Raw genomic sequence first — 272675 nt, 5'->3', positions numbered from 1 at the left:
GAGCTTGTCCTTCTTCCTGGTCTTTATTCCAAAAACAATTGTGGACTTTGAAAATGAAAGGCTACAGTTCATGTCCCTCGTTCATCCAATCAAAACCACAAGCGTAATTCAGCAAATAGTCCAGACTACCAGAGAAGTGGCTTAATGTCCCAAGAAATACAGTTCCTTAGAACAAAAGTAAGAGTCCAAGCAGCATCACCTTCTTTCTGTTTAGTGCCAGGGCTGTTTCTCCCTATTGACTTGAAAGTTCTTAGAGCCTGGACCCACTCTCCCTGCTTCAGGGTGTGTCTGCAAACGATTGCGCTGCTTTAACCCTCCAAAAGCTCTTGTAAGACTCTGTCTCTTTCTCCCTGTCCTTTCCCTCTACTAGGACATGTTCAGGAAACCTTTTAGAGACGGCTTATTTTCCTGCCAGGTACATCTTCATACTCACTGGACTGCTTGCTCCTTCCAGCAGTCCCCCTGAGATGTCTTGCCCCTCCCCCAGTCTTTTCTCCTTCACTGGGAAACCTGTAAACCCCTGAGCTGCTTTCACCTTTTAACAGTGCTATGAAAGGCTCAGTACCCCAAGTCTTCCCCTTCTCACTCTCACAGAAGCATGGCCCTCCACCTCCACCACCTCTGTACAACGCCCTATCTGTAGTCCTCCAGTCTTTCAGCCGCCGGCAGTTCAACAATGAAAACTCACTGCCTTCAGCCTGCTCAGGAAGCCCTTCTCTGTATAGCGACCTCTGATGGCTCACGCGTAGGTGGGAAGCTGTACAGAGAAGAGTTTCTGGGCAGGCTGAAAACAGTGAGTTTTCATTGCTGAGATACAGTGCTGGCACTGCGCTGAAAGATTAGAGGACTGCAGGCGGGCAAAGAGGTGTGGAGAGCCATACCGGACCTCATGGAGGTGGAAGGAGAAAGATGCCACACTCACAGTTAGGGGGGTGAGGGAGAGAAGGGTAAAAAAAATGTCACATCAGGGAAGAGAGATGCGAGACCCAGGGGGAGGTGGTGAGGAAAGCAAGAAAGTGAAGAAAAGCTAGATGAGGTGGGGGGGGGGGGGGTGTAGAGTGACAGATTCTGTGATGGGAGGGTAGGGGAGATTAGAAAAGACACTGGATTCATGGGGGGGGGGGGAAAGATAGTGAATGATACATACCTGTAGCAGGTGTTCTCCGAGGACAGCAGGCTGATTGTTCTCATGACTGGGTGACGTCCGCGGCAGCCCCCACCAACCGGAAGAAGCTTCGCGGGCAGTCCGCACGCAGGGCACGCCCACCACGCATGCGCGGCCGTCTTCCCGCCCGTGCGCGACCGTTCCCGCCAGTTGAATGACAAGCAAAAATGATGAAAACGCAACTCCAAAGGGGAGGAGGGAGGGAAGGTGAGAACAATCAGCCTGCTGTCCTCGGAGAACACCTGCTACAGGTATGTATCATTCACTTTCTCCGAGGACAAGCAGGCTGCTTGTTCTCACGACTGGGGTATCCCTAGCTCTCAGGCTCACTCAAAACAAGAACCCAGGTCAATTGAACCTCGCAACGGCGAGGATACAACAGAAAATTGACCTACGAAGAACAACTAACTGAGAGTGCAGCCTGATCAGAATAAATGCGGGTCCTGGAGGGTGGAGTTGGATTTACACCCCAAACAGATTCTGCAGCACCGACTGCCCGAACCGACTGTCGCGTCGGGTATCCTGCTGGAGGCAGTAATGTGATGTGAATGTGTGGACAGATGACCATGTCGCAGCCTTGCAGATCTCTTCAATAGTGGCTGACTTCAAGTGGGCCACTGACGCTGCCATGGCTCTAACACTATGAGCCGTGACATGACCCTCAAGAGCCAGCCCAGCCTGGGCGTAAGTGAAGGAAATGCAATCTGCTAGCCAATTGGAGATGGTGCGTTTCCCGACAACGACCCCTGTTAGGGTCGAAAGAAACAAACAATTGGGCGGACTGTCTGTGGGGCTGTGTCCGCTCCAAGTAGAAGGCCAACACTCTCTTGCAGTCCAATGTGTGCAACTGACGTTCAGCAGGGCGGGTATGCGGCCTTGGGAAGAATGTTGGCAAGACAATTGACTGGTTAAGATGGAACTCCGACACCACCTTCGGCAGGAACTTTGGATGGGTGCGGAGCACTACTCTGTTGTGATGAAATTTGGTATATGGAGCATGAGCTACCAGGGCTTGAAGCTCACTGACCCTACGAGCTGAAGTAACTGCCACCAAGAAAATGACCTTCCAGGTCAAGTACTTCAGATGGCAGGTATTCAGTGGCTCAAAAGGAGGTTTCATCAGCTGGGTGAGGACAACGTTGAGATCCCATGACACTGCAGGAGGCTTGATAGGGGGCTTTGACAAAAGCAAGCCTCTCATGAATCGAACGACTAAAGGCTCTCCAGAGATGGCTTTATCCACACGATAATGGTAAGCACTAATTGCACTAAGGTGATTCCTTACGGAGTTGGTCTTGAGGCCAGACTCTGATAAGTGCAGAAGGTATTCAAGCAGGTTCTGTGCAGGGCAAGAACGAGGTTCTAGGGCCTTGCTCTCACACCAAACGACAAACCTCCTCCACTTGAAAAAGTAACTCTTTTTAGTGGAATCCTTCCTAGAGGCAAGCAAGACACGGGAGACACCCTCAGACAGACCCAACGCAGTGAAGTCTACGCCCTCAACATCCAGGCCGTGAGAGCCAGGGACTGAAGGTTGGGGTGCAGCAACGCTCCGTCGTTCTGCGAAATGAGAGTCGGAAAACACTCCAATCTCCACGGTTCTTCTGAGGACAACTCCAGAAGAAGAGGGAACCAGATCTGACGGGGCCAAAAGGGCGCTATCAGAATCATGGTGCCGCGGTCTTGCTTGAGCTTCAGTAAGGTCTTCCCCACCAAAGGTATGGGAGGATAAGCATACAGGAGGCCGGTCCCCCAATGAAGGAGAAAGGCGTTCGACGCTAGTCTGCCGTGTGTCTGAAGTCTGGAACAGAACAGAGGCAGCTTGTTGTTGGTCTGAGAGGCGAAAAGGTCCACCGAGGGGGTGCCCCACTCTCGGAAGATCTTGCGTACCACTCTGGAATGGAGCGACCACTCGTGCGGTTGCATGACTCTGCTCAGTCTGTCGGCCAGACTGTTGTTTACGCCTGCCAGGTATGTGGCTTGGAGGAGCATGCCGAACTGGCAAGCCCAACTCCACATCCCGACGGCTTCCTGGCACAGGGGGCGAGATCCGGTGCCCCCCTGCTTGTTGACGTAATACATTGCAACCTGATTGTCTGTCCGAATTTGGATAATTTGGCAGGACAGCCGATCTCTGAAAGCCTTCAGTGCGTTCCAGATCGCTCGGAGCTCCAGGAGGTTGATCTGCAGATCCTTTTCCTGGAGGGACCACAGACCCTGGGTGTGGAGTCCATCGACATGAGCTCCCCACCCCAGGTGAGATGCATCCGTCGTCAGCACTTTCGTGGGCTGTGGAATTTGGAATGGACGTCCCAGGGTCAAATTGGTCCGAATGGTCCACCAGAGCAGTGAAGTGCGGCAACTGGTGGAGAGGCGGATGACATCTTCTAGATTCCCGGTGGCTTGGAACCACTGGGAAGCTAGGGTCCATTGAGCAGATCTCATGTGAAGACGAGCCATGGGAGTCACATGGACTTTGGAGGCCATATGACCCAGAAGTCTCAACATCTGCCGAGCTGTGACCTGCTGAGACGCTCTGGTCTGCGAAGCCAGGGACAGGAGGTTGTTGGCCCTCGCTTTGGGAAGGAAGGCCTGAGCCGTCTGGGTATTCAGCAGAGCTCCTATGAATTCCAGAGACTGGGTTGGCTGGAGATGGGACTTTGGGTAATTTATCACAAACCCCAGCAGCTCCAGGAGTTGAATAGTGCACTGCATGGACCGGAGGGCTCCTGCCTCCGAGGTGTTCTTGACCAGAAAATCGTCGAGATATGGGAACACGTGCACTCCCAGCTTGCGTAGATACACCGCCACCACCACGAGGCACTTTGTAAACACCCATGGGGCAGAGGCGAGCCCAAAGGGCAGCACACAATACTGAAAGTGCCGTGCGCCCAGGCAGAATCTGAGATACTGTCTGTGAGCTGGCAGTATCGGGATGTGAGTGTATGCGTCCTTTAAATCCAGGGAACATAGCCAATCGTTTTTCTGAATCATTGGCAGAAGGGTGCCCAAGGAAAGCATCCTGAACTTTTCTTTGACCAGGAATTTGTTCAGGCCTCTCAGGTCTAGGATGGGACGCATCCCCCCTGTTTCTTTTCCACAAGGAAGTACCTGGAATAGAATCCCTGCCCTTCCTGCCCGGGTGGTACAGGCTCGACCACATTGGCGCCGAGAAGGGCGGAGAGTTCCTCTGCAAGTACCTGCTTGTGATGGGAGCTGAAGGATTGAGCTCCCGGAGGACAATTTGGTGGAAGGGAGGCCAAATTTAGGGCGTATCCGCACCGCACTATTTGGAGAACCCACTGGTCGGAGGTTATGAGAGGCCACCTTTGGTGAAAAAATTTTAACCTCCCTCCGACCGGCAGATCGTCCGGCACGGACACTTTGAGGGCGGCTATGTTCCCGTGGATCCAGTCAAAAGCCCGTCCCCGGCTTTTGCTGTGGAGGCGCAGGGGGCTGCTTAGGCGCACGCTGTTGACGAGAACGAGCGCGCTGGGGCTGTCCCTGTGCCTGTCGAGGCCTTCGAGCCGGCTGGGTGTACCTACGCTTGGCAAAAGCATAGGGCGCAGCCTGCCGGGCCCGGGAAAAACGTCCACCTGCAGAGGTGGATGCTGAAGGCGCCCGGTGGGAGAGCTTGTCGAGGGCGGTTTCCCGCTGATGCAGTTGGTCCACCAGCTGCTCGACCTTCTCGCCAAAAATATTATCCCCCCGGCAAGGGACGTCGGCCAGTCTCTGCTGGGTGCGGATGTCCAGGTCAGAGGCACGCAGCCATGAGAGCCTGCGCATCACTATACCTTGGGCCGCAGCACGAGATGCCACGTCACAGGTGTCATAGATACCCCTGGACAGGAATTTTCTGCATGCCTTCAGCTGCCTGACCACCTCCTGATAAGGCCTGGACTGCTCCGGCGGGAGCTTATCAACCAGGTCCGCCAGTTGCTTCACAGTGTTCCGCATGTGTATGCTCGTGTAGAGCTGGTAAGATTGGATGCGGGTCACGAGCATGGAAGATTGGTAGGCCTTCCTCCCAAACGAGTCCAGAGTGCGAGACTCCCGCCCCGGGGGCGCCGAGGCGGTATCCCTCGAACTCCGTGCCCTCTTGAGAGCAGAATCCAAGACCGCCGAGTCATGGGGCAATTGGGGCCGCATTAACTCTGGGTCCGAGTGGATTCTGTACTGGGACTCTGCTTTCTTGGGAATGGTGGGATTAGATAATGGTCTCATCCAGTTCCGAAGCAGTGTCTCTTTGAGGACATTGTGCAACGGCACCGTGGAGGACTCTCTAGGTGGTGATGGATAGTCGAGGACCTCGAGCATCTCAGCCCTCGGCTCGTCCACAGAGACCACGGGAAAGGGAATGCATATAGACATATCCCTAACAAAGGAGGCAAAGGAGAGGCTCTCAGGAGGTGAGAGCTTCCTCTCCAGTGAAGGTGTGGGGTCAGAGGCGCCACAGTCAACGGCGCCGGGGGCGCAAGCACCCCCGGTGCCGGCACAGCCTGGCATATCAGCCCTTCCAGGATCCCCGGAAGGATGGCTCAGAGGCACTCGTCCAGGCCCGCTGTCGGGAAAGACGGGGGGGCCGGTAGAGGCGTCGGTGCCGGAAGCTGCTCGGGTCCAGGAGACTGCACCGAAGTGCTGGGACCCTGACGCGTCGGTACCTCCACTACCGAGGGGGACCTCTCCTCTCGACATGGACGCTTCGGCGTCGACTCCTCTCCGGCACCGAGGGCCGGGCGCACCGATGGGGACCGATGACGGTGCTTTTTCTGTTTTTTGCGGTGCCCGTCATCGGCGCCCGGTGGAACAGAGGAGGAGGATGTCGATCCCCCACGGTCTCGAGGGGCCGGGTCAGACAGGTCCGGTCCCGAGGGCCATGAGCAGAGGGAGTGACCGGGGCCGATTGCTCACGCGGCCTCTCACCCCTACCATCACCGGAGGACCGGCGGGCCGACGGGACCTGTACTCCTGGGGTCAATGCCATCGGTGTCGATTTCGCGGACACCGATACCGGTACCGAAGAACCGGCCATCGATACCGATGCCGTCGAGGTCGACATCGAGGGGCCGGCGCAAGTTCCAAAAAGACGGTCCCGAAGAACTTGCCTCGCAACCTGAGTCCGTTTCTGGAGACCAAGACACAAAGAACACGACTTGATATTGTGCTCCGGCCCGAGGCACTGGAGGCACCAAGCGTGGGTGTCGGTCTGCGAGATAGGCCGGCCGCACCGACCACACTTCTTAAATCGACTCGGGACCTTCGAGGACATCGACGGAAAAATCGCGTCGGCGAAGTTAAAGTCGTCGATGGTGGCGGTAAATCACAACTCGAAAAATAATCGACCGCGCGGCCACAAGGCCGCAACGCGACGCCCCTGCTAGAAAACGAGGGAAAATAAAGCGCGTGCTCTCTTGTTTTTTTTTTTTTTTTTTAAATGAAAAAGGAAAAAACTGGAGCGCGCGGCAACAGTAACAAAAAATAAACGAATTCGCAAACAACGTGATGGTTTTCCGGGGCTGACTAAGAGAGAGCGGCAGACGCACGACTCTCTCCAGGCGCGGAAAGAAAAGACTGGCGGGAACGGTCGCGCATGGGCGGGAAGACGGCCGCGCATGCGCAGTGGGCGTGCCCTGCGTGCAGACCGCCCGCGAAGCTTCTTCCGGTTGGTGGGGGCTGCCGCGGACGTCACCCAGTCGTGAGAACAAGCAGCCTGCTTGTCCTCGGAGAAAGATGCAGTACCATGTGGAAGGGGAGAGGGAGCGAAGGACAGATGCTGGCCCTGGGTGAGGGTGTAGGAGGAAAGGGAAGAAGCTGAAAGGGGGAGAGTGACAGATGCTGAGATGGAGGGGTTATGGAGATTGGGAAAGATACTGGATCCATGGAGGGGGGGGGGGGAGGAGAAAGAGAGATGCAGTACCATGGGGAGAAGGGAAGGGAGAGAGAGGAGAGATGCTGGTCCTGGGTGGGGGTGCAGGAGGACCAGGAAGAAGCTGAATGGGAGGTAGAGATGGACATGGGGGTTGGGGAGATTGGGAAAGATGCTGGATCCATGGAGGGGAAAGAGAGATATGAAGTACCAAGGGGAGGGGGAGAGAAGGAGGGATGCCTGGGTGGGGGTGCAGGAGGAAGGGGAAGAAGCTGAACAGGGGGAGGAATGAGGACACAGAGGGGAAGTGATGGACAGGATAGATAGGGACACAGAGGGAATGACGGTGGACATCGAGAGAGAAGAAAAGTCAAATACAAAGTAAATACTGGAAAGCAGACGATGGATAGGGCTAGGGGATGTGGGTGGGAAGGAATGGAGTAGAACATGGATGAGGCTAGGGCAGGGGTAGGCAACTCCGGTCCTCAAGAGCCGCAGGCAGGTCAGGTTTTCAGGATATCCACAATGAATATGCATGAACTTGATTTGCATACACTGCCTCCATGGTATGCAAATCTATCTCCTGCATATTTGTTGTGGATATCCTGAAAACCTGGCCTGCCTGTGGCTCTCGAGGACTGGAGTTGCCTACCCCTGGGCTAGTGGAACAGAGTAGAAGATGGATGAAACTGAGTGTCGGTGGAAGGAAAGGAAAGGAACGGAGTAGAAGATTGATAATACTAGGGGGTGTGGGAGGGGAACAGGAACAGAGTGGAAGGTGGATAGAGCTAAGGGGTGGGGGAGGGGAATGGAGTAGAAGATGGATGGGGCTAAGGGGTGGGGGAGGGGAATGGAGTAGAAGATGGATGGGGCTAAGAGGTGTATTGGAGGAAGGACATGGGTCTCTGAAGGGGTTGAGAGAGGGTGACAATGGGTTAACAAGATTATGAAAGGGAGGCAATAGGACATGGGGCATAGGATAAGAGATAAAAGAATGGCCTTGGAGGCAAGGAAAGGAAAAGAAAAGACAGAGATGGAGCTGGAACTGATTGGTGGTGATGAGATGCAGTGAAGGGTAGATGAGGGCTAAGGTGGTGAGTACAGAGGATAGGAATGGGGGACTAAGGAAGTTGGTGAAAGATGGAAGGGGATAGGAGACTGGTGAAGGAGACTGACAGAGGGGGCAATGAGAGTTCTGGAGAGGAAATGAAAGGGAGATAGAAAAACTCAGTAGGTAGATGAGAAGTGAAATAAAGGCTAAGGACTAGAGGATGCGAGGAAGGGAGATAAACACAGAGAAGAGAAAATTGGGGGGAAAATATAAAAGAAAAGATTAGTGCCAGACAGATGTAGAGAAGGAAAAGACCAGAAAAAAAAGAGAAGAAATGGAAAAGCCAACATGGAAATAATTTAGGAGAAGACTGACACAAGGAAAGTGGAAGAGACTAGGACCAGCCCAATCAGAAAAATAAAGTGCTCAGAGAACAAATGTAGAAAAGAAAAAATATATATATTTAATACTTTTTAAGAACTGAGATGTGCCTGCTTTGTGAAATGGGTGCAGAATCAAAAAAGCACCAAGGGCTGTCAAGCATGGGTACTCGAGTCCTTTATTGATGAACCTGACATGGGCTGTGTTTCAGCATGAAATGCCTGCGTCAGGAGTCAAACAAATTGGTCAGGGCTCTTGAAAAATTTCAAAATATAGGATCACAGCAATTGGTACCATTTTGTTGTGGTATGCCTTTGATTCCTCTGATGTCACTTGTCAACAAGGTCTGGTTCTCAATTCTGTTTGCTGTGATACTATATTTTGGAACTCATTGTTGCAAGAAGAAGGCTCATGTGGATGCAGAATATATGCTTGCATTTAACACTGTGACAATGCAGAGTCAGGGGTCATTAGAGAGGGAGCATAATGAGAGAAATTTCCTATGGTGTTGGCTTATTTCAGTTAAAAAAAAAAAGGAGGGTGGGCTAGCAAGTTAAGACAGTGGTTCCACTGGACCACCAGGGCATTTTTGTTCAATGTGGGGGGATGGGATGGGGGAAGCTAGCGGTCCCACTGGACCACCAGGGTTTTTGTGTTTTTGGGGGGGGGGGCCTGGAGATCCACTGGACCACCAGGGTTTTTGTGTTTGGGGGGGGGGGGGGCGGGCGGGCTTCTGCTGTTTGACAGGTCTGGGCTTTTGACAGCCCAGACCTGTCAAACAACTTCTGCGGGAGGATTATGCCTTGGGCGCATACCCAGGCACAATCCTCGTGCAGAAGTACCCCGAGAATCAGAGCTAATAGCGTGCATAAATTTGCATGCTATTAGCTTTGATCATAGGGGTGTTATAGATCCATGCTGTTCCGGCACTGTTTATAGAGTGCTGTCTGGAACAGTGTGAGGCTTCTGATCATCAGTGCATTTCTTTGTGCTTTAGTCAAATTATTATAGGAGAATCCCTTACAATGCATATTCATTGCAGATATCTTGAAAACGTACCTTACTGGCTGGGTGTGCCCCTGATAAATGGGTTGAGAGGGGGTAGAGTTTGGGAATCCCCCAACCAAAGAGGCATTGTGCTACCTCTGAAGTTTCAGAAGCCTTGCTTAGTAGCTAAGAGAGGCAAGACTGTATCCCTGATAGGCAGCCACTAAATCTCAACTTGTTAACCTCCTGCACTATTCCACCAAGGATCATCATGAAATCAATTTCTTCTAAAACAAAAACAAAAAAAGAAGCCCCAAAATATGCCAATCTGGGAGGAAAAGAATTGGTGAAATCCCACTCCTCCCGAATACACAGTTAATATTATGAATAACCTGTCAGAATTTGCTACTTCAGCACAGAAGGATGCATTCTGATATCACCACCTTCCATGTGTCATAGCTACAGAATGCTTGTTTCTAGGAAACAGATGCCAAGTGTTACTCATTACAAGTGTGTCATTTGAAGGTTCTCTCTCACTCATCAGAGTGTCAATGTTAGTGCACTGATCATGATCACAGCTTTTCAAGAGAGGCAAGCCTTAAAGGAGAAAAGCCCTGTAGTCCCACCAGTAGGAAGAAATCTGAACACTGCTTCCTACAGTGTTCTATAGTAATGAAGTAAAAGTAACACATTACAATACTTAAGTAAGCTTTTCATTACTTTTACTTATTACCGAGTACATGAGAAGCATGAGCACTTTTACTTGTAACAAAGTATTACCTGAACCAGTTGTAAGTACTTTTACCTCATTAAATGCTGCTTTGTTACAAGTAAAAAGGCTGAAGTATTAAATTCTCCTCTTCCCCTCCTTCTTTACACATGGCTCTGACATTTTCCCTCCCACTTTCCCCCATGGGGTCCTTAAAATTTGCTTCAAGCCTTAACTGCTGTAGCTTCCCCTCTCCAGTCCGGTCTCTCTACTATATGGGCAACTGGGCAGTGCCCAGGGACCCAGAGGCTCTCTTCCCCCCTCCTCCACAAACTATAGCCCTCACCTTAGTCTCCAGCCCCCCTCCTGCATACCACAGCCCCCTTTGTTTCTAGCACCCCCTGTACACTACAGCCCCCCGAGCCTCAGTGAGCCCTCCCTGGTCCTACATTGAAGGGCCCTGGTGGTCTAATAGACTCTTTGGGGGCAGGAAAGAACCCCACCTCTTTTCTGCCTGCTGTCACTGCTCTGTCTGGCACCACCACATTTTCAAAAGGGCTGCCGAGTCAACCACGGAGTCTCAGCAGCCATTTTTTAAATGCCGCAGCACCAGGCAGAGTGGCGGCAGTAGGCAGGAACAAGTGGGGTCCTTCCCTGCCCCCAGAGGCCATTACACCACAAGGGCTCTTCAAGGTAGAACCAGGGAGGATCCACTAAGGTTCTGGGGGCTGTAGTGTGCAGGGAGTGTGTTGGAAACAAAGGTGGGGGGTTCGGCTGTAGTGTGCCAGAGGGATGCTGGAAACAAAAGTGGCCGGAGTGTGTGTGTGGGGGGGGGGGGGGGGGGGGGGGCTGGAAACAAAGGTGGCAGGTGTGTGTGCAGGGGGGTTGTAATGTGCGAAGAGAGCTGGAGTAAGTGGGAGGTAGTTTGGAAACAAAGGTGGATGGTGGATGTTTCTCTGTTGGGGCTGGAAACAAAGGTGGATGGGTGTGTGCGTGTGTGCATACCTTTTGGACAGGAGTGGGGGAGTGGCACGATGACGGGAGCAGCTGCATGGGATGGGGCGGGCAGTTGGGGGCCCGATGACCTTTACTGCTCAGGGGCCCAGATCACTGTCAGTCCTCCCCTGTCTCTCTCCATCTATCCTTGATTCCTCACTCCATGAGTCTAGCTTTACTCTCCGGGTCTCCCTCTCCTCATGTGGTTCTTAAAACTTGCCTTACATAGCTGTCAGCCACAGCTGTTAACACAGCAACCTCCCGCGCAGGCTATAAGGTCAAAGCAGTGAAAACAGGCAAACCTCTGGCAGATTATGGGACCTTCTGTCTGCCACATCCCACCCACGTGGAGGAGGGGGACATGGCAGACAGAAGGCATCATAACTCACCAGAGGTTGCCCATTCCCTGCTGAGACCTCGCAGCCCACCCAAGGTTGTTTGCGTTAACCGCTGTTTCCTTACCTGCTGGAGACTGCATATCAATCTTTACTACTGTAGCTTTACTCCTGGTTCTTTTTATGCTTTTAAAGCTTAAAAATATGATGGCAGGTCTATGACTGGGTGAAGGCTGGGAGGGGAGCTCAATGAGCAAGAGTGAGACTGGGCGAAGGGTGGGGGGTTATATGGGCAAGAGTGAGACTAGGTGAAAGATGGGGAGGGGATGATGGACTGTCATATTTTGCCACTAAAATTCGATGGTGTGTAAATTGGCCTTCCAAATGTTACAAAAGATTAAATGTGGCCTCCCCCGTGGAAAAAGGTTGGACACATTTGATGTAGACCTTCTCTTTCTCCTTCGCTTAAAGGGGTTGCAATCATCTTTTTCAAAACAAGTTTCAGCTGTTGTCAAAACATGTTTCCGTATCTTTTGGCAATTTTGGGGGGCATAGATCTTTTTTTTACTGAACCAGCACAACATACAGTGATGTTCATAAGTCCTGCATCACTGGACCAAAAGCTGGTTTTAGTCTTTTAAAACAAATGTTGAAGCCATGTAACCGAGTATTTTATGATGTTTTGTTCTGTAGTTACATGTAATAATCCTGCTCCAGGCTGCAACTGACTCTGAGCTTTGTCATTGGCTGTCATCTGGATATTGCCACTGCTAACTTGTGCCACAGATTCTCAATCAGTGTTCCTTTTATTTTATGTTTGATTTTAATTCTAATTGATGTCAATTACTGTGTTCATTACTGTGATACAACTACCATTAGTAGTATATCAAATTTAATAAACAAATACACATTTTGTAGTCACAGTTCTTTTTACTCAAAAAGTATATTAGACACTTTTTTTTCTTTTACCTGAGCAAATTTTAATCTGATTTTCATTGTGCTTTTTACTTACATATCAAAATATGCATTTACTTTTACTTAAGTAATTTGATCTAATACTTTAAACAACACTGGCTCACTTAGCTCCTGAGAACCAATTAATGCTAAGAGATTGGAAGTAAATAGCTATGTTGAGAAGATCTTTTCAAAAGGTACAGAAGGCAAGAAAGGAGAATTGAGATGACATACAAGGCTCATCTCCTCCTTCATCCTTGTGTGTGGTTCTTCTTTGGCCTCTAAATCTAACATCTGTGTTATTGTCTACATCTTTGTGGCGCTCCTTCCATTATCCTTTCAGATGCACCAAAGAAAGGTAGATATATTTTTACATTGCTTCTTGCATTTGTAAAGCACTATGACACAACACAAGTCTTTCTAAACTTATGCCCTCAACACAGTATGAAAATTTTGTTTGGGATGGTCCACCCAGGGTATCTCTGAAGATAATCAGAGGACCTGCATTTACCTTCAAATCCTCTAGCATACAGCTGGCTAAGTGAACCATCTAGATAGAGAAGCAAACTCATAGGCCAATGATCAGAAGCTAACGTGGGTGCTAGAGACTATTAGCATTACAATTTAGATTGTTATTATTACAATTTAGATTGTAAGCTCTGTTGAGCAGGGACTGTCTTTTTCATGTTAATTTGTACAGCACTGCGTAAGTCTTGTAGCGCTATAGAAATGTTTAATAGTAGTAGTAGTATTAGCGCCATACTTGCGCCCACATTTGCTACTGCCCCATGATCAGAGCCGAGTGTGTGAAACGCGCTCATGGGATCTGACCTCAAGTAGCATGCAAATGCATGTTAAACAGGGTTCTTAGCGCAAGTAGCAGGCAAATGCATACTAAATGTATTCCTTGCCAATGATCAGCGGGCAGCGCACCAAACCAAACCCTCGGAGCTGGAGTTAGGGTTTGCGGAACATTAGGGAGGAATGGTGAGCCCTGTCCAGCATACATTTGCATGCTAGCAGGCCCCCCCCCATCCCATTCACCCCTGCAGAAGCCCCGGGCCCCCACCCCAGCTGGTGACAGTGGCGACGCAAGGGCTGGAGGTCCACTCAGCCACCGACACAAATTCACCCCCCTAAAAATAAAAGCCCTGGTGGCTGCAAACTCGAGCACCCCCAAACTTGGTGGCCTAGCAGCTTGCCCTCAGTACCTTAACAGTGGAGGAGGGAGTGTAGTAGTAGCGCACATAAATTTGCATGCTATTATCTCTGATGATACTCTGATCATAGGGGCAGTAAAGCCCCTGCGCTGTTCAACTGCTATTTTTAGAGCACTGTTTGGAATAGTGAGGGGCTTTTGCTCATCTGCCCATCAGTCCTCAGCAAACCTGAGGATTTCAATGCAGAGAATGTGACAATTACAATTGATGCTGCTAGACACATCCAAGCTCTACTGATGAAAAGATGACTGAGAGAGGTGGGCACACTACAAATTAGTGGAAGAACTGCATTATAAAGACGAGGAAAGAAAATGATGCTAAGAGCCGGAAGCACAGAGGCCAAGGCAAGAAGAGCAGTGAAGGATGAAAAACATTAAGCCTTGGAAGGAAAGTCATGAGGGAGTGTATAGGGAGGGGGTTGTTGAAGGTATGTATCAAGATGTGGAGAGCAGGCATCGTTAGGACATGCATGTACAGCTCTTCTAAAAATCACATGCTGTTGCCATGGGTGTTTTACGTTTAAGATTATCATTGTGTGCTATTGTAATTGTGGCAAGGACTGTGAGAGAAGCAGAGTGAGACAAATCAAACTAAAGTTTGGTAATATTCAGCAAGATAATAATATAAAACATTGTTTTATTTTAAAAATTGCTGTGAGTCAGCTTGCTCAAACCCCATGGCTTGTGAGTGTTAAGAATAGAAGGGAGTAGGTTGAGGCAAATTGCTAAGAAGTAGAATTGATTTTACTAGAAAGATTCTATTAAAATAAGAGGGAATATATGAAATGAAATTAGATCAGAAGTTCCCAAGCTGAGTTGCAATCCTAAATGCAGTCACAAAATCTTCCAGTGGGGTTCTGAGTAGTCCTGATGACATTTTTAAGTCAAGCACACAGCCACTTCTATGCCACCAGCATCTGGGGTGTGCAACTTAGTGGGAGACGATAATAAATCATACTTTCAAAAAAGCAGCTAGGCTGACAAAAAACAAATCAACAGCTTTCCAGAGTAACTAATCAGGAGACAGCTTACATGTGGATTCCTTCTGCCATGAAATGAGACCTCTGAGCAGTGTTTGCCACTGTGTAGATCATGAGACTTGGACTTCTCATCCCATGCAGAGAAGGGTGTGGGCCAGTTCTGGTGGTATGTGAATGACATCCATTAGGTTCCCTATTGCCTGAGACCACTGGGAAGCTAAGGCCCACTGGGCTTCGCCATGGGCGTGACATGCACGGTGGAGACCATGAGATCCATTAGTCTCAACATTTGCCAAGTTGAAACCTGCTGGCTGCTGCAGACCTGTGAGGCAAGCGTTACTAAGTATCCACTCTTGCTTGAGGAAGCGAGGCCCGAGCCTGCACTGTATCTAGCAGGGCTATGTACACCAAATTGACCAACTGGTTGTAGATAGGACTTGAAGAAACTGATGACAAACCCCAGTATCTCCAATACCTCATTGACTCCTTCCTGAGATGTGCTCTTGACCAGCCAATCATCCAGGTAGGGAAACACATACACTCCCAGTCTGCGTAGATATGCTGCAACTACCGCCAGACACTTGGTAAAATCTCTGGGTGAAGATGCCAGGCCAAAAGACAGAACGCGATGCTGGTAGTGGCATTTCCCTACTCAAAATACTTCCTGTGACTTGGAAGTATTGAAATGTGGGTATAGGTATCCTTCAAGTTCAGAGAACATAGCCAGTCGTTTTCCAGAATTAAAGGAAGAAGTGTGTCCAGGGAAAGCATCCTGAACTTTTCCTTGACTAGGAATTTGCTCAGGGTCCTTAAATCTAGGATGGATCAGTATTTCCCCATTTTTTTGTTCACAAGGAAGTACCTAGAATAGAATCCCTTCTCTTCTTCTCCTGGTGGTACGGGTTCGACCACTCGAGCCTGTAGAAGGGCGGAGATTTCCTCTGCAAGTATCTGCTTGTGCTAACAGCTGATGAAAGATGCTTTCGGTGGGCAATTTGGAGATCTCTGATGCCAATTCAGTACATAACCGAGACGAACTATCTGAAGAACCCACCGGTCGGACGTTACAAGGGGCCATCTGTGTTGGTAAAAAAATGAGCTTCCCTCCAACCGGAAAGCGTCCGGGGCAGATACTGTTTGTGCGGCTATGCTCTGCTGGAGCCAGTCAAAAGCCTGTGTTCTGCTTCAGGGCCGGCGGAACTCGATAAGCATGGTAAGCATGGTAGGGGGGCACGGACCCTGGAGGGTGCCACCAGCCATGCTTACCGCAACCCAGGTGGCTCACCTGCTGGCAGCTCTCAGATCCCACGTGCCCGCCCTCAGCTCCTTGACAGCCTCCTTTCGTTCCTGCTGCCCTGGGGGGGGGGGGGGTAAATATTTTATTTTACCTCAAGTCGCAGTGACAGCAAAGCAGTGAAAGCAGGAGCACACTCGTCTCTAGCCTTCCCTTCCCTCTCAGTGTCCCGCCTTCCTCTGATGTAATTTCCTCTTTCACAGAGGGCGGAACACTGAGAGGGAAGGGAAGGCTAGAGACGAGCGTGCTCCTGCTTTCACTGCTTTGTCGTCGCTGCGACTTGAGGTAAAATAAAATATTTAAACCGCCAGAGTGTCAGGAACGAAAAGGGGGATGTTGGGGGAGAAGAGAGTGGGCAGGTGGGGCTGGAACCGGAACTCGGGGGCTGAAAAGGGGGGCAGGTGTGGGCTGCAGCGAGTCATTGGATATGGATGGGAGGGGAGGATAGGGGCAAAGGAGAATCGCTGGACATGGATGGGAGGGCAGGGGAGAGAGCAGAATTGCTGGGCACAGATGGATGGAGGGGGGCAGGGGAGAGAGAATTGCTTGATGGATGGATGGAGAGGGCAGGGGTGAGAGAAGAGTTGCTGGATATGGATTGATAGAGGAGAGTTGCTGGACATGGATGGAGGGGAGGGCAGGAGAAATTCTGGACATGATAGGGGCAAAGGAGAATCGCTGGACATGGATGGGAGGGGAGAGAGGAGAAATTGCTGGACATGGAGGGCAGGTCCCAGGGAGAGAGGAGAATTGCTGGGCACAGATGGATGGAGGGGGGCAGGGGAGAGAGAGCTACTGGATATGGATGGACAGCTGGATGGAGGGGAGGGGAGAGTTGCTGGACATGGATGGAGAGGAGGGCAGGAGAAATTCTGGACATGGATGGAGGGAAGAGAAGACAGGAAGGAGATGCAGGAGAGAGGAGAAATGCTGGACATGGATCGAGTGGAGGACAGAGAAGAGAGGAGAAATGTCAGACAGGGATGGAGGGAAGGAGATGCACATGGATGGAGGGGAAGGGAGAGAGAAGAAATACTGGACATGGATGGAGGGGAAAGAAGACAGAGGAAGGAGAAAATAGGCAGAAGCTGGATCCACTCTATACCTCCTTCAGTCAAGTCTGCGGAGTACCCAGCTTTTACTTATGGATGTAGGGCAAGAAATGAAGAAGAAAGGAGGAAAATAAAGAAATAATGGAAAGGAAGCCCTGGAAATGGAGTTAAGAAAACAGATAGAGAGCAGAAGAATCAGATACTGGGACCAACATGATCAGAAAAACAGTCACCAGACAACAAAGGTAGAAAAAAATCATTTTATTTTCATTTTAGTGTTTGGAATATGTCCGCTTTGAGAATTTATATCTGCTGTCTTATTTTGCAATGTACAACAATGTATTTCTTTCTGTTTTTCACTGGTATTGTGCTGCAAGCAGAGTCTAACTTCTTAGGATTTCAGATTATTTTTTGAAGAATTTGAAGAGGGGCTATCTCTGTTCTTTATGTGTGACTGCAAGGCCAAGTGTCTGAATAGGGATCTGTTTGTTAGGTTCTGAGATTTTGATAACATATTGTTTCAGGTTTCGCAAGGCTGTTCTCCTAATTCCTGGTCTGTATGTTAATTTGGTTTGTGTCATTTTGGGTATACTGGAGCTGTAACAGTTACAGAAATTATTTATAATGAAAACAAAAAAAAACACAAGTTGTTTTTCTTCTCCTATACTGATGTAATATTTTCAATGATGACTGTTTATATGTGCCATGGCTGGTAAAAGGGGTATGGCTACTGTGGGTGTGACTAGGGGCAGACCATAGTAATCCCGCCCCGGATGGGTAGGGGTGCAGACTAATAGGCTGCAGGAGGGCGCCAGAAACCCTAGCACCAGCCCTGCTTTAACTGGGGAGTTGGCTGGGATTTCTAAGACGGGTCTGGTGAGGCCTGGGATGCTTAGCCCATATCGCCTGAATGAAACAAGTAGTAGTAGGAATGCCAACTAGACCCGGTTAAAAATCTTGCTGAAGAAGATGCAGGAGGAGTACACTGAGAGAGTTGAATAGTATCCGTATGTTTCTTAATAAGGTAGTAACCTCCTCCTCTTTCTCTCCAAACAAGTTGTCCCCTTCGCATGGCACGTCCGACAACCTTTCTTGAACTGCTGGTTCAAGGTTAGAATCATGTACCCATGAGAATCCGTGCATCCCACACCCATGCCAGAAAGAGTCTGGTCGCAACATCAAAAATGTCATAGGCACCCCTGGCCAGACTATACCTACGTTACATCTGCTTCTTGGCCAGCTGGTGAAGCTCTGCGGCCTGCTCCGAAGGGAGACAGTCCACCACAGTCAGTGTACTGCTCACCAGAGACTCCAAGTAAAGGCTTGTGTGTAAAGCTGGTAGGACTGGGTGCAGTCAACCAACATTGAGGCCTGAAAAGTCTTCCTCCCAAATAAATTCAAAGTCCTAGCCTCACATCCCACAGGCACCGAGACGTGAGACTGAGAACTCTTGACTCGTTGGAGACTAGATTCGACCACCATGGAGTTGTGCGGCAATTGTGCCTTCTCAAATCCGAGAGCCTTCTGGATACGATACTGCGTATCCACCTTCTTAGGTGCAACCTGCACTGTGAGGGGAGACTCCCAGTTCTTCAGCAGTGCGTCCTTAAAGATAGGGTGCATTGGTATTGTGACCCCATTCTTAGGAGGAGACTTATAGTCCAGAACAGATATCTCTGCTCTGGGCTTCTCCTCCATCACCACCTTAAATGGGATGGCTGCAGCCATCTCCCTCACAGAACTAGAGAAAGAGAGCACTTCTAGTGGAGATTTTCATCTCTCTTGAAGAGGAAAGGGATCAGATGGAATTCTATATGACTCCTCCTCCAAGAAGTAATGTGGATCTTCATCTGACTCCCATGAGCGGTCCAAATCAGATGTCACCATACCCAGGTGCATTTTGAATTAGTCTCAGCCTAGTGCAATGATGTCCACACTCTGACGTACTTCAAGATGCAACCTTACCCTTAGACTCCAGGGAAGCTTCCTCCCCTGATGTTGAAGATGCCGAAACTGTATGGGTCCTTGGTGCCCTGACCGGTTCCGGGGCCTGCTACCAGCACCCAGTGTCGTGGCAGGTGCAGACCCACTTGATGCCGGTTCACTCCCAGTGGACGCCAAAGTTGGAGCAGCCATGGAGGTCGATGCCACTTGTGCCAAAGTCAATGGTCCGGCCTTCAAGGAGCCAAAAATATGCTCCATTTGAGCTAGTCGCATCTACTGAGTTCTCACCTGCATTTTCAAACAGAGATCACAATCAGAGGGGTCATGATCTGGCCCAAGGCACCAGATGCACCAATTGTGCAGGTCCGTGGCAGAAATCACATGTCTACACTTGGCACGCCTCTTGAAGCCACTGGGGGTATTCTGTGACATTGAAAAAAGTCTCTCGGCTAAATTAAACTCCTCAGTCTTGAAAAGTTAAAAAATGTGCAGTGTTCAAATTGAGGACAGGGATGTCGCCTAATCATGCAGCTGCATCGAAAAATAAAGAAAGCATTAAGAGCTTAAAAAATCTAATAAAATATGAGCAGTTAAGGAAAAAAATAAACCAGAAAAACCTGCATGAAGTCCGATAAAACTGCAGCATGAGGAAGAGAACATAGAATACATCCTCTCAGCTTCCTGGAAAAACAAAGACTGGATGACCCGTGCTCACGCGTCAGGCAGGAAAGCACCAGTGGTGGGATGCTGCTACAATTTTCCACTTACTCGCTAGTCAGCATCCACACCAGGCTCCATCATATGACATCACCCAAATGAAGGCCTGCTTGTCCTCGGAGAATATGCCTACTGTGATGCACTTTATAGAATTCTGCCCCTCACCCTTAAGAATAGTCCCATAGACAGCCTGATCCATTTTAACAGCATTAGTCCCACCCAGAAGGGTGGAGCCTTGACCAGGAAGAATATAAGACAGGGCCTGACTAAGGTTAAGGAGGCCCAGAGAGAAGGTGTCAAAGCCCCAGGGTATGTCACCACAATCTATGATTAAGAATTGTGACCTGGCTGAGGTAAGCCGCTTTTGTTTCTTGTCAGTTTGAGACTGACAAGCCTTGCTCTGGGGTCTGGCTAGAACTAGACCCTAGTACTCAGAGAACTGAGACAGACTCACAGGCTGTTTTGGGGTGGGACCACCCTAACAGCCACAGACTGTGTTCAGGCCTTGCTAGCCTGAGCCTTGCTTAAGACTGGTTATTGAACTGCTGAGATATTTTTCCCTGTGTTCCCGGCCCTGTGATGTTAGCAGGCTTCAGGATCCAATTAAATACATGCTTGTTTTCATTTATATCCCTTTGTCCGGTTGTGCTATTCCAAATGCCCGCCTTCACTCCTCGCTCAGGGTATCACATCTTCACACTATTTTTTTTTTAAATTTTTTTATCATTTTACTTAATTACATTCACATTTATCACGTAAATGTAAGGAAAAACAGAAATTAATATAAGGGAAAAGAAAAAATATTTTCTCTCAACAATCAAACATATAAACGGCAAGTGACCGACTCACCTGCAAATGCGCAGTACAGTTGGAACGCTGAGAGTGTAGAAGTCCAAGCCCCGCCTCCACCAGCAGTACAGCCCAATAGGGAGGAGGGCATGGACATGGAAATCGGAGGAGGAGGGAGCAGGGAGGGAAGGAGGGGGCAGAACTGAGGGAAACAGACGCTGGGGGGAGGGCAGGGGAGAGAGCAGGATTAGTGGACTGGGGAGGCCATAGGAAAACAAAAAACTAGCCCGTTGTTACGGGCTTAACGGCTAGTATATATAATTGTCCACAATTGGGGGATCCAAGATCAGGAAAACAATCTCAAAGAAAATAAGAAAAACACCAAGTGGTTAATCTTACAAATTCATATTTTCTGAGGGAGGAAGGTTAATCGGTAATTGCAGCCGGTACAGTGGTAACTAAAGGAAGTTGCTGCAGAGGGTTCTTCATCTGTTCTTTTAACTCCACAAACTCTTGTAATTTCTTGGGTTCAACAAATAAGTAATAAGGAAATAAAACACTTACAAGGGAATCGCTCTAGAAAGGTCCCACCTAGGGCAATGATTCTTGGCTTAAAAGCCAAGAGTTCACACCTCCTAGTCTGCGATTCCCTTGATATATCAGGAAATATATTTATCTTTGAACCCAAAAAACTATCAGTCATGTATCGGAAATACAAATTCAAAACATTGTTTCTATCTAAACCAAAGCAAAAGTCAGTAGTAATATAACTCTATATATAGGGTATTTTAGGAAGATTTAGCATTCTCAAGTTACTTTTCCTTAATTGGTTCTCCAGAAGTTCCACTTTTTTACAAGAAGCATGACTGTCCTTCATTACTAGATTAACTGATTTTCGTAGCGAAACCATTTCCGTAATCAAAGTCTCTATTTTTATATCTTGGATTTCCACTTTGTTAGATAAGTGTTGATATAATCACATATTTATTCCTGAAAATATTTTGACATCTGAAGAAGAGAATTATTCACACTCTGCAGCACTTCCCATAGTGCGTCCATTATGACATTTTTTGGCTTCACCAGGTCCAATTTCTCCACAGGAACCGCTCCAGATATCTTCGGGGGAAAGAGCTCACTCTCCAATCCCCCAGTTGGTTTATTATCCGGAGTCAATGCTGCGCCAGGACCTCCTCGGATCGCGTGAGAATTCTAACCCACTTTGGGCGTTTCCACTGTCGACCTCCATAGCGAAGCGTTACTGTTTCCAGGTCTTGGAGACGTCATGCCAACAGGGGGACTCAAAGTCACTCCCTCTCCACTGAGATTTGGCGATACAGCCTTGCTGTTCCCCGAAGCAGGAACCAATATCCCCAACGTTATGACCCCGAATCTCTCCAAAGTAGACTGAGAAGTGGTGGGAACCCCAGTCGTGTTGGTTCGAGGAGGACAACACCACGGCTTTGCCTTTTTTCTTCCCCATTCTCTGGGGAGCGCGCCTACTTCTTCAGGTATTCTGATGTAAAACGGGAACTCAACTAACGTATGTCCTCCCTCGACACCATCTTGGATCCTCCAGTTTGGGACACTCTTTGTCTGGTTTCTCCTCAGAGGCCTGTCTGATATGGGTAACCCTTCAGCATAGCCCTCTAAGTCATTGAAACACGGAAGCCCCTCCACCACTTACAAGGTGGTGTCCCTTCGGAGGGTCTTCACACTATTGTAGGGAATTCAAGCCATCTACTGATTATATTTGACAATACATCAAATCCTGAAATAAACATAATTTTGTGTACTTATATTGTAAACCCCTTTTTATTTCAACATCTTTATTCATTGGCATCTCCTTATTCACTAACATAGCACCAGTTGCCTATATTGATGTTCCCATACGTTTAACTATTTATATATGTGTAAGCCATGGCATTTTCTTCTGAGGCTGGTTGATATGTATAACTAGATGGTTTTTTAAAACAAAAACCTCTGTCCTAAACATTATCTTGCTATGTATTTTTTTTATTTATATATTTGTTAAGTTCCTTATGTGTAGCCAAAACACAAGTCATATAGAAGGAATGCAGATATCTGTCTTTGGTCTTGCAATATCTGTGGAGATCTGTTCTTCTGTGCTTTGGATAGTAATAACTGCCATGGGGTTAAGGTTAATAAGTACATAAGTACATAAGTAGTGCCATACTGGGAAAGACCAAAGGTCCATCTAGCCCAGCATCCTGTCACCGACAGTGGCCAATCCAGGTCAAGGGCACCTGGCACGCTCCCCAAACGTAAAAACATTCCAGACAAGTTATACCTAAAAATGCGGAATTTTTCCAAGTCCATTTAATAGCGGTCTATGGACTTGTCTTTTAGGAATCTATCTAACCCCTTTTTAAACTCCGTCAAGCTAACCGCCCGTACCACGTTCTCCGGCAACGAATTCCAGAGTCTAATTACACGTTGGGTGAAGAAAAATTTTCTCCGATTCGTTTTAAATTTACCACACTGTAGCTTCAACTCATGCCCTCTAGTCCTAGTATTTTTGGATAGCGTGAACAGTCGCTTCACATCCACCCGATCCATTCCACTCATTATTTTATACACTTCTATCATATCTCCCCTCAGCCGTCTCTTCTCCAAGCTGAAAAGCCCTAGCCTTCTCAGCCTCTCTTCATAGGAAAGTCGTCCCATCCCCACTATCATTTTCGTCGCCCTTCGCTGTACCTTTTCCAATTCTACTATATCTTTTTTGAGATACGGAGACCAGTACTGAACACAATACTCCAGGTGCGGTCGCACCATGGAGCGATACAACGGCATTATAACATCCGCACACCTGGACTCCATACCCTTCCTAATAACACCCAACATTCTATTCGCTTTCCTAGCCGCAGCAGCACACTGAGCAGAAGGTTACCAACCAGGTTAATTTATTCTATTCTATATGGAGATTTATAATCTACTTTTAAGCCATAAGGTGTAGAGCGGAGAACAAACAAGAAACTTCCCAATTAGTTTTCCAGCTCAGGACTGTGTATGATCTTCAAGTATTCTGTTTGATCTGTTACAATAAACGAAGCATCGGCCAGTTTTCTCCATAGCTATTGTCTGTACATATGTCTTTATTATTGTCTTTTATGTTTAAGTACTTAAGTCAAAGGTTGGGGGGGGAGAGAGGAGTGGAAGACAGTGGTGCAATTACATTCGAGCAGGTGGGGCCAGCTCAGATCCCTGTGCTAGGTACAAGTGTGAGGGCCAAAGCCAGAGCACTCCACCCTCTGGCAGCACCTTGGGGCTTATAAGAGCTGGGGATAGGTTTTTGTTCAAATCCCAAAACATGAAAGTTTTGTGGCTTAGGGTTGGTTTGGCTGGTGTTGGGAAGTAGTACTCAAAAGTCTCACCTCCAAGGCCCAGGCCTGGTTCTTGTTCCTCAGAGGAAGCTTACCCACCCACCCACTTCTCTCACTTAAGACAGGAGGAGGTGGGATTATTCTGATCCTACTGGCATGCTAGAAGTAGTTCACATTGTGACAGCTGGGGGCAGGGATGTGCTGGTAAATTTTTTAACAATGGGCTCTCTCTCCGGTCATAGCCAGCCCTGAAATTGGGGGGGGGGGGGGGGGGGGGGGGGGGCAGGGATGAACTGAAGGGGCAACGCATACCTCTCTCCCCCTCCCCTCGACTACTGTGTAGATACACTAGGCATACCTTTGCTGGCAAGAATGCTGTGCCCCACCAACCAATAGATGGACTGCTCTGAGCAGCACACTGGGGCTTCTCACGCATGCACAAGAAGTCCCAGCCTGCTGCACAGAGCTGGAAACAAGGAGCGGGGAGCAGCAGCAGTCTATTTACTTGGCTGGCGGGGCTCAGCATCCCCAAAAGAGAATTCAGGAGGGGGTCTGAGCACACATTTTGGGAGCCAGTTGTTAAAGTAGCCATAATGGGGGGGGGGGGGGGGGGGTTCTTTAACAACCGGCTCCCAAAGTTCTTTAAAAAAAAACCTAACAGATGGCTCTTGCAAGCCTGCTCCAACACACCACTGGCTGGGGGACACCGGAGGTATTTTGTAATTTTTTTTTTTTTTTTTTGGGGGGGGGGGGGGGGGGGGCTTTAAGGCAATGTTCTGAAACTGATCCCTCAAACCACACACATACACATGAACCTTCCCATCCTGCTTCCCCCTTCTCCAATAGCAAATCCCCACCTCTGAGAATATACCCCTCCTCCCAAACTTCCCTCACCTACCCACTTGTAACACCCCCACCCCCCCGGGCCTACCTTAAGCTCCCTGGTAGTATAGTGGGGTAGGCTGGTGGTTCCAGCTGTAAAGTGGTTGCAGAGAGGGGGTGGTCTGTTGTGTGTGTGGGTGCTGAGAAGGTGGTATAGGAATTGGGGGTGGGGAGGGGGAATAACTGATCCCATTATGTAGATGCCTGCAACACATGTCTAGTGAGACCCGGGTATTCAATGCCGGTGTCCAGACATGGCCTAGCAATTCAATATCCGGAACTAATTCAGTCAGTGCTTAAAAAAAACACTGACTGCTGCAGGCTGAATGTTGACCGGTAAGGAAATAACTCATTCTTGCCCTCTGTATTTTTATGTCTTTTGCTATAAAGTATCTAATCTGTGCTCCAAAATGCCATCAACCCATCTCTCTAAAAGAACTACAATTAAAATGACTGTTATTCAAATATTAAAACAAGAATAAAATCCTGTTAAATGTATCAATCATGAGTAAAGGTAGAGAGAGAAGGCAGTTTTGTAGATGAAAAAGCAGAATTCAAGAAAATGTGGAAGCATTCAGAGATCTCCATGTTCTCCAAGTACCACAGGTCCAATTCATATATTTCAAGATGGCTGATATGCTCCACAGAAAGGATATGTGCACCAGAAAAAGAAGAATTGGCCATTCCATACCAAAATCACTAAGATTTGAATTATCTTCCAACTGCTTAAAGAATTCCTCTGAATGAAAAATGACTGTGTCATAAAAAGGCAAATGTACATTAGGATACAATACTGTGTTTAAGTTTTTACTAATTAATGTCTGACACCAGCCCTTATTTACAAACCATCAGACAAAAATATTTATTGAACAGGTTGCCATGTAGCGGCGGGGATGGGGGAGCAAGTTTCTCTTTAGGAGAAAGCTGGTGATGCTTAGAGCACAGGAATTTATAGCTGCAGTATTTTGTAGGATGGCATATGGCAGTACACGGTTGAAACAAAAACTCTTGAAGCAAACAGTTGAAAAATCGGAACCCCACCAAAGAAGATTTGGAGGCTTCTGTGAGAAAAAGTCAAACAGGAATGGAGCCATAGGTGGTATAATTTTCTTTGTGAGTTTGTGATGTTTATATATTAAAAAAAAAAAAAAAAAAAATGAATCCTGAATTTCATTTGAGAACAGTTGGACAAGACTGTGGTCAGTCTGTGGTAAGCAGTATGTATAGTTGCTCCACAAGCTTCACGAGTTTCATCCCAAGCTCAGCATATGCGGAGAATCAACACACCGTAGACAGCGAAGGAAATGGATTTTGCTTACTGACCACTAGCTTCTGATGCTGATGTGATATATATCCTTTAATGTGACCCTGGAAAAGGGGAACACTGTCAGTACAGAAATAGACAACACTGAGCTTTTACTTTAATTAACATTCCTCCCCAGCAAAATAAACACCAACCCCCCCTCCCCCCAAAAAAACAACAAAAAAAAACCAAAACCATACTCACACACATAGTGCCCAGACCAGAAGTACACAACACCAGTTCACCTCCAGCGAATGTGCTAAGCTTTGATAGCACGTGTCAAAATATGAAGGAAACTAACAAAGGAGCTCTTTTACTAAGCCGTGGCAAAATCTGGGCTTAGCATGTCCTAATGTGGGGCTTTGCCACGTACTAAACCCATTTTTACCTCAGTGATAAAATAGGGTTTTTCCATTTTTTAATTTGCAGAGTGTGCACCACGGTTGTCATTAGTGCATGGCAACTGCAAATAAATAACGCAGGAGAACTTACCGCCTTCTGTTTATGAGCGCGGTAATATGAATGCACTAATTGTTTAGTGCTTCCGTGCCCACTCTTCGCCTATGACACATCCCTTCAAAAATAATGTTTTAATGGTTTATGTGCGATTACCACACGCAAAAGGGGAAATTAACAAAGATGCTTTAGCGCATCCTGCAGTAAGCATTTTGGTATGCTAAGCCTGCATTATGGCTTAGTGAACCTTACTACAAGGCCTCATGGCAATTTATTATTGGCAGAAATTACCAGAAGAAACAACTTCATCTTCCATTCAAGACACAAAATATGAAGACAAAATCTCTGATGCTTACTTTTTATGGAAATTAAGTTAAGTATAATACAAGGGCTAAAGTAGAAGAAATGGGAAACCCCGTCTTGACTGTCAATAAAAACAAACTCTTGATGAGGTAAGGGAGTTTAACTTTTCAATAAAATACACGCTAATTAATGAGTGCTGCTTGGTTTATACCTTACCAGACCGGGTTATCTTGTTTCAATGGTGGTACCCTACTGCCCCCTCTAGAAATTTGAGATCTTCTCAGGAGCAATTGATTTTAGCTTCTCCTATCAAAATGAGACTGGAGGGGGTTAGATGACTGACCTTTTTATAAATGATCCAAAATGGATCTTAGGATGGAAAGCACCTTGAAAAACTTCAAGAGGAGTGTAAAAACCTGGCAATATTTAATTCAAGGTATCTGGTGAATTAAACTGCTGTGTCTATTAGTGATATTGTTCTGTTCCTTTTGTGCTCTTTTATGTTTTGACAATGGTAACTTCCTCCGATATGTTTTTTTTATAGTTTGATAGAATGTTTTTAGTTATTGTTTTTAAGGTACTATGATATTGTTTTCCCTGATGGAGACTGTACAGTATATTGCTCTGCTGTTTTTGTATTGACTGTAGAAGCAAAGCAAAGCTAGCGCTAGCACTATGCCTAGCCATCCAAGTGACTACATGGACCACATGACATACATGGTCCTACATATATGGCACTATCCATTATCAAGAACCTGATTGCAATGTGCAAACTCAGATATTTCTTCTATAAAGACTCTAAGACGTTGTGGAGACATCAAGTCCAACAGAAGAATAACAACTCTTGTTTACTGTACAGAAGCTGCTGATAAAAGACAGTTATCAGCATTGATAGGGTTATTATCAGAATTGACATCAATGCAGGACACTTTGACCTATTTGTTTATGTTCCTAAGAACAGAACATATGTCAGCAATGGAGAGAAGGCTCCCGATTTCTCCTTAAAGAGCTACGTGTCAACATCACATCTGAGGGGCGAAATCTGCGAGGGACCAGACTGACATCTGAAGGACTACATCTGATCATATATGTGCCATGTATAGTGCTCTGGGGTAAGAATGAATCTTTATATTTTAGAGTCTAGCTAGGGATATATATACGTTTCCTCCAAGCTATCTCTTGATTTTGTTACGTTTCCTCCAAGCTATCCCTTGTTTTTGTTCCTGTTTACTTTATACCATTTGCTGCTACTGTAAATAAAATAAAACTCTATTTTTATAATATTTGGGTGTGGAGTTAGTTTCTTCTATTATACTGGCGCAGTGGGCTTGGGTCTAAGGATAAGGGGTGATACATTTGCTTCTGATACTTCTCTGACAAAGGCTAGGCTGGTTTGGGACTTATTTTTATACTGTCAGGTACCCCAAGACACCCTAAAAAGAGTGTTATCTGTTTTGCTCCCACACAGCAAATGTTGATCCATTGTAAAGTGTAAACTCATCAATATAAAAGTTTTATTAACTCATTTTGAATTAGCCTGTGTACAGCTTTAGATCCCCTGACTCTTACTTATAGCTTTGTTTGAGCTCTGTGTTTGCCAGTATAACCATTTGTTTATGTATTTTTAAAAAACAACAAAAAAACATTTCTAAGCCACCTTCTCAGTATACATAAAACAAATGCACAAAAGAATCATAACTTATAGAGAGAGAGGCATATACAAAATATTTTAGAATTATATCGAACATTCTGTATATCATTAATACTTTATGTCTAATACTATTATCATCAAAGTCATTAAGGAAGGAGACTAGTTTTATCAGTCTTCTACAGAAAAGAAGGTGAACACATACCATGTATATGAGATTGGCCAAGATACACTGCACTTCATCAATATCAACATCTTCCACTTGCATGAATTTCAGAGCAATCAGAAAAGCATCTAGAGACAGCTGGTGAGTTCTGAGTAACAGATATCTGAAAAGCAGCACAAAGAAATATTCTTAAAGTAACAACTATAGCACACAGGCTATTGTAAAGATCTAGGATTCCAAAATCTGCCCCTGGATACCTAGTAGAATTCCACTTCTCCATATGGAGCAGGGTGCAGAGATTTGTACCTTTATAGTTGTGAGTGCTGTAGCATTTAAATATTGCTTTAATACACCTAAGTAAATTGAAGTGTCCTCCATATTTCAACATTCAGTTTGAAAATAAATTTGTAATTATATAACAAATTCCTTTTACAAGAGAATCATCACTTGATTTACAGTTATATAAACATACATACATACACACACACCCCTCCCAACTACAAACCATGAAAGCAGAGTATACACAGGCATAATAGGTATTTTTCTATCTTTGGGGGGCTCACAATCTAAGTTAATTCACTACAGAGATGCACATGCAACCATCCTGGAAAAGAGAAGACTATTATATTTCTTTGAAGGAGTGAACAAACATGTGGATTAAAGTGAGTCGGTCGATATTGTGTATCTGGATTTTCAGAAGGCGTTTGACAAAGTACCTCATGAAAGACTCCAGAGGAAATTGGAGAGTCATAACATATAACATCAGCAAAATCCGTCCCTTAATCTCTGACCACTCTACCAGAACCCTTATCTACACTCTTATCACCTCTCGTCTTGATTATTGTAACCTGCTTCTCACCGGCCTACCTCTTAGCCATCTCTCTCCTCTTCAATCAGTCCAAAACTCTGCTGCGCGACTCATTTTCCGCCAAAGTCGCTATGCTCACATTAGCATTCTCCTTAAGTCGCTTCACTGGCTCCCTATCCGTTTCCGCATTCAATTCAAACTTCTTTTATTAACCTATAAGTGCATTCACTCTGCCGCTCCCCAGTACCTCTCCACTCGTCTCTACCTACGCCCCCCCTCGGGTACTCTGTTCTGTAGATAAATCTCTCTTATCTGACTCCTTCTCCTCTACTGCTAATTCCAGACTCCGTTCCTTTTATCTTGCTGCACCTTACGCCTGGAATAGAATACCCAAGCCTCTACGTCTAGCCCCGTCTTTGGCCATTTTCAAGTCTAAATTTAAAGCCCACCTCTTTACCACTGCTTTTGACTCCTAATCACTACTCACTTGCCCTGTCCTTTTATCCTCACCTCTTTATTCCCTTACTCTTATTGTTCTGTCTGTTTACCTGTCTTATCTAGATTGTAAGCTCTTTGAGCAGGGACTGTCTTTTTGTGTATGGTGTACAGCGCTGCGCATGCCTTGTAGCGCTATTGAAATGATAAGTAGTAGTAGTAGTATAGGAGGTAGTGTCCTATTGTGGATTAAAAACTAGTTAAAATAGAAACTAGGGATAAATGGTCAGTATTCTCAATGGAGAAGGGTCTGTGCTGGGACCGCTGTTTTTTTAACATATTTATAAATGACCTAGAGATGGGAGTAACTAGTGAGGTAATTAAATTTGCTGAAGACACGAAACGCCCCAGGAGAGGAAGTGACGTCATGGACTGGGATGGCTGCTTGAACACGGAGCTCCGTCGGGGCTTTAATGAATGCGAGCAAAACCCATTAAATTCAGCAGCATCTTGAGGCGTGGAATGTGGGGGAGAGGTCCCGGAGTTATGCCGCCGAAGAAGGGGCTGGAACGATTCCATTTCACTTTGGAGTAAAGCAGGAAAGCGCCAGCGGGCGGGGCCAGAGCGGAGCGAGGCAAAGATGGCGGCGGCGGCCCCAGCAGCAGTTGAGGAGCAGCAGGTCGCTGCAGGCTCAGAGGAAGCCGGCGAGATAACTAAGGCGGATGTAGTGGGCTGGTTCCAGAACCTGAAGGCCGATCTGGCAGGGGTCTGAAAGGATGTACAGACCGCCCTGAGACAAATTAGGGCTGAACTCCGCGATCTGGGTGCACGTGTCGGAGAGGTGGAGGAGAGGATGGTGACTCTTCAGCAGGACATGGGGAAACTCCATAAAGTAGTGGATACTGATGCGGTGGAATTGCAACAACTTAAGGAGCAGGTGGAAGACCTGGAGAATAGATCGCGCCAAAATAATTTGAGATTTAAAGGCATCCCAGGCTTGGACATATTTAGCAACTTGAATCCAGAGGACGGTGGGCAACTACTGGACCTCTACATCCAAGGAGCGCATAGAGCGGATGACCCGCAGCGAGAATCCAACCCAAGAGACATTGTAGCGTGCTTTGCGGATTTTCCCATGAAGGAGAAGATCCTGACTAAAGCGAGGCAGCAAAAAGCGATTCTTTGGAAAAACTATAAGGTTGGAGTGTTTCAAGATCTGGCATGGACTACTTTACAGAAGCATTGCTCCTTCCAAGAAGTCACGATATTCATGCGGTCAAAGGGGATTCGCTATAGGTGGCTTTTTCCATTTGCAGTGTGGCTAACGGTGGATGGGAAGTCTTGCAGAGTGAAGACCCCGGATGAAGCATGGTCTACATTGTGGTGTAGAGGTGTTCCAGGTCAGCAGGAGTTACTGGAGACAATCAAGGAAACCCGAGCGGATTCAGCGTGGCAGACGGTGGTGGATCGGGGAAAGAATTCTGACAAGCAGGCTTCCTGAAGGAAAGCAGAACAGTACATGACTGATTGATTCATTGAGGACTTTTTGAAGATAAGCAACCAATTTCGGGGGTGCTATATGTAGGGGGATGGAGGGGAGAGGGGAGGGAGGAAATGACACCCTGATGAGAGTGGGGATTATGTGAGTTTGTGGGACGACTGAGAGGGGTGAGCTGAGAGAATGTGATTGTTGGGTGTTGGGAATGCAATTATGTGGATCTGGGGTTGGGTGGGGTAGAGGGAGATTTGGTAGGAATGCAAAGGCTGAATGAGAGTAGCAGATGTGAGGGAGTGTAGTGTGGGGGGAGGGTTAGGGGTGCGTGCGTTTGTTCCTCGTGGGATGGCTGATCTTCTGGGAGAGATTGGCAAAGGGGAGGGGGAGGGGGAGGGACGGGGAGGATGAGGGAGGGGGTGGGGATATGTTGAAGCAGAGGGGATTGGGTTTGGAGCAGGGGGAGGGGATGGCTGTGGGGAGGGGAAGGAGGCATGGGGAGGAAGGGGGGCAGGGGAGAGTCCTTATTGGTGGGTACATGGTAAATGGGCTCAATAATCCGGGGAAGCGCAGTAGAGTACTTAAGGAATTGAGTAGGTTAAAGTGGGATGTGACATTTTTCAGGAAACACATTTAAGACCGAGAGATACTCATATGTTGCGTCGTAGGCCTTTTCGGGAAGTAGTGGTTCATCAGGGAAAAGGGCCAAAGAGGATGGGGGAGTGGCCATTTTGATACGACAAACTTGTGGGTTTCCAATTCAAAAGGTGTTTCAGGATACTAGTGGGAGGAGTGTGGCCCTTAGAGGGTGGTTGCAGGGGAAGGAGCTGACACTGATCAATATTTATGCTCCGAACGTGGGGCAGAAGAAATTCTATCGCACATTAAAGGAAGAGCTTTTGGAATTGTTGGAGGGCAGGTGGTGGTAGGGGGGGGGGATTTTAATATTGCCCCCGATGCAAGATTGGACCATTTGGCAGGAGGAGGTCAGCAGAGTGGTCCTGGGCGGAAGGCAATGCTGCAATTTATGAAGGGGCTGGAAGTGGTGGATTGTTGGAGGTTGCTACATGGGGTGCAGTGGAATTATACATTCTACTTACATGCAACGCAGACCTATTCCCGTATAGATGGGTTATGGGTGCACCGCTATGGATGGCATATGGTGGAGGCGGCTGAGATAGAGACCATTTGTGTTGCGGATCACGCACCAATGTGGATTAAATTAACGGGGCTGGGTCAATACAGGTGGCAGGGAGTCTGGAGACTTAATGAGTCACTGCTGGGAGATGAGAAAGTGTGGGAAGATATTACGCTTAATATTCAAGAATTTTGTTGCTTTAATGATAATGGGGAAGTAACTGATGGGGTGCTATGGGATGCATTGAAGGTAGTGGTGAGGGGTGCCTTCATTAAATGGGGGGCGCGCAAGAAAAGGGAAAGAGGGCAATACTCACTGACTTTGCATATGAGGTTAGTGCGCTTAGAAAAGTTGCATAAAAGACACCCTACGCCGCAGAAGTGGAGGAGTGGCCTAGTGGTTAGGGTGGTGGACTTTGGTCCTGGGGAACTGAGGAACTAAGTTCGATTTCCACTTCAGGAACAGGCAGCTCCTTGTGACTCTGGGCAAGTCACTTAACCCTCCATTGCCCCATGTAAGCCGCATTGAGCCTGCCATGAGTGGGAAAGCGCGGGGTACAAATGTAACAAAAAAAAAAAAATATGGGAAGACCTTAAGCAAGTGAGAGGGGAAATAGCACAATTGCAGATGGCGGACGTGGATTTTATGAGAACTAAATTAAAACAGCAGTGTTTTGAGTTCACCAATAAATCTAGTGCAATGTTGGCCCGTTATTTACGGGCGAGGAGAGGGCGCTCCCTTATCCAAAAGATGAAAGAAGATAGGGGAGGATGGCACTATACTGATTTAGATATTGGAAAATGTTTTGTGAAATATTATCAAGATTTATATACTGCTTCTGCAGGTACATCGGCTGCAGATATAGCTTGCTATTTGGACCAGGTTCCATTACACCGATTGGATGAATCTGAAAGAGCTCAACTTGGGGAACCTATTAGAATTGGGGAGGATCAGGGAGTGATAAAACGGCTCCCTAATGAAAAGGCGCCGGGATTAGATGGGTACACGGCGAGTTTTTATAAGTGCTTTGTGGAAGAGCTTGGAGATTTATTGGTGCGAGTGGGTAATGAAGTTTTGGAGGGTAATGGACTTCCGGCATCCATGTCTGAGGCGGGGGTAACAGTCCTGCCTAAGCCGGGGAAAGACCCCACTGTTTGTGGTTCCTATAGGACTATTTTACTCTTGAATGTGGATGAAAAGATAGTGCCAAGATCCTGGCTAACAGATTGGCAAGGGTACTGTCAAAATTGATTCATATAGATCAATCTGGGTTTATCCCCAAGTGACACGTTGGTGATAGCATAAGGCTCACTCTCTATTTAATATGGGAGGCGCAGAGATCCCGGTCTAGCACAGCTATGTTGGCTGTAGATGCAGAAAAGGCCTTTGATAGGGTCAGTTGGGGGGTTTTACGAGAAGTCCTGAATCGGATGGGCCTTGGAGAGAATTTTGGTGCTTGGCTGGAGGCCCTCTATGCAGCTCCGAAGGCATGCATTAATATTAATGGGGGATATACATCTTTTTTCCCAATTGGTAGAGGGACTAGACAGGGATGTCCTTTGTCGCCCCTCCTGTTCGCTTTGTACATAGAGCCTTTGGCGGAACTGATACGTCAGCACCCAGATATTCGGGGTATTAGGAGGGAGGGACACATGGAAGACCCGAAGGGAGGCGATCTGCCTTTCCAAACGGAGCTCAGCTAAGGCACTGCCAATTTTAATGCAGGGGGCCCGGTGGCGGACGGAGCCGAGGGCAGGCAGGTGCCCCCTGACCCCCCTTCTCGGCGGCCCTGTCCCTCAGATAGCCTAAGTCACCTTAAAAAACCTAGTCCATCCAGGGAGGAAATGAGACAGGAGGGGTGGAACTAAGGGGGGACAGACATCAGGAAGTATAAAAGGTGGGGCCAGACTGGGGTTAAGGAGGCCCAAGGAAGGAAGAACTGAAGCCCCAGCCTATACCTTTACTGAATATGTCTAGTTGCTGTGACTTGGCTGAGGTAATCCAATCTTTTATTTGAAGACTTGTGAGCCTTGTTCTGAGGTCTAGCTGGAGCCAGAACTAGAATTACCATGACAGGAAGAGAGAAACTACAAACTGTGTTTGAGACATGGCAGTCACATGCCATAGACTGTGTTTTGGGCCCTGTTAGCCACAGATCCATGCTAAGACTTTTTTCCCCTCTGAAGATAAAAGATTTTACTTTTGTTCCTAGGCCGGTGAAGTAACAGGCCTCAGACTTACATTAATAAAGCATTTATTTTCATGTTTACAACGCTGACCGGCTGTATTGTGCAGGCTCACTCTCAACCCTCGCTCACGGTATCGCAATAATATTATACATTTTTATTTTGAAGCTGCAGTCCAACTCCGACTCCAACTTCACAGCCCTGAAGCTAATGCATTTTAGTAAATGGGTGATATAGAGGCCTATTTTCAAAGCGCTCAGACTTAGACTTACAAAGTTACACAGTAACCTATGGAACGTTGTAAGTCTAACTGATTTTAAAACAAGCCCCCTAGTATCATAAATACAAACTCTACTTTTAATGTATTCATCTTCCCACTGGTGTGGTTTATTATATCACTAAAGTAGCCACCCTTGCTACTGGAGAACATGTTTCAAAGCTCCTAATATGATCATGCCCTGGTGTTCTTAATATTCTGATCTAGAGTCATGAGCTGTTAATTCCAAATCATGGAAACATCCCATATTAACAGGAGGACTTGCAGCCTTAATGCTAAGTCGTGATTTTACAGTCTTTTTCTACTCTAAAATACATTATTGGTCTTCATTTTAAAAGAATATTGTGACGTTTCCTCTTTAACCAGTAAGAAAATGAATTGCGTAGCTCACACTTTCTTAAAGAGGTTCCTGTACGTGATGATTTTAAGCTTCTCAAGGATCAGGAAGATACCACAGCGAATAAAAAAGGTCTCATGTTTCGCAAGAGCTGCATTCAGCAACAAGAGGTTTCCTTCACTGTTGAGCAAGAAACAGAGACAGTAGAAATACAGTTACTAGATTGTAAATCACCTTGACATGAAACTAAAGATTGCTCTCCCAGTTCAGTCTGCTAGTGAATAACATTCAGGACTATAAAGAGTCACTGGCGCACTGTACCTTACAGACTTTGTAACTTCAGCAAACTGCATGAGGTCATATTTTTTCAACAGCTGAATTGTTGGCATGTGACCCTGAAAAATAAGTGCAATACAAAGATCCACAACAACATTCCATATTTATATATAATAATGAATATTCTCAGTAAAATAAAAAATGCATACATATGTTTTTTTGGACCTAACAGTTCTCTCCTGCTCCCTTATATTTTCAGCACAATCAGAACCAAGGCTGGATTCAGTGACATAAGCCTTCATTTGTAGCTACCCAAGCATTTTATCCCTTATTTGATATCCCACTCCTGCCTCTTCCTCACCCCCAACACATCTAGTCTAATCTTTGCAGCGAAAATCCCAGAGCACAGGCCTTGCACCAGGTCTCCTTCCAAACCCTAGAATCACAGGCCCTGGTTCTAGCCACTAAGTATCAAATTAATATCGATTTCTCCCCCCCCCCCACCAGAATTTCTAAACCAATCCAATCAAAGGATGGCTTGACTCAGGGATCACACCAGGGACTTCTGAATGCACTGGCACCGACCTGACCCAAAAAACATATATCTCTTACAAAAGTATGTAACAATAAAAGCCCTATTTATGTCTAAGTGTTATAAAAATTGTGAATTTAGGTGTTTATTTGCCAGCTTATTAGAGGTTCCTTCAAAGCACAAAAAAAAGCTGCGTTTGTTGGTGTTTTTGTGGAGCAGGTATAATTGTTGGGCACCTTTTCTGGCTGAATCAAATACATGCATTCATGCAGCAGTGTGAAAATTACAGAGATCAGAAGAAGCCAAAGGGAAGAGGTATGAGACTACTGGGGAGTAGTGCTGTCCAATTCACAATTCAAATCGATTTGCCAATTCGTTTTGAGTGAATCAATTTGAATCAGTTTGTTTTAGCAAATAATCAGGAGTTCCGATTTGGGACTTCCCCACCTCCCTCCTGCTGTCACTCAAGCCGCTGCTTCTCTCAGCAGCAGCAAAAGAAGATAAGCTCACCATTGGGCCAGTCTCCCTATTGGCACAGGCTGCTGGCTCTGCCTTGGAACAAAACGCAACATCAAAGGAGCAGGACCGTACCAATGGAGAGTCTATCCCCATGATGTTTAGCTTCTTTTGGCTGCTCAAGAGAAGCAACAGCGGAAGGGGTGTCAGGGTAGGAGGGGGAACAGAGAGGAAGCAGAAGCTGGAATGGGGGTTACAGAGATGGGACAGTGGCTGGATGGAAGAGGTGGAGGGAGAGATAGAGCAGACCATGAATAGGAGGGAGAGGAGAGCACAGGCTCGATGGAAGGGGGAATAGAAAGAAGATACACCCTGGATGGAAGAGGGAGAGGAGAAGGACAGACACTGGAAGGAAGAAGAAGAGAAGAAGGGCAGACACTGTATAGAAGGGAGAGAGAAGAGGAGAGCAGATGCTGGATGGAAAGGGCAGACACTGGATTGGAGAGGAGAGCAGACCATGGATGAAGGAGGAAAGAGGAGGCGCAGACGCTGAATAGAAGGGAGGACAAGAAAGAAGGACAGCAGACCATGGATGAAGGAGGAGAGAGAAAGAGGGCAGATGCTGGATAAAAGGGGAAGAGATGGAGGGTAGATGCTGGATGGAAAGGGGAGGGGAGGACAAGAAAAGGAAGGGGGATGTTGATCCTGGGTTAGGAATGAGGAGATTGGAGGGAGAAGCTGAACATGAGGAGGAATAGGGACATAGAGACGTGATGCTGGACATGGGGAGGGGGATAGTGTATAGATCTGTTTGGTTTTTCAAATCAGTCAGCTTTGTATAACATTCCTTTCTCTGATCTAGTAGGGCAATTAGCTAGCTTGTGTCTTGGTTTTCTCACAGGCCATAGACAAGCTTGTTTAACCCTAGTAATTGGACTATAAACTTTAACAAGTGTCTGATTGTTTCAAACAGGCTTTGAACATAATACAGGGATATTTTCAGTGAAGGACCACAATGAGTGATAGGTATTCACAGAGCTTTTTTTGAGGGGGTACTTAGGGGTACTGAGTACCGGCACCTTTTCCATTGTCTGCTAAAATTGACCTATGGTCCCCAAGTTTTAATGAAAGAGCTCAGGCTCTACACACCAATTCTGCCTTGTCATAGAGTCTGTGACTGGTTGCAGGGGGTCTGGTTCTTATGGGGTGGGTCACACATTGATCACCCCACCCCTGAAGGGTGGCCTGGCATTTGAGTACCGGCACCTTTTTCAATAGAAAAAACGCCCTGGGTATTCAAGGGACAGAGGTTACAAAGAGCAAATGATGAATATTTGAGAAAAATACCAGAGTAACAGAATTATGTGAATGTGACCTTAGAGGTCAGAGTTGAAGAATGCCAGATAAGTAAGAGAGAAAATATAAGGCATTGTGATTGGACAAAATTAAGCTTCAGCAGTCTGCCAGCTTCCGAAGAGAAAACACACAGAGAGATTTTATTTTCCTTATACTGAAATTTGGACTGATATAAATAGTAATTCAATTTTCCTTAATACTGGGATAAAAGAATTTTTAATGTAACCATTTATTTACTCTAATAAATTTTAGCATTATTATAAAAGAGAAAAAACTGAACTCTAAAGTGTTTTTCCTTTGCTAGAAGGGCTTGCTTTATTCTAGTCTCTTCTGTTCGGCTTCCTTTTAGAGGTAAGAAGGGAGTGCCCTATATAAACGATAGGGACAGGGACAAAGAGGGGTCTTGCTGGACAAGGCAAGAATAAAGATACAAAGGGGGGAGATGCTCAACATGGCAGGGACACAGAGGGGAGATGAATGGACATGGAAAGAGAAGGGAATTCAAGATCTGAAGCTTGATACCAAGCAGATTATCAACTCTGAAAAACAGAACAAATGCTTTTTTTTTACCCAATTCTTTTAAAACCATTTCTTCAGCTACAGGTTCCACTGATCATCTCCTATAAAAAAGGAGCCCATTGGAAATTAAAAGTTAAATTGGCTGATAGTGAACTTTTATTTTCCAACATATTGACCAATTTATGTAGTACTGCACGTGTAGTGTTGGTGGCCTTAACCACCTCTTATTGTACCATTCAGTTCTTAAACATGAACAGACTTGGAGGCATATTTTCAAAGCACTTAGCCTTCCAAAGTTCCATAGAAACCTATGGAACTTTGGAAGGCTACGTGCTTTGAAAATATGCCTCTTGGTGTGCTATTGGTTTGTGCTGGCAGCATGAGTGTAAAACTCAACCAAACTAAATCTTACAGTGGTAAAATAAGCAGGTGACAAATACCCACACAAAGAGGATTAAGGAGAGCAGCTGAGACAGTTGTGCTGTGAATACATTTGGCCCTTGCTAACTAAAGATCAAGAAAAACTTCCATGTGGCTGGCAGGCCATCTCGCCACTCACCAGCAACATCTTCACTGGCAGCAGGTAAATCAGAATCATCCTTTTGTTCTTCTGGCTAGAAGGATGGCAGTGCACAAAGGCAAATGACAGGTACTCTTCAGCTAGAAAACAAACAGCAAAGCCATCAGTCAAGAAAACTCTTCAGCAGAAAGCTAAACAAATAATCCTTTACAGCTTGTCCAATTTACCTTCAGAGAAGTTACAGAGAGATCTCTAATCTGCCATACATTCACCTGACTACTCAGGAGATGGAAGCAAAACAAATCAACTATTCGTCTATATATAAAAGAAAAATTAGTAGCAGTATAAATAAGAAAAAATATATTAGCCTAGAGTTTGACAGAGAGGTTAATGGAGATGCATCAATAAACAGGGTTGAAATAATTGCAAATTCTATTATTAAAGCTAAATCTTAAAAGCAAACAATTATTGGCAAAAACAGCCACACAATAAGCAGGCTCAGTAAGGACAATTTTCAAAGCCTGTGCAGACTGGCCTGTCTGAAAATTTCCCTCCCTTACCATGCTAAGCATGTGTATATGCTTCCACGAATTTTTAGGTTGGAGAAGTAAAAACTCTAGGGTATGTTTACTAAGGCGCGTTAGCGTTTTTAAGATGCCTTTAAAGTTAAGGCTCGCAATTCCAGGAGATTGATCTGAAGACCTGTTTCCTGAAAGGACCAGGCTCCTTGAGTGTGAAGCTCATCTACCTGAGCTCCCAACCCCAGGAGAGATGCATCCGTCGTCAGCACTTTTCGTGGCTGAGGAATTTGAAATGGACATCCCAAGGTCAAACTGGGTCGAATCGTCCACCACTGCAGAGAATTCCGAAAGTCGGTGGCCAGTTGGATCACATCCTCTAGAGCTCCCGTAGCTTGACTGGGAGGCTAGGGTCCATCGACCCTACTTGTCCCTCTAATTACCGACCCATCTCCCTCCTTCCTTTTCTCTCCAAATTACTTGAGCGTGCTGTTCACCGCCGCTGCCTTGATTTTCTCTCCTCACATGCTATTCTTGACCCACTACAATCTGGTTTTCGCCCTCTCCACTCAACCGAAACTGCTCTTACTAAAGTCTCCAATGACCTATTACTGGCTAAATCCAGAGGTCTCTATTCCATCCTCATTCTTCTTGATCTTTCCACTGCTTTTGACACTGTCGATCACAGCATACTCCTCGATATCCTGTCCTCACTTGGATTCCAGGGCTCTGTCCTTTCCTGGTTCTCTTCCTACCTCTCCCTCCGCACCTTTAGTGTTCACTCTGGTGGATCCTCTTCTACTTCTATCCCTCTGCCTGTCGGCGTACCTCAGGGTTGTTCTTGGTCCCCTCCTCTTTTCTATCTACACTTCTTCCCTTGGTTCATTAATCTCATCCCATGGCTTTTCCTACCATCTCTATGCTGATGACTCCCAAATCTACTTTTCTACTCCTGATATCTCACCTTGCATCCAAACCAAAGTTTCAGCGTGCTTGTCTGACATTGCTATCTGGATGTCTCAACGCCACCTGAAATTAAACATGACCAAAACCGAACTTCTAATTTTTCCCCCCAAACCCACCTCCCCACTCCCCCCGTTTTCTATTTCTGTTGATGGCTCTCTCATTCTCCCTGTCTCCTCAGCTCGAAACCTTGGGGTCATCTTTGCCTCTTCTTTCTCTTTCTCTGCTCACATCCAGCAGACCGCCAAGACCTGTCGTTTCTTTCTTTACAACATCCGTAAAATCTGCCCCTTTCTTTCCGAGCACTCTACCAAAACCCTCATCCACACCCTTGTCACCTCTCGTTTAGACTACTGCAATCTGCTTCTTGCTGGCCTCCCACTTAGTCACCTCTCCCCTCTCCAATCGGTTCAAAACTCTGCTGCCCGTCTCGTCTTCCGCCAGGGTCGCTTTACTCATACTACCCCTCTCCTCAAGTCGCTTCACTGGCTCCCTATCCGTTTTCGCATCCTGTTCAAACTTCTTCTACTAACCTATAAATGTACTCACTCTGCTGCTCCCCAGTATCTCTCCACACTCGTCCTTCCCTACACCCCTTCCCGTGCACTCCGCTCCATGGATAAATCCTTCTTATCTGTTCCCTTCTCCACTACTGCCAACTCCAGACTTCGCGCCTTCTGTCTCGCTGCACCCTACGCCTGGAATAAACTTCCTGAGCCCCTACGTCTTGCCCCTTCCTTGGCCACCTTTAAATCTAGACTGAAAGCCCACCTCTTTAACATTGCTTTTGACTCGTAACCACCTGCCTCCACCTACCCTCCTCCTTCCTGTACACAATAATTGATTTGATTTGCTTACTTTATTTTTTGTCTATTAGATTGTAAGCTCTTTGAGCAGGGACTGTCTTTCTTCTATGTTTGTGCAGCGCTGCGTATGCCTTGTAGCGCTATAGAAATGCTAAATAGTAGTAGTATAGTAGTAGTAGTGATCTCATGTGATGTCGTGCCATGGGAGTTGCATGAACTGTTGAGGCCATGTGCCCCAGGAGTCTCAACATCTGCTGAACTGTGATCTGCTGAGGCGCTCGCACTAAAGACACTAGGGACAGGAAGTTGTCTGTTCGTGCCTCAGGAAGATAAGCTCAAGCTGTCTTTGTGTTCAATAGAGCTCCAATGAATTCCAACTTTTGAATTAGGGTGAGATGGGACTTGGGAGTAATTGATCACAAACCCCAGTAGCTCTAGCACCTGAATAGTCATTCGCATGGATTGTAGAGTGCCTACCTCCGAGGTGCTCTTGACCAGCCAATCGTCAAGATAAGGGAGCACATGCACACCCAAGTCTGCGAAGCGATGCTGCGACTACCACCAGGTACTTTGTGAACACTCTGGGCGAAGAACCAGACCAAAGGGCAGAACACAGTACTGAAAGTGCTGAGTTCCCAGTCGAAATCGAAGATACTTCCTGTGAGCTGGGAGTATCGAGATGTGTATGTAAGCATCCTTTAAGTCCAGGGAGCATAGCCTGTCGCCTTCTTGAATCATGGGAAGAAGAGTGCCTAGGGAAACCAGCCTGAACTTTTCCCGGACTAGAAATTTGTTCAAGGCCCTTAGGTCTAGGATGGGACACATCCCCCGTTTTCTTTTGCACAAGGAAGTACCTGGAATAGAATCTCAGCCCTTCTTCCCCTGGTGGAACTGGTTCGACCGCATTGGCCTTTAGAAGGGCGGAGAGTTCCTCTGCAAGTACCTGCTTGTGCTGTGAGCTGTAAGATTGAGCTCCTGGTGGGCAACTTGGAGTTTGGTTTCCAAATTGAGGGTGTATCCTAACCGGTCTATCTGAAGAACCCACTGGTCGGAGGTTATATGAGAGGCCACCTTAGGTGAAAAAAGATCAAACTCCCTCCAATCAGCAAGTCGTCCGGCACGGACACTTTTATTGAGGCTATGCTTAACTGGAGCCAGTCAAAAGCCCGTCCCTTGCTTTTGCTGGGGAGCAGACTGGGCCTTAGTCACATGCTGTTGACGAGAACGAGCGCGCTGGGAATGAGCCTGGGCAGGCTGACGAGAAGCAGGAGTGTACCTATGCCTAGAATAGGCGTAGGGAGCACTCCTCTTCCCACCAAAAAACCTCCTAGATGAGGAGGCAGTAGCAGAAGGCGCCCGGTGGGAGAGAAAATCCATAGCATCATTGTGCTTCTTGATCTGGTCAACTAGATCCTCTACTTTTTCACCAAAAAGATTGTCCCCCCGGAAAGGAACATATGCCATTCGCTTCTGGACAGAATGATCCAGGTCAGAGACACGCAGCCATGAGAATCTGCGCATCACTATACCTTGAGCAGTGATTCTGGATGCCACTTCAAAAGTGTCAAAAGTACATCTGGCCAGGAACTTGCGACACACCTTCTGCTGCCTGACCACCTGGCGAAAAGGCTCAGCCAACTCCGAAGGGAGTGCCTCAACCAAGCCCGACAGTTGACGTATTGAGTCTTGCAAGTGCACGCTCATGGAAGGGAAGGGAAATGGGACTTGATATATCGCCTTTCTGAGGTTTTTGCAACTACATTCTAAGCGGTTTACATATATTCAGGTACTTATTTTGTACCAGGGGCAATGGAGGGTTAAGTGACTTGCCCAGAGTCACAAGGAGCTGCAGTGGGAATCAAACTCAGTTCCCCAGGATCAAAGTCCACTGCACTAACCACAACGCTACTCCTCCACAACTGGTATGAAGAGCTGGTATGATTGAATCTTGGCGGCGAGCATACGTCTTCCTCCCAAATGAGTAGAGTCCTAGTCTCTCTGCCTGGGGGCGCCGAAGCATAGTCTCTAGAACTCCTGGCTCTCTTGAGGGCGGAGTCCACCACCATGGAATTGTGGGGTGAGACCTCTTCAACCCAGGTTCACTGTGGATCCAATACTGGGACTCAGCTTTTTTCGGGATCATGGGGCCAGACAGAGGGGCCGACCAGTTTTGCATAAGGACTTCTTTCAGTACTTTATGCACAGGAACTGTCACTGCCTCTTTAGGTGGAGAAGAATAATCCAGGACCTCAAGCATCTCAGTCCTAGGCTCATCCTCAACCTCCACAGGGAAGGGAATAACCGTAGCCATTTCCCGGACAAACACGGTGGAGAAAGTCTCCTTTTAGGCGGAGGGGAAGGATCAGAGGGAATCCCAAATGACTCATCAGAAGAGAAGTATCTGGGATCTTCTTCTGACTCCCACAAATGCTCCAGCTCAGTGTCGGATAAAGCTTGAGTTAAGGTGCTTCGACACTGGACCTACCTCGACGCCGAGGAACGATGTCCTCTATGGTGATGTCGAGAAGTCGACGCCTGATCTGATTGCGGCGAAGCTCCCTCCACCGATGTCGAAGGGGAGTCGACCTGGGTGGCAGCCGACGCCGATGCCGCAGGCGAAACCACAGTCAGTCAGAGACCTCACCACAGGAGAAGGGCCTGAGACCGCTGCAGCAGATGGTACAAAGGGTGCAAGCACCCCTGACACTGAAGCTGACTGACGAAGCAGTACCTCCAGAAGTTCTGGAAACAAGGCTCGGATGCGCTCGTCGAGAGCCGACATTGGAGAAGGCTGCAGGGTCGGTGGAATAGGTGGTGTCAGAACCCGTGGAGGTTCGGGAGCAGGTACTGGGCTGCTAGGAGACGGCGCATTGGCACCTCCTGTATCGAGAGGGAGCGGTCCTCTCGGCGCCGACGCTTCTTGGGTGCAGACTCTCTCGACGCCCTGGAGCTCTATAGAAATGCTAAATAGTAATAGTAGTAGCTCCCGGTACAGTGTATTGAAGGAGAACGATGGCGGTGCTTCTTCGCCTTTGCTCAACGTCAGTCATCGAGACTCCTCGGTTCCGATAAGGAAGACGTGGAATCCTCACATCTCCTTGGGGCTGGCTCCGACGAAGGGTGGTCCCGGGGGGGCCTGCATAACAGGAGGCCTCGAGGCAGGTGGAGACCCACTCGATGCCTCACTGCTCCCAGCGCGAACTGGTCTCTGAGCAGCCATTACCTTTGCTCCCGACGTCAATGCTCCTGTAGATGTCGACGACCTCGGTACCGATGTCGAAGGACCAGACCGAGCCCCAAAAAGCTTCTCTCGTGGTGCTTCTCGAGACGCTTGGGTCCATTTCTTCATACGAAGACACAGACTACAAGCGGCTGGGCTATGATCGGGCCCAAGGCACTGGATACACCAGGCGTGGGTATCAGTACCTGAGATGGTCCGGTTGCACCGAGTACAACGTTTGAAGCTGCTGGGTGTTTTCAATGACATGAAAGGAAAAACGGCCTTGGTGAAATCAAACGACGTGATTGTGCCAAAAAAGAAGGCACAAAAAAAGAGAATAAACCCGACCGCGCAGCCCAAAGGCCAGTTGCGTCGAAAAAGAAAAGAAACTTTAAAGGTGGACAAAAAAAAAAAACAAGAAAACTACAGGAAAACTACTTTTTAAAAAATTCTTTTAAAAAAGAAAATAAAAGCGAAAATAACACGAAACTCAGTCGCGAAGAGTAGTTCTCTTCTTGGGCCTGACGGAGCGCTGAGGAAACACTGCCTCATCTAACCACAGAGAAAAAAGAACTGAGGTACACGGTTGTGCGACAGGCGGGAAGTCGTATGCGCGATTCGCGCGCCAGAACTCTCTGGCAAAACCTTTTATTTTGCTTGCAAGATTTCTGATTCCTGGGCCACCGCAGACGTCGACCCACATGTGAGAACAAACAGCTTGCTTGTCCTCGGAGAATATACGGTTACAGAAAAGGGAGGCACCATCGGTAGCCCCCTGGATTGAAGAGAATCATTCAGTGGATGATTTTCAATTTGGGGTACTTTTACAATTACCTCCAAAAACAGGTGGGCACATCATTCAGAAATTGTGGTTTAAAGAACAAAAATTAATTTTTTTTTTGTGGGACACGGTAGAACCCAATGGGCTCAATAGAGAGGTTGATTGGTCAGCACTGCCAGCAGGGAGGATTTGATCCCATCCCCCTATTCATGAGGGGTGGATGTCTGCTTTTCTATATATTCTCTTGGGAGCAGAGTGCACACGTGTTAGCATTCTTTACTTCGGAAACGCCACAGTTGAACAGTCTGAGGGTTCACACCCAGCTACTGTTTTTGTATTGATATTCTTTTTCATATTAGTATTTTATAGTTGTAGGATAGGTTGTGCAATTTAGTATATGATGAGAGAAATTTTTGCTTTTCAGCTTCTGGTCTGAGGAAGTATTTGAAACATGGGCCAGGTTGAGACCGGGCTCATATTGCATTTTGCACACGAATGAGAGAGAACAGAGCATTTTTCATTGAACTTTTTAAACTTTGCATTAAATCCTGCGGAACCTACTTGGGAGTGTTAGTAGGTGATAGTGGATCCTTCTAGTGAAGAGAAATGTGAAGTTTTTGAACATTTCACACAGCTTCATTGAAAGAGGAAATTGTTTAAGTGTGTGAGACTCTTTTTCTGAGACTAACGGACTGTGGAAGTGGGACAGAAAGGAATACACTAATGAAAACACTCTGGGGGCTCTGTGGGGTGAATGTTTAATTTTATAAGAGAAGTTGTAATGTTTGAATAAAATGTTTATATTTGGAATTGTGAACTTGAAGTTTAGATCAACATTTGATATATGTTGCAATAACTATTGTTGATTTTTGTAACTGATTACCCTGTAGAATATATATAATGCGTATTCATTGGGGAAATCGTGAAAATCCAACTTGGTTAAGGCCTTGGAGAGCCGAGGTTGCCCACTCTTGCTCCTGCTCTACAGCTATCATAAGATCAGCAGCACCTTCTACACAATAGAAACATATATGATGGTTAATTTCATTTTATGAAGATACATAAAATTGGCTTGATGCCAAATTAATTGTTGGCGATGGATGTCAAGGTAAAATTATGTATCATACCTGATAATTTTCTTTCCATTAATCATAGCTGATCAATCCATAGACTGGTGGGTTGTGTCCATCTACCAGCAGGTGGAGATAGAGAGCAAACTTTTGCCTCCCTATATGTGGTCATGTGCTGCCGGAAACTCCTCAGTATGTCGATATCAAAGCTCCATCCGCAGGACTCAGCACTTAGAGAATTACACCCACGAAGGGACACTCTGCCCAGCTCACCACCGCCGAAACGGGGGAGGGGAATTAACCCAGCTCATCCCCACACAAGTGGGGGAGGGGAATCCGTCCAGCTCATCCCCGCGGAGCGGGGGAGGGACACCACACCCGCCGATGCGGGGGGATCTGGCTTATCCTGCAACCGCGGGAGGAGCTGACTGACCCTAACACCGCCGAAGCGGGAGGGGTACAAAGCTGCCCTACAGCCGCACGAAGCGGGAGGGAGTGCCGGCAGAATTTAAATCTCAATCCAGCCCCGTAAAACGGAGGGGAGAGGAATGCAGCAGCTCACTGTAACACAAACTCGTCTCAACTCTTGAAGAATCCAAGTGAAAAAACTTGAACACGAAGTCTTTCTGAAGTAACTGAAGACTAAACTTGAACCTGAAATGCAACCAGAATAAAAACAGTACAGATATCTGGGAGGGGCTATGGATTGATCAGCTATGATTAATGGAAAGAAAATTATCAGGTATGATACATAATTTTACCTTCCATATCATCAAGCTGATCAATCCATAGACTGGTGGGATGTACCGAAGCAGTACTCACCCAGGGCGGGACATTGAAATCCCTGACCTCAACACTGAAGCTCCAAACCGGGCCTCCGCCCGTGCAGCCACAGTCAAGCGGTAATGCTTGGAGAATGTATGAGCCGAAGCCCAAGTTGCCGCCTTGCATATCTCTTCCAAGGAGACGGACCCGGCCTCTGCCATCGAGGCCGCCTGAGCTCTAGTGGAGTGAGCCTTCAGCTGGATAGGCGGCACCTTCCCCGCGGCCACATAAGCCGCTGCAATGGCTTCCTTGACCCATCTTGCCACTGTAGGCTTAGCAGCCTGCAGACCCTTACGAGGACCTGCAAACAGGACAAACAGATGATCCGATTTCCGGAACTCATTGGTCACTTCCAAGTATCTGATGATGACTCGTCTCACATCCAGATATTTAAGAGCAGAGTACTCCTCTGGGTAGTCCTCCCTACGAAAGGAAGGGAGACAGAGCTGCTGATTCACATGGAAGCGAGAAACAATCTTGGGCAGGAAGGAAGGCACTGTGCGAATAGTCACTCCTGCCTCAGTGAACTGCAGAAAGGGCTCTCGACATGAGAGCGCCTGGAGCTCGGAAACTCTTCTGGCTGAAGTGATAGCCACCAAAAAGACCGGTTTCAACGTCAGGTCTTTCAGAGATGCCCTCGACAAGGGTTCAAAAGGCGGCTTCTGCAATGCTCTTAGCACCAGGTTGAGATTCCACACAGGCACCACTGAGTGCAGAGGAGGGCGCAGGTGATTAACTCCCTTGAGAAAGCGCACCACATCTGGCTGCGAAGCCAGGGAAGCACCCTTCAGGCGGCCCCTGAAGCAAGCCAGAGCCGCTACCTGGACTTTAAGGGAACTGAGCGACAGGCCTTTCTCCAGACCTTCTTGCAGGAACGCCAACACTGAAGAAATTGGAGCAGTGAAGGGAGAAAGTGAGCCTGCTTCACACCACGCTGCAAATATACGCCAAACCCTGGCGTAAGCAGTAGAAGTAGAGCACTTCCTCGCTCTCAGCATAGTGGCGATGACCTTGTCTGAGAAGCCCTTCTTTCTCAGACGCTGCCGCTCAATAGCCAGGCCGTAAGACCAGAGGGGGAGGGATCCTCCATCACCACGGGACCCTGATGTAACAGGCCCTGCTCCACTGGCAGCCGCAGAGGATCGTCGACTGAGAGCCTGATCAAGTCCGCATACCAGGGACGTCTGGGCCAATCCGGACCCACCAGGATTACCCTGCCGGGATGCTTTGCCACCCGGTCTAGCACCCTGCCCAACATGGGCCAGGGCGGGAACACATAGAGAAGCTCTTGTCGGCCACTGTTGGAGAAGAGCATCTACTCCCAGGGATCGAGGGTCCCGTCCTCTGCTGAAAAAGCGCGGCAATTGGCCGATGACGCCATCAGATCTAGGCTCGGCTGGCCCCAGCGCTTCGTGATGTCCAAGAACGCCTGAGCAGATAGCTGCCACTCTCCGGGCTCCAAGTTATGGCGACTGAGAAAGTCCGCCTTGACATTCATGACTCCGGCAATGTGGGCCACTGACAGCTGCTCCAGGTTCGTTTCTGCCCACTGGCATAGATTCATAGCCTCCTTGGCTAGAGGGGCGCTCTTGGTACCTCCCTGGCGGTTGACATAGGCCACAGCCGTGGCATTGTCCGACAGGACCCGTACCGGCTTCAACACCAGTACCGGGATGAACTCCAAAAGCGCCAACCGAATGGCTCTGAGTTCCAGGAGGTTGATAGACCACTTTGCCTCTGCAGGAGACCAGAGCCCCTGCGCTGTCCTTCCCAAGCAGTGGGCTCCCCAGCCCGACAAAGAGGCGTCCGTCGTGACGACAATCCACTCCGGGGTCACCAGAGGCATTCCCGCAGACAACTTGTCTGTCTGCATCCACCAGCTCAGCGCCTTGCGCACTGCTGGGTCCAAGGGAAGGCGCACAGCATAATCCTCCGACATCGGAGTCCAGCGCTGCAGCAGAGATTGTTGTAGTGGTCTCATATGAGCCCTGGCCCAGGGCACTACTTCCATCGTGGCCGTCATAGAGCCCAACAGCTGCACATAGTCCCAAGCCCGAAGAGGAGAGGCTACTAGGAACTGGTCCACCTGAGCCTGAAGCTTGACAATCCGATTGTCTGGCAGGAACACTCTGCCCACTTGGGTGTCGAATCGAACTCCCAGATACTCCAGGGACTGAGTCGGGCGCAGCTGGCTTTTCTCCCAGTTGATGATCCATCCCAGGGAGCTCAAAAGAGCAACTACCCGGTCCACAGCTTTGCCGCACTCTGCATAAGAGGGGGCTCGGATCAACCAGTCGTCCAGATAAGGATGGACTTGTACTCCTTCCTTTCGCAGGAAGGCCGCGATGACCACCATTACTTTGGAAAAGGTCCGCGGAGCAGTAGCCAACCCGAACGGGAGGGCTCTGAACTGGAAGTGTCGGCCCAGGACTGCAAAACGCAGAAAGCGTTGATGAGGAGGCCAGATGGGAATATGCAAGTACGCTTCCTTGATGTCCAAGGATGCCAGGTACTCCCCTGCCTTCACTGCCGCTATAACAGAGCGGAGAGTCTCCATGCGAAAGTGCCGCACTTTCAAGGCCCGATTGACCCCTTTGAGGTCGAGGATAGGCCGGACAGACCCTCCTTTCTTTGGTACCACAAAGTAAACGGAGTAACGCCCCTTGCCAAGCTGACTTTCTGGGACCGGAACGACCGCACCCAGGCGGATCAGATTGTCCAAAGTCTGCTGCACTGCCACAGCTTTGACCGGAGACTTGCAGGGAGGGAGTACAAACCCGTCTCTTAAGGGTCGGCAGAACTCTAGCTTGTAGCCGTCTCTGATGACTTCCAGCACCCAAGCGTCTGAAGTTATTGTGGTCCACTCGCCCAGAAACGAGGACAGCCGTCCTCCAATCTGCACTGGGGCGTGGACCAAGGCCCCGTCATTGGGTACGAGACCCTGGGGGAGGACCGGAGGGAGCACCTCCGGGACGGCGGTCTCTGCGAAAGGAATGCTGCTTGGGGGAGAAATTCCTCTTAAAGGAAGAGGGAGCAGAGGAACCCGACCTGCCCGGGCGGTACCGACGGGCTTCCTGAAACCGTCCTCTGGAGGTACCGGGACGAGTACTAGCCCGAGCCCTGACCTCTGGTAACTTCTTGCCCTTAGACGTGCCGAGATCGGTCACGATTTTGTCCAGCTCGACCCCAAAGAGCAGCTTGCCTTTAAAAGGCAATCTAGCCAGGCGGGATTTAGAGGCGTGGTCAGCAGACCAATGTTTCAGCCAAAGCCACCGCCGCGCAGAGATTGTCTGAGCCATGCCTTTAGCTGAGGCCCTCAAGACATCATACAGCAAGTCTGCCAAATAGGCTAAGCCCGATTCCAGGGCCGGCCAATCAGCCCTCAAGGAATGATCCGAGGGGGAAGCCCGCTGCACCATAGTCAGGCACGCCCTGGCCACATAGGAGCCGCAAACTGAGGCCTGCAAACTTAAAGCAGCCGCCTCAAAGGACGACCTTAAGGCCGCCTCCAATCTTCTGTCTTGGGCGTCCTTTAGGGCCGTGCCACCTTCCACCGGCAACGCCGTTTCTTAGTCACCGCAGTGATTAAAGAATCCACAGTAGGCCACAGATAGGCCTCATGTTCACTTTCAGTCAAAGGATAGAGGCGGGACATAGCCCTAGCCACTTTAAGGCTCGCTTCAGGGACATCCCATTGAGCCGAAATTAAGGTGTGCATGGCATCATGCACGTGGAAGGTTCTAGGCGGGCGCTTCGTCCCCAGCATAATGGCAGAGCCAACAGGGGCTGAGGGAGAGACGTCCTCCGGAGAGGAAATCTTCAAAGTGTCCATGGCCTGTATCAACAGGTTGGGCAAATCCTCTGAGCTAAAAAGCCGCGCTGCAGAGGGGTCATCCGCTCCATCCGAGCGGGGATCCGTCTCCTCCAAGGAATCCGCAAGGACCGTTGGGAGAACTCAGATACGCTGCCCTCATCTACATCGGAGGAGACAAAGTCCTCCAAGGCCTGGGAATCAACCCGAGGGCGTTTACCTCTGGGCACCTCAACCTCTTTACCAGACGAGGGAGCAGGGGCAGCGTTTTGCATAAGGAAGGCCTGATGCAGCAGCAAAACAAACTCGGGGGAGAAACCCCCCAGACTGTGCACTTCCGCAGCCTGGGCTACAGCCCTAGACGCACCCTCAACCGGCGCTCGCAAGAGTGGGGGAGAGACATGCTGCGCATCCAAAATGGCGTCCGGCGCGACACTCCGCGAAGGAGCCGCGCGGGAAGAACGGCGCTTAACTTTAGCCGCTTTGTGCCGTCGCCCAAATTAAGGGCGTTCATGGCATTAATGTCTCCAACCTCAAGGGCGGCCCAAGAAGAAGCCGTCCGAGCCGCGTGGCCGGCCAAGATGGCGGAGGCAGGAGCGGGGGATGGGCGTTTATGGCGGGAAAAACCGCCACGCCGGAGGAAGGACCGGGACATTCATCGGTCACGAAACTGTCACCCAACAAGGGCGAATCAGGCTTTAAGACCCCGATCCCCTCTAGAAGCGCTCAAGCGATCCGGGGAGCGACTCTTGCGCCCTCGCCCTCCGACGCCATATGCCACGAGGAGAAGAATCGGGGAACCCCCTGCCCGCTATAAAAAGGTAAAAATTACCTGCTTTCCGCTCCGAGCTGTAACGACCTGGTTGTCCCAGTGAGTAGCTGCAATAAACGTTTAAATAAACGTCGAATAAACGCCTTTAAGGACGTTTCAAATTTTTTTTTTTTTTTTTTAACGGAGCCAGCGGGAGGGGGGAGAAAAGGAGGGACCTGGCACCACCAGGTTTGCACTTGCTCAAAAGAGCCCTCAACCCCAGCACTCAACAAAACCTAAGAATTAGGCTTGGAGGCCTAGCCAGAGCTGCTGCTGTGTGTGACCACCACCTGCTGAGATAGAGAACATACTGAGGAGTTTCCGGCAGCACATGACCACAATAGGGAGGCAAAAGTTTGCTCTCTATCTCCACCTGCTGGTAGATGGACACAACCACCAGTCTATGGATTGATCAGCTTGATGATATGGAAGCGTATTTATGATAAATACATCCTGGAAAAATACCTTGTTTGAAATCACTGTCAAACATGGCTTTGCGTCCCACGTAGTATCTGTATGTGACCCTCTGTGCCATGCTATATTCATCTTTCAAGTTTGAGCTGTCAATAGCTCTGATCAGTGGCTTACAAAGGTGAAGCTTGTTGATCTGTATGGGTGAAAAGCAGACCACTATTGAACAGTCCATCAGAGATGCAAAGAATGCATCTTACGTTGACAAAAAAACTAATTTCCCACTGGCCATACCTTAAAATAAATTTTGAATAGCTGATTCACCAGAAACAACATTCCCCACTTCTTGGAGTCATCAATACCAGCTCGGCTATTTGGAGAAAAGAAAAAAGACAATACTATACCCAAAGCTCCAATTCTGCAAACGTATAGCATAAAGTCTGCTTAGTGTTTCTACCTATTGTCCGAAAATAACATAAAATGCCCTTTATACTATCATAGGTATTCTAACATGGATCAACACTTCTCTATCACTACTGGAAAGGCTTCAGTAGACATCTTTTTTTTTTTTTTTTTTTTTTTTAACTTCCCTATCCAGAAACAGGCCATGTAGTTTTCCCAAAGAATATATAATATATATATATATATATATATATCTACTATAATAAAAGCACCTCCAACGTTCTGAAGCTGACTCCGTGGCACTGTGGCAGTGTAGGGTTCGTAAGTCTGTCATTCAGCGTTTCATTGGCTCTCACCATCACAAGAACGAGGAACCAATCAACGGTGTGAAAAAAATCGCCCAACACGCCTGCCCGGTCCGTCATTGCAACACGCATGAGGGTGTCGTCGTCCCTCTCTCCCTCCCAGTTCCAGAGGCCCCCCCTCCCTCCCAGTTCCAGGGTTGTCGTCCCTCCCTTCCAGTTCCAGGCCCCCTCCCTCCATTTTTAAAAGCCATCTTCACTTACCAAGTCAGGGTTACGGCGGCGGCCAGCAGCGGTAAAACGCGTGCAGGCTCGACCCTTCTCTCTCTTCTCAGCTGTGGTCCCGTCCTCATTTCCTGTTTCCACAAGGCGGGACCACTGCTGAGAAAGAGAGAGAAGGGCCGAGCCTGCACGCATTTTATCGATGCTGGCTGCCACCGTAACCCTGACTTGATAAGTGAAGATGACTTTTAAAACTCAGAGGGAGGGGGCCTGGGCCTGGAAACTGGAAGGAGGGAGGAGGGAGGAAGGGAAGGACGACAACAACCCTGGAACTGGGAGGGAGTAGGGACCCTGGAGCTGGGAGGGAGGAGGGGGGATGACCCTGAAACTCGGAGGGAAGAAGGGAGGGGGGACCCTGAAACTCAGAGAGGGGGGACCCTGAACCTTGGAGGGGGGGAGGGGGGACCGTGAAACTCGGAGGGGGACCCTGAAAGTTGGAGGGAGGGAGGGGGACGACCCCTGGAGCTCAGAGGGAGGGGACGATGACCCTGGAGCTCGGAGGGGGGGACGCCCTAGAACTCAGGAGGAGGGAAGGGGGGACGACGACCCAGGAACACGGAGGGGGGACACTAGAACTGGGAGGGGGGGGGGCCCTGGCACACACTCTCAATCTCACACACACACTCTCTCTCTCACAGACACACTCACACCCAGTCTCACTCTCTCTCTGTCACATACACACACTCGCACATTCACTCTCTCCCACTCACACACACACTCTCTCAAACATAAACACTCAGAGGAAAACCTTGCTAGCGCCTGTTTCATTTGTGTCAGAAACGGGCCTTTTTACTAGTATATATAAAAGCCATGCTGAGTCAAAGGCCCCATCAAGCCCAGCATCCTGTCTCCAAAAGCAGCTCTTGGGTCAAAAGTACCTGGCAGATCCCCAAAAGTAGATCTTTTCCTGACACAGTTAATTTCCAAGGATGAATAATGGCTCTCCCAAGTTTACTCGACTAATCGTTTTTTATGGTCTTTTCCTCCTTTCACTTTGACTAGATCCTCCGACAACAAATGTTAAACCATTATTGTGCACAGAGTGAAAAAAGAAGCTTTCTAATATTTGTTTTCAATCTGCTGGCCATTAGTTTCATGTAGTGTTCCCTTGTTTTAGTGGTTTGAAAGGTGAAACAATTGTTTCCAATTTTATACATTTTTTATCAAATCCCCTCTCAGTCATCTTTCTCCAAGCTGAAGAGCTCTAACCTATTTAACTTCTCTTCACGAGGGTCGCTCTCTCTCCTTGTCATTTTGGTACAGTTTACTGAACTTTTTCTAGTTCTGTTATATGGGCAACCAGAACTGCACATGTTAAAAACCTTCCTTTTCACAGAAGCCTTTAATACTCCCCTCTGATTGTGTTACCCTTTCCCCTCTTTGGTCTCTCAGTCCTTCCCATAATTGTTTTTAGAACTGTAAACCGTATAACTGCCTCCATGGACAACTTGCAGTATAACAAGCATTGAGAATAAATAAATAATGCCAGGGACTTAGAAGCATAATGATATTCTCATTTTGTTTACCATTCCTTTCTGAATTTGCTTTTTTTTTTTTTTTTTAGAAGCCACAGCAAGTTAGGCTGAAAATTTCAATGCACTATCCACAATAACTCCAGGATCTCTCTCTTGGGTGGTAATGCCTGGCTCAGAACCCAACATTTGTACCTGTATTTGGGATTATTTTTCCCTAAGTGCATTCTTTGCATTTGTCCACATTAAATGTTATCTGCAATTTTGGGGGGGCTCAAGGGTGGACTGGAGGGGCAATGAATCCCTCCTCTCCCCCCCCCCCAAAACACACACATTAACATACCTTTGCTGGGGGGGGGGGGGATACCTAACCCTCCCAGGCAAATAAATGCAGTAAACGAGTCGCTCTCCTCCTTCTAACGCTGCTTTTGTAATGCGGAAGTCGGTGGCATGCCTTCTGCTGCCAACTCAGTTCCTGCGCACACTAAGCATGTGCGAGAAGTCCCTGCATTGGTGGCAGCAGGCACATCATGGACCTCTGCATTACAGAAGCAGGGCAAAGAGGAGGAAAAGATGTACCGGAAATGCATTTCTTGGCTGGCAGGGCTTCAGCATCCCTGCCAGCTATTTAAGGGGGTGCTGCAGGTTTGGAGGGACCCGAGCCCCCAGTCGGTGGGTGGGCCCAGGCCCCCAAGGCTGCAAATCCTCACAATCCTCTGCTGTTTTAACAACTTTTGAATACATTTGTTTCATCCACAAAATCAATTACCTCACTCAGTGGAGTGGAGTGGAGGAGTAGCCTAGTGATTAGTGCAGTGGACTTTGATCCTGGGGAACTGGGTTCCATTCCCACTGCAGCTCCTTGTGACTGGGCAAGTCATCCAATCCTCCATTGCTCCAGGTACAAAATAAGTACCTGTATATAATATGTAAACTGTTTTGATTGTAACCACAGAAAGGCGGTATATCAAGTCCCACCCCCTTTCCCTATTTTTATCTTCAAATCCTTTATAATTAGGGTAAACAGCATAGGTTCCATTACAGACCCTTGGGAGCTCTCCTAACACATTTCCATGTGGATAACTGACCATTTTAGTCCTTCTTCTGTTTCCTCTTAGCTCATTTCCCAAACCACAAAAGGTCACTGTTCTCCTATCCCGTAAATTATTTCTAAGGAGTCTCAGGTTGAAGTTTGTCAAATACCTGTTGAAAATCCAAATACACTAAATTAAGCAGCTCACCATTATCCACTTGTTTGCTTACACCTTAAAAAAAATTCTAATAATTTGGTAAGGCAAGACTTGCAGCTTAATGGGAATGAGACAGCATGGGCTCAGCAAAGGCATCTTCCAATATGGCCAATAATTTTTTTTTTTAAACTACATATTAGGCCTGACTTCAAGAGCTTGACAAAACAGCTCACCTGCCTGTAGACAAACTCCTGGTTGCCCCCTTTTTTAAAAAATTGGCAATTACATTGGCCACCCTCCAGGTCCTCAGGTATCATGGCTATTTTAGATGGTATGTTACAGATTACTAACAACAATAGCAATTTCCGTTTGTGCTTGTTCAACGCTCTGGCGTGAATACCATCTGGTTCTGACAATTTCAATTACATCCTTCTAGACTTACACTACTCAAACGCTGTATAAATGACCCAAAGTTGGGTGCACATCCCAGATCTGCACCTAAATTAAATTACCTACCCCTGTTTACTAAGCTGCGCTAGCATTTTTTAGCACACACTAAAAAGAGCATGCGGTAACAATCAATTACTGACATTAATTTGGCAGTATTAGTATACAATGGGGCTCATTTTCAAGCACTTAGCCTTCCAAAGTTCCATAGTAACCTATGGTACTTTGTAAGGCTAAGTGCTTTGAAAATACGCCTCAATGCGTGCCTAATTTTTATAGCGAGCAACTCCAAAAGGGGTGCGATATGGGTAGGTCAGGAGTGTTCCCAGAATTTTAGGTGCGAAGTTACAGAATACTTGAAATTATGCATCTGCCAACAGCTGGATGTGAGCATTTACACCAGCTTCTGGAAGGTGAAAATGCTTGCGCCAAAATTAGACAATGAAATGCGTACTAAGTTAGTATTCTGTAAAAGCTGTTCCATGCATAGCGCCCTTTGAAGAATACTAGCTTAGCACCAATCGTATCGGCGCCTAACTTTGGGCATCATTAACTGAATTCCTTCCACAATGACATGTTTCAGTTGTTCTAAATCGAAGAAAATTTCCGAAGCAAAGAACAGGAAAACACAATGTCGCTGCCTCACCAAGACTTGTAGCTGGCCAAAAGGCAAACTGAAAATGGAAAACTCTGGAGGTAATATCCTGCTCTCCTGGTCACAAAGTTTATTTAAGTTTTCAATCTACCAGTGGGAGTTTATTTGCAAGGAACATCAAGAGAAACGCTTAAGACTGCTCCCACTCAGACCCCATCTTGGCTTGACACGATTGAAGTCCATCGCTTCCAAACTGCCAGGTATCCGCATGATGGATAGCTTTGTGGAGAAAGGAGCCAGCAGATGAAAATACAGAGTTTAATATAAACTAAGCTTCTCAGTCTAACTTACGTGTCACTGGCACCACACTCGAAAGCAACTCATCAATAATTCTGCTGCTTTTTCTAACATGTCCACTATCTTCCCTTTCCCCTTTCTCTTGCTAGTTGTTGATCAGCCTATTAAAAGATGGAGAAACTTGTTTTACTATTAATTACGGATATGTCTTCTCAAAACAAATGATCACTAGCCAAACTATTTATCACATACCATACTTCCTGAATAGCAATGCCGATTGTGCAAAGCAATGTTGCTTACCAATAGCAGGTGTAATCCAAAGACAGCTGTTCACCAGTCACACAACCGAGTCATATGACTCCCCCTGTTGCATGATGCTGAAAATGTATGTTAGAGTCTTCACTGCAAATGTGGGACTTTTCCATGCTCAGCAAAAAAAACACAAGCGAACCACTAAGGGAAAGTGGGAAGGTTTGTGTGACTGTTGACTGCAGGCTTTGGAGAACACTATTTAAGGTAAGGAATACAGAAACATAGAAAAATGAAAGCAGATAAGACCACATAGCCCATCCAGTCTGTCCATCTATGCCATCTACTCTTTCTTTCACTCCCTGAGACGTTTCTATGTCAATTGGTCTGGTCTGTTGGCCTGTGTATGTAAGGTTACCATCAGGCATATTTTCAAAGCACTTAGCCTTTCCAAAGTTCCATAGAACCTATGGATCTTTGGAAGGCTAAGTGCTTTGAAATATGCCTCCATATTTGCAAAGACAAAAAAAAAAAAAAAAAAAAGCACAAAAAATAAAATGCTGCCCTGCCCCAGCCGCAAAGTCACCTTGATCCCCCCAAGGAAGCCAGATTCTATAAACAGTGAATATACTGGTAAAAGTAACAGAAATGCATTTTCTTCCATAGTCTAATGCAAAATTAGAAAGATGTACATTTTCTTGCGAAGCCTCTGTTTGAAGTCTTGACCGCTATTTCAAGAAGCGGCGGCAGCAGGGAGGTCAGCAGCAGTGGATAGAAAAGAATGGAGTTTTACTGCCCCGAAGAGGCCCACTAGACCACCAGGCTATATTACAGTAGGCTGGGGTGGGGAGGGGAAGAAGGCAAGCCCATCCATCCGCCCGCCAACCAACCTGCCAGCCCAGAAACCCAGACAACAGGATGGCTGGAAAAAAGACCTTCCGGACCCCTGAAAAGGAGGACATGTCCGGGGAAATCAGGACATATGGTAACCCTATGTGTAGATTGACTTCTCTGCCAGGAGCTGTGGATGGGTATCTACAAATACTTAATAAACACATTTGTTTAAGATGTTCCCTTTTATCTTTTTTAAGCAAAAGAATGGTGATTGCCATATTAGTCCACATGGATGTGTGGCAATAAGAACCAATAAACTAATTCAAACACAATGCGACAAACTTTCTCTTCACCAAACTGATGGAGAGGAAATTTTCAAAAATCTGTCCACAGAAACGTTGTTAGTCTAATAGAAACTCAAATGCCTACAATTCATTAATCCCTTTTTCGAAAGGGCAAGTACAAACACAACCCAAAATCAAAAATGGGCCTCAGGAGAGAAGGCATTAGACTTTATCCTTCAAAAACCCCTGGGTGAAGTATTTGTCATAGAAAAACATGTTCACAATACAGTTGCAGAAATATGTACAACAAATATTTAATGCAAAACTGAGATCAATACCACCATCACATTCCAGGTAAATATATTCATTATAGCAAAAACTATGGTTACATTCAAATCTATTAGATTTGATATAAAATATACCATAGACTATGCCACTAATGACTTATGTATTTATGTTATTTCTATACAAAAAAAGGCAAGATGTAAAGCAGTGCTACCACAATATACTTGTTTTACCTCAGGCTAATTACTGATTAAAACATCAGTCTCTACTTTACTTACATTATTTGCAAATATTCGTAGATCAAGTGCAACAGCATACATTATAGGTAGAGCCCTGTGAAGAAAAAATAATTAATATTTATAAATTGTTTGAAGCTACAAAAGAAGGCAAGGCCAAAATCAAACAAACAATCTTGTTTCCTATTCTTCCCTGTTAGAAAACCATTCAAGAAGGGAACAGAAACACTGGGTAGGCCGAATGGAGGAGATGATCATCATGCGTAATTTTCCACATATTTTCATATTAAACTTGTATTTTGTTTTAATAAAGTAATTTTCTAAAATGATTCTATGACCAGTTATTTAGTGTTTTTGTTTTTGAGGGGGGGAGCGGTATCGTAGTGATGAGGGTATGGAAGGAAGGAGGGGACAGAAAATAAGGGAAAAGTTTGGGGGGGGGGTGGCTTGAGGGAATCTCCATGGAGGAAAAAATGAAGAAGGAATTTCAGACAGAAGAGGCTCACTTAGGGATTTGCTGAAACCTACAATTTGGCCAGGGATAACTAACTTTTGCACATTAATGTAGCAGAATTTTTGATTGTGGTTATATGAAATCATTTCTTGGCATTCACATCTTTTGGTGTTCAACATATGTTTATATTTATTAACTGAAATTAAAACCCCAACCAACACATTTAAAGTTAAGAATCACTAATGTAAAGAACAGCATTAATATAAGCTAATGCTGTAACATTCATCATTAAAGTGAAGATACTTACCTGTAGCAGGTAGTCTCTGAGGACAGCAGGCTGATTGTTCTCACATGTGGGTCAATGTCTGCGTCAGCCCACGAATCGAATGGCATTTGCAAGCAAAATATAAAAAAAAGTTTTGCCAGAGTCTTCTGGCCCACATGCAAAGCGCACCGCACATGCGCGGACTGATTTCCCGCTGTCGAATGAACACGGTCCCTCAGTTAAATCAGAAAGCATAAAAGGAAGCAAATAACAACTCCAAGGGGAGGTGGGCGGGTTTGTGAGAACAATCAGCCTGCTGCCCTTGGAGAATACCTGCTACAGGTAAGTATCTTTGCTTTCTCCGAGGACAAGAAGGCTACTTGTTCTCACATGTGGGGTACCCCTAGCAACCAGGCTCACTCAACAACGAACATTGGTCAATTGGGCCTCGCAACAGCGAGGACATAACTTAGATTGACCTGAAACCATAAACAACTGAGAGTGGCAGCCTGGAACAGAACAAAATGGGTTTGGGGGGTGGAGTTGGACTCTAAACCCCAAACAGATTCTGCAAGCACCGACTGCCCAAACCGACTGTCAGGTCAGGTATCCTGCTGAAGGCAGTAGTGAGATGTGAATGTGTGGACTGATGACCATGTTGCAACCTTTGCAAATCTCTTCAATGGAGGCTGACTTTAGTAAGCAACTGACGCAGCCATGGCTCTAACATTATGAGCCGTGACATGGCCCCCTCCAGAGTCAGCCCAGCTTGGGCGTAAGTGAAGGAAATGCAATCTGCTAGCCAATTTGAGATTGTGCGTTTTCCGATGGCGACTCCCCTCCTGTTGGGATCGAAAGAAACAACTGGGCGGACTGTCTAAAGGGCTTTGTCCGCTTCACATAAAAGGCCAATGCTCTCTTGCAGTCCAAGGTATGCAAACTACTTTCGCCAGGGGGGGGTATGAGGACGGGGAAAGAATGTTGGCAAGACAATTGACTGGTTCAGATAGAACTCTGACACCACCTTTGGCAGGAACTTAGGGTGCGTGCGGAGGACTACTCTGTTGTGATGAAATTTGATATAAGCCTGAAGCTCACTGACCCTACGAGCTGAAGTAACAGGCACCAAGAAAATGACTTTCCAGGTCAAGTACTTCAGATGGCAGGTATTCACTGGCTCAAAAGGAGCTTTCATCAGGTGAGTGAGAATGACGTTGAGATCCCATGACACTGGTGGAGGTCTGACAGGGGGATTTGACAAAAGCAAACCTCTCATGAAGCGAACAACTAAAGGCTGTCCAGAGATAGGCTTACCCTCTACACGGCGATGAAAACCACTGATCGCACTAAGGTGAACTCTTACGGAGTTGGTCTTGAGACCAGACTCTGACAAGTGTAGAAGGTATTCAAGGAGGGTCTGTGTAGGGCAAGAAGAGGATCTAGGGCCTTGCTGTCACACCAGAGGCAAACGTCCTCCATTTGAAAGAGTAACACCTCCTCATGGAATCTTTTCTGGAAGCAAGCCTCGGAGACACCCTCTGACAGACCAAGAGAAAATTCTAAGCTCGCAACATCCAGGCCATGAGAGCCAGAGACTGGAGGTTGGGATGTAGAAGCGACTCCTTGTTCTGAGAGATGAGGTTGGAAAAACACTCCAATCTCCACGTTTCCTCGGAGGACAACTCCGACAGAAGAGGGAACCAAATCTGACGCGGCCAGAAGGTGCAATCAGGATCATTGTTCCACGGTCTTGCTTGAGTTTCAGTACTGTCTTCCCTACTAGAGGTATGGGAGATATGTATAGAGAAGGCCTGTCCCCCAAATAGGAGAAAGGCATCTGACGCTAGTCTGTCGTGGGCCTGAAGCCTGGAACAGAACTGAGGGACCTTGTGATTGATCTGAGTGGCAAAAAGATCCACCAAGGGGATGCCCCACACTCAGAAGATCTTGCGGACTATGCCCGCAAGACCACTCGTGAAGTTGGATTATCCAGCTCAACCTGTCGGCCAGACTGTTGTTTACGCCTGCCAGATAAGTGGCTTGGAGAAACATGCAGTGAGGGTGAGCCCAAAGCAACATCTGGACGGCTTCCTGACACAGAGGGTGAGATCCGGTGCCCCCCTGCTTATTAGTATAAAACATGGCAACCTGATTGTCTGTCTGAATTAAGATTACTCGGTTGGACAGCCGATCTCTGAAAGCCTTTAGAGCATTCCAGATCGCTCTTAATTCCAGGAGGTTGATCTGCAGACCTTTTTCCTGAAAGGACCAGGCTCCCTGAGTGTGGAGCCCATCTACATGAGCTCCCCACCCCCAAGAGAGATGCATCCGTCTTCAGCACTTTTCGTGGCTGAGGAACTTGAATGGTCGCCCCAAAGTCAAATTGGATCGAATCGTCCACCACTGAAGAGAATTCCAAAAGTCGGTGGACAGATGGATTACATCCTCTAGATCCCCCGCAGCTTGAAACCACTGGGAAGCTAAGGTGCATTGAGCTGTCTCATATGTAGACGTGCTATGGGCGGTTACATGAACTGTGGCGGCCATGTGCCCCAGAAGTCTCAACATCTGCTGAGCCGTGACCTGCTGAGACGCTCGAACCATGGACACCAGGGACAGAAGGTTGTCCGCCCTTGCCTCAGGGAGATAAGCTTGAGCTGTCTGAGTGTTCAGCAGAGCTCCAATGAATTCCAATTTTTGGACTGGGGTGAGATGGGACTTGGGATAATTTATGACAAACCCCAGTAGCTCTAGCACCTGAATAGTCATTTGCATGAACTCCAGAGCACCTTCCTTCGAGGTGCTCTTCACCAGCCAATTGTCGAGATAAGGAAACACATGCACTCCCAGTCTGCGTAGAGACGCTGCGACCACAGCTAGGCAGTTTGTAAACACTCTAGGCGCAGATGCCAGGCCAAAGGCAGTACACGGTACTTAAAGTGTTGTTTCCCCAGCTGAAATCGAAGATACTCCTGTGAGCTGTGTAAGCATCCTTTAAGTCCAGAGAGCATAGCCAATTGTTTTCCTGAATCATGGGAAGAAGGCTGCCTAGGGAAACCATCCTGAACTTTTCTCGGATAAGAAATTTGTTCAGGGCCTTTAGGTCTAGCATGGGACGCATCCCCCGTTTTCTTTTGCACAAGGAAGTACCTGGAATAGAATCCCAGCCCTTCTTCCCCTGGTGGAATGGGTTCAACCGCTTGGGCCTGTAGAAGGGCAGAGAGTTCCTCTGCAAGTACCTGCTTGTGCTGGGAGCTGTAGGCCTGAGCTCCCGGTGGGCAATTTGGAGGCTTTTATTCCAGACTGAGGATGTATCCTAACCCAACTATTGAAGAACCCACGGTCAGAGGTTGTAAGAGGCCACCTTTGGTGAAAAAAAACATTAACCTCCCACCAACCAGCAAGTCGTCCAGTATGGACACGTTTACTGAGGCTATGCTGAACTGGAGCCAGTCAAAAGCCCGTCCCCTGCTTTTGCTGGGAGCCACAGTGGCCTTAAGCGCACGCTGTTGCAGAGAACGAGCGCGGCTGGGACTGAGCCTGGGAGGCTGCCGAGAAGCAGGAGTGTACCTACGAACTAGCATAGGAATAGGAGCACTCCTCTTCCCTCCAAAAAACCTCCTAGATGATAGGCAGTAGCAGAAGACGTCCGGCGGGAGAGAGTAACATAGTAACATTAGTAGATGACGGCAGAAAAGACCTGCACGGTCCTCTAGTCTGCCCACGATAAACTCATATTGTATACCTTACCTTGATTGTACCTGTCTATTTCAGGCACCGACCGTATAAGTCTGTCCAGCATTATTTCCCGCCTCCCAACCACCAGCTCCCGCCTCCATCACCGGCTCCGGCACAGACCCCGTATAAAAGTCTGCCCTCCCCTATCCTAGCCTCTCAACCACCAACCCTCTTCCCCCCGCCACCCAATTTCAGCTAAGCTCTGTGGATCCATTCCTTCTGCACAGGATTCCTTTATGCCTATCCCACGCATGTTTGAATTCCGTTACCGTTTTCATCTCCACCACCTCCCGCCGGAGGGCATTCCAAGCGTTCACCACCCCTCTGTGAAGAAATACTTCCTGACATCTTTCCTGAGTCTGCCCCCCCTTCAATCTCATTTCATGTCCTTCTCGTTTACCCGCCTTCCCATCTCCGGAAAAGATTCGTTTGCGGATTAATACCTTTCAAATATTTGAACGTCTGTATCATATCACCCCCTGTTCCTCCTTTCCTTCCAGAGTATACATGTTCAGGTCAGCAAGTCTCTCTTCATACGTCTTGGAACGCAACTCCCATACCATCCTCGTAGCTTTCTTTTGCACGCTTCCATTTTTTTAACATCCTTCGCAAAGTACGGCCTCCAAAACTGAACACAATACTCCAGGTGGGGCCTCACCAACGTCTTATACGGGGCATTAAAACCTCCTTCTTCTGCTGGTCACACCTCTCTCTATACAGCCTAGCAACCTTCTCGCTAGGGGCCACCCGACCTTGTCGCACTGTTTCATCGTCTTCAGGTCCCTCAGATACTATCACCCCAAGATCCATCTCCCCGTCCTTGTCTATCAGGCTCTTCCCTACCTAAACATACGCCTCCCTTGGATTTCTACTCCCTAAGTGCATCACTTGCATTCTTCGCATTGAATTTTAATTGCCAAACGTTAGACCATTTTCCAGCTTCTTCAGATCTTTTTTCATGTTTTTCCACTCCCTCCAGGGTGTCCACTCTGTTGCAAATCTTGGTGTCCATCCGCAAAAAGGCAAACTTTACCTTGTAACCCTTCGGCAATGTCACGTCACAAATATATTGAACAGAATGGGCCCCAGCACCGATCCCTGAGGCACTCCCACTACTCACCTTTCCCTTCTCCGAGCGAACTCCATTTACTACCACCCTCTGGCGTCTGCCCGTCAACCAGTTCCTAATCCAGTTCACCACTTCGGGTCCTATCTTCAGCCCTTCTAGTTTATTCAAGAGCCTCCTGTGGGGAACCGTGTCAAAAGCCTTGCTGAAAATCTAAGTAGATGACGTCCATAGCACGTCCTTGATTTAATTCTCCTGTCACCCAGTCAAAGAATTCAATGAGATTCGTTTGGCACGATTTCCCTCTGGTGAAACCATGTTGTCTCGGATCTTGCAACTTATTGGCTTCCAGGAAATTCACTATCCTTTCCTTCAGCATGGCTTCCATTACTTTTCCAATAACCGAAGTGAGGCTTACCGGCCTGTAGTTTCCAGCTTCTTCCCTATCACCACTTTTGTGAAGAGGGACCACCTCCGCTGTTCTAAAATCCCTTGGAACCTCTCCCGTCTCCAAGGATTTATTAAACAAATCTTTAAGAGGACCCGCCAGAACCTCTCTGAGCTCCCTCAGTATTCTGGGGTGGATCCCGTCCGGCCCGATGGCTTTGTCCACCTTTAGCTTTCCAAGTTGTTCATACACTCTCTTCCGTGAATGGTGACTCTATCCACTTCATTTCAGGTGTACTTTTGCCAGTCCCTCTCGGTCCCTTCCCCAGGATTTTCTTCAGTAAAAACAGAACAAAAGATCATTTAGCAAATTGGCTTTTTCTTCATCATTTTCTACATAGCGTTTTGCTGTATCTTTTAGTCTCACAATCCCCTTTTTAGTCTTTCTCCTTTCACGAATAGTACCTGAAGAAGTTTTTGTCTCCCCTCCGTACATTTCTAGCCATTTGTTCTTCCGCTTGCGCCTCGCCAGACGTACCTCTCTCCATAGCATCATTGTGCTTCTCTGATCTGGTCAACTAGATCCTCTACTTTCATCACAAAAAAGGTTATTCCCCCCCCCCCCCCCCGGGAACATCTGCCATCCGCTGCTGGACCGAATGATCCAGGTCAGAGACATGCAGCCATGAGATCATCACTATACCTTGGCAGCGATCCTGGGTGCTACATCAAAAGTGTCGAATGTACCCCTGGCCTGGAATTTTCAACACACTTTCTGCTGCCTGACCACCTGGTGAAAAGGCAAGGCCTGCTCCGGAAGAAGTGCATCAACCAAGTTGGACAATTGCCTCACCGAGTTCCGCAAGTGGACGCTCGTGAAGAGCTAGTATGTCTTGATCTTGGCAGCGAGCATAGTGGCCTGATAAGTCTTCCTCCCAAAAGAGTCCAAGGTTCTAGATTCTCTGCCTGGGGGCGCCGAGGCATAGTCCCTAGTGCTCTTGGCTCTTTTGAGGGCGGAGTCTACCACCATGGAATTGTGAGGTAGCTGAGACCTCATCAATCCAGGCTCACCGTGGATCCGATATTGGAATTCAGCTTTTTTCTGGATCACGGGATTAGACAGAGGGGTCGACCAGTTTTGCATAAGGACTTCCTTCAGTACATTATGCAAAGGAGCCGTTGCAGCCTCTCTAGGCGGAGAAGGATAATCCAGGACCTTGAGCATCTCAGCCCTGGGTTCATCCTCAACCTCCATAGGGAAGGGAATAGCCGCAGTCATTTCCTGGACAAAGAGGTAAAAGATAGACTCTCCGGTGGAGAAAGTCTCCTTTCTGGTGGAGGGGAAGGTTCATAGGGAATCCCATAAGACTCGTCATAATAAAAGTACCTGGCATCTTCCTCCTCCTCCCACAAACGCTCTTCTTCAGTATCGGACAAGACATCCCTCAGAGCAGTCCAAAACTGAGCCTGCCTCGACGTCCTCAATGGTGGTGCCGAGAAGTCGACGCCCCCGACACTAAAGCTTAGCTTGAGTTATATGCAGCAGGGCCCATAATAATAAAATGGGCCCTGCTGCAAATAACTCAAGCTAAGCTTTAGTAAACAACCCCCTAAGTTTAAAATGGGCACCGTTAGGCCCAGCTTGTTTTGACCTCCATTCTGCAAAATTCCTGAGTCATGCAAATGGCTGAATTTCTGAAGACACAACACCTCATTGTTTTTCTCAAGCTGAAAAAGATATTTGGGCTAGCTCAAAGGATATTTAGCCACGTCCTGAATACCTTTACACCTGAACTTCATTTTTAACAGTAAGGTTCATTTTGAAAGTGATTTAACTGGCTAAGGACTAGCTAGCTTCATTAAAAACTTTGAAAATATACCAGCTCAGCCAGTTAGAGTTAAGATGATTTTCAACTGAACATTACTGTAAATTCAACCAGCCAAATTTGGCTGACGAGATCTAGTGTGGAGCTATAATTAAAAATGCATTCTATAGCCATCATTTTCAACTGCATATATTCTTACCAATTTTCTTCTTTATGAGCTTGAAAAGCTTTCAGGAAAGATGTAATATTTTAAGGAGATAAAAATATTTCAGTGCAGAAAACATATCAAAACTTTTTGGAAAGCCAGTATATGAGGATCTTACTAGGCCTTAATTCCATTTCACCAAGAGTAAAGTTGAATGCTAATCGAAAATGACTCACCTTACACATGGACAGTTGGCCCTGGTCTGCTATTCCTTACTGCATGTAACCCATTTTCTGCTACATTCAAAATACACTGGGTTGGGGGTAGGAAAACGATGGCAACCTTATGCTACCAATTACACAATCCCCTCCTGTTTACTAAGTCGTGCTAACAGGTGGTGGTGTGCTAATGCCGACACAGCCCATTCACTTGAATGGTCTGTTGCCGCGTGGCTTAGTAAACAGGGGGGAATGTCCGTAAAAAAAAAAAAAAATCTTATAATATGCATCTGGAACACCAGTGTTACCAACTCCTGTTTACTGCAGAACAATTACCCAGAATACTAAAAAAAAAAAAAAAAAAAACATACATAGAAATTTAAGATATCTCTCCCATCACCTGCTTTACAGAAAGTCAACCAACATGTGTCCTTTCTGTGTCTTTTTAGGCACCGTAACAGAGGAATACAAGAAATAACAAACAGGGAACCCAAAACTAGAAAAACAGGTACAAAAAGAACTATATTAGACTGAGCAAGAGGAGGGGGGAGAAGTTGAGAATTCTAAGTTGCATATTAATTAAACAGTGGATTCAGGATAGATTCCATAAGAAAACTCTGGAAGTACCATGACAAATACAGAGATGCATTAATTTATTCATGCTGCTTATTTTCCTCCTTGGTATGGGAATTTGACATAGTTATACCATTCATTACGTGAATTATTGGGTTAAAAACTGAATTTGGTAGTGACCAAATGCATTATAAAAATCCTTAATGGCATCAAAATGTGCTCCCACCTCACTGAAATTTCAGTTTGACTGCCATGTTTCATTACAGGAAATGAAAAGGGGAGGTGGGGAGAAAGAAAACATTCTAAATGTTAGTAGCACATCAAAAGAACGAGCCAAGATGCCACAGGGTGGCCTTATCTGGCCCTGATAAATTAAATTTCTATTAACCTGGACAATAGCACAGATGCTCATCTAGTTCTCCTACACACTAGATCAGTCTTGCCCTCCATCTACAGGATTTAGATTTGACAAGTGATGTCCTAGAAAGCATTATTTTTTCTGAAATATAATATGCTTTCTGATAAATGATGATTTATCTAAATCTTATGCTCTTCCTTGTGGAGTCCCTTAGAGTTTAAGTTTATCTCCCAGTCTTATCAACGTGTTCGTATCCCCTCTCACCACCCTGCTCTAAAGCTTTGGAGACAGTGGGTGTTTCTGTGCAGATTATATACAGCTAGTGGCCTTTGTGGATACACTGTTTCCTGATCTCACCAACCTCAGTTCCCATCTGAATTCAGTGGCCCACTAATTTCTAATGTTTGTGCAGCGCTGCGTACGCCTTGTAGCGCTATAGAAATGCTAAATAGTAGTAGTAGTAGTAATTCACAAGCTGAAACTTATCCCTCAGAAATCAGAGGTACTTTAGATCATAAAGAGAAGATCATCATCCATTTCTCCTTCCATCCCTGGTTCTTTCATTTCTATAAAAGAAAAAGTGGGGTTAGGTCAAGGGAGGGAAAGAGCACAAAGGGATATCATTTTGAAAGTCCCTTGTCTACTTTTGCGTGCATATTTAGCACCTGCATTAACCTGCTGGCCCAAATTTTCAAAGAGATATGCCACAGGCCTGTCAGTAGTCTACATATTACCCCCAAAATACTAGTAATGCAACCGTCTCCTTCAAGAGTACATAACACTTGGAAAGCTATCTGATAAAAATAGATTTTCATTTTGGAAAAAAAATGAAAAAATAGAGGCTTCTAATTGCTGTAAAGGATATTGAACTACAAGAGTCTGGCATTTGTAGGCCTCTGTGAAATCATGATTTCCAACTGCATAAGTACATCTGTAAAACAAAACAAGAGAGGTCAGTGATGATATTAGACAGTGCTCTTAGGGCTAGATTTACTAAACTGTGCTAAAGCATGTGCCTACATATATTAAACACATATTATTTACCACATGTTCCATTTTCTGCAATTAATACACTGTAGCACACACCAGTAAATCTAGCCCTACATTTTTAACCAAACTTTGTATTTATTTGCAAGAGAAGTGCACTAGAATGAAAGAAATGAAGGCAATAAAATTGAAAAAAAATACATTTGTAAAAAGTACTATCAAGTGCAAAAAAAGACCACAAAAATTGAAAAGAACACAAAGGTCCAAGGGAAAGACAAAGTCAAAAAACAAGGATTGGGAACTGGATCAGCTCCTCAAAAACAGACTCAGGACTCCAAAGTGAAGTTATAGGTATGTTATTTAAGCTGATTTAAAAAGTACTATCAGCAAACCAAGCTCATCACACTGGGTTTTATCTACCATGTTACCATTTTCATTTCACCTCATTCATCCAACACTTTGAGTCATCTCGTCAAAAAGGCAGTTCATAAGTCTTATTAAACAGATTTTAATTTATTATTTAGCCCATTCGCCCAAAACTGCTCAGGGTAGGAACATAAAATCATTATAAGACACATAAACATCAAAATCAAAAGAAATAAAAAAACAAACAAGTACAGCACTATCCAGCTCAGTAAAACCCACAGCAACAATTTTGTCCATAAAGAGAATCCTCCACCTATAACAGCAGCTAGCTAAATTAGCATATATGGAGGCCATGCAAATATATCTCATGCATATTCATTGGTGGATATCTTGAAAACAAGACTGGCTTGGGGCTCCTGAGGACTGGGTTGAGAAAGCCTGCAACTGCTTGTATGCACTGTGTTCACTGCTTAAACCATCAGAGCTGCAATCATTAGCAAAAATCTGAAAACCAATTTCAAATCACTGGATACAGCTGTAGAATCAGATATTGAGGGAAAATGGGGCATATATTACAGGATATGATTTAGTCCTAGTCCCCATGCTCACATTCTGCCATCTGTCTAGCACCCAAACACAGAACCAACCAACCAACCTATTTAACAAACCTTTATGATAAAGCTTATCAAAATCTGCACTCAAGGAGCACTTAAAAAGCATCATTTACTATGGACTGCAAAGGCTCTCATAAAAGTAAGCATATGTTCACACTACTATATGCAGAACACCAGCGGGCAGGCAACTTGCAGATCTGCCGTTTACCTTGCAGTATGAATATTTCTTCTAATTTTAGGTTTTCATCGTTAGAGAATGACATGGGACAAAGTTGACCCCGTCCCACCCCCATAGGTTCTGTCCTCATTGAAGAAGCCTCAAACACATATGATTTATATTTAAATCTTTAAAGTACAAAAGGAATACTATTCTGTGCAACTGTTTATAAATCACAAATAGGAAACAATAACAACACCGAGCAACAATAATAAACCCCCACCACCACTCTCTACCCTTCCAACTCCAACAATGGCTGACAATCAAGCTCAGGATTCAGTCTAGCTCTCCTGTCTTCCACAATTCTTCCTGCAATAGAAAATGTCTTCTCAGAAGATGTGATGGTAACAGGAATGCACAGGATCCCCCATGGCAAATTTTGCCAGTTGTGGCCAGCACTTTGCTCATTTTTCCTAAAAATGAAAATATCATTGTCTACACCACTGCGAACCATAAATAACTGTTCAATTCTTAACAGCCTTCAAAAGTAAAGAATGACATGGGGACAAGTTTGTCCCCGTCCCCATGGGCTCTGTCCCATCCCCACGGACGCTGTTCCCATCATTACCACAGGTCCCTATCTCTATGTCATTCTCATTGCAATTTCCTTAGGTTAGTGTGTGCACCCAAACACAACCAAAATACATAAAACATAGCAACAGTTTACAATCCCTGCAAATACATTGATGTTTTGCTTGCTGTCTCAAAAGTGAACATTTTTTCACTGCTGTCATAATTTTGCAAACCGAGCTCAACTATAAAAGGCTTATAATAAAGCACAGGTATGCAAATGTTGCAACATGCAGCATTCTTTTGTTTAAAACAAAAGTAATAACTTATTTGATCAAAAAAAACCTAAGACCCAGCTAGTTTGCCTAGTTTACTTTCTGTTGAAAATGGCACACATCTTACTCTTTTTTTTTCTCATCTTTACAACAATGGAACCCCTGTGCCTATCCCATGACTTCCTGAATTCTGTTACTGTTATTGTTTCGAGTACCTCCACAGTTTGTGTGACGAAGCAGATTTAGGAGAGTCCTTATGAAATAAAAAGATTTTCCATCATGAGCTTGGGTTCTGGAAATATATTTTATCTGAAAAATATTGATTTTTGTGCATTATTAAACTTCTGAGGTATCTGGGCTTCTCTCTATACTTCTTGCTTCTTCTTTAGGAATAAAAAATACGTATAGGTCTCCAAGAGTCATTTCATAGTGTTTTTAGGTCAAACTCTACAGCATATTTGGCAAGTTGCCCTCTGTGACTGCCTTCACACTATGTCATGTCAGAGAATACTGATGTATATGATATGAATTGTAATTTGGTGTGAATGTCTTGAGTGTGCTCTTTTCTATTATATTATGATGTTTTTTCCTGAATTTTAATATTATTTTTATACATTGTAAACCACTCTGACTTTTTAATTAAAAACGATGGTATATCAAAATACTTTTAAACTACTAAAACTATTAAACTCCTGAATGCCAATCTTACCTTAAATGAGCTGCAAAATATTTCATCAAAAGGAGGTTCCAGAACTTGCTGACACTTTTCCTCTGGAGACTGAAGCTAATTAATTACAAATATGTAAATATTAAAAGATAAGTTTTTATGATCACAATAAGCAGGTCAACATGTTTCACTTTATACAGCCCTATAGGTGCACATATGAGAGGGAAACCACTGACAATTTCTACTGCTACACCTATAGACATCACACAGCATTTCAGGTGTCAGATATATAGCAGTGAGGAGAGAAAAGGAATTCAATGTGTGGAAACAGACTTATTCAAAACATATGTAGCCTGCCAATGAAAATACTATCCTAGGCAGATCACAATAAAACATCAGCAGTACTTTAAATTGTATAATTGTATAATAACTAGGAAAAAACACAAACATTTGTTAGCATGCCATGACAACTTTATGTCCAGCACCCACCTCCAAACAACATACTCAGCAGGGTCACAGCCTGACCATCCTGAGCTTGGGGGCCACATAGATGCCTTCACTTGCTGTAATCTTACAACCAGGAGTCCCGACTTTAAACCACATCTAGGTGTCACTCCACACTGTGACCACTAGTAACGTCACTCCCAGAGAGGAACAAATAAAAGGGGAAGTGCGTGGGTTGTGTGACTGTATTAGACTGTTACCACTGGAGAACGATCACAGGTAAGTATTCATCCTTTATTCAAAGAAAAACATTTCAACCATAAGCAACTTCTATCACAAGTGAAACCTCTAAAGCCACACTGAAAGTGCTAATTTGCCTCTCTATACTTTCTTCTAGATCCATAGTTAAATGCTTAAATGACTTTATAAAGGATGAAGACTCCCTTCGCCTGACTCTAGACTCACATGTCAAAGCAGATTAGTTTTTGGGTTTTTTTTTTTTTTTTTAAACAGTGGTTTCATGCACTACAGGATCATTTTGTGGAGGTTTTTAAGTCAGTGCAGAGATTACTTATAGGGCAAGTATCCATGAAGCCTTGCTAGTCAGTCCCTGAATGCCCAACACAACAACTTCCAGCACAGTCTCATTATGGCAAGATGTGGCTTGCTACCAGACATCAATAGCAGGCATTATGACTATCTGCGGGAAATAGCTAGTATCTGCACAGGGAGACATTTTTGAGGGTAAAACAAAAATATTGTTCAGTAAAAAGTAATTTCCACTCTAAATAATGCTTAATAAAAATAAACACCAAAACAAAGTAAGAGATGCTTTCTTCTCATGGAATTGCTCCCAGATTTTAAATCCAAAGTAGAAAGAAAGACGTGAGAAGATTAATTCCAAAAGTTGAAGAACCACTTTGTGAATGTTGAAGTAGATTTACATTTTATGAATTAAAAAACACATACTTTATAGAGGATCATCTGCAATCCAGGTCACACCATACCTGAAGGTCTGGGGTTTGCAACATGTGGGTGCTTAAAAGACACCAGCTCTGCACAAAACAATCCATCCTTAGTGTCTATAGCTTCAAATACCTATGAAATAAATCAAGAAATGAATATACTCTATATCTAAATATATCTAAATTACACACCATCTAAAATCACACAAAGAAAAGAAAGAAAAAAAACTCACAAGCACTAAAATACAACAAAAAAATGACAATGCAAAAAAACAAAACAGAACAAAAAAAAACCCACACAGACAAAACAATAAAGAACAACAATGGGAGAAATACAAAATAGATGAATCAAGAAAACAGAACTGAAACAAGCACAATGTCCAAAAAAAGCTTACTCAAAAACAAATAAAAGTTAGCAGAAAAAAATAAAGGTTTGCTTTGGCTCCTAAAAATATTTTGACTGGTGCCAAAATGTTCTAAATAACTGTTCCACTGCTGATTGTAAGAATACTAGAAATAATATCCGTCAGTAGCAGAGAATTAATGGCAAAGACCAAATCATACGTATGCAAAAAGTTAATGAAGACTGAACTAGGAAAACTAACAGCACATTCAGCACACAGAGGTATCAGCCGCAGCAGAAAGTAACTAGGCCCATCTGAATACTTCACCTTTGTAAGGACACTGAAAGGATGGAAGCTGTTCAGAAAAGGATACCACAATGATACAAAGACTACCACTAAGCACTAGGGAGGAATACTTAATGTTTAATCTGAATATTTAGTCTAAATATGTTCTTTATGCACAACTGTCAGTAATCAATTGCAGTTAACTATATTTAGTTTACCAAGATTTTCCTATATGGGTTTCCTAACATCAGTGTTTTTTATTACTAAGAATTAACTGTTCTTATCTTCTCCAGCCCCTATATTTTGACACAAACAGCCAAACTTGCTTTGTTCCATCACCAGTATTCATCTTCAAAAAAAAATAAAATCTTCTGAACTGAATTGTTCAACTATGCATAGAGCTGTCCCAGTTAGCCCTTTTTAAGGTAAAGGCTGTTGTATTTTTTTTACTCTACTTGTGTTTCCTATCTGGTCAAAGCTGTACAATTCACCTGTTGGCTGTGTTATACCAAATTAGATAGGCACAATCTGCTTCAACATAAGTTACTCATCTGGCTTACCAGACTCAGCGTGGTAAGCATTATTTTTCAGTTACGGAAATAATGCAGCTGAAAATGTTTGGTAGCCAGTGATGATTCAGAACTGACAATTTCACAATCGCAAAGTTTTTCCATTCATCTATGGTTTGCTTCCACATGTAGTACACAGTTCTTCCCTGAACTGCGAAATGGCAGCAGCCATCTGTATTAAACAATTGCAGCACCCCTTTAGGTTGCTACCCTGTATCAGCAACCACCTGCATTGTTCTCCAGTAGGTTTTTGGTGAGTTTTGGAGAGCTCACAGTTCCCACCACAAGTGTGACAGGCAGAGATATAGGCCTGAAGCCCAGGTGTACAAAACCTAATGAGCCAGCAACATGGTTTTTACACTGGTTCTAGATGGTTTAGCGAGCAAGGAGTAAAGTGAGACATGAACAAAAGGTTTCTCCAAGCTCTTTTCTGTCACAATAGCAGCTAACAAAAATTGTATGCAAAGCTATTATAATGAGCTAATTACTATACAAATGTGCATGCAAAACGATGACATAAGACATAAGCATCGGCATGCTGGGACAGACCAAGGGTCCATCGAGCCAAGCACCCTGTCTCCGACAGCAGCCAAAAGAACAGCATTTCGTCCCGCCCATCCCAGAAATAGTGGATTATTCCTATGTCCATTCAATAACATTCTATGTCCTTTTCCTCCAGGAAGCCGCCTAACCTTTTTTTAACACTCCGCTAAGCCAACTGCCCCAACCCGCCTTATCCGGCAACAAATTCCAGAGTCTAACCACGCGTTGAGTGAAGAAAAACATCCTCCAATTCATTTTAAATTTACTACACTGCAGCTTCATCGCATGCCCCCTTGTCCTAGTATTTTTGGAAAGCATAAACAGACGCTCCACATCAACCCGTTCCATTCCACTCATTATCTTATAGACCTCTATCATATCTCCCCTCAGCCCGCCTTTTCTTCAAGCTGAAGAGCCCCAGCCTCTTCAGCCTTTCCTCATAGGGAAGTCGTCCCATCCCTTGAATCATCTTTGTCACCCTTCTCTGCACCTTTTCCAATGTCACTATATCTTTTTTGAGGTGCGACGACCAGACTTGAACACAATACTCGTGTGTGGTCGCACCATGGAGCGATACAATGGCATAATAATATCCTCAGTTTTGTTTTCCCATCCCTTTCCTAATAATACCCAACATTCTATTTGCTTTCCTAGCCGCAGCAGCACATTGAGCAGAAGATTTCAACGTAACATCAATGATGACACCTAGATTCCTTTCTCGGTCCGTGACTCCTAACACAGAACCTTGCATAAACGTAGTTATACTTTGGGTTCCTCTTTCCCACATGCATCACTTTGCACTTGCTCACATTAAATGTCATCTGTCATCTAGACGCCCAGTCTCATAAGGTCCTCTTGTAATTTTCACAAAACTCCTGCGATTTAAACGACTTTGAATAACTTTGTGTCATCAGCAAATTTAATTACCTCACTAGTTACTACCCATCTCTAGGTCATTTATAAATATGTTAAAAAGCAGCGGTCCCAGCACAGACCCCTGGGGAACCCCACTAACTACCCTTCTCCATTGAGAATACTGACCATTTAACCCTACTCTCTGTTTTTCTATCTGTTAACCAATTTTTAATCCACAATAGAACCCTACCTCCTATCCCATGATTCTCCAATTTCCTCTGGAGTGTTTCATGAGGTACTTTGTCAAACGCCTTCTGGAAATCCAGATACACACATCAACCGGCTCACCTTTATCCACATGTTTGTTCACCCCTTCAAAGAAATGTAGTAGATTGGTGAGGCAAGACTTCCCTTCACTAAATCCATGTTGACTTTGTCCCATTAGTCCATGCTTTTGAATGTGCTCTGTAATTTTGTTCTTTATAATAGTCTCTACCATTTTTGCCCGGCACTACAGCTGTTTTCCAAGCGAATGCACAGAAGCCGTTCCTACCTTTACCATGGAAAATTTAACGGGTGGTCAGGAGCTGCCGGTACAGCCTAGAATGACAGCTGAAACAGTGGAGGGAAGAATCAGCCTGTCAGAGTAGATATTGATAAAGGCTTTACTCTTGAAGGCTATGCTCTTGGTGGCAGGCATAATTGCGAGCGACTCCACTAGGCTGCCCCTGCTGCTTCTGACGAGTTGGGTGTAATGTAACTTTCTACCACTGTGATGTGGAATCCGTTCTGCAGGCTCAGTGGGAACACTGAAGTTCCCAAAAAGAAAAAAGTCACTGTGCCCTGAGAGCGGTGGCAGGGCTGCATCAATCTTTCAAGTACAGGAAGCAAAATCAACCAACAGGAAACTGACCACACTGGTGAGCCAAGTGGTCCTTATCTGTGAGGATGATTACCAATAGGTGCCAAACCAGCAAGAAACAGACCCGCAGCACCAATTGGCTCCTCTCCAACCCAGCCGCAACAAGATACATCAGCAGGGAGCGGATGGCCAGCACCTCCACCCCAGTGTCCTCCCCGCTGCCACCGCTATCTACATGCTGGCTCCTGTATCTAAAAACCCCGGCGCTTGTACTTGCAAAAAAAAAAAAAAAAACCACCCCAAACAAAAAGAAGGCTCTCTCTACTGCTTTCATACATGCAGCTTGTCTGTGTGTATGAAAGCAGTCTGTGACATGCACAGAACAGCCGAGCTTAGCAATTGGCTACTCTGTGCATGCTCAGCTGACCGAACGGCTTCCCCCCTATAGAACGCAAATGAGCCTGTTCACAAAAGCAGCAAGCAGCATATTTGCATGTGATTCGCTTTGGGAATTCCTCTATATTCCCAAATCGGTAATTTTTACCGAGGTGGAAATACAGATTCTTTACAGGGACCTTTGTACATCTGGGCCTGGGTCCCTCTTCTCTATGGTGCACTGCACCGACCACTACACTTACTCCAGGAACCTGCTTGCTGCTCTAATAGAAATGGCTATAACATCTGAAGCTGTCATAGAGGCTGGTATTATTTTTATTCACATCTTTGGGGGATGGAAGGGGGTCAGTGACCACTGGGGGAGTAAGTAGGGAGTCATCCCTGATTCCCTCCATTGGTCATCTGGTCATTTAGGGCACCATTTTGTGCCTTATTCGTTCTAAAAAAAAAAAACAGGTCTAGATCAAAACGTTGAAGTTTTAGCCCTAGACGGTTTGTTCCATTATGGCTATAAAACATCCAAATGTTAGCAATACCCTAAGCCCGTCTTAATCCTGCCCTTGAAAGGTCCCCCTTGTGATCTGGACTCACTGCAGATGAACTGCATAGGTAAACATCTGCAAATAGGTTTTGAAAATACTGATTTGGACGTTTCAAGATGAAATTCATCCAAATGCTGCTTTACAACACTTTTTGAACATTTTTCGCTAGAAGGGGACTGACTGGAAGGGACCTTTTCCAGACTATATCCCCAGAGCGGAGCCATCAGAAGATTTTCCAGACAGTTCAGCCCACAAGGGGACTAATGAAGGTGTGGTGTGTTCTGGATCATGCGATCCAGGTTTCTCAGTCTGTCTGGCCCAATAAGGGCCAGAAGGAATTCTCGGCCATCTGCCACAGAGGTTAACTGAAAGTGTCAAAAATATTACAGCTTATAATACACCAGAATCATAACTGAATACATAATTTTCTTAAGATTTTGGTCCATACCAGACCTTTCATCCAAAGTGCAAAGCGTTGGAGTAACACAAAAATTACCTGTTGTAAATATTGGTTTAAAGAGATATGTGCCATGCAGGATTGCTTGTAGGACACAACTCTGCGTTCTTGATAATTGAATTCTATCTATAAAGGGGAAACAAAAGAAAAGATCATTTGTACAATCTATTCCAAGTTATTTTGGTCTTATGAGTAAGCACTCCATCCCCTACACTTCACTCTTGAAATGAGAACGGCAGCTAATCACCTACTGCTGTTCTATATAATAGCTGCAACTAGACACCATTAAATATATCACTGCTCATTTGTAAGCATTCCTAGCAAAATGTTTTCCCATTCTAGCAGCTTTTGTATAGCAGTTCCTACTGGACACTGTACTGACAATAATTTGACTTTCAAATCGCAATCTCACAAGAAGCTAGGCCAGTGATGGGCAACCTTTTGAGCTTGGTGTGTCAAAATTCGCAAAAAAACCGAGCATAACTCGGGTGGTGTGTCACTTCGAGAAAAATCTACTAGGACCGCCCCCGGGCCCCCCCTACCCGAGATCGCTGCCCACCCGAGGTCGCTGGGCCCCCCCCTCCACCTGCTACCGCTACCGGGCCCAGAACTAACTTTAAAGTCTCCTTTCACGTCGCAGCAAGCAGCAGCAGGGCAGACCTCTCCTCCTTCCTTCTGTGCTCTGCCCTCGCGAGGGTGGGACACGGAAGGAAGGAGTGGCCTGCCCTGCTGCTGCGACGTGAAAGGAGGCTTTAAGGTTAGTTTCCGGGAGCGAGGGAGGGCGGACCACACTGCGGCGGCGCCGCGTGTCATCAAAAATGGCTACGCGTGTCAGTGCTGACACGCGTGTCATAGGTTCGCCATCAGGGAGCTAGGCCATAAACCTCAGCTTGCTGCTGATACCAGGTATTAATCCAATCTTTAACATTTCCATTTAAAGCAAGGGCCTTAAATTTTATTTATAACTCGTGTTTAACATGCTCTTCATCTACTCTTGTAATTTTCTGCGATGATATCAACAGATGGTTAATACATTTTTTTAGAGGCACATAATAACACATTTTAAAACTGATCAGTCCAAGGGACAGGAGTAGCAATCAAACGAAATGCTCTCTACCCAAAGTTTTTCAGTAGAAACAACAAATCTAATATATGACCATCTTTATGAGTCTAACAACTTGCTGCTCAAAACCCTGCAAACCCGTGACTTCTTAAAAAAAAAAACACCATAGGTTCTTCATGAGTCTACTAATCTATGTGAAAACATCTATGTTAACGACCTTCTTTGTTTATTTTGTACAGCGCTGCGTAACCCTAGTAGCGCTCTAGAAATGTTAAGTAGTAGTAAACAGAGTGTTCCAACAATTAAAGCAGATCCGGCCATCAACTATCTCAGTAAATCATTCACTGTTAAGAAACTCAGCTACACCTCCCCCACATTTGTTAACTTAGGCTTATGAATACAGCTATATGACAGACTATTTGATTTAAAAACATGGGCTTCAGAAAGACGGATCTTGGTTATGCAACAAATACTGGGCTTATCATCATGCCTGAAGTCCCACTCTCCTCTGTCCAGAGTCCAGCATCTCTCCTTCCACTTCCCCTCTGTGATCTAGTTAAGTCTCCTCTTGGCCCCCCCCCTGTGTATTTTCAAACTTGCATTTACTTCTACACATTGCTGGTAGAGCAGGCAGCAATTCACACACATTGCCTGTGGCCACCCCAGAGAAGTTCCCTCTGATGTGTTATGTCCCTGCTGGAAACAGGAAGTTGTGTCAGAGGGAAAAATTCAGAATGGCTGCCTGCCGCTGTCAGCAAGTTAGAAGATAGTGAGAGGGAAAGGGAGAAATTTCTGAATCATGGATGGGAAGGAGATGAGTGGGGGATGCTAAAAACCGAGAGGGAGAGACGAGAAAGGGCGAGATGTTGGAGCAGAGGGGGTGGGGGGAGGACATATGTTGGATAGAGATAAGAGGAAAATGGAGACAAAAGAGGAGAACAAACAAGTGGCTTCTGACATGAATCAGGAAAGAAGAAGAAGAAGATGCTGAAAGAGAAAACCAGGAGAGAAAGGAGGAGATGCTATTTTATTGGTGGGGGGGGGATACAGACCAAGAAATAATGAAGAGGAGATGCTGACCATGACTGGAAGTAGCAGGAAATGCTGAACTGTTAAGAGAAATGGGGGGGGGGGGGGGGGGGGGGAACGTCACAATTGAGAGAAGGGAGAGGGGATACAGAGATACAAAAGCCTGCAAATTGGTGGGGAAATGTGGGATACAAATGCTACAAATACCAAGTTATAAATGTCTGTGTGGGGGACAGGAAGAGAGGAGCAGGTGCTAGCGCCTCCCCGAGAGGTGGGTTGAAACAGCTGGACGCAGACATAAATGTGTTATAAACTCAGACTTTTTCATATTCATTTTCAAAGATTAATGGAGAGGTAGGCGAGAGTTATGATGCACAGGAGGGGGGAGGAGGTACGGTGAAAGTTCTCTAGCCGGTCAAAGCCACATGCATTCGACTGCACTCACACACATGCCGATCACCCCTCCTCACGTGCATTCTATGATCGGGGGGACCAGGCTCCTCACAAGCAATCGCGGATCGGCCTCCTCTCCGCATCATCTACCATCGCTCCCTCTATCCTCCACTAGTCTCTACTCCTTGTTCGCGATACGGCACATCTCCCCCCACGATCAAACTCATACCTGTGGTCGCCCACTAACGGTTACACAGCTTTCCTTCTCCGGTGCCCCGTCCCCTATGATACACACACTGCTAGTACTCCACAAATCATCAGTCACACACAACTTCTTTCTCTTTACATCCCGCCGACTGTCTTGCAAGAAAAAGGACGTTACGTCAGAGAAAAGCGCAGCATATGATTACAACAAGGAAGTTTGACTGAGAAAAGGAGACGGTACATCTCTATCTAACCCATTATAAGGGTTGAAGCCACTAGGCGTGGCTTTCTGGCAGTAGGCAGAGTCACAAGAACACCCAAAACAATAGCAAACGCTATTGAAAGCAATAGTAAGATTATTAGAAATAATGGACTGCCTATGTGCGTGGTCCATCTGTAAAATGTCAAAAGCTGTTCCAGATGGATAGGCAGTGCCTTAAAAGATGGAGGACAAAAGATTTGTTTTTATTTTACTTATGTGACAGCTTTTTAATTTATTTGAAAGTGTCCCATATGTAGATATAAATATCATGAAATCAAAACTGAGTATCACTAAAACAGCTTAAAAATTATTGTAGCTGGAGGATAAAGGCTGTATTTTGTGCTCACTTTTCTACACTGTTCTATACAATACAGTAATACATGGCCACATTTCAGTGAAGATGTTCTGTTTACTGATGGGTTCATCTTAATGTTGTTATAATCTGCCTTGGGAAGCCTGGTGTTGTAAAGATTGGAAGAAAACAAACTCTTTTTTCATTAGGGCACACGGAATCACACCTTCACCTCATCTGTTTTCTACAAATGGATTTTTCTGTTTTTAGCATGTTTCAGGGACAAGTGGTTTTCATAAGTCAAAATAATAACAATAAATATTTTCTTTCATGCAGATAGATCTCTCATTCGTTTAAACATAATTAAATGGGCTATACGCCCCTAATGCAGTCTATTGGTTTTCTTATATTTTGTCCTTGTGATGACTTATACTGTGCCAAAACTGGAAATACAGCCAAATTGACAAATTAAAGAGTAGTAAATCACCTGGACCGGATGACATATATCCAAGGGTACTCAAAGAACTAAGCATGAAATTGCTGATCTGCTGTTAGTAATATGTAACCTGTCATTAAAATCGTCAGTATTAATAGCATTTGTATAGCGCTACCAGACGCACGCAGCGCTGAACACCTGAAGATTGGAGGGTGGCCAATCTAATGCTGATTTTTAAAAAGGGTTCTAGGGGTGATCCGGGAAATTATAGACCAGTAAGCCTGACATTGGTGCCGGGCAAAATAGTGGAAACTATTATAAAGAATATAATTACACAACAAGTAGACAAACATGGTTTAATGGGACAGAGTCAGCATGGGTTCAGCCGAAGGAAGTCTTGCCTCATCTATTTGCTTCATTTCTTTGAAGGCGTGAATAAACGTGGATAAAGGTGAGCCAGTTGATGTAGTGTATCTAGTTTTTCAGAAAGCTTTTGATAAAGTTCCTCATGAGAAACTCCTGAGAAAATTGAAGTCATGGGATAGGAGGCAAGGTTCTGGTGTGGATTAGGAATTGGTTATTGGACAGAAAACAGAGTGTAGGGTTAAATGGTCATGTCTCTCAATGGAGGAGGGTGAACAGTGGAGTGCCGCAGGGATCTGTACTGGGACCAGTACTATTTAACATATTTATAAATGATATGGAAATCGGAACAACAAGTGAGGTGATCAAATTTGGAGATCATACAAAACTATGCAAAGTTGTTAAAACACGTGCGGACTGTGAAATATTGCAGGAAGACCTTAGGAAATTGGAAGACTGGGCATCCAAATGGCAGATGAAATTTAATGTGGACAAATGAAAGGTGATGCACATTGGAAAGAATAATCCGAATCATAGTTACCTGATGCTAAGGTCCACCTTGGGGGTCAGCGCTCAAGAAAAAGATCTGGGTGTTATTGTAGATAATACCCTGAAATCGTCTGCTCAGTGTGTGGTGGCAGTCAAAAAAGCAAATAGGATGCTAGGAATTATTAGCAAAGGGTTGGTGAATAAGACCAAAAACACTATAATGCCTTTGTATCACTCCATGGTGCGTCAGCACCTTGAGTATTGCATTCAGTTCTGGTCACCATATCTCAAAAAAATATATAACGGAATTAGAAAAGGTTCAAAGAAGAGCAACCAAAATGATAAAGGGGATGGAGCTTGTAAACAATTGCGTGTTCCCACTGGTAAAAAGTACATTCAAATTGCAAGCTCCTCTCATATGAGGAAAGGCTAAAGAGGTTAGGGCTCTTCAGCTTGGAAAAGAGACGGATGAGGGGAGATATGATTGAGGTCTACAAAATCCTGAGTGGTGTGGAATGAGTAGAAGTACATCGATTTTTTACTTGTTCCAAAAGTACAAAGACAAGGGGACACTCGAGGTTACATGGAAATACTTTTAAAACAAATAGAAGGAAATATTTTTTTCACTCAACGAATAGTTAAGCTCTGGAATTCTTTGCCAGAGGATATGGTGACAGTGATTAGTGTATCTGGGTTAAAAAAAGGTTTGGACAGATTCCTGAAGGAAAGGTTCATAGTCGGCTATTGGGACAGACATGGAAGGCAACTGCTTGCCCTGGGATTTGTAGTATGGAGTGTTGCCACGATTTAGGTTTCTGCCAGGTGCTTGTGACCTGACTGCCACTGTTTGGAAAACAGGATACTGGGCTAGATGGACCATTGGTCTGACCCAGTATGGCTATTCTTATGTTCTTATGTATAATATACTATGCCATTGTCGAGTAGTCTTATTAGTATATTAAGGTTTACCATGTCGAAGGCACTAAACATGTCAAATTGGAGGAGGATGTTGTTGCCAATTGCTATTTCCTGCTTGAAGTACTGTTTCTGTGCTGTGTAAAGGGCGAAAACCCGACTGTGATTCATGTAATATTGAGAATTTGTATATAAAGTCTGTTAGTTGTTTGGCTACCATGCTTTCCATCAGTTTGACTGACAATGGGATGGATGCTACTGGTCGGTAGTTGGTGATTTCGTTTGCTTTTTTCGTGGTGTCTTTTGGTATCAGGGTGAGTAGAATATTGCCATATTCCTTCGGGAAGAGACCTTGTTGAAGCATGTAGTTTAGGTGGGATGTGAGATCTGCTAAGAAGTGGTCAGGGGCGGATTTCAATAGGTAATTGGGGCAGGTGTCTAGTTGACAGTGAGTGTTGGCAAACCTACTGCATGCTCGTGCTACTGTATCGATGGTAAGGAGGGCGAAGTTTAGCCAGGTGCGGTCAGCCGAGTGTTCTCCAAGGGTTGGATCCAGCTCGTTGAGGAAGTTTTCGATGTCAGAGTTGTCTTGGGGTAGCGTGTTGCGTAGGTTTACAATTTTTTCGTTGAAATAATTAGCAAATTTGTCTGCAGATGGGGTGTCTGCATCAGATGTAGTGACCAGGTTGGTATCTAGGAGTTTGTTCACGAGTTGATATAATTTCTTTGTGTCTTTGTAGTCTGTCCCTATTTTAGTTTTATAGTACGATCTTTTGGTCTATCTTATTGAGTATTTGTATTTTCTTTGTGATTGTTTCCATGTGTTGAGTGTGTGTTCATCTTTTTTTTTTCATGCTCGTTCGAGTTTCCTGGATTGTGTTTTTAGCTTTTTTTTAGTTCATTGCGTGGAGTTCTTGTTCGTAGGGGTGCTATTTCATCTAGTATGCTTTTATATCTATTATCCCATTCCAGGAGGTAGTATACGGATTCTGTTTGTGCTGTCCATACATTGTCGTATATCATGCAAACCTCTAGAGACAATCCCCACTCCCATTCCCACTCCACTGCCCCTGTGCCCTGTACATCAGCAGTAATACCTCCATCTGAACCAGGACCACTCCCTGATCCTCCTAAGACAGAAGTGAAGTGGGTGCCTACTACTTATCCCAACACTGAGGGAAATAGAATGTGGACACTGGACATGAGCATGTGGATTTGTTAATTTAAAGGGGTTAGACAACCATTCACAGTAGAACACTGGATGAAAGGGGGGGGGGGGTTTAGAAGAAGCAGTTAGGAAGACTATCATATAATGGCAGGGCTGGGGTTCCGATAATAATATATAGTCCTTTACGGATTTGAAAAAATGTCTTTAAGCCTCTACCTCCCCTGAAAAAGAGAGCCTCAGCTTTTATAGCCAAACTAAAAGACAATATTGCTCTATGGTGGGAAGGGGTTATTGCTAGACCATGGGGAACATCCTCCAGAGAACAAAAGGATTCACTTATCTGAAAGACAGAAAGTGAGGATGGACAAAAAATTATAGAGAAGTTTTACACTGATGGACACTTATGATATGATATAGTTTAGGATTTGTCTCTTTGCAATATGCAACTCCCATTTGAATATAAAACCAAATGTCCAGTCCTAGCAGACAATGTAACCGTTAAAAATAAAACCCTTTTTGGTGAAGAAAGATTAGCCACTCTGTGTAAAGCAACAGTGCTTTCTGACTGGTTGTGGTAGGGCAACACGGGACCAGAGTTTGCACAGCACACAGAAGCTGTGCTCAGTGATGGTCTTCTGAGAAAAGGAGCACTGAGGGACAAAATATATAGAAGGCCCAAAAAAACATGATGGCCTTCCTTTTCCATTTTATGTGAGCAGCCCCTTTTTCTCAGAAACCATTCTAGTTGCCCTATCACCTGCCTAGTATGCATAACATCTAAATAAAGTACAGTTTCGGTAGGTGTGTTGGCCCCCACATAAGTCTGGATTTTTCAGGCCCTGATGCTTTTTAACATTCTAACATTAAAAGTAGCCCAGAACCTGTAATACAAAATTATCCCTCTCCTCAAAATTTAAACAACTCTGCCATAGCTGAATATATGAGTTTATGTTTAGTCCTCCTTCAGGTGTATCAGTTAACTATCAAAACTGTAATCACAACAAAGTACATATAAAATTAAAATATTGCAAAAATAAAACTGACACTAAAACAACCATAAACAAGCATACAATAAATAAAATTGCATGCAGAAGCAACACTATGAGGCTTATTTTCAAAGCACTTAGCCTCCCAAAGTTCCATAGAAACATATGGAACTTAGCCTCCCAAAGTGCTTTGAAAATATGCCTCTATATCTATATATATATATATAGAGAGAGAGAGGCCACGGAGGAAATACTATCGAAGAACGTCCTCCGGCTAAGGAAGCAATAGAACAACCAGCCCTGCCGAATCACCCTCTCTCCAATGACAGAAGAAAGAGGACGCCATCAGATCTACCTACGGAGCTCTCTACCTGAGGCCATGTTGGAGAAGCACTGGTGCGGAATAACCATTCTGCCAAGACCAGAAGACGGCAGAAAAGAGAAATCACCGTAGGAAAAGCCCGCAAAGTGGGCCGCATAGAAACGGAACACGAGGTCCTCTGCCCATGCCCTGATGGCCACAGTCTGACTCCGAGTCCCACTCTACCGCAGCAGGAACAGCTTTCAAATGCCAGCGTCGCCCACACTAAAGCACGGTACCCCTGCGCCGAAAAGAGAAAGTCAGGGACTCACCGAACAGCAGGTGTTTCCGGAGGAGAAGCAGAGTCCCACAGACACAGCAGCCTGCTGCCTAACCGGCACACAGACTGAAAGCATAGCACTAAGACAGGGAAACCCTGTACTGCCTGGTCCTGTCAGAAATTTTCTGTTTTTGATTTTTTTTAAACATCAAATGAAGGCAAAGGAGCTCTCTTGGGTTTTGTTTTGTTTTTTACTGGTGAGAAAGGCTAGAGCTCTAAAGACTGGGAGGCAAGGGGGGAAAGGGTGAAACAGGGACCCAGAAGACTGAGTATGCCCCCAAGGCACCACCAGCCAGACACCCCCCTACACTCAACTGGCCCACAGGATCCAGGAGTATCCCCAACAGACAAATCCAGGAGCTGATGAAGCGCCGTCCACCACCTGCTGGAGATAGAGATGTACTGAGGTGAAGGAGGAGCTGGACGTCTGGTATCACTGCCTTCGGCTTTGTAATCTCTATCTCCACCTGCTGGTAGATGGACACAACCCACCAGTTCTTGGATTCATCTGCTGCATATGCTAAGGAAATGATGTCTCATCAGAGAAATACATTACGTGCTCAAATGAATAGAACTATAAAATAACAATTATGGGGAAAAAAACAACAAAAAAGGGAGATGCTATATGGAGACATAATAAAACAGTAGTTTTCTGTGAATATCAAAGGGTGTGAGTAGATATAAGACACTGGTTGCCTTGAGTCTTTATATATCCATACAAAGAATGTCAATGTGATGACCAATTTTGTTTCAAATATGTATTCAAAGGTTTCCATGTCCAAAGAACAGCCTGATCATCAGATTATACATACTGTGTTCCACTAGAATGTAGCATCTAACATGTTTGAATTTTTCCAGTTGCTTAGAATCATTTACAGGGCAATGATTAAAATATCAAAGTTTGAGATCTGATTCCTGCACATCTAATTGAGAATGTACAGCTTAGGTACTATTGTTGAACAGGCAGCTCACGTCCCATTGTACAGCCATACTCCTTTCTGAGAGGCATCTCATAGCTACCTTTCCATTTCCTCGGGGTTCTCACTTAACAAGCTTCCCCTTCCATATCTCCTCCATCTCCAGCTGGGCTGAGTGCTCCTAATTCCTCATAGTCCATGGCTACAGGCTCAGGGAGAAGCTCCCCCTCCTTCCTCTTGGGCTTCTCTCAGGTTCTCTCTGGTTGCTCAGCTCAGCTTGCTTTCAGCTGGGTTGGGAATGACCATCAAGCTCATTTTCAAAGCACTTAGCCTCCCAAAGTTCCATAGAAACCTATGGAACTTAGCCTCCCAAAGTGCTTTGAAAATATGCCTCCATGTCTCATCCCTCTCCAGTAAGGAGGCATCCCATATGGTTTTTCCACCTCTAAGGGAATTGGCTTCATCCCTTGGACTCCCCCTAGCTGTCAAATGGGGCAGCTTCATCACTATCCCAAACAGTATAGCCCTGACTCCCTTCCTGAGGGCCTGGTGGTGCTTCCTTCTTTAGTTCCACTGTGGGAAGTCTTGTTTCTAGAGGCTGTTCTACTGGGTCCCTGCCCTCTAGAACAACTCTTTGGAACGGCCTCATCCAAATTCCATTCCCTCACCAAAGGGCAGCTGCAAATCCCTTCCAATAAGGTGGTGCCACCCCAGGTTTTCCTCAACCCCCTATTCTGAGCTGGTGATCCCAATGCCTTCTGGGACCTGTAGTTGGCTTTTTCCCACTACCATGACACAATATCCATATCTGGCAATCAGGAAAGCAATGAATACTGAACCAAATGCCAATAAAAGACTTAACAAGATCACCAACACTGTTTTATTTTTATCAAAGTAGCCATATATCCAATCCATAGTACCAACTAAAAGATTCTGTACCACAGCCAGTTCTAAAACTATTTTGTTCAAATAGTTCATAATCTTCCAAAAAATGTTTCAATTTGTATTACTACCTCCTTTTCAATCAACTATGAAATGAAAGGAAGACTGGAAATGGGTGAAACACTAGCACACCTTACTTTCACAGATTCTATTGTTTTCATTTCATGTTCTTAACTTGATATAGCATATTACAAATACATACAACTCAAATTCTGTACAATAACTCCTTCATTCTATAACTTTGGTACTTAAATGTAAGCACCATACTAGCACTTACGTGCATAAACGCTATATGTGTGCTCAGTGCTATTCTATAATTTAGGCACACAATTCACATAGCACGTAAATGCAAGGAGATGGAGCATGGGTGGAGAGAAGCATCAGAAGGCCCTCAAGAAGAGAAAGGGCTCCTATTTACATACAAAACTTACAGAATATTGTAAATCACAAGCTCAAAATGCTGCTTTTAGGCGTGCACATTTACACCTGCCTATGGCCTTAGCATGCAGGCAGATGCTGGCATCAACGGCTGGACATGCTAACTTCCCTGCTGTTCAGATGGCTCAGGAGCAATGTTCCCTTGAAGTGGTGGCCTTGAATGTGCAATTTTTTTTTCATGTCAGGAATGAGTAAAATCAGTGAGCAACACACCTAAAATTTATGAGTGATTGCTCCATGTGCTCCGCTTAGAGGGAACATTGCTTAGGGGCTCTGCAGAGGACATCTTCAGCTGGTAGGGCTTGAGGATCCAAACCAGCCACACCAATGAAGTGTGCTGCTGCTGGGTGGGCTTGGGCCCACCCATGGCTATGCCACTGAAACATACCCTTAGCATTTACTGCACATTAATTTTGATGTTAAACCTGTGGTAACTGCAAAACCTAATTTAGTAAAGGAGCCTCTTCCTATATAATAATTCTCACCTCCAACAGGATGTGCTTGGGACCGTGCCTGCCGGAAGTGGTCTGCTAGGCAGGCAGGCAGGCACTGACCTCAGTGACAGACAATTTGGCAAAGCAAAACAATCTGAGTGCTGACCATTAGGACACAGGGTTGATAGGAGAGTTTTAAAAGACTGAAGGAACCGAAAGTGTTAAATGGGGGGAGGGGGGAGTTCTGAACGACATGCAAATTTGGGACAGGAAAACAATCTCAATGCTGGCCATTAGCACACAGGGTACATAGGAGAGTTTTAAAAGACTGAAGGAACCAAAAGTGTTCGGGGGGGGGGGGGGGGGGGGGGGGGGGCAAGTTCTGAATGAATGAAAGAAATGAAAATTTATGAGAGGAACACAATCTGAATGCCGGGCATTTGTACACAGGGTAGATAGGACACTTTTTTTAAAAAATGAAGGACGTGAAAGTATTACATCTTGGGGGAGGGGTGAGGAGGAAAGCGGTGGGGTATCCGGATACTGGGCGTTAGGGCCACGGGGGTACATAGACTTTTGAAAGCCTTAAGGAACCCAAAGTGTGGGAAGGAGGAGGAAAAGGAGGGGAGGGAACGGGGTGAGGGGCATTAGGAACAGGGGAGGGGGCCCTGTCACACACTCACTGTCACACAGACAGTCTCACTCTGTCACACACCCGCACATTCACTCTGGCTCTCTCTCTCTCAAACATACACACTCCCAGGAAAACCTTGCTAGCGCCCGTTTCATTCGTTCCAGAAACGGGCCTTTTTTACTAGTACTAAATAATTGAAAAGAATTAACATGTTTAAATCCAACTTTCTGGTGGAATACAATTTGTACAACTTCGAAACAAGTTGAAAACTGCTGAAATGTCACAGTGATCACCAACACTTCCATTCTTTGAAAACCTATTGAAGATTGTCTACCAATGACAACTGTTGACATTCAAATTATTCATCTTTTATTTTAAATGAGTGCTGCATTTCAATTAAAATTGTAAAAACACAATTAAAGGTATGGTATTTATTTATATTTTTTCCCACTGCAGCTCCTCGTGACTCTGGGCATGTCACTGAACCCTCAATTGCCCAGAGTCACGAGGAGCTGTAATAATGTGATTATAAATGTTAATCAAAATGCAACCCTAAAGAATACAATACAAAATACAAATTGATATTACAAATGTAAACAGCATGCAGAATAGCTGTAAACAGCCTTAGTTTTCACAGCCTACTTCAGATAATGCAGCCTTATTTTAAATATGTAAACATTAGATTCTCATTACTTTTCATTGTTCTTTTTGTTGTAATATATTTTGCATAGTTTCCATTTTCACTGCTTATATTTACATTAAATAAAATATTAGAACTGAAGATTGGGGAGGAGGATGGGCAGGGGCAGTCAATGGGGGGGGGGGGGGGGGGGGGGTGAGGGCTATGAGTCATGTAAATAATGCTCCATGGTAGATGGGCCCACAAATGTAGGTTGCCTGAAACCCAGGAGGTGCAGCCTAGTGGTTAGTACAGCAGACTCTGATCCTGGCTAACTGGGTTTGATTCCCACTACAGCTCCTTGTGACTTTGGACAAGTCACGTAACCTTCCTTTGCCCCAGGTACAAATAAATACCAGTATATACCACTAAACTGCTTTGAATGTAGTTGGAAAAACCACAGAAAGGTGGTATATATCAAGTCCCTTTCTCCGATTCCAAGAAGGTAGATTTAAGGCCTTCTGCAGAGTTGCCCGCCCATACATACATAAAAAATTACCACGAATGGTTTTTCACAAAATAACGACCGTGGGCTAATGGGTGCTCTTTCTGCCTCTAACTCTAGCCAAACAGGTAGAACGGTTCTACTAGAACCGCTTTTCAACTGTTTAAAAATCTGATCTGAAGAAAAGTTACCTTCGGGAGCTAATCAAAAAAATGTATTTATTCCAATAAAATGTACCATTTTATTTTCTATATTTTGTTTTATTTCTATTTATTACCTTAAAAAACAAAACCGAAACAAATATACTTTTCACCACAACTTCCTCTATTGTACGTTTAGCAACACACACCGCATCCGAGGAAGAAGATCCCCTATCTATTATTACGTCCGGCTCCGGGCTCCCGCGAGACTAGCAGCAGTTGCTAAGCCGCCTCACGTGCTCCTGACGTCACTGCTCATATGACCGCAAGCTGATGTGCGCTTTCCGTCTTTTCCTGGAAGTCGTTCTCGGTGTTTTTTTTTTTCTGTATCGAACCTTTAGCATCAGTGTGGAGTGGTATTAACGGAAACCCTCCTCCTCCCCGTCATTCTCCGAATCTTAATGCGCGTGCGTGCTTATGCTCTCGTCTCGGTTGGCTGGCCTGTTCGTTTTTGTTTGCTCCGACCATCGTTGCTGTCTTTTTCACCGTCTTCGGGTTCGCGCTTAGGTTTCCCGTGACCTTTTCCCGACCGTGGTATTTGCTCCTTTTTCCGTAACTATGGTAACTACGAGTGGTTGGTGTCTGTTCTCAAGGGCCACTTTCCCTGTACTGCTGCTGCCGCTCTTCCTCGGTAGGTGCCTGTGGTGGGGGATGGGACGAGTCCCGTGACTCGTCTGTTTTCTAGACTTCAAGTTTTTTATGGCCGGGTGAGGCCTAGCCCTTTATTGACATGTTGTTGGGAGCTCTCTGCCTCTTCAGTTTTTTTTGTTGTTGTTTTACGCCTTTGGTGCTGCGTTGGGATGAGTTTCTCCTAGAAATAAGGGCGGGGCGGTACCCTTACCCTCCCACCGCTGTTCTTTTTTCCATGTCTTAGCATGCCGACTTCTTAAACAGACATGATTGTGGACAGTGGAGGTGTGAATAATACACGATAACATGAAGCTTAATTTCATAATTGTTATAGAATACTATTATTAAGGATGCTATTCACTTGTTTTTAAGAATATCTTACAGTTAGAAGGAAACGATGTCTACGTTTCTGGGTCTTTTATCATGTGATTTGGTAGTGGGCGCTTAGTAGTAGGTATGGTAAAATGTATTGTTACGCAATTGTAATTTGTTTTCTATACTGCTTGGTCAGGTCATCTTTACACTTGGTATATATAGAGGCTTATTTTCAAAGCACTTAGCCTCCCAAAGTTCCATAGAAACCTATGGAACTTAGCCTTCCAAAGTGCTTTGAAAATATGCCTCATAGTATGACATTAGTTCATATCCCCTTTGTAGTTGCAAAAACTTTCCCTATAAACTACATTTCCACTTGAGTACAAAAACCGCTTTAAACTGTAATTAGTAAAATATTTTACAAACTAGTTTTAGTATTATACTAGTCCCTTCAAATCCGGGCTAAAGGCCTACCTGTTTGCTGCTGCTTTCCACTCCTGACTTGTAATTTTTATCTTATCCTTATGTGTCCTTCTATCTGCCCTTCCCTTAGCTTTTTTGGCCCTGTCTGTTTGTCCTGATTTAGATTGTAAGCTCTTTTGAGAAGGGACTGGCTTTTTTTTTCATGTTCTATTGTAAAGCGCTGCGTACGACTGGTAGCGCTATAAAAGTGATTTATAGTAGTAGTAGTTCTTAAATATGTTTACTTTCTAAAACTAAGATAAGAGCATTGACTTTTTTCATTTTAGTGGTAGATTTCTTCTCTTCCAAACCTTCCCCCCTCCCCCCTGACCTCTAGACCAAAGATGTAACTTTCTTGTAGCAGGGATCAGTCTAGTATGCAGCTAGATTTTAAAGTTACACACTTAATTTTCAAAATCTGCTTGTGAGCAGAAAAGGTGAAAGATGGAGCCTCTGGATCTTACCCAGAACCCCTGTAGGTGTTATTGTTCATCTGGTTTGAATGTTTGTTTTACATTAACATGTTAGAACAGTAGTTCTGTAGCTTTCAAAGCTTTTGTCATGTGTTCTGCGAAGTGCATCTTATTGAGCAGTAGAATAAATTTGTTCAAGCAATACTGTTAAAAGTACAGTAAGGGTATCCCATAATGAGAATTTTTGAGGTTAGAAATTCAGGTCTTATACATCTGAGAGTAAACAAATAGGAGGAATTTTTTTTTTTTTTTACTCAAAAGAATAGTTACATTCTGGAACTTGTTGCCAGAGGATACTGTAGTAGCAGTTGGTGTATCTGGCTTTAAAACAGGTTTGGACACATTCCTGGAGGGAAAGTCCATGGTCTTATTGAGATGGTCATGGGGGAAGCCACTTCTTGTCCTGGGATTGGTAGCATGGCATGTTGCTACCAGTTGAGTTTCTGCCAGGTACTTGTGACCTGGATTGGCCATTGTTGAAGCAAGATACTGGGCTAGATGACGGTCTGACCCAGTATGGCTACTCTTATGTTCATATGAGTACATCCCACCTTTTTTAGTGTGAGCTTGTAAGAAGTAATTGAAATATCTTGTTATTTTATTATGTTTGCCAGAGTAATAACCTTCCAAAAAAAGTCATGTTTGTGCATTCCAAGATGAGAATGAACCTTACTCAGACGCAAGGATGCATTAGATACAATCTTAGTCTGGTTTGCTGCTAGTTCTGCTCATGTCAAAATTTATACTGTCAGAAGCTGTCTGGGGTTCAGTTTTGGTATTCCTAATTTGATTTGTGATGTTGGTCACATTTTCTGTTTCAGTGTATTGGTCAGATAAATGAGACTTATGAACTTTAAAACTAATTTGACTTGTAAGTTCACTGGTATTGCAGTTGGAAAATGAGTGGAGGAGTGGCCTAGTGGTTAGGGTGGTGGACTTTGGTCCTGGGGAACTGAGTTCAATTCCCACTTCAGACACATGCAGCTCCTTGTGACTCTGGGCAAGTCACTTAACCCTCCCCTCATGTAAGCCGCATTGAGCCTGCCATGAGTGGGAAAGCGCGGGGTACAAATGTAACAAAAAAAAAATACAAGTGCTAATTTTGTGATTAGTCAAAACTGTAGTGTTGGGACATTTTTGTGATAACATGTGGATGGAAGAGTGGTGCATGTACAATTAATAGTATATTTGAATGCAGTGGGATCACTGACTCTGTCTTCTAGGGTAATATTCTTTGTTTCACAGATGAAATGGTTATTTTTGACCTTTATTACCACCCAAATCTGTCACTAGGTGTGGCATTTAGAATCAAGAGGAACCAAACAAGTGCAGTGAAGGTTCTGGGGATTGTGGGGCCCCACAGCCAACTTTTTTAGCTGTGTGGCACCCACCCTCTGGCCACTTGTCAGCCCTTTTTTAAACAGCTGTGAGTACATTTTGCTGTTGCTGTGCTCCCCTTGTGTGGAGATAGGCACTGAAGCAGGTTTAAAATAAATTCATGAACAAAGAGTTGTTTAAACTTGGGATGATGCTGGCACCCCCGTAGAGGAGAGCACAGTGACAAAGGAGAAGCACACTGATGAGAGGAGAGCACAGTGACAAAGGAGAAGCACACTGATGTGAAGGCAGACTTCTGGTGCCCTGAGTCAGTGCCTGAAGAGGCTGGTGCCTTAAGCTGGCCCTGATTATTTTGGTTTATGGACCTTGTGCTGTATGTACTGCACACTGATGTGAAGGCAGACTTCTGAGTCAGTGCCTGAAGAGGCTTGTGCCTTAAGCTGGCCCTGATTATTTTGGTTTATGGACCTTGTGCTGTATGTACTACAACATACGTTTTTTTTTAAATCTGCGTGCTTAAATACAAGCAGAATTCCAGCACAAAGTAGTCTAAGGTTGTCTGCCTGCCCCTGGGCTGTAGTGAGGTACTTCAGGGTCTTGGAAGGTGTTCTACTGCTGAGCAGTGTTCCCTCCAAGGCAGCAGTTCTCAACCGGTGTGTCATGACTCACTAGTGTGTTGTGAGTACCTGGGAGGTGTTGCAGGGGCCAGCAGTCAAAGCAGTATCCTTTTTTTTTTTTTTAACACTCCTTTCTTTCCCTCCTCCTGCTGCTGATTCAGAGCCTCACCCTCTTCTGACTCAGCATTCCTGCACCCCTCTGTCACCAGCCCCCTCCTCCAGCAGTCAAACCTCACCTTTTCACTGGCAGCGGCAGTCATAACTGCCTGGGCTGACTTGGAACTAGAAAATGACACGGGAACCTGCGGTAACCGCAGGGATGGGGACAGACTTGTTACCCCTGTCATTTTCTACTTTGAAGCCTGTTAATGAACTGGACTGTATTTATGTTTGAGTGATGCAGATGACGATATTTTGCATGGGAGATCCTGTACATTCCTGCTACCCAGTACATCTTCTAAGAAGACCTTGTGTTGCAAGGACTGTGGAAGACAGGCGAGCTAGACTGAATCCTGAGTTTGATGACTTATCCACAGATTAAAAATCATAGGGCATATTTTATACTTTAATAAAAAGATTTAAATAGGAAGTGTTCGAAGCTTCTGTAAATGAGAACAGAGCCCACAGAAACAGATTTTGTCCCTGTCTCATTGTCTACTCTGAGACTTTGCAGCTGTTCTGTCTTCTGAGACAACTTCCTGTTTATGTGAGGGCGGGACAGCTGCAGAGGAAAGGCTCCAAGTTGCCCAGGTAGTTTATGACTGCCGCTGGCAGTGAAGATGTGGAGTGTGACCACTGGAGGAGAGGGTTGGCGAAAGGGAAGAGTAGCTAAGGTCAGAAGATGATGGTAAGACTCTGGATCCATTGGAAGGGGGGGGTTGAGGGCAGAAGAGTGTTCCAAAAGCTGGCGACAGCAATTCCCATATGCTGCCCTTCCACCGGCACCCGTCTCTTCCCTTTACTGTGGCTGCCTCTGACGAACCAGGAAGTTACATCAGAGCAATGGACGCAGTAAAGGGAAGAGCTGGGTGCCGGCAGCATATGGGAGTCGCTGCCCAGCCAGCTTTTGGAACGTGACGAAATGGGTAAATGCCGCAAGGGTGGAGGAAGGAAAGGAGAGATGCAGCTTCCCGAAGAGTGCCATCTGAGGCTCCCACCTCAGGTGGCCTAATGGTTAGGCCACCCCTGTGCCAAGATGTGATATTCTGTCTGCATGTAGTTTGTGTAGAACTCTGTATCAGTCGCACTTGTTTTGTTTTTACTTGTAGTAGGTGTATTGGTATTCTAGAGGCCTCATGTAGTATTTGTAGTGCTTTCTATTAAGTAAGGTTTATGTTTGAATTATAGGAATTAGTGCTACTGTTTGGTAGATTTGCTTACATGTATTTTGAGTTCAGATTTTTTTTCAGGTTTTGTATTTCGCAACATGCCCGATAGTGAAGAGATTGCCATTACATGCCAATGACATGAGAATCATCATTTTATTTATTTTATTTATTTTGTATGGTAACTTCGATGGAAAAATGTGCTAGTTATGATTTGTGCCTGTTGTGGGTGGATAGGATATTTGTGGATATAGAACATGTTTACATTTAATTCATAAGATTTCCTTGAGTCATGTATGTGAGCATCTGCAAAGTGATGCATGTGGGAAAGAGGAACCTGAATTATAGCTATGTAATGCAAGGTTCCACATAAGGAGTCACCGACCAGGAAAGGGATCTAGGTGTCATCGTCGATGATAAGTTGAAACCCTCTACTCAGTGTGCTACGGCGGCTAAGATAGCAAGTAGAATGTTAGGAATTATTAGGAAAGGAATAGAAAACAAAAATAAGGGCGTTATAATTCCCTTGTATCGCTCAATGGTGCGACTGCACCTTGAACACTGCTAGCTTTCAGGTACTTAAGGACCAGATTGAGAACTACTGCTACACTGTCTTCCCTTCACTTTGCTATGAAATATTTTCTGTGTTTAATAGAAACAGAAAATAATGGCAGAGCATTATGGTTTATCCAGTCTCTGCTATCCTTTAATCTCCTTTAGAGATCAGTGCCTGTCCCTCCCATTCTTGAATTCCAAGTCTTCATCTCCTCCACCACAAGGCTGGTCATGCAGCACCACCCCTTCCAAAAAGACATGTCTTTAGAACAGGCCTTGACAGATTTTCTTAGGATCTAGGCGCTAGACTTGGAACAGCTGGGCTTATATATGCACTTTAATAATTGCACACTTATAATGTGCTCAGTGTGATGTATATCAAGCTATTTGTTACACTAGCAATGAGGGAATGGACACAGGGCTACTCAATATCTAGCAGTGGAAAGAGGTTTTAGGCTGCAGTTGCTGAGGCAGTGGGAGAGGTTAAAGCTGCTAAGGGTGGACAGGTGGTACACCCTTAGCCTTTGTGCATTGGCCACCTGCCTCCAGCAGTTGTAGGCTCTAAACCCCTGCCCCTCCCCCGTTGTTTGCTCAGCCATTCCCAGCAGCCACAGCTTACAGCCTTGCCATAACCTACCCAGCCACCCCAGCAGCACTCTTGGTGTCACATCGCTGCCCCAGCAGAAGCCTCATTGTTCTCTTCTTCCCCCCCCCCCCAACAAAAAAACCCCCCAAAACATAGTAGCCTCTTGGCTCTTCTTCCCTCCCGCCCAAAAGGAACTAAACTTTAAAATTTATAAGTTGATCCTACCAACAGAGTTGCTGGGGAGTCTCCTCTATAAGTCATCATCTGGGATGCTTCTGCTGCTCTGAATCTCCTGATTAACAAGGCTCCAGCAGTTGTAGGCTCTAAACCCTTGCTCCATGTGGGCTGCTCCCTGCCATGTGTTGTCGGCAAAACCTAAGCCAGTTTGGTGACCTACTGTTAGGGGTTTGCTGAGCCCTGCTTTAGATTATTTCTCTTCTCTTTCACCTTCATCCTTCAGCCCTCTTGTTCTGGAGTTTCCTTTTAATTGAAAGAGGTCATCCTCATGTGGCCTCTTATCTCTCCTTTCCTGCCTTTATTCTAAAGTAGATGTATTTCAGATATTTGCCCAATATGCTTTGAAGACCACCTACCATTTTAATAGCCAGTCTTCTGAACTGACTCACTCTTGTTTCTTTTTTGAAAGGTGTGTGTTCTGAATGTCTGATCAGAGACTTATACAAAGGCATGCTATCTCCTTTTTCCTGCTGACTGTTCCTCTCTATATATGCTCAAGCATACTTTGGCCTTTTCTGTCACCTGCTTGCCTGTTTGTCCACCTTTAAGATCATCGGACACCATCACCCCCCAAGTCCCACCCTTGCGCATGAAAAAAATTAAAAACTTCACTCGTATACTGTATCCAGTGGCATACCTACCTTGGTTGCCACCTGGGACAGAGCACCATCCTCTGAACAAGGGAGTGCACTGAGTAGCCACATGGCTGGCTGTCCAGCTGGTCCTGTACCCCCAGAACAGGAAATTGATGTTGAAGGGGACAGGGACTGTGAGACTGCTCAGCACATCCCCTTGCTGCCTTGGTATTCCATTGTTACCACTCTGAGTTTATACATCCTAAATGGTCTAGAAAATTGGTAGGGCGTGCATTCCTCAAGGTTTGCTAGATAAATTTAAAAACAAAATCTATGTCTATAATATACTTGTATATATACTGATCCCTGTGGCACACTGCGGGTTTAATTCTACATTTATCATTATTCTTGTTACCTTCTAGGCAGTCACTTCAGGGTTCATACCAAGGGTGCTCAGTTTATTTATAAGGCGCATATGTGGCACCATTTCAGAGGCTTTGATGAAATCTAAGTATACCATATCTAGCACACTCCCTTATTTCAACTCTCTGGTCACCCAGTAGCTTCATCTGACAAGACCTGTATGCTTCTAGTAAAACCATGCATCCTCAGATCCTGCAATCCATTGGATTCCAGGTGCCACACTGTCCTTTGTTTTTAGAAGTATTTCGATTAATGTATTCACTACAGCAGTCAGACTAACCAGTATATAGCTCCTAATCTCCTTCCTTCTCCTTTCTGGAGAAGGGCCATAAAGCATTGTTTAGGACCACAAAACATTGTTTCCCTAGCTGGGAACTGAACAGATTGTACTGGCACCAAATGCCACCAGTACAGGCTAATGTCTTTAGTTCTCTTGCTGTCTTTGACTGCCACCTCCACTGGGAAAGGCTGTGTTGTGTATCCACTCCTTTTCTATGAAGAAATTTTTACTGTCTAAACTCATTGTCAACTTGTTCTAGAATTTCTTTTCTGGTGAAAAGGTTTGCTGCTTGTGCATGACATAACATAGACATATTTGTCTCATTCCCTTTTCTCATCTTTAATGTACATGTGGGATTCTAGAAACAGTATAACAGCAGCTCCCTATGCCCAGAACTTTAAAATCTTACCAGCTGCTTTTTCATCTTCTGTTGAGGGGCTGTTCTGGAAGAATAATGCCTTTTATAAGACTGTCCAGACTGAAAGAGCGAGAAGCGCTATGGTATAAATGATGAATGGCGTGTGACCAAAGAGGAGAACTCAATTTCGAGCCCTCCTAGAAGAACTGAGATGAAATTGTGTGAATACTGTTGGTTTGCATATACCTTACCCTTTCTGCAGTAGGTAAGATTGAAGGGGGGGGGGGGGGTTCAAGATCCAGAGACCTGTTGGTAACGAACTCTTCATGTTGTTTAGATGTTAAAGATGGTTCTGAACTAGATGCTCTAGTTGGCATGGCAGCATTTTTTTTAAAGCTCATCCTTGCATACCTCGCTCTAGGATGAAAAACAAACTTTAAAATATCTCGATGTGACCACGTGTTGCCTATGGCAGGCTGCTTCAGGGGCAGCAAATGTTAATCAGACATAAATTAAAAACATCATACAACATATACATTAAAATAATATAATTTAATAAAGGACACTATAGTATATTCAGTTGAATATAAAAAAAACATGCATAATCATAAAACATGCACATTTTCAAATGCCTAAAGTGTCTTACTGGATTTAATTGCAAACTTTATTTGGTTGCAATACATAGAATGCCAGCAATCCTTTCCTCAACTAAGGGGAAGTGTGCTTTTTAGAATCTCCTTTAGGTATGTACCTGTTTTGGAATGATTAGTTACATGATTCTTATATTTGGCTTTGTAATTGAGACAATGAGCACTGAACACTATTTTCAATGACACTGAGTATTATCCAAGATATGGACACTGTTTATATTTATGCACTAATCATATACTTTTAGACATTTGAAGATAAGTCACAGCCCCTGAAACAGCCTGCCATAGGCAGTTTTGCTCTTCATACTACCTGATCAATTATCTTCTATTAATTTATGGATCACCTGCCTCTTTTATGGGGAAACCTTGAGGGAGAGGTCGGGAGGGGGGAGTTGTCAAGGAGATGAGTGAGGAGGATAACATGTACAGAGGGTAAAAATGTAGTAATGGGGAGTAGAAGAAGGATCAAAGGGAATAGGAGGCAGGGGAAGGAATGAGACAGGAACTGGGAGAGCTAGGGGGTGAGAGAAGGAGATAGAAAGTTGATAGGTGGTTGAAAAGTAAAGTAGATGAGGGCAGCAGGGTGAGAAAGCGGTTGAAACCTGAGTTGACAGGTGTAAAAATGGAACATAACCTCTATAGGCAAGAGAGGTGTATAAGTGCCTACAGAGAGATGTTCCTTTTTTTTTTGGTTTGTTCCTTTTTCCAGAGAGGAATCTTATTAGATGTTGTACAAAGTGTATTTATTTATTCACCTTTTAGCGGTTTGCCACATCTTTAACACATGTAAGATTTTTTTATTATACAGTCCACTGGTTCGTATTATTATTTGTGACTTTTGTAGTTATCTAGTATTGGTTTTTTGTACACATTGTAATGTATGGCCTAGTTTTTATATTTTTTTCATATTTTTGCCACGTGTATTATGTATGTTTCTGTTATTAGAGTTTGATTGTGACCCCTGAAGCAGGTGGGTTTCCCTGCCAAAACACGGCCCGTGTCGGGTCCTTTTGCTGGTTCTCTGAATAAAGTGCGACTAACGTCTCCTGTGGTGGGTCATCGTTTAGGCCTGCCTCTACTCCTTCCCTGCTTGTGCTATTTTCTGTACAGGTTCCTCCTTGTTTGCTGTGCCTGTGTGTTGTGTGTGACTGAGGTATGGTATTCTGTGGACATGTAGCTTCTGTGTAGAGATCTGTAGCTGTCCCATTTGTCTGTTTTACCAGTAGAAGTTGTATTGGTGTTTTTGGGCCCAGTGTAGTAATTGTGAATCATAGGAATTAGTGCTACTGTGCTACTGTTGTATGACATTTGTACATACATGTAAGGATTTTTTTTATATTTTTCACAGTGTGCTTGGTAGTGGAGAACGTTTGTTTTATTTTGCTATGGCTCAGATGACATGAGAATCAGAATATTTTTTGAATGGTGCCTTCCATGTTTCTGAATGTTTTTTCCTTATCACCTGTAGCAGATGAATCCGAGACTTGTGGGTTGTGACCATCTACCAGTAGGTGGAGATACATACTGATTGACCAAAGACAGAGTTCAGTGCTATCTCCCGCAGGCAGTGGACAGTCTGTGGCAAGCTCCTGGTTTCATTTGTGTTGTGGCTACTGCTCTGGCTTTCCAGGTTCAGTTGAGCCTGGGGGTGCTTAAGCAAAGTGGCTTTAGGGGTGCACCTGGTAGTGCCAGGTCCCTCTCCCACCCCTATCCATCCACTTTCTCCTTCCTCAAAGTAAAATTAATAAAAAGGAGAAAAAGGATTACAGCAGCTTTTCCCGCTTATGTGGCTACTTGGATGTTGGATGGGGTTGACTCTGCTGCAACCAATATAATCTGGGCCAAAGTTGTGAGTCAGAACTTGTTCTTGGAGTTTGTTGAGTGTTCCTTTACATTTTTCTCCCTCTTCAGGCTTTCGTAGTTTCACTTGCATTTTCCTTGTGATGGCTGCAGAGCCTTGTCAGCACTGCTCTTGCTATGCTAAGCAAAGAGCAGCATTGGGGAAATGGTGGTGGTGTGTTCACAGGACATTTTGGCAGAGCAGCCTTTTTGGCAGGCAAACCATTATCTTCCCACACTGTACAATCGCAGCCTTTTTCTCCTTAGCTCACATTCTGAGTTTTTTTTTTTTTTTTTTCAGGCTCTGGCCATTTTAAATCAGTATGATTTGGCTCCTGTGGCTGTAGGATCCATGCTGCCTCTTCTAGCTGGGTGTATTTCTGGACCTTATTCATGTTCTGATAAGATTTCTGACTGTATTGTAACGCCTGGGCCTCTGGCGCTTCCCTCCCCCTACAGTGGGGGGAGGGGGAGGAAAAATAGCAAAACAAAAGCTTTATATTCTGCAAAGGTCATCATACACAGTCATCTTCCTGTCTCAGCAGCAGTTGGTTTCTGGTACCTTGCAAGCTTCTCAGCCTCTGCAATTGGATTCTGTGAGTGAAGGAAGACGTTTGGAACCTGTCTCTGTGTCAGATTCTTAACCTACTACTACTTAGAATTTTTATAGCGCCACAAGGCGTACGCAGCGCTGCACAAACATAGAAGAAAGTCCATCTTCCCCACTGTCTGACTCGGGCTTGGCAGCATCTTCCCTACCTTCTGTTTTTCTAAGGGAGTGATTTGGGATGTTCCTATAGCTGTTAATTTCTTTCCCCAAGGAGGAGTTGACTTCTTTTATGGTTAAGGCTCTGAATGTTTATAGCTCAGTCACAAAACCCCTCAGTCTCCACTCCTGGTATGGCTAGCACACCGGAAGCTGCCTAAAGCATTCCCTGTACATGAGGCTACACAAGCTCATTTTGGCTTGGTGAACCACCCCAGCTTCCAGTCTCGGGGTGGCCTGGACCACAGATCTCCATCTATTGCTCAGGACAAGCTTGAAAGGCTTGAATTACCTTAAGTTGGCTGCAGGCCCAAAATAAAACCTCACCCCAGAGGTCTTAAAGGATGTGCAGGATGGGACTGGGGTCTTCTTGACCTTTCCCTGGCCTAACTCCCTGCTGTGGCTGCACAGCGTGTCGAGCCTAACAGCTGCTCCCAGGTCAGTCTCAGGACCATACTTGGCTGAGCTCAGAGCTTGGCTCTGCAGTTTCCAGTCTACTTGCAACTGTGTTCTGTTTTTCCTCGGTCCTGCAGGGCCTTGCCTGGGGGGTGCAGGTCCCTATCCCCTCTCAGCAGCACATATATCAAATAATGATAATAATAATTCAATTGACCTGGCTAGTGTCAGCATTTGTTGTCTAGGAATGGTCCCAGAGTCCAGTCCACAGAGGCAGTGGGTTTCCAAGAATACACAATCCACACGTGTTTGTATATGTAAATACAATATACGGCTCACAGCACTTAGTACAGGTAAATATTACAATGCTGTATCGGTGTGTGTGTGTGTTTAGATGGGAATCAAGGAGAGAGATGTAAGGATAGGGGTGTTCAAAGGAAAAGAGAGAAGAAGAGCCTCGGGGTAGGGCTGAAAGAGAAGGGGGGAGCAGAGCCAGGTGCACTGGTGGCTAAAGATGGGGGTGTGTAGAGAAAAAAAGAGAGAGAAGAACAGAGCCATGTGCTCTGACTTTTATATACCTAACAGGACCAGAGAGGGATCAAATAACTTCTTTTCTTCTCAGCCTTTATCAGCTATTTCCTTTGCAACCTCCAGTTTAATTTCCTGATGTAAGGAAGGTGAGTACTTTCACAGGTTTTAGTCTTTGAAGTCCCTAGTTTTGGAGCGTATCTGGCTTTCATTGTTCTCAGAGAGCCCTGGTCCCAGATGCCCAGAGAGGACAAAGGTATGTTAAGTAGGAGTACTTGACAATCAAAGGGCTAGCAGGCAGCTGGACAACATTTGGTCCATCTGCCATCCTCAGGGCTTCCTGACGGAGGGGGGTTATCAGAAGCTGGTTTCATATTAATCTAAGTATGTCCAGCATTCCTGACATCTCAGCAGTTCTGACATTAGCTTCATGCCCTTTGTCAGGGGCTAATTGTATTGCAAAGTACTAAGTAGGGAATTTCTTGCTAGGCATGTCCAGAGGGCTGGAGACAGCAAAGATGCTGGAGCCCCAGGCCAAGGTAGGCTGGGGCAGTCAGGCAGGCCAGTGTGCATCTGCTATGGGGTAGGGGGCATGCTGATGGCACATGACACACAGCCTTCAGAGCCAGAAGCTGAGCAGGGGTACTGGATTATTTTTCTACTGTGTAAATTTGGCTCAGTCAATCTTTCTGCCTTTTGGTAAGCATTTTATAGGTGCTATTCCCTCCCCCCCCCCCCCCCCCCCAGCAGAAAAATGGCTACATTTGTGCTCTCGCTGTTCCTACCAGGACAGATTGGCAGTCAGAATCATCTCTTCACTCGGAGAAAAAAAAATCTCTGCTAATAAAAAGGCATCCTGCCCTCACTGGAGCAGGCCCAGACCCCTGGGTATCAGAATTAGATCCTCTCCCAGTGGACTGGTCCCTCTTGCGGTGCCATTGGGGTGTGTATCTGGCAGTTCTGGACCTCAAGGAGGCTTACGTGCCTCTTCCTCTTTAGCCCCCATGCTGTCATTTTCTTCACCTTGCAAGTCTAGGGCATCTCGTTCAGTTTCAAGTGATGCTGTTTTAGATTAGCTACAGTGCCCAGAACCTTTTCCAAGGTGGTTGTGGTGGTGGCTGCCCCCCTGAGAAAAGAGGGAATTGGAGTGCATCCCTATCTGGATGACTGGCCGATGAGGGCCTCATCAGAGCAGGTGACTTGTCAAGTGACTACCGAGGTCATGGCATTTTTTACAGTCTCAATGTTGGGTTATTTAATCCGCACAAGCATCATCTGGTCCCAGCACAGAACTTAGAACCTCTGAGCGTACATTTCAACGTGACCCGGGGCTGGGTGTCGTCGTCGTCGTCCCCCCCCCCCCCCCTCCCCCTCAGAGCACAGAAAGCACAAGCTTGGAGAACAAATTTGACGTTTGAAAATTCCAAATCGCTGTGCTGGGCTCTACAGGTATCCTTGAAGGTGGTGTCTTGGGCTGGAGCTCCCATGCATCCACTCTAGCAGTCTTTCTTGTCCGGTGGTCACCGGCTTCTCACGGCTACAATTAGCGTCTCATGTGGATACCTCTGGCAAAGCACAGTATGTCGGGGTGGCTTCAGCCGAACAAGCTCCTCTGAGGTCTCTGGTTTCTCCTCTTCAGATAGCTGTAGTCAGATACCAGCCTGACTGGTTGGGGAGCCCACTATCTTCAACACACTGCTTGAGATGTATGGAGCTTCACAGCAACGCAGTGGCAGCCCAGTTGTTTGGGGCTCAGAGTGGTACACAACACTCTTCAAGCCTTTCAATCTGTTGTAGAGTTACAATATATTGAACTAAATGAAAAGTTAGGCATCTCTGAGACCTAGTGGACGGAGGATAACCAGTGGGGCACATTATATCACAGTGATAGGGTGGATTGAATTGATGGAGGGGTAGCATTATACGTTAGAGGGCCTTGAATCGAATAGACAAAAAAAATTCTGCAGAACACAAAACACATCTTGGAATCCCTATGGATAGAAATTCCATGTGTAAAGAAGAAAAAGATAGTGATAGGAGTGTATTCCTGTCCACCTGGCCAGGATGAACAGACATATGTAGAAAAGTAATCGGAAATTAAGGAGGCTAACAAACGGGGGTACACAATGGGTGATTAAGTTACCCTGATGTTGACTGGGTAAATGTAACATCAGGGCATGCCAGGGAGGTAAAAATTCCTTGATGAAATTGAGGACTGCTTTATGGAGCAGCTGGTTCAGGAACTGACAAGAGGGGGGACAGTTCTAGGTCTAGTCCTAAGTGGAGCGCATGATCTGGTGCAGGAGGTAATGGTGCTGGGGTCACTTGACAACAGTGATCATAACATGATCAGATTTGATATAAGCTCTGGAGTAAATACACACAGGAAATCCAATACATTAGCATTTACCTTTCAAAAAGACTATGATAAAATAAGAACAGTATAAAACAAAAAAGAGAAGCAGCTGCAAAGGCCAAAAATTTACATTGGGCATGGATGCTGTTCAAAAATACCATCTTAGAAGCCCATGTATTAAAGGAGGAAGGAACGCGAAGCGAAGGCTGGCATGTTTAAAAAGCAAGGCAAAGGAAGCTAATATAAGTGCATAAGTAATGCCACACTGGGAAAAGACCAAGGGTCCATTGAGCCCAGAATCCTGTCCACGACAGCGGCCAATCCAGGCCAAGGGCACCTGGCAAGCTTCCCAAACGTACAAACATTCTATACATGTTTTTCCCAAGTCCATTTAGTAGTGGTTTATGGACTTGTCCTTTAGGAAACTGTCTAACTCCTTTTTAAACTCTGCTAAGCTAACCGCCTTCACCTCATTCTCCGGCAACGAATTCCAGAGTTTAATTATGTGTTTGGTGAAGAAACATTTTCTCCGATTTGTTTTAAATTTACTACTCTGTAGTTTCATTGCATGCCCCCTAGTCCTAGTACTTTTGGAAAGCATGAACAGACACTTCACATCTACCTGTTCCACTCCACTCATTATTTTATATACCTCTATCGTGTCTCCTCTCAGCCATCTCTTCTCCAAGCTGAAAAGCCCTAGCCTCCTTAGTCTTTCTTCATAGGGAAGTCGTCCCATCCCCGCTATCATTTTAGTCGCCCTTCGCTGCACCTTTTCCAGTTCTACTATATCTTTCTTGAGATGCGGCGACCAGAACTGAACACAATACTCAAGGTGCGGTCGCACCATGGAGCGATACAATGGCATTATAACATCCTCACACCTGTGTTCCATACCTTTCCTAATAATACCCAACATTCTATTCGCTTTCCTAGCCGCAGCAGCACACTGAGCAGAAGGTTTCAGTGTATTATGGACAACGACACCCAGATCCCTTTCTTGGTCCATAGCTCCTAAAGTGGAACCTTGCATGACATGTAGCTATAATTCGGGTTCCCCCCCCCCCCCCCCACCCCCACCCCGCATGCATCACCTTGCACTTGCTCACATTAAACGTCATCTGCCATTTAGCCGCCCAGTCTCGTAAGGTCCTTCTGTAATTTTTCATAATCCTGTCGCGAGTTAACAACTTTGAATAACTTTGTGTCATCAGCAAATTTTATTACCTTGCTAGTTACTCCCATCTCCAAATCATTTATAAATATATTAAAAAGCAGCTGTCCTAGCACAGACCCCTGAGGAGCCCCACAAACTACCCTTCTCCATTGTGAATACTGCCTATTGAACCCCACTCTCTTGTTTCCTATCTTTCAACCAGTTTTTAATCCACAATAGGACATTTCCTCCTATCCCATGACCCTCCAATTTCCTCTGTAGCCTTTCATGCAGTACCTTGTCAAACGCCTTTTGAAAATCCAGATACATAATATCAACCGGCTCCCCTTTGTCCACGTTTACTCCTTCAAAGAATTGAAGTAAATTGGTCAGGCAAGATTTCCCTTCACTAAGTCCATGTTGGCTTTGAGGGGCATAATCGAACACCCATCTCCATGGGCATCTATCTCCGAGAACGGGTACGTGAAGGGGCGGGACAGTCCGTATTTTCGAAAAAGATGGACGTCCATCTTTTTTTTCGATAATACGGTTTGTGCCGGGCAAATGCCTAGGATTTGTGTGTATTTGAGCTGGACGGTATCGTTTTTCAGCGATAATGGAAACCGAAGGCGCACAGCTCAAAAACGAACAAATCCAAGGCATTTGGTCGTGGGAGGGGCCAGGATTCGTAGTGCACTGGTCCCCCTCACATGCTAGGACACCAACCGGGCACCCTAGGGGCACTTATAACAACTTTAAAAAAAATTAAAATACCTCCCAAGTCCATAGCTCCCTTACCTTGGGAGCTGAGCCCCCCCCCCCCCCCCAAAACCCACTGCCCACAACTCTTCACCATTACCATAGCACTTATGGCTGAAGGGGGGCACCTAGATGTGGGTACAGTGGGTTTTGCGGGCGGTTTGGAGCGCTCCCATTTACCAGCACAAGTGTAACAGGTAGGGGGGAGATGGACCTGGGTCCACCTGGCTGAAGTCCACTGCACCCACTAACATGCTCCAGGGACCTGCATACTGCTGTGATGGAGCTGGGTATGGCATTTGAGGCTGGCATACAGGCTGGAAAAAAAAAAGTTTTTAAAGGTCTCTTTTGTGGTGGGAGTGGGTTAGTGACCACTGGGGGAGTCAGGGGAGGTTATCCCCGATTCCCTCCAGTGGTCATCTGGTCATTTAGGGCACTTTTTTGGGACTTGTTCGTGGGGAATAAAAGGGTCCAAAAAAGTGTCCTAAATTCTCGCTAAACACGGCTATTTTATTTCCATTATCAGCTAAAGCTGCCCATTTCTGTTCGGTCGATAACCACGCCCCAGTCCCGCCTTCACCACGCCTCCTAAACGCTCCCATCAACTTTGTCAGTTTCTGCGACAGAGCGCAGTTGAAGATGTCCAAAATCGGCTTTCGATTATACCGATTTGGGCGCCCACAGGAGAAAGACGCCCATCTCCTGATTTGGGTCGAAATATGGGTGCCCATCACTTTCGATTATAAGGCGGTTTGTGTCATTAATCCATGCTTTTGAATATTTTCTGTAATTTTATTCTTTATAATAGTATCTACCATTTTGCCCAACACTGATGTAAGACTCACCAGTCTATAATTTCCCAGATCTCCCCTGGAACCTTTTTTAAAAATTGGCGTTACATTGGCCACCCTCCAATCTTCCGGAACCACACTCTATTTTAAGGATAAATTGCATATCACTAATAGTAGCTCTGCAAGCTCATTTTTTCAGTTCTATCAGTACTCTAGGATGAATACCATCCGGTCCAGGAGATTTGCTACTCTTCAGTTTGCTGAACTGCCCCATTATGTCCTCCAGGTTTACCGTGGTCAGTAAGTTTCTTCAACTCGTCCGCTTGAAATACCATTTCTGACACCGGTATCCCACCCAAATCTTCCTTGGTGAAGACTGAAGCAAAGAATTCGTTCAATCTCTCCTCTACGTCTTTATCTTCCTTGATCGCCCCTTTTACCCCTTGGTCATCCAGCGGCCCAATCGATTCTTTTGCTGGCTTCCTGCTTTTAATATACTGAAAAAAATTTTTGCTATGTTTTTTTTTGCCTCTAATGCTATCTTTTTTTCGTAATCCCTCTTGGCCTTCTTTATCTGCGCATTGCATTTGCTTTGACACTCCTTATGCTGCTGCTTGTTATTTCAGACGGTTCCTTCTAATAGAACTAAAAGCTAATCCTTCAGAAAATGGAAGAAAGATCTGACAAAGTAGGAAACAGTGTAAGATGGCAAATCAAATGCAAATTGCTGGTAAGGAAGGCAGAGAGATTTTGAAAAGAAGATTTGCATTGGAGACAAAAACACATAGTAAAAACTTTAAGAAGAAAAAAGCTGGCAAAGGAATCAGTTGGACCACTAGATGACTGAGGGATAAAAGGGGAACTTGGGGAAGACAAGGCCATAGTGGAGAGATTAAATGAATTCTTTACTTTGGTCTTCACCAAGGAAGATGTGGGGAGAGATACCAGGGCCAGAAATGGTATTCAATGCTGACGAGTCAGAGAAACTGAATTGAGTCTGTAAACCTTGTAATGGAGCAATTTGACAAATTGAAGAGTAGCAAATTGCCTGGACCAGATGGTATACATCCCAGAGTACTTATAGAATTCAAAAATGAATTTGCAGAACTATTAGTAGTAATATGTAATTTATCTTTAAAATGAAGCATGATATTGGAAGATAGGAGGGTAGCCTGACATCGATGCTCTGCAAAATAGTAGAGACTATTATTTATTTTTATATATATATATATATATATATAGCATATACATAAGCATGGATGAATGAGACAAAGCCAACATGGATTTAGTGAAGGGAATCTCACCAGTCTACTCCATTTCGTTTGAAGGGGTGAGCAAACATGGATAAAGGTGAGACGGTTGTATCTGGATTTTCAAAAGACATTTGACAAAATACCTCATGAAAGACTCCTGAGGAAATTAGAAAGTCATGGGATAGGAGGTAATATCCTATTGCGGGTTAAGAACTGGTTAAAAAATGCAAAAAAAAAAACCCCATTAGGATTAAATGCTCAGTATTTTCAATGGGGAAGGGTAGATAGTGGGGTTCCGCAGGGGTCTGTTGTGGGACTGCTGCTTTTTAACACTTATAAATGATCTAGATATGGGAATAACTAGTGAGGTAGTTAAAAAATTTTAAATCACAAGAAGATTGTGAATAATTTCAAGAGGATCTTATGAGACTGGGCATCCAAATGGCTTTAAGCGCTTTACTCGGTGTAATCGGACCATTTCTGTTAAGGACACCCATTTTTGGAGTCTTTAGTGTTGAGGGCTCGACCATAGCCCTACTAACTGTGTCCTCTGTCTTTGTATGAATGGACCCAGTTAGACTTAAAGAGAGGATTTTAGTGCCAGGTCCGATTCTTCGGCATGTGCATCAAGTACTGCACCATGAGCATCTGTATGCATGGCTGCTAGACCTATAGACACTGGGAGCAGTAGTGCATCGAGTGGGTCTTCACCTGTCCTGATGCCAACTTCTGTGCAGGGCCCCGGGACCATCCAACTTTGGACCTGACCTCGAGATGACGTGAGGATTCGACGTCCTCATCAGCACTGAGGAGCCTCAGTGATTTGACTTTGGGCGAAGACCAAGAAGCATCAATTTCCCTTGATACAGTGCTGGGAGCTCCGGGACGTCAAAGGATTTGGCACCCTCCCCCCCCCCCCCCCCCCCCCCCCCCTTCAGGAGGTACCAATGTGTCTTGTCTCCTAACATCCAGGACCAAACTTTTCCCGTTGTCTCTCTGAGCACATGCGGGCCTTGCACCCTGAGCTGCTGGATGCTTATTGCAACACTGTGCATCGGCATCAGGGGTGCTTGTGCCTACCCTGCCTCCTGTTGGGGCCCCAGTTGGCCCTCAGTCTGCGGTGCAGCCTTTGACACTGGTGTCACGTGCAGCTCTGGTGTTGACTACCTCCCAAGCCGGTAGTCCCTCGACGTCGGTGGAGGAAGCTTTACAGGTGTTGAGGCAGGAGTTGACTATCGACTCCCTTCTCGAGGACATGGTTCCTCCAAGTTGAAGCAGGCTTGATCTCAGCCCTCCCATGAGGAGGTTTGGACTGACACGGATGAGGAGGATTCACTGTACCTTTTTGGAGGTTGAGTCCTATGGCATCCCCTCTGAACCCTTCCCTCTTGAAAGGAGGAAATTCCCTCGGAGAGCCTTTCTTTTCCTTCTTTTGTGAAGGAAGTGGCAGCTGCCATTCCGTTTTTCCTTTGGAGTTGGAGAATGAGCCCAGGGCCAAGATGCTCAAGGTTCTGGACTACGAGTCTGCTCCTAGAGAGGCTGTGACTGTCCATCTTCAGGAGGTTCTCGTCCAGAATTGGGTGTCTCTTCTGTCTGTCCTGGTACTGCCCAAGAAGATCAATACTATGTACCAGATTCACAGCATGCTTGGTTTTGATAGACTGTACTTCGGCACCCCAGGCAGAGAAGCTAGGACCTTGGATTCTTTTGGGAGGAAGATGATTCAGGCATCTATGCTCGTGTCACACATTCAGTCATAGCGCTTCATGAGTGTCTACTTGCAGGACTCGGTGCGCAAGATGCTGGACTTGACTGATTCTCTCTCCCACTGGAGCAGGCAGTCGCTGTGCCAGTTGCCCAACAGCAGAAGGTGTGTTGGACGTTCTTGGCCAGGGGTGCATATGACACTTTTGATGTGGCATCCGGGATATCTGCTCAAAGTATAGCAATGTGCAGACTCTCGTGGCTGTGTGTTTCTGACTTGGAGCCGGTGGCTGAGCAGAGGTTGGTGGATGCCCCATGCCGGGGGGATAACCTTTTTGGAGACAAGGTTGAGGAGGTCGCTCACCAAATCAAAACAAAACAAAAAACATGCCAAATAACATTTCTCTCTCCCGCTAGTTGCCTTCTGCATCAGCCTCATCTAGGTCTTTTTGGCAAGTCAAGGAGGGGTGCCTACTATGAGGCATAGGTACTCCTCTCGCCAGCCTGCTCAGCCGTGGCCTCAGCACACTCGTTCCTGTCAACAGTATGCGCCTAAGGCCCCTGCTGCTTCACAGGGGACAAGGTTTTCACTGGCTCCAGCAGAGCCACTGTCGTCCATCCCAGATGACTTGCCGGTCAGGGGGTGGCTGAAGTTTTTTCACAAAAGACGGCCCCTTTATAACATCTGGCCGGTGGGTTCTCCAAATAGTCGATCTCAGATACGCCCTAAATTGGCATTTGAAACTTCCAAGTTGCCCACCGAGAGCTCATTACTTCAGCTCTCAGCATTAGCAGGTACTTGCAGAGGAAATCTCAGCCCTTCTAAAGGTCCATATGGTTGTCTGTTCCATCAGGGGAAGAAGGGTGGGGATTCTATTCCAGGTACTTCCTGGTGCAGAAAAATACCAGGGTGGAGGTAGATGCATCCCATCCTAGACCTAAGGGCCCTGAACAAATTCCTGGTCAAAGAAAAGTTCAGGATGATTTTCCTGGTCTCCCTTATCCCCATGATTCAGGAAAACCATTGACTATGCTCTCTGGACTTATAGATATGCATATACTCACATCCTGATACTTCCAGCCCACTGGAAGTATCTACTATTTTGTCTGGGAATACATCACTTCCAGTACCGCGTGTTGCCCTTTGGCCTCACGTCGGTTCCCAGATTATTTACCAAATGTCTAGTGGTAGTCATAGCATTGCTATATAGAATGGGAGTCCATGTGTTCCCTTGTCTTGACGATTGGCTAGTGAGGAGCACATCAGAGGACAGTACTCAGGACTCTCTATGTGGAGGACTTTTCGGGTGCTTGATCTACTAGGGTTCATTTTAAATTACTCCAAGTCCCATCTTCACCATGCCCAGCAATTGGAATTCATTGGAGCCCTTCTCGATACGTAGAAGGTTTGAGCCTTCTTCCTGGGGCAGAGAGCAAACACTGTAATCGCTTTGACTTCTCATGTTCGAGTCTTTCAGGTCATGGCTCTGCAGATGTTGAGGTTGTTGAGCCACAAGGCGCCCACAGTTTGTGACACCCATGACACACCTTTATATGAGAACTGTCCATTGGACCCTGGCCTCTCAGTGGTGCCAAGCCACAAGAGGTCTGGAAGATGTCATCTGTTTCTCCCTGGAGCTTGTTCACTCTCTATGGTGGACCATGTGATTCAGTTTGTCTCTGGGACTTCCATTCCCAATGCTTCAGCCGCAAAAACTGCTGATGACGGATGCACCTAAGGTGCTTGGTCTGCCCAAGAAACAGATTTCCGGATCAAATCTCCTGGAGTTTCGGGTGATCTGGAAAGTTCTAAAGTCTTTCAGAGACTGTCTTAACAAATTGTATGGCAGCCTGTCCGTTTGAATGAATTAGACCAACAAGCGGGGGGGGGGGGGGGGGGGGGGGGGGCACTGGGTCACGTCCTCTGTCACGAGGCCATCTGGATGTGGCATTGGGGTCGCCGACATGGCATCTTCCTTCGTCACTTATCTGGTGGGCAAATAATTTACCGCTCTCACTTCACTGCCGAAACTACAGCCAAGTCTATAACAACCCAACTTGAAATAGCCTCAATCAGAATCCACAACAAATCCCTGCTTGATCACCTGAACTGCGTCCTGTTCTACAGACCACCCAGTAATTGGAACGAATGCCAGTCTAACTTCACGGACTTCATCTCAAACACTTGTGTAACCAACTCCAACATACTAATACTAGGTGACATAAACCTTCACCTAGAAGACCCAAACTCTACCAGCGCACGAGAATGTAAGGAATTCTTCCACTCATGGGATTTCAAATGGCCACACGTGCATGCTACCCACATCAAAGGACATACATTGGACCTCTCACACAAACTATCCACAGACCACAACATACTAGTAACAGACATCAAATGGTCAGCAACACCTTGAACCGATCACTACAAACTAAACCTATCTCTAAATTGGCGGAAGAAGGGATCATACCGCACACAAAAACCTACAACCTATAGCACAAAAGGCCAAAAAGACCCAACAGTATTCTGGCAAAAGATATATGACAATGAATGGCCAGCACGAACGGACTCCACACACTACCTCCCTGATTGGGATGAAAGATGCAGAAGCGTACTAGATGATATAGCACCCTTAAGAACAAGAACAATGAGAAGACAAAACTCGATCCCGTAGTTCAATGACTAACTAAAAAAAAAACTCAAAACACACCAGAAAACTCGAACGAGCATGGAAAAAAGTAAAGATAAACACACACTTAACGCATGGAAACAAATACAGAGAAAATACAATAAGACAAACCAAAAGATCATACTACAACACCAAAATAGGGCCAGACTACGAAGACACGCATAAACTTTTCCAACTCGTGAACAAACTACGTGATATCACACTGGTCACCACAACCAACACAGACACCCCATCAGCAGAAAACCTTGCTAAATACTTTAACGAGAAAATTTTAAAGCTGCTGACCACGCTACCAATCAATACCACAAAAAATTCATTGATTGTTTGGACCCAATCCCCGATGAATATCCAGTAGACCGAATCTAGACAAACTTCGTTCTACTCACCGATGAAACCATCACCCAAGCGATCAACAGGTTCACCAAATCTCACAGCAAACTGGACATATGCCCTAACATCCTAATAAAATCTGCCCCTCAACGCTTCATAACAGACCTCACGCTGCACCTAAACTATATGTTACGACACGGACTCTTCCCCAAAGATAAAGGAAACAAACATACTACTCACCCAATACCTAAAGATTCAAAGAAAAAAGCGAATGACATAACCAACTACCGCCCGGTAGCATCTATTCCCCTGGCAGTCAAACTAATGGGAAGCATGGTAACCAAGCAACTTACCAACTACTTAACAAATTCTCAATATTACATGAATCACAATCAGGATTCCGTTCCAACCATAGCACCGAAACAGTACGAATCACTCTCCTAGCCAAATTCTAACAAGCAATTGCAACTGGCAACAGTGTACTCCTCCTACAATTCGACATGTTGAGCACATTCGATATGGTAAACCATAAAATACTATTAAACATCCTAGAATACTTCGGGATTGGAGGAAGCGTACTTAGTTGGATCAAAGGCTTCCTGACCGCTAGAACATACCAAGTAATATCAAATTCGAATACATAATCACCATGGAAGCCAGAATACGGAGTACCCCAAGGATCACTGCTCTCACCAACCCTTTTCAACCTAATGATGACACCTCTAGCCAAATCGCTATCCAACCAAGGCCTCAATCCTTGCATCTACGCAGATGATGTTACGATCTACTTCCCGTTCAAACATGATCTAACAGAAATCACAAATGAAATCAAACACTGCTTCCAAATCATGAATTAATGGGCGGATGCATTTAAATTAAAACTCAATGCAGAAAAAACACAATGTCATCACAATATAACACGAACAAACCCACCACTATAAACACCCCAGACTACTCCCTTCCTGTTTCAGATAACCTGAAAATTCTCGGCGTAACAATTGACTGAAATCTTACATTAGAAAGCCATGCGAAAAATACAACAAAGAAAACGTTCCATTCAATGTGGAAACTCAAGAGTAAAACCTTTTCTTCCCAAGGGAAGTATTCTGCAGCCTGGTACAATCAATGGTGCTAAGCCACCTAGATTATTGCAATGCAATTTATGCCGGATGCAAAGAACAAATCATCATCAAGAAACTCCAAGCTGCCCAAAACACAGCAGCGAGACTCATATTTGGAAATACGAAAACGCCAAGCACTAAGAGAAAAATTACACTGGCTCCCACTCAAAGAACGTATTACGTTCAAAATCTGCACTCTAGTTCATAAAATCATACACGGCGAGGCCCCGGCCTACGTGTCATACCTCATAGACTTACTGACCAGGAATACAAAATGTTCAGCACGCACATTCCTGAATCTCCATTACCCCAGCTGCAAAGGACTAAAATATAAATCAACATATGCATCCAGCTTCTCCTACATAAGTACGCAACTATGGAATGCGCTACCATATGCCATAAAAACAATGCACGATTTAACAAACTTCCGAAAATCACTAAAAACCAACCTATTTAACAAGGCATACCACAACGATCCAGCCTAAATAACAGACGACAAAACTTATACCAGAACTGGACTTAACCGAACTCTCTATAACTGACTGCTTCATCAACTTGTCACGAATGAGCTTTAATGCAACACCACCTTATTTCTTATCCCGAAAATGAATTCTCTATACTTGACTGCTTAATTGACTGTCACTTATGAACTTTAATGCAATACCAATTTGTATTTCTTCATGCCGGAAATGGCGATCGCCATTACGGAATAATGTAAGCCACATTGAGCCTGCAAATAGGTGGGAAAATGTGGGATGCAACAAATAAAATAAATAAAAAAACAGCCTGACTTGACAGACTGAGCAAGGGTTATACAACTGCACAAGTGTTCTGGTCTCTCAACATGAGCATTGCCTGAGAGAGCTTCCAAGCGTGACAACCCTGCTGTGAATCTCATTGCCATTCACATGAATCACAAAGTCCCTCAGTTTCGCTCCAGGCCCATGACACAGTAGCATCCGATAACTTCCTATTTCATTGGGGGACAGGGCTTCTCTATGCATATCCTCCCATTCCTCTCATGGGGAAGACTGCTGAAACTCAAGCAAGACCATAGGACCACGATTCTGATCACACCTTACGTGGCCTTGGCAGATCTGGTTCCCTCCTTTTCTTAAGTTATTCTCCAAACCGTGGAGACTGGAGTGTTTTCTGACCCTCCTCATGCAGAATAAGGGATCTACTCTGCGTCCCAACCTTCAGTCTCTGGCCCTCACAGCCTGGACGTTGAGAGTCTAGAATTTTTCACTGTCTCTCTCTGAGAGAGTTTCCTGGGTCTTGCTGGCTTCCAGGAAAGGTTCCACTAAGGTGTTACTCTTTTAAATGGAGGAGGTATGCTGCCTGGTATGAGGGCAAGGCCCTAGATCCTATTTCCTGGCCTACAGACCTTGCTTGAATACTTGCTACACCTATCTGAGTTTGGTCTCAAGACCAAGTCTGTAAGGGTTCACCTCCGTGCAATTAGTGCTTATCAGCGGGTAGAGGGTAAGCCCATCTTTGGTCAGCCTCTAGTTCGCTTCATTAGAGGTTTGCCTTTGTCAAAGCCTCCTTTCAAACCTCCACCAGTGTCAGCCTTTTACCGCTGCTGACGGCCGCCATAACCCCGACTTCGTAAGTGAAGATGACTTCTAAAATTCGGAGGGAGGGGGGACCCTGAAACTTGGTCCCCTGGAACTTGGAAGGAGGGGACGACCCAGGAGCTCGGAGGGAGGGAATCGACCCTGGAGCTCGGAGGGAGCTCGGGGGAGGACGACCCTGGAACTCGGAGGAAGGGAGTGGGGGGGGGGGGCATGGCACACGCTCTCATTCTCACACACACACAGTCTCTCTCACACATACACTCGCACCCAGTCTCACTCTCGCTCTCACACACAAACATACACACTCCGAGGAAAACCTTGCTAGCGCCCGTTTCATTTGTGTCAGAAACGGGCCTTTTTTTCCCATTTTTACTTTTATCGTTTTTATACATAGTAAACTTGTAAAGAAAAATCCACTATTACAATTAAATCTAAAGATATTATTCATAACACAAATTAAATATTATAGCTTCATTTAAAGTCCACAACAGGAGTCCAAGATTCCTAAATAGGAGAAAACAGGTAATAAACTTTATAAATCAAATTTTGAGATACAGACAAGTTTCTATTCGACTTAACTAGGAGCTCTCTTAGATGTTAAAGATGACAATTGGTCAGGATCAAAATAAACATATTTCACGGCTTGATAGGAGATTAAACGTTTACAAGGATATTTAAGGTAAAAAGTTGCGCCAAGTTGAAGTGTCTCCTGTCTCATCTGTAAAAACGTTTGTCGTCGCCTTTGTGTTTCCCTCGCTAGATCTGGAAAAACACAAGTTTGCAAACCACGAAAGGTTTTTTCTTGTCCGAAGGTAACGCTACTGTGGCCAACATAGTAGTTGGTGTTATCTGTTCTGAATCCGACATTTCAAGAAGGGCAGAAACATCCAATGGTTGCTCTTTCTGAATATTATTCCTTTGTAAAGGATCCAAACCCTTCACAGGTATATAAAAAACCTTTGAAAAGGGTGGCATATCTTTATCTTCTATCTCTAGAATTTCTCTGAGGTAATTTTTTAGCATCTCCCGAGGGGAGATAAGTGGTTGTCGCGGAAAATTTATAAAACGTAGATTATTAGATTTTGAAGTATTTTCCAGCATTTCTGATTTTCTCCTTAAATTAACCAAGTCTTTAAGCATTGTTGTTTGCTGTGATTTCAACTCTAAAACATCCTTTTCCTGTTTAGCCAAATCTGCTTTAACTATTTTCACCTCATTCTCAATTTCTGTTACCTTCCCATCTAATATCACAACTTTATTTCTTATTTTCCTCATCTGGGGGCACAAAAACTTCCCCATTTTTGCAATCAACTGCCATAGATTGTCCAATGTCACTTCATCTGGTTTCTGAAAAAGTTTAGCAAATGCAATGCTCTCACTCTCTTCCTGTGAAACATGTTTCTCACCTTCCAATGTCCCTGCAACTCCTCCTGTGTTTTTCGGGCAGTGTGAGATAACAGGGAAGAAGCTGACAAATCTCCCACGTTCTCCGTTAAGGCTAACACTGCCTCCTGTCCAATTCCAACCTGTAACACTTCCGTATTCAGGGCTAAGGAGGCGGCCACTGGAGAACTACTTCACACAGACTGGGGAGAAGGGGCCCTTGCCTTGGGGCTCAAAGAAACTTCCAGTTCAAGGTTCAGCTCCTGGTCTCCTATCCTGGGCTGTTCCAGCGAACCGCTCACCGACGAGGCTGTCGAAACCTGAGCTCGTTGCAGATAAGATTCAATCAAGCCAGAAGATATCAAAGGTCTTTGCTGCTGGGCTGCAGTAGCAGCAGCTCTGCCCCTTCTCTTTGGCATTACAAGGTAATTAGAGAGTAACAGTAAAATCTGGAGGAGCTCTAAAACACGTCTGTCTCAGCGGCCTTCTTGGAACCCCAGAAACGGGCCTTTTTTACTAGTATATAATAAAATAATAATAATAATCTGTTCCTTTCTCAGATTCAAGAGTTACTATTTGTACCTTTCCTTGTCTTCCCGTGGTGGTTTCAGCTTTTTATCTTAGCCGGCCTCTCTCTGTCCCCTTTTCAGAAAGGTGATTGCAAGACAGATTTTCCCTTGCTCCGTTGCCTTGATGATTGTTGAGTGCTTCTCCAGTATTTGTAGGCTATCAAGGTTCTCAAGGGGTCTGATCATCTTTTTTTTTTTTTTTTTTTTTTTTTTTTTCTTTGTGGGCCTGAATCGGGGCCTTCAACATTTAAGGAAACTATTTCTTGCTGGATTAAAGAGTCTATTGCCTCTGCGTAACCTTTTTTTCTGACAAACAACTACCGGCTTCTCTTTGAGCACATTCAGCTAGGACGCTAGCAACTTGGGCAGAATTGTGAGTTTATTCCCTCAAAGGCATAGATAAAACACCTACTTGGTCCTCATTGCATACTTTTATGTTGTAGCTGGAGCACACGCTTCTTTGGCCATTCGGTGCTCTCTGTGGGTGTTTCGGAATGCCACCCTATATACCTCCCACAAATCTCTGGATTCATCTGCTGCAGGTGCTAAGGAGTGGGGGAATTATGACTTTTCTTAACTATAGCAGATAAATCCAGAACCCCAACCTTGTTCAGTTCTCTGTCATGGTTTGTTCATTTCTCTGTTTAGGGTAATGGCTCATTGTGGTGTTTTCTACTATTCATGCTTTTTCTTTGCGGAAGAGGATCTATTATGCCTCTTTTTTTTTTTTTTTTTTTTTTTTTTTTCCCCCTTCTGCTTTGTGAGAAATACTAACCAAGGAGCATACACTGTCCAATAGGTCAAAGTTCAGTGCTCTCTATCTCCACCTATTGGTAGATGGTCACAAATGATCACAACATATAAGTCTCTCTGAATTCATCTGCTGCAGTTAATGGAAAGAAAATTATCAGCTAAGTCATAATTTCTCCATTTGTAGCTAACTTTGTTCTTTGAAGTTTTTATTGGCCTTTTGCCAACTTGTTTCAATAAAATATATATATATATATATATATATATATATAATTTGTTTTTCAACTATAAAGGTAACACAATGAGTAAAAATGTAATTTCTGAACTTTTAAATACAGTGTTAATACTCGTTAAATAACATAGATCCTTAAATTGATAGTGTACCTTAATTTTTGCACCTTGTCAGTGTGCTGTGAGATGAAAGGTTGAAAATCATTGTGATAAGGTATAGAATTAGACGACCTCCTGGATACTTAAAAATTAGTGAATTCATAGTTGTGTAATAAATGTTTCCATATCTCTACATACCAAATATAAATATCTTGGCTGGTATTTAGTAAATGCGCCTAAAGTATTGTGGCAAATTTGTAGCAAGATGTCTTTAGTATAACAATTGGTGAAGAATAATGGATGTTTTGCTTGGATTATACTTTTGCAGTAGCAACAAGTGCAGGTTCTGTTCATGAAAAACTGTTTACTGTTTCTGAAACAAGATTAACTTCAATTAAATTTTTTTTAAATCCACAGCATGTTTGCAGCCTGCATCTTCAGTTCAATTTGATGTGAGAGATGAGAAAAATGAATCCTGCATATTGGCTGATCTTGCAGTAAACTTTTCAGTGACATATGATGCTGGCAACACATCGGTAAGAAAAATATTTTAATGGGTGGTTGGGACTTCACATTTGATTAGTCAGCAACTCTGACCACTTAAGACTGTTTGTTTTTAATATGCTTCCTATTTGCATATCTCTTTGTATAGTTTAGGCAATTTTTTGTTTTTTTTTTCCCACATAAATTTTGTGCCTATAAATATTTCTTGTATTGTAAAACAGGGCACAATAACACTTCTTAGGATCTAGGAGCCAGACTTGTAACGAGCCAGTGTACACATGTGCACAGACACCACCCCATATATTTTTTCACCGAACGAATAGTTAAATTCTGGAACTCTTTGCCGGAAGATATAGTAAAAGCGGTTAGTGTATCTGGGTTTAAAAAAGGTTTGTATAAGTTACTGGAGGAAAAATCCATAGTCTGCTATTGAGACACATGGGGAAGCCACTGCTTGCTCTGGGATTGTTAGCATTGAGGCCCTCATGATCAAAAGCAAACTCCGGCGCTAGAGGCTGTTAATGCTATACTAGCGCCGGAGTTTGCTGCCAACCCATGATCAGAGCCCTCGAGCGCGTGAAACAACGCACTCGAGGGCTCTTAGCGCAACTAGCATGTAAATGCATGCTAAACAGGGCTCTCAGCGCAAGTAGCTTGCAAATGCATGCTAATCAGCGCAATGCATTCATCCCCAATGATCAGCGGCCAGCGCGCCAAAGATTGGGTCGCTGGCCGCAGCAAAATCTACGCCAGTTCTGAGGTGGCGTTAGAGTTTGCGCCGATCATTGGGGAGGAATAATGAGCCCTGTCCAGCATGCAGTTGCAGCCTGCCTCCCTCCTCTTTCAGTGGACGACATCACAAAATGGTGGCGCCCAGCCCCGCCCATTGCATCTTGGGATGCACGGGGCAGGGCTACAGACCATGTAAGGAAGCGATTCCCTTACATGGTTTGTAGCCCCGCCCAGCAGTGGAGTCACTGGGAGAGCTCGCAGGGTAGGCACTTCTGAATAATATGGTCTTCAGTGATTTCCGGAAAGTTAAATGACTGTAGTGGTTTTGATGGACTTCGGCAAAGAGTTCCAAAACTTGAGTCCCAATGAAAGAGAAGGAGGTAGCGTACGCAGTCTTCTTGTACTTGACTCCATTGCAGTTCGGATAGTGAAGGGTAAGATACGAGTGGGAGAGCCGGGACGCATTCCGGAGAGGTAGGGAGATGAGATCTAACATAGAGCCAGGTACATCACCGTAAAGGATTTGGTGGACTAGAGAGCAAAGTTTAAAGGTGATGCGTTCTGTGACAGGGAGCCAATGTAACTTCTTTCAAAGGGGCGTGGCAGACTCTTAACTTGGACTTAGCACAAACCTATCTTGCCGCTGTGTTTTGGGCAGTCTGCAGCTTCTTAAGCAGTTGCCGTTTACATCCAGCATACACTCCGTTACAGTAATCCAGGTGGCATAGTACGATGGATTGTATGAGGCTCCGGAAGACTTCTCGAGGGAAGAACGGTTTTATTCTTTTTAGTTTCCACAGCGAGAAAATCATCTTCTTTGTGGTGGCGTTAACGTGTTGCTCGAGTGATAGTGAGCGGTCACGGGTGACTCCTAAAATTTTGAGGCTATCTAATATGGGGAGGCATAAGGTTGAGGTAACTAATGTGGGAGGCCTATACTTGCTGTATTGAGAAGATAATAGTAGGCAGTGGGTTTTGTCAATATTCAGTTTGAAAGAAGGTGACCAAAAGTACATTGTAGTTAAACAGCGGTCCACTTCTCTTGAGATCTCCGACAAGTCATTTTTGAAGGGAATATAAATAGTAATGTCATCAGCATAAATATGCGGGTGAAGTCCTAGGTTACTTAAGGTCTTGGCCAGTGGAATCATCATAATATTGAAGAGAGTAGGCGACAGTGGAGAGCCTTAAGGGACTCCATAAGTAGCTTTCCACGATTTTGATAGAACTAAGTTGGCGATTACCTGAAGTTCTGGCAGAAAGAAAGCCCTTGATCCAGTTATGAACATGTCCATAAATTCCTAGGCTATCGAGGAGGTTCAGCAGTATGTCGTGATCAACCATGTCAAAAGCACTTGACATATTGAACTGTAATAACAGTAGACTTTTGCCGTGAGCTATCTCCTGCCGAAAGCAATGAGTACGGTTTCGGTGCTGTGGTGGGAACGAAACCCAGACTGAGATTCGTGGAAAACAGAAAACTGGCCAAGAAAGTCTGCAAGTTGTTTCGTCACCATGCTTGTCGTCATTTTTACAAAAAGAGGTATCGAGGCAGTAGGGCGATAATTAGTAAGATCACCACTCTTTTTCTTGGAGTCCTTTGGGATTGGAGTGAGTAATATATTGCCATGCGCTACAGGGAATAGACCACGCTCCAGCATAAAGTTGAGGTAGGTTGTAAGGTCTGCAAGAAAGCATGGAGATGCAGACTTGAGCAGGTAGTTAGGACAGGGGTCGAGCCGACAGTACTTCTTAGAAAATTTGAGAAACCCCTTGGTGACATCTCCAAGGTGAGTGGGGCAAAGGTAGAAAAGAAACGGTCCGCAGGATGCTCACCGGGGATAGGCGTGAGACATTGGAGAAAGGTATCAATGTCAGCATTTGTCTGTGAGATTGTTTTCTGTAGATGAGCAATTTTTTCTTGAAAATATGTTGCAAGATCGTCAGCAGGCGGTATAGCTGAGCAAGTGGTGGTTAAGGAGTTACAATCTGTTAATTTATTGACAAAGTAAAATAGTTTCCGTAAGTCTCTGAAGGTTGGACCTATTTTAGTTTTGTAGTACTGTTGTTTGGATTGTCGGATTGAATACTTATGCTTTCGTTGCGCTAATTTCCACGTGTGAAGAGTATGCTCAGTCTGGTTTCCTCTCCAGGCCCTCTCCGCACGTCGAGTAAGTACTTTGAGAGTTTGGCGATTATACCAAGGCGTCAAGTTCTGCCGGCGTGTAGTACGAGTGTGGACTGGGGCTAAAACATCTAGGACGGTTCTGCATCTAGTATCCCAATCGAAGTGAAAGGAGTTAGAATCCGTATTAGCTGTCCAGTGGGTGTCATAAACCATTCTCCAAAAGTCCCTAGGGTCAATTTTATCTCTAAAGCTGTAGGGTATATGTCTTGGTGAGCCAAAAGTCACCTGACCCCCTCTCAATCTCTAGAATATTTGAGGGTCTGGTTCGACACAGCCTCGGGGATGGTCTTCCTACCCGAGCAAAGGTGGTGCAAGCTTCAGAACCAGGTCCGTCTGCTCCTGAGGATGCCTCGCCCGCGAGCTTGGGACATAGTCCAGCTGTTGGGGTCGATGACGGCCACTTTGAAAGTGGTGCCTTGGGCGAGAGCACACCTGAGACCTCTGCAGTGTTCCCTGCTTCAACGGTGGTCTCCAATATCTCAGAATTATCAATGCAGACTCACGTGGCTCCCTGCGGCGCGGCTCAGTATGGAGTGGTGGCTCTCAGGCAGCATGCTGCGGCAAGGAATGCCACTAGCGCTCCCCGATTGGTGCCTGGTGTTAACAGATGCCAGTCTGAAGGGCTGAGGTGCACATTGCCGGGGAAGGCATGCCCAGGGTCTTTGGACACCCGAGGAGTCGGAGTGGTCCATCAATCGCTTGGAGTTGAAAGCGATTTTCCAGTCGCTTCTGGCCTTTCAATTGACCCTGGAAGGATTAGCTGTCAGAGTTCTGTCGGACAACACGACAGCAGTGGCCTACATAAATCGCCAAGGAGGCACTCAGTGCATAGCACTAGCAGCGCAGGCCGCACAGATTTGCCACTGGGCCGAGCTTCATCTGCAGTTTCTGTCAGCAGCTCATATTGCAGGTCAGAGCAACATGCAAGCCGATTATCTGAGCAGGAATCAGATCGACCCAGCAGAGTGGGAACTTGCAGACGAAGTATTCCTGCAGATATGTGCCAAATGGGGAAAGCCCGTAATGGATCTTATGGCATCAAGCACAAATGCCAAAGTCCCGTGCTTCTACAGCAGACAGAGAGATCCTTGCTCGGCAGGGTTGGATGCCTTGGCTCAACCCTGGCCTCAGGGCCTCCTGTATGTGTTCCCTCCGTGGCCCTTGATAGGGCGAGTACTCTTCGGATTCGGTTCCACCAAGGAGAGGTGATTCTCATTGCCCCAGATTGGCCCAGGAGGCCGTGGTATGTGGACCTCCGACGGATGGTGGTAGAGGATCCCCTGCTATTACCTCTGGTACCGAACCTGTTGTCACAGGGCCCGGTGACCATAGAGGACGCCTGCTGCTTTGGTCTTACAGCATGGCTATTAAGAGGGCGCAATTGAGAGACAAGGGATATTCCATTAAAGTCATTTCCACTCTCCTTCAGGCCCGCAAGCGTTCCGCTTCCGTGGCTTATGCCAGGATTTGGCGCCAATTTGAGGCTTGGTGCACTTCTAAAGCGCTTACACCCATGCGGGCTTCTCTCTCGCCGATACTTGACTTTTTGCAGGATGGTTTACAAAAAGGCTTGGCCTATAACTCCCTGCGTGTTCAAGTGGCAGCCTTAGCATGTTTTCGAGGGAAGGTAGCTGGTCTCTCTCTTGCTGCTTGCCCGGATGTGACACGGTTTCTTAGAGGGGTGCTTCGGCTCCGTCCTACCATGCGGGTCCCGTGTCCGGCCTGGAACCTGGGGTTAGTTTTAAAGGCCCTTCAGTGTTCACCTTTCGAGCCGCTTAGGCGAGCTTCGGAGAAGGATGTGACCTTAAAGACGGTCTTTTTGGTGGCCATGACATCGGCGAGACAGGTATCTGAGCTCCAGGCACTGTCCTGTCGAGACCCATTTCTGCAATTCTCAGACTCCGGAGTAATGGTACGTACGGTACCTTCCTTCATGCCTAAGGTGATTTCAGCGTTTCACCTAAACCAGCCTATTTCCCTGGCCTCCTTTTCTAAAGAGGAGTTTCCAGACGCCTATGGGCAATTGCACCTTCGGGATGTGCGAAGGGCTCTGTTGTAATATCTGCGCATGTCAAATGCCTTCAGGACCTCTGGCCATCTTTTTGTTCTTTTGTCAGGTCCACGCAGAGGGTCTCCAGCGTCTAAGGCCACTATAGCCCATTGGCTCAAAGTTTAATTTTGCCTGGTTTTGTTTCCTTTCTTTTTTGTCGTCATTCAGCCGTTTTAGGCCTTGACTTCAGCCGGGATTTTTCACTTCCTTTTTGTCATGCCTTGCCCATGTTTCAGGCACCATCGCTTCATTTAATTTAGCCAAGGAAGTTTTTCTTCCAGAGTGCTGTACCTGGTGCAATCAGATGATCTCTGGGAAAGACACACATTCTTGGTGTCTCTGGTCTGATCATAGCCCGACTAACTGTGTTCTCTGACTTCGTATGTAGAACGGGACTCGGGTTTCCAGAGAGGCTCAACGAGAGAGGATTTTTGGAGCCGTCCAGTTCCTCGACGTTGGTATCGAGGTTTGAGGCGTAGGCATCGATGTCTAGCATCATCCCAGCATCTGGAACGTCGGTAAGCGTGGCTGCTGTTACACCCTTAAACACTGGGAGCAGTGAAGCAACGAGTGGGTCTCCATGTGCCTCGAGGCCTCCTGCTGTGCAGGGCCCTTAGGACCGTCCATGGTTGGACTCGACCCCAAGGCGACGTGTGGACTTGACGTCGGCCCCAAGGAGCCTCGATGACAAGCTTCGGACCAAGGCCAAGAAGCATCAACATCTATCGCCCTCACCATATTGTGCCAGGAGCTCTGGGACGTCAAAGGGCCAGGAGGACCGCTCTCCCTCCATACAGGGAGTACCGATGCGTCTGTCTCCCAGCAGCCAAGAGAGAGCTCCTGTATCGACCTCACCAGTTCTGCAACCTGTGCCTCAGACACCCGTTTTTTCTGGTGTCTGCCCTCTATCAGCGCATCCGCTCCCTGAGCTGTTGCATGGCTGCCTGCAACGGTGTGCATCGGGGGGTGCTTGCGCCTACCCTGCCTCCCGTTGCGGTCCCGCTTGGTCCTCAGCCTGCTGTGCTGCCTCTGACACGGATGCTGTATGCGGATCCTGTGTCAGCTGCCACCCAAGTCAGCACTCCCTCAACATCTGTAGAGGAAGTTTCGCTGGAGTTGAGGCGGGAACAGACTTCTCAATGCCATTCTCAATTCCCTCTGAACCCTCCCCTTCACCTGAAAGGAGAAAGTCTCCTCCGGAGAGCCTTTCATTCCTTTCTTTGGTCAAGGAAGTGACTGACTCCATTTCATTTCCGTTGGAAGTAGAGGGTCAAGATGCTCGAGGTCCTGGAATATACGTCTCCTCCTAGGGAGGCTGTGACTGTCCCTCTCCAAAAGGTACTCCAGAAAGTCCTCGTTAGGATGAGTCCCCTCTGTTGGTCCCGGTCATGTCCAAGAAGATCAATACCATGTAACAGATCCACAGTACACATGGTTTTAATAAGCCTCAGTTGCCTCAATTCCATGGTGGTGGAATTCACTCTCAAAAGAGCCTGGAGTTCCAGGGACTATGCATCGGCACCACCAGGTAGAGAAGCTAGAATCTTGGATTCTTTTGGGAGATGGCTGTTCCAGGCTTCAATGCTTATCTTGAATACAATTCTACCAGCTCCTCATGAGCATCTACTTGCAAAACTCTATGCAATTTGTTGGACCTGGCTGAGATGCTCCCTCCAGAACAAGCTGAGTCACATTGCAAGTTGGTCAAGCAGCAGAAGACGTGTCAAAAGTTCTTAGCCAGGGGCACTTAATGACACTTTTGATGTGACATCCAGAATCTCTGCCCAGAATCTAGCACTGCACAGACTCTCATGGCTGCGTGTTTCTGACTTGGAACATTCTGTTCAGCAGAGATTGGCGGATGCCCCATTCTGGGAGGGATAACCTTTTTGGAGAGAAGGTTGATGGTCACAGACCAAATGGAAAAAAACATACTGATACCATCTCTTCTCTCTACTGCCAGGCGCCTTCTACATCTGCCTCCTCAGCTAGGAGGACTTTTGGCAAGCCAAGGAAGATTCCCTATTACTATCAGAGGCATAGATGTAACCCTTTGACTTGCCAGCCTACTCGGGCTCAACCCCAGCATGCTCGGTCACATCAACAGCATGCACCAAAGGCCCTTGCTGCTGCCCAGGCAAAGTAAGGGATGAGCTTTTGCCTGGCTCCAGCAGAGCATAGCCACAGTAAAAGTGTCCATCCTGGATGACTTGTCTGTCGGGGGGGGGGGGGGGGGGGAGGAGGCTGATATTTTTTCAAGAAAGATGGCCCCTTGTAACCTCTGACCGGTGGGTTCTTTAAATAGTCCATCTCAGATATACACTCAGTTGGTATCTACAACCTCCAAATTGCCCACTGAGAGCTCATTTGTTCAGCTCTCAGCACAGTCTGGTACTTGCAGAGGAACTCTCCACCCTTCTGAAGGCCCACACAGTCGAGCCCATTCCACCAACTCCGCCCAGTTGTCTCCTTTGATTCCAACAGGAGGGGAATCACCATTGGTAAATGCACCATTTCCAATTGGCTAGCAGATTGCATTTCCTTCGCTTATGCCCAAGCTGGACTGACTTTGAAGGGCCATGGCACGGCTCATAATGTCAGTTATGGCTGCGTCAGTGGCCCATTTAAAGTCAGCCTCCATTGAAGAGATTTGCAAAGTTGCAACATGGTCTTCAGTCCACACATTCACATCTCACTACTGCCTAGAGCAAGATACCCAACACGACAGTCTGGGCAATCGGTGTAGCAGAATCTGTTTGGGGTCTAGAATCCAACGCCACCCTCCTAGGCCTGTTTTATTCTGTTCCAGGCTGCACTCTCAGCTAGTTTGTATGTAGTTTCAGGTTGATTTCAGTTATGTCCTCGCCGTTGCGAGCCCCTTTTGGGTGAACCTAGATGCTAGAGATAACCCACTTGTGAGAATGAACCAGCCTGCTTATCCTTGGAGAAAGCAAAGTTACTTACCTGTAACAGGTATTCTCTGAGGACAGCAGGCTGATCATTCTCACAGTCCCGCCCACCTCCCCTTGGAGTTGTCTCTTTCTTTTATTTTTCTTTAAGCTTTTTTTTATTAAACTGAGGAGCGTGGTTGTGCGGCAGGCGGGAAGGTACTCCGCGCATGCACAGTCGAGCGCACATCAGAAGGCTCTATCAAATGTTTTGCTATTTATTATGCCGGTTCCTGGGCCAACACGGAACGTCTACCCACTTGAGAGAATGATCAGCCTGCTGTCCTCTGAGAATACCTGTTATAGGTAAGTAACCGCTATCTATCTATATCTACATATGTACAATATTATTGAAACATTCAATACTGTACAGGAACTTATCTATCGTGGTCTGTTCTCTTAATGCAGACTGATGTCTTGCAAAATCAATGTTATGTAGCTATAAAACTTTGATGCTGTCTATATCCTGAGTTTTTAGGGAAAGGGAAATGGGACTTGCAAAAACCTCAGAAAGGCAGTATATCTAATACATTCAAAGCAGTTTACATATATTCAGGTACTTATTTTGTACCAGGGGCAATGGAGGGTTAAGTGACTTGCCCAGAGTCACAAGGAGCTGCAGTGGGAATCGAATTCAGTTCCCCAGCTCAAACTTGCCTCAAGATGTTCTATAGCCTCTGACACTTTTGACGGAGGAGCAGGAGAAACATAGTAATCTTCCTCATCGTTAGCGTTGTCCGATGGCGTGGCATGCAGCCATGTAGTCCATGCAAGTTAAAACCTGTGGTCAATCCCTCTCTGCATTGCTCAGTACATACAACCCATGGTAACCACACAGGCCCGTAGCCCTTCAGTATGAAATTTTACCTAATAGTTCTTGTTTTCTGCTTTGTCTCATATTCCAGTGTTCTGAAATGGGGAAAGGGCCATGTTTAAGCAAATTTAAATAATATTGTGAAGGAACAAAAACAGCAAGTTAGGTTTTATACAGTTTCATGGGACACGATTCTGTTTAATGAGCAGATTTCACATGGAGTCCTATATTTTAAGGAATCAGTTTTTGTAGTGAGGCACTTGGTAATTAACTCGTGCTAGCAATGCTGAAGGTTTATAAAGCTAAGGCATTGAATCAGAAAATATAAATAACTACAGTTATAGAATACAAAAAAAAAACACGTGGCAACTCCTTGTGCAAAAGACTAGGCTTCATGGTAACTGCAGAATTGTGAAGATCTAGTAATTGAAAATATAAACAAGTAATTGAGAACTTCATGATGTTTTATTTATTTTTACCCTAAATAAAGCTACCTTGTTGCAAAACCATTTAGTTTGCCATCATTTTTCTGTGGGATGCTAATGTTTATATATTTCACAGGACATTAGTTTAACTTTTTTTTTTCTTTTCCTTTTAACCCTAAGAGACTAGCACGCTTTGAACTACCAAAAGAAACCAGGCTTCTGAACAGCAGCTCCTGTGGTAAAGAAAACGTTTCAGACCCTCTTCTGGAAATTGGCTTTGAAGCAGGACACAAAATGAAAATAAGTTTCACAAAGAACTCTTCCAAGTATCGGGTTGATGAATTGACTTTTACTTACAACTTGTCAGATGCACTCCTTTTCCCCAATGCATCAGAGAAAGGAGGTAATCTAGTGCTTGTGTTAGTAGTCTAGTTTTCTAAAATAGTGGCTGTCCTTAAATTTTGTTTTCCATGTTATTCCCAATGCTAAGTAACTTAATTTTTTGCCAGACTACTTGGTATGCCCCTCAACATACTTACTCAATTAATATGCTGAACACACATCTTTTTTTTGCCGTAATATTTGCTGAGTTTCTCAACGTAAACATCTATTTACTCAGTTTATATGCTGAATATACACCTTTTTTTTTTCTTTCCTGTGGCCAAGCCAGTTCAGTTATACAGTTGATATATCACATTGTGCCATCTCTTCTCAAATGTCAAACTATTGACAATTTTGCAAGCTGCCTTACAGTTTGCTGTTGACTACAGGAGCTGCATTTCATATTTCATAATTAAAATACTTATTACATTTTTCTGAATCCCTGTAATATCACAACACCCCCTCCCTTATTTTGTCTTATTGTAGTTTTAGTGGGGAGGTACAAATAAAGCTCGCAGTGTTCTGAAATTCTACGTAAACTGCTGCAACTTTGACTAGAGAGGAAGAAACAGGAATCGGTTACTACCTTTTGTTTAGCTTGTTTCCTGTCAAACTGTTTTTAAATAAGCATTCTTCTAGGGGTCCCCCCCCCCCCCTTTGAATCCAGTGTACTGCAGTGGGGGTCAAGTAGAAAACTAGAAACCTAAGGATATTCACAAAGAATATACATTATATTTGCATGTAACAAAACTCATGTACTTTCATTGTAGATACTGTATAATTTAGATTATACCATTTTCATTAGTAGGTGAGCATGTGCTGGTGAATAGATATGGTAGGTATCTTAAAACTTGTTGCTCAGATGTTGCATGAGCCCCTACCTGGAGCAGATGTATATAGAGGAGACCTTCAAGGACATGAAACCCCAGCGCCAGTCTGGCAGCCTTTATACTGCCTTGGAAAAGAGGTAACTTGGAGGAAACCATCACCCTGGTGTGGCAGGAATTGATATGTAACTAGGATCTGCCCTCCAGCTGATATAATTCCTCCTGCACTAAGAAAGTGCCCGTGAGAGAAAGGTTAGACCAACAGTTGTAGCTGATGATTCAGTTATCAGTAATGTAGATAATTGGGTGGTTGGTGGGCATGAGATCACTTGATAACTTACCTGTATGGATTGAAGGTGGCAGACTTCACTTGTCACCTAGGTAGAATTTTAGACTATGCTGTTGAGAAGCCAGCCATCTTGGTACATGTGGGTACTAAGAACATAGTGTGGGAAGGGAACATAGTGTGGGAAGGAGGTTCTGGAAATCAAATTTAGGCTTTTAACTAGAAAGCTGGAAACCAGAATATCCAAGGGAACATTCTCAGAAATGCTTCCCATTCTATACACAGGACCCAAGAGACAGGCAGAGCTCTAAAGTCTCCATGCACAGACAAAATGATAATGTAGGGATTGAGGTTTACTAAGAACTGAGGCTCCACCTTAATCTGGGTGAAACCAGGCTGCTGGTACTTTCTCTTTTCACTTTTTTTAAATTAAAAATCGTGGGGAATCCAACAGGAGCTCATGGTTAGAAGTAAGGTAGTGTAGCTTTTAAAAGATTCTAGTAAAATGTGGAAGTTAAAATATCCTGATAGGATGTTATGATAAAAGCTGAAGTAGCCCAGGATAGCTAGAGAAGACAAACAGTTCCAGATAACCAAATTCAACTGCTACGCAGGTTATAAAGACAAACTTGATTTTGTATACAGACAATTATCTGTAGACAAATATCAAGTCTTAAAGATGGGTGATTTAGTGTGGCAGAAAATCAAGAGTTTGGCATCTTAGACTGATGGAGGAGCAACAATAGGACACCATGATGCCAAAGTAGAAAATATATCATAGGGTGGATAAAATTAGTGGAGAAACACTACTATAGGGAGAATTCTTTATACTGGTCACCAACATTTATGAAAGTCCTTTTTTTTTTTTTTTTAGCTCACTTGATATACTGCTACTCTTGCTCATAGGCATAAAGCGGTTAACAATAAAAATGTAAAAAAAAAAAATTAAAGGAGAGGCATGGAGCATTGGGGAAGATAGAGAAGAGCTTGTTGTCATCAACAGCGTGCACCCAAGATTCTGCCAGCTCCCCCAGTCAAAGCCGGGGACAAGCTTTTAACTGGTTCCAGCAGAGCATAGCTGCAGTAAGCGACTATCCCAGACAACCTTCTGGTTGGGGGAGGTTGAATTTGTTCCCGGAAAGGTGGCCCTTTGTAACCTCTGGTGGATTCTTCCAATAGTCCGTCTGTTACACCCTGCATTGGCGTCAAAGACCACCAAATTGCCCACCGACAGCATCTCTCTTCAGCTCTCAACACAAGCAGGTACTTGCAGAGGAAAACTCTGCCATTCTGAAGACCCAAGCAGTCGAACCCGTTCCACCAGGGGAAGAGGCGAAGGGATTCTATTCCAGGAACTTCCTTGTGCCAAAGAAAACCGGGGAGGGGGGAGAAATATGTCCCATCCTAGACTTAAGGCCCCTGAAAAATAAATTCCTGGTTAAAGCAAAGTTCAGGATAATTTCCCTTGGCACCTTTTTCTGTGATTCAGAAAAACAATTGACTGCTTTCTGGATTTAAAGGGTGCTTAAATTCGCATACCAATACTTTCAGATCACAGGAAGTATCTTCAGTTTCGGCTGGGGACACATTCCAGTACCGCACATTGTCATTTGGCCTTGTTGGCTCCCAGAGTTTTCACTAAATTTCTTTCAGTGGTCGTAGCGTCCATATACAGACCGGGAGTGCATTTGTTCCCCTGTGTTGGTGATTGGCTGGTGAAGAGCATGTTAAAGGAGTTCATGCAGAAAACTATTCAGGTGAGCTACTAGGGTTCGTTTTTAAACTACCCTGGTCCCAACAATTGGAGCTCATAGGAGCCCTGCTAGATACAGAGCAGGTGCGGGCTTTTCTCCCTGTGCAGAGGGTGGACACTCTTGCCACTTAGATACAAGCCAGCCAACAGATCACAGCTTGGAAGATGTTGTTAGGCCACATGGCCTCCACTGTATGCCATTCCTATGGCATGTCTTCATATGAGCTCTGCCAATGGACCCTAACTTCCCAGTGGTGCCATGCCTCAGGGAACCTAGCTGATCACCAGAGTTGGTTCAGTCTCTACTTTGGACAGTTTAGTCCAGTTTGACTGTGGGAATTCCATTCCAAATTCCTAAGCCCCAGAAGGTGCTGAGGATGGATGTGTCCCACCTGGGGTGGGGAGCTCATAGATGGGCTTCACACCCAGGATGCTTGTTCAGCTCAGGAATCAGATCCTCAGATCAACCTTCTGGAGCTATGAGCAGTCTGGAACACTAAAGGCTTTCAGAGATGGCTGTCCAACCAAATTGTACTTATACAAACAATCAGGTTGCAATGTACTACACCAAAAAGTGTGGGAGAGGGGAGGGGTACTGGATTATGTCAACTGTGTCAGGAGGCCATCTGGATGCAGCAGCGGGCACTCTCAGCATGGGATGCTTCTCAAGGTCACTTGGTAGGCAGATCCAACAGCCTGGCTGACACGGAGCAGGGTTATGCAACCGCACATGTGGTAACTCCACATGGACGTTGCCTGTGAGGTCTTCCAAGTGAGGGGCACCCCCTCAGTGTATCTCTTTGCCACTCAATTCAGTCATAAAATCCCTTGGTTCTGTTCTAGGCTCCATGCCCACAATAGACTAGCGTTGAATGTCTTCCTCCTTCATTGGGGGACCAGTCTTCTGTATATGTATCCTTCCATCCCTCCTTGTGGGGGAAGACTTTGATGAAACTCAAGCAAGACCAAGGATCCATGATCCTGATCGCTCCATACTGGCCTAGGCAGATCTGGTTCCCTCTTCTGGAATTGTCCTCTAAAGAAATTTGGAGATTGGAGTGTTTGATGACCCTCATCACGCAAAACGAGGGATCTGTTCTGCATCCCAACCTCTAGTCTCTGGCCCTCACAGCCTAGGTATTGAGAGCTTAGAATTTGCTTCCTTTCACCTTCTTGAGGGTGTCTCTAGGGTCTTGCTGGCTTCCAGGAAAGATTCCACTAAGAGGTGTTACTCTCACAAATGGAGAAGGTTTGCCGCCTGATGTGAGAGAGGGGCCCGAGATCTCCTTTCTTGCCCAACACAGACCCTGCTAGAATACCTTCTACACCTTTCTGAGTCTGGTCTCAAGACCAACTCTGTAAGGGTTCACCTTAGTGCAATTAGTGCTTACCATCGCAGTGTAGTGGGTAGGCCCATTTCTGGATATTCTGTAGTTGCTTCAAGAGAGGTTTGCTTTTGACAAAGCCCCCCTATCACACATCTGCCTGTGTCGTAGTACCTCAATGTTGTCCTCACCCAGCTGATGAAAGCTCCTTTTGAACCCCTGGATTCCTTTCATCTGACCTGGAAGGTCCTGTTTTTTTGGTGACTGTTAATTCAGTTCGCAGGGTCAGTGAGCTTAAGGCTCTAGTGGTTGATCTACCTGACACTAAATTTCATCATAACGGAGCAGTTCTCCACATGCGCCCTAAGTTTCAGCCTAAGGTGTCTGAGTTCCATCTGAACCAATCATCTTTCCATATTCTTTCCCAAACCTCATGCCCATCCTGGCAAAAGCACACGGCATTCCTTGGACTGCAAGAGAGCATTGGCCTTTTACTTGGAGTAGACTAGGTCCTACAGACAGTCCACCCAGATTTTTGTTTCTTGATCCCAACAGGATTGAGGTTGCCATCAGAAAATGCACATGCACAATCTCTAATTGGCTGGCAAATTGCATTTCATTTAGTTATGCCCAGTCTGGGCTGACTCTTGAGTGTCATGTCATCATGTCAGAGCCATGGCAGCTTCGGTAGCCCACTTGAGGTCAGCCTCCATAGAAGAAATTTGCAAGGCTGCAACCTGGTCTTCGTGGCACACATTTGCATCTCACTACTGTCTTGAGCAGGATACCCGACGCGATTTGTCAGTTTGGACAGACAGTGCTGCAGAATTCATTTGGGGTGTAGAATATGTCTCCATCCTCCCCCTCCAGGCCTGTTTTTTCTGTTTCAGGCTGTACTCTCACAGTTGTATATAGTTTCAGGTTAACTACTATTTTGCCATCGCAAGGTCCAATTGGCCTATGGCTATTTTCGGTGAGCCTGGTAGCTAGGGATTCCTACATGTGAGATTATGGCCTGCTTGTCCTCGGAGAAAGCGAAGATACTTACCTGTAGCAGGGAGTTGTCTGATGACAGCAGGCAATTCATTCTCACATTCATCTTCCCGCTCCCCTTGGAGTTGTTTCCATGCTATGTTATACTGTTGATCCCACGCTCTCATAGTGGGCGGGAAGGCACTCGCGCATGTGTGAAGGGGACACTACATGCTCTTAAAGCTGTTTTAGTTTTATTTAAGCTCTGCACATGTGAGAATGAATGGCCTGCTGTCTGAGAATACCTGCTACGTGTAAGTATCTTTGTTTTTGTTACATTTGTACCCCGCGCTTTCCCACTCATGGCAGGCTCAATGCGGCTAACATGGGGCAATGGAGGGTTAAGTGACTTGCCCAGAGTCACAAGGCTTTCCTTACCTTTTCAGCTACTACTTTGAGAACCAAAGTGGCCTCCTTTTCCTCTTACCATATTTACTTTTTCTTGCAAAAAGGTTTTTGCCCTTACAGTAGCTCCTGTCTGTTTTGCCCACTGCTTTCCAACTTCCAGGTGCTCCCATCCAGACAGCAATTTCTTAAGGTTGATCCTGGCAACCTGGGTTCAATTCCCATTGCAACTTTTTGTGACCTTGGGTAAGTCACTTAACCCTCCATTGCCCCAGGTACGAAAGCTTAGATTGTGAGCTCTCTAGGGACAGAGAAATTACCTGCATATAATGTATACCGTGCTGCGTACATCTAGTAGTGCTATAGAAATGATTAGTAGTAGTAATCCCCCATCTGAGTAAAGTTAAATTTTTTTTTATGTCTTGTCTGTCTGTCTTTACCTAGATTGTAAGCTCTTTGAGCAGGGACTGTCTCTCTGTCAAGTGTTCAGCGCTGCGTGCGTCTGGTAGCGCTATATAAATGCTGCTAGTAGTAGTAGAACCTTCACTTTTGAATGAACCCTCTCCACATCTATCTTAATATTAAACCACACCATCTGGTGATCACTAGATGCCAGAGGATCACCTACTGTAACATCGAAAACACTCCCCCTATTAGTAAACACTAAGTCCAGTATGACCCCATGCTGCATGGGTTCTATTACCAACTTCTGGAATAGGTCCCCTGTAGAGAATCCAGGATTTCCCTTTTAAAAGACCCGCAATAGGGATACCCAATTATCATCTAGCATTTAAAAAACTATTAGTAGTACTTTCCTTTTACATCTGTATTTTGAGTGTCAATTAAATCTCTCTCCATTTCTCTCTGAAGGAGGCCTGTGTATCACACCACTGTAAATATCCATTCCCTCTTTCCAGATTGACCCACAGTGCCTCTTCCTTACTCTATATAGATCCTGCAATTGTGTGGCTTTAATGTTATCTTTAATATATGCCATCCCCACTTTCTTCTTACCCTGTCTTTCCTGAACAGGTTATAGCCCGGTATAGCTATATCCCAGTCATGGTTCTTTGTGAACCGTGTCTCTGTGATCGCCACTAAATCCAAATCGCTTTTCCATCACAGCCTCAAGATCTAAAATCTTATTTCCATTACTTCTGTTATTTAATATATAGTGCTTTCCAGATGTTGCCTCTTTTCCCCATTTGTGTAGAGGTATTTAATGCTTTACTTACCTGAGAGCTTGTACTTGCCTGGGGGCTTTGGTCACCCTGCCCCAATGATTCTAGTTTAAAGCCCTCTTCAGTAGGTTAGCCAGTCTGCTGCTGAAGAACTGAGTGCAGGAGTTATGCATAGATTTTGGAGGATCAGCTGTTGTTACTATGTTACTATAGTGTCTATTTTTTCCTTTTGTTTAGGACCAAAAGTGGTGACCTCACAGAAGACTGGTATTGAAGCTGATATGAATACAACCTACAGATGCATTAATCAAAACATCATCCATATGGGAAATGTTAATGCAACATTTTATAACATCAAAATTCAAGCATATCCTACAACTAGTAATTTTAGTGTAAAAGGTAAATGTTTCACATTTGAAATCTCATTCTACATGAGTGCAGAAATTTTCCTCACACTCAGAGGCATATTTTCAAAGCATTTAGCCTTCCAAAGTTCCATAGAAACCTATGGAACTTTGGAAGGCTATGTGCTTTGAAAATATGCCTCTCAGTATGCCACTGATGGAACTTGGTATGATTTTGGAAATGTAGTCTGAATACAGTTTACTGATAGTACTTTGAACAAGTGTTAATTCAGACAGATTCTAGTAATTTCTGCAGTAAGTCTGGGAAATTTCCCAGGTAGCTCCTAACGTGTGAGGGAGGAAATCATTCTTGAGGGACTCTCTCAAGCCCCAGCCAGTTGTGGGTTTTTTTTACACCTGTGGACATTGATTGTGTCATCATAGTCAGTATACTTTGACAGAATGCTTTAACAAGTTGAAAATATCTATAGATGTATTAGTAAGAAGTGGTGGTTTAAAGAAGTGCTTTACAAGGTATAACATAAAAAATGCAGCTTTTTTTTTTTTTTTTTGTATCTATGGAACATACTCAAATTCTTAGTGATGGGATGTTTGGTGCATTCTGACAGCATATTTATTCTTTAGCTTGTGAGCTAGGTTAGCCTGGTGCATCTTGGAACAAATTTAAAATTCTCAAAAGTAGGGCTGCATGTTAATAGCAATTAAATTGTTAATTGTTAATCACAATTTTAAAAAAATTGTGGTTTAAAATTGTAGCACGTCCTGTCTTATTTTGCTCTTTGATGCCCAGCCTCCCTGTCCTTGGTATGATCTGGTATTTTCTCCTCTTCCCCCCCCCCCCCCCCCCCCCCCAAAAAAAAAAAAAAAAAAAGTGGCCTTTTTGTTTCTCAGCAGCTTTGCACATAGGTTGCCAGCTCTTTGTTCAGAAGCTTTCTCTCTGGCCCATCCTACCTCCTCATGGGTGAGACAGGTCAGAGAAAAAGCTACTGAACAGAGCCAGCATCCTATATGCAACACTGCTGGGAAACAAGAGGCCAACCTCTTAAGGTACACAAGTCCTGGGGATGAGAGAGGGGGCAGATGCTGAACCCTAGGTGGGTGGAGAGGAGAGACCTGCAAACCTGTGAGTAGAACTGGAGAGGCCACTGGTAACTGAGGTGCTGAGCTCCAGCAGCTATGAGAAGAGCTTTGTGCCACTCACCAAGTTTTGTATTCCTCAGCGACCCTCCAGACCGGTCGCGTGGGTTATGTACTCCTACCAGCAGAGGGAGACTGAGAAAACACTGAGCTTTGAACACTGACTATATAACCTGTGCAGTACCTACAGTAGCCAGTATTTTCTCAGTCTCAGCAGAGGTAGAAGGACAGCCTGTGCAGTCTTCAATAGTCTGGTGAGGTAGCTTTGATTTTAGGGATAAAGGATTTTGGGTTTTCTTCAGGAGATTTCTATCCTTTAAGTACCCTGTACGTGGTTTGCCAAAAAAAAAAAAAAAAAAAAAAGTGCTTCGAGGCCCTGGGTCCGGTGGGGCCCAGTAGTTCCCCCTGGGGTGTCACACCTGCTTTTTCGGGTCCCTCCCCCTGTGCTGCTCTCCAGTACTGTGTTACTGGCAGCTTTGTGCCTCGGCTGCTTTCTGTGTACTGCAGCCTTGAGAGCCTTTCAATTTTCAGCTGCCAGAATTGTCTTCTGTCTCTTTAAGGGAGATATATTTATTTATTTGGTACGGAACGAACGGGAGTTCTTTTCCGTCCTAGGAGCGAGAGAGCAGTGCTTTTGGGGCTTGCCTGACCTTGGGGCCGGTACGGGGAAGCGCTGCCTTTACTTTTACAGTTATGGCGGGCAAACTACTCAGTTGTCGCGCGTGCTCGCGCCGGGGCATCGAATCGCCGGGCGGTCAGTGTCGGCTGTGCGGTGAGCCCAAACGTTTGGAGGCAGTTCCCCCGCAGTTAACCGCGGAAGTCCCGGCGGTATCGGCGGCCCCTTTAGCAGCGGCAACTCAGTCGGGTCCGGCAGCGGCGCTTTCAGTTTCGGCGGGAATGGCCGCCATTTTGAATTTAGCGCGTTCTGCAGAGGCTTCTGTGGTTGAGCCAGTTGCCTCCGTGGACACACACAAAGTACCTAATGAGGGTCCAGGAGGGGTTAGCTTTCCTCCAGAGTTTGTATGGACTCTTTTCCAGGCTTGGAAATCGGGCCCCCCCCCAGGGAGTGGAGGGGGTTAGTCCCATGCTGCCTAAAAGACCCCGGATAGAGTGGACAGAGGATGAGGAATGTCTGTCTCAGGGGGGCACGGAAGGCCCATTTAGTGATGGGGGAGAGTCTGAGGGGTTTGAGGGTCCGGTAGATCCGGTGGACTCCCTTCCTGGGGAAGATCCCTCAGTAGTTAGGATTTTTCATAGGGATGAGCTTTCGGAGCTCATTGATCAGGTCACAGCTACCCTTAAATTTAATCCTGAGGTGGCTTCAGGTGAATCTGGGCAGGATCCCTTGGTGAAGGGAATTCAGCGTAGAGCATGGACCTTCCCTATGAACAAGGATCTCAGGGAGATGATTAACCAGGAATGGGATTCGCCAGATTCGCCGTGTAAGGTTTCTAAGGCAATGGCGAGGCTTTATCCCCTGCTGCAGGAAGATAGGGATTCCCTTAAGGCTCCTACGGTAGATGCAGTGGTTACAGCGGTTACTAAAGCGACGGCTATTCCAGTAGATGGTGGGGCCGCACTCCGTGAACCCCAGGATAGGAGATTGGAAGCATTTCTTAAGCGAAGCTTCAACTTGTCGGCGCTAGCTCTCCAGGCCTCGGTGTGTGGGGGCCTGGTGGCGCAGGCGTGTTTTCGCTGGGCCGAGAAGCTCCTGGATGATCCCGGGGAGGTTGGGACCTCGGGGTTACAGGATTTAGCCAAGTTGGAGATGGGTTCGTCTTTTTTGTCTGACGCGCTGTATGATTTGTTGCTTGCGTCGGCTAAAAATATGGCTATGATAGTGGGAGCGCGTAGGGCTCTCTGGTTAAGAGGTTGGGTCGCGGATGCGGCCTCTAAGGCTAAGTTGTGTTCTCTCCCCTTCAAGGGTTCTAGGCTTTTGGCGAAGAGTTGGATAAGTTAGTGAAAGGCCTTAGTGAGGCCAAGGTGCCTCGACTCCCGGATTTTCGTCCCAAGCTGGGAGTTAGGGGTAATTCCTCTCGAGGTCAACTTAGTGAGGCTCGACGGTATAGGCCTGGTAGGTTTAGTGGGGCCTCTAGAGGTAGGTTCTTCCAGCACACCCAGTCCTTTCGCGGGAGCAGTCGCTGAGGCAGGGGCTCGTTCGGGGGAGGTAAGACCTCGGGGCGGCTTGCCCAATGAAGGTGTGCGGACCCAGGTTCTGGTGCGTGTAGGGGCTCGGCTGAGTCAGTTTTACCAGAACTGGGTCCACGTCACATCAGATCAGTGGGTTCTCGAAGTGGTTCGAGATGGTTATGCCCTGGAGTTCGAGACCTCTCCACCCGAACGGTTTCTGGAGTCCCCTTGTCACTCGAGGCTCAAGAGAGCAGCAGTACGAGACACGTTGCGTCGTCTTCTCAGTCTGGGAGCAGTAGTTTCTGTTCCGCCCGCTCAGCAACGCTCGGGGTGTTACTCAATTTACTTTATGGTGCCAAAGAAGGAGGATGCCTTTCGGCCTATTTTAGATCTAAAGAGAGTCAATGCAGCGCTCAAAGTTCCCTCTTTTCACATGGAGACGTTGCGGTCGGTAATTGTTGCAGTCCGGCAGGGAGAGTTTCTAACTTCTCTGGACTTGACAGAGGCTTATCTTCACATTCCCATTCGAGCGGCGCACCAGCGTTTTCTTCGCTTTGCAGTTTTGGGGAAGCACTTTCAGTTTTGTGCCCTGCCCTTCGGTCTGGCAACAGCTCCCCGCACCTTTTCCAAGGTCATGGTGGTGGTGGCGGCAGCTTTGCGCCGGCAGGGCATTTTGGTGCACCCGTATCTAGACGATTGGTTGATTCGGGCCAAGTCCCGGGCGGAGAGCGAGGGGGCGACGTCGCGTGTGGTACAGTTTCTCCAGTCGCTGGGCTGGGTGGTGAATTTCAGCAAGAGTCAGTTGGTACCGTCGCAGGCTCTGGAGTATCTGGGCGTTCTCTTCGATACCAGGTCGGGTCGAGTGTTTTTGCCTCCCCCGAGAATCAGCAAGTTGCAGGACCTGGTTCGGCGGTTTCTTGCACTGTCGTCACCGACGGCCCGGGCTTACCTGCAAGTTCTGGGGATGATGGCGGCAACCATAGAGGTAGTTCCTTGGGCCCGGGCGCACATGCGTCAGCTTCAGTCCTCTCTCCTCAGTCGGTGGGCTCCCCTGTCGCAGGAGTTGGAGGTACGTCTGCCGATGTCGCCGGTTGTCCGCCGCAGCCTCCGTTGGTGGCTCAGCACTTGCAATCTGGAGAAGGGAATGCCGTTGGAGTCCCCTCAGTGGGTGGTTCTTGTCACAGACGCAAGCCTGCTAGGATGGGGAGCGCATTGTCTCGGTCAGGTAGCGCAGGGGCGGTGGTCCCAGGCGGAAGCAAGGTGGTCCATCAACCGGTTGGAGACTCGGGCCATTCGGTTGGCACTTCAGAGTTTTCAGTCAATGCTTCTCCACAAGGCAGTCAGAGTGCTCTGCGACAACGCCACAGCCGTGGCCTATGTCAATCGTCAAGGGGGCACAAAGAGTCAGGCGGTCGCGGAGGAGACGGCACTGTTATGCCAATGGGTGGAAGGTCATCTTCAGGCGCTCTCGGCGGCTCATGTGGCCGGGGTGGACAACGTGGACGCAGATTTTTTTGAGCCGGCATACTCTGGATCCCGGAGAGTGGTCTCTGCATCAGGCGGTGTTCGGCCAAATTGTGTCGGTCTGGGGTATGCCAGTTATAGATCTGATGGCCACGGTGCGCAATGCCCAAGTCTCAAGGTTTTTCAGTCATTGGAGAGATCCGCGTGCGGAGGGTCTCGACGCTCTGCTGTTACCCTGGCCGCAGGGATTGCTGTATGTGTTTCCTCCGTGGCCGTTGGTAGGTCGAGTAATTCAGCGCATCGAGCGGCACGCAGGCCGGGTGATTTTGATAGCTCCAAACTGGCCGCGTCGACCGTGGTACGGAGATCTGGTGCGGTTGGCGGTCGCGAAGCCCCTTCAGTTGTCGGAAACGGTACTCTTGTGTCAAGGCCCGATAGTTATGCCAGACCCGGCTCGGTTCTCGCTTATGGCTTGGCTCTTGAGAGGCACAGGTTGAGGAAGAAAGGGTTTTCTGCCAGAGTCATTGATACAATGTTGAAGTCCCGCAGAACCTCCACTTCATTGGCGTATGTTCGAGTTTGGAGATTGTTTGAGCACTGGTGTGCAGAGCGGACGGTGATGCCTTTTCGTTCCTCGGTGGCAGAGGTGTTGGAATTTTTTGCAGGATGGTTTGGACAGGGGTCTGGCCTTGGCTACCTTGAAGGTTCAGGTGGCAGCGTTGTCATGTTTTCGGGGGAAGGTTCAGAGGAAGTCCATTGCTTCTATTCCGGAGGTGGTTCGTTTTTTGAAGGGTGTGAAGTTGTTGCGGCCGCCTCGTCGGCAGTTGGTTCCCCCGTGGGATTTGAATCTCGTTTTAGATGCCTTAGTCAGACCTCCATTTGAACCTTTGGTTGCGGCTTCCTGCAAAGATCTTTCCTTGAAGGCGGTCTTTCTGGTAGCTATTACCTCAGCTCGGAGAGTCTCGGAATTGCAGGCTTTGTCGTGTAGAGAGCCCTTTCTGTCTTTTTCCAAGGAAAAGGTGTCTTTGAGGCCGGTGCCCTCCTTTTTGCCAAAGGTGGTGTCAGAGTTTCATGTTAATCAGGTCATTTCGTTGCCTGTTTTAGGTAACTTAGCGGGAGATTCGGAACAGCGTCGGCTGGCGAAGTTAGATGTTCAACGCATCTTGCGGTGTTATCTGTCTAGAACTCAGGAATTCAGAGTGTCGGATCGTTTGTTCGTGCTTCATGGTGGCCCTAAAAAGGGCGCAGCGGCATCCAAGGCGACTATAACTAGATGGTTGAAGGAGGCGATTGCGTCGGCCTACTTGGTGAAGGGCCGTGAGGTTCCTAAGGTGTTTTCTGCTCATTCTACCAGAGCGGTTGTGGCCTCTTGGGCGGAGAATAGTATGATTCCTCCGTCAGATATTTGTCGGGCGGCGGTTTGGTCTTCGTTGCATTCGTTTGTGAAGCATTATAGGATTGATGTGCATGCGAAGGAAGAGGCAAGTTTTGGAGCAGCAGTGTTGACCTCTGGCCTTCGTAGATCCCGCCCATAAGGTATTTACTGCTTTGGTACGTCCCACGCATCTTGACCGGTCTGGAGGGTCGCTGAGGAAGGTGAAATTAGATCTTACCTGCTAATTTTCTTTCCTCTAGTCCCTCCAGACCGGTCAAGGACCCGCCCAGGTATACTGTAGGCCAGGAGGTAGTTTTTCGGTAGGCATCTCTTGGCAGCTGATGATTGTCATAATTTCAGACTCTTATTACCAGTTTTTGGTTGGTGTGGGTCTGGTGCAGGTGTGGCGTGGCAGACAGTCCACCTGTGGAAGCACGAATTAACAGTCTCTACAATGCAAATAAAAGAAACAGTGAATGTTCTTACAGTTGGCGGAAGCCATGTACAGGGTTGCTGGTTAAAGTTATAGTTGTGTTTTTTGTTACTCTGCTTTGTGAGTGTTATACTGGCTACTGTAGGTACTGCACAGGTTATATAGTCAGTGTTCAAAGCTCAGTGTTTTCTCAGTCTCCCTCTGCTGGTAGGAGTACATAACCCACGCGTCTTGACCGGTCTGGAGGGTCTAGAGGAAAGAAAATTAGCAGGTAAGATCTAATTTCACCTTGCTGCTCATGGGTGTGGGGGGATGGGAGGGAAAAGACAGTGAACCTGGAGGAAAATGAGGGAAGGGAAGGTAAAAAGAGAAAAGGAGATCTCCATGTCACCCACCTCCAGATCCAAGATCAGCCTTAGAGAAGGGGAATGGGGATGAAATTTGATATACTGCCTTTCTGTGGGTACAATTAAAGTGGCTTACATATTATATACAGGCACTTGTTACCTGGAGAAATGGAGGGTTGACTTGCCCAGAGTCACAAGGGGTGCAGTGGGAAATATACCTTTTAATTGTGTAATTAATTGCAATTTTACAATTTTTTAATCAGTTAATTACAATTAATCTTAATTGAAATGCCGCCCTACTCAAAAACGAAGGCTAATGCACTGAGCATCTAATATATTTTCCCATTTTAGAAACACCATGTAGTGAAGATGTCACTCCAACAACAGTACCAGCTACTACTCTTCCTCCTCCTGTGCCAGCACCCACATCCGCACCAAAATCTGGGAAATACCAAGTGAATGGTACAAATTACACCTGCATACTCGCTGACATGGGGCTGCAGCTTAACATCACCTATTTAAACGTAATTAATAAGGTATTATAGCATTTATATTCTGCTCTTCCAGTAACGACATAAATGGTGGATCACAAACATGTATAACAGTATTTCAATACAGTCAAATATTAAGTTAGTATGCAATTTATTTATCTGGTGTGTTGCTTTTGTGAGATACTTGTATGGAATTTAGATAATGCAAATGTTTGGGTTTGCATGCTTTTATTTCTGGGGAAAGCCGGGTAATTAATTTAGCGAAAGCCTGATGCACAAAGGTCCCTGGAAAGAACCTCACACTATTTCCACCCCATTAAAAATTACCAAGGTGAAAATAGCAGATGTTTCTCAAAAGTAATTGCAGGCAAATGAGCTGCATGAAATCTTACCGTTCAGCTCAAATAGGGAAAGCTCCAGGGTATGCACATAGCAACATAGCAGCCAATTGCTAAGTGTTTCTGCTATATACATGCCCAGAACGGCATTTCACGGCTTTCATACATGCATACAAACTGTGTGTATTGTGTGTATGAAAGCTATATGTAGCCTTTTTGTAGAAAGTTGTTTTTTTTTTTTTTTTAATTGGGCATAGATTTCTTGATCCACTGGGGCACTAAAGCCCTGTACCTTCCAGGCCACCTCAGGCTACTTTCTGCTGTTGCCTTCAAGTGCAGTCATAACCACAGGTTTGGCAGCCTCCCCTTGTCTGCAGCACCTGGGCAAGCCAGCCTCCAGGGATGGAAAATTCTGCCAAGACAGGGCATTTTATAAAGGAAGAACAGGAGTAGGCAGCCTGAATAACAGCACTCCTGACATCCCTTTTCCCCAGTAAAAGGTAGGGGCTGCTTCTGTGCGTTGCTCAGAATGCACATTTAAATACTATTCATCTAATTTAAATATATTAGCGTGTGTTTCCTGTTGTCTGCTGCCGTGAATGGTGGTAAGACAACAGAGTCCCTTCATGTGTTGTCAGCTGAATACTGTGCTTGCTAAACTGGCTGGAACCGGTAAAAAAAAACACGTTGCTGGTCTGGTAAGTTTTGTGCACCGGCCCCTAATGTGTAAGGCAACAGGATAAATGTTCGTTCTCTCATCGTGAACAAGAGGGGTTTGTTGTCAGTTTTACAAATGCCAGTTTTTTTGTTATTGCCAGGTTTGCTGCTCCTGTGCTGGTAAGTTGGGTTATGGTGGCCATGGATGTAGAATTAAATCCAATAGCCATAAATAACTGCACCATAAACTAAAGGATTAATCCTATATAGTCCACAAATGGGGAGAGGCAAGAACCCATAACCCTGAGGAAATGGGGAAATAAAGAATCATTAATACAGAAATAACAGCAAGTTAAATGTCAACATTACAGTTCAAATACGAGTTGATTCAGTTTCCACTTGGTGCAGAACTCTTTCCGTCAAGGAAAAACTGCAGTTGAGAGAATCATGATTTCTCAAAATAAACACACTTACACAGATATCTTAACTGGAACTTAGCTTCAATATCAGTTACACAGATGTCTTAACTGGAACTTAGCTCCAATGTTATTCACTCATTGACAGAGGGAAAGGAATTGCATATGTCTGGTTCAGTAAACCTTGCCACGTCAGGAAAAATAGAAACTTTTCTGTCAAGAAAATTCAACTCATTAGATCTAAAGTATAAATGTTAAAAAAAAAAAAAAGCTTCTGTAACCGGAGTCGATTTGCTTCTTTGGAATTGATATACAATATATTTTGTGTAATGGAGGAAACCCCTCTAGGGAATATTTTAACACTTTTGCAGATACTTGTAATAAGCTTCCTTAGGAGACATTATAAGTTATTGAGGAAAATTCAACAAATGCAAGTTGAATTCTTTTGTATTGCTTTCAAAATTCTCCAGTTTTCTCCGAAACAGAAGATGGTCTTGCATTAAAATACTTTGAGTCTGTTTTAACTGTTGAACTTGGCCTGTCATCTCTTTAATCTCTCCCTCCTGGGTTTTTTTAAAGCATCTTCTACTTTTTTTTTTAATCCTGGCTGCATTTTCACCTACAGGGGATAACACTGAGGCACATACCTTTGTATATATAGAGTCCAGAGCAGTCCAAATGGTTTAAGGGCACCTCTGCAGGCTTAACTAGGGAAGGAATAGTTCATTTCCCTGGGTCTTTCTGAGATCCTCCCAATGCAGCCAGGACATACACCTGGCTGACCGATGGTAAAAACCTCCGAAACTGGTGAATCCTGCCCCATAGCTGAAGTTGCAAGTGGCAGTATCTGTCCTGCCACTGTAGGCAGCTCTGGAATTGCCATGGGTCAGGGAGCAGGAGGAATAGCTAGGCCACTCGGGCCAAATGTAGCGTCACTATCCAGCACAGGGCTGTTCCTCATGGCCTGCACATTGGATTCGCCTGGAACAACATTCTGACGCGCAAACTGTACAATCTGTCCGCCAAAGTGGCGGAGCAGAATTGCTGGAATGTACCTGAAGCTTCCCTTAGGCATGACGTGCAGAGGTAAGATGCACAAAAGAATATTAAATTATAATTCGAGATGTTTGGTTGCTGTGTCCTTGCTAGCCACCATCTTGCCTCTTGAATTTCCAGTTGAACAGTATAAAGCTTTATTCTTCTTTGATGTGCCAAGGATACTCTTCATCCTGTACAATCTAAAATTCTGATGTCATTTTCCTTTCTATGACATCCCTTTAGGAAACTGGTCTGTGCTTCATTACCCTTTCTATTTCTTTTTAAATCCTTCACCATTTTATTTCCTTGTATGTTGCTATTCCTGTGGGTGTTTTTTTTTTTTTCCTTTTTTTTTTTTAAACAAAGCAGTCTGTTGTTCCCTTCTATCCTTTCTGGGTGTATAAGTTCTTAAATCTCACATTAGGTTTATGGTGGTGACTCTCATAATAATAAACAGACTTAAATGCCTGTCTTTGGCGATGGCATTCACACCCAGACACCATAGTCGGTGTAAAGTTTTGTACCAAAGTGATGCTACCACCTGTTAAACACACTTGAGCTTTTAGCCCAATTTACCTCAACCCTGACCACATCCATTTACTATATATAATGGAATTAAGGGCCAGAGTACCATAAACTTTCATTGTGGTTACCAATCCCTCCTCCTCCACGATAGGTACCACCCCTTCCCTTAAACTAACTATAGCAATCTTCTGGCCAAGGGCATGGTCCTTTTACCTTGTCAAAGATGTATACCAGTAGGCCAAACAGGTGGCACTGGTGCAATGGTTAAGATTTTCTGGCTCTGTAAGCAGGAATTGTGCAATGCTTGAACCTGAGTCTCTTGCACATTCTACCATCAAGACACTGGTCCAGTTTACTGCCTGCTGTAAGCTGTAATGATCTGTTCAACAGTATAACTCGCTTAAAACAGAGAGGGTCAAAGTACACAGTAAAGCCAACCAGAAAAAAAGCACAGTGGGCTCACAAGAAAAAGTACAAGTGTGCTTTATTAATGACCCGACAAGGGCTGTATTTCGGCATGAAACAGCGCCTGCCTCAGGGGTCGCTTCAGCAGAACAGCAAAATTACTTTAACTGTGAGTTATCAATCCACTTTTAGAGTGGTGAATCATCAACTTGATGCGGAACAAACTGCCATGAAAGCACGCAGTTTTGTTTGGCATACTTGTACCGTTTTCTTGTGAGCCCATTGTGTTGTTTTTCTGGTTCAGCAGTATCACTCAGACATTTAAAACACAGATGTATCCTTTGGGTACTATACACTTCTTTTCAAAGTTGATACAGATCAAGTAACACAATAGTAATTTAAGTTCTTAAGCTGTTCTTGCAATACTAGGCACATATTCAGGTTATAGATACCTTGCATGAAATCAATAGCAAGAATTAAAGTGTGGAAAGGAAACTATGGTGCTGGAGCTAGTTTTAAAGTTGCAGAAAGAATTCTATGTTGCCTTCTACATAAGCATCAAAAGCTGAGCTATTTACTTTGCCAGCTCAGATCATCTGACAGGAGCCCTGATCTCATTAACTGCTACTAGGAAATAAATGGAGCCTGATGCTTTACGTTGGGCCAACATTTATGTAGGAGGCTAAAGTCTATTTTATTCATTCCCAGCCAGCCAAAAACTCATTTCTTGGTGATCTTTATGAGCTGCCATGGACTGTCACCGCCATAAACTTTGCTTGCTTTTGATTTATTGGAGCAAGTGATTTGGGAGAAGTGGGGGGGAAATTTCCCCATAAGCGATTCCATATTGGGTTGCTTTTTTGTGTGTGTGTCAAATTTATTTACGTATATAACCAAAAAAAAAAAGAAGTAATGCAAAACTTCAACACCCATCAGACGCCCAAACACACATGCACGCATCCCCTTTATATGAAAACAATCCACCAGTGGTGCCCACTGTTCTTCAGTGATCACCTATTACAGGAAACTTCCCCTGTCCTCTTAGCCTCCCCTTTAAAAATCATCCAGGAGAGTCCATTCTTCACGATGCAGATTAAAACGACCCAGATGTCGATTGTGGGTGGTTGGTTAATTGTGCCAAGTCACACATCTCCATGTCTAATCAAGCAGAGTAGGTGGTATAGGTTGCTTCCATTAGGCTGTTATCTCGCATTTAGCCATGGCCAGGCACATCCTTTTAAGTCTGATTTGCCAATTAGGTCCCTGCTTAATCGAGTGGAGGACTAGCCTAGTGGTTAGTGCAGTGGACTTTGATCCTGGAGAACTGAATTCAATTCCCACTGTAGCTCCTTGTGACTCTGGGCAAGTCACTTAACCTTTCATTGTCCCTGGTACAAAATAAGTACCTGAATTATGTAAACTGCTTTGAATGTAGTTGCAAAAACCTCAGAAAGGCGGTATATCAAGTCCCATTTCCCTTAAGTCCAAGTACAGTGGAAAGGCAACAAAGCCCTCTTGCCAGTTTACCAGTAACTGCTGACCAAAAAATCTATATATGGCTACACATCTGCCAAATATGGTAAAACATGTCACGCAGCTCTTGTCATCTTCAAGTATTGGATGTCCTCATTAAAAGCATCACCTTTAATTTCACTAGTGGATAATAGAATTGCATTTCTGTGATACACAATTGAGCTTCCAGTGTATAATATTTTAATCAATTTACCTGACGTCAGTTGACTTGTTATGGAATATATGTTAGATTACTGTACTCATGAGTTGTTGCCCCTTGGCTATCAAATTTCACTAACTCTAGGAAAGGAATCCCAGGGTAGTTTCCCCATAATTTATTTTATTGAATGTGTTTCTAGTTGTGAGCTTTTAAAAACCAGCCTAGGATATATTTTTGAGCAATGTGAGGTCTACTAACAAGATATCAACTCTGCTACACAACTTGATTCCTGAAAATAGAGCAGCTTGCTCAGTGTGTCAGTCATGACATGAAAATAACTTTTTATTTGGTTGTGCCAAGTGGGTGGGTGTGTTGTGAACATTTGCAAGCAGGTGCTAATTAATGTTTCATGTACTTCAGTGCAGTAGAGGATAATTCTCTACAGGTTACATACAGTTAGGTGCTGTGATGCATGCTCAATGCAAATTCTGTTTTGGCAATTACACCTGAAATTGTAGTGTTAGAATATTAGAATACTAGTATAAAAGGCCCATTTCGGTAGGAAATGAAACGGGCGCTAGCAAGGTAATCCCCCCCCCCCCCCCCCGCAGCGTCCTTCCTGTCTCCCCTGCCCCCCCTGCAGCCACCCATCTGGTCTCAGGACCCCCTCCCCACCAACCCTCCTCTGCCCCTGCAGCCACGCATGTGCAGCGGCTCTCCTCTCTCCCCTGCCCCCCCTGCAGTGTCCCTTCTGTCTCCCCTGCCCTCTCCTGCAGCCACCCATCTGGTCTCAGGACCCCCTCCCCACCTCCCTCTTCTCTGCCCCCCCCTGCAGCCATTCGTCCAGCGACCCTCCTCTCCCCCTGCAGCCACCCATGTCCAGCGACGCCCCCCTCGGGCACATTAACCCCCTTGCCACCTGCAGCCGCCAATACTAACGCTGTCCGACCGCTGCTGCGTCTCCTGTTGAGCAGCAGCGGCCAGTACAAAAAGAAAAAAGCCAAAAAAAGATTTTAAACCTGAAACACGGCTCCGTAGACAGCCATCTGGCATTAGCTGTCATCTCTGCAGCCGCTCTTCCTCTCCCCTCTGACGTCGCTGCACTCCTCCGGGGTCTTCCTGCAGGGGCAGTGACGTGGAGGGGAGAGGAGGAGCAGATGCAGTGACGACAGCCAATGCCAGATGGCTGTCTACGGAGCCGCGTTTCAGATTAAAAATCTTTTTTTGGCTTTTTTCTTTTTGTACCGGCCGCTGCTGCTCCACAGGAGAAGCAGCAGCAGCCGGACAGTGTTAGTATTGGCGGCTGCGGGTGGCGAGGGAGGTGATGTGCCCGAGAGGGGGGGGGGGTAGGGGCTTTGGTGATGCGCCAGAGGGGGAGGGTCTTGGGTGATGCGTCGAGGGGGGGGGGTAGGGGCTTGGGTGCTGCGCCAGGGTGGAGGGGCTTGGGTGTTGCGCTGAGGGGGGGCACTGAGAGCTGATTGGTAGCGTGTTTCCCTACTCCTCCCCCTGCCTGGCTTGCGGTTTTGCAGGGCAGGGGCTTGGGTGTTTCCCTACTCCTCCCCTTGCCTTGGAATCAGCTGTCAGTGACATCACTGACATCAGTGCATTCTAAACTGCCTAGCAGACCACCTCCGAGGGAGCCACGGTGCCAGGCACATTAGAACATTGGAGGTGAGAATTATTATATAGGAAATGGTAATTTATATGCCAACATTTAGGAACAGTTTACACCATGTCAATGGTCATTGTAAATGTCCATGAACTAAATGTAACAGTTGTGCATGTAATTGTATTCTCTAACCTTGGTGTGAATGCCCCGTTCTACCAGTGCCCATTCCACATCCACACCCCCTTGCAGTTGTATGGTAAGGGTAGAGAATATCGACTAAGTGCAGTTAACATATGTAACTGCAGATTGCCACCAATTAGTTGGTGCCAGTTAGCTGCGCAACTGTAAGTGTTCTATAACCTGCATTTAAAATTGTGTTCACAATATTATAGAATGAGATGGTATGCCTTGAGACAAATAGATGAAGTAAACAAACTCAAAGGGGCTATGCATGCTAAGAAATAAAAGTATTATTAATCGTGCCTCCAGAACAGATTCTCTTTTCCTAAGTGTGGCTCCTGAGATCTGTGATCTTTAACTTCTTGCTAATAAGGTGAAATTTAGTCATACCTGCTAACTTCCTTTCCTTGAGTCCTGCCACACAAGTGAGCTGTGTCTTTTTCTACCAGCAGATGGGGGTACCTGTCCAGTGGCATCACAGGTATATGGCCTTCTGTTGTTGTCCAGCATACCCCCCCCCCCCCCCCCCCCCCGGTTTAAAACAGTAAGGGCCAATGTACCACACCTGAAATTCCATCTGACAACTGCAATATAGCCAACTAAACAAAATCATGACCATATATACCACTAGAAATCATAGTTTAGTCCCTTAAAACTGAAGCCTTCCAGGGCAGGTCTTGGTTGGTATGTCAATGCTCGAGGAAAATAAATTGACATTGTCTCTGCTATACTAGATCAAACAAGTGGGATGTACCCAAGCAGATTGTCTCAAGGAACAGGAAGGCAAGGCCCCTCGAGTAGCTGCTCTGCCAAATTCCAAACTACTACTAACTACTACTACTTATCATTTCTAAAGCGCTACTAGACATACGCAGCGCTGTACACTTGAACATGAAGAGACAGTCCCTGCTTGACAGAGCTTACAATCTATTAGGACAGACAGACAGAACAAACGAGATAAGGGAATATTAAAGTGAGGATGATAAAATAAAGGTTCTGAACAAGTGAATGAGGGTTAGGAGATAAAAGCAGCATCGAAAAGGTGGGCTTATAGCTTAGATTTGAAGACGGCCAGAGATGGAGCTTGACGTACTGGCTCAGGAAGTCTAGTCTAGGCATATGGTGCAGCAAGATAAAAGGAATGGAGTCTGGAGTTAGCAGTGGAGGAGAAGGGTGCAGATAAGAGAGATTTACCCAGTGAACGGAGTTCCCGGGGAGGAATGTAGGGAGAGATGAGAGTGGAGAGGTACTGAGGAGCTGCAGAGTGAATGCACTTATAGGTCAATAAGATGAGTTTGAACTGTATGCGGAAACGGATAGGAAGCCAGTGAAGTGACTTGAGGAGAGGGCTAATATGAACATAACGACACTGGCGGAATATTAGTCGTGCAGCAGAATTTTGAACAGATTGAAGAGGAGAGAGATGGCTAAGTGGGAGACCTGTAAGAAGCAAGTTGCAATATTCTAAGCGAGAGGTGATAGTGTGGATGAGGGTTCTGGTAGTGTGCTCAGAAAGGAAAGGGCGAATTTTGGTGATATAGAGAAAGAAACGACAGGTTTTAGCAGTCTGCTGAATATGTGCAGAGAAGGAGAGGGAGGAGTCGAAGATGACCCCAAGGTTACGAGCTGATGAGACAGGAAGGATGAGAGTGTTATCCACAGAAATAGAGAATGGGGGGGGAGGAGGAGAGGTTGGTTTAGGGGGAAAGATGAGAAGCTCAGTCTTGGTCATGTTTAGTTTCAGACTAGTAAAAAAGGCCCGTTTCTGACACAAATGAAACGGGCGCTAGCAAGGTTTTCCTCGGAGTGTGTATGTTTGGGAGAGTGTATGTGAGAGTGACTGTTTGAGAGTCAGAGTGAAAGTGCGAGTCCAATCCATGCTCCTCTGTCACCTGGCCCCTCCATTCATCCCTATCCAGCAATTCCCCTGTCCCTGAGTCCTGCCCTTCCAATCCATGGCCATCCATGCTCCTTTGTCACCTGGCCCCTCCATTCATCCCTATCCAGCAATTCCCCTCTCTCCCTGAGGCCTGCCGTGCAATCCATATCCATCCATGGCCATCTGTCTCCTCCATTCATCCCTATCCAGCAATTCCCCTCTCTCCCTGAGTCCTGCCCTCCCAATCCATGCCCATCCATGCTTCTCTGTCCCCTGCCCCCTCCATTCATCCCTTTCCAGCAATTGCCCTCTCTCCCTGAGCCCTGCCCTCCCAATCCATGGCCATCCCCAATCCATGGCCATCCATGCTCCTCTGTCCCCTGCCGCCTCCATTCATCCTTTTCCAGCAAGTCCCCTGTCTCCCTTCCATGACCCCCCCTCGCATCCATGCTCCTCTCTCTCCCATGTCCCAGCCTGGCCCTCCCGCTCCCATTGTTGTACTTTAGTGGCCACCCTCTTCTCTCCCCCCAACATGGGTGGGTTTTTTTTTTTTCTTGTTTTTAAATTTACCTCCGTGGCGGTTCCGGCAGCGAAGCGTCAGGGAAGGAGGCGGTGCTCCCGACGTCTAGGTTTCCCTTCGCTGTGTTCCGCCTTCTTTTGACGTCATCCTTGACGTCAGAAGAAGGCGGAACACAGCGAAGGGAAGGCTAGATGTCGAGAGCGCCGCCTCCTTCCCTGACGCTTCGCTGCCGAGCGATGCGATTGGTTGAGTGTCATTGCTCCGCCCTCGACGTCATCACGTTTGACGCGTGGGCGGGGCAGATACAATGCGATCTCACCCCCTTCACTTAGAATGTTGGCTAACAGAGGCTTCATTAGAACGTTGGAGGTGCGTTTTATATAGAGAGATGGTGCTGAGACATCCAGGCAGCAATGTCAGACAGGCAGGCTGATACTTTGGCCTGGATTCCTGCTGAGTCTTCTGGAGGTAGAGAAATAACTGGACAACTCCTAGGATATACCAGCCCATATACAAATGTTACTAGAAAAGTTCAGTATTTCTACCTCATATGCTGGTAAGCGACATAATCCACTTGTTTGGATTGATATAGTAGGAAAAGGACAGTTTTAAATGCATATGTAAATGCTGATGGACATCATTTCATTTAATTCTTTGGATAGCATTACTGTGCTGGGTTATTCTGAAATTAACCCTGCCTCTTCTGGCTATACAATTGACTTGATCTTAGTTGTGTAGTATGACAAATTTGTTTTTGGAAAATATAGTTATGCCTTTTTAACTAGCAGAGGTCACTTAAATTTGAACTTTTGAGTAAGGGAATATGAGCCCAATTAGTCAAAGAAATTTGATTTAGAAATTATCCAGCCCCCACTGAATTGGTAAACTCTGATTACTACCTGAGAATGGCAAGATGGGTAGATTAAGATTTTCAGGATGGCAAATACAGGTTGTTTACTTTTTCCAAATATAGTAAGTGTACAGATAATGCTACTGAATATATATGTATAACTGACAAGGTACCTCATGAAAGGCTACAGAGGAAATTGGAGGGTCATGGGATAGGAGGAAATACATAGTAACATAGTAGATGACGGCAGAAAAAGACCTGCATCTGCCCAAGACAAACTCATATGTGTATACCTTACCTTGAATTTGTACCTGTCCTTTTCAGGGCATAGACCGTATAAGTCTGCCCAGCAGTATTTCCCGCCTCCCAACCACCAGTCCCGCCTCCCATCATCGGCTCTGGTACAGACCGTATAAGTCTGCCCTCCCCTCTCCTAGCCTCCCAACCACCAACCCCTCTTCTCCCCACCTGCTCCGCCACCCAATTTCAGCTAAGCTTCTGAGGATCCATTCCTTATGCACAGGATTCCTTTATGCACATCCCACGCATGTTTGAACTCCGTTACCGTTTTCATCTCCACCACCTCCCGCGGGAGGGCATTCCAAGCGTCCACCACCCTCTCCGTGAAAAAATACTTCCTGACATCTTTCCTGAGTCTGCCCCCCTTCAATCTCATTTCATGTCCTCTCGTTCTACCGCCTTCCCATCTCCGGAAAAGATTTGTTTGCGGATTAATACCTTTCAAATATTTGAACGTCTGTATCATATCACCCCTGTTCCTCCTTTCCTCCAGGGTATACATGTTCAGGTCAGCAAGTCTCTCTTCATACGTTTTGGAACGCAAATCCCATACATTTGTCCTATTGTGGATTAAAAACTGGTTGAAGGATAGGAAACGGAGAGTGGGGTTAAGTGGGCAGTATTCACAATGGAGAAGGGTAGTTAATGGGGTTCCTCAGAGGTCTGTGCTAGGACCGCTGCTTTTTAACATATTTATAAATGATTTAGAGATGGGAGTAACTAGCGAGGTAATTAAATTTGCTGATGACACAAAGTTATTCAAAGTCGTTAACTCGCGACAGGATTGTGAAAAATTACAGAAGGACCTTACGGGACTGGGCGGCTGAATGGCAGATGACGTTTAATGTGAGCAAGTGCAAGGTGATGCATGTGGGGAAAAAAGAACCTGAATTATAGCTACGTCATGCAAGGTTCCATGTTAGGAGTTACGGACCAAGAAAGGGACCTGGGTGTCATCGTCGATAATACACTGAAACCTTCTGCTCAGTGTGCTGCTGCGGCTAGGAAAGCGAATAGAATGTTGGGTATTATTAGGAAAGGTATGGAAAACAGGTGTGGGGATGTTATAATGTCGTTGTATCGCTCCATGGTGCGACTGCACCTTGAGTATTGTGTTCAATTCTGGTCGCCGCATCCCAAGAAAGATATAGTAGAATTGGAAAAGGTGCAGCGAAGGGTGACTAAAATGATAGCAGGGATGGGATGACTTCCCTATGAAGAAAGACTAAGGAGGCTAGGGCTTTTCAGCTTGGAGAAGAGACGGCTGAGGGGAGACATGATAGAGGTATATACAGTGGTGGAAATAAGTATTTGATCCCTTGCTGATTTTGTAAGTTTGCCCACTGACAAAGACATGAGCAGCCCATAATTGAAGGGTAGGTTATTGGTAACAGTGAGAGATAGCACATCACAAATTAAATCCGGAAAATCACATTGTGGAAAGTATATGAATTTATTTGCATTCTGCAGAGGGAAATAAGTATTTAATCCCTCTGGCAAACAAGACCTAATACTTGGTGGCAAAAGCCCTTGTTGGCAAGCACAGCGGTCAGACGTCTTCTGTAGTTGATGATGAGGTTTGCACACATGTCAGGAGGAATTTTGGTCCACTCCTCTTTGCAGATCATCTCTAAATCATTAAGAGTTGTGGGCTGTCGCTTGGCAACTCGCAGCTTCAGCTCCCTCCATAAGTTTTCAATGGGATTAAGGTCTGGTGACTGGCTAGGCCACTCCATGACCCTAATGTGCTTCTTCCTGAGCCACTCCTTTGTTGCCTTGGCTGTATGTTTTGGGTCATTGTCGTGCTGGAAGACCCAGCCACGACCCATTTTTAAGGCCCTGGCGGAGGGAAGGAGGTTGTCACTCAGAATTGTACGGTACATGGCCCCATCCATTCTCCCATTGATGCGGTGAAGTAGTCCTGTGCCCTTAGCAGAGAAACACCCCCAAAACATAACATTTCCACCTCCATGCTTGACAGTGGGGACGGTGTTCTTTGGGTCATAGGCAGCATTTCTCTTCCTCCAAACACGGCGAGTTGAGTTCATGCCAAAGAGCTCAATTTTTGTCTCATCTGACCACAGCACCTTCTCCCAATCACTCTCGGCATCATCCAGGTGTTCACTGGCAAACTTCAGACGGGCCGTCACATGTGCCTTCCGGAGCAGGGGGACCTTGCGGGCACTGCAGGATTGCAATCCGTTATGTCGTAATGTGTTACCAATGGTTTTCGTGGTGACAGTGGTCCCAGCTGCCTTGAGATCATTGACAAGTTCCCCCCTTGTAGTTGTAGGCTGATTTCTAACCTTCCTCATGATCAAGGATACCCCACGAGGTGAGATTTTGCGTGGAGCCCCAGATCTTTGTCGATTGACAGTCATTTTGTACTTCTTCCATTTTCTTACTATGGCACCAACAGTTGTCTCCTTCTCGCCCAGCGTCTTACTGATGGTTTTGTAGCCCATTCCAGCCTTGTGCAGGTGTATGATCTTGTCCCTGACATCCTTAGACAGCTCCTTGCTCTTGGCCATTTTGTAGAGGTTAGAGTCTGACTGATTCACTGAGTCTGTGGACAGGTGTCTTTCATACAGGTGACCATTGCCGACAGCTGTCTGTCATGCAGGTAACGAGTTGATTTGGAGCATCTACCTGGTCTGTAGGGGCCAGATCTCTTACTGGTTGGTGGGGGATCAAATACTTATTTCCCTCTGCAGAATGCAAATAAATTCATATACTTTCCACAATGTGATTTTCCGGATTTAATTTGTGATGTGCTATCTCTCACTGTTACCAATAACCTACCCTTCAATTATGGGCTGCTCATGTCTTTGTCAGTGGGCAAACTTACAAAATCAGCAAGGGATCAAATACTTATTTCCACCACTGTAAAATAATGAGTGGAATGGAACAGGTGGATGTGAAGCGTCTGTTCATGCTTTCCAAAAATACTAGGACTAGGGGGCATGCAATGAAACTACAGTGTAGTAAATTTAAAACTGGAGAAAATATTTCTTCACCCAACGCATAATTAAACTCTGGAATTCGTTGCCGGAGAATGTGGTGAAGGCGGTTAGCTTAGCAGAGTTTAAAACGGGGTTAGACGGTTTCCTAAAGGACAAGTCCATAAACCACTACTAAATGGACTTGGGAAAAATTCACAATTCCAGGAATAACATGTATAGAATGTTTGTACGTTTGGGAAGCTTGCCAGGTGTCCTTGGCCTGGATTGGCCGCTGTCGTGGACAGGATACTGGGCTCGGTGGACCCTTGGTCTTTTCCAGTGTGGCATTACTTATGTTGTAAAAGAGCATTTTGTAAAAAAAACAAAAAAACTCATTCCTGCATGGCCAGTGGCAGCAGACATTTTAGTAAAACAAATTAAAAAAGAGCAGCATCACTGTTTTGCCCAATATTAGTGTTATAAATAGCCCCCAGATAACCTGAGAACCTATACAAAAATAGGACTCCTAAAATCAGATTGATTAAACCAAAGCTTGCTTAAGCATTTATTATTCAAAAATCAAGTCATCCCTGCAAGAATAGATGTGTGTTTCGGCAGCTCTAAAACTGCGAGCTTGCTTACATACACACACACATGATCTCTATAAGATTCCACAGATTTTATAGTTACATTTAAATGTCTACTCCTAAGTTTTTCTCATTGGCCAATGGTCGCCTGCCTATCTGCTAGGGTTCTGCTGTTAACAGCAGCTGGGACTTCTCACTCTCTGCTTATCTCCCTCCCCTCAGTGTTTTTTGTTTAGGGGTCACTGCAAGTTCTGTCTTCCTGGTCTGACTTTCATCTGTCACCACCTTTTCATTTATGGCTCAACTCTTGAGCTTGACTAAATTTTTTTTTACGTCCTTCTTGTTACAGACAAACACTTTTCCTTTGTGCAATGATTTAAACAGCTAAGATATAGTGAAGTGCTTTCCTTTAGAGACATCTTAGCTAGGGCGTATTATGAAAATGGCATATATTTCTACATTTCTTACATTAGTGCTGACATTGTGGCAACTTTTGAAACATATACTTGTACATGTTTTGCATACAACAGGGTAAAGGGTCATGGATTTGATTATACCGCCTTCCTGTGATACAACTAAAGCAATTTCCATTTATTGTATGCATGTACCTTCTCTGTCCCTAGTGGGCTCACAATTAAAGTTTTTGTACTTGGGACAACAAAGGGTTAAGTAACTTGGCATATTGTGAAGTGGTAAGCAGACACTCTGCTTATTTTTGCCTGAGGTTGTACCAGTAACAGTTACCTGACACTTGTGCCTACCTTGGAGTAGATAGGAAAAAAAGAACTCACACTAGTATATGCACATTGCTGTTGTACAACCAGAAAGACACATGCTTTTTGTTAGCACACAACATTGCCCCATCTAAAACTGTGTGCTGCAGATGTACATATGTAATTAGCAGTTCTCTGAAACAGCTGTCTATATGGTTTAGAGCACTTAAGGTTCAAAGGTCATGCAAGCCTTCTGAATGACCTTAGTGCAGCAGATTTTTTTTTTTAACAGTACTCGTACTGCAGCAGACAGCACAAAGTGCTTTTAAACATTGGGCCATAGGTATATTTGTACCTGAGAGAATTCTGGCCCCTGAGAGCCAATAAACCAATCATTTGCTTTTCAGGTAACAAACCAGGCAGCAACAAGGAAAGTTTAGAACACTGAGAAATGTGAACTGTTGTTTGTATGAGTCAACCATGTTCTAGAGCCCTTGGTCAGTAAACAGAATTGTTCCAGATTGTAGAGTACCTAACAGAATAGCCAAGGCAGACAGAGGAATTTTTATAGCTGTTTGTAGTAAATTTGTTCAATATTTTCAAAAGACAACAACTAGTGCATTCAGAAGTAAATGTTGAAGTCTGGATTTTTAAAGGATACAAAGCCATTTAAAACTCTGCACCAAACCCTTAGACCAGGCTGACTACTGGTACAAAAGATTTGGGCTGGATTGATGCTGTTAGTCACTTTCTCACATTGCAGCTCCCTTTCCCAGTTGAATTTCCTAGCTTTTGCTCAAAACACCTGTGCTAATCCGACTTGAGTACTGTAGTGGCAAAATAAAGAAAATAACTACTTTGTAATCATTATAGTAAACTTATAACCTATATCTTTCTTTACAGACTAACGTTTTACTGTTTAATGTTGATCCACAAAATGTGACCGTCTCTGGAAATTGTACTGTGACCTCAGCAATTCTTACTCTCACTTTTGAGAAGACATCACTTACCTTCATGTTTAGAAAGGTAAGTGGGTTTTTTTTTTTTTTTTTTTAATAAAGTAGTTAGGCCTCACTGTTGGTGCTTTAAAAAAACAAACTATTCAAGTGTGGGTAGTAAATGTTTAAAAATGAGAACACTGCACATACTAAGTCCTTCAAATTCAGTCTTAGCATTTTGTTGCAAGATTGATGGGGGGTTTTTTCAGCACGGAAAAACTTTGGTTTAAGGCAGATATCTTACTAGCTGAGGGAAACAAAATTGTAGACCCTAATTCCCCATGGTACTAAGCTGCCATGAACACCTCATATTCATGAATCTTTTTTGCTTGAAATTTGAGGTAAGGATCCTTATTGATTTCATATCCTCATTAGGTTCCTCTTACTGAGTAAGAGGCAAAAATACCTCTGCCCCTTTTGCTATCAAGGACTGTCTTGGTAATTTTATAAGCCAAAAAAAAAAACTCAAGAGGGAGGGTGCAAAGGAGGAGATGAAATCCTTATCCCATATTTTTTTTTTTCCCCAACATGCTTTAGACCTATGGGCATATACCTCCTCATTCCATAATTTGGCTCCTAATGTTAGGCATAAAAGCGTGCACATATACTAACACATGCATTTCAGGTGCCAGTAATTGGCAGTTACATGTGTAAGTGCTAGGTGCTTTTCTATAATGTATGCACCAAAGTTGCTTAATGCATAACTGCAAGGGGATGTTCATGTTGCCAAGTGTCTTGTGCAACTTGACTTAAGTCCTGATGCTCAAAGCTCCAGCGCTGTTCCAAATAGTGCCACAAAATACCGCCAAAACAGCACAGAGCGCCCTAATGCTCAAATTTAATGAGATGCAAATATAGGTGTGCTCATAGCATTGAGCATTAGGGAGTTCAGCAGGAGGATTGTGCTGCTTGCATATGCAGAAAAATTGCGTGGTAACTTCTGCTCCTGTGCGCATTTACCTGGTAAAACCAGACATACACATTGGTGTCTTTTCTGCGGCCTAAATACAAGCGTATTTATTTATCTATTGTAAGCTTGGATACTTGCATTTAGATGCAAGAAACAGACGTCAATTTATGTTTTCACTTTTTGGAGGTTTTAATTTTTCTTTTTAGCATGCATTCTTTAAATTTAGATGCAGGAAACGGACACCAATGTGTGCTTTTCACTTGGATCTGGTGTTTGTCACGACCAGTGCTTAAGGGCTTGCGTGGGCTTCCTTCTGCTTCCAAAAGCAATCAAAACTGGCAGATTTTGCAGAAAGATTCATGAGACATCCTCTCTTCCAACAGCCTAATGCCTGCTCTGACCTGGTGTTATTTTTTTTGCAACAGTAATGCAGTTTTGTTTTCGGGTGCTCTTTCCTGAGCATTGGGGATGAATACAAAGTGACTACAGTTAGCATGCTACTTGCGTTGTTCGTCTGCGTACTGTTTCCTGCCCTCTGGGCCTCTCGACATTCTGCACGAGTAAATGTGGGCTGTAGTATGGCGCCCTTGTTTACTACGGGCATCGGGGCCCTAGGCAAGCCAACTTATGCCCACCATTAATTGACCTGTTGTAAGTGAGGGTGCCTAAATTTCAGTGCACCAAAATGGCGTTGTACTAGTGTTTTATAACGGCTTAGGCATTCCCTGTAGCCATTATAGAATTGATGCTAAGCATGTCCCATGTGGCACCTACATCTTAGCTACCAGCAGGAAGAGTTATTGAGTAGCTACAGTGAATTGTGGAGCCAAAAGACACATGTGGATTCAAAATGAGTAGGACTAGATTTAGTTCAAAACAAAATCTGTGGTATTTGAAGCTGTTTACTTTGGGTTCCTGGAGCTCACTGTAGATAGCCTTTTGAAGCATTGAGCATTTCTGTGAGGGTGTTACCTGTAAATTTGAAGTATCATTTAATTTCTCATATTGCCTATAATTTTCACATTACCTATCTATATGTTGACCATTTCTCTAGTCACCTTATTTTCTAAATTCTCTTACTCTTACCTATCTGTAATGTTCCATCTTTTATACCCTACACTGTCAATTAAAATGTTCTATTATGTATTGTTGACATTGTAAGTAGTACACTATTCAGATTCTTATTGTATTTACCATATGGTATTAAAAATATCCTGCCCCTTGCATGTGAATCCAATTATATATATGTTTTATTAAATGGACCTCAGAACTTCCCAGCTTGGCAGTTCTATTCAGAACACAGTTTGTACTATATTTTCATAAGTGCGCTGAAGCTGCACAGTGGAGGTAATTTTATCACTGGTCCAATATTTACTATATAAATATTTTCAGGCTTAGGTGTATTCTCTCGTCAATTGGAAAAAAACTCCCAATGGGAGAAAAACCAATGACTCCTTATCCCTGAAATTTTATGTTTCACAATGCACAGAGCAAGGTATTTCCTGCAATCGATTCTTTCACTTATTCATAGCCTTTTGCAGTATTTAATCTTGACGTTCGTGGTCCATCCTTATAGAACTTCATTCCTCAGTATATCACAGCTCTCCCTTTATCAAGCCATCAAAACTTCCCTGTGGTTACATCACCTCATCCCATTCATTCAGGTTACCCATACACCATTCTTATGAAATCCTTTTCATGTAAAGAAATGCCTGTACATAATGATCAGTGAACCATTCTGTTTTGTTTTCTTGGGGCTTTCTGCGGACTTTAATTCCTGCTGTCCTGCTCAGTTCAAATCACCGTTATGGCCACGTCCTAAACTGCAACTCCTATGCTCTGAATAGAACTGACAAGCTGGGAAGTTCTGAGGTCCATTTAATAAAACTTATATATAATTGGATTCACATGCAAGGGGCAGGATATTTTTAATACCACATGGTAAATACAATAAGAATCTGAATAAGAAACCAGTGGCCCTTAATTTAAATACTTTGGTGAAACACAAGTAGTATATTATGCCATACTTCTATTGTTTGAATGTTATCTATTGCTCATGTTTGATTTATTCTTACTGTACACTGCCTTGAATGAATTTCTTCAAAAAGTCAGTAAATTTTGAATAAATAATTTGCCCCCTGATTAAGGTATTAATATGGTGAATTGTGTTGGGCCCTTATGGGCCAAAACACGGCTCGTGTCGAGTCCTGGATGTTTAAATAAAGTGCAAGTTTTTGGATCGTCTGCTGTTCCCCCTTATTTTCGTTGCCCTTGTTGTGATTGGGGCGTTTACTGTGACATCTCGGTTTGAGCAACATAGATTCACACTGTTAGGCTTTTCTCAAAGTTTATCTACAGCCATTAGTTGATACTGTGCTGCTTGTGTCTTTTGGGCCTACACCTTTGTACCAATTTACAAAATTGTACTCTTAAACTTTTCCCGTTGTCCATCCTGGATTTTCTTTGGATTTTTCCCCAATGACAAGCAGGGTATTATTCTCGTGAGTGATACCTGATGGAGCCCAGCAGCATAGGAACAACTCTCCAAGTTTTAGCTTTTCATTGTCCATGACCTAGCCAGTCGTCATTTTTCCCATATAGCTCAAAGGTTCACGGTATTCAGCTTAACGAATGGAAAAAAAAAACCCCATCAAACTAGCAGAAAAATCACTTTTCTGTTTGACTTTGTGTGCTGTACAGGGTCTCTTTTCCCAGTAAACTACCTTAATCAGGGTTTTTTTGGTTGTTTAGTTTTTCCCTTTTTGTCAGCTTGATTTGGCCTCAGGCTTCACGTACCCTGCCATTAAAGAACATTTCTCAAAACTGCCCACTGAGAGCATCAAAATTGAGCTCTCAGCATCAGGAATCGCTTACTAAGGAACTCTTCCTTGTTACAGGTCAATGTGTGTTGAGCCTATGCCCTCACGGGAAAGTGGAAGGAGTTTAGTCCAAGTTTTGACTGATTACAAAGGTTGTGGGGGGGGGGGGGGGAGCATGGATTCTTACAATCGTAGACCTGAGTGCCTTAAGTATCTAGCCAAACAAAATTTCAGGATGATATACTTAGGCACCCTCGTTACTATACTACAGAAAGCAAATTGGTTATGCTCTCAAATTGCATGCATCTGTATGTGGGATTAAGCATCTCTCAAGTCATAAGAAGTAACAGATCTGTAGTAGGAAAACAATTTCTATTATAGTACTGCCATTTGGCCTCACATCAGCAGCAAGAGGTAATCGCAAAATGCCTAGCAGTCTGTGCAGATAGGGGTGATGTGGTTCCCTACTTTGATGATTGATCAAAATCAGAGGAAAGTGCAATAGAATAGGTGCACATGACCATTAGAATGCTAGAGCTGTGATGGTTCATTATAAACTTTCCTAAGTCAGTTGAGTGTGTCACAAAAATGAGACTTACAATCTGCTTTTCTTTTGCAGCAGTGGATTTTAACTCATTTCAGTAGTAATAGAAAAGCAAGAGTTGGCAGGTATCATTTGGTCAGATGTTAAGGATATTAGGCCATGTGACTCCTATAGCATGGCTGTTTTAGGAATGCTTAATGAACCCTGCCCTACCCAGTGGTCACAAGTCACTGGAAACCTTCAGGACATCATATTCAACTCCAATCTGGCAAAATGAATCTCCTCCTAGCAAAGGGTCCCAACAACGGGATGAGTAGCTTATGTAGATGAATTTAATATGCAGTCTGTGGGACACTGGAGAAAAACTTCATCAGATAAACCTGGAACTGTAACTGCAATCTGAATTTTTATCAGCTCAAATTAGTCCGATATAGACTAGCAACTAGGTTGAAATGTTACATCAAGTAGGGAGAGACAGGTTGTTGTTCCTCCTGTCAGGCAGTAGTGTATCTGATAGGAAAGACAACTGTCTGGCAGACAGAAATGGATTCTGCAACCTCATGAGTGGTCTCTAGATGACTACGTAGCCCAGTGTATTGTGCTACTCAATACAAGAAAATCCCTCAGTTCTGCTCTACACTAGGTTCACATGGCAGACAGCCTCAGATCTTTTCCTCATTATTGTAAAGAGGGACTCTGGCTACATATTCTCCGATACCTCTCAAGCTGGGTTGAGGAACAATGATTGCCTTCTACTGACCAAGGCAGATATGGCTTCCTCTTCTGGAGCTTTCCTCCATGATCCATGGAGACTAGAACATTTTCCAAGACTTATTATCAAGGGTTCTAATTGCATCCTACATAAGTACAGACAGACCGAAGGACCATCAAGCCCAGCATCCTGTTTCCAACAGTGGCCAATCCAGGTCACAAGTACAATATATTTTATGCTGCTTAGCAGTGGATTTTCCAGAAGTCCATTTTAATAAAGGTCTATGGACTTTTCCTTTAGGAAGACATCCAAACCTTTTTTTTTTTTTTTTTTTTTTTTTTTTTTTAAACCCCGCTAAGCTAACCACTTTTACTACATTCTCTGGCAATGAATTCCAACTTTTAATTACACGTTGAGTGAAGAAATATTTTCTCCAATTCATTTTAAATTTACTACCTTGTAGCTTCATTGCGTGCCTCCTAGTCCTAGTATTTTTGGACAGTAAACAAGCGATTCATATCTATCCGTTCCATTCAACTCATTATTTTATAGACCTCTTATCATATCTCCCTCAGCTGCCTTTTCTCCAAGCTGAATAGCCCTTGCCGCTTTAGCCTTTCCTCATAGGGAAGTTGTCCTATCCCCTTTATCATTTTCGTCTCCCTTCTCTGTACCTTTTCTAATTCCACAATATCTCTTTTTGAGATGCAGCGACCAGAATTGGCACACACTATTTGCAGTGTGGTCGCACCATGGCACAATACAAAGTATTAACATCCTTTTTTCTTTTTTTTTTTTTGTTTTCCATTCCTGTCTTAATACCTAACATTCTATTTGCTTTCTTAGCTGCCACCACATACTGAACAGAGAGTTTCAACATATCATCAATGACACCTTGGTCGGTGACTCCTAATATGGAGCTTTGCATCATGTAGCTATAATTCAGGTTCCTCTTTCCCACATGCATCACTTTGCACTTGCTCACATTAAACATCTGCCATTTAGATACCCAGTCTCGTAAGGTCCTCTTGTAATTTTTCACAATCCTTTTGTGATTTAATAACTTTGAATAACTGTGTCGTCAGCAAATTTAATTACTTCACCAGTTACTCCCATCTCTAGATCATTTATAAATGTTAAAAAGCAGCAGTCCCAGTACAGACCCCTGGGGAACCCCACTATCTACCCTTCTCCATTGAGAATACTGACCATTTAACCCTACTCTGTTTTTTCTGTCTTTTTTTTAACCCGTTTTTAAACCACAATAGGACACTACCTCCTATTACATGACTCTCCAATTGCCTCTTTCATGAGATACTTGTCAAACGCCTTTTGAAAATGCAAATACACAGTATCAACCAGCTCCCCTTTGTTCACCTCTTTAAAGAAATGTAATAGATCGGTGAGGCAAGATTTCCCTTCACTAAATCCTGACCATCCTGACCTTCAGAGTCTAGCCCTCATGGCTTGGATATTGAGAGGGTATTGGTGGATTTCCTTAATTTGCCCGAGAATAGTCAAGGTTCTGTTGGCTTCCAGAAGAGTTTACACTAGGAGGCCTTGTTTTCCTGTCTTGGAGGCCTTGTTTTCCCGTCTTACACACAACCTGCTTAAATACTTTCTACATCTGACCATCTTAAACCAATTTCATTAGGGTTCACCTTAGTGTAGTTGGTGCCTTTCATCTCCAAGTAAAAGACAAACCTGTCTCTGCTCAGTCTAGTTGTTTGCTTTATGTGGGACTTTTGTTGAAGTCTTCCATCAAACCACCTTTTTGTGTCATGGGACCTTAAAGTTTTGTTTTAAACCATTTTATAACCGCTCCTTCTGAGCCACTGGATACTGCCACCTTGAAGGGTTGTATTGCTTCAGTCTGTAGAGTTGGTGAGCTCCAGACCCTGGTAGCTGATCCACCTTTCAACAGAGTGGTTCTATGCACTTATCCTAAGTTCTTCTTATGGTGTCGGGAGTTCCATCGTTCAGTCAATGCTAATATATATTTTTTTTCACCCAAAACCTCATGCTTATGAAGATGAAAGTGCAAACCTCACACTTTGACTGCAAGAGAGCCTTGACCTTCTGTCTGGAGTTAACTTAAGCCCATAGAAAGTCTTCCCAGTTTTTTTCTTCCTTTTTTTTTCGACCCAGACAGGATGGAGGCTGCCACCAGAAAATCTTTTAAATTGGCTAAGAGACTGCATTTCCTCCACTTATGCTTGGGCAGGTATGATTCCTAGGCATGTCACAGCTCATAATGTTAGTCCCATTGAGGTTTTGTCGATGGAGACAAGACTTCGAGATCTACAATGTGGTCTTCAGTCCACATATTTACATTATATTCCTGTTTGGAACAGGACTCCTGATGTCAGTCAGTTTGGGAAGACAGTCTTCCAGAATTTTATTTGGGGTTTAGAATCTAGTTCCATCCTTCAGGGCCATTTTATTTCTGATCCAGGTATACCTTAAAAAAAAAATTTCTTGCTGCTTGTAAGGCAATCAGGTTATTCTTTTTTTTTGTTGAAGGCAGTCTGTAGCTAGAGAGTCCCCACACGTAAAAATACATTAACCTTTTTCTCAGAAGAGAAGCAGGATATTTACCTGTAGCAGGCCTTCTTAGGATAGGACGCACATTCTCATACCCTCCCATCCTTGGAGCTGAATTCTATTAGCTAGACTTGACTGGCTAGATTCTGTACGACAGTGGCAGTAGGGAAGTTGCACACATGCACAGTGAACTTTTTTTTAAACTAAAGCTGGAAAGCTGTTACTACATGGGGCTCCATCAGATGGCACCCACATGAGTATGTAATCTGCTGATCTCAGAACACCTTCCACAGGTATGTAACTGTTTTATAGAAGCCTTCAAACAGCTTTTAACTAGCGACCTTTATTTAGTAATATTTCTGTATGAAATACTAAATTTGTATACTTAAAACATTTATATAGTGTATTTTGGCTCTAGTTTTGCCATTGTATTGATTAAACCTTTTTTGTTTTTTTACATAATTTGATTTGCAGCCATATTTAAACATTCCACATTAATTTCCCCTTCATTTTGTTGTTTTTTTCCCTATTAGAATGACACCACACATAAGTTTTATCTTGGGGGTGTTGATGTAAACACTACCTTGCCTCCTGATGCAAAAGGTAAGCTTTTAATTACTAACTTGAAAGCTTAAACTTTCATACTGAAACTGAAGTAGGTTTTTATGAAATGCGTGGATTTTTTAAAAGTTGCATTCCACTCTACAACTTTTATTTCTAAAAAAAAAAATATTTTTTTTAGTGCCGGCGTACAAGGCTGCTAATGAGAGTATTATGTACCTGCAAACTACACTTGGAAAATCCTATATGTGTAAGACTATGCAGGTACTCAACATCACAGATACATTCTCAGTTAATGTATTCAACGTTCAAGTTCAGGCTTTCAATATTGATGGTAACAACTTTGGAACAGGTGAGACTTTAAAATATTTTAAATTTCTTGCCCTCAAATGTTTCAAACCATTTTATATGGCATAAGGAGGAGTTTAATATCCATAATAGTAGATACCTGGTGAAAATTCTAACGGATGGGTTCCCCTCTCTCATCCCATAGATTTGGTTGGCTGATACCAGTACCACTTCCTTATCCCTACACTAAAACATTGTGTCCCCTGGACCCCCTGTTGGGCTCATCCATCCTTCCTTGTAGCTGTTGTAGGCCACTGAAGTTGGCACAGCAGTGCTCTATCCAGAGTTGTGAAAACGAACAGCTGTAATCTGAGTTTCAGAATTGTCAAAGCAGATTTTTTTTGCACTTTTTCCTATTTTATGTAGGTTATTTTCCACTCAAACAGAAGGACAGATCTGAATACCATTTTAGCAATATTGCATATTATTCTGTTATCCTTCCTAAGTGAGCATAGCTAAAGCTAGAATAGTAATCAAAAGGATGTGTTTATGGTTTGTTGTACACCCACCTGTAAAAAGATCTTTACCTGAGCAGTTAATGCTTGGAACTTGAAACGCCCATTAGCTGTAAAGTGGCATATTAGCTTGCCTACTTTTTTTTTTTAAGGCTAGTATAAGTCATCTAACCAAAGGGCACATTTTTCTTCTGTAAATTGGATAGCATTCTCCCTTAACAGGTTGTGTTCTATTCTGAATAGGAATTTTTTTAAAGATTTCATCTTCATTGTTTGAGCTTAAGCCTAGAAAGAAAAAGGTCTTTATTGGACTATGGTGGCAGGAGCCATAAACGGTCCAGAGCAGTTTTTTCCTCAGTTTGAGCCCAGTCATTCAGACTGTCCTCGGCCAAGGACCAGACCCCAGTGCCCTTAGAAGTTGTGCTTGCTGTCTTAGTAGCATACCACTTCCCTAGAGGCTCAGATATACTTGTGCCCTCTGTATGGCAATGCACAGCACTGCCACTGGGTTGGCACTAGCTTACCTGTAAACAGGACGAACGGCATTCAAGAGGCAAGCTGTGGGAAGAAGCAGTGTTGCTCCATTTAGGGCCTCTTATCAAGCCATGCTAGTGGTTCCCGCACAGCAATGCCAATGGAGCCCATTCAAAATGAATGGTTTTTGTTGGCATTACCGGACTGGGAGCCACTGGCATGTCTTGATGAGAGGCCTTTGAAGGTGCTGTCAGATTGTTTTTGGCAGCTATAGGGGGAAAGTGGACAGCTGCTTTTGGACTTCTCACTACTTTCCTGGTGTTGCCTGCAGACATCTGCTCACAGAACCAGTTACTGTACCTGAAGATTGAGTTCCAAAATCTGTTAGCTTGCATTTATCCAGAGAAGAACTTTAAGGTTTTTTTGATCAAGAATTCTTGTCAACATTTTTTCACTGAATATCATATACCTTACAGATGCTTCTTAATGCAAATTTCATACACACTTTATATAAAAGGCAGTGTGTTTCTGGTATGAACTTTAGAGCTCTAATCAGTTATAGTAACTGTCCCCTTTCAGAGTGCTGCCTGCAGAAATCTGCTTATGTTTCTATTGCGAGTTGAAGGCAGGTGGCCTATTAGGCCCAGGGCTATTTACCAGTAGTCAGTCTTTAACTTTGTTGAAAGATAGTCCTGGGAAGCAGCTCCAGGGCTGAAGTCAGTGCTCCCTTTTATACTTGGGTATTCTTTTCCTATGGGTGGGGACTGCATATATGAAGTAGTACAGCAGTGGGGAAACCCCTCTAAGACCTCACACTAATTTCCAACCTGAAATATTTACCATGGCTGTCTTTAGTGTAAGATATATGTCCACTTTCACCTGAAAAGACAACTTGCCACAAAATCTCTTGAATCTGGGCTAATTGTAGCTCAGTAATTTAAAATAGCATGCTTCTAGGATTCTATAAGACATTTAATCAATGAAACTACTTTTATTGGAAGTAGTACTCTGCTGGATAGAGTATGGTGCATGGGGAAGCCAGTCTTTCTAGGAAATTATTAACCTGGTAATGCTACTGCTGTATAATTTCAGGTAAGCCATTTTACCTCTGGTTTAGTCTCTGGATAATTTAAGTGTACATTAACTTGTCTTAATGTTTCAAAACTGACTGTGGAATATTTTGTTTTTCTTTGCAGAAGAGGAATGTCGGATGGATGAAGACAGTATACTTGTCCCCATCATAGTTGGTGCAGCTCTTGCTGGACTTGTTCTGATTGTATTGATTGCTTATCTCATTGGGAGAAAGAGAAGTCATGCTGGATATCAAACAATTTAAATACTTGCACTTTAAATTGATCTACCACTAGATAAATACCAGTTGCAAGAACCAGTTTTACCCAGAGTTCAGGCGTGGTATTGTAAGGGAGTGCAGTGTTTTTCAGACACTACTTGCTGAAAAATTCTGCTTCTTTCTAATGTGAAACATCTTGCATCCGAATTGACTATGCACAAGATAAGTTCATGAAAGTATGGTGGTGTACCAAAGTAGAAACAAAAGCTAAGGGAGTGCTTTCAAAAACATTGGCATTATGAATTTGTTATAAATATATATTTTTTAAGTCAGGAGTATTTCATAATTGCTCACTTACCTTGGAGCTCTTGAAAGCCTAACAAAGGGAAAACTTCATGTTTGGTTACTTCTGTCTTTATTTGACTAAAGTTTTCAAGATTGTAGTGACTTTTTTGCATTTTATAATTACAAGTAATGACTGAACTGTAATTCATTTAAAATATGAACTCCTGGTTTTCTCTTTGGGTGTGGAATATTTTTAATTCAGCTTTAAACACCAGAAAATGCCTGGCACCTGCAGAGTATTAATAATGCAATACTGGAAGCAGATAGGCGCTCTTAATTACCTTTGCAGCTTTGTAATTAATAACTTTGCTCTGCTGCCTATTAAAAATTGATACTTTCTCCTAAAGATGGAAGCTGGGTTTATTGCAAGTTTTTTGAGGTCTTTCTTTTTGTAAAATGATCTTTAGCCTTGTTTGAGAGATTTTTCTGCACTACAGTACAGCAACTTTCATCTGCAGGTCATCTTGCTTGAAGTGTGGTTCAGTTTGTACACTTAAGATCAGTTCATACAGTGTGTGCATTGCCTTAACAATGCTAATAAAGATTTATTCCTTCCCCCCTCCCCTGTTGTGCCTCTGATTCTTGCCTTTAGCTGAAGCTAAACTTATTTACAATAGTTACTATTTTTTTAAAATAAATTGGTCAATAGCTTAGAGAGGAATTCTCAAAGAATTAATATTAAAATGTTACCTATTTGACACTATGCAATATGGGGAATTCAAACCAGTTAAGTGATCCAGGAAAAGTCAAACTTGAACACTTACTTGATAGTGGCAAAGCTGCAGAGATTCTTTAGGCAGTTATTATTTTCATAAATCCTTATTCCAGTTTTAGCAAACTAGACCCAACTTTTACAATCCAAGCTCAAATGTTAACATGTACCATTCCTCTTAAATTGACTAAACCAACCTATGCACTTAAATCATAACCCCATTTGTGGGGGGAGGGGGATGTGGGTATTAGATGGCTTTAGTGGACACGAGGTTTTTGTTTTTTGCTCAGAACCTGCCAGAAAGGTGAGGGCCTTGTTTACCACAAGTCCATTCTCAGGGGCTTGTTCACTAAATGTTAATGTGCATTAGTATATTAATACAGATTAGTAAATTAGTCTGTCCCAGTAATGCAGGGTGAAGTATATTGCCCAGGGTCTAAAGGCGCATCTTACCTGGTTTTCAGTCCGCTGGTCCGCCACATATGCTTGCAGGCAGAGTGAGGAGCTTATACAACTGCTGGGCCATAGCTTGACTATAAAGGGAAATAACTTATCTATCCCTCTGGCCAGAGGCATAGTATTGGGGGGGGGGGGGGGCAGTGCTCTTCAAATGCACTTGTGACACCATTTTAGGACCACTAGCTTCTAGCTATTAAAAAAAAAAAAAAGACTTTGTTCCATGGTATTTCATATTTTGTCTACAAGGGGGATAGTTCCTTGTCAGACAAAACAAGATGGTTTAAGTGACACTATGACTTAGAATATAAAGACTTCTGTACTTTTTGTTGGTGAACCATAAGTTCAGGCAGATTTGGTCAAGTATTAACTAGATTATGAAAACTATATATATTTTTATTCAACCAGTACAGTTTTTTTTTTTTTTTAGGAATGTATTGTATCTGTCCATTTGTATTACTATTATCCCTAAGCAAGTCTAGCACTACAGGTCTCTCGCAGCTTGTTAATTGTTTTCATTGACAAACTTCCTGGTTCTCCAAATATTTTCTGAAACAAAAGATATTAGAATCAGTTCAAGATTAATCACTAGAATTATAAGACATAGATAATACATTTTTGTGTCTTACTACATGCAGTTTAAGCACAGCAATATAGACACAGCATAAGCTTTCAGGAACGTTATAGCACTAGTTATTTCTGATTAGGTTAATTCTGAATTCAAGATGGTAGAATTCTAACCGCTAATGAACAAAGGTCATATACAGACTTCTTCATTTGCACTCCATGCTAAATATATGCCAGACTATGTACATTGTATTTGGGCAATGTATAACAACTGATACCACCAGATTCCTGCACAAGACTGCCACAAAGTATCTAAGTGAACAATGCCAGCATGATATGGTTCTATCACTGTGCAAAGCCTAAGCAGTGTGCCCCTATGGTACATGTATGCTTTAATATACCATTTTAAGTAAAAATAGGACATAGCTAAAGCCTAACATCAAGAACACCACTGTCCAGTTGGTTAGCAAAGATAACAAGCTCACCCCCCCCCCCTTGTCCATTATGGAAGCAAACCTGAAATCCCTGCATTCTCTCCCCTGCTCAGCCACAACATGCAGGCCATGGACCATAAAAGCAGCTACACATGTTAAAACAAAAATTGGCTTTTGGAGTGTTTTGGTTTGTTTTTTTTTATTTGTACAACTTATTACTCCTTTCGCCAATGGTTCTTCAAAGTTGTATGACTTGGATAACTTTTGTTCATAAAGTAATTTAGTAAATGACAGCTGATAGACCTGCACAGTTCATCGTCAACCCAACAAAATGCCTGCCCTGCTGTGTGGGCCAGAGTCAACCATGCCAATAGTATAGTCAGCCAAACATGATGTAGTGTTGGTTATAGGTACATATTATCCCAGTTTTGCTGACAGTATTCAACTTAGCAGTCAAAATGTCTTCCCCTGACCTGCACAGCACATAACACTAAAGTGATCTACAACATGGGAGTTGCTAAAGCATCACCTGTCTTTTTGCAGGATATAGATCACAGAAGTGTGTCTGGCATTGGATTCAGTTCCCACTGTTCTGGTAGTATGCATTTTATGAGCACTGGCCTACAACAGCACTCTGTGTTAAGAGCTAGAAAGAACAACCACACTTAAATCTTGCCTGGAGGCAAAAATGTCAACTAGTTTATAGTTTTTATTAAAAAGAAAAAAAGCTGACATTAAAAACAGTAATTTGACAAACTGTAGAAGCAACAACTGAGTCCTGTCCTTTTCAAGAATTTGCACTTGCTCATATGTTTAAAAAGGTCACAGCAATGCAGGACAGACTTTGAATAGTACTGTTTTCTATCAACATCAGTACTTCTACTAGTTTACCAATGAGCCAAGCTGCAGCCGTGCATTCCATTTTTATAGGTAGAGCCCTGGGACCAATATCAAGGATTATTTTCCTCCTTTGTAGTTAGAGGTAGGAAACTTCATACAGGCTAAGGACCTGAGGCTGCCATCAGCAATTTTCAAAACTTCAGAAAACCTGGAGATTCTGTGCCCCAGCCTCTACCACCTCCCTCTTACACTATTCTCAAATGCTAATCTTAATGAAGATACTGCTGCCTGTGGCTGTGTGAGGGAGGAGTAGCCCAGTGGTTAATGCAGTGACCTCAGAGCCCAGGGAACTGCATCTCCTCGTGACTTTGGGCAAGGCACTTAACCTTCCATTGCCATAGATACAAAATAAAGCAGTTTACATATTCTTTCCAGGTACTTGTTTGTAACCACAGAAAGGCAGTATATCAAATCCCATAATGCTTTTATTATTATTATCTGAGTTCCTTAACTCCAAGTTAGTTGCACATATTTATTTTTGTAACCATTACTCAACAACAGGTCATTCAAATCACAACCTTTAATTCACTTCATAAAATATTCATTCCTTCATATACCCAAACCCATCTAACCATCCCCTGCAACCAATCAACTGTTAAATCATTAATGGTTATAAACTCAAGATAAGCATTGATAGCAGAACTGATGGCACCATTTGTCTCAAGGTATCCTTGAATGTCAGGAAGTCACATGACAAAGAAATGTCAATTGTAATTGCAGTCCAGTGACTAATCCAGTTTCTTACAAAGTCCTTAGTTGCAATTTCACTATCACAATTTTCCATGTCTGTGCAATGATGCACTGTAACTCATTTACTGTACTTCACCCTTTTATTTCACAAACAGGGTGGTGCATAAGATGTTCCATTAAAATCCAACTTCCACCTCTGTGCTCAACATTGCCACTCTGCCATGACACATGCTTTGATTAGAGACAAGGGATTTGGAATGATAGTACCTAACCATCTTCCCCCAGTATCTCTACCTCTCATTGGAGGTGGTTCATTCTCCTGCTATGGAAGTCATTCCTTTTTTAAAAACTACCACCCATATGTAACTGCTGTTGGAATAGCTCTACTAACTGTTCTTCCAAGCAAGTGTTCACTTGCAGTACCCAGTTCAGGGTCCCTGGTGTTTGAACTGTCAGGACAAGGTAGCTGTGGTCCAAAATACAGTTTGGATCCCTTGAAATGGTTTCAACTCCAGTATACCACCTTTGCTGTGACAACCAAAGCAGGTTTATATATGAGCTATAGGAATTTTTTCTCTCTCTAGGGCACTCAGTAATATTTTTTTTTAATAGTGCAAATTGAACTAACCATTGCGTTGGCTATGTCTCATTGTGATTCAGTGGACTTATCCTATATAATAAGAAGCACCTCCAACGTTCTGAAGCTGACTCCGTGAAAGTGAAGCCTTGAAGCATTCGTGCTCCTGCTGTATCTCCTGAATTGACGTCATGTACTTATAGCAGTGACCAATCACTGGAAGGGAATGCTGCAGAGTTGCCAGGCCACGGAACGCAACGCCTCTCCCTCCCTACCAGTTCCAGGCCCCCTCCCTCCAAATTTTGATCTTCACTTACCAAGTCGGGTTTTACGGCGGCCGCCAGCAGCGGTAAAAGATGTGTAGGCTCGGCCCTTCTCAGTTCTGGTCCCGCCCTTGTGGAAACAGGAAATGAGGGCGGGACCAGAGCTAAGAGAGAGAGAAGGGCCGAGCCGTAACCCCAACGTGGTAAGTGAAGATGACTTCTAAAATTCAGAGGGAGGGGTACTGGAACTGGAAGGGAGGAATGATCCTGGAAGTGGGAGGGGGACCCTGAAACTCAAGAGAGAGGGCAGGGGGAGGATGGCCCTGGAACTCAGAGGGAGGGGACAGACGACCCTAGAACTGGGAGGGAGGGGGGCCCATGGTACACACACTCATTCTCTCTCTCAGACACACTTGCACCCAGTCTCACTCTCTGTCACACACACACACTCGCACATTCACTCTCACAATCCGAGGAAAACCTTGCTAGCGCCTGTTTCATTTGTGTCAGACAAGGGCCTTTTTTTTACTAGTAAGACCATAAGACCTGCAGCTGCAATGCAACAGTCTGAGCAGGAGCCTGCCTCTTCAAATAAAACAGGTGGCATCTTTAGCTTCGGGAGGGAACACTACTACTACTTAACATTTCTAAAGCGCTACTAGGGTTACGCAGCGCTGTACAATTTAACATAAAAGGACAGGCCCTGCTCAAAGAGCTTACAATCTAAAGGACAAGTGAGGGCAACTACAAGAAAAGTTGCTGGTTAAAAAAAAAAGCCATCTCTTCTATTTCATAAGGTTGTCATGCCTGATTATAGTAAATAAAGCACATTTTGTTTGAGAGCTGTAGTTAACAGGCAGGGGAATTATGGGATTATATGCAAAGTTCTGCACATACATAAGGAAGAAAGCAGTTGTAGTCAGTGTTGCCAGATGGGCGATTTTCCCGACCAATCGTGCTCCTTTCCGCGACCCGCCGGCGTTTTTTTTGCCCGATGCAGTTTTTTTTCCCACGGCCATATACCATAACAGCACCATATTGTCCTGATCTGAGGAAGGAGGTTTTGGCCTCTTAAGGTAATAAATACATTTTCAATTACCTTTTATTTTCCTTTTTGTTTTAATTGTTAATTTGTAATGTGATTGGAATACATCAGTTTTTGAAGATAATACTTGCTTTTTAAAATATTTTGCATACTACAGCGGGCAACATGCCACTGTTTTCTCTTTCTCTGGGGTTGTAATGTATGCAGCATCTGGCTTTTTGGGGGTTCAGTTTAATTTCAGAAGTTCTTGAAACCATAATAGTTAATTTTAACAATATGGATTGAAGAAAATTTGATTTTAATACTTTATATTTGAGTGTACATCTTAGATATGCCTGGCTATTTTGCTGTAATCTACCTTGTACCTTTAAGGTATGGGTGAAATATAAGTATTGTATTTGTAATTTTGTCTACATATTTCTATTTTGTTTGTGGTTACTTATTGTATACTGGGTGGGCGAGGGTATCTTTGTTGTGTGTGAGACCAAGTATTCTATTAGCGCTAAATGTGTATGTAGGCTTGATCTGTTCGAATCTAGTTTGTTTAGTTTTCCAGTAGGTATATTGATGTTTGAGTGCCTGCTGCAATATTTACACTGCTGCTTTTTCCTAGGTACGCCCTTTGTTATGTAACTCCAGGAAGTTACTGCTGTTATGGTATGATATAATTGCTCTATGTGGCCCAAGTAACGTGTAGTGTTCTTGTATTACTTCACAGCATGCCTGGTACTAGATGTTGAATCTGGATTTAGATCACACCTATATCAACTACTGTACCTGAATGTAATTTGCTTATTTTATTTATTTGTTGCATTTGTATCCCACATTTTCCCACCATTTTGCAGGCTCAATGTGGCTTACATTATGCTGTAATGGCGATCGCCATTTCTGGATAGAGAATTACAAGTGGTATTGCATTAAGGCAGATAAATGGTACAATAGAATACAAAGAGGTATTGCATTGAAGTTCCTGAATGATAGAGTGAGTTATAAAATAAGTTAGATAATCAAATATAGAAAGTTCATTTCCGGCATGAGAGATAAAGTGGTAGTGTGTATTGTGTAACTATTAGTGGCAGCGAAGGTTATCCATCTGATGTAAAGAGTTCGTTTTCGTCTAGTTCATGTGGCATCTAGTTATCTTTTATTTAGGATTGGTTGTTGTGGTATGCCTTCTTGAACAGGTTGGTTTTCAATAGTTTTCGGAAGATTGTTAGGTCGTGCCTTGTTTTTATGGCCTTTGGTAGCGTATTCCATATTTGCACGCTTATGTAGGAGAAGTTGGCTGCATATGTGGATTTATATTTAAGTCCTTTGCAGCTGGGGTAGTGAAGATTCAAGAATGTGTGTGCTGATCTTTTTGTGTTTCTAGTTGGCAGGTCTATGAGGTCTGACATATAGGTCGGGGCTTCACCGTGCACGATTTTGTGGACCACGGTGCAAACTTTGAACGCAATTCGTTCTTTTAGTGGGAGCCAGTGTAGTTTTTCTCTTAGGGGTTTGGCGCTTTCGTATTTCGTTTTTCCAAATATGAGTCTGGCTGCTGTGTTTTGAGTGGTTTGAAGCTTCTTAATGATTTGTTCTTTGCATCCGGCATAGATGGCATTGCAGTAAGCTAGGTGGTTTAGCACCATTGATTGTACCAGGCTGCGGAATATATCCCTTGGGAAGAAAGGTTTTATTCTTTTGAGTTTCCACATTGAGTGAAACATTTTCTTTGCTGTATTTTTTCGCATGGCTTTCGAGTGTGATATTTCAATCAATTGTAACTCCAAGAATTTTCCTACCCCTGGAGGGTATAATCTGTTTGTACCTAAGGCAGTGGAGAGTTAAGTGACTTGCCCAAGATCTCAAGGAGCAGCAGTGGGATTTGAACCCTGGCTTCCATGGTTCTCAGCTTGGTGCTCTAAACATTAGGTGCAGATAATCAAACATGTTTGGAGTATGTATTAATTATTCAATGGGGTTTATTAACGTTTATTAACTGCCTTTATGAAAAGATTCACCCAAGGCGATGTAAGGGAGACAGACCATAGAAGTCTGCCTGGCACTGGTCTAACTTCTCAAGCTGCCATCAAAGCTCACTCCAGCTATGAGATCATTTAAGTTTAGCAAATGATAGAGACTGAAAATCTTTCTTTTCAGACAACGCTTTTCATGATGTAACCTAAAAGGTATCCAAATCTTCCCTGATTACAGGACCCCAAGAAGGCAGCTCACTCTTCTCAGTAACAGTTCTGAAGACCCACTAAGAAGCACGAGATCTACCCAACATGAATGACAAGGCCAATCCAGAGATATCAGAAGCACCAAGAATGGGTGTTTCACTATCCTGTGCCGTACTAACACTACAAGCGGACAAGGGAGAAAGGCATATAGAGGCAGACATTTTGGGATGGATACATTGGTGCAGCCCTGGCCAAACACCCAACATTTTGTCATCATCGCCCCCCCCCCCCCCCCCCAAAAAAAAAAAAAAAAAAAAAAAACTTGAGCCCTGCCTACATGCCTGCTCAGCAGCTGTAGTTTTTCTTCTACAGATACCGACTGACCCCACTTTTAGATACTCTTTTGGAATTTAGCATCTGGCATAGTTAGCATTCTAGTCTAATACAGCATTTTCTTAAAGTACAAATACTCTCTCTGAATGCATATTTTCATACTTCCCAAAACTTATCTTAATGTGCGTACACCTTAACATGCCCGACATTAATTCAGTCCACTGAGAAAAATAAGAACTGGAAACTGTTACATAGAAACACAGAGGACGGCAGAGAGACTAGAATGGTCCATCCATGCTGGTCGGCAGGGGTTAGGGTAATTGCTGCTCCCATACAAGTAACTCTCCTCCCCAATCCCCGCAATGCCACCTTATGATGTGCAAAAAGTAATTTCACTGCTGTTTTGAGCTGAAGCACTTACTGCCGGATTCTATATACTGCGTCTAGCATTCTATGCCTAAATCTAAGCATATTCCACAACAATGCGCATAACTTAATCGGCTTAACAAGCCAATCAGTGTTAACAGCACTTAATAATGAGCACTAAATGGCAATAATTAGAATTTACGTGCATAACTCCCTAAGCACATGCTGTAATGAACTGCGCCTAAATTCTAAAGCATGCAGTTCAAAAGGGGTGAGGCTATGGGCGGGGAAATGGGCATTCCCAAATTTAGGCATGTTATAAAATATGGCCCAGTCCACGAAAATCTACACACGGATTTATGCCACATTTTCACTGGTGTAAATGGATGCACGTAGTTTTAAGCATCAACTAAGGCATCTAGGGTATCAACTAAGTGCACTCTATATACTGCGCCTAAATCTTACAGAATACGCTTAGGAGAAAATGATTTCCACTTGGATTTTCCAGGCGCCATATACAGAATCTCCCCTTTAATGCATTGTTTCTATCCTCTTGCTGTTTAGGGATCCCCTGCACGCTAGCGGAACACCTATCACAGTACAGAAATATGGTAAAAGTGCAGAAGATCCTATTACAGAAGGATGCTTTAAGCATCTATCCTCCCAGAAGTTAAGTCATCTTAGTGTACCCATACCTAGATATGTATTTTCCTGTGGGTATCCTGAAAAACTAAGTCTGCATATAGTGAAGCACACACACCACATGTAAATTTGTGGTAGCTATCCAGTAAACCAGACTGACTGAGGTAGCCAGGACAGGTATGGTAAACCATGCCTGATGCACTTTGAATAAGGGTTCCAGACTTGCTATGTCCCACAGGAGGCTGCCTAGACCTAGACCTGCTTAACCCCCAAAGACGGTGTACACAGAAGGGATGTCCAAAAAGCAGAAGTAACCCCCCAAACAGACAAAGCAGAAAAAAAAACAAGAAAGGTGTAGACCAATGTGGTTCCAATGCAGGATATTTATTAATATTAGAACTTTATGTAATAATAATACAGTTAGACGCAGACTGCGTTTTGGCACCAAATATGCCTGCTTCAGAAGTCAATTTCAGTAAAGATTGATGAACTGAATTGACAAAGCAGAGTATCCAGTTAATCACCAATATTGCATCAAAAACAGACTAACAAGCTAATCACTCTTAGACAAAGTGTAGAAAAACTAGTCTCCAAGAACTAATATTTCTACATTTTGTGTAGGAGTGATTGGCTTGTTACTCTGTTTTTGATGCAGTATTAACTGGATAATCTGCTTTGTCGACTCTGTTCACCAATCTTTACTGAAATGCACTCAATCTGCAGCCCCTCATTATCTCTCTACCTCTATCTCCCCTTACACTCCTACCCGAAACCTCCGCTCACAGGACAAATCCCTCCTCTCTGTACCTTTCTCCACCACCGCCAATTCCAGGCTCCGCCCTTTCTGCCTCACCTCTCCCTATGTGTGGAATAAACTTCCTGAGCCCATACGCCAAGCCCCCTCCCTGCCCATCTTAAAAATCCTTGCTCAAAGCCCACCTCTTCAATGTCGCCTTCGGCACCTAACCATTATACCTCTATTCAGGAAATCTAGACTGCCCCAATTTGATTGTCTGCACATTTTGTCCATTAGATTGTAAGCTCCTTTGAGCAGGGACTGTCCTTCTTTGTTAAACTGTACAGCGCTGCGTAACCCTAGTAGCGCTTTAGAAATGTTAAGTAGTAGTAGTAGTATACACATAATGGAGTAAGAACAAAAACCAGTGGCTTACCTGCATGAAGGTGTGACACTCCATAACAAATGGTCCCTTAATGATTTCTTTAAACTTGTCACAAACATCAGGGAAATTTTTGGCTTCCAAAATTCTAGCTTGCTGTTGCTTAATTAGTGTTAATGCCACACGAAAGAGAATTTTTGATCCTTCATAAAATAAGCAGTCCCAAATACGGAGCACAGTCTGTAGACATTGGAACATGAGAACTGTTAGAATTTTTCACCATTAATATGAAAGTAGTAGAGTATATCATCTCCCCCTCCCCCCAACCCAGGTCTTCTGTGTGACAACACTGCTGCATTACTTGGCTGGCCCTATAGTGATTGGTTTCTAACCATATAGGTTTGTATTATGTAATATCATCTTGGGTCATGCCTCTCTAGAGGTGAAACTCATAAATGTGTTAGATCTCACACAAAAAAATGTAACAATGCATCATAAAAATACCTAATCAAAAATACATACCAATACATGACAAAGCACAAATCCAATAGCATATCAAAATACAAAAGAATATAAAACCCAATAGCTATCCTGCTAGAACACAGACCCAAACAGCCCTACTAGGGAGGAAAACATTCCATCTCTAAGTAAAAGCGTATCCAACACCAACTATATTAAGGCCCTCATCCCACCTAATCTTTGCCCCATCTCCAAATTAACTGCAATGAGTACCAAGCCCCCCTCCCCAATCCCTTGTAAACAGTAATGTTCTACAGGTAATTGTATATATGGAAAAGAAACCAATGATTATTCTTAAAATAAAACTAAACTCTAAAAAGAACACATTTTAGCAAGCTTCACATGTTTTAAACTGTTCACCGCTAACTAACTGCAGCTCTGTATGCGAACCTTTGGACTATGTTCTTAAGTCAGTCAGTGCTTACCTCTACAGGAAGAATGTCAATGAACAAGCAAATAAACCAGCGGGATACCACTAAAGTCCACATTACACCTAGCTTGTCCATCAGGTCTGCCACTGCCGGGATCTTCATTCTGACAAGCTCCCCCAACACCTCCTGATCTGTCTTCAAGCCCATCATTTCTGGACTGTAGTAATCTTTGAATAAACAACAGTCAACAGCCCAGTTAAAATCCCACTGCTATTCCTTGTGATCATGGGCAAGTCAATTTAACCTTGCATTGTCTCACGTACAAACTTAAGATTGTATTTTCCTTAACACTGAAATCTGCGTTCAGAATCATTGCAATTAGACTACAGTCACTGAAAAAAATAAGAGGCTCTTGAAGGGAAAAGTGTGGACTTTGGAGTCTCATGGTGAGATATCGATGAAGGATAGTCTCAACTTAAGAAACAAGATGGAGTCATTGGAAAATATGATTAGGTGTGCTAATCTGTGCCTGATCAATTTCCCAAAAGTTTCTTCTTTAATTTCTGCTCAAGGTTTGTTTCAGATATACCTCCTTGAAGTACTGAAGGTGTCAATGTCTTCCATCCCCCCCATGCTCCAAGGTATATTATCTCCCAAGTGCTAAAAAGACGTTTTCTTCTTCCCCTCAACCAGTTGAGCTTAACAAATTTCTTGGAGAAATCAGACACTAGGGGATCTTTTACTAAAGCTTAGCTCGAGTTATCTGCAGCAGGGCCCATAGGAATAAAATGGGCCCTGCTGCAGATAACTTGAGCTAAGCTTTAGTAAAAGACCCCCTGAGGTTGTTACTCCTGCTACATTGTTGGTTTGGTTCAGTTGGCCTTGGATTCAGACAGAGAATGGATCATGAAACTTTTCTTTAGAAATAGAGATGTGTTTGTTTCTGAACTGCAAGATTAGTATGTTTCTGTCAGGTTCTCAGGTTCAGAGCCCGCGGGGCCGGGCTCTGGAGCAAACGTGAGCCCTTGGGCTGCTGACGAGGAGCGACAGCAGCAGGCAAAACCCACCAACCAACGCTGGGCAAGCACACCGACACCGGCAGGGACTGCAGGCACCGCCCAGCGAGCTGGAACACACGGACTGGAACACGGGACTGGAATTCCCCAGACTGGAGGACACAGGACTGGAACCCCGGACTGGAACACTGTACTGGAATCCCCCGAACAGGAGGACACAGGACTGGAACACTGGACTGGAGCACACCGGACTGGTCCACACAGCTTCACCTGCACTTAGCTACTAAGCCCCCCAGAAGTTGAGCTCCTGGGTTCGAGTAGCCAGCAGGACTTACTGGATACCGGATGACACAGGGACCAGGACTGGAAACAGAAGTGCTCCTAAACCTAAACTGATCTACGTGCTCCCAAGCCCTAAACCAGCAGGAGTGTTCCTAACAGTAAACTGACAAAAGGACTTCCTAAGCCCTATACTAAACAGGAGCTCCTAAGCCCTGCTCAAGAAAGGGACTTCCTAAGCCCTAAACTAACAGAGCAGGGAACAAAACACAAAGCTAACACAGGTGCTACTAAGCACCAAGCTACAAGCAGAGCTCTACACTAATAAGCGAAACACAAAACTAACAAGCTACCTAAGCACTGCTCTAGCAAGCTAGATACAACTAACAAGGTGCTTCCTAAGCACTACTCTGGCAAGCAATCAGAAGAGCTCCTAGCACTAAAAGGGAAGGCAGGGGAGGCACAAGGAAAAAGCAGGGAAGCTAACACATAAGCCAAAAGTGATTCTAAATCACCAAACACCAACAGCAAAGACTGCAATGCTCCTAATAGCACAAACACCAGAAGTATTTCTAACAGCAAACTCTGCAGTGTTCCTAACAACATCAAACCCTGAAGTACTACTACTACTATTACTATTTAGCATTTCTATAGCGCTACAAGGCATACGCAGCGCTGCACAAACATAGAAGAAAGACAGTCCCTGCTCAAAGAGCTTACAATCTAATAGACAAAAAATAAATAAAGTAAGCAAATCAAATCAATTAATGTGAACGGGAAGGAAGAGAGGAGGGTAGGTGGAGGCGAGTGGTTACAAGTGGTTACGAGTCAAAAGCAATGTTAAAGAGGTGGGCTTTCAGTCTAGATTTAAAGGTGGCCAAGGATGGGGCAAGACGTAGGGGCTCAGGAAGTTTATTCCAGGCGTAGGGTGCAGCGAGACAGAAGGCGCGAAGTCTGGAATTGGCAGTAGTGGAGAAGGGAACAGATAAGAAGGATTTATCCATGGAGCGGAGTGCACGGGAAGGGGTGTAGGGAAGGACGAGTGTGGAGAGATACTGGGGAGCAGCAGAGTGAGTACATTTATAGGTTAGTAGAAGAAGTTTGAACAGGATGCGAAAACGGATAGGGAGCCAGTGAAGGGTCTTGAGGAGAGGGGTAGTATGAGTAAAGCGACCCTGGCGGAAGATGAGACGGGCAGCAGAGTTTTGAACCGACTGGAGAGGGGAGAGGTGACTAAGTGGGAGGCCAGCAAGAAGCAGATTGCAGTAGTCTAAACGAGAGGTGACAAGGGTGTGGATGAGGGTTTTGGTAGAGTGCTCGGAAAGAAAGGGGCGGATTTTACGAATGTTGTAAAGAAAGAAACGACAGGTCTTGGCGGTCTGCTGGATATGAGCAGAGAAGGAGAGAGAAGAGTCAAAGATGACCCCAAGGTTTCGAGCTGAGGAGACAGGGAGAATGAGAGAGCCATCAACAGAAATAGAAAACGGGGGGAGCGGGGAGGTGGGTTTGGGGGGGAAAATGAGAAGCTCGGTTTTGGTCATATTTAATTTCAGGTGGCGTTGAGACATCCAGGCAGCAATGTCAGACAAGCACGCTGAAACTTTGGTTTGTATGCAAGGTGAGATATCAGGGGTAGAAAGGTAGATTTGGGAGTCATCAGCATAGAGATGGTAGGAAAAGCCATGGGATGAGATTAATGAACCAAGGGAAGAAGTGTAGATAGAAAAGAGGAGGGGACCAAGAACAGAACCCTGAGGTATCAGCAACAGAGCTTCCAAAGTCCTACACATAGCAATGCTTCCAAAACCAAGAGGGAAAAGCAGGAAAGCTAAACACACAAACACCAGTGCACACTGCACTAACACTAACCTGGACCTTAGCAAAAGCAAGCAGGGAAACTAGACACAAAGTCAGAAGTGCACACTGCACCACCCTACGTAAAGCAAACACCACCGTTGCAAAGGCTCTGAAGGAAACAACACCACTTCCTTATCAAGGCCCTCCCTGATGATGTCACACTCCCTAGACCTAGGCAACAGCACACTGACCCAGAGAGCACACTGAAACCCATAGAGGCCCAACCCACACCAATGCAACACCATGAAGCACTTGAAGCCAGTACACCCAAAGAGAGGTAGAGCAACTCAGGCAACACACACAGGTGCAGTATAGTGAAACAATTAACCCCATGCTGCTGGAAGCTGCCAGCACAGAGAGACAGAGCCAGCTCAGAAAGGACAGACAAACGAAACAGAAGCCAGCTAAGAAGCTGACCCCCAGGAAAGAGGTAAGTTTGAGAGGGGTTCTGACCCCAATCATAACAGTTTCCTGAAGTTTCTAGGGTAACTCAAAGAGAAAACAATTTCTTTTGCTAAGACCTCAGGTGTTACAGATGGGAGGGCACTTTCATTCTCTGATATCCTTGTAAAAAAAAAGTGTTCTTAATCTCTAGGGAGCTCAATATATTTTCTTTGAGCCCTTGCAGCTCTCAGCATTTGTCTCTCATAAGCCCGAAAATACTCTAAAACCCCCTCAGTAATTTGAGTATGTACACTCCTATTTAAATTTGTAGCTCCGGTTATCTCAATTTGCATCTTTAGTTTCCTTGAAAAACTTTTTTTCCTTTGATTATTCCCATTTCTTTTTAATCTCCTCCCCACAATTGTGAACTAACAACATTGTATTCTTTTTATTTGTCCTGTTTTAAGAATAAATATATTTTTTTTTTTGGGGGGGGGGGGATATGTGATAAATGATGTTATGGTTTCTGTAATGTCTTATATTTTGAAAGTGATTAAATAAAAAGTTAGAAAAAGAAAAAATAAAGGAGATTTGGGGGGGGGGGGGGGGGGGTTAAAATTTTTACAAAATCACAGTTTAGATTACCACCAGGAGGAACTTAAGGTCTGCATTGATAAGCAGGATGAAACAGCCACATAAAAGTGTGACATTTGACAACATTGGGGGATAGATGGCTTTTCTCAGGATGCACAGGACTTCCTATCAAGCGATTATTTCTCAAATCCCCTCAAGCCTTTTTCCAAGCTGCTTGGAACAACTTTTTTTTTTTCCTCAGCAGAAGTTCTCTCTCTGGCCAAACTCCTTAAAGTAAATTTTACAGATTCTTCCTCCTTCATCTTTTCTTTGGGGGAAAACTAAATTCCACTTGGGTGGGAGGGAGGTGGTTCTCATGGCAAGCACAATCCATGATATCAAAAATATTTGCCACTATTAAGCCTGTTTCTGCTCTGTTAATCTTCAGTTCGTCTACCCAGCTTTCCAGCTCTCTCTACTTCTCCCCTTCAGCAGTTCCATAGGGTTCCTGAATATCCTCCATCAGTGTATCCAGTACTAATGGGAACAGAAAAGAATTCATGGCTGATTCTGGCTTTTTCCATTGACTAGCAGGACTGAGTCAGGCACACAAGTGTGACAATGTCATTGCAGGTTGCTGGGATGAAAAAAAATACCCAGAGCTCTGAACTTAGTGCAAAACTTCTGGGCATTTACGGCCCTTCTCATGAACTCCATTTTGTTTTTTTGTTTTTTTTTCTGCTCTGTTGAACAGATGCAAAATAAAGCACTCCAGCAAGGAACTGAGTTATCCTGATGCCTTCAGGCTGTTAGAGCTCCAAGCTACCCCAACAAAATAACCAAGAGAAAAATAAATCAGATGTTATCAGGCACTGAAACAGTTTGTTTTGAAACAGCAACAGGGTAAGCTATGGGTGTAATGGTAACGAGATGAAACGGGGTGAGATAATGTTTTACAGTTTGAGTCTACAAGAATTTGCCTTTGTGTACAGTACTTAGTATGTAAAATAATTATTTATTTTAAACAAACATAATATGACTCACCAAAAGTCTGAGGCATCTTACAATCAGAAATATAAAAACAAACAATAAAACAAAATACGAGAAAAAAATCCTGTCTGGTTAAATCACACAGTTCAACTGCTAATATTCAGCAGCACTTAATGGTTAGTGCTACTAAATATTAACACTAACCACCGTAGCACTATCTGGTTGAGAGCCAGGGTGGTCTAGGTGTAGAGTTGGGGCAGACCTAGGTACCGCAGATATTCAAATGCCAGTGCCCAGATAGCTAGTGGGGCATTTATGCCCAGTTAGCTACTGGTGTGTAGCACTGGTTATCCTCCAGGTGCCAACAGTCAAATATATACCATCCCTGAATATCCAGGCTTCATTTAGCCTGCAATGGTTAGTACTTACAAAAGCACAGATTCAATGGGAGCAATATTTAGCCTGCAGCAATCAATCTACACTGGCATTATCTTAGCAGTGATAACAGGAATTAGACTATGCAATACTTCGTAAAAGCCTTAGTCAGGCTAAATTAGGTCAACAATTGTGGGTAGGTTTGCTAGGTACAGTGGTGGAAATAAGTATTTGATCCCTTGCTGATTTTGTAAGTTTGCCCACTGACAAAGACATGAGCAGCCCATAATTGAAGGGTAGGTTATTGGTAACAGTGAGAGATAGCACATCACAAATTAAATCCGGAAAATCACATTGTGGAAAGTATATGAATTTATTTGCATTCTGCAGAGGGAAATAAGTATTTAATCCCTCTGGCAAACAAGACCTAATACTTGGTGGCAAAACCCTTGTTGGCAAGCACAGCGGTCAGACGTCTTCTGTAGTTGATGATGAGGTTTGCACACATGTCAGGAGGAATTTTGGTCCACTCCTCTTTGCAGATCATCTCTAAATCATTAAGAGTTCTGGGCTGTCGCTTGGCAACTCGCAGCTTCAGCTCCCTCCATAAGTTTTCAATGGGATTAAGGTCTGGTGACTGGCTAGGCCACTCCATGACCCTAATGTGCTTCTTCCTGAGCCACTCCTTTGTTGCCTTGGCTGTATGTTTTGGGTCATTGTCGTGCTGGAAGACCCAGCCACGACCCATTTTTAAGGCCCTGGCGGAGGGAAGGAGGTTGTCACTCAGAATTGTACGGTACATGGCCCCATCCATTCTCCCATTGATGCGGTGAAGTAGTCCTGTGCCCTTAGCAGAGAAACACCCCCAAAACATAACATTTCCACCTCCATGCTTGACAGTGGGGACGGTGTTCTTTGGGTCATAGGCAGCATTTCTCTTCCTCCAAACACGGCGAGTTGAGTTCATGCCAAAGAGCTCAATTTTTGTCTCATCTGACCACAGCACCTTCTCCCAATCACTCTCGGCATCATCCAGGTGTTCACTGGCAAACTTCAGACGGGCCGTCACATGTGCCTTCCGGAGCAGGGGGACCTTGCGGGCACTGCAGGATTGCAATCCGTTATGTCGTAATGTGTTACCAATGGTTTTCGTGGTGACAGTGGTCCCAGCTGCCTTGAGATCATTGACAAGTTCCCCCCTTGTAGTTGAAGGCTGATTTCTAACCTTCCTCATGATCAAGGATACCCCACGAGGTGAGATTTTGCGTGGAGCCCCAGATCTTTGTCGATTGACAGTCATTTTGTACTTCTTCCATTTTCTTACTATGGCACCAACAGTTGTCTCCTTCTCGCCCAGCGTCTTACTGATGGTTTTGTAGCCCATTCCAGCCTTGTGCAGGTGTATGATCTTGTCCCTGACATCCTTAGACAGCTCCTTGCTCTTGGCCATTTTGTAGAGGTTAGAGTCTGACTGATTCACTGAGTCTGTGGACAGGTGTCTTTCATACAGGTGACCATTGCCGACAGCTGTCTGTCATGCAGGTAACGAGTTGATTTGGAGCATCTACCTGGTCTGTAGGGGCCAGATCTCTTACTGGTTGGTGGGGGATCAAATACTTATTTCCCTCTGCAGAATGCAAATAAATTCATATACTTTCCACAATGTGATTTTCTGGATTTAATTTGTGATGTGCTATCTCTCACTGTTACCAATAACCTACCTTTCAATTATGGGCTGCTCATGTCTTTGTCAGTGGGCAAACTTACAAAATCAGCAAGGGATCAAATACTTATTTCCCCCACTGTATGTGGGACCCCTCAGGTTAGGGCAGCCATTTGTTTTTTTTTTTTAATTTTAAGAAAACCTGCCACCTGCAGCTGCTTGTGCTCCACTCCTGTTCTCCCCTCCCCCCAAATAACTGCAGTGACAGCAGTAGTGGAGGCTTGCATCTGCAGGCCACATCAGGAGAGGGAGTACAAGAAGCTGCACTCAACCACCAGAGTGAGCTAGTCCCCCAACATACACATTTATCCCAAATAGTGTTAAATTTGAAGCATTCTGCCTTCAGAGACCCCCTAGCCCCTCCCCTAGCAAAGGGGAGGGGGAAATCAAGGAATAAAACAGCTGCATAGACTTTCTAATAGATTATGAGATAGTGAACAAGAGCCTGTCTACAAGCTTTAAACAAAATGTAGGAAGGCTTCTGCAATGGTGATTTTTGATATGGAGAACACCTTTCATAAATCATGCTCCATTGGAAGGTTGGTAACCTATCATTTCTTGATTCTTCTCCATATCAAACCACCATTGGAGGAGCCTCCTGTGCTCAAGGGCCTCAACATTACGTCACTTATGAAGCCACCATTTGAACCGGTGGAGGAGGCTCCCCTTAAGCATCTCACCTAGGAAGTACTCTTTCTAATAGTAATTACATCAGCTGAACGAAAGTAAACAGTGAGCTTTAATTACCTATGAACCATACACTCAGTTTCAACCAAAATTGTAACACTTTTCCATGTAAACAAGGAACTAGTACTTCCTATATTTTGTCCAAAGCCTGTAAACCAGTCTTGCTTGTAACTGAATCCATTATAAAGTCTATGCAGCTTCTTGTTTCTTTTGACCCCAAAAGAATTGGCATTCCAGTTGCCAACTGAACACCAGCAAATTGACTAGCATCCTACATACAATTCTGTTATGAACACACAGGTGCTCCACTAAATGCTAAGGTAATCGGATCAGGCCCACTGAAATGACTGTAGCTTTTCTAAACTATTTTGCTGGATACTCTTTGGTGTTGTCCCAGGGGTGTGCTGGTAAATTTTTAACAACGGGCTCTCTTTCTGGGCATAGCCAGCCCTGCAATTTGGGAGGGGGGCCTCCATGCATACCTAGGCCCACTAGGCATACCTTTGCTGGCAGCCAATAAATGGACTGCCACCACTCCCCGCTGCTTGTTTCTGGCTCTGAGCAACATGCTGGGATGTCTTGCACATGCACGAGAAGTCCCAGCCTGCTTCTATGAGCTGGAAACGGAGTGGTGAGCAGCAGCAGCAGCAACCTACTTACTTGGCTGGCAGGGATCAGCATCTTCACCAGCAAAGTAAAAGAGATTTCAGGAGGGGACCCCGAGCCCACATTTTGAGAGCTTGTTATTTTCAGATTAAGAAGTCAACAAAAAAGTTTGGCAGGCAGATAGCCTTTCATGGCTAACTCATCTGAAATTTGTACTAGTGCACACTTAAGGAATCCTGTGCCGAAGGAATGGATCCTCAGGAGCTTAGTCAAGATCGGGAGGCGGGGCTGGTGGTTGGGAGGCGGGGATAGTGCTGGGCAGACTTATACGGTCTGTGCCAGAGCCGGTGGTGGGAAGCGGGAGTGGTGGCTGGGAGGTGGGGATAGTGCTGGGCAGACTTGTACAGTCTGTGCCAGAGCTGGTGGTTGGGAGGCGGGGCAGACTTGTACGGTCTGTGCCAGAGCTGGTGGTTGGGAGGCGGGGCTGGTGGTTGGGAGGCGGGGATAGTGCTGGGCAGACTTGTACGGTCTGTGCCAGAGCCGGTGGTTGGGAGGCGGGGCTGGTGGTTGGGAGGCGGGGATAGTGCTGGGCAGACTTATACGGTCTGTGCCCTGAAGAGCACAGGTACAAATCAAAGTAGGGTATACACAAAAAGTAGCAAATATGAGTTATCTTGTTGGGCAGACTGGATGGACCATGCAGGTCTTTTTCTGCCGTCATCTACTATGTTACTATGTATGTTACTTAGGGGGGGGGGGCGGAGGGTTGGACAACAATTTCATAGAATGGTATTTAATGAGTACACAAAATTTTTTAGTCCATCATCCACCAACACATCTTTAGCACAATTCATAGTACAGAGCCACCTCACTGAACCATTAAGACTTATACAATCCCGCCACCCCTTCCCCCAATTATACAGAATTAAGTGAGTTACTATTAATTATTACTTTATCTTAGAGTGTGTTTATAATAAAAAATAAAATTAAAAAGCACAAGATATTGCTACTGTCTCACAGCTAGATCTGCTATACATCCTTCAAACGAATGTCGTTTGGTAAAGGAACCATATGAAGAAAGCCTGCCTCATTTTTAAAAATTCTGTATATTTTTCCATATGGGAAAATTGTACCATGTGGAATATTTAAGAGGATGATTCCCACCCCCCAAAAAGAGAGATCCAACTGTTGCTTAAAACTAAATCAGTAAGCTTAATTTTTCTTTCAGAATTTCAGATCTTTGAGGAGATTAATTTTATTTCAATGCTTTTTAAAGCTCCTCCTACAGAGTCACTCCAAAACTGGGCTATTTCACCCACAGCTGGGCTACTTTTGTTTCCCTGTTTGCAAGTCAAAAATCCTGTGGGTCAGTTCAGCTAAATTTCCTATTGCCAGCATCTAATGTGAAGCTTCTTAATCCTAATCTGCCTTGTAGCATTATAGGCGGAATAGAAGTCTGTAAATTTTAACTATCAACTTTTCCACAAATTAAGGGCTACAAAAAACAGTTTACAAGATAGGCCAACGCCTACATGTATATATAAAAAAGAAAAAAAGAAAAATCACACACAAACCATTACATTCACCAATAAAAATTTCAATTAAAAAAGTAGTAAATAAAGTCAACACTAAATAATAAAGCCATGAAACCCAAAGACAGTATGTGCCAGCATTCCCCTCTCCTGCTTCATATTTTCTCTTCTGGACACAGGTGGCAGAACAGCAGAACACCTTTTCCCTCCAGCCCAAAACCTGCAGCTGTTACTAAATTTTCCTGCCCTAAACCTGCTGAAGCCTCCACCACTGAAATTGTTGGGACTCCCCCATTTACTTCAAATTTGTTGCATTTATATACACAAACTTGATATACCGCCAGGGCCTGCAGCATAGGAATAAAATCAGTTTACAAAAACAACCATCTGCTGAGATGTAGAGTAGCACTGCGGGCCAAAATGGATGAAAAAGAAGGACTGGGGATAAGGGTGAAGAGTAGGATTTGGAAGGGCGATGCTGAGAAGGGGAAACATGGATTTTTGATTGGGCCTGGGTGGGTTTATGATTTACTACTACTACTTATCATTTCTATAGCGCTACTAGACGTACACAGCGCCGTACACTTGAACATGAAGAGACAGTCCCTGCTCGACAGAGCTTACAATCTAATTAGGACAAACGGACAAATAAGAGATAAGGGAATATTAAAGTGAGGATGATAAAATAAGGGTTCTGAACAAGTGAATAAGGGTTAGGAGTTAAAAGCAGCATCAAAAAGGTGGGCTTTTAGCTTAGATTTGAAGACGGCCAGAGATGGAGCTTGACGTACTGGCGTCCTTCTCACAGGGTCGCCCAAATCGGCATAATCAAAAGCCGATTTTGGGTGTCCTCAACTGCTTTCCATATTTAGTTTATGGCAGAGCTTCCCAAATTGTGGGTCAGAATTTCAAACAGGATCACTATTTGGGTTGTCTCTCTACAGGTGCATCATTATCTCGCACCTCCAGTGGGGGGGGGGGGGGGTCACATGACTTTGTCCTTGATCGTGGGGTCGCAGCCATAAAAAGATTGAGAAGCATTAGTTTATAGTTTGTTTGAATTTACTATACCACTTTTGGTAAAACAGAAAAAATGGTTTATAACCATATTAAAATATAAGTTAAGAAAAGATGACCATGGTCATACAGGAAAGGGATACCAGTACTGGTTAAAAAGTGAGAAGAACAGAGAGAAAGAGGGAAGGCAAGAGGTGTTAGGGTAGGGCTGACAAGCTCCCGTTTGCTTTTGGTCAAAATGTTGAGGGAGAGGACAGAAATTCCTTTGCTTTCCTAGTCAGGGGCTGGGGGGGGGGGGGGGGCATCATGATCCCTGTTCATCAACTGTATAGTAACATACATAATGGCAGATAAAGACCTAAATGGTCCATCCAGTCTGCCCAACAGTCACACTCATTATCAAGTCATGATTAAACCAGCAATGAATATGATATAAAATACTTGATCACTGCCTCGCTTTGGCATTTCTGGGACATAGAAGTCCACCTGGCCCTGACCTTAGGTTCCAACTACTGAAGTTGACATTGAAGCCCACTCCAGCCTATCCAAATTCATCTCGTCAATTGTGGGACACAGACCATAGAAGTCTGCCAAGCACTGTCTTCACATTTCAAGTTACTAGAGTTTGTTGAAGCCCTTTCCAGCCCATCCTAAACCGGATTGCCATATATGGGACCCAGACCGTACAAGCTTAGTTCTTCATAGCCATATCCTTCATTTTCTAATTAGAGATCCTCTTTGTTCATCCATGCCTTCTTGAATTCCATCACCATTTTTTTCTCCATTACCTCCCTTAGGAGGGCATTCCAGGCATCAACCACCCTCTCTGTGAAAAATAATTTCCTGATATTACTCCTAAGTCTACCACCCTGCAACCTCAATTCATGTCCTTTAATTTTACCATTTTCCCTTCTCTAGAAAATATTTTTCTATATTAATGCCTTTCAAGTATTTAAATGCAGTGCTATACATAGACACACAAAAAGACAGTCCCCTACTCCTTGGAGCTTACAATCCAGCCTGCCAAACAAAAATACCATTTAAAAGTTCATATCATATAAAATGCAGTGTGCAGAATACAAACACATCCTGCTGCACATAAAGATAACTGTGCAACCAGCACTCTCAGCTCTAAACCTAGCTGTCTCCTAACTCTTCTTGCACTCAAACTTTAACATTGAAGCTGTTGTACAGCAAAAAAAACATCTGAAGCAAAAGTACAGTAAACTATAAAGAAATAAGTACAACACACACATCAAACTCAGTGGCAAGGACACTAATATGCCTGCAAAGTTTCTAAGTAAAGTCTCACGAAGCCAGTGCTTGAAGTCTCGAAAGCCATTTTAAAGGAGCAGCGGCAGCAGGCAGGAAAGAGTGGGGTCCTTTCCTGCCCCAAAGAGGCCACTAGGATGCATTATGGTAGGTTCAGGTGGGTGAGAGAAAAAGCCTGCCCGCAAATCATCAAAACAGACTACTTGGATAGTTTAGATATTGGAGTGGTTTTCGTAGACTGAAAGCATGCTTTTATCAGTTTGGGGTCAATTTTCAATAAAGCACTTAAGTATGAATAAGGACTAAATGAGAAAAGAATAAAATACACAAAGCGTGAAATGTGTGGTCCATCCTTTAACAGTAGACTAAGAACACAAATGCTCCATGACAGACCTCATAGGAGATATTTGCAAGGTTTACGAGCTTCAACAGCTACAAACTGCACTATCCGACAGCATAGAGGTTGGGCAGGCGACACAACCTCTTCCCTGTCTCTCAATTCTCTTCCATATTCCTTCCTCTTCCTGTCCTATTTACTGTTGTAATTCTTTTCCATGCTTTAATTATTTTATTGCATACCACCCTGACAGGATTTCTCTAGTGTAGTATATAAAGTCTAAATAAACTTGAAATTTAAATAGGTCATACTGTGGGGAACTGAAATCCATTCCTGCCTTACTAGCTCTCTGAAAATGCTGCTGAGTGAGGTTATTTAAGAGCACAAGCAGCTTGGATATTGTATGTTGTCATGAAATTGCAGAACACTCCTTGAATGCTACTTTACTTAGACTAATGCACTGTCGTGACTGACACCCACTCCCCATCCATATTGGATTCTAGCCATAATTAACTTGTAACTTCTTATTTAAACATTTTATGCCATTTAGTATGAGTGAGAACAAAGGTGTGTGCAGGGCTGACGTTAGGGGGTGGCAAACAGGGCAATTGCCCTGGACCCCCATACTACACGGGGCCCCAAACCTACCTCAAGCTGAAGAAGGCATAGGCTGAAGATGAGCTTTGGGGCCCCCTCCCCAGTTTTTGCCCTGGGCTCTTGAATGTAACACCAACCGTGGGTGTGTCCGATACACATTCACAGGGTTGGTCTTAGAAATTATAGGGCCCTGTGCAGACCAGTTCTGTGGGGCCCCACCACCCTGCTTAGCCCCGCCCCTTCTTGACAAGATGTGTTTTAAAATGTTTTATTTATGAATTTTCAAATGAAGACCAATCAAACAAAACTTGTACAGGAAAACTAATTCAAATAAGCACAATACCATCATAGGAAACCTAGTATTAAGCATTGAAAATAACCAGAAGTTATTCAGTTCAAATCCACTACAAGTAGGAGTTCCAATTCTCATAAAATAGAAGAGAATATGTGGGCAAATTCCCCCAATACTGTAAAACTTGACACATATACATACATTTAATGGTTACTTCACAAACCCTGTCTGATGTTATGGCAAACTAAAATTAAATTAAAGTTTTGAAATCGCCTCAGTATGACCAACACACAATCCCTCCACTGCAAAACACTAAGCACAAACTAATACAAAAACACACTCAGCTTACTATATCATAACAGCTCTAATTGGTGATACGCTGTAGCCGGCTCGCTAGAGCTGTTTGTTAGATTTAAGAATTTTGGGCTCTGGTACCCTCCTGGTGTTGGCATCTCCTCTGGCTTAGGCATCTTCTCCCTCCCCCTCTCTGCACTCACTCTCTTTGTTTGGGCCCCCCCCCCCCCACCCCCATCTCCTTGCCTCTTCTTGTTCTGCCAGTGCAGTTTTTTAAGCAGTGCTGGCACACTTCAGCAGGAACAGGCTGCTTCAGCCAATCCACTTCTACAATTACCCGCCTAATCACTTCCTCTTTCTTCCCTTACTTAATCTCTGCACACTGTATCTGATATTCTGGAATGACAATGTCATAACAAAACTATGTAAGCCACATTGAGCCTGCAAATAGGTGGGATAATGTGGGATACAAATGCAATAAATAAAATAAATAAATAAAATCCCGTGGGGCCTTCCTTCAGCCCTTGGGAGCAGGATAGGCTGAAGAAGGCCCCCGGGATTGGGAGCAGCAGCCTGCTCTTGCTGATGTGTGCCAGCACTGCTTAAAAAAGATTAATTGCGGAAGAAGAGGCAAGACGGTGCGGCTGAACTGCTCTATCCACATTGTGGTTCTTTATTGTTGGTAGCAGAGATTCGTAGTATTTGTGCAGAGATGTTTTCACCTAATAAAGGGCCACCAAAACAGGCATGTTATGAGAATCAGGTGTTTAATAATCAAACTTACTATTTACAAGTACAATAAAAAATTTAATTAGGTTGAAAAAAACCTGGGACCATTTAACATCTTTTCTTTCTTTTTCCTATGCCTATATCAAAAGAAAAAGATGGCATGTGGTAACTTTCTCCTTTTATTTTGTGGTTTGCAGTGGTATATTACAAAAATGCACTTGTCTATTTTTATTACTACTATTTCACAGACAGGTATTGAATAATGAGGGAAGGGCTTCCTTCATGCAGAAGTTCTGTCCAGAGTCAGTCTAAATATGCTGATATGCACAGATGGGGAGAGGGACCTTGGGATGATGGTGGCAGAGGACCTTAAAGCGAAAAAACAATGTGATAAAGCAGTGGCCATCGCCAGAAGGATGATAGGCTGTATCAAGAGAGGAGTAAACAGCGGGAGGTGTACAAGTCATTGGTGAGGCCCCACCTGGAGTACTGTATTCAGTTTTGGAGGCAGCATTTTACTAAGGCTGTAAAAAGACTAGAAGCAGTCCAGAGGAAGGCAACAAAAATGATATGGGGTTTGTGCCAAAAGACATATGAGAAGAGACTGAAATACATAAATATGTATAGCCTAGAGGAAAGAGGGGACAGAGAGATATAATACAGACATTTAAATACTTCAAAGGTATTAAAATAGGAACAAATCTCTTCCAGAGATGGGGAAATGGCAAAACTAGAGGACATGAACTGAGGTTGCGGGTTGGTAGACTTAGGAGTAATATCAGGAAATTATTTTTCACGGAGATGGTGGTTGATGCCTGGAATTCAAAAAGGTGTGGGATGAACATAGAGGAACTCTAGAAAATAGATGTTATAATACAAAAATAAAAAGTTTAGGATAGGCTGGAAAGGGCTTCAATGGCAACTTCAGTAGCTGGAACCGAGGACCGTGCTAGGCAGACTTTTACTGTCTGGGTCCGGCAAATGACAAGACTTATTCAGATAGGCTGGAGTGGGCTTTAACATCAACTCCAGTAGGTGGAAAATAAGGACAAAGTTGGGCGTACTTCTATGGTCTATGTCTCTGAAACACCAAAGAAAAACTAATATCATCATCACATTCATTGCAAACTGGATGGACTGTTCAGGTCTTTGTCTGCCGTCACTTACTATGTTACTATTCCTGCACTACCTGGATTTTCAGCGCTGTGATGGCACAGAACTATATAATGTATGGGTGCTCTGGTTTCTAAGAAACACTAGTCTTATTTGTTGTTTTCCAGCTTCAGGAGCCCTGCTACTTCGCTGAGGGAGCTAAGTGGCATCTTTCTTTACAAAACAGTTAATTTACTGCTGTTTTATTATGAAGTTTGCCTGTGTTGAGTGAATACTGTCTGCTTGTAGAACATGTTTTTAAAATTATTATTATGGGGAGAATTCATTGTTACTGTTCTGGGGGGAGCACCTGGGCCTTTGAGAAAGTAGCACCTTTATGGTGGTTACTGTAGTTTTGGAGAGTGGTGGGGATTTGGATGGACGGGTTGTGGGAGATTCTAGTTCATACTTTTAAAGGAAGGGGTTCTGGCTATGTAGATTATTTTAACTGGTTAGGTGACATCCAGAATTTTTGATTTGGCCACTTGGTATGCCACAAATAACCCTGTGGTGGGGGGGGGGGGTGGCTGGGACACCCCTCTGGTCCTTTTTTTGTTACGGTCCTTTACACGTCTCATTCTATAGGGATTTCTAACCCTTAAAAATGTATTAATTTGTGTGTGTGGGGGGGGGGGGGTCCACTCTCCTATTAAGCACCAAAATATGGGGTAGGCATTGAACAAGAGAGGGATGTCTATAGATTTCCTATAAGAAACCCATTTATCTGCAACCGAACATGCAAAATTTTGTAAATGGTGGGTGGGGGATTATTTTCATGTTCCTGCCCTGCAGGAAAGCTGGAACAATTATATTACTTCACAAGGGGATTACTGTGGTGCCTCAAGAGGTTATCTCAGACCCGGAGGGTAGATATGCTATTGCCTTGGTTACCTTACACCACATAAGTGTGTTTTATGTAATATTTATGCACCCAATACTTATGTTAAAAACTTTTATACATCCCTGCTTAAAATCCTCCACCAATATGATGACATTCCAATAATTATGGGTGGGGATTTTAATGAAGTTTCTGACCCTCTACTGAATAGGTCACATGTGTCTCGTGCACCTCAATTTGCTGCCCCGGTGGGGGGGGGGAGGGGGAGATTTCTCACCTCTGTGGGGCTTTCGATTTGGTGGACGTCAGAAGAACACTACACCCCACAGAGTGTGATTGCACACATTTGTCTCGGGGCCCTTCTACGCTATCCTGGATAGACTACATACTTCTATCTTGAGATCTCTTTCCCACGGTGGTGGGGGTGGATATAGGACCAATTGAGATCCCTGATCATGCATGGTTAGTCCTAACATTTGGTCTTTCCATGGACCCAGTATCAATATCCCAATGGCAATTTCCTACTAAATTGTATCGAGGAGCCAAATTTTTGGATTATATAGTGGAGAAATGGAAGTACTATGAGCAATGTAACAAGGCTCATGCCAATGATCCTATTCTCTATTGTGAGGCAGAGAAAGTTGTCCCGAGGGGTGAGATTTTGCACAAGTGATTCACAAATTGTACAAATCACCCTCAGGCTAGGGTTTGGGCTAATGGGGGCTTGACCACTTTAATCAATGTTCAGAGGAGGTATGTGATAGGGGTGCCCATTGTTTTTTGTTCTCACTATTGGACCCTTAGAGATGTACAAACTAATCCAGAAACAGTGGGTTATCAGGTCTGGGAGAGTTAATTTAAGATTGCAGCCTTCTCTAATCTCCTGGTTTTCCTTTGGGATCCCCATAAATCATTACCAATTTTATTGGAGTTTCTACGAGTATGGGGATTTTGCGCGGTTACACTTAAATGTAGATAAATCAGAGACTTTGGCAGGCTTTGTGGCGGAGTTGGTGGGGGGGGGGGTCTCATTTCCACTTTAGTGGGCACAAGGTTCTTTCCGCTATTTAGGGGTCCATTTATCAATAGTTTGTATTTAACAGAGTTGGGAAGGGCCTTTTACAGGATATCCACATGCAGTTGCCTCTTTGGGCACACTTGTCTCTTTTATTGATGGGAATAATATAGCTATATCACATGGTTATCTTTCCACAATGGTTGTATGTCTTCCAGACCCTCCCTTTGCGTTTATTGCAGAAAGACATCAAGGCCTTACAATGCTTGGCGAGTGCCTTTTGTTGGTCAAGTAAGAAACCAACATTACGATGGCCTTATTTACTTTGTAATTGGCGGAGGCGGTCTGGGCCTTCCTGATATCAAACTTTATAATCATGCTTGTCTGTTACATCTGTGGGATTGGATTATGGACACCAACCACTATACGGATTTGCCTCTCAAGAAAGCTTTTTTTTTTAAACCTTAGCATCCAGTTGCTCTTTTGCATGCTCAACCTACTTTGACTGCTGTGGCAATTGTGGAGAGATTTGCTCTTGGTGTGGAGTCATCATCCCCACAGTACAGTGCTGTTGCCCAGGCGGGGAGTGTGAATTTTTAACTCAGTAAGTATCATGTAACCTTCCAGCGCTGGCAGTGCAGGGTCTGAACAGAGTCGAACATTGGTTGCATGAAAGCTCTTTATTGTCATTTGCTGATCTACAACAGATTTTCCTTTATGTTGGCTGATCATTTTGCATATAAGCAATTTGTTAGTTATTTTCATGCTCAGCTGTCTTGATAGTAAGCTCCTCTCTTTTGGCGCTTGAGTGAGGGAAATTTTTTTGAAAGCGATGCCATCTCTTGGTTTCATAAACTTTACTAAACAGCAGTCAGCTCATAATTACACAGCTGTACAGGAGGCTTGGCAAAAGTGGGCCATCCATTGGAATGTATATTATGTGGTGCTCTGTTTACACAAATTCCAGAGGTGGTTCATCAGACCGAACTATAGGAATGTCAGTATAAAGGTGCTGCGTTGCACTTATTTTTCTCAATATCATGCTTTTCATGCAGGATGTGTGGACACCCCCTGTTGTCTCAAATGTTGAGCCCAAGATAAGGAAAAACAAAGTGAGGAGAACACGGGGAGGATGTCCAATGAGTCTAATTCTGACAAGCATAAAATGACCCTTTGGACATCCCAAGAGTCTATAATTCTGACAAGCAGAAAAACAACCCGATGCGGCTGTGTTTCAGTATAAAAGGCCTGCCTCAGGGGTCAATGTAGCTCTTGTGCTCTTGACAATAGGACTATACAAGAGAAGGAAACAAGGTCCTCGATGTGGAACCACTATGCAATCTATAAGAGAAATGCCGCTGTGTTTGACCACCGTTGAAACAGCGATTGTCAGTGACATGATACTAGCATACATTTTCTCATGGTTTTTGGTCATTTAGTTGATCAAAGTTTTTGGGTGGCTCTCTCTCTCCTATTTGCAGTGTCTTTTGGAACATTCTCTGGTTTTGTCCATGGAGGGCCTTTTGTTTCTTAACCCATCCAGTTTGGGCTCCCAGAATAGAGGCAAGAGTCTTTTTTTAGGGAAAGCATATATTGTGGGTAAGAAATGCATATTAAATTATTGGCTGCAAGACTCTTTTTTTGGTATTGGAGAAATAAATGACTGACATGCTTTGATGTGGGAATCGTATGGGGCTAGTACCCATCCCAAATGGGGTTTCTTCTTATTTGGGACCCTTACTTGGCTTTGATTTTGTCAGTTGCCTATAGCCTGGTTCTTAATAGATTTCAAACTCTGTCTGGTTTATTTATTACATTTGTATCCCGCGCTTTCCCACTCATCGCAGGCTCAATGTGGCTTACAAAGTAACAATAGGACATTACCTCCTATCCCATGACCCTCCAATTTACTACTACTACTAATAGCATTTATATAGTGCTACCATTACCTGCTTAGCCATAATGAGTGCGTGTGGGGGTGGAAGGACGGCTAGACTTCTGTGGTTCAAGGTTATAAGAGTCCAGACCTTAAGCTGTTCTATGTATGGCCAATAGGAATAGAGGTTTTGGGTGTTTTTCTGCTGGGGAGATTGTTCATTCTGCTATTGTTCTTGGAGATGCGATTATTATCTGGGTTTCTCTCTTTTTCAATAGATTCTTTAATAATATTTTGCTGAGAAATTCCAAGCTCTGAAGAGTTTGCATAGTGGTCCAAAGACACCTACATTTCCTGAGGTGCACAAGGTAATATAAACCAGTCATCTAGGCACAGGAACATGAAGAGATTTTTTCTGAAGATGAGTTGCAGCAACTGCTAAACATTACATGAAGACTCTGGGTACCGAATAAGGAGACTGAAGCATTGCACTGGTAATGTCCAGCCAGGAAAACAAAACATTAACTTCTAGTGAGACGGGTAGATGTAAATTTAATGAGGTCGGCCAACCATTCTGACCAAAGAGCAGTATGATGGAGGGAGAGTGTTTATCTTGAACAGTTCTCTCTACAAAGAGAGTAAGAGAGAGAGAGTTCCTTTAGGTCCAGGTTGTTTTGAGAATAAGGAAGTATCTGAGTATAACTTTTGGCCCCTTCCAGTAAGCAATTGTTGAAGTTGAACCATTATACTTAGCTAGGAATAAGGTGTTACATGGGAAAATTAGGTTCTTACTGTGATAATTTTCTTTCCTTTAGTCATAGCAGATGCAGCCATTACAGATGGGTTGTGTCCATCAACAAGCAGAGGGAGATAGAGAGCACACTTTTTCAGTGCCTCATACCAGCTTGCTCCACTGCCTCTCTTCAGTATTTGAAGCTTCCAAAGCAGTATAGGAATAACATGAGCTTTCCCCACAGCGAACGATGGCCCTACAACAAAGGGCATTAACTCAGAATGGAGGGAATGAAACATCCTCCCGGAGGGCATAAACTCATCCTCCACTGAGACATAACTAGAGGGATTAAACTCATCCTCCCGGAGGGAATAAACTCATCTTCCAAAACATGAAACTGGAGGGAATTAAGTCATTCTCCTTTAATTTAACAAGAATCCTGAAGACTGTTTTCCGACTTTCTCCCAAGGACGGAATCTCCAGGAAACATGAACAGAACCTGAAATAGATTTACAGCAGATAGCAATCAGACAGGGAGGGATCATGGCTGCATCTGCTATGACTAAAGGAAAGAAAATTATCACGGTAAGAACCTAATTTTCCCTTCCTTGTCATCAAGCAGATGCAGCCATTACAGATGGGATGTATCAAAGCAATCCCTAGATAGGGTGGGAACAAGCCCCACCACGCGCCAGCACTTGCGCTCCAAAATGTGCGTCCCTCCTGGCAGCCACATCCAGCCTGTAATGTCGGGCAAAAGAGCTTAGAAGCCCATGTTGCTGCACTACAAATCTCTTGAAGAGAGAGTGCTCCAGTTTCAGCCCAAGAAGAGGAAATTCCTCTAGTGGAATGCGCCTTAAAGCCATCAGGCGGAGGCCGGCCGGAAAGCAAATAAGCTGAAAAGATAGATTCTTTGAGCCAGCGGGCAATAGTGGCTTTAGACGCTGGAGACCCTCTGTGAGGACCTGATAGCAAAACAGATGATCAGAGGTCCTGAAAGAGTTAGTAACTCGCAGATACTGCAGCAGAGTCCTGCGCACGTCCAACAGGTGCAATTGCCCAAAAGATTCTGGAAACTCCTCCTTGACAAAGAAGGGCAAGAAAATAGGTTGGTTTAGGTGAAACACTGAAACCACCTTAGGCAAGAAGGAAGGCACGGTCCGAACCGTGACCCTGGACTCTGAAAATTGCAGAAAAGGGTCTCTACAGGACAGCGCCTGGAGTTCTGACACCCGTCTCGCCGAAGTAATGGCCACTAAAAAGATGGCCTTCAGTGTAAAATCTGTCTCTGAAGCACGCCGAAGCGGTTCAAAGGGAGCACCCTGAAGGGCTTTCAGCACTAGCCCCAGGTTCCAAGCTGGACAAGGTGCACGCACGGGAGGACAGAGCCAAAGCACCCCTCTAAGAAACCGTGCCACATCTGGATGAGCAGCTAAAGACACGCCTTCAACCTTGCCACGCAGGGAGGCCAACGCTGCCACTTGCACCTGCAGGAAATTATAGGCCAAGCCTTTTTGTACACCATCCTGCAAAAAGTCCAGAATCGGAGAGACAGGAGCCCGCAGGGGTGTGATCTCTTTGGAAGCACACCAGACTTCAAACTGGCGCCAAATCCTGGCATAAGCCACGGAAGTGGAACGCTCTCTCCCAGGGCACCAGTTCCATGGTGGCCGTCATCGATCCAAGCAGCTGGACAAAGTCCTAAGCTCGCGGGCGGGGCATCCTCAGGAGCAGACGGACCTGATTCTGAAGCTTGCACCGCCTTTGCTCGGGTAGGTACACATACCCCCAGGCTGTGTCGAACCTGGCCCCCAAATATTCTAGAGACTGCGAGGGGGTCAGGTGACTTTTGGCCAAATTGACTACCCAGCCCAGAGATTGAAGTACTGAGACCACTCTGGCTGTTACATGCTGACTCTCTGCAGCAGTTTGCTCGAATGAGCAAGTCGTCCAGGTACGGGTGAACCCAGTGGTGTGCTGGAGCCGGCTCGCACGAGCCGGTTGTTAAATTTTCTTCCGGCTTGCGAGCCGGTTGTTGAAAATAGGGAGCCGGCTCTGGCTCTCCTCCCTCCCTCCTCCCTCCCTCCGGATCCGCCTCACCGCCTGCTTGTTTTTTTGAATTCTTTGGGGCAGGCAGTCTTGCCTGCCCGCTTCCAGCGCTGACTGTCCTCCCTTGCCGATTCGCGCTTTAAAAATGGCCGCCGATACTTCCAGAGGCGGCCTCGCAAGACTTCGGCTGAAGTCTCGGCGGCCATTTTGAATAGCGAATCGGCAAGGGAGGACAGTCAGCGCTGGAAGCGGGCAGACAAGAGTGCCTGCTCTGAAGAATTCAAAAAAACAAGCGGGCGGTGAGGGACCGGATCGGGAGGGAGGGAGGAGAAGAATTCACGATACAACTTGGGAGGGGGTGGCAAGGGGAAAAAGGGAGTTGCTGCTGGACATGCGTGGAGGGGGTCGCTGGGTATGGGTGCATGCAGGGCAGGGGAGAGGAGGGTACACTGCTGGACATGGGTGCATGCAGGGGAGAGAAGGGTCACTGCTGGACATCTGGGTGCATGCAAGGCAGGGGAGAGGAGGGTACACTGCTGGACATGGGTGCATGCAGGGCAGGGGAGAGGAGGGTCACTGCTGGACATGGGTGCATGCAGGGGAGAGAAGGGTCACTGCTGGGCATCTGGGTGCATGCAGGGCAGGGCAGAGGAGGGTCGCTGGGTATGGGTGCATGCAGGGCAGGGGAGAGGAGGGGAGAGAGAAGAAATGCTGGACATGGATGGAGGGGAGAGAAGAGTGAGGAAGGAGATGAGATGAGGGAAAAGGAAGAGAGGAGAAAAACTGCACATGGATGAAGAAGATAGGCAGAAGCTGAGGACCAGAAATGAAGAAGAAAGGAGGAAAGAAATAAATGGAAAGGAAGCCCTGGAAACGTAGTTAAGAGGACAGATAGCAGCAGAATCGGATACTGGGTCAGCATGATCAGAAAAACAGTCACCAGACAACAAAGGTAGAAAAAAAATCATTTTATTTTCATTATAGCGTTTGGAATATGTTCACTTTGAGAATCAGGTGCTCAACATTAAAAGTTTATATTTATTTACTTATTTATGGCATTTTATACCACATTAAACATGAATTAGATTGGAACCTGGGATCATTTAATTTTTTTTCCTGGAGAGAGTAATGCATTGCCCCCCCCCCCCCCCCCCACGGCTATAGCCAGCTCTGCAATTTTGGGGGGGGGGGGGGCACCGAGGTGGACCGGAGAGAGAGCCTGTTAAAAATTTACCAGCACACCACTGGGTGAACCCGAATACCCTCTCGCCTTAGAAAGGCAGCTACTACCACCATAACCTTCGAAAAGGTGCGGGGAGCTGTGGCGAGGCCAAAAGGCAAGGCCCGGAACTGGAAATGCTTTCCCATCACCGCAAACCTCAGAAACTTCTGGTGCGGGGGCCAAATTGGTATGTGCAAGTAAGCTTCTTTCAGGTCCAGAGACGTGAGAAACTCTCCTGGCTGTACCGCCGCAATGACGGAGCGCAGGGTTTCCATATGAAAATGCCCCACTCTCAGGGACTTGTTTAATTCTTGTAAGTCCAGAATAGGGCAAAAAGACCCTCCTTTTCGCGGCACCACAAAGTAGATGGAGTAGCGGCCGCAGCCGTGTTCGGCGGGTGGTACCGGGGACACGGCCCCTATCTGAATCAGACCTTGTAAAGTCTCCTCTACCGCCGCCCGTTTGGCGGCAGAACCGCATCAGGACTCCACAAACACGTCTCTTACAGGGGCGTCGAATTCTATTCTGAAACCGTCTCTGATCAGGTCTAAGACCCACTGATCTGAGGAAATGTTGGCCCACTCCTCGGCAAAGAGGGAAAGACGTCCTCCGATGACAGGACTCGAGGAGAGGGTCAGCGCACCATCATTGAGAGGGTCGCCCCTGAACTCCAGGCCTTGAGCCAGTGGCTGTGGAACTTTTGTCCAAGCGAAAGGAGTTCCTCTGCTGAAAACGGGCATGAGAAGTGAACCCAGCAGAACGCCCTGGGCGGTACCTTCGAGCTTCACGGAAGCGAGGTCTGTAAGAGGAGTGGACCGCCGCACTCTTAGAGGAAGGCCGAGGCCTATTTTCAGGCAAGCGCTGGGGTTTAGCCTCACCCAGGCCCTTCACAATTTTCTCCAACTCCTCACCAAACAGGAGAAGGCCTTGAAAGGGCAACTTCACCAACCTTTGCTTAGAGGCCATGTCCGCCGCCCAATGCCGTAGCCAAATGCCATGTGTTTAGCCGAAGCTCTGACAATATCATAAAGGACGTCAGCAAGAAAGGACAAGGCCAACTCCATCCGCGGAGCCACATCTGAAAAGGGCTCCGCTCCATCACTGGGCTGTTCCACTGCCTGTTGCAACCAAGCCAGACAGGCTCTAGCAGCATAACAACTGCATGCAGACGCCCGAATAGTGAGACCTGCAATTTCAAATGACCGTTTAAGTGCTGATTCCAGTCTACGGTCTTGAATATCCTTCAGGGCAACACCTCCTTCAACAGGGAGGGTAGTTCTCTTTGTCACAGCTGTGACTAGGGCATCCACTTTAGGCATAGCAAAGTGAGCCATATGCTCCTCACCAAGAGGGTATAATTGCCCCATAGCCCTGGAAACTTTCAAAGGTCCCTCGGGGTCAGCCCATTGAGCCGAAATAAGCTCTTGGATGGAGTCATGCAAAGGAAAGGCTCGAGCAGGCTTTTTGGTACTAGCCATCCTAGGATTCACAGAGGAGGCTGTGCCACTGGCAGGGTCCTCAATAGAGAGAGCCTGCAGGGCATCAGAAATAAGCGCTGGCAGCTCATCACGGTGGAAAATCCTCACCGCGGAGGGATTGTCCAGATCCTGAGTCACTTCTGCACCAGACTCTGGCTCCTCAGACCATGAAGGCAGGCCTGCCAGAGTCCTCCGAATCCTCGCAGCCCGACCATGGGGAGGGGGGGGGGGGGGGAAATGGAGGTGCAGCACTCTCTGAAGGGGAACGAGCCCTTCTGCGCTTCATATTCTGCCAATTATCAGGGAATAACGCCTCAGAGGGCATACCCAGGCTAGAATCCACCGGGGGGGGGGGGGGCATTAGAAGAGGCCCCTGCAGGGCTTTGTGGGAGAGCTCTTTTAAGCATGCATGCTTTATGCATTAATAAGACAAAATCAGGGGAGAAAAACTCACCCTGGGCACCCGGATCTCTGCCGGGGCTAGTAGCTCTCATATCAGCTTCACTCCGAGGCCTCCCCCCCGGGCTCAGGACTCTCCGTCTCAGCGGAGGTCGCGCCATGTGGTAAATTCAAAATGGCGTCCGCTGCCAGCTCAGAGCGTGAAGAATCGTCGCTCGCCATGCTCGGGCGCAGGCTCTAACGTCTGTACAGCACAATTTACAGAGCTCTGCTGCTGATCTGCGCTTGCCACACTTGGAACAGCGCTTTACTGTTTCCGCAGCCATCACCGAAAACGGCAGTAAAATTCAAAATGGCGGTTCGCGCCAAACCGCCCCGATCATGGGCCCACCCCGGAGGAGTCAGAAAACACTCTTACCTCACTGGACTGAGTATCACAGCTTCGGCCCCACAAAAAGGCAAGGAAAAACCTCTGTTCCTTTTTTTTTTTTTTTTTTAACGCTGTGAGGAAAGCAGAGGTAAACAGAACTCCGGAGGCTCAGGTGAGTGGGAAAGGCAGGGAAAGGGTGAACCTATGTGCCTGCATCCACTGTTGGTGGGAAAGGACAGGGAAAGCTAAGCAATGTGTCCACATCCACGGAGGTATGGGTAAGGCAGGGAAAGGGCGAACCTATGTGCCTTTAAAGTGAAGCTGCTATAGCCTCCAATACCCCTGCTAACAACTGGGAAAAGCACAGGAGCAACCTCCAGGTAGATTTTAGATGGAGCTCGGAGAAGCTGCAGCCACTCTGCTAGGGGAGATAGAGAATACTGAAGAGAGGCAGTGGAGCAAGCTGGTATGAGGCACTGAAAAAGTGTGCTCTATCTCCCTCTGCTGGTTGATGGACACAACCCATCTGTAATGGCTGCATCTGCTTGATGACAAGGAAAAAGGTCTTTATTGCAAGACAAATCAGCACAGAAAGATGCTTTGTATGGCTACAACAGCACAGCTGAAAAATTGAGAAGCAGAAGCAGTTCTACAGGAAAAGTCTGTACATACAAGGAATTTGTCACATCTGTACAGTACAAAACAAAAAGTTACAGTTAAGCAAAAACAAATCACCTAACTACTTTTCTTATGCATGTGAAACACTTGTTCCTTCTGCCTGATTCTGTACAATGGAGGAAAAGCAACACTGCACGCAGGAACGTTTTTTTCAAGTTAAAAATGTTACTAGAGTTCACTGCAGGTTGACTAAACAACATAAACTGAATGCAAGCATTTCCATCTGAATTGTATCTAATGTTGCTAATTTGCATTTTTGTTCCACCCACCCTTTTGACTGTGAAAGGACCAAACAGTGCTGAAGCCTGCAATGGCATAGCTTGGTAGAGACTCCCAGCCCCTGGAGGTGGTAAGTCTTGAAGGGCAATATCCAGGTATTACAAACATATCCCCTATGAGATGTTGAAGATAAGATCAAATCTACCATTCTGATGGAGCCTAAGAACATTAGTATTTGACTTCTGGAGGAATTAAAGCATTAGACCTGGGCATCACCTGAATGTGTTTCTAGTTAGAGCATATTCCAGTTCAGACTCCTCTTACTGACTTACAAGTGCATTCTTTCTGCAGCTCCTCAGTATCTCTCCCTAAACTCCTCCCTTGGAACTCCATTTATCAGGTAAGTTACTCTTATCTGTATCCTTCTCCTCCACTGCTAACTCCAGACTCTATTCCTTCACTCTTGCTGTGCCGAACGTCTGGAATAGACTTCCTAAGTCAGCATATCATGCTCCATCTTTGGCCTTATTTAAACTCAGGCTAAAAACCCACCTTTTTGAAGCAGCTTTTAATTCTTAACCCGTTATCCATTTGTTCCACACCCATGTTGTTTTAATCACTCTCTTAATAAACATAATTCCCTAATCTCTTATTTGGCCTGTTTGTCAATAGTATGTAAAACCTCTGTCAAGCAGAGATCAGGGATTGTCTTTTATGTGTTTGTGTACATCTTGTAGTGTTACATAAATGGTTAGTAATTCTAGAAGTAGTACAGCATAGATGTGATATAGTGTCCTGGACCAGGCCCACTGGAGGCCTCTTGAACACTGGGAGGAGAGGAGTGCTTTCAAGGCTGTAAGATTTAATCCCGAGGGCTAGACTCCATTTCACCTCTGTTTTGCCTAGTGTCTACTCCACCTAATGGAATGAAAGAATTGTGCACTCGGTTTCTAAAATATTCCTTCTTTGTTTATTGTGAGATTGCTTACGCACCTCAGTGTGCTTGAGGCTTAGCATCTCTGTGGACATCTGAGTGCACACTAACCCAGCTTGTCGCAGATGAGGGAGTAAGGACTGAAGCTGTGCTAAGGCAGGAGCCCTCTGCTAGTTTATCTCACAGGAAATGGTTCAGGGTAGAAAAGGTTCCTCACTGCAACATTTGGCCTCAGCAGCTGGTTCACTGGATACCGGGGGGGGGGGGGGGGTGGATGTACTGCTTGAGCAACATTCTGCCTTGCTTTCCTAGTTGCTTCCTTTGTATTTACCAGAATCCTATTTAGGCAGGGCAAAGAAGCTTATCCTCGGTGGAGTGCAGCAGCCTAGAGAACTGGGTTTGATTCGCACTGCAGCTCCTCATAACCCTGGGTAAGTCAGTTAACCCTCCATTGCCTCAGGTACAAAATAAGTACCTGTATATAATATGTAAACTGCTTTAACCACAGAAAGGTGGAATATCAAATCCAATTCCCTTTCCCCTTTTGTGCCCTGACAGGGTACATGGGAAAGCAGATGGTGCAATATCACTTGAAGATCCTGCAGTGCCTCCTCCTGCAGCCCCACCTGGGCAGGCAAACTGCTGGGCACCGAAACCATACTATTTTTTCCCCATGACGATATGTGAAACGTTGTCTAGAAGGACTGTGTGGCAGTAGAAGAATGAGGTAAGGAGGAGTAGGATGAAATGTGGGCATTTCTGCACATGCTCAGGAAGCCTGGAGGCTATGTGGGATTTTAGAAAGCTTTTCCAGAATCCAAATTGAAAGTCACCGGATGATGTTACCCAGAAGTAGAGTTGTATCTCCCCAGCCTGTCCATAGAGAAGGAGGTCTTAGTCTTTCCTGATACAGAAGAAAGTACCAGAAATGACTGCAGAAGTGCCAATGAATCTTTCCCCACTTCTAGAACACATTTAGTGCCATGGTGATTTCTGGCTTTGGGAATAAGTTTCAAAAGGCACTTCCACAAGTAAATGTTTTAAATGCAGAAATATCCTTTTATAGAATTGCCCTGAATGTGTAACTTATCTTCATACATTTTTCTGACAGTTTTTTTCTGGGGGTGGTGCGGGGTTTGTGATTACACAAACAAAAATATGCACAGATAGTAAATTGTAAAAGTTGTGCTTACTAAAATAGCAGGTATAACATGTGCATGGGATAATTTGCAAGAAGAAAATATGTATATGCCTGCCCCTAGAAACTGATGCCACTTACTTGCACACCTGCCTTGTTATACCCTCCCTATCTGAACACAAAATGCTGCATGAATACATCCCCTTCCTCCAGCACTAATATTAGAGTAAGCAAAAACTAATAGAACAGGGAAATAAAACAGTGTAGAGATAGTTTCCAAAAACTCACTATTAATCTGATCCAGTTTCCATAATTACTGTTTCAATAAGAACTTTCCATTCTGAATCTTGCCTGTAAATAAGAGCAGGCAGATTTGGTCTAATGAAGGCCATCTATTTTGAAAACATGTGAATGTTTTCAAACAAGAGAATATTTCATTCAGAATCTTTATTTGCCCATAAAGAATGCAACCAGAACTTATTTTGGAAACAAGATTGCAGAATCCAGATCTTTGGCTCCTACACAGACCCCAGTCACTGCTGTTATTGGGGGGGGGGGGGGGGGGGGAGAAGCCGAAAGAGAAACATTTGTTAAATATTCAAGGTACAAAGTTCATTTTAGAAAGTCATGTGAAATATGACTGGGTAAGCTTCTCAGTCATTTGACTAAGATTCAAGCATAAGGTCCGAGTTATAAATTGAGGATGGTTCCTTTGTCCTTTAGCAAAGATTGAGAACCTGTACAACATGGAGGAAGGGGGGGGGGGGGGAGAAAAGAGGACCACCACCCTGCTACTGAACCTCCAAGATAGAGAGGAAACTATTTCCAACATAGGTGAATTAAGTCTTCTGTACAAACAAAAGGAAAATGATTCATATAGATACAGATTTTGAAAATGTGATATGTGCACAAAAGAACATTAAAAATAGAAGCCACACATATCTTCTTTTATCATTAACATATTTGATCTGCAAGAATAATTGCATAATATTTGCAAGTGGGCAAACTTGTACTCAACGAGGTAGGGTTAACTTTCAGTAGGCAACATGTTCATCATACCTCGATTATACTTGTCTTGTGGTTTCTAGAAAGAAAATCTAAGAAGTTAATAATGTGTGTAGCAGGGAGAGATATCTAGAGACGCTCTGGAAAAGTTTTCAAAGTAAAGAAAAACTAAAAGCGTTCCTGATTTCATACTGTGTATAGCTGGGTTGCAGGTTTTGATGAGGCTGGAGTGCAGGACCATTTTAATGTCTCTGGCACAATAGAAATAAACATAAAACTTCTATAAATAGAGCTTTGAAATACACCATCATTGCCATCCAACCATTATTATACAAAGGAAAGAGGTATTTTTGTCTCTACAGCTTGTGTATGCACGTTTATATGGTGTTGTGTTACGCAGACAGCCTTTGGGCTACAGTGGGCCAATTTCCTGCATAGGCCATGTATTATTGATTCATAGAGGTTGAATGCTGGATAAGACCCATTTCCATCAATATCATATGGAAAAGAAAATAAGATGATACCTTTTTTATTGGACATAACTTAATACATTTCTTGATTAGCTTTCGAAGGTTGCCCTTCTTTGTCAGATCGGAAATAAGCAAATGTGCTAGCTGACAGTGTATATAAGTGAAAACATTCAAGCATTACTATGACATAGTATGCTTGAATGTTTTCACTTATATACACTGTCAGCTAGCACATTTGCTTATTTCCGATCTGAGGAAGAAGGGCAACCTTCGAAAGCTAATCAAGAAATGTATTAAGTTATGTCCAATAAAAAAGGTATCATCTTATTTTCTTTTCCATGTTTTATTTTGTTTGATTTCTATTGATAACCTTAAGAGTGAACTAACACGGCTACCACACTCATCAATATCATGAAATCCTTGACTCGATGCCCTAACTCTTGTTGAAAACTTTGAATTCATTAGTCATCACTGATCTAGTCCTTTTAGGTAATCTGCCATAACCTTCCCCTGAGGGAATGTTTTGTCATTTTGGGCAAGAACTAAGACCCACCCTTTTATTTACCCCATCATTCTGACATGGAAAGCAGTGAGGAAGATGGTAGCTCTGGAGGCCCTGTTGCCCCTTACAGCAGACTGGGAGATTTTTTTTCTCCCCCTTGTCGTAGAAGAATGTGGTAAAAGCTGTTAGTATAACCGAGTCTGCAAAAAGGTTTGGACAAGTTTCTGGAGAAAAAGTCAAACTTGTTAAGACAGGCTTGGGAAAGCCAAAAGAATGAAATCTTGTTTTTTTGTTTTTTTGTTTTTTTTTGGGGGGGGGGGGGGGGGGGATCCTCACAGTATTTGTGACCTGGATTGGCCACTGTTGGAAACAGAATACCAACTTGGACCATTAAGAAAAAAAACAGTAAAATCCAGACCTGAAATAAGCTCAGCACCTCCTACTTAAAAAGCAAATGCCACAGAAAAACTACCAGCACACACTTATACCTAATGTGTGTGCATTTTTACTGGCAAATCTCTTGCATATACAGTGGGGGAAATAAGTATTTGATCCCTTGCTGATTTTGTAAGTTTGCCCACTGACAAAGACATGAGCAGCCCATAATCGAAGGGTAGGTTATTGGTAACAGTGAGAGATAGCACATCACAAATTAAATCCGGAAAATCACATTGTGGAAAGTATATGAATTTATTTGCATTCTGCAGAGGGAAATAAGTATTTAATCCCTCTGGCAAACAAGACCTAATACTTGGTGGCAAAACCCTTGTTGGCAAGCACAGCGGTCAGACGTCTTCTGTAGTTGATGATGAGGTTTGCACACGTCAGGAGGAATTTTGGTCCACTCCTCTTTGCAGATCATCTCTAAATCATTAAGAGTTCTGGGCTGTCGCTTGGCAACTCGCAGCTTCAGCTCCCTCCATAAGTTTTCAATGGGATTAAGGTCTGGTGACTGGCTAGGCCACTCCATGACCCTAATGTGCTTCTTCCTGAGCCACTCCTTTGTTGCCTTGGCTGTATGTTTTGGGTCATTGTCGTGCTGGAAGACCCAGCCACGACCCATTTTTAAGGCCCTGGCGGAGGGAAGGAGGTTGTCACTCAGAATTGTACGGTACATGGCCCCATCCATTCTCCCATTGATGCGGTGAAGTAGTCCTGTGCCCTTAGCAGAGAAACACCCCCAAAACATAACATTTCCACCTCCATGCTTGACAGTGGGGACGGTGTTCTTTGGGTCATAGGCAGCATTTCTCTTCCTCCAAACACGGCGAGTTGAGTTCATGCCAAAGAGCTCAATTTTTGTCTCATCTGACCACAGCACCTTCTCCCAATCACTCTCGGCATCATCCAGGTGTTCACTGGCAAACTTCAGACGGGCCGTCACATGTGCCTTCCGGAGCAGGGGGACCTTGCGGGCACTGCAGGATTGCAATCCGTTATGTCGTAATGTGTTACCAATGGTTTTCGTGGTGACAGTGGTCCCAGCTGCCTTGAGATCATTGACAAGTTCCCCCCTTGTAGTTGTAGGCTGATTTCTAACCTTCCTCATGATCAAGGATACCCCACGAGGTGAGATTTTGCGTGGAGCCCCAGATCTTTGTCGATTGACAGTCATTTTGTACTTCTTCCATTTTCTTACTATGGCACCAACAGTTGTCTCCTTCTCGCCCAGCGTCTTACTGATGGTTTTGTAGCCCATTCCAGCCTTGTGCAGGTGTATGATCTTGTCCCTGACATCCTTAGACAGCTCCTTGCTCTTGGCCATTTTGTAGAGGTTAGAGTCTGACTGATTCACTGAGTCTGTGGACAGGTGTCTTTCATACAGGTGACCATTGCCGACAGCTGTCTGTCATGCAGGTAACGAGTTGATTTGGAGCATCTACCTGGTCTGTAGGGGCCAGATCTCTTACTGGTTGGTGGGGGATCAAATACTTATTTCCCTCTGCAGAATGCAAATAAATTCATATACTTTCCACAATGTGATTTTCCGGATTTAATTTGTGATGTGCTATCTCTCACTGTTACCAATAACCTACCCTTCAATTATGGGCTGCTCATGTCTTTGTCAGTGGGCAAACTTACAAAATCAGCAAGGGATCAAATACTTATTTCCCCCACTGTACATTTGAAAAACCAAAAAGCACACATGGCCTGGCACATGTGTATTTAATTACAAACAGCATGGAAAATTATGTACGTGCCTGTTTCCATGGCAAAAGAACCCATGGACATGGCTTAAAAAAAGTTTTTGTTGTACAATAAATGCACTATGTTTGACTGACATATTTGTTTAAAACATTAATAGAAGTTCCTTACAGATAATTCTGCTACTACGATACAGGATAAAAAAAAAAGTAAACAGACAAAATTAATTCAGAGAACTATTCTGAAAAGATAATCTTTTGAAAACGAAGATTCAGATACCAGCTCTGTGCAGCGTTGATATCAAGTTCTGAAGCATGATCAAATAAGCAGATGCTAGTGGCATTCTAAGACACCATTAGAATATGCAACAGGCTTGAGTATTAAAGAGACAGAAAGAGGAGGGGGATAAAGAAAGTAGGTCCTTCAACTCAGCAGGAAAGCACTATCGTTATTATTCTATAGCAGGGCACTTATGTGCCATTTGCATGTTTAATACTATGGGGTATACAAAAGTCTTGAAGCAGCAGCACTTAATGTGATTTTGTAGCTTAAGTATACAATTTTTCACGCAACTGAAGCTGCTATGGTAGAAAATCATATTATGTGCTTCAGTGCACTCCTCTTTCAAATGCAATTCACTTTGTACGTTGAATATACATTCATATTGTCCACTGCTTAACAAATAACTAGAGTTAAGCAGAATTGAATCCTGCAGCAAAAGTAGATCCAACTTCAGCCAATCATATTTACATAATTTTGACCACAAGCTCACATCACACTAGCTACTCAGGATATGGTTTGACAGCTGTGGAGTGGTAGTTTCTTCATCTATAATGGGTAGAAGATACATGGAATGTAGATTGAGGGGATGTAAAGCAAGAAGCTTTGTAGAGAAAGGCACAGAGGAAATACAAAGTCACGAAAGCAAAGAAGTACTCAAAATGGACATGTGAGATGTGGGGGAAAGTACTTTTCAGTGACAAAATTAATTTCTGCCTCTTTGGTGTGAGAGTCCCCTTTGACGAAGCGTTGCAAAACAGGCACCTGTTGGGGCACACAGGCACACTGGTAATAAGGAGCGCAAGTTTGCTAAGTGTCTTGTTTATACTCTACAGTAGATTAATTGTATTGTAGTAAGAGTTAAGTATAGGACGGTGGAGGTATGAGTCAATGATTATATTTTGATACACGAGCATAGATTCACCACGGGAGTGATGTGAATAGTAGCCGTGCTGTAAGGTATGAGACCCTACCTCACATACATTACATAAGTGTTTCTGAAAATATTCTCCTATATTTTTTGTGAGTCTTTGGAGATCAGGCATGCACCTCTATAAGGCGATTTCCAGGTGAAAGTGCAAGCCAGAATGAAAGACACTTTCAAACAAACATCCATCGATGATCATGGCTTGGAGCTGTAGGATAGCACGTGGTGCTGGGAGGTCTACAAATCATTGGCACGACAACTACCAAGGAATACACAGATACTGCAGAAGAACAGGACTCCATCAGCAGAGAAACTTTTCTCTAGGTGACTACATATTCCAGGATGACAATGCCCGATTATCAAGCAAAAGCAGTTGAATAGAAGAAATCCAAGAAAATCTCTAGCCTTGATTGGGTTCAAGTCTGGTAACTCTGTTGGTCAATCAAGAACTTGTGGCATGAAATAGCACTGGAAATATCCAAGTGGCATCCTGCATCAAAGAATGCTAACAGGGGTACTCACTGCTGCCTGGAATCAAGTGGTCATCAAAAAATTGGTCCATTCAATGTCAGTATGGTACAAGGCCATCAGCAAGAGTAAAGGCTGACCTAACAAATACTATCATCAGTAAACAAACATCCAAATGGCCATATTCTTGCCACATTAAAAAAATTATATACATATATATACATATATACATACACACACTTTTATTTTAAATCATGTCAGACACAATATCCAGATAGCAGATGAGCCACACTGAAATTACAATGTCTAGATCAGTACCTGCACTTTATACTGTTTCACATATGTAACATGCATTTATGACTGAAACAGCATTACAGAATCATTGTGCAGGAAGCCACAAAAAATTGTACTAGATAAGCATACATTTTAAAAATGGAAATGAAATGAATGCAATGTGTAATTTCAAAATCGTTGGCAAACAATCTATTCCAGATATTTGTACACCACTGTTGTACACATGAATGTACACTTATGCACCAAGGCGTTAGCATTACTCTATAATTTAAGCCCATAAATTGTTTACTGCATAAATGAAAGGGAATGTTCACAGGGAAAAGGCATGTATGGGAAAGTTATGCATGTTAAAGGCCACATTTAGGAGCCTCCATTTATTCCAGCCATAGACCTGGCATAAGTGGGCCTGTCTACATGTAGGTGTGTTAATGCCGACTTGCATGGGTTAATTGCAGTAGTAAAGTAGGTTTATAGCCCACATGAAGTGGGTGCCTAAATTGTGCCACCCAGTTACAGATACAGAACTTCCCCCCTTAGGTTTGCAACCAAATCCATCCAGGGGTTGATTTAATGAAGTGCACTAGGCTGTGCACAGAGCGTAGCTTGGCTTTTGCAAAAAATTGCATGCGCTACCATGGATGCCCTAAATGAGTTTTGCACATGAGCTAACTGTACGTGAAGATTCATTATAACATCAGGGCACAGCCAATTTAAATCCCTTGGTAATGAAGATGTTAACCGTTCCAACACAGTTGCAGAGAAGTGTGCAGAAGATCAGAAGCCTGAGCACAGAAGTTTCTAATGCAAGAGCTTTACCAGGTCTGAGGAGGAGTAAAGTTCACTTGTTCTTCTGCAGTCAATGCTAGTTAGGATTTCACGCCCATTTCTCCTCTTTACTGCTAGTAAAACAGGACCTCCAACTTTTTCTGTCCTTGTTGAAGAGGATCGGTTAATAAGAGAGACAGAACTGAGGAGGGAGGCGTGCTGAACACGAGCAAGTCATGGGTGTTGTCACCGAGCAATGTGCACAACTTACAGATGTATCAGTTGTATGGCACACTTGGGCATGTCAACTTACACCAGCCATTGGCCTGTTATAAGCAGGCATGCCAATGCAGCTTTGCGCTAGTATTCTATAAATCAATGGCTTAGGCACAACCTGAAGCCATTTTAGAACTGGCGCTAAGCATGCCCCAAGTTATAGAATTGCTCCCTTAGTGCCCACCATCCCCCCTACCTTGTACTATCCCACAGGGAGGCCAACCACCCTCTCTCCTGGCCTCCTCCTTTTCCCAATCCATCCAGTGCTGATTGCTACATGGATGCTACCATTCTGCCAGTGGCAGATTAAATGTGAACAAGTACAAAATGATGCAAAAAGGTAAAAATAATCCCAAATACAAGTACAAAATCCTGAGCTTTGAGTTAGGTGTCACCACCAAAGAAAAAGATCTTGCAGTCATTGTGGATAATATGTTGACATTTTCAGCCTAGTGTGCTGCGGCTGCTAAAAACAGCAAATAGAACATCAGGGATTATCCGAAAAGGGATGCAGCACAAAACTGAGAATCTCATTGTGCCTCTATATATGTCCCCGATACATCCACACCTTGATTATTGTGTCCATCTCAAAAAGGTTGTAATGCAACAAGAAAAGGTTCAGAGAACGATGTTAAAAATGATAAGGGGATTAGAACATCTCCCTTATGAAGGGAGTCAAACACATTAGAACTGCTCAGTTGGGAGAACTGAGAGGGGCTATAGTAGGCATGTCTTTAAAAAAAAAAAAAAAGTTTGTATTTAACCATTCCATCCCACACACAAAACAAGAGGACACTCTACGAACCTAATCACCAGCAAATCGAAAACAAATAGTACAAAGTTTATTTCATGCTGTATATACTCATGTCAAAAAATGTAGGACTTTAAAATGGCTTCATTAAAACAAGATCATCTTATCCATGGGTCATATATATAGGCAAACATCTGTTCTTCTATACTCTCCACCCCCTCAGTCCAGCATCCCCCCTCAGGTCTACCTTAGAATGTCCCTCTGTCTAGACAGGAAATTGCATCAGAGGGGGTGGGACATGTCAGAGGAAAGGCTGTGGATCAGGCTGCAAGCAGCTTACATGTACTGTTGCTGCTGCTGTCAGCAGCCTCTAAAGAACGAGAAAGATTTTTTAAAAGCAGACCTGGGGGAGGGGTTTGAAAGAGAAAGGAATATGCCAAACTCAGTGGTGGAGAGGAGAGAGAGAGGGGTGCTGGATCAGGTGGAGGAGGAAGGGCTGGAGAAGAGCCTCGACTTTTACATGGGTCACAACAGTTTGGGCTAGTTTTAGTCCCAAAACTGCCCTCAACTTTTACTTAAGACTGTAAACAGTGGAATCTGTTGCTGGAGGATGTGGTTAATATGGCCTATGTAGCACTGTTTTTAAAAAAGGAATAGAAAAGTTCCTGGAAGAAAAGTCCATAAAAAATTATCAGGCAGGTAGAACTGGAAGAGCCATTGAACAATGGCAATAGACTATAGGAAATATTTTCAGGATCTGATGGGTACTAGTGCCTCAAATGAGAGACTGCTGAAGGTGGGACACTGGGCTTAATAGACCTTGGTCTGACTCAGCATGGCTTATCTTAAGTTCTTCATATGTAACTTGCCTTGAGCTTAGATTTAGAAAGGCCAAAAATTAAATCTAAAACCCAGACATACATTCCCTGGCATTCTGCTTTCCCTGATCTTTCAAGGGCAGAATAGGGGAAGTTGCCCAGGCAGACATTTTTAAAGAGCACTTTAAAATATAGATCTGTAAGGAAGCATAACACAGTTTACTCTTGCCACTGTTCCCTACAAGGTAAACAGCTTTTCAAAATATCTTCTAGCACTATATAATTTCAGAATACTTAAAACTTGGTCAGTACAATTATGCTGAGATATTGCTTTAACTCTGTGAAACATTCCACTGGAATTCAGCAGCAGAGGACACCATTGCTGCCCATACATTCAGAAACAGTTACAACATACTTTTGGGGGTGGGGGAAAAGAGTACCCCCATGCAGATTTATAGCTGCTATGACTAAACATACAAAATATGCTTCAAAAGGAGGCATGTAGTTCCAAATCCTGCTCTGTCCCCACCCCTAAAACATCTCTCTCTACTGTTAAATATATGCACATATGGTGAGCAATTTTCTAAAAGCTTATACCTAAGAATGAACTTTTTTTTTTTTTACCTGCAGAAAACTATTACCTTAACACAAAATTAATGTTTTACTTACCAGGCAAAATTCGGTTAATAAGAGCATCTAGTAACCAGAAGGATTTCTCTTCATCTCTTGTAATAAGAATCAGATACCCAGTTATAAAATTCATTCCCTAGAACAAGAATTACATGTTTGGGCCAAAGGCTATACAGTAAGCTGCACAGATTTTTCATATAATGTATTAAAAGAAAGTTTATACAGTCTCAAACAATATTCTGTTCCTAAGTTTAATGCCAAACATGTTACTGTTGCTTTTGGATTGAAATTCAGGAACTGAACAGTCCCAAATCCAATTGTCCCGATTACTAAACTGGGCTGCTGAGACAAACTGACATTATTTACATCCTTGTCCAGTCACAGTACAGGATAGATTTGTGTTATACTAGGTTTCCCAAAGTGGAAGAATATACGTACTTCCACTTTAAAAAGCTTCCCATGGAAAGTATCTGCACACCTTGACAGCTATATGCACATAGGCTTTCTAGTTTATGTTCTCTGTATGGTCACGTGTTCTATAAAAGATACGTGTAAAGGCTAACCACTTTCTCAACCATACCCCCAAGGGAAGGAGGGAGGGAAAGAAAACAAGAATTATGTAAATTAACCAGAAATACTCAAAGGAACTTGACATATCTTTTTTTATTAGAGTAACAATACATTTTAATTTTGTGGATTATTGTTGATACATATATAACACAACAATCCTGTTTATTCATTTATAAGGCACAACCAAAGTACAGAAGAAGAGCAACCTTTGTAGCTGTGCAAACAAAACAGGCACAATAAGGGCGACAAAAAGAGGGGGGAGGGGGACAGCAGATGATGTAAAAAATTCCACTTTATTGAATATCCAGGACTTGACACGAGCTGTGTTTCGACCCGCAAAGGCCTTCTTCAGGAATCACTTGAATTGGATGTATGTTGTTACAAGTAGAAAAGTCTTGCTATGTACAATGTCAGAATCAAGGATAAGTCCTTATAAATTATATGTAAAAGCACTCACAGTTCAAGCAACTTTGGAGGTGCTTTTACATATAATTTAAAAGGACTTATTCTTGATTCGAACATCCAATTCAAATGACTCCTGAAGAAGGCCCTTATGGGCCGAAAAATGGCTCGTGTCAAGTCCTGGATATTCAATAAAATGGAATTTTCTACATCAGCTGCTTTCCCCCCCCCCCCCCCCTTTTTCCGTCACCCTTGTTGTGACTTTTATTTATTTATAAGGCCAGAACCGTCTTCCTCAGGTCAGGACAATATGAACAAAAGGTGACACTATCAGAATATATTCTCGTTGTACTCTACTTTGGACAAATTTATATGGAAAGGGATATTATAAAATCTGGCAAAATAAAAGTTATATACTTACAGCCTAATTTTATATATGGCACTGAAAACCCCACTTGGAAATTTGGGCACGTGCGCAAGTTAGCTGAACAAGCCAAATAGCGCTGATAATTGGGTGCTAAAAATCATCGGCGCTATCTGGCATTAAAACTTACATGCACATTTTCAAGCGCCAGGACTCGCATGTTAAGTTTTACGTGCTGATCCGAAAAGGGAGTGTGGTCATGAGAGGGGCATGGGCGAATCGGGGGCATTCCTGGAATTTATGCTTAGTTTTATAGAATAAGGGAAATGCACGCATAATTTAGGAATGAGAATTTGAACCAGGTTTTACTTGGTGTAAATCCTCATGCCTAAAATGGGGAGTGGATCCGGGCACCAAATGTTATTCTATAAATGGTGCCCAACTGAACATCATTTATAGAATAGCACTTACCTATCGGTGCTAATTTGTTGGCGCCATATACAGAATTTTGGCCATAACCATTAAATAAAAGCAAGAGGGTATTTCCCTGAAATGTGAAAATGTATGTTTATAACTTAGGCACCTTAAAGAAAAATCAGGCTTTTGATGTGCACATATATTTACTGTGCTTTATAAAGAGGTCAAGGTTCATGTTAGGCAGTGATAATTCGTAACTCAATGGTTGGGGTTGGGGACTGCATTTCTCTCAGTTTCCTTTTCTTTGAGCGCTACCTGTGGATTAAACCACTGAAGCTTTCATATTTGAAAAGATTTACACTTGAGATCACCAGCTGGCCCCACATTTGCAGTAAAAGCTGATTTATCTGCTGATGCTTCCCTGTACTTATCTTCTAACCATGTACAGTAACAATGGCATGGAACACAAAGGGTAAAGATCAGTTTCCATGTCTATAAACTGCTCTGTTGCACAAGCAGAAGCCATCTTGTCTCCAGGTTACAACAGAACTAGACCATATTTGCTTTCCAAAGACAAACAAATGTACTCCTTGTTCTGCACTTAATCTATCCCATCCCTCCCACCTTAGGAGAACAGGTGATGTTAGATTTGATAAACTAAGCAGGATAAGGCATGGCTAACTCCTGGGAAACAGAACTACAATAAAACAAAATCACAAATATCTGCAATGTTCTGCCAAGACAACAATCACAAACCCAATTATGGGATTATTATCCTCTAGCCCTCAACACCTAGAAATGGGTAGAAAAAGCACAGAAAAAACCCCCACAAATATTATTTCATGTATTAGATATTTGATTTAAAGCACAGGTTCTCAATTTCAGTCAAGGACCTCCAGCTACAGATTTTCAGGATGGCCAAAACGTAAATTAATTATCTATATATGCAAATGCATGTTATTTCATTGTTGATATATGTCATTAGATCTGTTAAGGAAGTCAGTAGGACAATCTGCCTCTTACATAAATGAGATGCAAATTAGTGTGTGCAATTTGCCCATCCTATAAACAAATCATGCTTGGTGACCTTAATATAAAAATCAGACACACTTAGCAGTAAGTGTATGGATTTTTAGCAACGCAACACAGATTTACTACAGCTTTGGCCATGCAGGTCATTCCAGTACCACTAGATAAAAGTTGACATATGAGCACATGTATAGGGGAGTTTCAAAAGGCATTCAGCTCTAGTTTATTTATTTATTATAACATTTATATTCTACATAATCTTTAAATTCTAAGCAAAGAACAACATACATGTTTGGCCCATCAATGATTACTTTTCTCTGGGCTCTGAAAACTGATGGCATACCCTATTATCATAGCTTATGGATGGGTTAGGCTGGCCTGGGCAAGAAAGATTTATTTATTAGACATATGAGCATACTGCATTGGATCTTGATAAGAAGTGTTAGTGAAGATATTTATCATATTTCAGAGAAGGTGCATTGCATGGTTTGCTGTATCTTTTATTTAAATATATTGATAAATTAAAAAACAATGGCTGGTCTGGTGACTCTGTGCAGGGCAGTGCATTACCATGTGTAGACTTTGGTTTGTTTCCTGTCTCATGTCTTCCTAGGTCGGCCAGGGACACTGAGTTGTCAATAATTAACAGGCCCTGAATAAGGAGTCAGTCAGCCATACAATGGAAAGATAGGGCCGGAGTTTACAAGGCTCCCGAAGGAGTTCCTCTGCATTAATTTCACTGCACTAACTGAACTAAAAGTAAGTCGGACGGGAATATAAAAACAGGACAAAAATCCACAGTACTTGTGCACAAAGCCTCACGGTGCCAGATCCCAGCTGGCGTATTCAGTTGTAATTCCATAGGAGCAGAAGGAAACTGCCAGGGGAAATGTCCAGCGTACAGTCATGACAAATTCTTCCCTACGTCCTCTTTGTCGGGTGTTCACTTATTATTCCACGCAAGACCTGCATAATAAACATCTTTTTAGAAGGATTAGCTCACCGATGGCACCATCATTATGGCTATAAATTAAGCAGCTAAGGATGAGGAAATTTTCTTGCCCAAGTAGCAGTGCCTCTTCAGGAATGAATCAAATTAGAATTAAAATAGGGGATGCTGAATGATTTTATTTTGACTTTTTAGCCGATTACTTTAAAAACTATTTTTGCTTGTACTGTCAGCGTGTAGTCTCCACTGGATTTTAGTTTCCAGACCAAACAATGATTAAATTCGCTGTAGCCTGACATGTGGAAGGTTTCTTGTAGACTGGGCATTTAGCACTGTCGTCATTTTTTGGTTACTGTGTTAGTGTGTATTGATTCATTCACTTGGTTCCCAGTGAGTTTCAAGCAAGTTTGGGTGAAAATACAGTTGTGGAAACGGAAGGTATGGCAGGTTTGCTGAAGTACTGAGTTTGAGACATAGGAAAACAAGTCAAAGTCCACTGTAGCAGACAGAAGCTAAGCTGAACAATAAAAGAAATTCAAACAGCATCATTCCCTTCCCACCCTTAGTGAATATATCACAATTCGCCATGTGTACACATTTTAACTAGCAATTTTTCCACAAGTTTTAAATTTCAGCTTCATTCAATCCTTAGTTCCCTACTAAAAGGAACTGGATTTCATTGCATTTACCGACTTATTATTCTGCTGTTTCAGGCATCCTAGCTGCTTACAATTCTTAACTTTTAGACTGCATTTCTCTGGCCTTTGTGCCCTGCTGCAAACTTCTGGCCCTGCCCCAGCTCCAACAGACAGCTTCATAATAGCAACCATGGAGACCAGAGAAGCTGCTCCTCTCAGAGCACTGGACACAACAAAGACTTTGCATCCGAATAGAATATTTATCATGTAACCTGATGCTGGAAGCCCAGGCTGTAAGAAAAGCTCTCTAGCTTTAGCTTTCCCTGCAAAAGGCTTCAGCTGGGAAGTCCATTGTATAAAACTCACTCTCCTGTTCTCGGCAAATATTATGTTTATATGTTATTTCCCTATCATCAAGCCGATCAATCCATAGACTGGTGGGTTGTGTCCATCTACCAGCAGGTGGAGATAGAGAGCAATCGTTTGCCTCCCTATATGTGGTCATGTGCTGCTGGAAATTCCCCAGTATGTTCTCTATCTCAGCAGGTGTGTGGTCACACAGCAGCAGCTCTGGCTAGGTCTCCAAGCCTAATTGTTTAGGTTTTGTTGAGTACCTGGGGTTGAGGGCTCTTCTTGAGCAAGTGCAAACCTGGTGGTGCCAGGTCCCTCCTTTTCTCCCCCCTCCCGCTGGCTCCGTTAAAAAAAAAAAGGCGCCCGCCTAGAACCATTCTACGTTCATGAAGCCATGCAGACCTTAATTTCAGCGCAATGGGATGCCCCTGAGGCAAGCCTGAAAATAGCCAGGGCTATGTCCCGTCTGTACCCCTTTCCTGAGGGGGAACGGGAAGTCTCTGTCTGGCCCACGGTAGATTCCTTAATCACTGCCGTGACTAAGAAAACGGCGCTGCCGGTGGAAGGTGGCACTGTCCTGAAGGACGCCCAAGACAGGAGAATGGAGGCGGCGTTAAAGTCGTCCTTTGAGGCAGCCGCTCTGAGTTTGCAAGCCTCGGTTTGCGGCTCCTACATGGCTAGGGCGTGCCTGACTGTTTTGCAGTGGGCTTCCCCCTCGGACCCTTCCTGGAGGGCGGAATGGCCGACCCTGGAGTTGGGTTTGGCCTACTTGGCAGACTTGCTGTATGATGTTTTGAGAGCCTCGGCCAAGGGCATGGCTCAGACAGTCTCTGCGCGGCGGTGGCTCTGGCTTAAGCACTGGTCGGCTGACCATGCCTCTAAATCTCGCCTAGCCAAGTTGCCTTTTAAAGGCAAGCTGCTCTTTGGGGACGAGCTGGACAAGATCGTGATGGAGCTCGGCACTTCCAAGGGCAAGAGGTTGCCGGAGGTCAGGGCTCGGGCCGGCAGTGCCCATCCTGGTCTCTCTAAGGGCCGATTCCAGGAAGCCCGTCGGTATCGCCCGGGCAAGTCGGCCTCCTCTGCCTCCGCTTCCTTCAAACGGAACTTCTCCCCCAAGCAGCATTCCTTTCGTAGGGACCGCCGTCCCGGAGGTTCGTCCTCCGGCCCGCCCCCAGGGTCACGTACCCAATGACGGGGACCTGGTCCATGGCCCAGTGCAGATAGGAGGAAGGTTGTCCTCGTTTCTGGGCGAGTGGACCAGGGTAACTTCAGATGCTTGGGTTCTGGAAGTCATCAGAGACAGCTACAAGCTAGAGTTCTGCCAACCCCTAAGAGACGGGTTTGTAAACTCTCCTTGCAAGTCTCAGGTCAAAGCAGCTGCCGTGCAGCAGACTTTGAGCAACCTGATCCGCCTGGGCGCGGTGGTCCCGGTGCCAGTAGATCAGCTTGGCAAGGGGCGCTACTCCATTTACTTTGTGGTGCCAAAGAAAGAAGGATCTGCTCGGCCTATTCTCGACCTCAAAGGAGTCAATCAGGCCTTGAAAGTTCGGCACTTCCGGATGGAGACCCTCCGCTCCGTAATAGCTGCGGTGAAAAACGGAGAATTCCTGGCCTCCCTGGACATCAAGGAAGCTTACCTACATATTCCCATTTGGCTGCCTCATCAGCGCTTTCTGCGCTTTGCAGTGCTGGGCCGACACTTCCAATTCAGAGCCCTCCCGTTCGGGTTGGCTACGGCTCCGCGGACCTTCTCCAAAGTAATGGTGGTCATCGCGGCCTTCCTCCGCAAGTCCATCCCTATCTGGACGAATGGCTGATCCGAGCCCCTTCCTATGCGGAGTGCGGGAGAGCTACAGACAGGGTCATTGCTCTTCTGAGCTCCCTGGGATGGATCATCAACTGGGAGAAAAGCCAGCTGCGCCCGACTCAGTCTCTGGAGTATCTGGGAGTTCGATTCAACACCCAAGTGGGCAGAGTGTTCCTGCCGGACAACCGGAGCGTCAAGCTTCAGACCCAGGTGGGCCAGTTCCTAGCCTCCTCTACTCTTCGGGCTTGGGACTATGTGCAGCTGTTGGGGTCCATGACGGCTATGATGGAGGTAGTGCCCTGGGCCAGGGCTCATATGAGACCACTACAGCACTCTCTTCTGCGGCAGTGGACTCCAGTCTCGGAGGATTACGCCGTACACCTTCCTTTGGATCCAGCGGTGCGAAAGGCACTGAGCTGGTGGCTGAGGCCAGGCAACCTGACCGCAGGAATGCCTCTTACGACCCCGGAGTGGGTTGTCGTCACGACGGACGCCTGCTTGACGGGCTGGGGAGCCCACTGCCTGGGGGTACGGACAGCGCAGGGGCTCTGGTCTCCTGCAGAGACGAAATGGTCCATCAACCTCCTGGAGCTCCGAGCCATTCGGTTGGTGCTTCTAGAGTTTCTCCCGGTACTGGTGCTGAGGCCTGTACGGGTCCTGTCGGACAATGCCACGGCTGTGGCCTATGTCAATTGCCAGGGAGGTACCAGGAGCGCCCCGCTAGCCAAGGAGGCCATGAAGCTATGCCTGTGGGCGGAAGCGAATCTGGAACAGCTGTCGGCGGCCACATTGCGGGAGTCATGAATGTCAAGGCGGACTTTCTCAGTCGCCATACCTTGGATCCTGGAGAGTGGCAACTGTCTGCTCGGGCGTTCTTGGACATCACGAAACCCTGGGGCCAGCCGAGCCTAGATCTGATGGCGTCCTTGGCCAATTGCCAAGTGCCGCATTTTTTCAGCAGAGGACGGGACCCTCGATCTCTGGGAGTCGAAGCTGTTCTCCAGCATTGGCTGGCACAGGAACTTCTCTACGTGCTCCCGCCCTGGCCCATGATGGGCAGGGTGCTAGGCCGGGTGGCAAAGCATCCGGGCCGGGTGATCCTGGTGGGTCCGGATTGGCCCAGATGTCCCTGGTATGCGGACTTGGTCAGACTCTCGGTGGATGGCCCTCTGCGGCTGCCAGCGGAGTGGGGCCTCTTACATCAGGGTCCCGTAGTGATGGAGGATCCCTCCCCCTTTGGTCTTACAGCCTGGCTATTGAGCGGAAGCGGCTGAGGAAGAAGGGCTTCTCAGACAAGGTCATTGCCACTATGCTGAGAGTGAGGAAGTGCTCTACTTCCACCACTTATGCCAGGGTTTGGCGTACCTTTGCGTCGTGGTGCGAGGCAGGCTCTATATCGCCCTTCACTGCTCCAATATCTTCAGTGTTGGCATTCCTGCAAGAGGGGCTGGAGAAAGGCCTGTCGCTCAGTTCACTGAAAGTCCAGGTGGTGGCTCTAGCTTGCTTCAGGGGTCGTCTGAAGGGGGCTTCCCTGGCTTCCCAGCCGGATGTGGTACGCTTTCTCAAAGGAGTTAATCACCTGCGCCCCCCTCTGCACTCGATAGTGCCTACGTGGAATCTCAATCTGGTACTACGGACCTTGCAGAAGCCGCCCTTCGAGCCCTTGCCAAGGGCATCGCTGAAGGACCTGACATTGAAAGCAGTCTTCCTGGTGGCCATCACATCAGCCAGAAGAGTTTCCGAGCTCCAGGCGCTCTCGTGTAGAGAACCGTTCCTGCGATTCACTGAGGCAGTAGTATCGATTCACCCAGTGCCTTCCTTCCTGCCCAAGATTGTTTCTCGATTCCATGTGAATCAGCAGCTTTACCTACCCTCCTTTCGTAGAGAGGATTACACAGAGGAGTACCCTGCGCTCAAATACCTGGATGTTAGACGGGTCATCATCAGATACTTGGAAGTGACCAATGATTTCCAGAAGTCGGATCATCTGTTCGTGCTGTTCACAGGCCCTCATAAGGGTCTGCAGGCATCTAAGCCTACAGTGGCACGTTGGGTCAAGGAGATGATTGCGTCAGCTTATGTGGCGGCGGGGAAGATTCCGCCTATTCAGCTGAAGGCGCACTCTACTAGAGCACAAGCAGCCTCGATGGCGGAGTCCAGATCTGTCTCCTTGGAAGAGATTTGCAGAGCGGCTACTTGGTCGTCGGCTCATACCTTCTCACGACATTACCGCTTGGATGTGGCTGCTCGGGCCGAGGCCCAGTTTGGGGCTTCAGTGTTGCGTTCAGGGATTTCCATGTCCCGCCCTGGGTGAGTACTGCTTCGGTACATCCCCCAGTCTATGGATTGATCGGCTTGATGATAGGGAAGGTAAAATTATGTATTATACCTGATAATTTTCTTTCCCTTAATCATAGCCGATCAATCCATAGCCCCTCCCAGATATCTGTATTGTTTGTGTTCTGGTTATATTTCAGGGTCAAGTTCAGTCTTCATTTCCTGTTCACGAGGACTTCGTGTTCAAGTTCTTCCAATTGAAGTCTCTTTGAGTTGAGACGATTTTGTGTTACAGTGAGCTGCTGCTTCCTCTCCCCCCATTTCGGCGGTGGCTGGATTGATAACTAAATTATGCCGGCGCTCCCTCCCGCTTTGTGCGGCTGTAGGGTAGCTTTGTATCCCTCCCGCTTCGGCGGTGTTAGGGTAAGCCAGCTCCTCCCGCGGTTGCGGTAGCAGGATAAGCCAGTTCCCCCCGCGTCGGCGGGTGTGGTTTCCCACCCACCGCCCCAGCGGTGGTACACTGGAATATTTCCCCTCCCCCACTTCGGCGGTGGTGAGCTGGTCAGAGTGTCCCTTTGTGGGTGTAATTCTCTAAGTGCTGAGTCCTGCGGATGGAGCTTTGATATCGACATACTGGGGAATTTCCGGCAGCACATGACCACATATAGGGAGGCAAAAGATTGCTCTCTATCTCCAACTGCTGGTAGATGGACACAACCCACCAGTCTATGGATTGATCGGCTATGATTAAGGGAAAGAAAATTATCAGGTATGATACATAATTTTACCTTGTTGAAGGCACTGAATGCAGAATTATTGATTGATACCACCACTAGAGAATGAAATGGGGATGGGGACCGGGATCAATGGTAAATCCGCAGTAAAAAGAATTTTTTTGCCAAGGTTTACCATGGGTACAGGAGCAAAACTTTGCTCCCACAGTAAAAAAATAAAAACCATGATCATCAAAGGTCCACCAGCATCTCCTCTCTCCCTCCTTCCTTTATTCTTCCCTCCCTTACCTTCCTTCCCATCGCAGTGCTAGGAGATTCCCCATAGGCCTGCTCCGGGGCCTTACCTCCTCTGCTGACTCCTGATGCAACTTTTGCTCAGGCCCCCTCTAAAACTGCAGCAACTGTTAAATGGCTAGCATTTAACATAATGTATATGTTACACCTTTGCTTTACCCTTCACTATCAATTAAAATGTTGTTGACATTGTAAGTATGCCATACTTTTTATTTGAACATTTTTACTGCTGTAATTGCTTATTGCTCATGTTTGATCTATTCCTACTGTACACCGCCTTGAGTAAATTCCTTCAAAAAGGTAAATAAATCTATCCAAATAAATACATTTTCCACAGTCTTCCAATTCCCCTCCACCCCAAAAACAAAACAATCATAAAAATAAAAACAAATATTTAACCCATCAGCATCATACAAGGTTACTTCAAACTATTAAATTTGCATACCTGGCAATAGCCTACATTTTTATTATGGTGTCCATAAGCTACTAGAACATTGTACAATGCCTGCTGTAGACATGGATTGGAAGTCCGGCGGAACTGTACATTGTCAGGAAATGTCCTGTTCATATCTGGAAAAAATATATAATCACAAGAGATTAAAGTCACCCACTTCAACAGCTTTAATTAAAAAAAAAAAAAAAAGAGAATCCTGAAGTGTAACAGTGCAGCACTGCTAACACTACAATCAGGCGTCATCTGCACCAGTGGTTTTCAACCCAGTCTTCAGGTGTCACCTAGCCAATCAGGTTTTCAGGATACCCATAATGAATATGAATGAAAAATATTTGCATGCAATGGAAGTAGTGCATGCTAATCTCTCTCACGCATGGAAACCACTGAATCTACACAACAGTACATGTTCAATGGTAGTTCAGTGATAATATCAATGAAGAACTCTGGGTTAGTGACTGTGGTCTAAAGTTTATGCCATATGGAATTTTTTTGTTTTTGTGGGGGGGAGGGGCGGTTTGAAGGCAGTGGAGAGGGAAGAATGTTTTTTTTTTTTGTTAAATTTGTACCCCGCGCTTTCCCACTCATGGCAGGCTCAATGCAGCTTACATATACAGGTACTTATTTGTACCTGGGGCAATGGAGGGTTAAGTGACTTGCCCAGAGTCACAAGGAGCTGCCTGTGCCTGAAGTGGGAATCGAACTCCGTTCCCCAGGACCAGAGGGAAGAATGGTTGTGAAACCACCCCATCATTGTCTGGGCCAATGGTCAGACCACATTCAGGAGGGATCCAGTCTTATAGGAAAATTGGATCACCAAAGGTAAGCATACTGGTCATGGAAACAAATAAATGAGATCTTTTACAAAGGAGTGGTAAAAAGTGGCCTGTGCTAGTTTTGGTGCACACTAGGCTACTTTTTACAGCAGTGGAAAAAAGGCCCTTTTAAATAGGGCAGTAAATAGCCGTGTGCTAATATTAAAATTAGCATGCGGCTATTTACTGCCTGAGTCCTTACTGCCACCTATTTAGCAAGCAGTAAAGGCTCAAAGCACTAACACCATGGTAATCGGGCTGCACGTTACTGCCGGTTACTCCCTCCTCCCCCCGTGGTAGAAAAATCGAAAATTTATTTTCTACCGTGGGAAACTGCACATGCCAACTTCAGAACTACTGCTGAGGTAGTCATTAATTGCGTGAAAGAGTGTGCAATACCAACAATATTGCTCCTACAGTTAAACAAAAATTGACGAAACACCCAAAACATAAAAATAATACAGGAAATGACAGAAAATGAATATTTTTGGACTGTACACCCCTAGTTTACACTCAAGGACTAATGTAGAAAATAAAATAGGTACGCTACCTCTCCTTTCAGTGCCTTCAGTCATTCCCTCTACCCTTAGTCTAGCTAATTTTTGTTCCAAATCAGCTCCAACTCCCCACCCTACTCTCTTACTTCTTCTGCCAGATGCACATACTACTACTACTACTACTTATCATTTCTATAGTGCTACAAGGCATACGCAGCGCTGTACACCATACACAAAAAGGCAGTCCCTACTCAAAGAACTTACAGCTCAATGTCTCTCACACAGGCTTACAGTCAGTGTTTGACACTGGAATTTGCTCCAACTCTGTACCCCGATGCAGCCCAAGGGCAAATTGTGGCCACCTCAGGTTTTAATAAAGAATTACATCTTTCAAGGGCCTTGCTTATCTGAAGTAAGTCTTCTGGAATTCTGTATTCCTAAGCCTCTATGGGTTGGGTTTTTTTTTTTTTTTTTCAAATATGGCACAAAATCCATTTATTTATTTTAAGATTTATATCCTGCTTTTACCCAAAGTGGGTTACAAAATGCATACCTGATAAAAAACAATCAAAACACTTACAATTACATAGAGAAGGATAGTAGGACTCTACCTGTTAGAACTGCGTCCACCAGCCTGTCATTTTTTTCTCCTTCCAGTAATTTGTGATAGTACCCTGGGTTCAGGTCCATTTCTGCTTGAGCACCACTCACAATCATCCAGATCAGAGCACGGTGCTCATTGGGAATGCCTTTCCTAATGTATCTCTTTACTACAAGATTTAAAAAGGAAAAAAAAAAAATTAAGAAAGCATAGTAGTAGCATTGGGTTAGAACACCCATCAATATGATCTAGAAAAGGGCGACAGTGGTCTATGTTTACACTCATTCCTTCAGTACTTAGCAAATATTTCACACCTTGATCTCTCTTCTTAAAGTCTGCTTTCCATATTTCCTACTTGTCTTCACTCTTAACACTTTCCTTTTACATTATGATCTAAATCTTTGCACATCCCCCATTTTTGATCTTTCAAAATGTCGTCTCTTAATGCAAAAAAATACAGAAACCAGAGGTAGCGAGAGATTGTCCCACTTAGACTGCCTGTTCCCCCCCCCCCCCCCCCCCCCCCATCTAGTGCAATACTAGAGACCTTTCAGGAAAACTGGCTTTATTCCTAGCTTCCTAATAAAAATCTTCTACATTTGTCCAATATCCCCCCCCCACGCACACTCCCATATCACTTAGGAGACTTTTCTGTGGGGGTTGGGGGGGGGGGGAGGAGGACTAATGTGCAGAACAAACAAATGTCAAACACAACATTATTTGCTCTCAGACTCAAGTGCTGTTCAAAGTGCTGTTCAAAGTAAAGTGAAGAACATATTAATAAAAGTTTACTTAGACTTCCAGTGGAGCTCTCTGCCAAGATGGCTGCAATTTGCTGAACTCCTATATCTCCCTCCAGGAGCTGCCTCCTACCCCCCCCCCCCCCCCCCCCCCCACAATGCCAGTGACCAGCACCCCAAGAATTTTATTTTAAAAACTTGTAAACCACCTAAAAACCTAGATGGTTTCCAAAACAACAGACATAGTGAGGCGTATTTTCAAAGTACCTTAAGAACTTTGTAAGTCTAAGTACTTTGAAAATGAGCCCCTATGTGTACCTAATAGGATGCCTAGAACAAGACAAAAAAAATCGTACAACAGCATAAAACTTCATCCCAAACCCTCAAGCAGAGAGATAAAATGAAACAAAAAAACAAAAGTTCATATTATCAAGATCTCACGTATGTGCAGTCACACATAACTGTCTCTTCAGTAGTTTCTTAAATCCAGCTATATTGCCACAAAAACGTAAATATCCAAAACGTAAATGTCCTGCAAGCTCATTCCACAATTGTATTCCAGTAACACAGTAAAGGAAGACATTCTGGTTTCTGCATAACGTGTCTGCACTACTGGATCACAAGACAGTCGCATGGCAGTATCAGATCTAAGTGATCTCTTTGTGCGATATACTTTTATGGCTTGTCGAAAATAAAAAGGAGTATCTGAAGAAATAGTTTGATGAATAATAGTCAAAACTTTACATTGAATTCATTGAATCATCGGTAACCAATGTAATTGTTTGAGAACAGGTGTTACATAAGAAAAATTTGTTACCCCTGCAATCAATCTAGCTTCTGCATTTTAGACTATTTGCAGTGCCCTGAGTCTTGGGAGATGCCATACCAAGATACAGGGCACTGCAATAGTCCAACCTTGACAAAACTAAACTTTGAACAACAAGTCTAAAGTCATAAGTAGACAATACAGATTTTAACTTAGATTGAAAAAAAAAAAAAAACAGCCCGAACCACCTTACAAATTTGCATAATCTTATTAAGCTTAAAATCAAGAGTTACTCCCAATAGCCTCATCTCTTTTTGCACAGAAATAAACTTATCACCAAACATATCCTTTCAGGCCATACATCCAATTCTTCTTTTCCTATAATCACTACTTCAGTCTTTGAAACATTCAAAACCTGCCAATGCCTCGCTTTTTCCATATACAAGCTCAACTGCTCATCCAAACCATATCCCCAAACAACCACAGGGGGAAAAAATGTACATCATCTGCATATAGCTGATAAACTCCCAGCAATTCAAACTCCTTACCTAGTGATGCCAAATAAATATTAAACAACAAAGCTGATAAAGCCGGACCCTAACATGCTCCATGTGTTACCAAAACCGCTTCAGACATCCGAGAACCATTGCACACTACCATTGATCTGCCACCCAAACATGACTGGAACCACTTTTATCACTTGTCCAACTATACCTGTTTCAATTTAACAAATAGTAGGCCTAGATCCACTGAATCAAATGCTCCTGAAATATCTAATGAAACTAAACAGAAAAAGTACCATCCTCCATCTTCCTCTATAGCAAATCATCAGTGGAAATCAACAAATTTTCCATACTGTACGAAAGTCTAAAGCCAAACTGGTATGGCATCCAATACATCAATAACTTCCACAAATTCTTCTAATTGGGTGAACATCACCTTTTCAATAATCTTCCCAACAAATGGTAGAACAGAGATGGGACAGTAATTACTTAACTCACTTGAATTCAGTCCTACTTTCTTCACAGTAGCTTACTTACAAGATAAAGGAGACACACTCACAAGCTACCGAACTGCTGGTACAAGTTCCTTTGACAATACTCGCAACACTCTTGAGGAACAGGGATCAGACAAAGATCCTGTTGGAGTCAAAGAATGAATTAGAATTTCCACTTCTTTATCCTGCACAGGAGCAAATTCAACCCACTTCTCAGCATCTAAGACAACCGAGTCTAACCTCTCAATACAAATTTGCTCTTTCACCAGCGTCCTTAACATATTCATTTTGTCCGACTAAAAATTCACAAGCATATCAACATCCAGATCCCCTTCTTCATTAACTCATTTATAACCTTTCAACAAAAACGTAGCAGCAGTTTGATATAATTCCTTAGGTCTATTTAAGGCATTATCCTGTGTTTAAATTATTTACTTTTCTCATCCTCACACAACCATAAATATTCAATCAAATGCAACTTGCAGCTATCAAAGTCACCAACACCTCTAGATTTTCTCCATTTCCTCTCCACTTCTCAATTCATGTCTTATTTGTAATACTAGAGCCATTTTCCAAGGATAAGGTTTATAATCTGTTTTTAACTTAATCCAAAGACTGGAATGATACGTTGAATCAAACAACCACATAAACCTCGTGCCCAAGAGTGATGTTACTCGGGGGGGGGAGTCAGTGATAGTCCAGGCCAGATGACAAGATGGCACAAAATGCTTAAAGGCGCTTCTGGACAATGCAGGTCCCTTTCAAATCGAACAAGCCCTAGACCTGGGCCGAAAAGACAAGGAGATCAACAGCCTAGAGTGGTTATAATGCAACTCTTGAACTTTGCTCATAAGACTATGATTCTGCAGTCCCTCACAGCAGAGAAACAACTGGAGTACAACGTTTGTCGACGTCTCCATTTCCAGGACTTTTCTCCGAAGGTATCTGCTTAGAGACGGGAATTTGCTCCACTCTGTTCTATACTATTTCAACAGAAAGTGCAGTTTGCGCTTCTTCAAATCAGGCCAGCTGCACTATTACCAATGCCTGCAAATACTGATAAAGGGAATAGTCTAAAACACTTGACTTCCATATAGCAAAGAATACTTTATCATCATTATTCTTATCATCTGCATTAGAAGTAGTACCAGTGCTTTTTTTGTGCCGGTACCGGCACCTTTTTTGTGAGGTCCATCTGGTGGTTTGCTAGAGCCGGCTCGCAAAAGCCGGTTGTTCTTCATGGCAAGCTGGCTCTCCTCCCCCCCTCTCCCTCCCTCCCCCATACCTGAAGGCGGAAATTCTTCGGGGCAGGCAGGAAAGATCCCCAGTCTTGCCTGCCCGCTGCCGGATCGCTCTTTAAAAATGGCCGCCGAGACTTCCAGCGGCGGCCTCGCGAGACTTCTGCTAAAGTCTCGGCGGCCATTTTGAAGAGCGGTCCAGCAGCGGAGGAGGGTCAGCGCCAGCAGCGGGCAGTAAAGACTGAGGATCTTTCCTGCCTGCCACGAAGGATCCACTGAACAACCTGGGTGGATGGAGGGGGGGGGCAGGGTGAGAGGAGGATTCTTGATTGTAATTTTTCAGAGCATATAGTCCTCACATACAGTAACAATGTGCTTTTTTATTCTGGATTATGCATCAGGCTGGTATGATGTCCATTGTGTAGACCAGTGTCTGGCCTCCTTTACCCTATTTTAGTAAGAATCTATATCATGCTTGTCCTTAATCAGTTTTATAACTAAATAAAAAAGGGGAAACATCTCAATGCTACTTTTCCTTGTTTCCTGTAAATAGTTTGGATAAGCATAAAAATATGGCAATTTTTTTTTCTAGTAACAAAAGAGAGGGTAAAACAGCATACAAGAATAAACAGAAACAGACAAAAAGCAATATTGGGCCTTCAGGATGGAGATAAATGTAGTCCTTTTAATTCTGAAAATGACCCGACACGGGCTGTGTTTTGGCATACAAACGCCTGCCTCAGGGGTCAAAATTTCTTATGTGTAATCACAAAAAGTTGGAAAGAGCCAAGACAATCAGGGTGTACTGCCCAGAGCGTAGTCACTATTCATGCAATATTGGCAGTTTTTTTCACCAACAGCGGTTGCAGACGATTGCATGAATAGTGACTATGCTCTGGGCAATACACCCCGATTGTCTTGGTTCTTTCCAACTTTTTGTGATTACACTTAGGGTTACCATTCGTCCGGATTTCCACGGACATGTCCTCTTTTTGAGGGCATGTCCAGGGCATCCAGCGGATTTTGCCCACAAGCACGTTTGTCCGGATTTCTGGACAAACGTGGGTGCATGCGGGCGCGTGCGTGCATGTGGGTGGGCGATCGGCGCCATGGGTCTGGTCTCCCCTCTCCTTCCTTACCATGTTCCCTGGTGGTCTAGTGACGTCTTCGGGGCAGGAAAGAGCCCCCTCTTTCCTGCCCGGAGCGCTGCCTCCCTTGTCCATCATCCTTCTCAGTCTCGGCAGGGGGTTCAAAATGGCCGCCGAGAGTTGAAGTCTCGCGAGGTCGCTTCAACTCTCGGCGGCCATTTTGAATCCCCAGTCGAGACCAAGGAGGTTGCAGGCAGCGCTCTGGGCAGGAAAGAGGGGGCTTTTTCCTGCCCCAAAGACGTCACTAGACCACCAGGGCTAGATAGTGAGGGGGGGTATGTGATGGGGGGCAGAACGAGGATATAAAAAGGGGCGGGGTAGGGGGCGTGACATGTGTCTTTTTTTCAGAGGACACAAAATGGTAACCCTAATTACACTTATAAGAACTTTTGACCCCTCAGGCAGGCATTTATACGCCGAAACACAGCCCGTGTCGGGTCATTTTCAGAATTAAAAGGACTACATTTATCTCCATCCTGAAGGCCCAATTTTTTTTTTTATTACAAGTTCTCACAAAGACTCTGCCTCAGAGATACATCTGCATTATTTTGGGAACCTAACATGGCAGACTTGCTAAGAAGTCCTTGTTAAAATGGCTCTCCCACTTGTCAGCCTGTGCTTGCAGTTCCTGGGACTGGAGGATAATAATTTCCTGTGGCTTTAGCGGAGGGCTGCTGACTGCAAGCTCTGACAATCCCCAGTGGACCTCACTGGTTCACATTCACACAAACCAAACTTTAGTTTACGGTTTTAGCTTCGGCTGCAGTTTCAGCCAAAAAAGTGTTTAGACAGCTTTGGTAGCAGTTTTGGTCAGCCTCTACTAGATATTCCACATAAATTGCCCATATGGGGGGGGGGGGGGGAGAGGGGGAATTCTATAAATGATGCTCAAAGTTAGGAACTGGGAAGATCCAGGCCAAGCGCCAAGTCTATAAAATGTTGCTTAGCACCAAGCTACCTTTCTAGAATAGCGCTTAGTGCAGATTCTCGTGCCCTATTTTGGGCTTGAGGACTTATACCTGCTGAAACCTGCTATAAATGCTGATGCACAACCAATGGCAGCTGGGCATATAAATGACCCTAATCTATAGCACTGTGCCTAAATTTTTGGAATGCCCATGATCTGCCTTTGCCCCTCCCCTGGCTATGTCCCCTTTTGAGTTGTGCTCGAGGCAATTTAGGTGTGTGGTGTCATAGAATAGCATGTAAGCAGATTCACATATGTCATAATTAATGCCAATTATCAGTAATTGATTGCTTTTTAACTAATTAGTTTGTGCACAGATCTGGAATCTACACCCAAATTCGAGAGACCTTTATAAAATCCAGGGGATTATACTTTTCTGTGTATCCTGTATTCCAATTAGTTTAAAAAAAAAAAAACTCTTCCCAATCACGGCCTCACCATTTTAACTCAAAGGGTTTTTTTTTTTAAGTTTGTGTTACAGACCTTGCTTTTCGACTTGAAGGGTGGTTGCCTCTATAAAGAGCTCTGTAGCCTAGCTGAGTTGAAGAACATTCTGTAACATAGTTACCCTCCCCCCACCTCAGAATTAAAAAAAAAAAAAAAAAAAAAAGAGTTAGCTCTGATGGCTGAGGCTGTGTGAGCTATACACCAAGGTACAGTAGATCTCAACATACCTGATTTTCTAGTCACCTGTACCGAAATGCAGCTTTTAGACTTACGGTTACTAGACTTTATTCACAAGCACACACATTCAGGGTGTGCTTTCTAGCCAGAAGCATTCAGCTGCAGTACAGCCTCACAAAGTACACAAGGTGTGTTACTGTGTTTATGCAATAAAAAATGGTTTCATCCGAAAGAATAATATAAGTGTCTAATAGTGCTGGTGAGTATCTCAGCTGAGTTACAGTACATGACAGAATCGGTGCATTTCTTGGTTCATTTTAAGCTTCTGGCAACAGTTGCTCAAGGTATGCTGTTATCCTTCTGCCCTGCAAATTATTACGAGTCATGAAACAGAGAAGACAATGTCAGGCAAATTGATTTTATAAGCTTTCTGAGCTACATTGTTACCGCTTTGAGTTGATGGTGAAAAGCAGAATACAAGCTTAAACTCAATTCTGCAAGACCTGTTCAACTTTTGCAGACAACAGTTACTATAACAAAATGTTGATAGTAGATAATACTGAACAAATGATACACACTAAACTCAATTCTGCAGGTAACAAGTGATAAGTGGAGGGGCATAATCGAACGGGGCGCCCAAGTTTTCCCGAGGGCATCCTCGCGAAGGGGCGGGAAAACCCGTATTATTGAAAGATGTGCATCCATCTTTCATTTCGATAATACAGTTGGGGAAGCCCAAATCTCCACATTTAGGTCAACCTTAGAGATGGTCCTCCCCGGTTTTCAGCGATAATGGAAACCGAGGACGCCCATCTCAGAAACAACCAAATCCAAGGCATTTGGTCGTGGGAGGAGCCAGCATTCATAGTGCACTTGGTCCCCCTCACATGCCAGGACATCAACCGGGCACCCTAGGGGGCACTGCAGTGGACTTCATAAATTGCTCCAAGGTGCATAGCTCCATTACCTTGGGTGCTGAGCCCCAAACCCCCCCCTTAAAACCCACTCACCACAACTGTACAACACTACCATAGCCCTAAGGGGTGAAGGGGGGCACCTAGATGTGGGTACAGTGGGTTTCTTGTGGGTTTTGAAGTGCTCACATTTACCACTACAACAGGTATGGGGGATGGGCCTGGGTCCACCTGCCTGAAGTGCACTGCACCCATTAAAACTGCTCTAGCATATTGCTGTCAGGGAGCTGGATATGACATTTGAGGCTGGCAAAAAATATTTTTAAAGTTTTTTTTAGGGTGGGAGGGGGTTAATGACCACTGGGGGAGTAAGAGGAGGTCATCCCCGATTCCCTACGGTGGTCATCTGGTCAGTTCGGGCATCTTTTTGAGGCTTGGTCGCAAGAAAAAATGGACCAAGTAAAGTCGGCCAAGTGCTCGTCATGGACGCCCTTCTTTTTTCCATTATCGGCCGAGGACGCCCATGTGTTAAGCACGCCACAGTCTCGTCTTCGCTATGCTTCTGACCAGCCCCCGGGAACTTTGGTCGTCCCCGCAACAGAAAGCAGTTGAGGACGCCCAAAATTGGCTTTCGATTATGCCGATTTGGGCAACCCTGGGAGGAGGACACCCACCTCCTGATTTGTGTCGAAAGATGGGTGCCCTTCTCTTTTGAAAATAAGCCTGCTAGTGTTCATAAAACATAAAATCTAACCATACTACATAAAACATCACAGAACTGACAACCAAAAAACAAATACAACAAAGCTGAATTTGCTCCCTGCAAAATATACCAGTTTATTTAATATGCTCCAGAGAAAGTTAACTGCACTTAATTGTAATTCTATAATCTTAGAGTGTACATCCTTTAGCACATAACTGCCAGGGTTATAGACATGGGAGGGGCATGTGGGTCTGGGCTGTACCAAGCACTTTCACGCTAAGGTTACAGAATACTTTCCGTTATGGGCCTGGTTTTATATATGGTGCCTAGAATTAACTAGTGCTAGGCAATTACGCCTACGCGTATTCTAAATACCATGTGTAGATTTATGCACAGTATTTAGAAAATGCTTAGGTGTATTTAATGTGACTGAATCTATGCATGTTCATTTATGCCAATGAAAAGCTGGTGTAAATCCCTGCAAGTAGATTTACGCGCACTGGCCTATATTTTATAACAAAGCGTGTAGATTTTGAAATGCCTGCAAGATGCCCATTTCCACGCCTCCTAACCAGACCCCTTTTTCCCTGTGTACATTACAGAATGCACTTAGAAATGTACACGTGTAAATTCGAAATTTTTGCACAATTAATCTACATGCGTAGTTATAAAATACACCGGGATTTATACACAAGACGCGCTATATAGAATCTGGGGTTATGTGCGTAACTGACAGCATTTAGGTGTAAGCATTTGCACCAGCCTTTGACAGTAAGTGGTCGCGCCTAAACTTAAGCGTGTAAATACAGATTTACACTAGTCTTCTATAACAGCAATTATACAAGCTTAGAGCACAGTTATCAATGTGTGGGCTATCATTAAGACATGTTACTTTACCATTAACTAATGCTATTTTGGCACAAGTCCCATTTTATACAATGAGACCTGGTGGCTCTTTTTACTAAGCTGCAATAAAATCTGCAGTTACTGCGGCTTAACATGGGACTTTACGGTGTGGTATCTGCAAATTTAACAAGGCAACTATTGGGGGCAATCCTGCATTCGCTCTCTTACAGGTGCTGCATTAAATTGTAGGTAACACGTGACACTGTGCTTGGAGTTGGTGAACACTTAGGACCAGATTCTATATATGGCGCCTGAAAATATTTCCGCCTAGGCGTATTCTGTAAACCGCGCCAGTTTATAGAATACGCCTAGTGGCCATGCCTGTGCCAAACTCTAGGCGCATCCATTAATGCGAAGTAAAATTCTGTGTAAACACCAGCGCCTAAGCCGCAGAGCAGGTGTATTCTATAACTGTGTGCATAAATTTTTGGAATGCCCACTGTCTGACCGTGCCACGCCCCCTTTTTGTCAGTACGCATTAGAATTTATGCAAACTTTACAGAATACGCCTAGCAAGTTGTGCATGCAAATTCTAATTAATGCCAATAAAGTATCAATAATTGCTTGTTAAGAAGCAATTACTGGCACCGATTGGTTTGTTAAGTAATTAAACTGCATGCGCAAATCCAGAATGCAACTGGATTTGCATGTGTTATATAGAATCTGGAGCTAGCGCCTCCTATTGAGGTGGTAGTAAGTGGTCCCAGGCCACCTGCAAATTGACAATTAGCATGCTAATCGAAAAAAGCCTTCTACGTCCATGACACGCACCCCAACACAAAAAGCACTTAGAATGCTGTTTACCATATAAACATAGAAAAATGAAGGCTCCCTACATATTTGTCCCAAGCATTCTTAAACTCTTCTTAAACTCAGATTAGAGGCCGACAAACTGCAGTCAAAACTTTTATGAAACTGAAAACTAAAGTTTGGTTGTGTAAATGTGAACCAATGAGGCTCACTGCGGATTGTCATAGCTTGCCGTTGGCAGCCTTCTGCTAACTCACAGAGATTACCCTCCAGTCCCACAAACTGTAAGCACAGGCCGACAACTGGGAGAGACATTTTAACAAGTCTGAGACACATTTAGGTTCCTAAGTTAATGCAGATGTAGTTAAATATCCTCTGGGACAGGAACATTGAGAACAAAAACAAAAACAAAAAATCATGATTACCAGTTTTTTATGCTTTCCCAAACTGTCCACAAGTAACAAAAGTAGAACCGAGATGGTTCCCAATTTGTATTTAGTGATAAAACTGGTTAAGGACAAGCATGATTTTGATTCTTACCAAAATAAAAGTAAAGGAATCCAGACACTAGTCTACACTGCAGACATTATTACCAGACTGATGCATCACCCAGAATAAAGAAGCCCATTGATGTTACTGAATGTAATTTTTCAGAGCATATATAGTCCTTGCAGTCAAGAGCAATACATTTCTCAAATTATTTTCTAATATATAAACTTCATTTCATTGTAATACCATTTCCCTACTAACACTATAAGCTGACCACTACTTGTGCTTGATAATCACTGCAGGTTCCTTTCCTGCATGCCACAATTTTGGTTGAACGCTGTGTCTTCATCACAGTTGACAGAGCAAGGAAATTCTTTAGAATCACCCAAATAGTATTCAAGCCAGAATATATATAATAATTTAAATAATGAAAGACCATAGCTTCTGCACACGTGGATCTCAGCTAATGAAAAACTAAAAGCCACAGTGCTTTTACAATGGCTGAATTTGTGCCACATTTGGAGTAATGGCTGATGTCACACCTCCACAGACAGGTCAATCCATAAGGAGCTTATCCCAAATTTACTGACAAATTCCTGCTAAACTTTTGTATTAAAGTCAAATCTATGCAACTTCAATCTACTTAATCACTGTAAGTGTATATCACTCAAAGGTAGATGAAACAATCTGGGATCAGACTTGCCAAGTACTTCTGTTTTAATATTTTTGAGCTTAATGTCTGTCTCGATTTTTCTAATCAATTATTTGTTTTTGTGAGGGGGAAGTCTCATATACAATCACTGGATAATCTTTTACTCACTCACCGATGAGATCCTCAATGTGACTATTTGTAATCATTGACTTCACCTCCTTCCTCCCTATATCTGTATACAACCTTTTAATTTTTTATATATATTGTTTTTCTTTTCTGTATACAGTCAATAGGTTTTTGCATTAAAAGCATTTGGAGCACTCTATTTACCATATGCACTACTATGCAAGATCATAATCAAATTATTAAAAAAGAATGAAAAGAATACCCTCACTTGGTGTAGTCAAAGCAGGAGTGATTCCCCAATCATTCTTGCCCATATCAGCTCTACTCTCAAAATCGCTGCCATGACCTCTTGCTGCAGTCTCACCATACTGCCACTACAGGTCACAGCAGCCATTTTAAGAGCAAAACCAACATGGGCAGGAGCAACTGGTGATCATTTCTGCCCTGACTACACCCCTAAACTGCCAGGGATTGTAAGGCAGACCCAAGGGAGGCATCTACAAGTTGGGGGTGAGAGGCAAATCCTGTTCAGAGGGGAGGGGGAGGGAGACAAATAGGACAAAGCACACATCTTTTGGCTTCCACCGAAAACCCATGGTCAATTTCGGCTGAAACTGAAACCATGGCCATAGCCTTTAAGCCATAACCAGGCAGAAAAATAATTCTGAGCCAGTTTCAGCACCATAACTGAAACCGAAACTCAGTCGGCCTCTAATTCAGTACTATTTTCATCTCCACAGGAAGCTGTTCCATGAATTCACCGCCCTTTTCTTGAAGAAATATGTCCTCAGGTTACTTTGGAGTCTACCCCCTTTCACCTTCATCCTATGCTCCCTTTCAATAGAAAGACTCGCCTCCTATGCATTTATGCCACTGCAACGTATCTCCCCCTCTAATGCCTTTTTTCCAAAAGTATATATATTGAGATCTTTAATTCTGCCCCCATACATTTTCTGATTAATACCTTTACCCATTTTAGTAGCCACCCTCAAGACAGACTCCATTCTGTTTATATCCTTTTGAAGGTGCGATCTCTAGAACTGTACACAAATATTCTAAGTCTTTTACAATGCAGCACTAGCATTTTTAGCTCACTCTACAATCAGCTGGCGCTAAATGCTAAGACGCCCATTGTATTCCTATGGATGTCACTGCGTTTAGCACTAGCTAAAAAACACTAGAGCTGCTTTGTAAGAGACACCCTAAATGAGGTCTCCCCAGAGTCTTACACAGGAGCAAAATCACCTCCTTTTTCCTACTGGCCATTCCTCTCCTTATGCACTCAAGCATCCTTCTACCTGTTTGGCCACCTTACCACACGGTAAACCCCATGCTAAGTGCTTTACACAGTTTAATAAAAGTGCCCCCTAATTACTACTAACCTAAGTTCACAAAAAAAAATAACGTCTTGAAGGTGGCCTGCACTGATAACTGCCCTCCATTTATGCTCTCGCTTCAGTTAACAACTCCTTTACATAACATTTTGGCATTAGCAACTATTGAAAACAGGAGGAAACTCCCTCTTTGGTTAAGTGGCTGACACAGTTAATATATATCTACTATAATAAAACTCACCCTCAACGTTCTGAAGACAACATTCTGAAGTCACTCAGCCACTCCCTGAAGGGTTCATGGATTCATGGTGGTGAAGCCACAACACTGACCATGTCTCTCTGCCCCGCCCTCGCATGACGGACCAATCAGAAAAAACACCCTCAACATTCTGAAACACAAAGGACCATCACAACACCGTTCACAGGCAACACTAGGCAACTTAAGACAGACCAATCAGAGGAAACTACGTGACAATAAGGGAGGAGCATTCCCCAGCAGAATGGCTCATTATCTGTGCAGCACGGAGAGCACAGAACCACCGCTGGAAATAGAGAAAAATATTCCTGCTGTGGGTATGTGCAAAAATAGACCGGGGGAGGGGGGGGGGGAGAAATTTTTAAATGCCTAATGCCAGTACTGAAGAGTGCCAGAGGGCCTATAGCACAGACTATATTTGGGATCGCTTGACATGGAGTCAGAGGAGCCGGAAAACAACGTGCCCGTCACCATCTGGGACCTGGGCGAACAGGACAAGCTGCGGCCCAGCTGGATTACCCGCGACCCAGCCAGCAGCAAACAGCGACCAAGGAAGGGGGAGGAGTACTCCTTCCCTGCCTAGGAATCGCTGGAGACTGGCTGCCAAACTAACGAAACAACCGCACACCGACGCACCACCTCCATCATTCGAAAGGCATCCACTCTTTCTTCAACAGAAATGCAAACTAATAATACAAAACAAACAAAGAATACATGGTTTCTCAGGCGGCTGCAGGTAACTCCCCACCCACTTCCTCTTCCCCTTTTGCCGAAGTGGCCAAGGACGTGCCCAACCATCCCCAGCCTCAGGCAAGCTGTCTCCCACCTCGGGGATTCCCCGAGCACCCAGAAAAAGACGGCGCTGATTCCTGCAGCGCATAAATGTTCCAGCATTCCCCTGCAGCCGGCCTGAAATGGACCAAACATACCGGATCACCCCCAGACGGCCCGAGACCGTGCTCTTCTCCCTTCCGCCAACTTAAAACAACCATCCCCGTCCTCAGGCAAGCCGTCACCCACCTCCAGGATACCCAGAACCCCAGCCCAATGGAAAAAGATGGCACTGCTTCCAACAGCACATTTCTCTTCCAGCATTCCCCTACAGCAGCCCTGAAACGGCCAAAAAATACCAACAGACAAAGAACGTGCTCCTCTACCTTCCGCCCATCTAAAACAACACTGCTGCCTCAGCACAACACAAAAAAAAACACCACTCAGCAAAGGCTGACCCCCCCCTACAACCACATTTACATTTCACCAACAGAAAGACCCCCCTCCACAAACCTCCATTACAGACAAAACCACACACACACAATACAACAGAAACACACCCTCAAAGCCACACACCAATCCAACCCACTTTGCCAGCACAGCACATCCCACAACCCCCAAGCAAAAAACAAAACAAAAAAAAGACACACAACAACCTGCACACACACCGCACCCTCACACACTCACACACAAAATAACTCTGTGACACATACACACACACACACACAAAAAAGCCACATGCTAGCGCCCATTTCATTGGTTTCGGAAACGGGCCTTTTTTACTAGTCCTATATAATAAAAAGCACCTCCAACATTCTGAAGCTGACTCTGTGGCACTGTGGCAGTGTAGGGTTCAGCGTTTCATTGGCTCTCACTGTCCCCGCCCTCACGTCAAGGAAACGGAATGCTGCATAGTTGCCAAGCAAACAAACGTGACGTCACAGGAACGAAGAACCAATCAGACAGAACGGAACTTGGAGGAGGGAAATGGAGTGGATTGAATCTCTAACAAACAATCATATACAGGGAGGTATGAACATCAGTGGAGGCAAGTGCACAGAACGGAAGGGAAGACAAACATTTAATCACTTTGTCACTCACACACACCCACACACACACATACAGACATCACACACACACACACACACACACACACTCAATCACTCTGTGTATCTCTCTCTTACACTGTCTGTAAAATACACTGTCACTCTTAGTCTCTCACATGGGCAACTGTATGTTGCATTCTCACGAGTAAGGAACTCTTCTGATGTGATTGTTAAACTGATTGAAGGGCCTGAACAAGGAAAACTTTTACCACATTGTAACACAGTTTACACAAAAAATATTGTATATAGAGAAATCTTACACATGTAAACAACAATTATTTTCAGAATACAACCGTAGAAACATTAATAGCAGGAACTCATTACATTGCTAGTGCCCGTTTCACTGCGTTAAGAAACGGGCCTTTTTTACTAATATACATATATATGAAATTACGTGTTTTGATCACTTATCACAAGACTGTGTCTAAATGGGAGAAGGTCTGGACACCAATTCTGGTCGACTGTGGCAGTTAAAATTTGTGTGAACTGCATTGTTGCGCATTTCCAATTGATATTACATTGTGCGTTGTATGCATAAGATTTCTAAGCCATACTAGGGATCCACACATTTAATATGCAATGCCATCCTACTTTTGTTTGATTATACTCCTCTTCGTTGGGCAGAGGATGTAAAAATAATATAAAAAGATGAAGGGTTAACACGGTGTTTTCATGTTTCATATTGTTCAAAGATTGAAACATAGAAACATGACAGCATATAAGAGCCAAATGGCCCAGGCACAGCAACCACTATCTCCTCATGAAACAGCCATACACTATTTGCCTGAAGTATTTTAATAAAAAAAAATTAAGGTTACTGTAAAACAAATTTATTTTTTTTAACATGAGGGCAGGGGGAGTTTTGAGAGTTCTTAAGACATCTAAGCTTTCTTATTTGACAAATATTTCAATAGTCCTTGTTTAAAAAAAAAAATCCCACACACAAGAGGCAAAAAAGCAGAACTTCCTTATGAATACTAGCAGCTTCACAGATGGTTGACTTGAAAGTGTCCTGTTTATATCACACAACCTTAAAAAGGCATAACATTCACTATAAAACCACTGAAGGTTAAACTCCAGGTTAACCACATGATGAAGTTGTAAGAGCTGGGAGTGCTGAGGGCCAGTGATCACATACAGAAGCGAAGCAATACAGACGGGCAGTCTTTACTGAGCTGTGAGAGCTCAGTCAACAAGACGACATGCCTGACACACATACACAACCCAATAAAACTGTTCAAAAATGTCACACTTGTGTGACCTGGTCTTATAGAAAGATTGCGACCCCCCCCCCCCCAGGTTCTATATAGGCTGCCCAAAGTTGGATGCACAATTTGGGTGCCTATGGTAGATGCATGTGCAAAATTAATTATTTAATGAGGCATTAGTCAAGAATTCATGTTAAACTGGCAATAATCTGTATTTGCACACGCATCTGCCTTAAGCGCTATTCTATAAAATCAGCACCTAAATTCTATAGCATGCAATTCAAAAGGGGTGTGGCCATGGGAGGGTCAAGGGTAGATCAGGGGCATCGCAGAAGTTAGGTGCAATGTTATAGATTATCAACAACTGCACTTCTAAGTGCCATAAGTTGGGCACCAACTAAGTTTTTGGCAGGCGTAAATGCTGGCTTCCAAAGTTAGATGCAAACCCTCGGTTTCTACATATAGCGCCTAAAATTCCAAGCAGAAACCGAAACTTATTCTATAACAATGTGTATAACTAACTGCTTAACTAGCTAATCGGCGCTGTTAATTGGATGTTAACAAGCAATCAGCAGCACTGGCATTGAGATTTATGCGCACAACTCACAAAGAAGCATATTTTCAAAGCACTTAGCCTTCCAAAGTTCCATAGGTTTCTATGGAACTTTGAAAGGCTAAGTACTTTGAAAATATTCCTCTAAGTATTCTATAATGTGCTATGCCCAAATTCTAAGTCGCACAGTTGAAAAGGAGGTGTGGTCATGCGCGGAGTAGGGGCATTTCTAACATCTATGCGCATTGTTATAGAATATACCCAAACTGCGCCTAATTGAGGTGTCCAGATTTATACCAAGTAAAACATGGCATAAATGGTCGTGACTAAATTTGGTCGTATGAAGAGGAGCTCAACGCATTCTATACATCGTGTGGTAATTTAAGCCTATTCTGTAACATACAGGCGTGCTTTAGAGAATATTCCCAGACAATTTTTTCCACATGGATTTTTCAGGCACCATATATAGAATCTAGCGCAAAATCCATTGCTATACTACAGAGTGCCCTTTACAGAACATTAGTTTAGCACCGATCTTCTTGACACCTAACTTTGGGTGCTATTTACTGAAGTCTCCCGTGTGTGTGTGTGCAGTAAGGGGGAGGGCGGTGTTCTCTCACATGCTTCTATTTCATACTTCCATAAACGGCATCACATTTTGTCCTGCCTTTTTCATTTACCATTTACCTACACCTGTGTAATCACTACTCCCTCTGCTTGTTCAGCAAGTTTGCTTTTAGTTGTACAGTATTTACATTGGTCAATGAAGAAGTAATGATTGTGTCAACCAAGTGGGATTACTCTTTTGTAAACCATAATGCCTGCTGTTTTTCTCTTATGTAACTTATCTTAGACATAAAAAGTATTTCATTTTCTAGTCTGAATGTGAATTTAAAGAAAGAATTTCCTCTTTACCTTACCCTTTAAACTTTTCTCTACTCCATTATTTCTCTGCAAAAGCTTGGACCACTTCATTGCTCTTCTGACGAGTACCGCTAGATATCTTGAATAGAATTCTTCATAAGATGTATAATCAAAGTCTTTTGGCCTTTCAAACCCATATGCATCAATTCTAAGATGTGAAAAACAAAGCTGGAGTTTTTTTCTTTTTGTGACAGGGATTCTGTACACGTACTTATCAAATAAAAGTGTACAATGTATTTTTATTTAAATCTATACCAAAAAATTATCTATACACTTGCATTAAGATTAGGACAGTGGTTCACTGACTCTTCAATTTTACTTAATGGGTCTCAGATTATGCCCAAACATGAGCTAAGACCTTGACTGTGGGAGGGGGAAAGAAGATCAACATTAGACATTAGGAGCAAAAGCAAGAGATGAATGAATAGCTGTAGACATGGCATTTGAAGTCACTTGCCTTTCAGGTAGCTTCTGCTATTTGATCATAGCTTAAATGCATGCTCTAAATGACAACATTTCAGAACCACTGAATTAAGGCACACTCTTGTCTGAGTTTTTTCAAAGCAAGGGGATCCATTTTTAAAACGTCTTATCTGCATACAACCTAAAAACTTCCACAATTAAGGCTCTGGACATAGAATCTACTTTGCAAAACCACTGAAGCATATTTGGAGTTTAATGAAGATTCGTGGAAGGTAATTTTATAATAGGGCAAGTAGGTGTCTACTTAGGTGGTATTTTATTAAGACATATGATACAAGTGCCTATATATCTTTATAAAAGTACTAGCATAGGCAGGAAAAAAACCACACCTACCTCGAAGACATGGACAGTTCCACCTGCTCTCAAACTGGCGAGTGTCTTCAAACCTAGATTATTCAAATGCCCGTGTAGATTAACAAATTTTATAATCTTTGTCTATTTTTGAACTCTACTCATGCTTCACCATTTACACCTGTAAGGGGCCACTTATGCACAAAAATTACTACCTCAAAGGTCAAATGTCCTAAAGGATTCCCTCTCCCCTCATTTTATGTCTATGGGGATATTTAGTACATTTGACCTTTAGTACTGAAGAAGCAGCATTTCAGCTTGAGCTATCCTACACTTCTATCCATGGCCTTACCACATCGCTATATACAAATCTGGTAATATTACCAGAAACAGCATCTATAAGATGCTGTTTCATATATAGGACCTGCAGGTGCTGTTATCCACATTCAAAAGGACATCAATCAATAAAATAATATTTAACTTATTAAGGAGTTTAGTACCAAAGTTGGGTAAGATTTTCCCATTATTGCATACAAACGTTTTGTTACTCCACTGTAACTGTAATACCTCTGCATTAAGACTTGTGGACAGTTTCCAACATTTTTCACCTCTAAAAGGTACCACTGGGAAAAGTTATTTTATCATGTGTGGACTCAACTGCATCACTTTTTCTGCTGTTAACTATATGACTAACTATATCATGTTATCCAGCACATTAACTTTATAGTACAGTCCCCGCCCATTCTCCACCCCATTCCACCTTAATGTGGCAACTACTACTGTGTTAGCAGTTAATGCAGCTTAGTAAACAGTCCCCTACATGTGGTCCAAAGGCAAACTTTTGGGGGCTGGGCTAACAGGGTCGGTCTTAGCAATTGTGGGGCCATGTGCAGACTAGTTCAGCGGGCCCCCCCTGCCTGCACCTGTGCCCCCCCCCCCCCGCACCCACCAACGTAAGCCATAATTTATCAGTTTAAAAGGAGGTTTAGAGTAAGAGCCCCACCTCACCCTATACCTTGATATGCATCCACCACTTTTCAATAGAGCAGAAGAAGACAGCGGCAGCAATTTTCATATCCATCAGCTGCAAAGCCCAGAAACTCCTCGCTGCTGCGTCCCGCCCTTGTAGAAGCAGGAAATGACATGAAAAGGGGGCGGGACGCAGCAGCAAGTATTTTATGGGCTAGGCAGCTGACAGGATGTGAAAATCGTTGCCGCTGCCTGATGCTCTCTACTGAAATGTGGATGCACATTAAGGTATGGAGCAGGGAGGTGTTCTGAGACAGGAGGACAGATGTGCCAGAGATGCAGGGCTCCTAGGAGCTCGATGCCCTGTGCGAATACCCCTGTCGCCCCTACCTAAGATTGGGCCTGTGGGCTAAAGTGGATAGGTACATCTGGAATTTTTTTTTTTAATTACACAACAATAAAAAGTTTATTCCAGACATCAATAAATGGTTAATACTGCAAGAAGTGATACTTCTAAAAAAAAAAAAAGTAAAAATAAAATTAAAAAAAAGTTTGAATTTGGGATGAAAGAATCAGAACCATTTGGTGGGTAAACTAATAGGGATTGGAGCCTGGTTTATATCAGCATACCGTCACACACCCCATACTGCACATGACTCCAGCTGCCTCTGCAGAACCATGCACTATAGAAAAAGAAACAAATGCAAAACTATTAACCTGAAGCAAGCAAACGAAAAAAACAAATTACCTTTGGATTCTATCCTTAGCCGTCTCTTCCGCCACCTGATCGGATCTTCCGCCAGTCCCTTTGTAATCCATTGAATTAGTGTCCTTTCTATCCTAGGCGTTCAAGAATACTGACCACACTTGTTAGAACGGGCTCAAGTTGGAGCTACAGACTCTCACCCAATACCCTTCCTGCGCCCCCGGTGATCCCAACTCACTTCCAACTACACCACGCCACAATCAACATTTTTAATTTTCTATTTTCCATCCCCCAAACTCTACAGCTCCAGGTCACCAGCCGAAACTATTTTATTTACTTCCTGCTTTACGAGAAAGGAGAAAAAAAAATCCCCACTTGGAGAAGGAGGAAGAAGGAAAAAACAAGCGCGGCTGTTCTACACCTGTCTCTACCTGATAAGCCTGAGATAATTTTCCACTCCTAAGCACGCCACTAACCTCTCATTGGAAACAAGCCCCATATATTTAAAAAATAAGACAAAACACATGCTAAGGGAGCACAAAAGGAAAACACAAATACTTCTATTGGCGTCTCCCAAAGACTGGTTTTACTTCTAAGTAACTTTAACACAGCGCTCCATAGTCTCGAGCTCAGCCCACCCCTTTCAACTGCCTGTGTCAATCAAGCTCAGGGGCGGAGCCTCCAACTGGCCTCCCTTCTTTCTTTATTCCCTATGGCAGATAACTGGATGGGAGGGAAGTTTGCATTGTGACGTCACAGAATGAGGGATACCCGACACAGAAACTAGTTCCTGACGCGCTAGCGTTTGGGGGTTACCACACGCTGGGGGACATTCCCGGCGTTCCAAAGAAACAACCAGTTGTGGCAGTCATTTATTCCTCCCAGGCAGCTGGGATGGGAAAGAAGAAGCTGAGGCTAGAATTCCACTAATACCAGACCTTAGAAATTCAGATTCAAGCAACGTTGGCATCAGAAAAGACAGTTTATGCATGTGTTGTTCAGACAAAGGTAATATAAAAGGTACACTGACGATGAGATTGGCTGATTCAAGATACTGGTAATAGTCAGTATTAATGTCTCTGGTCACACTATGTGGCTCATTTACTAAAGTGTTAGTTATGCGAATTAAGGCACCTTAACCCCAACAGAAGCTATAGCTACTGGCTGCAGTGGTATACTTTTGCGTGTAGTAACTTTCATGATAACTGCATATTGTGTTAGGAGGCAGGAACTACGTAGGTCATGGATGGAGAATGAGTGTGGACTCTATAACGTGGTAAGCACTGAGTTCTTAATGCATGCTTTCATTTGTGCAGTAAAATTTACACTGCAGTTAGCAAGACTTCACAGCACCTCCTCACAGGGGCATGGCCAGAGCCTGAGGTGGGGGGACACATTTTAGTCTGCTGCCTTGCCCCCCACCCCCACCGCCTCGTCTCTCCCTCCGCAAAAGCAAATACCTTTGCTGGCAGGGGTCCCCAACCCTGCCAGCCAGAGCTTTCTTCAGTGCCGGTCTCTGGCGCAGCCGTGTTCTCTGCCCTGCTCTTTCTTCTTGCTGACGTCCTGTGCACAGCTGGTGGGGGTTGGGGACCCTTGCCAGCAAAACTAGGGGCCCGGATGAAATTTGTGAGGGCCCAGGCTCCCGTGGCCCCACCTAGCTACGTCCCTGCCTCAATAAAAGCAAATAATTTGGGTTGTACAAGTATCTTTAAAAAAGGTTCTATGTCAGCAGATCCTTTTCTAAAATACCACCAGAAGTGAGCATGTCCTGACCTGAATGTCATAGTAAAGTGGAGTCCACATGAGCCTCAGAGCAGTTTACAATAACACAAGCACATACAATTAAGAAAAGAAAGAAATATGTTGAAAACAGTACAGCCCCTAGCTATCTTCACACCCAGATAGGCTCAGTACTTTTTTTGTGCCGGTACGCGCCGGTACGGCGTACCGGCACCTTTTTTCCTGAGGTCCCGCTCCCACTCACGATTCTCCTCTCACCTGCCCTACCCTCCATGCCAGCAATTCTCTCGCCCCTGCCCTGCCCTGCATACCCAGCATGTCCTCTCTCTCTCCCCTGCTCGCCCCTCTCCAAGCCGCGGCGATTCCGGTGAACCGTCCGGTCCGGAAATGAAGGCAGCAGCGCTGCTCACTGGCTCGCAGGCAGGTTCCTCTCCTCTTGCGTCGCTTCCCTCTCAGCGTGTCCCGTCCTAGTCCTGCCCAAAAAATGATCTCCAACACACCCCCTTGTGGTTTAGATGAGCTGCAGAGAAAAACATCCCAAATATGAGTCTCAAAAATCACGATTTAGATGCTTTTTAAGAGAAACATCCATCTGCCACTTTATGCTGTCTTTTGGATGTTTTTCTGTTTCAAAAATGAGCCCCATATTGACTGTAATGTTGTATGACTCGTTGAAAATAAAGATATATAAAAAGAAGGTACTGCTCTCTGAAGGCATCAAATTCACATGACTGCTCCAATCCTCTATTAGAACTGTGCTGTCAGAAAAAAGAAATAGGAAAACAGTAAACAAAAATGCCTTTTTATTCAGCAAAGATTAACTAATTGTATATTGTATGGTTGGTACGAAGGTGTTACAGGGTATTTTGAGTGCTATATATTCTGTTTCATTTGATTTTATTATAAGTGTTTTTATTGTAATCCATCTTGGACAAAAGCAGAGAAGAAACAGGCAATTCAAATAAAATAAATAAAGGGACCATCAGTCCTGAAAACTGACAATGTTAGTGACCAACTATTCATCCAGCATTGGATTGTTTGAATTGTAGTTCTTTAAATGAACTGCACTAAAGCAATGCTTTCCAAACCTTATGAGGCTACGATCTCATTTTATTCAGGCAAACATGGAACTCCCAGCCCTACCATGTTACCCACACTTCTGCTTCATGTTCATATGCATATAATAAATGTAAACTGCTTTGATTGTACCGCAGAAAAGCAATGTACCAAATCCCACTACCCTTTACCCTTTATGTAGTGTTGGCTGCAATCCTCTGCCTCCTGTCCAGCCCACAGGTGCTGTGATGATGGTGTAGGAGGGGGGAGGGAGGTTGCCATGTATTCATCACAACCCCAAATGCAAATTTTGAGACCCACACTTGGGGAAGCCCTGCAGTAGAACGTCTTGGCAAATTATTAATATGGATCCTGGCCGGTTAAATCGCCTGTTTGGGACTAACTGGTCATTTTCAGTGGCACTTGACTGGTTAGCACCGCTGAAAATAACTGGTCAGTGTTGAACTGAAAACCAACTATTTTGGGGGCGTAGTCAGCTCTTGCTTGGCTGGTTAAGTACTGATATTCAGAACTTAACCAGCCAGGTTAACCACATAAATAGGACCACATAAAAGTCATTCCTATCTTAGGGCCCCTTTTATGAAGCTTCAGCAAAAGGGGGCCTGCACTGGCATCGGCATGTGTTTCCGGCGCACGCTGAAGCCCCCTTTTACCACAGCAAGTAAAAGGCAGGTCTTTCTGGGTTTTTTTCAGGCAGTATGGGCTCCCATGCTAACCTGGCGGTAACTGGGGAGTGCGCAGCTCTGCCTGATTACCGCCAGGTACACACCGGTGCTACAAAAATATAAATATTTTTGTAATGCCAGATATGGTGCATACTGGGGGTGGGAACTGCTGCCAGACTTCCTTTTTAGCGAGCGGTAAGCCCGCATTGGGCTTACCGCTGCTTTGTAAAAGGGGCCTTTTATGTGGTAACCCATAGCCAGTTAAGTGCTGAATATTGCGCTTAGGGCTGCATTTACAAAACTGCTCTACCAATTAGTGGCATGCTAAATGCAAAGAAGACCATTCTATTCCCATAGGCTTCTTCATATTCAGCGCACTACTAATGGTAGACCAGTTTTGTAAAAGGAGCCCTTCACTGGCTATGTGTTAACCAGCTCTGCAAACCTGGAAATTCAATGCCAGTGATCAAACGTGGCCCAGCACTGAATTTCTGGGTTTAGCGCCAGGGGTGGTTAGCAAAACACTGATCAGCACCAGCTGAATAGCAAACCCTCTGACTTATTTCCAGTTGCAAAAACTATAAAAACACCTTTTGTGAATTCTCCTTTTTTTTGCACATCAACATGTTACCCTATCCATGAGATCTTCACGGGGTAAGAGTGATCCTCACAGTGGCGTAGCCACAGGTGGGCCTGGGTGGGCCAGGGCCACCCAACAGTAGCACACGTTTAGTGGTAGCTGGTGGGAATCCTAAGTTCCACCAGCTGAAGACTTCCCCCTGATGCTAATGAAAACGCTACTCTCCATGATACCGGCATCTGCGCATGCTCAGTTTTCAGCGCATGCATGCTGCAGACTGCCAAGTTGGAAAGAAGCATTTTTTCTGCCAGCTCAGATATTATTTTGGTGGGTGGAGGGAGAACACTTTGTGCCCCCCCACTTCTTGCCTAGGCCCACCCAAAATCTGTTGTCTGGCAACGCCCCTGGATCCTCAATTGCTTCTGCCTTGCTTACCACATAGCACCTTTTCCTATTGCGACATCACTGCGGCAAAGTCAACTGGGGATTGTTCCTGCCCCATGACGATATCTTGGATGGGGTAAAATGTTGCGGAGGAGTGGAGGGATAGTAAGAGGACCGGAAAGCACTGTTGTATATAGTAACTAAGGGGCCCTTTTACTAAGTTGTGGTAAGCAATTAAGATGGCTTATTGTGGGCAGGGCCGCCGAGAGACAGGGCCGGGGCAAGGCCACCCCCAGGGCCCCACCCCCCCCCGAGGCCGTTGTCGTCGCCGCCCGCCTCCTTCCACCACCGGGCCAGGCCCCCCCTGAATTCAAATCATAGCGCCTCACCTCGACCTCGCTCCGTGTGAAAGAAGCGCGGCAGTCTGCAGATCGCATCCCTTCGGGCCTTCCCTCCCTGTGTCCCGCCCTTGCGCAAGTTACGTCAAATGAGGGCAGGACACAGGGAGGGAAGGCCCAAAGGGAGGCGATCTGCAGACTGCTCTGCGCGCTTCTTTCACACGGAGCGAAGTCGAGGTGAGGCGCTATGATTTGAATTCAGGGGGGCCCGGCCCGGTGGTGGACGGAGGGTGGAGGGGACTGCGGTGCCCAGCCCCCCTTGGAGGCCCGGGCCCAGGGACTTTTGTCCCCCCTGCCCCCCCACCTCAGCGGCCCTGATTGTGGGACACGCTTTAGGCATCCTGAAGTAATTCTGTGATCTTTGTGCACAAACCGCACGTTTAAAATATTTTTATTTTATCATAGAAAGGACATTTCTGAGGGGTGGAGAGTGGGTTTTCCAGTGCTAATCTGCTTGTCCACATTGCTATGCATTAACTGATTAGCACAGGATTAGTGCTTGAGCCTTTACCACCTATAAAATAGGTGTCAGTAAGTGCTCACACACTAATTTTTTTATGGCTGCATACTAATGGTAAAATGAGCACTTGGCCATTAATAGGGAAAATGGAAAATTGGCCATTTTCCAGCTGCAATAAAGGAATTTGGCTTTTTTACACCTGTGATTTTAGTTTGGTCTTTCTGTACATCTTCCGTTCTTGTTGTTTTTTTTTTTACTTTTACTTTTACGAAAGTAATAATTTCAGCAATTTTTACTACTTTTACTTAGTTATAGCTGATGCATGGAGTAAAAAGTAAAAGCAGAAATGAGACATAAATGATGATTCCTCTGTAAACCAAATGAAGCAGCAAAAACTGGAACAGGAGTTTCCTAATGCAAACCTCGTCCTGCAAACAACAATGGATCAACTCATCTTAAATGTTGCTTTTCAGGAAGTACAACCTATGAAAACAGTAGAGTTGTCTGCATTTGTTGAACTGGTCTCCAGCCAAACAGAACAGTGATGAGTTTGGTCATTTTGAAGCAGAGATGAAGTTGAGGCTGGTTGCAATTCTTGATGAGCAGACATATGTCTGTACCACAACAGACTACTGGCCATTCCATGGAAATTTTCCATTGGGATGACTGTTCACTGGAATGATAGTCTTTAGAGAGGAAGTCTTCTTGTCTGGCCTTAAGAAGATTGAAGGGTCCACACACATTTGATGTTCTTACATCAGTTCTCATCAGACAAAAATTGTTAGAACAACATCAGACAATGATTCCAACTTAGTGAAAGCCTTCTCTGTAATTGGACAAGATGATGATGATAAACAGGGCTTTTTTCAGGGGGTACTCAGAGGTACTGAGTACTGGCACCTTTTCCATTGCCTGCTAAAATTGACCCATGGTCCCCAAGTATTAATGAAAAAGCCCAGATTTTTAAAACCAATTCTGCCTTTTCGTAAATTCTGTGGTGAGTTGCAAGGGGCCTGGTTGTTGTGGGGCAGGTTCACTGATGATAACAACATTATATCTTGTCCTGTTATCATTATGTTATGTTTTTATCTATTTACCCACTTCTCATTATACATAATTGTCTTATGCACATTAACTGCAATAAGGCTGAAATTGTTATTCCGTTAATATGATTGCCATGATATTTCATGCACCTTATTTGTTATCTATATTCTGAATTCCTTATCCCATCAATGTGATTGTTGTTGTATTATATTGTAAGCCACATTGAGCCTAAATAGGTGGGAAAATGTGGGATATAAATGCAGCAAATAAATAAATAAAAATTAGTAGTATTGCATTCTGGTCTGATTTGAATAGACATTTTATCTATTCATACTTATATCCCACAATTATCCAAAAACAAATTTCAGTTCAATGTGGCTTACATTTAACAGTTGTTAGAGATTACATTGATTCAATTACAATTACAAGGTTGTATGATGCTGTGTTTTTATCAAACTGAGCATTCCACTTCTTGCCAGCGCAGGTGTTGAACACCTTTTTAGCTGTGCTGGTTTAATAATGACTCACAAGCGAACCCACATGAGGTGCAGTCATTTTCAAAATTTAGCTTTACTAAAAGCAAAGTGGATTGAGTTGTTAGGATAAAACATTAACAGTAGTTGCAATGGCATACCAAGGGGAGGGCAGTGGGGGTGGTCCGCCCCGGGTGCATGCTGCTGGGGGGGTGCCATGGTGCGGGCCTGTCGCCCTGTCTCTGAGTTCGTATGTGTTCACTGCTCCCTCTGCCCCGGAACAGGTTACTTCCGGGGCAGAGGGAGCAGTGAACACATGCGAACTCGGAGCCGACAGGGCGACAGGCGTGCGCCGCGGACCCCCCCCCCAGCGGCGTGCACCCGGGGGGGGTTCATTTCGCTGGGGGGGGCGCCGCACTGCACCCAGGGGGGCGCATTGGCGATCTGTCCCAGGTGTCAGCCAGCGTCGGAACGCCACTGAGTAGTTGCATTTGTTGTAGTTGTGGCACTTTTACTTTTCACTGAAAAAGTATTGGGTTCTTTTATAAAGGTGTGCTAGCGTTCTTTACATGCTAAAAATAAGCATGCTGTAGACGCTAGAGATGCCTATATATTCCTATGTGTGTATCTAGCGTTTAGCGCATGCTAATCATTAGCGTGCACTAAAAATGCTACCGTGACTTCGTAAAAGACCCCTTTATATTAGGCAATAACGTTTTTACTTTCAGAAGTAATTTTTTAAATGTGTTCTATGTGTTCTTCACTGTACTTTTACTTACGTATTAAAATATAAATTATTTTTCACTTTTACTTAACTACTTTGACCTAGTACTTTGAACAACACTGCTGGAAAGATTTTTTTCACAGTGGAGGAAGGGCCAGGGCTCAGTTATTTTCTTTTTTTTTTTCTTTATGTTTATTTTGTTTGTATAAATTTCATTTGGATTTTTTGAACTTGTTTTTGTTTTAGATAAATGAAACAAAACAGAAAACAAGGGAAACCAAAGCAATCAAATACCTCTACTGTCAGGAAGGGTATGGAGGAGATCTTGAGGCTGGATGTTCAAGCAATGGCCATTCTGGTATTGGTAGCTATACAGATTATTACAAAGCTCATGGACTGACACAAGAAGAAAGGGATGCTGGATGAGAACTAAATGGGACATTTTGTATGCTCATTTGCCCAAAATGTGTACAAATGAAGACGATAATTTACAAGAATTTTATGGAGACTGTACCATACACGTTGCCATTGATTGAGTGAATTCAGTCTCCAGAAATTGTGAATACACTAGCAGTAATGCTTCACTTTGGGCAACATGATAATAATGCAAGTGTGTATTATATTTCTAAACAGAAAACAATTTAATCTGTTTAAACTTCAACTTATTGTTATATAATGCCATAGAAAATCATTTGTGATGTTTGCAAAAGGTTTCATAATAGTGTTCATTTAATTTTTATTCAGCATCTGACTGACTACCTTTCATTTCGGAAAGTGCTAAATATCCAGATTTTTTGTTCATTCATATTAAGAATATAATATTATTGTAGTAAGTGGTTTTTTTTTTAATGAGCTTCCAGTTTTTCCCTTACATTTGCTATCTCCCTTTGGTATAGATGAATTTTTATACAAGGAAGGCTGGAATGTCAGCTCAGGCAGGACTGGATTAGTCTTAGTTCATTTGGGCCCATTAAGCCAGTTAGCCATTTTGGCACAAATAAGCCTAGAAACCGAGAAACAGAGAAAATAATGGCAGATAAAGACCATATGGTCTATCCGGTCTGCCCATCCATACCGTCTACTATCCCTTCCTCTCCTGTAGAGATCATATATTCTTGTCCCATGCTCTCTTGAATTCAGATATGGTCTTCGGCTCCATCACCCCCACTGGGAAGCCATGCAACGCATCTACCTCCCTTTCCATAAAGCAGTATTTCCTTCGATAACTCCTAACTCATCATCCACCTTCATCCTATGCCCCCTCATTCAAGACTTTCCTTTCAATTAAAAAAGATTTGTCTTTTATGCATTTATCTCACAGAGGTATTTAAATGTCTTCATCAAATTTCCCCTCTGCTGCTTTTCTTCCAAAATATACATATTGAGATCTTTAAGTCTATCCCCAAAAGCTTATGGTCGGTAGGCTGCTATTGTTGATATGGGCCTCCATAATAATATTGCATTGTCAGGAACTAAGAATCTGTGTCTATTGTATCACTATGAATATGCTCACGGATCAGCATATCTGTTCATGCCAGTAGTGTTGCTCTATGAACTTAGGCACTGGACTCAAGCACTGTGCTGCTGTGAACACTAAAGTAAATAGATGCACCGTGTATATTGGCCACCAAGTTGGCAATTCATAATGCCATAGAATGGTGGTAGAACATATTAATGTAGAAACAGTGCCCTCATATTTGAAATTTCTTTATGTCGAACCATCATAATACAGAGCCACTTTAAAGCTCAATTTGAAAGCAGCAGGCTATATTCTTCCTCATTGGCCCAGCAAGACGTGAATTCATGTTTCGCTATCTTGGCTGTTTCAAGAGTTACCCCTGTTTAATTCCACTCTCCCTGCTTTTCTTCAGCGCAAATAATTACTTTCTGCACTTCAAATCCTGAAGAAAGTTACTCCTGATCTCTGGGATAATCCCAGAGAAACACCTGTGCCAAATTTTAACCAAGCAAAAAACCTTTGGGCCCAACAGAAAGAAATTACATACCTGACTAGAATCCAAAGGCCCTTATTTTAATCCCTTCTGTACATAGCATTTTACAACATCTACATAGGTCTAGATATCAAGGAGGTATGGATAGGATAGGGAGAGAGAGTATCCTGGGGGGGCTCACAATACTGATGTGAATTCCCCATTTCACATAGGGAAACCATATCTGCATTGCATAATTTATTTATTTATTTGGATTTTGCTCACACCTTTTTCAGTAGTAGCTCAAGGTGAGTACACTGGCTATTTCCCTGTCCCTGGAGGGCTCACAATCTAAGTTTGTACCTGAGGCAATGGAGGGTTAAGTGACTTGCCCAAGATCACAAGGAGCAGCAGTGGGATTTGAACCGGTCACCTCTGGATGACCAGACCGGTGCTCTAACCACTAGGCCAGTCCTCCACATTGCACTATTTCTCTGAAAACTTCACTGACTACCAGTACAATACAGCCCTAAATTTAAAATTGTATGTCTTATCTTCAAGGCCCTTAAAGGTAATGGGCCACAGAACTTGAAGAACAAGATCTCTCTCTGCACCTCCAAGGTCTAGGGTTCTCTTAAGGAATATCCATAACCACACCTCTGCAAAGGAAATCATGTCATGTGACCCCATAATGAGCCTTCTCCAGTGTAGCTCCCACACTCTGGAACGCACTCCCAGAAAGGCTTTACTTACCACAAGAGTATCTCTACTTCAGGAAGCAGGTTTAATGAAAGAAACACAAGGACACACACAAAGACTAATACCAGCTGCACATACTATAGCAAGACTTGTTTTATCCACACCTACTCTAGCAGAGATCATTTCATGCACCTTTTCTGACTCCACTTGCAATTTTTCTTTAAATTAGTCACCCATATTTTATCTGTCTATATGTTCTACCTCCATATACACCTTACTGTGTTGAAATGTAAGTAGCATACTATACCATAATGTATATTGCTGAATATTTTTACTGCTATAATTGTCTATTGCCTACATCCAGTGTATTGATACTGTACATTGCCTTCGGTGAATGACAACAGTTACACCTGCCCCAAAGCACATTCAAGTGCCTGCTGGAAGAGGCACCTGTAAATGTCAATGTCTGGCTCCTCCCCTAGTCATCCCATTCAATTGATCACCCCTCCCCTCATGCTAGTAACTCCCTCCAGATGCAGGAAACCCCCAAGACAGAACTCTCTCCCTCATGTGACCACGACTCCCTACCATGTGGCAACGTCCCCATCTGGCCAACCCCCCTCCCTAAGCTGTATACCAGGCAGACCCCCCCTATAATCTCCCAGCCTTACCAGGGGTGCCTGGTGTTTACTGGAGCAGGAGCAATGCCCTCTTGTTCCCGCTATGGTGATTCAGGGTCTTAAAATAGCCACCAAAACCTCTAGTGGTAAATCGCTGTATTACCACTAGGTTTCCATATAAGGGCAAACTCAGTCTTCTGACCACTGCTGCAATCTATGACTTAAGTGATAGAGTCTAACAAGATACATAAATATGAAAACCCAATTTGCTAGTAATGTAAGGTCCAAGGGAGTGGATAATATACGAATCCAAAGGGCTTCCAATTTATTCACATGTAACAAAAGTTGTTTACTCAACAGCCATCTTTAGAATGCTAAAGGAAACCCTGTTTGACAGGTATTGGGTTAACAAGTTTTCTAATCTCCTGTGATTAGAAAGGTCACTATTACCATTTTTATTGATATCCAAAGTGAGACTGTACCCTTTATGAAACCCCCCCACTAATAATCAGTGTCTGTTGTCATTATGGTATAAGTTTGCTATTACTATTGCTCATCAGGCTGTAGTTGTGTCTGTGTTGATATTCATACTTATACTGTACTAAGCTTGAGTGTTGATTTTCACAGTGGTTCTGTAGTTAAGTTAACATGGTCACTAATATGGAAACCAGTGTCCATAGTTTGTACATCGATATCTATGCCAGTACTGACCCATGAACACCTATATCTATAGCCAAAACCTGCCTGAACTTGCCAATGTCCTGCTCATTATGGGGGTAATTTTCAGTAACTTGCATGGTTGCAACTTATGTGAGTACTTTAATCACATATTTTCCTTTTAAGCATACTAATGTTTAAAAGGGAAACAGCCCAGGTCCTTTTGGAAATTAGCTAGTTCAAAATATTTATATGTGGGCTAATTTTATATCCAAAGGAATACCCCCTCTAAGGTGGCAAAAAATACATTATGAACCCTGCATGAACCTATTAGCTGCTTCGAGATGGATAGTTTTCAGAAAGGCCAACTTACCTGGATAAATCCCTTTTGAAGGTTGCCCTCCACATTCATTTTGTGCCAACATTTGAAAAAATGCAGAAAAAGTCTGAAAAGATGGCACTTTTCCAAATGCATCCTTCATAGGCAAGTTGCAAACTGAGGTATCGCTTGAGTGTTTTAGAAGGGACAATGGGGAAGGTTTTCCCTTCTGTGTGTGTGTGTGTGTGTGTGTGTGTGTGTGTGTGTGTGTGTGTCTCTCTCTCTCAACTAAAACTGATTTTGTTCCACAGATGTGCTTCACTACCAGTTACACTGATGCAATCTGCCAAATGTGGAGATAAGGAACCAATTTATGGGGGAAGAAAAAATGCCCACGAAAAGAAGATTTACCAGTAGCATGCAACTGAAGTACATGAACTCTGTTGGGTAACTTCAAATTTACCCTAAACATACAAAGGAAATAAGGGCTGTATAATGTTTGATGCAAAGGTAATTACTATTTCTCCCAACATATCCAATTTATTTGACTCTTTTTAACCAGTTAAAAGGCACCTTGTATAGACTTACCATCCTAATTCAGCAAGGCTATATTAATCTAGAAAGAGCAACTTCAACACATTGCTCAAATTTGCAAGTTAAATTGAAAATGAATGTAGGATTTTTTTTTATTTTGTGGTACAGCCAAGGTGACCAAGATAGCAGCATTCCCCTGATGGTGCTGGCCTCTATTGTTATCTGAAAACATCTGCTGGCATGACAGTAGAGTACTGATGTGGTAAGACTTTAGTCTTAGCATCTGTATATTTTCACTAGCTGCTCATGTGTATCTGATAAAGGCCTCATGGTTTTAATGCATGCATTCTTACCAGCACACTTAGATGGCAACCTTCTATATTAGTGATCCTCAACCCATTACTCAGATTCCTCCTAGCCTGTCATGTTTTTAGGACAGCTATAGTGTATGTGCATGAGATTTATTTGCATGCACTGTCTCCATTGTGGTACCTTGAAAATTAGACTGGTGGAAGCATCCCCAAGGACCAGTTTGAGCACCACTGTTCGACCTCCCAACTAGGAACAGCTTGACATCTTCCCACACTTACCTTAATCTGCACCTCCCCAGCTGCAAAGGTATCAAGTGCAAATCCTTCTGCACATCCAATTTTTCCTATTCAGGTAACCAGCTTTGGAATGCTTTACCAAGATCCATCCATACAATCAATGACTTTTTGCCCTTCAGAAAAGCACTGAAGACCCATCTCTTCAAGGTAGCCTACCCTAACATTTCAATTTAACCAAAGCCTGACCACATGATTCTTACCAATGATTGTTATACAATGACCATGTTTCCCATTATCCTTATTGCTATCCCATATCCATTCCTCTCCATCTTCCTACGCCTACCTCCTTACGCTCATTTCCTTCTGCACCCAATTCTCCTATGTTCAATTTACTTATCCGTTAACCCCATTAATATTGTGTTTACTACAAATTGTATATTCTTTTTTACGGCTTTGTAATTCTTTATATTTACTATGTAAGCCGCATTGAGCCTGCCATGTGTGGGAAAGCGCGGGGTACAAATGTAATAAATAAATAAAATAAAATATACCGGTGTTTCCCAAGTCGGTCCTGGAGTGCACCCTTACCAGTCAGGTTTTCAGGATATCTACTACTACTACTACTACTATTTAGCATTTTTATAGCGCTACAAGGCGTACGCAGCGCTGCACAAACATAGAAGAAAGACAGTCCCTGCTCAAAGAGCTTACAATCTAATAGACAAAAATAAAGTAAGCAAATCAAATCAATTAATGTGTACAGGAAGGAGGAGAGGAGGGTAGGTGGAGGAGAGTGGTTACAAGTGGTTACGAGTCAAAAGCAATGTTAAAGAGGTGGGCTGTCAGTCTAGATTTAAAGGTGGCCAAGGATGGGGCAAGATGTAGGGGCTTAGGAAGTTTATTCCAGGCGTAGGGTGCAGTGAGAGAGAAGGCGCGAAGTCTGGAGTTGGCAGTAGTGGAGAAGGGAACAGATAAGAAGGATTTATCCATGGAGCGGAGTGCACGGGAAGGGGTGTAGGGAAAGACGAGTGTGGAGAGATACTGGGGAGCAGCAGAGTGAGTACATTTATAGGTTAGTAGAAGAAGTTTGAACAAGATGCGAAAACGGATAGGGAGCCAGTGAAGCGACTTGAGGAGAGGGGTAGTATGAGTAAAGCGACCCTGGCGGAAGATGAGACGGGAGCAGAGTTTTGAACCAATTGGAGAGGGGAGAGGTGACTAAGTGGGAGGCCAGCAAGAAGCAGATTGCAGTAGTCTAAACGAGAGGTGACAAGGGTGTGGATGAGGGTTTTGGTAGAGTGCTCGGAAAGAAAGGGGCGGATTTTACGGATGTTGTAAAGAAAGAAACGACAGGTCTTGGCGATCTGCTGGATATGAGCAGAGAAGGAGCGAGAAGAGTCAAAGAGGACCCCAAGGTTTCGAGCTGAGGAGACAGGGAGAATGAGAGAGCCATCAACAGAAATAGAAAACGGGGGGAGTGGGGAGGTGGGTTTGGGGGGAAAAATGAGAAGCTCGGTTTTAGTCATGTTTAATTTCAGGTGGCGTTGAGTCATCCAGACAGCAATGTCAGACAAGCACGCTGAAACTTTGGTTTGGATGCAAGGTGAGATATCAGAGGTAGAAAGGTAGATTTGGGAGTCATCAGCATAGAGATGGTAGGAAAAGCCATGGGATGAGATTAATGAACCAAGGGAAGAAGTGTAGATAGAAAAGAGGAGGGGACCAAGAACAGAACCCTGAGGTACGCCGACAGGCAGAGGGATAGAAGTAGAAGAGGATCCACCAGAGTGAACACTGAAGGTGCGGAGGGAGAGGTAGGAAGAGAACCAGGAAAGGACAGAGCCCTGGAATCCAAGTGAGGACAGGATATCGAGGAGTATGCTGTGATTGACAGTGTCAAAAGCAGCGGAAAGATCAAGAAGAATGAGGATAGAATAGAGACCTCTGGATTTAGCCAGTAATAGGTCATTGGAGACTTTAGTAAGCGCAGTTTCGGTTGAGTGGAGAGGGCGAAAACCAGATTGTAGTGGGTCAAGAATAGCATGTGAGGAGAGAAAATCAAGGCAGCGAATATGCATGAGATCAATTTGCATATAATTGAGGCATTATATGCAGATCGATGTCATGCATATTCATTGTGGCTATCCTGAAAAACTGAGTGGCAAGGGGGTACTCCAGGACTGACTCGGGAAACACTGTTCTACACTAATAGGTAATGTTCACTCAAAGGCAGAATTCCACATGCAGAAAAATAGGAGAGTATAAGACTCACTTCCAGCAGTCCACAGAGAGGCACCATGACACAGCTTCATTTTTTTCAGTTAGAGGATCAGATGGTTAAGCACAGTGGTGGGTCAGCTTGATGACAAAACATGTGTCTGGGCCTTTTCCTTTGTCAAAGATCCATGTAGATAAATCTACTGTGTTTCCATATTGGCTTTCAGTTGTATAGAATACACATGAAATTATTGAGATGCATTTGATTTTAAACATCTACGGCATGTGGAGAACATAAATAATATCTTGCAATGCATTGCTATCATATAGTTAGCGGCAGAGGGAGACATGCCATTATAGTAGACAGTTTGATACAATAAATCATTTAAACACGAATCCACAGTTCTGTGCCTCTCTGTGGAACAGAGTCCTGCAAGGGCTTGGGGCACTACCTTTTTTGCTGTAGTGGTAGGACAATGTTTGCAGACAGTAATGCCTGCAAAAAAAACTTGGGTTCATGTACATCCCAATTCCTTAGGGAATACATCATCTTAAGAAATTAAGAACAAATACATGTTTTTGTGTTATCAGCTATTTTTTCAAGACGTGAGTCATGTGTCCGTGATTTAGGGTCTGATTTACAAAGGCTGTTTTTTTTCCCTATCCTGAGGGTAATTTTATAGCAGGTTGCTTAGGTTAGAAACCAAGTAAGCACCTATCTTAATTCAGTTTTAACCAAGCCAGTGGTGCCCACAACCACTGAGACAATTTCTATATCTTTCTGCCACATTTTCTTGGCCTGTAATTTCATTTGTTGGTATTTGAGGATTTTCCTGTGCATGTAGTACAGAATAGTTACTTAGTTCTAACACTTCTACTAAAAATGCCATTTTTGTGATTCTTTGGAGCAGATTATGCCACTGAAATTTTTGTTTATTTGAATATCTTCATTGATAACTTTGTGGAGTACAAAATTGTAAAAAGTAGAATTTTTTTGGAGCCACAAAATGAGGGTAATTTTATAGGCAGGCACATACTTTAAGCAGGAAACTATGCACCTACTTTGATGCTATTTTAGTCATTTTTATGCATATGTAGTGGAGGAGTGGCCAAGTGGTTAGAGCAGGGGTCTTGCAATCCAGATGTAGCCGATTCAAATCCCACTGCTGCTCCTTGTGATCTTGGGCAAGTCACTTAACCCTCCATTGCCTCAGCTACAAACTGAGCCCTCCTGGGACAGAGAAATATCCAGTGTACCTGACTGTAACTCACCTTGAGCTACTACTGAAAAAGGTGTGAGCCAGTGGCGTACCAAGGGGGGGGGGGGGCGGTGGGGGCGGTCCGCCCCGGGTGCCAGTGGGTGGGGGTGCTTTGCTCCCGCCGCCTCCCGTGGCCGTTCCCGCGGCGCCGCAGATTTAAAAAACCGGCGAAGCAGCGTCGCAGGCAGCGCCTCGTGCCCTGCTTGTAAAAAAAAAAAATCAAATTTCCTTCCTCCTCCTCCTCCTCGTCTTGACGTCGATTTGGGCCTTCCAATCAATTTGATTGGAAGGCCCGAGTCGACGTCAAGACGAGGAGAAGGAAGGAGATTTGATTTTTTTTTTTTACAAGCAGGGCACGAGGCGCTGCCTGCGACGCTGCGCCGGTTTTAACGGGACTGAGGTGGGGAAGGAGAGGGGCGAAAGGGACTTGGGTGGGGGTGTTCAGAGGGGAGAAGGGGACTGGGGTGTGGGTCTCAGAGGGGGGAAGGGGAGGGGAGAAGGGGACTGGGGTGGGGGTGTTCAGAGGAGAGAAGGGGACTGGGGTGGGGGTCTCAAAGGGGAAAAGGGGAGGGGAGAAGGGGACTGGGGTGGGGATCTCAGAGGGGAGAAGGGGAGGGAAGAAGGGGACTGGGGTGGGGGATCTCAGACAGGGGATCTCAGAGGGGAGAAGGGGACTGGGGTGGGGATCTCAGAGGGGAGAAGGGGAGGGGAGAAGGGGACTGGGATGGGGGTGTTCAGAGGAGAGAAGGGGACTGGGGTGGGGGTCTCAGACAGGGGAGGGGAGAAGGGGACTGTGGTGGGGGTCTCAGACAGGAGAAGGGGACTGGGGTGGGGGTGTTCAGAGGGGAGAAGGGGGCTGGAACTGGGGGCTGAAAAAAGGGGCAGAGAGAGAGAGGGGACAGATTCTAGATGGAAGGGGGAGCGAGAGGGAGGGCAAATGGTGGATTGAAGGGGCAGAGAGAAAGGGCAGGCAGTGGATGGAAGGGACGGCAGAGAGGGCAGACACTGGTTGGCAGAGAGAGAGAGAGAGAGTGAAGACAGATGCTGGATGGAAGGAAGACGGTGAAAAGATGAGGAAAGCAGAAACCAGAGACAACAAACTGTAAATAAAACATATTTTTTATTTTTTTTTGCTTTAGGATAAAGTATTGTAGATGTGTTAAATGTTTATAATAGAACATGTAAATAAGGTAATCTTTTTATTGGACTAATTTTAATACATTTTGACTAACTTTCGGAGAACAAAACCCCCTTCCTCAGGTCAGGATAGGATACTGTAACAGCACTATACTATACTGACCCGAGGACGGAGGTTTTGGCCTCTGAAAGCTAAATGTATTAGTCCAATAAAATGGTATTATTTTACTTTCTATATTTGTTTTATTTCTATTTGTTAATTTGTAAAGTGGTGATTGGTACTTGTTAGGGTTTTTTTTTCAAATTTACATCTGCTGTCTTTATATTTTGCACAGTACTAGGGGACAGTTTCTGTTTCTGTGGTGTTGCATTGTATGCAGAGTCTGGCATTGGGGGTTCAGTTTAATTTTTGTCTAAATAGAAAGTTTATGATTACTTATTCTATAGTGGATTAGGGTGTATCTGTGTTTGTGAAAAAGACATGGCTTTCAGTTGGCATTGACTGTGCAGGATCTACGATCTGTACTATTCTGTCTGGTTTCATTTTACAATAGGTGAATTGATGTTCTAGTGCTCACTGTAGTGTTTAAGATGCTTTCCTTTTCCTTGTGTGACTCGTAGAAATGACTGCTTATGGTATGGTAGAATTGCTCTATAGGTCCTGAGTGTTTTGTATTCTCGGCATGCCTAGTACTGGATTTGGGGGGGGGGGGGTGTTAAAAAATGACCGGCCCCGGGTGTCAACTACCCTAGGTACGCCACTGGTGTGAGCAAAATGGAAATAATATAAAATATGTAGCCTCTTATAAAATACTAGTGCTGGCACCTCTCTTATCTCCCTCACCCCCAAACTTAAGTCTAGTCCTAACCAACCTGACCTAGCCTGGCTGGAAGAAAAGCAGAGCTGGCAGATTTGGCATGGCATTTTTCTAACCTGGCCTTCCTGCTTCTAGTATTCTCTCTCCCACACCTTTCAAAGTCTCTAATCAGCTGTTTAACTGAACAGTGCTTCTTAGATTTCTGTGGAGAGTTTCACTGTAGGATTGTAGACCCTAATCAGAAACAACCTATGGCTCCACTTTGCCTCTTCTTACCCTGTCTTTGAATGGCCTTTGTGACTCCAAGGAGAGGGGAGTAGAAAGTGCACACATGCTCCAGTGGCGTAGCCACAGGTGGGCCTGGGTGGGCCGGTGCCCACCCACTTAGGGCTCAGGCCCACCCAACAGTAGCAAGCGTTTAGTGGTAGCTGGTGGGATCCCAAGCTCGGCCAGCTGAAGACTTTCCTCCTGATGGTAACGAAAATGCTACTCTCCATGATACCGGCACCTGCACATGCTCAGTTTTCAGCACATGCCTGCTGCTGACTGCCAAGGTGGAAAAAAGCGTTTTCTCACCAGCTGAGATATTTTTTGGGTGGTGGTTGGGGGGGGGGGGGAGGGAGAACAATTGGTGCCCACCCTGTTCTTCCTTAGGCCCACCCAAAATCTGTTGTCTGGCTACGCCCCTGACATGCTCACTATCTTTGACAGACCACTGCAGTAGTATCCAGTAAGTGCTGGATGTTCCTGGGGTAGACAGAGTCTGAGCAAAGCCAGGAGTTTCCTGGGCAGTGGCGGTGTTCAGATAACTATTCTGTTAGCTGAGGAAGGGAAGGGAATGGGACTTATATACCACCTTTCTGTGTTTTTTTTCCAACTACATTCAAAGCGGTTTACATATTATATACAGGTACTTATTTGTACCTGGGACAATGGAGGGTTAAGTGACTTGCCCAGAGTCACAAGGAGCTGCAGTGGGAATCGAACCCAGTTCTCCAGGATCAGAGTCCACTGCACTAACCACTAGGCTACAGCAAAAAGGTATCACTGTTGAATATCGGTGGTACCAGGGTAACTCCTGGCAACTACCTTGTGCCCAAATATTCAGAGCCGGTTTCAAGGTAGGATATTGGTGCAGTGGGATCTGCATATAAAGTAAGGGCACTATTACTTTACATTTGATGAGATGAAGGAGTGGAGGAGTGGCCTAGTGGTAAGGGTGGTGGACTTTGGTCCTGGGGAACTGAGGAACTGAGTTCAATTCCCACTTCAGGCACAGGCAGCATCTTGTGACTCTGGGCAAGTCACTTAACCCTCCATTGCCCCATTGCTGCATTGAGCCTGCCATGAGAGGGAAAGTGCAGGGTACAAATGTAACAAAAAAAAAAGGTATACCACCTGGGTGAATGTTGACCTATTAAACTGACTCCTGGAATATGAGCAATAGATTGGTATCATAGTAGATGAATTCCAAATATCTGAATAAGTAGTTGAAACAGTCAAACCGCTGATGAAGCCCTAACTATAGACCTACTATGGGTTTACAAGATAAAGTTCTGCATTCTATAAATTTGAATGTTTTATTTTGCTAGGTTTTGTTTAGGAACTGTCATTTTTTTTAAAGCTGTACAAACAAAGAATTCATTTTGTTAAATCTACTTTACAAAGAAAAGGAGGTTTATGACCAATCTGGTTGATTGTTTCGGTAAACCAATATAACATCCCTACCAGAAGTCTCCCCCTTCCCCCCATCTTAGTGCTCTCTCTCCTTTCATATGTTCCTAACTCAGGAATTTCTTTCTCCCAATCCCTGAGACCCCGATGCTTAAAAGTAAGTGTGGGCGCTAGAGGCCATTAGCTCCAGACTAGCACCCACGTTTGCCAGCGTCCAATGATCAGAGCCGGCAAGCGCGTGAAACAACAAACTCACTGGCTCTGACCACTAATTGCATGCAAATGCATGCAAAAGAGGGTCTCTCACCTTCCTCCCTAGTGCTCAATGGGCAGTGTGCCAAACAAGGGCACAGCTCCCATGGCAAACCCTATGCTAGCTCAGAGCTGGTAGGGTTTGCCTAGCAGGGGAAGAATGAGGGAGACCGGCTGACATAGCCTTGATGGTCCAGTGGACCCCAGACCCCCATGCATGTCAGGGCCTGGAGGTCCAGTAGACCCCAGACCCCTCACCACTCCAAACACATAACCCCCCCCCCCCGACCCACCCTGCCAAACACAAGGAGGCCTGGAGGTCCAGTGGACCCCAGACTCCTTACCCACCCAAGCACATAGCCCCCACACCAAAAATACCATGGTGG

At 44.5% G+C, this 272675-nt stretch overlaps 3 protein-coding genes across 5 annotated transcripts; 1 reads left to right on the top strand and 2 right to left on the bottom strand.

Moving 5' to 3' along the window:
* Positions 1 to 25257: 25257 nt before the first annotated feature.
* PCID2 (PCI domain containing 2) lies at positions 25258 to 80761 on the bottom strand. The gene is given in 17 exon segments (XM_030201520.1): positions 25258 to 26033; positions 28581 to 28704; positions 35269 to 35394; positions 35536 to 35609; positions 38913 to 39013; positions 52144 to 52285; positions 52384 to 52459; positions 57144 to 57217; positions 57220 to 57237; positions 59007 to 59061; positions 66900 to 66941; positions 68860 to 68925; positions 71673 to 71689; positions 71691 to 71741; positions 73077 to 73172; positions 77932 to 78018; positions 80607 to 80761. Coding segments are annotated over 16 exon segments (1188 nt in total). The 5' UTR covers positions 77968 to 78018; positions 80607 to 80761; the 3' UTR covers positions 25258 to 25943.
* Positions 80762 to 91057: 10296 nt separating this feature from the next.
* Positions 91058 to 171662, top strand: LAMP1 (lysosomal associated membrane protein 1). 2 transcript variants are annotated; one of them, XM_030201515.1, is made up of 9 exons: positions 91058 to 91453; positions 120362 to 120480; positions 129786 to 130008; positions 136973 to 137134; positions 144338 to 144522; positions 160012 to 160134; positions 168169 to 168238; positions 168378 to 168548; positions 170670 to 171662. In XM_030201515.1, exons 1-9 carry the CDS (start codon positions 91381 to 91383, stop codon positions 170807 to 170809), a joined length of 1266 nt encoding a protein of 421 aa, XP_030057375.1. In that variant the 5' UTR covers positions 91058 to 91380; the 3' UTR covers positions 170810 to 171662. The 2 variants fall into 2 exon arrangements, with proteins under 2 accessions (XP_030057375.1, XP_030057376.1); XM_030201516.1 differs by having other exon boundaries at positions 91059 to 91453; positions 144338 to 144517; positions 160010 to 160134.
* Positions 171663 to 172566: 904 nt separating this feature from the next.
* GRTP1 (growth hormone regulated TBC protein 1) lies at positions 172567 to 252689 on the bottom strand. Of its 2 annotated transcripts, XM_030201518.1 has the most exons (9): positions 252122 to 252182; positions 250447 to 250499; positions 249627 to 249778; positions 232469 to 232627; positions 230540 to 230664; positions 220302 to 220398; positions 182325 to 182497; positions 181435 to 181620; positions 172567 to 172826 (listed from the first exon to the last, which is right to left on the bottom strand). In XM_030201518.1, exons 2-9 carry the CDS (start codon positions 250455 to 250457, stop codon positions 172746 to 172748), a joined length of 984 nt encoding a protein of 327 aa, XP_030057378.1. In that variant the 5' UTR covers positions 250458 to 250499; positions 252122 to 252182; the 3' UTR covers positions 172567 to 172745. The 2 variants fall into 2 exon arrangements, with proteins under 2 accessions (XP_030057378.1, XP_030057377.1); XM_030201517.1 differs by lacking the exon at positions 250447 to 250499 and having other exon boundaries at positions 172571 to 172826; positions 252122 to 252689.
* Between the last annotated feature and the right edge of the window lie 19986 nt (positions 252690 to 272675).

This window comes from Microcaecilia unicolor, chromosome 4 (assembly GCF_901765095.1).
Source record: "Microcaecilia unicolor chromosome 4, aMicUni1.1, whole genome shotgun sequence".
In the NCBI taxonomy this organism is placed as follows: domain Eukaryota; kingdom Metazoa; phylum Chordata; class Amphibia; order Gymnophiona; family Siphonopidae; genus Microcaecilia; species Microcaecilia unicolor.
The sequence above is the reverse complement of the archived record's forward strand: the minus strand, read 5'-3'. Positions and strand labels throughout refer to the sequence as shown.

Coding starts and splice junctions, on each gene's coding strand:
- GRTP1 (XM_030201517.1), bottom strand. CDS start 252,192: ATGGATTACAAAGGGACTGGCGGAAGATCCGATCAGGTGGCGGAAGAG. Junction 232,628..249,626: donor AGTAGAGAAAAGTTTAAAGG/GTAAGGTAAAGA, acceptor TAAATCTTGTAG/TAAAGAGATACATTAGGAAA. Junction 230,665..232,468: donor GGTGGACGCAGTTCTAACAG/GTAGAGTCCTAC, acceptor TATTTTTTCCAG/ATATGAACAGGACATTTCCT.
- LAMP1 (XM_030201515.1), top strand. CDS start 91,381: ATGGTAACTACGAGTGGTTGGTGTCTGTTCTCAAGGGCCACTTTCCCT. Junction 160,135..168,168: donor TTACCTTCATGTTTAGAAAG/GTAAGTGGGTTT, acceptor TTTCCCTATTAG/AATGACACCACACATAAGTT. Junction 168,239..168,377: donor CTTGCCTCCTGATGCAAAAG/GTAAGCTTTTAA, acceptor TATTTTTTTTAG/TGCCGGCGTACAAGGCTGCT.